The 258,463-nt window shown below is 42.1% G+C and overlaps 4 protein-coding genes across 11 annotated transcripts; 1 reads left to right on the top strand and 3 right to left on the bottom strand.

The window, feature by feature from the left end:
• Nucleotides 1-8,165: 8,165 nt before the first annotated feature.
• Nucleotides 8,166-20,545, bottom strand: tor3a (torsin family 3, member A). 2 transcript variants are annotated; one of them, XM_055642185.1, is made up of 6 exons: nt 20,004-20,543; nt 17,600-17,722; nt 15,674-15,939; nt 14,125-14,300; nt 10,965-11,089; nt 8,166-9,879 (listed from the first exon to the last, which is right to left on the bottom strand). In XM_055642185.1, exons 1-6 carry the CDS (start codon nt 20,167-20,169, stop codon nt 9,632-9,634), a joined length of 1,104 nt encoding a protein of 367 aa, XP_055498160.1. In that variant the 5' UTR covers nt 20,170-20,543; the 3' UTR covers nt 8,166-9,631. The 2 variants fall into 2 exon arrangements, with proteins under 2 accessions (XP_055498160.1, XP_055498161.1); XM_055642186.1 differs by lacking the exon at nt 17,600-17,722 and having other exon boundaries at nt 20,004-20,545.
• Nucleotides 20,546-29,338: 8,793 nt separating this feature from the next.
• On the bottom strand, nt 29,339-88,869 carry edem3 (ER degradation enhancer, mannosidase alpha-like 3). 2 transcript variants are annotated; one of them, XM_055642182.1, is made up of 20 exons: nt 88,570-88,869; nt 68,917-68,962; nt 59,549-59,649; nt 58,423-58,462; nt 58,218-58,330; nt 56,847-57,000; nt 55,353-55,487; nt 53,742-53,847; nt 50,576-50,673; nt 49,136-49,261; nt 45,754-45,837; nt 43,740-43,823; nt 43,453-43,577; nt 41,411-41,573; nt 40,490-40,644; nt 39,833-39,989; nt 38,974-39,165; nt 36,849-37,014; nt 35,631-35,816; nt 29,339-32,141 (listed from the first exon to the last, which is right to left on the bottom strand). In XM_055642182.1, exons 1-20 carry the CDS (start codon nt 88,716-88,718, stop codon nt 31,642-31,644), a joined length of 2,880 nt encoding a protein of 959 aa, XP_055498157.1. In that variant the 5' UTR covers nt 88,719-88,869; the 3' UTR covers nt 29,339-31,641. The 2 variants fall into 2 exon arrangements, with proteins under 2 accessions (XP_055498157.1, XP_055498159.1); XM_055642184.1 differs by having other exon boundaries at nt 31,914-32,141; nt 35,614-35,816.
• Nucleotides 88,870-101,369: 12,500 nt separating this feature from the next.
• Nucleotides 101,370-211,449, bottom strand: niban1a (niban apoptosis regulator 1a). The gene is made up of 15 exons (XM_055642181.1): nt 211,259-211,449; nt 210,089-210,130; nt 167,349-167,495; nt 158,733-158,863; nt 152,472-152,586; nt 150,648-150,815; nt 130,702-130,817; nt 126,156-126,260; nt 124,025-124,187; nt 120,730-120,917; nt 118,926-119,087; nt 116,944-117,054; nt 113,912-114,019; nt 110,922-111,033; nt 101,370-107,167 (listed from the first exon to the last, which is right to left on the bottom strand). The coding sequence occupies exons 1-15, from the start codon at nt 211,293-211,295 to the stop codon at nt 105,747-105,749; spliced, it is 3,126 nt and encodes a 1,041-aa protein (XP_055498156.1). The 5' UTR covers nt 211,296-211,449; the 3' UTR covers nt 101,370-105,746.
• Nucleotides 210,624-257,727, top strand: rnf2 (ring finger protein 2). Of its 6 annotated transcripts, none has more exons than XM_055642176.1 (9): nt 210,626-210,686; nt 225,590-225,675; nt 227,569-227,657; nt 234,195-234,355; nt 237,632-237,847; nt 245,801-246,079; nt 248,136-248,192; nt 250,778-250,949; nt 256,573-257,727. In XM_055642176.1, the coding sequence occupies exons 3-9, from the start codon at nt 227,571-227,573 to the stop codon at nt 256,672-256,674; spliced, it is 1,074 nt and encodes a 357-aa protein (XP_055498151.1). In that variant the 5' UTR covers nt 210,626-210,686; nt 225,590-225,675; nt 227,569-227,570; the 3' UTR covers nt 256,675-257,727. The 6 variants fall into 6 exon arrangements, with proteins under 6 accessions (XP_055498155.1, XP_055498151.1, XP_055498153.1 ...); XM_055642178.1 differs by having other exon boundaries at nt 210,652-210,686; nt 225,593-225,675; XM_055642179.1 differs by lacking the exon at nt 210,626-210,686 and adding an exon at nt 210,729-210,932 and having other exon boundaries at nt 225,593-225,675.
• The last annotated feature ends 736 nt before the right edge of the window (nt 257,728-258,463 follow it).

The following is a 258,463-nucleotide window of genomic DNA, read 5'->3' as shown; positions in this document are numbered from 1 at the left end:
GAGAGAGAGAGCTGGAGAGAGAAAAAATGAGAGGACCGAAGAAGAGGCTGGCGTACGGCGAGATTTTGCAGGGAGATAAGAACCGTGTTAGCCTTTCCATGGCAGGAAGTGACGAGGGAGGAACTGGTGAGGAATCTTGCAGGAGACGAGATGGACATCGAACGGCAACAGATCTGATGAGCCGGTTGATAAAATCTCAGAGCTGCTACCTGCTGTGACAATTCACCATGTGTTTGCTCCTGCAGGGGCTGGCACTTGGGAAATTTAAGGGGCGTCAGTGCTCAGGGAATTGGTGAGCGCTCCGACCGAACAGGGGCGGTGGTGGGAGTGGGGGTGAGGTGGCCGGTTGAGAGATGCCAAAGAGATTTCATATTTAAAACGTGGAAATTAAAAACACTCCCAGAGGCAAAGGACTGAGGAGGAGGGGGAGGGGGGTGGGGAAATAATCAGGAGAATGAAATCCCACAAGCGCCTGGCGGTTAAGTGTATTAAATGCATTTTCGACTTACGATATTTTCGATTTAAGATGGGTTTATCGGAACGTGACAATAGGTGCAGGAGTAGGCCATTCAGCCCTTGGAGCCAGCACCGCCATTCAATGTGATCATGGCTGATCATCCCCAATCAATACCCCGTTCCTGCCTTCTCCTCATATCCCCTGACTCCGCTATCTTTATACATAGAAAATAGGTGCAGGAGTAGGCCATTCGGCCCTTCGAGCCTGCACCGCCATTCAATACGATCATGGCTGATCATCCAACTCAGTTTCCCATCCCTGCCTTCTCTCCATACCCCCTGATCCCTTTAGTCACAAGGGCCACATCTAACTCCCTCTTAAATATAGCCAATGAACTGGCCTCAACTACCTTCTGTGGCAGAGAATTCCACAGATTCACCACTATCTGTGTAAAAAATGATTTTGTCAGCTCAGTCCTAAAAGACTTCCCTCTTATCTAAACTGTGACCCCTAGTTCTGGACTTCCCCAACATCGGGAATAATCTTCCTGCATCTAGCCTGTCCAACCCCTCAAGAATTTTGTAAGTTTCTATAAGATCAACCCTCAATCTTCTAAATTCTAGCGTGTACAAGCCGAGTCTATCCAGTCTTTCTTCATATGAAAGTCCTGCCATCCCAGGAATCAGTCTGGTGAACCTTCTCTGTACTCCCTCTATGGCAATAATGTCTTTCCTCAGATTAGGAGACCAAAATTGTATGCAATACTCCAGGTGTGGGCTCACCAAGACCCTGTACAACTGCAGTAGAACCTCCCTGCTCTTATACTCAAATCCTTTTGCTATGAATGCTAACATTCCATTTGCTTTCTTCACTGCCTGCTGCATCTGCATGTCTACTTCAATGACTGGTGTACCATGACACCCAGGTCTCGTTGCATCTCCCCTTTTCCTAATCGGCCACCATTCAGATAATAGTCTGCTTTCCTGTTTTTGCCACCAAAGTGGATAACCTCACATTTATCCACATTATACTGCATCTGCCATGCATTTGCCCACTCACCCAACCAATGCAAGTCACCTTGCAGCCTCCTAGCATCCTCCTCGCAGCTAACACTGCCCCCCAGCTTAGTGTCATCCGCAAGCTTGGAGATGTTGCATTCAATTCCCTCATCCAGATCATTAATATATATTGTAAATAACTGGGGTCCCAGCACTGAGCCTTGCAGTACCCCACTAGTCACTGCCTGCCATTGTGAAAAGGACCCGTTTATTCCTACCCTTTGCTTCCTGTTTGCCAGCCAGTTCTCTATCAACATCAATACTGAACCCCCAATGCCGTGTGCTTTAAGTTTGCATACTAATCTCTTATGTGGGACCTTGTCGAAAGCCTTCTGAAAGTCCAGATATAACACATCCACTGGATCTCCCCTATCCACTCTACTAGTTACGTCCTCGAAAAATTCTATAAGATTCGTCAGACATGATTTACCTTTCGTAAATCTATGCTGACTTTGTCCAATGAATTCACCACTTTCCAAATTTAAGTTAGAAGTCTACATTTTAATAACTGGACTTTAATCATACAAAATGGCACCAGCAACGTGGTGGCTGGTGTACTGTCTGGGTCTAATCTACTAATCTTACACTCTTCTACTCAAGTATGATTATGTCCATGCAGTAAGATTTTTACTGTACTGTAGGCAAAACGGAATTTCATTGTACCTCAGTAAAAGTGATCATAGAAACATAGAAATTAGGTGCAGGAGTAGGCCATTCGGCCCTTCGAGCCTGCACCGTCATTCAATATGATCATGGCTGATCATCCAACTCAGTATCCCGTACCTGCCTTCTCTCCATACCCCCTGATCCCCTTAGCCACAAGGGCCACATCTAACTCCCTCTTAAATATAGCCAATGAACTGGCCTCGACTACCCTCTGCGGCAGAGTTCCAGAGATTCACCACTCTCTGTGTGAAAAAGGTTCTTCTCATCTCGGTTTTAAAGGATTTCCCCCTTATCCTTAAGCTGTGACCCCTTGTCCTGGACTTCCCCAACATCGGGAGTAATCTTCCTGCATCTAGCCTGTCCAACCCCTTAAGAATTTTGTAAGTTTCTATAAGATCCCCTCTCAATCTCCCAAATTCTAGAGAGTATAAACCAAGTCTATCCAGTCTTTCTTCATAATGACAGTCCTGACATTCCAGGAATCAGTCTGGTGAACCTTCTCTGCACTCCTTCTATGGCAATAATGTCCTTCCTCAGATTTGGAGACCACAACTGTACGCAATACTCCAGGTGTGGTCTCACCAAGACCCTGTACAACTGCAGTAGAACCTCCCTGCTCCTATACTCAAATCCTTTTGCTATGAAAGCTAACATACCATTCGGTTTCTTCACTGCCTGCTGCACCTGCATGCCTACCTTCAATGACTGGTGTACCATGACCATAATAAAGTACCATTGAACCATTATCGGGTCACGCACGCTCTTGTGGGAAAAAAAGCTGATGCAACTTACATTTTTTTAACCAAATATTTTTTTGGATACACTGGGAGCTGGATAATGGAGAGCAGAACATCATAGAGAAATTAATACGTGTTATTTCACTTTTAACTTTAAATCAAAAGACTCTCTTTTCTTGTTCTTGGTTTCTTGGTCCTCCAAAATATTCCAAATGGAATTTAAACTGGAGGTGGTGAAGGGAGGGCTTAAACCAGAAAGGGTTATTGAGAAGAGAGTGCTACTTTAAATTGAGTTGCATCTGGTTGGGTAACTATAGTTGGGTGGAGATTATTCCATGCCTTAATTGTGCGGGGGAAGAACGAATTGCTGTATACGTCTGTCTTTGTAGCTGGGATCACAAATTGGATCGAATGCCCTCGTCTGCTCCTAATTGGTTTGGGTTTGGTGTAGGTCTTGTAGTCTATGTTGAGCTGACCATTTAACATTTTGTAAAAACAGGTCAAACGGTGAGCTTCACGTTTGTCTTGGAGAGGGTTCCACCCCAGAGAATTCAGAAGTTTGGTGGCACTCGCTTCTCTCTCATAGGTGTTAGTAACAAATCGAGCGGCCTGTCTTTGGACACGTTCGATGGAAGAAATGTTTTTATTTGTTAAAGGACCGTGAGCTCATCTCCTACATCTGTGGAAAATACTTTGCAGTTTTGTGATCAGTTTTGGAAGTGGGACATGTGAGTTAAGCACATGGAAGCGGAGGGGCGGCTGCGAGAGACAGTGTGATCGCAGTGGGTCCAGGTCACGGTGTTGATGGAAGGGCCCGCTGGAGGCACAACAACAGTGGGTGAACAAGGAGAGCGAGTGTAGCCTGCAGCGGCTGCTCAATATATTGTTGAAAGGAAGCAACAGCATAGTGACAGGTCAGGGCAACCCCTACTTCATCAATATCTTCACACTCACCCAGCATTGCCTGGACACTAGCCTTTAGCCTGTTCAGTGCCACCCCTGAGTATATACTCGGGTCATGGCCAATAGTAAACAAACTTGGCAGTGAACAGGTTAAAGTGAGAAAATTAGAAATTGCATCTCCCGAGGGCAACGATCCGACTTTTCAGAGACTTGAGACTTGAAAACTGCTAGATGGAGCCAGAACGTGGCAACTCTTTGCGTATGTCCCAGATGTAGATCTTCTTACATTCATTTCACTCGTACTTGTACATGATTAAATTCATGCATAGTATTATTTGACTGGACAGCACACTGAACAAGCTTTACACTTTATTTCAGTGCACACTACAATAATAATGCAAACTCAACATAGTTGATGTTTAGTACCTGTAGTAGGCGTGGAAGGGCAAGTAGTTTTAAATTTTATCAGAATGTCTATAGCATTCAATTGAGATCGGTATAAATCAGGAGCAATTTAGTTGGCCTGCTTTCTGAAAATGCCTAATAGCCTATTTCATTACAGTTAATCCCAAAGCAGGTATGCAGGAACTGGACTGTAATGATACTTCCTTGAAGGTACAGCTTCAACTACTTTTCTCCACTGATTACAGTTGTTTTCAATTAAGAGGTTTAATTAAGATCATTTTCTCCCGAGCGGATGGTAATCATCCAGGGTTTTCTCTCCTGATTGTTCTTATTGAGGAAAACACTACATTAGTTATGATTTATCTCCACTGTTGAACAGTTAATTGGCAGACCTGTTGTCGGTAATATCTCAGCTCTCTGCCTGAGTGGGGCTTGGGAGGCACACCCCAGTCCTGATCAATTGTGAGAAGGCACGTCAGCCAAACGACAAGCAGCAAAACATTGGCTAATTTACACAGCCTGCCAGCACAATGGTTACTTTTATTGATTAAATATTTCTTTTCATTATCTGATTTATTTATTTTTTCCCACTTTTTAAACTGATTTTGAGCTGCAATACTTAGACTGGAGAGTACGTGCTTTGAGTCTGGCATAACCACCAGCGTTCCATATCCAATCTATTGATCTTTGTGGTTCAAAAATGACCTTGCACCAGAATGACCGTGACCTTTGAGGTGAAGTGTTTAATTTCAATGGTGCTTGATAGACATATTGACAGTCATTTACAGAAGTAAATCATATGTCAATTATTGAAGACTATTCAAATACAAGCAAAGTTTTGAAACAGTTTATGCAAGGGTTAAGTAGGCAAATGTACTCTTCCTTTGCAGAACTTCTGTTTAAAACAAAACTGGACTTGTGCTTCCCTTAAGGAGTGTAGACATCAGGTAACCATCTTTTCTTAAATTATCTACAAGCATCCCTGCCTTTAGAAACATCGTGCCTTCCCCGTTTGTCATGCTTTGGCTAAAAACTGTGACAAACTGCTCTGCAGATTGTGGTAGGGTTGGGGAATATTGGAGTCTTTGTGGTTAGCCATTTTCCATATGAGATGGCAGTATTTCAGTTAAGCAACAGTGAACCGATTCTTAATTGAAAGTCATTAGCATGTAGTTTAGTTTAGAGATACAGCATGGAAACAGGCCCTTCGGCCCACCAGGTCCGTGCCGACCAACGATCCCCACACATTAATACCCTCTAGGGACAATTTTTACATTTACCAAACCAATTAACCTGTACGTCTTTCGAATGTGAGAGGAAACTGAAGATCTCGGAGAAAGCCCATGCAGAACACAGGGAGAACGTGCAAACTCCGTACAGATAGCATCCACAATCGGGATCGAACCTGGGTCTCTGGCACTGCATTCGCTGTAAGGCAGCAACTCTACTGCTGCTCCAGTTGTCTGTTGCCACAGTAGTCATGAGTAGATTCTATCAGAGAGTAATTTTCCAGTGATGTGTTTTAGTGACATCTAGCACCAGGGCCTGTTCGGTGATTTTTTTTTGTGCTGGGGCAAATGCAAGGCAGCCATGAAATATATTAATCTGACCTAAATAATTAATGCAGAGGCAAAGAATAGACGCTACTTCAAATGTCCCATCTTAAAAAAAAACATGATATCCCCATTCAAGTGCCTTTAATGCAATAAATCCTTACTGATGCTTTATCAAAAAAAAATTGACAGTCAGCTACTCAGGAAATTATGAGACCAGATAACCAAATGCTTGGTGAGAGGCTGAAGAGAGGGGACAAGGCATGGGAATTTAGGTGTGGAATGCCAGGGCTTGGTAGCTGAAGGCTAGGCTGGGAGATGGGGGAGGGTTGGGGTATGAGGAGGCCAGGAATGGAGCAGCACATATTTTGGGAGGATTGTTGGGTTGTAGGAGGGGACAAACATGGGGAGAGCAATGTATTTTTCTCGCTAGTCTTACCTGTGACATTCAAATACAAAGAATGATTTTCTTTTGGTTATATTTTAGATTGACGCTTGGAACACGCAGTTCTGTTTTTTGCCTTCAGGCTCAAAGCAACTTTAATAAAAGCTCCATAAATTGCAGAAGAATGCCGTGAATATTGGAAATGGCATGCAATCCAGCTGTAAGAGAACCAATGATCCATAAGCACCACATCATTGTTGGGAGCAAAGAAATATAGCCTGAACTTTTACTGAAATAATGAGATTTTCAGCTATTCTTCATTTCTTGATAAGAATCAAGTTAGTTTGGCAAACTTTTAACGACAGCGCATGAACACATCCAGCCTGCGGTCAGTCACCAGTGCCAGGGATCACTACAGAGGAAAAAAAATCCCATCCATTTTAAGAGATTTTCAATTTTTAATACCTCTTTAATGGATCCTGTACCTAAATTCTCTTTTTTCTTGAAGCCAATTGAGGCTTTTCTCTATCATTTCTCCTTAGTATTTGGGAACTGGCCAATTCAGACCTTGGGTTTCCTTCCACCATCATTTATTATTGTATTTTCACCTCTGTGTCCGCAACTATAGAGTTAATCCCCTCCCTAAACTGCTCTTCCTCCCTCTACTTTGAACACCTGACCCTACAGCTAATCTTCTGCCTCAACTCATGTGATGTGCCCTGGAATATTTTGCTGCACACTCCACAGTGCTGTGGTGAGGTATTCTTTCTTCTTGCAACCGAGAAAAATCACTTCTCAGTTGTAGATTCTCAGTCCATGGTGCTTTTGTTGACAGCTGATCAAAACAATCCATTGCTATTTACCTTATGATAGCCTTTAGTAGATTTTGAAAATACCCATTAAAATTCTCTCTTCTTTCACTGGCCTGGTGTATGTGAATATAACTCTGTGCATATCATTCACACATTAATATACTTTAAGATTGTCCATCTTTAATTTTTTTTAAAACAACTCCATTGCATTTTATTGCTGCAGATCATTGCATCGTTTGAATGAGGGGATATTGTTCATCAACTTGTAGTTCCTAGCCATGAAGGTAATGGTCACTATATATGATGCTCAGGACCAGGAGTGCTGTGATGTTTATATTCTTGGTTATAGATAAACCAGCTTTCACACATTCACATCCCAACACCAGGAACTATCAAAATAAAATTGATGGTAAACTCATAACAGAAACAAAAATGGCCATGAAAATTGCTTAAGCCAATATTTTGTTTGAACCAGTTAACTTATTTTCCTTCCTCGCTCTGCAACCATTTATGAATGAGCAAACCAAAGTCATGTTTGTTAATGCTCTGAAGTTATTTCAAATGCACTCCTATGAATGTCTTAATGTGAGGATGGTTATGAAGTTTGTTTTGATGCATATTCTTTGGGGGTGGGGGACACGGGAGATAAGTCTCAGAGCTTTTCCAGTTGCATGCAAGCCTAAAATCTAACATTAAACAAAATTGCATTTTCTTCTGAGGCTGTATTGGTTATCATTTTAATTATGGATAAAATTAGGGTTAGACTGGAAAACAGGATGAAAATGAACCAACTAGAACCAAAGGATGAGAGGGTGCATTGGTGATAATGGAGTGAGAGCTTTACATTTTACACTATTCCTTTCCAATCAAGAAAGCTGAGCTTCAGTCTCCTGCAGCACAAAGGTGCATCAACACAGACCTTCCTATTGTGGGACAACATCCAATTGCAGCTGGTTTGATACAAAGTTTAGAAACATGGAACACCAAGGCACAGGAAGAGGTAAACCAGCTTTACTCACTGAGTACCACAGTTTTATGGGATGAAATGGCTAGCATTTGTGGTTTTGCTTGTAATCCAGTTCAGCCAACTCAGCCACTTATACAGGAGAAATATTAGAAGATCTTAAGCACGTAGAAGAGTATTCTGTCTTCAAGCGAATAAAGGAAGCTAAGCAGAAAACAAACTAAATGTTGTTGCATCTTTTTATTTGTAAGCACTTTGTTTCGAAACATTTTGTATTGCAATTGAGCAGAAATTATGGCCATAAGCCTTCAACTTGTATCAGGTTAGTACTTTTTTTTCCCCAACAAATTATCACAATCGGCAGGTTTTACAAAATGACCTTGGATAAACGTTGCCTTTGTTCTCCAGCCAAAGTTGTCTTATTCTTTACTCTCTACGGCTGCTTCAGTTCTTCCTTCAATATGTCCCTTCCCCCATCTGCCATTGTATTCACTCACCTGTAATCTCTGACTGGACTGGTATACCATCAACAAATATGCCAGAAACAATATTCTGCATGAGTTATTACTTGCGCCAGTGGATCTATCATATTACAGGTTCAATTAATAAGTTTGTCAGCAAATAAATCTCAACCTTGTTATATAGTTGTGAAAGGAAAAAGATTTAATCTATTTTTATTGCTAGTTTCTTTTTACATTTTTACTTGTTGTGAATTTCATTTGAGCCATTCTTGAAATGAATGGATTTCAAAAAATTGAAACTATACTAACTATTCCTTTTCTCCAGAATTGCTGTCTGACATACTGAGTTTTTGTGTCTATCTATACTAACTATGCACTTGGCCTCCATTTTCTTATGGTACTTGCAAGTACCGGTGACTGGCTATGAAATGTTGTGTATTATTGAGCAATGCAGATACAGCTGTTTGAAAACGCCCAACCTGTTGCTACCATTTTGCTGAACTTATTGCAGTAGGGGGTTTGCCGGGCTGTATTGATGCCCATTGTGTGAAGTTCAAACATTGGGACAACTCTTCCTGCACCCGTTTTTAACAGCAGGATCATTTTGCACTTGCAGTTTCAGCCCACTGAGAAATAAACTAGAGAAGATGACATTAATGTAACACTGTGTTGCTGAACATGGTGATATGGGTTTTTGGTATCTTTGGTATTTTGTGATAACAAACGTGGCTGAACTTCACCCAATTTCAATAATATCCAATGATATTGCATTTATTACTTCTGACAAAACATTTTATATTTCAATCTCACTTTACGTAGCTTAAATTTGTGGTGTTTGAGGTGATGTATGGTTGCAAAGCAACTGGACTGGTGCATAGAAACGTATACAATGAGAAAGTTCCATAAATTATATAATCCTGCCTGATATTTTCATTCTCTACAGAATTCAATGAATGCATATCAATGGAATTGCAACATGCAATAACAGTGAAAAATGGAAAGTATGGACTGTACTGTTTACAATGGTGAGGGTGCAGACATGTTTCACCAGGAAGTCAGGAAAATGGAAGGCAGTTTTCTTCTTGAATTCTTAAAGGATATTTCTTCTGTTGCTCGAGTCAGATTTGTCTCTTTGAGCTAGAGGGCAGCAGCTACTGTTCAGTGAGGGATGGTTTGTTCTAGAGGGAGTGTCATGGTCTCTAGGAAAACATGTTCTTTAAATGTTATGCTTCAGGGTAGAAAGAAATTGACCCGCTGGGAGACAGATTTACAGCCTTGGGCTGAGAATAGGTATTCCTCCTTTGGAATGTACAGCATTCCCTTCGCCACTTCATCCAGGATGTCTATATTGTATTTGATTCCTCTGGAATGTAGAGCATCTCGCACACATAACTTCACATGCTTGTACTCCAGAGGCAGGAATGGGATGAAGAAGTCAATGAGGTTCTCAGCCACAAGTCCACTCTGTGCAAAGCCACCTAGAAACAGACAAGAGTTATGACTGCTTCAAATTTCATCATTAAGAAACTTTTAATATTTGAATGCTAGAGTTACTGAGCTTGGAGTAGTTTAAAAATATTGATCCTCATAGTAATGTTCCAACATATTGTAAATGATTGGCTCGAAGGGCCGAGTGGTCTACTCCTCCATCTATTGTCTATTGACCACACTTCTGACGGTGACTTCCCCTGATATTGAGAATATGCATAAAAGTCACCACATTATCTTTGTTCGTATGTTGCTTTGAACATAGTTAATTGATAGCCTTATTGTTGATGAGTATTCACAGTCTATATTTGTTTCTTCCATCAGGTTAATGTTAGAGGCCTTAAATAAACCATCTATTACAAGCCATTCTAACTCTCCTCCAGATTCCCTACTTTCTTGTTCTGTTGAAGGTTGTATCACATATACGATGCCTTTGAATGTTTCATTCCAATTCAGCGTGGTCTCTGCTGCCCATTCCACAGAGCTTCTTAACTACCCTAATTTTCTCTTTTTTATCCCACTCCTTCCTACATGGGTTATATTATATGCCTTCATTAGTAGGGCATGGAATATAAGAGCAAGGGCACTGATATACAACTTAAAAATGTTAAGGAAGGAACTGTAGGTGCTGGTTTACACTGGAGGTAGACACAAAATGCTGGAGTAACTCAGCAGGACAGGCAGCATCTGTGGGGAGAACGAATGGGTAATGTTTCAGGTCGAGGCCCTAAGAAATTATATGTGTACGTCTGGTCCACGGGAAGGGTGTGATTGCACTAGAGAGGAGGTTTACCAGGATGGTGCCTTGATGGAACCTCTCAGCTATGCGAAGAGATTGGATAGGTTTGGTTTGTTTTCCCTGGAGCTAGGAAGGGTTGGGGAAATCTGATCGAGGTGTACAATATTACAAGGACCATCGGATGGTGTAGGCAGATATTCTCGCAACATTTGTGATATTAGCCAGGTTTTTGAAACACCAAAGGTATAGATCACGTGCTAGAAAATTTGATTAATATAAACTGGTACTTGTTGGTCAGCATACCTTGGCCCACTGTGTAGCTCTAATTGAATTTACCTTTTGATGTGGTGACTTCTCTTCGGATCCGATGTTCCAAGTCTTCCATGGTGATCTCCTCGCGGTCTCGTCCTGCTTGCCAATTTTCAAGCACCACCCTGTTTATGGAACTTCCTCCAATATTACTAGAGAGTGCAGGAATGTTTGAAAGAAATTAGTATCTGATAATATTGAACAATTAGGATTACACCATGGTTGTACATTAATTCGGTAACAAGTTACTAAGCCCAATATGACTATGGCATTGAATCCATGAGTTTATAGTAGTTACTTAGTTTCTCATTTTAACATTCTATTACTGCTGGCTTTAAATTTTATAGTCGATAACTGGGAAAAAAGCAACATAACAAAGCACTTAAAAAGAGCAAGGTCAGCACTCTTCAAGTTCAGTTTTATAGCCGACATCCCTCTTATTGTTCGCAAATCCATTGATGCTGAAAATGTAATGTGTACCCACAGCTCTATGATTGAGGGAACGTAAAGATTCACAATCCTTTGAGGAAAGACATTTCTGCACCTCTGAGGCAACCATTTATGTCGAAACCTAGAACTCACTTTTACCATGACACTCGTCTTCAAAGACCCTGACACGGATTCATGGTAGTCATTTTTGCAGGAATTTTCAGATTAGCAAGAACGATGCATCACTTCACACTGCTCAGGGTCCAAAACGCATCAACAAGATGGAAACTGTGTGGTTAAACGGCCAAATGTTTTCACTTGTGTCTGACTACTATATTGATTTGAACTCTGCAGATTTACATCTAAAAGCCAATAACTCATCATGAATTGTAAAGATTACTGTAAATTGCAGTGCTGTACTTGTGCCCTCCTTGGATAGAAAATTAACTCGGACCTTGTGTTTCAAAATAAAACGTTTTCATCTGACGAGACAAAACTCAGTCACCTGACAATCTGCCCTTAGGACCCCCTGTATAGTTGCACAATACGATGTGTATATTTTCTTAACCTCCAAGGAATATTCGAGGAACAAGTATAAAATGCAACAGTAATTAAGAATCTAGATATTGATCAAACTTCCTTTAATAATTCTGAACCTTTTGAATTTTGTAGTCGGCAGGGCAGTAATCTGCATATCGCCAACTTGGACAATTTTACATTTTCATCAAGCCAATTAATCAAGCCAATGAACCTACAAACCTGTACGTCTTTGGAGTGTGGGAGGAAACCAAAGATCTCGGTGAAAACCCACGCAGATCACGGGGAGAACGTACAAACTCCATACAGACAGCACCCGTAGCCGGGATCGAACCCGAGCTGCATTTTGCTGTAAGGCAGCAACTCTATCGCTGCGCCACTGTGAATTGTTGGGAAATTCAAGCCTTACTTTTTGGCTTCTATCTGTAGCTTGTGGCTCAAGAGCCATTTGTTCTCCCATTGTGCCGAACCTCAATGCTTTAATAATCCCTAATCTTAGTTTTGCACCCCCAATCAGTTGATACACAATAATAATGTCTTCAGACCCTACCTTTGTTCACATTTCCTTGATTCGTTTTTCTAATTTTTCCCAACTCCACCATGTTACCTGCTTGTATCTCAATCCTTATCCTCATCTTTAGTGTGTTTATTTACCATTTCCACTATACTCCTGTTGTTTGAATTATTGGCTATCCCTACAATCTTCCTCAACATTGTTCAAGGACTGAAATGATCCAAGTCAACTGCAGTCTGCACATTCCTCCAAGGTTTTCTTTGGTTACAGCTGGTTATTCATCCCATTCCACTTGTCTACATTCCTAAATCTGCTTGTTATCAGGTTCTTGGAATTTGTTGCTTTGACTGCATTTTTAGACATAAACTCTTTATCTCTGTCCAATGCTTGTTCCCCTCCCTGGACCTTCTCTCCCATCACACACTGATATGAGTTAGCTAGGTGCATCAATGTTGTGCTTCATTCAAATACCTCACTCACTCACTCTCCCTATCAAGAGTCTTATGCCCCTGTCCCACTTAGGAAACCTGAACGGAAACCTCTGGAGACTTTGTGCCCCACCCAAGGTTTCCGTGCGGTTCCCGGAGGTTTTTGTCAGTCTCCCTACCTGCTTCTACTACCTGCAACCTCCAGGAACCGCACGGAAACCTTGGGTGGGGCGCAAAGTCTCCAGAGGTTTCCGTTCAGGTTTCCTAAGTTGGACAGGGGCATTTGGGTATGTTTTCCTGCACTTGATTATGGGAACTCCCTCAGCTACTGCTGCTGGAGCTTTCTTTAATTAATTGGAAGGAGTTCTAGTTGGCTGAGACCAAAAAAATAATTAAATGTGCACCCAGCTGAGTGCCTGCAAAGAGAATATGGTCTTAACCCAGGTTATCTAGGGAGCACGCAATCAGTTGCAATATTATTGATCGGAGTAGTTCCACATGTACAGTTTATTTAAAATAAGGTTGTGACATTGAAACTTCACTATTTGATCTTTGTGCAACATTTACCAATAGCGAGTTTGATTTGAGTTCGCAACTTCCCGTTATCAGGGTTGAGAGCTGTCCAGAAATATTGATTTTGTGCAATTCTGAGTTCATTCGGTTTGATTTTGTTTACTGTAAAAGTATAAAATGAAGATTTGGCTGGTTTCACGGCATAATATTGCAGACGGCCTTGTCATTCAGTTCTGGCACCCACCGATCCATGTTAAACATCTAAATCCCAGACCTACTTCTATGAGCTTAGGAGCTACCATGAGCTGGACCTAACTCAACTACACCCGAACATAGACTACATTAACCTTAACTGCAGTTCTGAAGTATCTGGGAAAAATATAATAAGCTCAAATATAATAAATAAAAATAATCTTTAGTAGAAGGAGGATTAATCTTGAAGCAGTACTTTGCTCACTTACTGCATATACAGATACACATACTTGGATACGCATGAGTAAGCAGATGCCTTATGCTTGCAAATACACAAGGAAAGCAGCTGAATATGCCACAGTTCGACCTAGAATCTAGGAACAATCTCTCTTGGACATTGTTATTACAGCAAGGAAGCATTGATTTTGACAGTCATACTGTTGCTGCCAATTAAACTTACTCTCATCTCAAGTTATTTTGCTAAACCTTTGCTCCAGTAGCTGGGACTAATAGTCCTGCCTATTTTGTTGTCTGCAGAATGAAACAGCTCCGTGACTATTTAAATTGAGATTACCTTAAGAAAATAAACATTGACTTTCTGAAGTCCACTCCATTCACATGATCATAGTGGTCAACGAAAGGCTTGATGGCATCAATAAGGCCGTCGTGCAGCTTCTCTGCCTCATCGAAAATAAACAAGGATTGTTGGCATTGTTGTACAGCTGACAGAATGAACTGCTGAAGCTGAGTCTGAAGAAATAAGAAAAATAACCGTGAGGATTCTGCCTTTATATCAATTTGAGATCAATTCTTCCTTTTTTGCAATGCTGTTTACTCTCTCCGCATGCACCCTGATGCGGGGAGGAATTCAGGTGATTCAGTTATAATGCAATAGTTGCATTGCTGAGAAACCACACGTTATAAAAAAATTATCGTGTCAACGGGGATAAAGAGGTTGGGACTCAGGGAGTTTGAGACTCACAATTAAAGTTATTTTTCCTGCAAGGTTTTCAAATACAAATGTCTTTTTAACGACTACAAACTCATTTTTATTACTGCCAATTACAAATACAAAAGGCAATGTTACATTGTATAACAGAGTGTCAGTGCACAAGTGTAAATAGATTAACCTAGTTCTCCCCTTCCCCATCACCTACATTCTTTCCTCCAGCTTCACAATTCGTATATCTTCAATCCTTTGACCACATATTTTCCGTGTTTTTATCTCTGGCCTGTCTACCACCTGCCTATCAAACAACCCTCTCCCCAATCATCTGCATCAGGCTATTACCTGCCAGGCTTGGACCTGCCCCTCGTCTCCCCTCCCTCCCCAAACCCCTCTCCTACGATTAGTCTGAAGATGGGTCCCGACCCGAAACACCGCTTATTGATGTTCTCCAGAGAGGCTGCCTGACCAGCTGATTACTTTGGCACTGTCTTTTTTCCAATAGATTGCTTGTCAGTTTCAATTGGCAGCTGCTGTGAAACTCCAAACCCGTGTTCGGGGACAAATGCATCAGATTATTGTGGGGAGGTGATTCATCAATTGCGTTACATCCAAGAAACACCTTGGGGAAACCTCATTATAATAGAATGACCCACTCAGCCTGCTGAAGGAGTAGCACAAAGAGTTCATATCTATATATAGGAAGGAACTGTGGATGCTGGCTCAAACTGAAAATACACACAAAATGCTGGAGTAACTCAGCAGGACAGGCAGCATCTCTGGAGAGAATGGGTGACATTTTGGGTCAAGACCCTTCTTCAGACTAGAGTCTGGGGAGAGGGAAATGAGATATATAGACATAGAGAGATATAGAACAAATGAATGAAAGATATTCAAAAAACTAACAATGATATAAGAAACAGGCCATTGTTAGCTGTTTGCTAGGTGAGAACGAGAAGCTGGTACAACTTGGGTGGGGGGGGGGGGGGGGGGGGGATGGGGAGAGAGAGAATGCAGGGGTTACTTGAAGTTAGAGAAATCAATATTCATACAACTGGATTGTAAGTTGCCCAAGCAAAATATCTATTCCATGCTGCGAGGGTGAGATTGAGCAGATAAAGCACAGAATATGTCCGAGTGGACTTGATATCTAGTCAATCCCCTCAGCGTGACTTACCTTGTAAACATCCACCAGGCTGGCGTGTGGAAAGTGGAAGGGAGCGATATAGAAATGCACACACTCGCTTCTTAGTCCATCTCGGTACAGGTTGTCTGCTATCATTTTTGCCACAAAATTCTTGCCTGTACCAGACCAGCCATGAAAGGAAAGTGCCAATGCTTTCTCCGGGTTTTTGTTTGCTACGAAACCTTTAACTGCTTTCACCACAACTGCCTTGGCCAAATGCTGTCCATGTAATTTTATCTGCAGGTCGTAGCTAAGACCTAATTAGAAAACACAAGACCAAATCTTAAAACCTTTCAATATTTACTCCAGAGTTGCACCATTGTTTAACTAAATATATTTTTCAAAGCAAGTGTGAGAGGACACAAAATAACCGTATCAAATCCCACCATTTGCACCTTTGTCTTCTCCACTTATCACCACCAGGCATGGTCATCGTCACCTTTATTTCCTCCTCTCTCTCTCTCACCCCACCACCCCCCCCCCCCCCCCACCCCCCCCCCCCCCCCCCCCCCCCCCCCCCCCCCCCCCCCCCCCCCCAGCCCCATTTGACTCATCTGCTGTTCAGCCCTACTCTACCTGGGTGCACCTACCACTTTCAAGCTCTTGCCCATTGTCACTGCTTACTCCCTCGTCTACACCTTTAGTCTGAAAAAGGGTCCCGACCCAAAACATTGTCTGTTATTTCCTTCCACAGATACTGTCAGACCTACTGAAGTTTTCCAGCATTTTGATTTTTGCTCTAGAAACAAGGAATGGTTTGTTAAGCCTCTTGTCTGCTAAAGTCCCTGAGTGGAATTTCAGTTATGTTTAACATAGTATAGATATACCATAAGACATATGGTTGGCATAACACGGGGGTGGCACAGTACCACAGCGGTAGTGTCAGAGACCTGGGTTTGATCCCGACTACAGGTGCTGTCTGTACGGAGTTTGTATGTTCCCCTTAAGACTGCGTGGGTTTTCTCCGGGTGCTCCCATTTCCTCCCACGCTCCCAATACGTAGAGGTTTGTAGGTTAATTTGGCTTCGGTAAAAGTTGTAAATTGTTCCCAGTGTGTAGGATAGTACGAGTATATGGGGATCGCTGGTCGTAGTGGACTCAGTGGGCTGAAAGGCCTGTTTCTCTGCTGTAACTCTAAAAAGGGGCAGAATTAGGCCATTCAGCCCATTGAACTTACTATGCCATTCAATCATGACTGATCTATTTTTCCCTCTCAACCCCATTTCTTACCTTCTGTAACCTTTGACACCCTTACTAATCAAGAACATATCAATCTCCGCTTTAAAAAAACTCTTTGCCTGCACAGCCATCTGTTTAAATGAATTCCACAGATTCACCACCCACTGACTAAAGAAATTCCTCCTCATCTCCATTCTAAAGATACGTCTTTTTATTCTGAGGCTGTGCCTCTGTTCCTAAACTCTGTCCACGCCCACTCTATCTAGGCCTTTTATTATTCAGAAGGTTTCAATGAGATCCCCCTCATCCTTCATCCTTCTAAATCCCCCTCATCCTTCTAATGGGCCAGAGAATAAAACCTTCACCAGTCAAACCCCATGATCAGACAGTTCAGACCAGTGGATCAGTAAGTGAGAGATGCACAGTTATGTCCTGGAGGTATTGGCAGCATCACAGCTGAGTATCAGCCATGTACATTCTCAGTTCCAGTCCAGCCCAGCTCACGGTGGCTGCATAACCGCTCGAGCTCTCAGTGCAGACTAACAGTGTGAAACCCTTCCCCAGCTTGATCCTATCCCTCACATGTTCTCAAAATAGGGGACTTGCATTCAATCTGATATTAACAGAACAGAATCAAAACACATACACTTTAAAGTTGTGAAGATTTTTACTGGTCAGGTTTATTGAATTATTTCCTCCTATCCTATAAAACTGTAAATTAATCCCCATTCAACAAACCTGTAATGTTGTTGATGAGCCGACAGTCTCCTGCCCCACAGCACTCGTGCACACTGCAGTACCAACTCATTATCTCCTTATAACTATCCTGGATCAAGAAGGACCAGGCCTCCAACGTGTTTGCTAAAATAAAGGGGAAAAGGTTTTATACCAGACCAATAATGAGGTTTTTTTAAATAAAATCTTTTAACATCTTTTAAACCTTTTGATGTAATAAAGCAGTTGCATATACTAAAATAACAGATTCTCTTGCATGAAGCAGCATTATCTGATGTTGCAGAGTGACAACTAGAACATATCCAGGTGCCGTGTCAACATTGTGTTACAGGAGGGCTTGTGGTCTGCTTGAACCATGCATTGTTGAGCAATGCTACAATGCATTCTGCCGCTCTGCTACATTCACACGCCTGAACTCTCCTTGTGTTTATGTATGATCGCTGAAACTTGCTAACTTCAAACTGCTATTAAAAAATAAAAAACTACAGATGCTGAAAAATCAGAGAGAAGGGTGGAGAGAATAACGGAAATGACAAGGTGGTGTGCAACAGAGCCCAGATAGTACAAATGTTGTTGGTGCCATCTCAGAGGGTGGTGAATACTTGTTAGATATGCATGATCAGTCTGATTGTGTCTGTGATGCATTAGATACGTAGGTGGACTCTACAAAGGAGAAATGAAATACATATTGGGTAACTGCTTTAGTCTAATCAGTCTGCTAAGTTATCACTTTCATTCTGCATCCAATTCCCACTCTGACCCTGTCTTTAGCCTCTTTCTATTTCAACGCAAGTTTAAAGAACAGCAGAAACAAGGAACTGCCGATGCTAGTTTATACAAAAGGACACAAAATGCTGGAGTACTTCAGCAGGTCGGGCAGCATCTCTGGAGAGCAAGAAGCATTGGATTGAGTGCAGATACCTGAAATCCAGGTTGGGGCAGTACTTGGAACCAGTGCTGGAAGTTACAAGGCACGCTAGTGTTGCAGGCATCACCGGTGGCTGTGGTAGCAAGTCCATGTCACAACATGGTCGGAGAGCACGAGAAATCAGTGGGGGAGCAGTGAGAGAGGGTCTCACGGAACTCCTGTCAGAGAGAGGTGGAGAACTTATTCAAAGTAAGCATACCTTGAGGAGATTTCACAGTGGAGCTGTCAAAATGTAGAAGAATCCCAACCCAAAACGTCACCTATCCCTGTTCTCCAGAGATTTGGGTGACACAATTGCACTGCGGTAGAGTTGCTGCCTTACAGCGCCAGAGACCCCAGTTCGATGCCGACTACAGGTGCTGTCTGTTAAGAGTTTCCTGTACAGAGTTCTCCCTGTGACCACATGGGTTTTCTCCGGATGCTCCGGTTTCCTCCCACATTCCAAAGACGTGTGGGTTTGAAGGTTAATTGGCTTCTGTAAAATTGTAAATTGTCCCTAGTATGTGTGTAGTTTGGTTTAGTTTAGTGTTAGTGTTTGGTTTGGCCGGTGCGGACTCGGTGGGCCAAAGGGCCTGTTTCCACGCTGTCCAAAGTAAAGATGCTGTCTGACCCATTGAGTTGCTCCAGCACTTTGTGTCAGTTTGAAAGACATCACCTCACCTTCCAAATCAGCATTTTGTAGCCCTCAGGACTCAATATTGAATTTGACTACTTCGGAGAACCAACCTTTCCCTTTGCTGTCAAGCTCTTGTAATTTTTTTTTCTTTCTCCACAAATTCAAATACCTGTTGAGTATTTCCAGTATTTACTGCATTTATCAAAGACAATTGTTGATGGTTAACTACGCTGGATGAGAAGAGCTGCAGTTCCGGTGCCACATTTACAAGTTGACGTGACGTGCAACAACAGAGGCTGGGTTTTCATATCTATCACTGGAAATGCACCAAAGCTCAGTGCCAGAGGATTAGTTTCATGGGCTTTAAATTGCAGCATGCCCCTACGTGGAATCTGTGCCGAGGAAAGTGACAGAGGAATTCAATGCAAGCTTTAGCACCTTAACAACTGGCACAACGAGCATATTATGCATTTTTAATTTACAACAAACAGGCCAAACATATTACAAGGTGTCAAATTGTTTGAATCTTGCATTTCCATGTAAAATATCAACTGACCGACTGACTTCACTACCTGGGAATCCTTTGATGTGACTTCCTTCAAGATGTGTGTTGTATTTTAACATTCTCAGCTGGATCTCGTCCGAAACGTCACCCACTTCTTCTCCATTTCATTTTGTGTCTATCTTCAGTGCATTACCAGCATCTGCAGTTCCTTCCTACCCACATTTGAATTACTCCATTGCCAGGAATTCTAACACATCTATGATTTGCTCCTAAATACACTCTTTCTCACATAAACTACTCCAATTAGTTTGTAACTGAATTCCGTTCTTTTCCATATCATCCTTTGTATTTTACTCACCATTCTTTGAGAAGTCTGTCAAATGTTCAGTCTTACAGCCAGAGTTCCAGATTTGTCCAGGGATAAAATGAAAAATCTCTGAAAATGTTCCCAGCTGCTGCTGGATCATGTTTCCCTTCACCCTTTGCAACCACCAGCAGAACAAGAGAAACCACTGGAGATTCATTGAGGACTCAGCAAGTACTGAACAGCAGAGGTTGGGGGTGGGATTAGGGACAGGAAAAGAGTTGCGGAAAGCTTTCACTGCCTAAGTATTTCACTCTTGGTTAATATTTAGCTTTACTCCACATTATTGTCTACGTGGACTATCACAATCAGGCTGGTGACCTTAACAAGCCAGGCAGTCTTCCAGCTTATTGAAACAATAAACTAGTGTTTGAGGGAAAAGAGACTTCAGTCTGGGGCAGAATACAAGTTTCTTGATGAACTCTGAATACAGCGGTGGGGAGGTATTATTGATTTTCAGGTTGAGACCCTGCATTAAGTCTGCGTGCGGACTTGGTAGATAGCCTGTATTATGAGGGGAAATGGCGATACAGGAGGGGAGGTGTGAAGGGGGTGAAGTACTCACTGCCTCGCCTTTTGAATTTTGGAGTCTGTTCAAGCATTAAAAAGAAATCTAAATTTCCATTATTCATAGAAACATAGAAACATAGAAATTAGGTGCAGGAGTAGGCCATTCGGCCCTTCGAGCCTGCACCGCCATTCAATATGATCATGGCTGATCATCCAACTCAGTATCCCGTACCTGTCTTCTCTCCATACCCCCTGATCCCCTTAGCCACAAGGGCCACATCTAACTCCCTCTTAAATATAGCCAATGAACTGGCCTCGACTACCCTCTGCGGCAGAGAGTTCCAGAGATTCACCACTCTCTGTGTGAAAAAAGTTCTTCTCATCTCGGTTTTAAAGGATTTCCCCCTTATCCTTAAGCTGTGACCCCTTGTCCTGGACTTCCCCAACATCGGGAGCAATCTTCCTGCATCTAGCCTGTCCAACCCCTTAAGATTTTTGTAAGTTTCGATAAGATCCCCTCTCAATCTCCTAAATTCTAGAGAGTAAAAACCAAGTCTATCCAGTCTTTCTTCATAAGACAGTCCTGACATCCCAGGAATCAGTCTGGTTCACTTACTCGTACAACTTACTAATGCAACTTTCACTTACTTTTCAGCAGGACCATTAAGCAGCTATCAGAAGTGGGCTTCCATCTATTTTTGCTCTCAGAATGTTTCCAGAATGCCACATTTACCGATGAAATTAGCAAGGAGCTGTTTACATGAAGTCAGGCAACTTTTTGTGTCAGTACACAGTGTCACAGGAGGATGTCAGTTAATTGTTCTAATTCATGAGCTGCACAAGACACCAAGTGTGACTAAGAATGTGGGTTGTGTTCTTTGTAACTGATGGCATGTGAGTGGAGAGCAGCAGAGAAGACAGCGAGTCTAACATCATGGAACAGATTATGTACACAGTGCAGCTGAAATGGAGAAATATTCCCATTGATGTGAATATTGCACAGAATGGGACACATCACACTGGATGGTACACATTTTGGACAGTAGCTAGGCCAGAGGAACACTTCAGATTCAGATTCAGATTCAATTTTAATTGTCATTGTCAGTGTACAGTACAGAGACAACGAAATGCATTTAGCATCTCCCTGGAAGAGCGACATAGTATATGATTTGAATAAATAGTAATAAGTGTCCGGGGGGGGGTGGTGGTGATTGGCAGTCACCGAGGTACGTTGTTGAGTAGAGTGACAGCCGCCGGGAAGAAGCTGTTCCTCGACCTGCTGGTTCGACAACGGAGAGACCTGTAGCGCCTCCCGGATGGTAGGAGGGTAAACAGTCCATGGTTGGGGTGAGAGCAGTCCTTGGCGATGCTGAGCGCCCTCCACAGACAACGCTTGCTTTGGACAGACTCAATGGAGGGGAGCGAGGAACCGGTGATGCGTTGGGCAATTTTCACCACCCTCTGCAATGCCTTCCGGTCGGAGACAGAGCAGTTGCCATACCATACTGTGATACAGTTGGTAAGGATGCTCTCGATGGTGCAGCGGTAGAAGTTCACCAGGATCTGAGGAGACAGATGGACCTTCTTCAGTCTCCTCAGGAAGAAGAGACGCTGGTGAGCCTTCTTGATCAGAGTTGAGGTATTGTGGGTCCAAGAGAGGTCATCGGAGATGTTGACTCCCAGGAACCTGAAGCTAGAAACACGTTCCACCTCCGTCCCGTTAATGTGGATGGGGGTGTGCGTGCCGCCTCTGGACTTCCTGAAGTCTACAATGAGCTCCTTGGTCTTCTTGGAGTTAAGGGCCAGGTTGTTGTCAGCGCACCATGCTGCTAAGTGCTGGACCTCCTCCCTGTAGGCCGACTCATCGTTGTTGCTGATGAGGCCAATCACCGTTGTATCATCTGCATACTTGATGATGGTGTTAGTACCATGTACAGGTGTGCAGTCATAGGTGAAGAGGGAGTAGAGGAGGGGGCTCAGCACACAGCCCTGTGGAACGCCGGTGTTCAGGGTGAGAGTTGAAGAGGTGTGCTTGTCTAACCTAACATACTGGGGTCTGTTGGTTAGAAAGTCCAGTATCCAGATGCAGAGGGAGGGGTCGATGCCCAGGTTACCGAGTTTGGTGATCAGTTTTGATGGTATAATGGTGTTGAATGCTGAGCTGTAATCGATGAACAGCATTCTTACGTAAGTGTCTCTGTTGTCGAGGTGGGAGAGGGCGGAGTGAAGTGCCGTTGAGATGGCATCCTCCGTACTCCTGTTCTTGCGGTAGGCAAACTGATAGGGATCCAGTGTGGGGGGTAGGCAGCTTTTGAGGTGTGCCAGGACCAGCCTCTCGAAGCACTTGCTGCTAAGTGGAGATAATTTACAATGGAGCAGAGCTTCAAGGAATACATATTACATCTGGGATTTTCCAGCTAAACATGTAGGGAGATGTTAGTGTCTGCTACAGCTAAATTCAAAAAACATGTTTGCCTTTGTTGCCGATAAGGCTCCATTCTGCAATTCAGACACAAAAAAGGCAGTTGGCCCATCCAAGCTCCAAATGATTCTAACAAACGAGATGCATTTTAACAGGAATTCAGTAAGTTCATGATCAGAAAAACTTCAAGATTCACCTCATCCTGGTAGCCTGCGGTCTATTCAGCAACTGTTACAGTTTTCATCTCCCTGCTCTATCCACAACTACAACTTGTGTTGCTCGCTTTTTGAATGCAAGAACTACTTCCTGTGACCCAACCATAATATTTGATTAATTTGGATTTCTACATTCTGTAGGACAAAAGATTTTAATTTCCCAGATGTGTAGGAAAGAACTGCAGATGCTGGTTTAAATCGAAGGGTCTCGACTCGAAACGTCACCCATTCATTCTCTCCAGAGATGCTGCCTGACACGCTGAGTTACTCCAGCATTTTGTGTCTACCTTTAATTTCCAAGATGTTCTCAATATTAGTGATTATCTCATATACCTCCAAGGCCATTTTTCAGACACTTTCCCCAAGGCTGAAGAGCCTGCCTCTGATTCCTTCCTACACAATCATGAATCTTATGCTTTGGTAAATTGACCTGGATGCCAAGTGTCAGTCAGCGCATGGACAATTTGAGCGTAACTTCTTCCGACCTGAATGTTGCTGCTTTGTTCAACATGGGTCAACCTTTTAACTTTAGTGTTGCTTATCAATTGGAAATTATGAGCATCATTCACCAAGGCTCCCATTTCCATCAACTTCATTCACAGCTTTTTATTTGTTCACTGAACATGAGCATTGTACGCAAGGCTTTAATGCTAAATAATTTGTGTATAAGGATCCTCCAAAATGGTACGTCACCAAGTTGGTGGGCCTAGAGTCACATATAGGGCAGACCAGCGAAGGACCGATTCTCCACATGGTCCTGGCTGATTCATATCCCTCAAGCATTATCACATTGGCCTATGTGGGATGTCCTTTCCTCAAGGATTCTAACAAATGAGATACATTTCAACAAGATTTCAGTAAGTTCGCAGTCTTTCCAGATTTACTTGAATTTAAATTCCCCAGCTGCCATGCCACATATGAATGGTCTAGATAATACAGTAACACCCACCATACTACTGCACTCCATTGATGAAGCATGCACACTAAACCTCTCCCATGGGCCACTTCGTGTTCCAATATAAACCACTTCACATTTGTCCTTAATGACTTTCACCCTTCATTGCCCTTCCCATTTGTAAATGTTGTTGAATGCATGGCAAAAATAATGAGCTTGCAACTTTAGTTTAGTTTAGAGATAGTGTGGAAACAGGCCCTTCGGCACACCATGTCTGTGCCAACCAGCAATCACCCTGTATACTAGTTCTATCCTACACACTAGGGGCAATTTGCAGAAGCCAATTAACTTAAAAACTTGCACATCTTTGGAGTTTGTGAGGAAACCGTATCACTGGGGGGAAAAACCACGCAGTCACTGGGAGAGCGTACAAACTCTGTACACACAGCATCTGTAGTCAGATGGATCTCTGGTGCTGTTAGGCAGCAACTCTGCGATTGCACTGCCCTTATGATTCTACTGCTTGGAGGCCGGCTACTCAATGGGACCCAACTACAGGCGGTGGGTTCAGGTCGGATCAGGCCATCTGTGTTTTGGTGGCAAAAACGGGAAAGCAGACTATTATCTAAATGGTGGCCGATTGGGAAAGGGGGAGATGCAGCGAGACCTGGGTGTCATGGTACACCTGTTATTGAAGGTAGGCATGCAGGTGCAGCAGGCAGTAAAGAAAGCAAATGGTATGTTGGCTTTCATAGCAAGAGGATTTGAGTATAGGAGCAGGGAGGTTCTACTGCAGTTGCACAGGGTCTTAGTGAGACCACACCTGGAGTATTGCGTACAGTTTTGGTCTCCAAATCTGAGGAAGGACATTATTGCCATAGAGGGAGTGCAGAGAAGGTACACCAGACTGATTCCTGGGATGTCAGGACTGTCTTATGAAGAAAGACTGGATAGACTTGGTTTATACTCTCTAGAATTTAGGAGATTGAGAGGGGATCTTATAGAAACTTACAAAATTCTTAAAGGGTTGGACAGGCTAGATGCAGGAAGATTGTTCCCGATGTTGGGGAAGTCCAGGACGAGGGGTCACAGCTTAAGGATAAGGGGGAAATCCTTTAAAACCGAGATGAGGAGAACTTTTTTCACACAGAGAGTGGTGAATCTCTGGAACTCTCTGCCACAGAGGGTAATTGAGGCCAGTTCATTGGCTATATTTAAGAGGGAGTTAGATGTGGCCCTTGTGGCCAAGGGGATCAGAGGGTATGGAGAGAAGGCAGGTACGGGATACTGAGTTGGATGATCAGCCATGATCATATTGAATGGCGGTGCAGGCTCGAAGGGCCGAATGGCCTACTCCTGCACCTAATTTCTATGTTTCTATGTAGTCTGATGAGTCATTCAGGTTTGGGACAGGTGGGGACATGATGTGCTGGTCCAGTTCTATCATATATGCAGGTCAGTGTGATTCGCTTTGTGTTATCGTAGGCACGCTGCTGTGAGATTATTATATTTGCAGCCATGGTGGGCTTGGATTGGGTATGGAAACAGTTACAAGTACTCCGGGTTGGATTAGTGAATTAGGACTAGGTTCCATTTGCATTTTAATTTTACATCAGAGCAGATCTCAACGACAGTCCCTCTTAGTCTGTATCAGATCCACATGCAACTGATTTGCACTCCGCTTCTGAAAAAGTGACAAATGCCAATTAGAAAGTGATGGCCTCAGTGAAAGTTCTCGGCCAACAAACTCCGTTAATTAATATTTGCTTTCTAAAGATCACATTTTTGTCATTCATTTGCACGGTTTACCATAAAACCCTCCCAGCTACACAATTAAGAAAGTCTTTCGATTGCAACTTTGTCAAAGGCCTTGGTAAATATGAGAAGATGGGCATGTCACATAATAACTCATGAAGGCATTTGTGAATTACTTGCTCAAAGTCAAGGTGGTGGCTTTGGCGAGGTTTTCTCTTCCCAGATCCACTTTAACTGCTGTTTGTGAACTATTGTGAAAATCTTCCATTCTATTCTTGCTATTTGACGTCATTATTTTTACACTGAGCTGAAGTATGGCTGAACGGCCTGCTTTTGCCATTGGACTTGGCAAAATACCTGATACTATTAGAGGAATCGACAATGGGCATGACTGCCAGGAAAACTTTCCTGCTCTTCTTTAAAGCAGTGCGATGGAGCCTTTTCGATCCATTTCAAAGAGCAAATTAGTTCACACTTCAGTTTAACGCCTCTTTCTCAGGAGGTTTGTACTATATGCGCAATACCAAGGACACGGTCTAAAGATGAAAGGCAAAACTTTCAGAAGGCCCACATCTGGTTAGCCATGATCTGTTAGCTATGATTGGTGAAACTTGGAACATTCTCAAACAATCATCTATAGATCTTGGGTAGACAAAAATGCTGGAGAAACTCAGCGGATGAGGCAGCATCTATGGAGTGAAGGAATAGGTGATGTTTCGGGTCAAGACCCTTCTTCAGACTAGTAGGGTGAAGAAGGGTCTGAAGAAGGGTCTCGACCCGAAACATCACCTATTCCTTCGCTCCATAGATGCTGCCTCACCCGCTGAGTTTCTCCAGCAATTTTGTCTACCATCGATTTTTCTAGCATCTGCAGTTCTTTCTTAAACATCTATAGATCCTAGGTCAATTATGAAGTAGTTGAGTATTGTCCATGTACCGAGGTACAGTGAAAACCTCTTTTATCGTAACAAGAGAAATCTCCTCAACGCATTCACCCCCCCCCCCCAACCCCATCCACAAACCTGGTTATCTCCTCCTAAACCCTCAGAGTAGCAAGCACATTTCCATACATACATTTCCTCTCCACATTGCCTCTAAGAATCCAATCTCAATTTCCCTATTTCTGGCCGATGTCTTTCACCAGCTTGGTATCTGAATGCATGCTGTTAACATCCAGGACACTGATGGAAAATGTTTTGAACACGTTAGTTCCCAGCATTTTAGAGGTTTTTGGTGATACCGGTTCATGCAACTGTGCGTGAGACATAAGAAAATACACTAAATGTACATGCTTTGTATCCAGAGATAGCGATTATGATTTTTTACGAGTTTTCAATGCCAAGTGAGTATTGGTCAAATTTCAAATAAAATTCTGAAATCTGTAAGTTTGACTTAGTTCAGATATTAGGGTATCCTTTCTATTGTGAATATTTAGATCAACATATCAGAGACTTTATTATATTTACATTGGTTTATTAAATCTTTACAATCAGAACTAATCACAGTAATCAAATGCAGAAATATGTACAATGATCATATCTACAAAATTAACCAGATCCTTTTACATCACAGTTTACATTTTACAGATGTCCATTTTATTTACAGGGTTTTCCTGTGGTGCATAACCAACTTATGTTATTGAAAGACATGGACTCAAGCATCCGCTGTGCAAATTCTACAGTCTGATTAACACAGAATGCCCCAACCATAATGAAGGAACAGGTCCCAAAGTTACATTTAATTTCAATTCAAATTAAAATCTCTCAGAAAAGAAAATACATATCTATTTTTTTTAGTACTGTACTAAATTCCCCTTTCTTAAAAAAATAAGTTTTACATTTTGAATGCCTTGTTTGCGTATTTTTAATGTTGACATGAAACTGACATCTCTCGTGTGATTTTAAACCACGGTGATGTGAAAAAAAATCTAACACCACCAAATGGACTTCAAAATCAATGAGCTCATGAATACATATTTTCAACAGCATCAGCCAATGAGTTGGAGGTGAATAGACCATATGACACAAAATAAGTCTATTGAACAGCAGGTTCTCACTAAACAGAGAATAAGGAACAAACTTAAGCAATGTCTCCCCGTAAAACCAAGATACTTTCTCCAGGAAACATGCTCCAAATGAATGATTGTTTGACATAGGTTATTTATTAAATCACTTGTTAAAATAGTGTGGTCGCAAAGCTTAAGTGAAAGTGGAGTTGTCGGTTAATCTTCACTTTGCCGAACTATAGTGTTATCATCAATTGCAGCATTAAATAACTAAAATACCTGCCACTGTAAATCCAAATACAAAATAAAAAATGGGAAACGCTCAGCAGCATTAGTTGAGACAGAAACAGTTGATATTACAAAAATCTCTGCTCGACTTGAAATATTAGTGGCTTTCTTTTCCCCTCTCTAAAGGTGTTGACTGACATGCCAAGGGGCTTTTGGCATTTTTCTGCTTTTTATAAAACCAGCATTTAGCTTTTAATTAATTAAGTTCTTTGGTTCAATAGAGCTCATATATGCCATGTAAAAGCCTGCAAAACAATCCTACACCCTTTGAAACTTTTGGTTGAGAATGGACATGTCAACATTGAACTGCTTTGTAAATGTTCAGTTAATATGGTAAATCATCTGAAATATTATCATAGCCGTTGCACGCTCCCCATGATGCACAAAACACAGGAACACATCGGCATATTGCTTCACCATAAAGTCAAAAAGTTGCAATGCAAAGGCAATAAAATTGCTTACTTATCTTCCCCTTCCAATTAAAACTAAATACATTTTAGTTCCTAATTTTTTCAGTTAATGATTCAGCAATTTAATTATTGCAATTGCGCTTGGAGTTATTCAATCTGGACCGTACAGAAATAGCTAACTTAAAAAAAAAAAATCACTTTCTAATAATCTTCTAATAATTGCAATATTTGGGTCAGCAAAGTAACAGCTAAGTGTACACCTCCACCATTCAACAGCATATACGCAAAAGCTCTCTATATCTGCAGGATACCTGCTCCAAATTATAGTGGAATTATGAAATTTAACAGGTTTCAAAATGTGTCAACATCAATCATAATGTTATATAATAATGAACAGTAATATACAGCATTCTTAGACACTGAAATTATACACAAATTGTGGTTTATGGACACCATCATCTGATACTGAAAAATAGTAACATAGAGATTTTCAACTGTGAAACAAGAACCCAGCTTTCAGAATGATCCTGTGCAGTCTTATCGTTTGAGAACTGCAGGAGCATTTCTTCACCCCAACAAAAGTACAAGTTTCTGAGTGATCAAGTATCTGAACAGTAACGAAAATGTCTCTGATAGTGTGTGAATTAGGCTTATTAATGATTCATAAAGATGTGCATATTTTGCCATGTGCTAAGATGACTCAGTTCATAAATGATGCACATTGCCTATCCCCAAAAAATCTTAATGTACTCTACATGACAAAGCAACAACATTAAACATCAGAAAACAATGTTTGCCATAGATTACATTCAATATTTTTGAACTAAACTCCAAATACTGCTAACTCTTAAAAATGTCAAACATTCTTTGAGTTTGGAAAAAATGAGTAGCAGTTCAAAAGTGAACTCTAACATTTCGGGATTTTCTACCAAATGTATTTGCTTTGGCCCAAAGTTTAACTGTTTGCAGAGGATTATAAAGGTTGTAGAGTACACTGAAGTACACGGATATACCAGTGTACTCTGTATCAGTAAAACTAATTTGTTAGAGAGGTGAAAATAGATCCATGAAACATCCGTGCACTTCTTTTAAAACAGTAAATCAATATTTTCTTTCCTCTCTTCACACCTTGGTGGGGATACACCCTGCAAGTGCTCTCCAGTTACTAACCCTTTATCAAATAACTATTTCCTACTGGCATCCAGTCAGCGCCAGGTAGTCAAATGACCATTCAACGTCTGCGTGCCTTTGGTCAAACGAAAAGTCAATCCAGGTACCTGATGGATCAAGGCAGACATTCTCCTCAAGTAATACTAACCTGATGGACTTCCACATGGAAGAAGCACCCTGGCTGATGCTTCTTCTCCCTGGACTAGCGACAATGAAATCAACTGGACTATTGCAACTGAACTCAACTGATTCGGCAACACAACTGGAATCTAGATTACACTACTCAGTAGCACACAAGACTGAACACTTATTAACCAAACTATGTTATCCAAAAACATAGTAAGAGAACAAGTAACAAGTAACTTCTATTTATATAGTCATTTTAACGCAAACCTATGTATAGCGACTTTAAGACAGTAAAACATCGCAAGGCACTTAATGGGAGCACAAATCGAACAATTACACATGTTCAGCAATTAATTGTTTCGAGATTTGGGATGGTGTTGCATCACTATGAAGGGCATTTAAAGTGGTGCAAATGAACTACCTAATCCACAGCACCGCATCCCACAGCTATTAGAATGGTAGGGCTATATGATAAATAATACTTAAGGAGTTCCATCAAATCAGATTGGAAAACAGATTAAAATTCTATGGATCTACAAAATAATGCTTAAAGGAGGAAACATTCAACAGGTAAAATTACAGAGGAAAGTCTCTGACAGATAAATATTCCTGCAGATTGCACACTAATCCATAATGTTGTGACCGTCTGAAATGGTTCACAAACATTATGCAATTTTTGTTATACACTAGTATTGGGCTTCCCCAAACTACTGGTCTAAAATTCCATTGCGTACTCCATGCCTTACACAATTCAATTCATTTTTTTATAAAACATAAAAATACTGCTGTTATAACTTTCATCCAAAATGATCTTAGAAATGATTCCTGTTTACAGTATTAACTAATGTAGAGCTGCTGCTAACCATAACCTTTTTACAAGATCAACCCTGTCATCTGGTCTCAACGCTGTAACTGAACTTGGATTCAGCAGCAGTTACTCAGTTAACAGCTATCGGGCAGAAATATCTAATAAATGGACCAGATTTGAGAGATCTGATATCCACAAATGGGTCAAAATCAGTGTCCCGGCGGTGGTCACTTGATTGAATGCTGCATATCATTTGCTTGAATGCTGTTATCCCTGCAACATATTTAATGGAAGATAGCAAACTTGTAAAGGTTTAGGAGTGGCATGGGGGAGGGGGGATATGGTCAGTCAGGACAGAACAAAATAAAAATGAGTATGTAGTTATTCAATTATTTAAACCACAAGTTCCAGTGTCTGACAACACTGGATCGCATTTGAGATAGTGCTGAAAACACTTCATAATAAATCTCATTGCTGCAAGCAGTTTTGTCAAAAATGATTTTGTCTGATGAAAAGCAAAAAAGAGCTAAAATCATATTTCAGTAATTATAGATATTTAAAAAATAAATTAAGCAGCTGTGTGTTTTAATCTGGCGATTGGCGGTCAGCTTGTAATCATACAGTGGATGAATGCTACAGAATGTTGTGGTTTTTAAAACCTGCAGTAATACAATAAGATTAGTTTGCAACAGTGAATGAAAGAGTGTGCGTGTGAATGGATGAGGGAGGGAAAGGTAGAAAATAATGCGATGCAAGTTCTCTCAACCCTGGCACATTTCTCTCAGCCTGAGGTTTGCCGTTTCAGGAAAACCATTTATCGGAGAGGCATCTTTAGATGAAACAGGTTGAAGAGATGGTCAGTAAATTGTAGGGCCCTTCTCCACATTTGAAGGTTGATACAAATCAAAGAGACAGATCGTCACATTCTTCCAGTTGTTCAGGGAATGTCTCTGGGCGCAATTACACCCGGTTCACCTGGGGGGGGGGGGGGAAGGAGAAAATCGCATCGTACAAATCTATGACCACGGTCATAGCTCATCCTTATCCATCATTTCAAAGGCGTCTATCTCTTCCTTCCAGTCTGATAATAAGGAATCTATTGTTCGAGCCTCTGTCTCTTGACTAATATTTGGACTGGACTCCTGCTCTACCTCATTATCAGTCTCTTCATTTTCCTGATCTGAAGACCGAGTACTAGATTCCTGGTCATCTTCAAAGGTTCCTTGACAACCTGTCCTTTGCATGTCCTTGTCTTTGCCATCAACAGTATCCGAGGATGTGTCAGTAGGAGTTTTCCTTGGGTTCTGATCAGAACCACTCAAAATATCCAAAATTTCGTTACGTAGTTGCATCTTTGCATCAGACACGATTGACTGACCACTGTTATCATTCACTGCTTCATCAGCTTTCCAACCGCTTGGGATTTTAATGTTCAGTGCTGCTTCTCTCTGACATTCATAAGTGGCCGAGCTTGGCTCCCTGGACTGCAAGACTTCGGAATTCCGCTCAGATTCTTCCATACCCGGATCTAAAAAACAAGTGTTAGAATATTTTTTAAAGATTACGCTGCATGGATAATTAGATTTGTTAACACAATTCCCTCTGATCATTTGCAATTATGTGTAAAATTGTATTTAATTGGTGTAAAGAGCTCTTCTTACATGACCAATCATTGCTATTCTAAACAACAGAGCAATGAATTTTCAAATGAATCAGCTACAGAATGATCATAACATAATTTCTATAAGATATTACAAATTACCAATGGATTGTTCATAAACTGTATTTCATCTCAAATCAACAGTTGACTTTTAACAACTTTACCTTTACTGTTTGGATGACAACTTGAAGTGATTTAGCAGGGCATGAAATGGATATGTCTTTCTCACGAGAATACACGTGAAAACATCCAACTTCTAAATAATAAACGTTATTATTCAGGTAGAGGCAGATGTAGTGACTACTTATGTAAATGAAGGAATAGCACAAAAAAAACAAAACAGGAAGGAAATATTATTTCCAGATATTCCTGTGGCTTCAGTTTGTAGTTAATCACAATTACAGTTCACACTTATTTCCTCCATAGTCATCATAGCCAAGCTACAACCACTTTGATGTCGTTACCTCAACAGTCAAATGGACAATAGGTACCTGACGCTAGGTCGTCTGCTAAGAGACTCCTGGGTCTTTGCACTGCCGAATTTCTTAACTCACCTACTTTAGCTCATCTTTCCTCAAAACTTCTCCTTCAACGTGTTTCCACGCAGACCTACAACACCATATTCATTGCCATTCCTTGATCAGAATATCTCCAGTTGTGGCACTTTCCCATATTATCAATCACATTTCAGGCCATCTCGTATTACCTCCTCAGAACTCCATTCATTTCAAACTATTTCCTTCCAACCGCTAACGCCCGACCAAAAACTGTCCCCAAACTACATACACACACCACACTATTTTGCCAAAAGTAATGCCAGCATCCACAACCCCAGCACATCCTTCACTCTGTCCTCCAAGTTTACATCAGAAGCCCACGGATTTCTTTTTCAACATGATCGATACCATCTGTCCCTGACACTCCCCTCCTTTCCCTTAGTTCCCCTCACACTACTGGCTTTTTCTTTTCTCCACAGATACTACCTGCTGAGTATTTCCAGCATTTGCAGTGCTTTTTCTAGATTTACAGCATTTGTAGTTTTTCTGCTCTTCAATCAATGTTAATGTCTCCCTACCAGAGCCCAAACCCACATATTTCTCTTGTATCCCTTCCCCTCAGCCAAACTATTTACCCCACTTCTGCTTTAACCAGACTGTGTTTGGTAAATTACCAAACCAAACCCCTGCAGCCTTGACCCTAGTCCCAAATTGTTCACCAGTTCTGGCTCCCAAATTTGCTGATTATTATTGATGGTTCTCCTAGGACACTGCCTGCCTACCCTTCAAACCAGCCTTCTTGTTAAAATCCTACCCTCAATTTGTCACTTGTTGAAAAATGCAGATCTGTAAACTTTTCCAATTAAAACTGCTTGAATTTGGCATCACTTTCCAAACCTCCATCGTCGTACTTTGAGATTTCTTCCTCTTGGTTTTTTTGTCTGATACTATACCCGTACATCTAGCTGCAGCCAGTGAATCTCTTCTCCTCCGCCTCCTAAACTGATATTGCTAGAATCATCAAAGGCCAAACCGTATCATTTTCATTTAAATCAACAGCATAAATTTGAATGCCGGAATTAATTATTCATGCTCCCGACCTCCTATTTACTACTGCTTTGGACAAAAAGGGAACAAAGGTTTAAATAATATGTCTTGCTTGAGATGAGGAAGGAAAGCTGAATGGATAGTGGCCCGATAGCTGTTATTACATACATTTGTGCATTTGCTTTCGAAATGATTTCTGTAGACATCCAAAGGCATTGTTTGGTGTGATGTTTAACAAGTAATGGTGAACTTGAAAATAAACTGCGTAATAATGTAATTCATAATTGTTTTACCTTTAATAATTGAGGCTGTTATTTTTGTCCATGTGCGGCAAAACCAAAATGCAACAGACTTGTTACAAAATGAATCATTCCATGCTTGATCTAATTATACATGTGTACGTCTAATCACAAACACACACACTATGAATAATAATTCAGGATGCCGAGTTACATCTGACCCATGAACATAAATGGCATTAGCTCACACTTTCCATCAGCAAAGTGGGGAAAGACATTACCAACAGTGCTGTCCGCACCACTTACTTGCCACTCAGTACCCCACTCAGTTTGGATTCTGCCAAAGCAATTGGCTGCAGATCTATTACAACCTTGATCCAAATATGGACAAAGGAACTGAGTCCAGAGACGAGTTAAGATTAACAGTCCATCATATCAAGGCAGTAATTGGCTGAATGAGCTATCAACGGCCCAGAGGAAAGCTGAAGTCAATGGTAACCAGGAGATAAACTTTCCTTTTTCTGCAGTTGAACCTAGCATAAATGAAGATAGCTGGGATAGTCAAAGGCCAACCATGACAGCTCCAGGACATCAATGTAGGATTTCCTTAGGACAATGTCTTAATGCCCAACCATCTTCAATTGCTTTATTCTCTCAGGTGCTCAGCTGATGACTGTATACTGTCCAGTTCAATTCCCAACTTTCAGACGATGAAGCAGTCTATGCCCTCAAGTGCCAGGGCAATATCAGGGCAATGCTAGGGCAATATCAAGCCTTCAGTTGTTCAGTATGAGTAACAATTAACTTACTGCATTCCCTTGAGATTCAGGCAATGGCCATCTCCAAAACAAAAGGTCTAACCACATATTCTTTACATTTCAGTTGGCCAAAGCCAACTTCCCACAATCAACAACTTTGAAATTTGTCAATCAGCAGTGGCTTAATTGTACTGACCACACCAATACTGTGAGTATAACGACAGATCAAAGGGTAGAACTTAATGACAAATGATTTATTTCTCAACTTCCCTAAGCCTTTCCACTATTTGCAAGTCAGCTGTGTGATGGAATATTCTCCTATTGGTTGCATGAGTGCAACTCCAACAAAACTTAAGATGCCTGATACTTACCAGAACGAACAGGATAAACCAGGCCACGACCAATTTTGAGCCATTTTGAGATGTGAGGGTGGCGGGAGGGGGGCGAAGAAGAAAACTACCCGCTCCCCCCACCCTCACATCAGTCTGAAGAAGGGTCTAGACCCGAAACGTTGCCTATTTTCTTCGCTCCATTGATGCTGCCTCACCCGCTGAGTTTCTCCAGCATTCCAGTCCTGACATTTGTTGTTTTACTACAGTAATATGGATGTTTAATTCAGTTCTAGTGTAACATGAATGAAAACACTGAAACCCTACCCAGGGGAATATATAAGACGCAACAGTGTTTTAGATTTCTATGCAGTGAGACAGGTTTATGATGTATGCAAGCTAGAAACTAAGTTGATATCCATATTTAAAAAAATAACATGACAAATTACTTTGGGTATAGAAAGACTTACTGTTGGTTTAAATTTACCTCTATCCTTCGCTTTATCAGAGAGCAGCACTTCCACTTCCTGGTATTCCTGCATAGCATCAAGAATGATATTTCCTTCCTTGTTGAAGAGGAAAAGCATTGAGATTGTAACATCATCAGTGTTCTTTCCATCACCAGCCATTTGGAAAAGCGGCGCTGTGTCACTGCTGCTTCCTTCATTGTCATCTGCCCAACAGTAAACTCAGTTAAAACAACAGGAACATGTATCCAATTAACCAGAATCTTCAGTGCCGACTAGATTGGATTATTCTGAGTAAAATAACTAACAGACAAAGCCAATAGGGTAGGTTAGTCCATCTCAAGTTGTGGTGATGACTGAACCCCACATACAACATTGTGATAGTGACCATGATGATATTATTTTCCATTTCAGGTACTTGTGATGAGCATTCAGCATATTCAGGTTATGGTCAAATTAATCTACTCTGTCCCAACATTGCCTCAAGTCCATGTTTCATGAAGAAACACATTCAGCTTTTCCATGTATTTTTCCCCCGCAAAATGAGATGGTTAAAATTTGCCAGGGACAGGAATTTTTGTGTTATGGGCTGACAAGAACCAGAATCCATGTGATTTCCACCCCCATTCAATTTGGTCCATCTTGCAGATAAGCTCCAGCAAGAAGCAGATACAAATATGATGGACACTTCATGCCGCGTACCTCAAACTAATCCATTTCAGTATTTTTGACAAGTGCAGAAAAAATCAATACTGATAAGACATCTGAAATCAGCTGTGTGTCCATGCCGTCATCAAAAGACAGCAAGTAACAAGGGAAAGAAGACAGCCCCAAGAAAGAATGTCGCAGGGCACAGACAGCAAACAAGCAACACAACTCCAACCAATTTAGACAACAGAGGAAACAGGATGATTTTGTTTAATGCTGTAATGGAGTCAAAATTCCATCCCTCTCATACTTACAAAATTTAACATGTGATGATCAGGGCATAGAGAGGAAAATAGGGCACTGTGTCTACATGTCATTAAAACCAGTATTAAAATATAATTTGTATACTAGATAACATTGTGCCACCTACACCGTAATAACATTTATGGAGTAACGTCAATCAGTAACGTCAAGCAAACCGGAAATAATTTCTATTTCTATTCTAAGTTAATGACTTAGTGGGATATTCATTATTTTTATATCAGGTATGTAAATTAATAAGTAAGTGAAAAGAAAACTGTACACCTTACCGATAACAATGCCTCCTATCGCCCCTGCCTTCTGCGCATTCCGTGCCTTCTCAGCAAACATACAATGACCTCGTTGCATCAGGGCAATTTTCCCCTTTATCGACTCATGATTTGTTACTTCCGAACAGCCATTGTAGGGCTCACATTTTGCAACAAAGCCTCGTACCTATAAAGGATTTTGAAATGCAAACAGGAGTGCAATTAATATATTTTTTACACAAACATCAGTCATGGCTGGTCGGCACCATCACTTTGAGGTACACATCAAGGAAGGACTGCAACCAGTTTGTTCTGCAATAATATGATCTCTCCTATTCAAGTATAATACTAATTTGATTTCTACACAATCCTTTGCAGAGATCTTCATTATTCTTAGCCTGTGAGCTATGTGCATGTCTTACAGCACCGCAGCAAGGTAAATAAACCTAGAGTCTTGTAATTAGTTCTGAGTAATCAGAGTTCCCATTCATTGAACAGCACATCTGTTAATTGAAAGAACCCCCCTCAAATTTGCAACCTTAACTTTTCTGTATATGCTTTAAAGGTTTCAAAACATCTAATCCTTTCCACAGTAAAAATCTATGCACCTGCCATCAAACAACATAGTAAGAGTGATTTAAAAAAATGTACAAATCCTACATACAACCTGGAACATCGTCATCATTATAACAGCATTTAGTTATGAGCATTAATGTTATTAATAGGAAATTTGAAGCTCTGCTCTCTGTTGGGTTGGTGCTTATGAGCACGTACGGATCCAGTGTTTGAAATCCACTATCCTTGGAACTGCGATTGTACCAGGTTCTGAATTTCCACAGATTTTGGTCTATTTCAAGATTAAAGTTCAACACAATTGTTCTCAGTACATACAAAATCTTCTTTCTGTTGTCTTACTCCAAAGACACTTTGCTCTGGGTCAAGTCAACCCAAAGCATTGGAGATGGACAAGTACTAATGAAGTGTCAAAAGCTAGACAACGTTGTGATGAGCCAGACTTCCAGGAATGCCTGATTTTAGGACAGATTCCATTTTTTCGACCAACAGCACCATTATGAATTTGTAAAGTTTTGTATTTGTCCATGCTTTAATTAATTACCAGTGCCGAACAGCAAGCCACAACATCCATTTGAATTTTATATAGCCTGGAGTTTTGTAAAAAGCCATATCTCTTGCAGAACAGAAGGAATAAACCTAATTTAGAATTCCTGACTTTGTTGATATCAGAAAATTAAGGTATAATCAATGCAATGAAACACGAGGCAGCTAAATTGGACAGATCATGAAATGGGTACTGCTCGTGTGATGAGAATTTAAAAGAATGCACTATAGTGCTAACCATGATGTTGCGTAGTTGCATGCATGTCTCAGTAGGGGGCAATATCATAAGATAGCACATCCCCAGCTTCCCACTCAATTCCCACATTATCTAAACGTGCAATTTCTTGCATACTATCATTAACTTAGCACCTCGAGGTCTCCGACATTTGGAGCTTCAGTGGATTAATTTATAGATGATAAGAAGGGGAGATTACATTTTCTGTGGTTTGGCTGATCTGTCAGAAAGCATGCATGCAAAAGGGAGTCCACATCAACTTTGTGTAAACCTCTTGGAATATGTTTGTGCTTGTATTGTGCCGCAGCTAGTAGTCATTCCCTCACAGAAACAATCCTGTCCTCCAGTACTATTTACCCATGAATGTGATGGGTTCTTCGAGCTGCAATGGCTTCCTCCCGTATCCCAATGACATGTGGGTTAATTGGCTACTGTAAATTGCTACAGTGGTAGAATCGGTGGGGGGAGTTCATGGGGTCACGGTGGGAATAAATTAGGATAAATATATCTAGGTACCTGATGGTCCGTACAGTCCAAATGACCCATTTCATTACTGCTCGACTATCACTCTTTATTACAACAACTTTATGTATGTAATTAGAGCAACGTTGTTAAGTATGTTTAGATCCAAACTATTAAATAATACTGAAGACTAAATATTTCTTGAATTTTTGAGTTTAGATAGTCAACCGATATTGTCATATACTATACCTATAACAGCAGGTCCATTTTCAAACAAAACCTGACAAAAGATCAGTATTCAAACACCAGTTAAATTCAGTAAAGCCATACCCCAGTGGTGATTTTGGAAAGTTCTGTTCCAAACTGTGCTGGTCCAGCTGTGAGTACCACTCGACCAAGGAATGGAGGGGAGGTGATTTGGACAGCTCGAGGTGGCAGCTGCTCCTTCTGCTGCTGACTCGACAATTCAATCATCTCCTGCATGAAACGCAGGCCGTCCTCTGCGTCGTGTGCACTTGCTGCCTGAGGGAGCGCAAAACATGTGATTTGTCCATTACTGGATTCTCTCTTCCCCCGACACAAAAGGCAATCAGTAGTCACATTTGTTTTCACTTCCATCTTTGGTAAATGCAGTGTTTCAGTATTAAATCAAAAACAAATGTTTCTCTAAGAATTCTGGAGGTCCCTGCAAACTTCTATTCAGTTTTTTGATACAGAGTAGAAGCATTGTTAGACTGTCGGTCACAAAATGAATGGTAACTACCACAGAAATCTCACAGAATCCCATTTACAACTCTTCGTCTATGTTTCAGCAAACATTTTGCTTTTAGTAATCCATTGAAAAAATCTACTGAGCTGTTTTTATTTCTGATTTATTCAGTCATTATATAAAAATAATATCTGCCTATATTTAATAGACATATTTACCATTATTTGCAATACCTCATCCAGAATCTCATTTGTACTTTTATGCTAACATTTCCATTTTATAAACAATGATTTTTCTTTAAATGTTTAATTTCAAATCATTCCCCATTGGGTTAGTACTTTTAATGTCATATATCCATCATGCACATTCTGGGCTAAAGAATCCTAAACTCAGGATGGCATCGTCAGACAGCATCTTGTGGAGACCACTTTGTCCAGCCAGGGGCAAGCGACCAGTAACAAAACATAGCAGCAGTTTCACCTGGTTTGCATGTTGAACCAGCTGGACTCTGCCATCCTTGAGATGAATTAGGCTGACTCCCATTTTCTTTAGCAAATCGAGGTGTTCAGCATTGTTGGCCATAAAGTCTCTGGCCCTCAGATGTGACCTGACCCCAGGACCATCACCACCTACGTCCCTGTAACAAAAAGATCACAAACTCATTTTGTGTGCACGTTGTTGAGATAAATTGACGAACTGCATCTTTTTTTAAACTGAGGAAAGTACTTTAGATATGTATTTTTAGAAACTTACCATCTTCAATTTCAATTAGATTTTAAACACCATTATTAACCCAGTTAAACCAAAACAAATCTCTGCAACCTAAAGATATTAAAACGTACTTGTTAAAGCTCCACACCGAAACACAGGTCCACAGAATAACACAATAAGTAAACCAAATTTTATCATATTAAAATATTTCTGGGGTTCGAAAAGCATATTTGCACAATCAAGAAATATTGCTCATTAAAAGATCACTCACAGATGTGCAAATATCTTTAGTGACATGCAAGCAATTTTTTTCAGTAAAATAGAATGACGTCTTAAATGTTAAAAATGAATTCAATGGAAAAGGCCAAACTTTGACCAAATCTCACATGCACAATATCCGACTTTGGGAATGGAAGTAGTTCTTACTGTCTCGTGTTGGCCTTTGGGCAAGTTTTATCCACGACATTTTTAAACGGTTCACGGATGCTGTTGGCATAAGAAGGATCATTTGGGAATAGAACTTGTGTATTAGGGCACGACCAATCAAAGTTGCTGTCATCCAAATCCGAGTAAGCTGTTGTCTAGAAGACAAAAAAAAGTCATGTTAGGCATTTGCTTACTTAGAAAATACTAGAAAACAAATCAGGCAGCATCTGCTGATAGGAAATGAATAACTTTCTCTTTTTATTTCAGATTTACAGCATCAACTGTTTCTCTTGGTTTGCATCTGCTTGTTTAGTACTATTTCTTGGACAAAGATCCTTTTCTACAAAAGTCTAGATGCAAGAGTAAACTAAATGCAACCAACCCATGCAATTATTTGGCTAGAATTATTAAATGTCTAAGCAATCAAGTCCATAAGTTACAGAATTTTCTTCTAAAAAAAACGCTCAGAAAATAATGAAAGTTCAGGCCAATCAGCATCTCGGGGGTCGTGGGGGGGGGGGGGGGGGGGGGGAAACGGGTGTAAAAATAAGCCTTTTGAGTTTTATTCTTCTCAAAAAGCATGGAACAAACTCAGCACAAAAAAATGTGTTTTCTTCTCATTTATAAAAATAGTTATAAAAATCAGTGGCAGTGGATTTCTTTATGTAATTTATTACATTAGTTTAGCTGCTCAAAAATCACATACATTTTAAGAGATAATAATATACATTGTTTGAGCGTAAAGGAGTTAAAATAGTGAATGTGTTAGCTCAACCTGCGTAAAGCTATCATTTGATTGAAAGTCAAAAGTTCAAATGAATTTATGCTGAAAGAAAATTCAAAATAGATATTTAATTGATTTGCTCACCTGCAACATATTCCAAACAGTTGCAAAAAAATCTAGCAAATATTTTCACCTACCTCATTTTTTTGTTTCTTGGTGAAATTCGTAGAGAGCCAAAGTGGTAACAAATGGGCCTCAGTTGTGAAGATATAATCCTCAATATCAAAGAGAACATCCTCTTTCTCCGCAAAGAGAAGGTACAGATATTTGAACATTTCAGCCAAGAAAAAGGAATCCATTCTGTAGATTAAAAATAGGAAGAAATATTAAAAATACACTTTGATCACAATTCAAGATTAATGAAAGTGATGCGTTTTTCTCCAGCTCTGTTTGGGGTGTTGTCACTTTAAAACTCAAATCAGCTCAGTCTTTTATAGTCATGGGATATCTTGGTCAAAGTCAGATGGATATCTGGGTCATTGACAATTCTGCGCTAACAAGTTCAAAACTACGGAGATATAATTTAGGAAATTCTTCAAAGGTATAGAGATACAATTTTGAAAATTCACAATCAAGCACATTCATAATTAATTTATGCCTCCCATTTATATTTAATGAGCTAGGTATTCAAAACCTAGAATACATTAAAATGTACATAGATACTAGTTGGAGAAACACAGATTATGAAGATTTAATTAAAGCAAACAGAAGGTTTGAAATAACTGATCTAATATTCCTACTTGAAAAGAGAAAAAAATATGTTTAGGGTTAAAATGATTTAATTAGTTCTCAAGCGTCACACTTATTAGTTTCCACCTGCATGAAGAAAATAAATTGGTATTGCTATATTTTTCTCACATGAACCGAGATACATAGGGAAAAAAAAAACTGTTTACGTGCTGTACTATACACGAGTACAATTAAGTCATACATTAGGTAATGCAAAGGATGCTAACTGCGTTTCGTTGTGTCTGTACTGTACACTGACAATGACAATTAAAGTTGAATCTGGGAAAACACAGTGAATAGTGCAGAATATAAGGCTTTAGCATCTTCTGCCCGACTGTCGGCAGAAGAGATGTACATAGATTGATAATTTACAGAATAGCATCAAGATCGATTACTTATTTAATAGATCATAAATGCACCTCATCACAACACTTCTACTCCAAGGTTCACACAAGATGTGAAGAAATTACTATAAAATGAAGAGATTGTTGCATTGTTTGTCTTTGACCTGTCCTCTTAAAGGGGCTGTCCCCCTTGGGCGACCTAATTGGCGAGTTTAGAAGAGTTTGAAAAAAAATGACACGTTGAAGACCTCCTTCGACTATGTTGAAGACCAGCTTTGACTAGCTACGACTAACTTCTGGAAAATTGGACACCGAATTGTCCTTACCCTCTATAGACCATGGTCATCAGTTAAAAGAGTAAACCAGAGAGACTGAGAAAATTAATAGGCAGTACTTTATCAAAAATAAAGGATATCCTCTACCCAACATGGAATATAACTTTATATATCACATTGGACCAAACTGTATAAGCACCAATTAAACCTGGATAGGTTAAATATGAAGGACTCAGTTCCCATAGTACTGGTTGCAAATATTTAAGAAAAAGATCGAAGGACATTGAATAAAATTGCTTTCTCTTAAAATGAATAAGTTTATTGGCCAAGTATTCACATACAAGGAATTTGCCTTGGTGCTCCGCCCGCAAGGGACTACATGACATACAGTGACAGTTAAGAAAGATACATAAAACAAAATGGTGGTGCTCTGGAAGCCACTGCCTCAAAGGGTGAAGATGAAAACTTGATATTTAAGGAGTATCTTTCTGAGCATCTAATATGACATAACCTACAAAGTTAAAAACAATAGCTGGGAATTAGGATTGGTCTGATATAAATGACATATTTCCAGTTGAAATTGGGGATGGGATGAACAACTGCTTTGGGTGCATTAAATGTCAATATTTATTCCCATAACAACACATAGGCTCGGAGATAACTTTATGATATGGTTTGGCATGTTTTGGTTATCGGTACCAAAATGATAATAAACTTAACACTGATTACCATGATGTCCCCGTGGATCCACATTGGGATTCAGGCATTATAAAGCACACATCGGTCTTTATGGAAGAACAGAAAACAAATAGGAGAAAGTTCGGGACTGACCTGTCTTCATGGCTTCCTGTACGAACATCTTTCATTGCTGCAAAGCCACATGGTACACGAGCATATTTATTCAGGTTCTCAATGATCGTCTTTCCCACCTCCAAGTAATATTTATCTCCTGTAGCCTATTTGTAGCAACAATTGTCATTAGCACTTAAACAACAATAGTGAAACGTTCACATCAGCTACAGGTTCAGAACTGTGCCAGAATTCTTGCATTTTACAGATAACTCTTTATTATTGTATATTATAAATTCTAAAAATTCCATTAAAAAGCAAGAATTTACCTTGTATAGGAAATAGGTACTTTCAGCAAATTCAGGTCGGAGAGGATGTTGAGCCCAGTGAACCCTAAAATCAGTGGTGAAAGCCTAGAAAATATGATCATAGATTGAAACTTGGAAAGTAAATACAGAACAATGTAAAGATTAATCAGTGGAAACAGTGATGGGATCTATTATAAAGGATTTCATAACAGGGTGCTTAGAAAAAAAGGGGATTGGGTTGTTTCAGCATGAGTTTAGAAAAGGGAGATCAGCATGTTTGACGGGTCTGATGTAAAGAGCAAACCAGTTGATGTTGCATATTTGCACTTTCAGAAGCCTTTCCATAGGGTTAAATGACATTGAACAAAATTTAAGATTATGGTAATGTGATATGGTAATGAGAACTCTGGAAAATAATGGGAATAGTTGCATTGTTTTGCATCGAGTTGAGAATCTGAGATTAGTGGAGTGCCACTAGGTTTGGTGCTGGCCCCTCAGCTGTTACCAATTTGTATCAAGAATCTGTATGCAGACCTAGTGTGCATTAAATGTTTACTGTTGATACAAAACTGGATGGTACCATGGTCTGTGATGAGCATGAATACATTCTTCAGGGAAGCTAATAGGCTAAGCGAATGGATACAAATTTGGCAGATGGAACATAATGTGGAAAATGCAAAATCATCCTTTTTGTTGGAAGAGAATAAAAACAGAATAGTTTTAAATAGTAAGAGATTGAAAGGTATTAGCATTCAGAGGGATGCAGGTGTTCTTGTACACCAGTCAAGGCCTTTAATGCAAGAGGATCCAAGTGCAAATGAACAAAATTATGGAGTGTTGAGTAAGCCAAAAGCTTATGGTATCAGACACTGACAATAATATAAAGAGCAAATGTCATGAAAAAAGCAAAACCAGGATGCCTTGATAATGTGGACTCTGATTTTAAAATTTAGAGACGGTAGGGGAATTGAAAATATTTGTCTCTGAAGAAGGTTGCAATGATAGGGGGTTCAAGGAGAAAAATATAAAGGGTATGCTCGTTCAGTGACCCACATGCTTGGGATTAATAATTCTAGTACAAATCTCACTACAGCAAATTGAGAGTTTATATTTAGAAAGCAACAAAAAAAGTGATTTATTCTTACAAAATAAATATTCTTTACAAAAGAAAGTCTACTATTCCACATTGAAACTGGAGTTATTTACAAAGTATGAGCGGAGTGGCAATTCTGCAGACAACCCACCACCAACACCAGAAATCAATGGATGAACAAGTACTGCTCTACTCAGCCATGCCCATTTCCCAAGAATGAATTTTGAATAATTGCAGATCAACCACATTGTTAATAAACTACAGAAAGCCAAAATACTTGGAGGTGATAGAAATTAGAGTGCAGAAATGAGAACAAACAACTGTTAAAATACATTTGCTTCTTGAGGGGAAAATGGCATTTTTCAGAATATCCCAAAGCACCTGATTCTGAATAAATTACTTTGAAGTGTACACGTTATGTGATGAGATGTGGCTGCAATCTTTCATGCTGCACAATCTAATATAATAATGAGACAGATGTCCAGTTTGCCTACTTTGGAAAATATCGGTTAAAGAAGAAATCTCAGTTAGGACGTAGTTTTTAAAAAAAAAGCATCATATGATTTATATTTAAATTATGTCATTTTTTAACAATTTATTTATAAAAATATAATGACCATTCAATCAGCCACATCTATCAAATCACTGCCACAACCCTTCAATCTATAATCTGCAAGATGCAGGAGACAGACCATGGAGTCCCAAGGCACAAATCTGGCAAAATTAACTTTTTGAAGGGGGAATGAAGCAAACAATGTAAAGACTCCTATCATCTGGCGGAAAGAATTTGCAAATCAAAAATGAAAAATAAGTCAAACGTCAAAAGTGAACCAGAGGAGCACTCGAGGCTTTATCTATTAATAAGCAACATAGATGTAATTTGTATCTTAATAATGACTAAAATTATGTCAAAGAAATGAAAGTGCTTGAAAATCCCACTACCTCTGGTAGAAAGTTATGCTTTTTTGTCACTTGATACAACATCTCATGAGTTTCTATAGCTGGTCGGATATCTCCTTTCAATACCTAAAAAAATAATCATATGGTACTTTATAAAAGCAGATTGTGTAGAACATATTTAAATATATCAAATAGAAACAAAATATACTACAGCCAATCCAAAAATATGAATAAATAGGAAATAATGCTTTGATTGTAAACCAAGATATTTGTTGCCTTCATCTGTGCCTATATAGGCCCTGAATATTCAGTTTGTTTCAAGTTTCTATGTTTTCTTTTTGTGCATTAAATAAAAATGAATTCATGATTAGATCATATTTAAATGTGCTAATGCACAACACAATATTTGACCACGTCTTCAAGAAACTGAGGTAATTATTATCAATTGTGAATATTTAATAACAGCTGGTCGACTAGCATGCAAGTTATGTTGCAGAAAATTAGATTTCACCTTCTTCACAAGTAACTGCCTGGTGAAGCAGGAATAACGAACACACATGTGCAAAGGCAGAATATATATATATAATTTCACTTTCATTATATCAATGTAATTCTGTTACTATGGCTTTCTGAGGAGACAGTATACACTGGATATAATTTTACTTGAGGAAAGTAATCACATATGAATATAAACACAAGCTAATTGCCACCAATTTAGGAATGCCAATATGTTCAACTTCAATATAAATTTTACCATTTTGTCTCAGAGGTAAAATGGTGGCACTAAAAAAGGTATAACGTGCTGATTATTAATGTCACTTTAATCAATGATTATAATGCATACTACAAATGCATGTCCAGCTTTGCATCACTTTTGCATTCGGTAATACCTTATACAAAGTGCAGCGTTTGGATTGGCTGAGCGTCACATTTAAATGTAACTGAAGATGCTTTCAGAACGCAAGCTTCAAAACAACATCAAGATACCTGCAAAGCTAACAAGAAACTAATGAAAATATGATGACTTTCTCAAAATTATGATTGATCAAATAAATCTTAGTTGACCACAGGATATAATGGCACCTTTCAATCTCTGCGCATATGACTATGGTGGCATTAACTTGCCTCACATCCTTAAAGGCAGCACATTACTTGACCAACAGCTCCAACTAAAATCAATTTGTTCTGAACAACAGTCCTTTTCTCAAATCCATATTTAATACCAGTAAACACTGAAGTCAGATTTCCCTCTTCTATTCACCCTTATATTCTTCTACTTGGTCTTTATTAGAAAATTCACCAGGTATGTATAATGAACAACTGACCTGCTTTCAGCTCTGCCCATGCTAACCTCACACCACTTTTAATGGTCTCCTCCCATGAAGAAAGCAGCTCAGGGCCTAGTGGCACAAAAGTAGAGTTGCAGCCTTACAGCGCCAGAGATCCAGGTTCGATCAGGACTACAGATGCTGTCTATATGGAGTTTGTACATCCTCCCTGTGACCGCGTGGGTTTTTCCCGTGTGCTCCGTTTTCCTCACACACTCGAAAGATGGACAATTTTGAGGAGTTGTAAAATTCTTTTGTGATTCTTTAGTTTTGGTAATTCTTTGGCTTTGGTAAGTTGCAAAATTATCCCTAGGTTAGTGTACAGGGTGATCGCTGGTCGGCGCGGACTCGGTGGGCCAAAGGGCCCGTTTCCGCACTATCTCTAAAGCCTAAAGCTGGTCATCACTCATCAATTCATAACATCCAAAAGACAGACCATTTGTACTGAACACTACACAGGATTGCACTAGTCAATCATCCCCACCAAGTGGTGGAAACACACACCAGTTGAGGTAGCATATTAGAAAGAGATAAAAAATCAACATGTCAGGTCTGACAACCCTGACACATTAACACTTTTCCTTTTCCATAGATGCTACTGGTCTCGCTGAGAGTTACCAGCATTATCAGATAAAAACATTCCATCACCTGCAGTTTATGTTGTGATTTTCGTTGCTACCAATTGGTCATGTAGCTGATTCTATTGAAGGCCACACTGCAAACTGATTTTACCTGAGGATTTACAGTGCCCTCCATAATGTTTGGGACAAAGGCCCATCATTTATTTATTTGCCTCTGTACTCCACAATTTGAAATTTGTAATAGAAAAAAAAAAATCACACGTGCACATTGTCAGATTTTAATCAAGGCCATTTTTATACATTTTGGTTTCACCATGTAAAAATTACAGCAGTGTTTATACGTAGTTCCATTTCAGGGCACCATAATGTTTGGGGCACAGCAATGTCATGTAAATGAAAGTATATAAGCATATAAAAGGCATGCCCACCACCGTGTTTCACAGATGAGGCGGTATGCTTTGGAACTTGTGCAGTTCCTTCTCCCCTCTATACTTTGCTCTTGCCATCACTCTGATATAAGTTAATCTTCGTCTCATCTGTCCACAAAACCTTTTTCCAGAACTGTGGTTGCTCTTTTAAGTACTTCTTGGCAAACTGTAACCTGGCCATCCTATTTTTGCGGCTAACCAGTGGTTTGCATCTTGCAGTGTAGCCTCTGTATTTCTGTTCATGAAGTCTTCTGCTGACAGTGGTCATTGATAAATCCACACCCGACTCCTGAAGAGTGTTTCTGTCAGACAAGTGTTTGGGAATTTTTCTTTATTATAGAAATAATTCTTCTGTCATCAGCTGCGGAGGTCTCCCTGGCCCGCCAGTCCCTTTGCGATTAGTAAGCTCACCAGTGCACACTTTCATCTTAATGATGTTCCAAACAGTTGATTTTGGTAAACCTAAGGTTTGGCTGATGTCTCGAACAGTTTTATTCTTGTTTCTCCGTCTCATAATGGCTTCTTTGACTTTCATTGGCACAACTTTGGTCCTCACGTTGATACAACAGCAATAAAAGTTTCCAAAGGTGATGAAAAGACTGGAGAAATGACTAGGTGCCGAGAGCTCTCTTATACCTGCATTAAGAAGGCAATTAAATACACCTGAGCAATCACAAATGCCTGTGAAGTCATATGTCCCAAACATTATGGTGCACTGAAATGGGGGGGACTATGTACAAACACAGCTGTAATTTTTACATGGTGAAACCAAAATGTATAAAATTGGCCTTAATTAATATTTGACAATGTGCACTTTAACCACATGTGATCTTTTCTATTACAAATCTCAAATTGTGGAGTACAGAGGCAAATAAATAAATGATGGGTCTTTGTTCCAAACATTATGGAGGACACTGTATATGTGATTATCTTCCTGAACGGAGAGGCCCAGGTGTTCAGCTAGTTTTCTCTCCTCAATATACAAGCATCGATCAATGTAACTATTGAGGATAATGCCACTTATTTAATTATGCAAGTTGGAAAATTCATGAGTCTCAATGTCACCACAAAAAGGAAAACAATTTACCTGGAGGCCTGGGAAGAAAGCCAACAAGGCATCCATCCACGTTCGTGCATTTAGCAGCGGCTTATGTATGTGGACATCCAGCAGGAGAGGGGGTTGGCTTATGTACTTCATGATGGCTGCATAATGCTGAAAGGTTAAAGAACAGATGGCAGCGTTGCCATTTACATTGAATATTTTAGTTGAATACGTTTATGTTAACCTAATTAATGTATTCAACTAAAATATTTTAGCTTTTCATTCCTTTCTAACGTAGCAAACTGAAACATTTAACTATGAAATAACCATAATGTGTACTTTTTTTTTACAGTTCTGCAGAACAAATGGCAGTTTGAATCAATGTTTATGCACATTAATTTTGTAATCATTCTTTTTATAATGTAATCATAATTTTTATCATTCAAATAATGTTTTCTAAAAATTTATTTTTATTGTACATTACTAAAAAAGCAACGTCAAAAGATTAGAGCTAGTAACATTCAAATGTATTCCAGATGGGAATTAAACGTGACAAACTCCCTGACATGCAATAGCGACTTGCGTAAACTTGCATTAATGCAAACAAGCTATTGTGAATTGTTTGCATTAATGCAAACAATTCACAATAGATGGTCTTGTTTCGTGAATGACCTGTGTTATTGCAAAGGATGAATGGCAAAGGCTTCCCATCTACTTCATAGAAATAAAAGCAACGCCTGGGCACGTTGTTCTTCCAGCGATGCTGGGAAGGCGAGCAAGAACAAGAGGCGGTGGGGAGCAACGCCCGGCTGAGTCGCCCACATCTTCCACAAGGTGCACCAGCGTGCCCTTCTTCACCAGCTGCCGCACCATCTGGTTGGCACGGCTATTGCTGCGGCACACGTTGTAGTCCCCGGCCAACAGCGCTTTCTTCAGGGGCCGCCACTGACAGGACGGTCTCGGTCACCACGGGGCTCCCTCCCCTCTCACCCGTTGCCACTGCTTAGTCCGCTCCCCACTCCACCACCGCCTACTGCTCTTCCCAGTGCTTGGAAGGTGTTTCACCTTGGAATATGTCAGCGACTCCAGCAGTGGCCTAAAGACAGCGCTGTCCGCAGGGGCTACAACATGATCCGCAACAGTCGTGTCAACCAGATGGTGCAGCAGTTGATGAAAAAGAGCTCACTGGTGTAGATCAGCGGCATCGGCGCTGGAGTAACTCAGTGGACTGAATCAGTCTGAGGAAAGGTCCCCACCCGAAACATTACGTATCCATGTTCTCCGGAGACGCTGACTGACCTGCTGAGTTACTCCAGCACTTTGTGTTGTTTTGTGTATTAATCAGCGTCTGCAGTTCTTTGTTGTTATCTAGTTTTAAGGTGATGCGGACTTGCGTAAAATCTGACTTGCATAAGGTTTTACAGAACGTAACCCTTACGCAAGTCGGGAAGTGTCTATACAAAAATAGAAAGAAACAAAGCTTACAGTGTTGAATCTCTGCAAATATCCATCATCACCAAGCAGAATGTACGCTTTGAAGAGGTACTCATAATAAGAATCAATCCCAGCTCCAACTCCACTGTCTGCATGAAAATAAATCAGCATATAAAAGAGAACATTGCCAAAACAAAATAAATGTTAACCTGAAAGGAGCAGGTCATTATTCCAGCAAAATATTGTAAGTTAGTATTGTCTTAACATTAAGGAGAATGGACAAAACTTTTCACAATAACTCAGATAATAATTTATTAGTTAAATTGATAATGAAATAAGAAGGTAGGAGTGTGAGATAAAAAGTGTGCAATAACAGCATTGGAATAGGGTCATAAAACTTCAATTGAAATCATCTCTAGTTGGTAAAATGACAACCTCTCTTTCAAAGGGAAAGATAGAATCGCCCGTCAGAAATTACTGGCTGCTGTGAAATTTCAGCAAACTCGAATGAATAGTATTTGTTATTGTTTAAGGTTGAATGAATTATTCATTAAATCATTCATTAGAATCCCATAAAAATCAGTATTACGCCACATCAATTTCACCAGAAGATTTTCGCTTAAAAACACATGAAGAATGACTTGAATAGTTTTCTCAGGTGCACAAACTGATGGGTGACCTGATAGATGCATATAAAATTAGGAGAGGCATACACAAGGTAGGTGGTCAGAGTTTCTCCCCCCCAGGGTGGAAATACCAAATATTAGAGAGCATGAGTTTAAGAGGAAAAGAGTATAGTTTAAAGGAGAAGTGGGATGCAAAGTTTGTTTTTACACAGTGATGGGTGCCTAGAACACACTGCCAGGGGAAGCAGTAAAGGCAAATACAATATCTACGTTTGGAAGACATTTAGACAGATACATGAGGGGTAGGGAATAGAGGGATAAGAACCATGTGTAGGCAGATAGGATTAGTTTAATTTGGCGTCATTGCTGGTGCACACCTGGTGGGCTAAAAGTGCTTGTTGCTGTGCTATACAGAGTGCCCTACTATGTTCCATTAATCAATGCTTTTTTCCCCCCTCCTTGCAAATAATTGAAAACTCGTAGAAATGCTCTTTTTAAAATACAAATACTAATCAGTCTTCAAAAAAAGCACAGTCTATTATGTCAACAGTCTGAAGAAGGGTTTCGGCCCGAAACGTGGCCTATTTCCTTCGCTCCATAGATGCTGCTGCACCCGCTGAGTTTCTCCAGCATTTTTGTGTACCCACAGTCTATTATGTTACTGCTTCTCAGTTTTGGTCAAGAAGATCGCAATTTGTAGGTGATAGGATAAAGCCGCAAGGAAGGCCGGTAGGCAGACTGCCTGTGGGAAGCTACGCAATGCCTCGACAGGGGAGTGGGCCGCTGGAGGCACCGCAACAGCCTGCACCTTGGCTGGACCGGGCGCCGAATCAAGAGGCCGAGCACGTGGACCAGGTGCGGCTTGACGTGGTGGACACCACAACTACGTTTGGCCTGGCTGGGACTTTGAACTTGAAATGGCGCCAAAGCTTGCGGTGCTGGCATATGAAACATGAATTTCATTATGTAATGTTTAATTTCATATGTGACATAAATAAATATTCATTGATGTGAGAGGAAACCAGAGCGCCCAGAGAAAACCCAAGGAAGGGAAAATGTATAAACTCCGTACAGCCAGCACCCATAGTCAGGATCTAACCCAGTTCGATGCTCACCTCTACTCTGTACCCCACCTGGATTTGCACCTATTTTCCCCTCCTCCGTTAAAACTTCCGCTAACTTTACAATTCACAACTCTTCAGTCATAGAGTGATACAGTGCGGAAACAGGCCCTTCGGCCCAACTCGCCCACACTGTTCCAGCTACACTAGTCCCACTTGCCTGCGCTTGCCTGCCATATCCCTCCAAACCAGTACTATCCATGTACCTGTCTGACTGTTTCTTAAACAATGGGATAGTCCCAGCCTCAACTACCTCCTCTGGCAGCTTGTTCCATACACCCACCACCCTTAATGTGAAAAAGTTACCCCTCGGATTCCTTTTAAATCTTTTCCCCTTCACCTTGAACATATGTCCTCTGGTCCTCGATTCCCCTACTCTGGGCAAAAGACTCTGTGCATCTACCTGGTCTTTTCCTCTCATGATTTTGTACATCTCAAAAAGATCTCCCCTCATCCTCCTACGCTCCATGGAATAGAGACCTAGCCTACTCAACCTTTCCCTATAGCTCACACCCTCTAGTCCTGGCAACATTCTCGTAAATCTTTTCTGAACCCTTTCAAGCTTTACAATATCTTTCCTATCACATGGTGCCCAGAACTGAACACAATATTCTAAATGCAGTCTCACCAACGTCTTATACAACTGCAACATGACCTCCCAACTTCTATGTTTAAGAAAGAACTGCAGGTGCTAGAAAAATCGAAGGTAGTCAAAAATGCTGGAGAAACTCAGCGGGTGAGGCAGCATCTATGGAGCAAAGGAACAGGTGACGTTTCGGGTCGAGACCCTTCTTCAGACTTCTGAAGAAGGATCTCGACCTGAAACGTCACCTATTCCTTCGCTCCATAGATGCTGCCTCACCTGCTGATTTTCTCCAGCATTTTTGTCTCCCAACTTCTATACTCACTACTCTGACTGATGGAGTCCAAAGTCCCGATATGGCGCGGGGCTCCAAAGATCTTGCACTGTCCAAGAATCCCACGCGACAACGGCCTGTCGGCCCGCAGCTGCATTGAGGCCGCACACAGCGCCTCGACGGGCGTACGCAATGTCTCGACGTTGTACACAGCGTCTTGACGGCGTATGCAGCGTCTTGACGGCGTACGCCTAGAGCGTGGTGTTGCGCGATGATGTCACCACCTGGCGTGCCATTGCGCAATGACGTCACCGCCCGACGCCCACATCCAGTCAGCCCGCCTCCTGCCCAGCTGATTGGTGAGTATGATGACAGGATCAGCCCCGCACAACTCCATACGCCCTCCGCGGTTGGAAGTGGGACCTACCCCGCGAGGCCGTACGCCTCAAGCCACCACGTTTGGTCGCACTAGACGCATGCAAACACATGCTGGTGGGACAGGCCCTTAACCTCTGCGGTGGTGGAGATATCAGGAGGAAATTGTAGAGCATTTGATTTGATCAGAGAGAAGTGGTGAAGGAAAGAGAGAGTAGTGGGAAGGAATTAATCTCACCTCTGCGGACCCAGTCCCCTGTATGGATGTTGATGGTTGTTCCCACCAGATTGCTGTTGCGCTGTCTTCTCTCCCACAAAAAGTCTAAGGCCTTGCGAGCATGATGCTGTACAAAAGAAAAACAATCCATTACATAAGCAGCCATAGTCTGTCACTAAATGTAAGATACAGTTGCTACGGGATTTCAAAGCTCAAGGTATGTACAGTAAAGGGTGTGTCCTACTTTCACAACTTAATTCACGACCTCTGCAGAGTTTGCTCTTGACTCATATTCGCAGCATGGTCGTCACGAGGTCGTAGGTAGGCCGTAGCAGGTCGTGATGCTAGTCGTAGGTACTCATGGCATCAAGTAGGTCGGGCGTGTTTTCAACGATGAAAAATGTCCACGAGCAAAAAAGGTCATGAATTAGGTCGTGAAAGTGGGACATGCACTTAACTCTTCAGAAAACACACATCTACAGACTACAGACAAATTACATAACATTTCTTGAATAAATGCAGAATCCTTAATTCAATTTGTTGAGACTGCCAGGAAACAGGCATGATATGCATAAATTATTGTCTTACATAAGAGCCATAATAAATATTTCTGTTTCATAGACTCATTACATAAAGCACTACTGTGAAATAGCTTTCAAAATATATTTATCTGCCTACCATTCTTTTTACATTTGATGTTTTTTTCCTACACAAAATTTATAGTCAATCATTGCCGAGGTAGTTGTGGTTCAAGAGCCTGATGGTTGATGGGGGGGAAAGCTGCTCTTGAAACCAGAGGTCAAAGTTCCCAGGCAACCGCAACCTCGTCCTGATGGTAGCAGCGAGATAAGAGTGTGACCAGTGCGGTGTGGATATTTGATGATATTAGCTGCCTTTATTTGAGGCAACACTTCCTGTCAATCTCTTCAATCTGTGGGGAAGGTCAATACCCTTAATGAACCACGGGACCCACTGCAATTTATCTACCGCCAAAAACAGACCATCCTGCTGGCTCTCCACTCTGCATTGGACTACTTGGACATTGAGAACACATTCGCAGGCTGTGTAGGAAAAAAATATCAAATGCTGGTTTTTTTTTATCCAAACACACAAAGTGCTAGAGTAACCTAGCGGGTCAAGCAACCCTCTCTGGAGAAAAAGGATGGGTGACGTTTCAGTCCGGAACCCTTCTTTAGACTTTTTCTCCAGAGGTGCAACCTGAACGGTTGATTTACTCCAACACATTGTGTCTATCTTTGGTATAAACAAGCATCTGTAGTTCCTTTCTACACACTCTTGAGTGTGTATAGATCATCCTGCCATAAACATTAGTGATAGCAGATTCAACTAAGAGTATAAAGGAAAAATAAATCAACATCCCTTCAATTTTCAAATAAAATAAATGACTTTTTGTTAAACGAACCGTTAATCTTTGATCCAATCATTTCTCTACCTTCAGGTTTGCTGAAACTGCTGATACATCTTTCAGAGCTGACAAGGGCCTCTGAATCTTACAGTTAGTTGGATAACAATAAAGTGGGACAGAGCACATTTGCACAATTTGCTGCTTCCAAATCTAAATGGTACATAGATTCTGACCCATTCTAATAGCTCTTTCCAACTATCACAAACCTCAAAAATAGGGTCTCCAGTAAGTCTGCTCAGAGCTGCGAACTCCAGGATGAGGGTCCCTGCACAGGCGGTACAGGTGTCCGTTTCCGTGCCTGTTCTGGCTTGCGGCCGTCTTAATCCATGTTTCAGATTTACCTTTAGTTTAAAAAAACATTTTATATTAATCATAATGAAGTCAAGAAAGTGGTACAAAGAATATTAAAACGCTTACATTGCTTGCACCCTTAATCTATCATTTGTTACGAACACATCAAAGGATCGATGTTTAAAATCAGTATTAACGAATTTGCTATTGGAGTGCATTGTAAAAAATGGTCCCTTCGGGTGTGGGGTGGGGGGGGGGGGGGGGGGGGGGGGGGGGGGGGGGGGGGGGGGGGGGGGGGGGGAGCAGGGTATCAAAGAAACCCACACAGTTGAAGGACAATATGCACACACCATGCAAGGTTGCACTGGAGATCAGGATTAAACCCAAGAGGTTGGGGCAGCAGCTCTACCAGCTGGGACATTGCACTGCCATTTTTGATATTGTACCGTATCCTTAATGCTCGTGATTTGCTCTCTAATAAATCTTTAGCCAAAAGAGAAACAATAATTTTATGTCCAGAGATGATGATTTATGCTTGATTTATTTCCGTACCTCCTGGATGGCTTTGCAACAGTGTAACTGTGATAATCAAGTACCACAATGACGCACAACAGTCGGACAACTTGGGGCATTGAGGTTTTACACAAAGTGGATATTTCCAATTGCACCCTGCATTTGCCAAATGTTAAATTCACCCGGTGCTGTGAAGTAGGATGCAGTATCTCACTTGACACTTACCTGAACAAAACCCCACTATTACACTGTGGTCAACTGCAATTTTATTTTCCTGACAGCTGCCAAATAGAAATTCATGTGGTATACCATCAAAAAATATAATTGTTAGTCCTGGATCATCATTCGCAGAAACTGCATGCAAACCCTCTGTACCTCCACCCACTAAAGAGACTTGACTAGGGTATATCACAGCCTTATCACTTCCTTTAACTGGATCCTTCAGTAGTGTGGTCACGTCTGTCATAATGATGCATTTCCACATTGTTCACAGCTGAAGGTTAGCAGTTCGTCATCTCAGTCAGTATCATGTAACACTTTGCAGTGGCAACTCCTGATATTATTTGGGATGGAGATACACAGACACCCAACCAATTCCAACTGCCTAATAATATAATGGCACTTCAAATTTAAAAAAACCTCCTTTCCCAGTTTCCCTTCTGCACCCTTGTCACCTGTCTCATCCATTCTTTGCTCCATCTGTGTTTTCATCTCACCTTTGTCCTTCTCACTCCATGATCCCACTGTCCAGATATGTACTTCTCTTTGTACTGTTATCACTCACCACTGATCCGATTATTCCTCATCCTCTTGTCCCACATAGTCTACAGAAATTCCTCAGCATTCTTTAACGTTGATAGCTAATTGAATTAAATCAAGTGAAGAGTTTTACTTACTCTGGGGTAAGGAAGCCCACTGGTAGTATTGAATGCTGGCAGCAACCTGTACCCAAGATCCTTTGCCATGAAGAGAAGGTCATCGTTGTACCACTGCATCTGCTCACTTTGTTCTTTCACTAAGGTGGCCATGGAATGGCCTCCAAGCAAACCTCTAAGAAATGAATAATTAATGGCATATCAGCGACATCACGCATACTTTTATATCATACTAGACCAAGAGCAGACCCGTTAGGTCTGTTCCCCCAACGCGCAGTTGAGGAGGGGGACATTGGGCATCACACACATTAAGCACCCTCACACACACTATTCCCCCCCCCCCCCCCCCCACACACGATAACTAGCCCCCTTGATAATATATTAATATTATTAATTTGCTCCTTTTACCCCATAATCGGGGGGGAACAGGGAGGGGGGGGAGAGGGAGAGATGGGGAGAGAGAGAGAGGTGGGGGAGAGAGAGGTAGAGGGCGGACCTGAACTCGGTGAGCAGGCGGGTCGGACGGGGTCTGCAATCAATGGAGGAATTTCAGGTTTCCCAGAGGGAGTAATGCTCCGCGCGACATTAACTGCTGCCGCCATGTTCAAGCCGGTGACCGGCTGTGACCTCCGGTGACCTCCCGATCTGCAGAGCATTTTGAGAATGGGGGGGGGGTTGGAGTGTACGGGCAGGCGGGCGGGCTGGAGTCCAGCAGTGCCTATTGTAGCGGTTCTGGCAACAGCCGGCGTTCTGCTCTGTCTGGGGGGGAGAGGGGAGAGAGGATGGGGGAGAGAGGTGAAGGGGGGGGGGGGAGAGAGAGGTGAAGGGGGAGGGAGAGAGGGAGGGAGAGGCAGAGAGGGCAGAGAGGGAGAGAGGGAGAGAGGGGAGAGGGAGAGAGGGCAGAGAGGGGCAGAGAGGGCAGAGGGGGCAGAGGGGGCAGAGGGGGCAGAGGGGGCAGAGGGGGGCAGAGGGGGAGAGGCAGAGAGGGCAGAGACAGAGAGACTGCTGGCGGGCGTTGGCAGCGACTGCGAGAAATGGCGGCGTCTGTGAGGCAGTGCGTGCGTCAGCAGCCATTATGGTCGCTGGCCAGCAGGAGGCGACAAAATGAGTGAGTGGGGGGGTGGGGGGTAGAATTTTATTAAAAAATGGGTACATAAAAAGAAAAATTGTTTAGAGTGCAAAATCAGATGTAAAAAATGAATGAGCTAGCGACATGGGAAAAATGGCGGCGTTTAATGAAGTGCTGGCGTAGCAGTGAATCAAAGGCCGAATCTGGCACCCACAAAGACAGCCAGTCAGAAACACACACACACAGTTTTAATATATTATAGATTTAAACATTTTTCAACTATAGCATATAGTTATATATATATATAACCTCATTTTACTTACCCTAGCACCCTAATATTAGTCTCAAAGACTGAGACAACAACATCATTATCGAAGTGAACATCATTTATAACCTTCTTCACGGCAATTTCAAATTCATCTAATTGATTCAGCAGCTGGGAACACAAAAGCATACGATTTAGTGACTCTTCCTGCTTCTTTGTTCTTCAATACATGTTGAACTAAAATCTAAGCAGCTTTCACTTACTGCAAGAGTATCCAGAGTGTCAACTAAGGTCAAAGAAAATCTGAAAGCAAATAATAAATAGTTAACGTGAGGGTGAAGCAAACAGTTTTAGATGCACGCCAGTGAAAGTTTATATGATGACTTAGTAAAGTTTTAGTCAATTTAGTTTATTAACAGATTCCTAAATATGGGGAAATCACCCATAGGAAAATGGCCAGTCAGTACACGAGGAAAACATTTTTCACACAGAGAGTGGTGAATCTCTGGAATTCTCTGCCACAGAAGGTAGTTGAGGCCAGTTCGTTGGCTATATTTAAGAGGGAGTTAGATGTGGCCCTTGTGGCTAAAGGGATCAGGGGGTATGGAGAGAAGGCAGGTACAGGATACTGAGTTGGATGATCAGCCATGATCATATTGAATGGCGGCGCAGGCTCGAAGGGCCGAATGGCCTACTCCTGCACCTATTTTCGATGTTTCTATGTTTCTATGTTACATCTGTTCATACAAGACTAACTGAAAACCTGGATATCATTTTGCATTTTCCACTAAAATGTAATTCTCAATTCTCCAGTGAATTGGATTTTATTTACCAGGGAACAACTCAATCCTTTCAAATCCCATAGGCATCTGATTAGTAAAGCTTGCAGCAATTAAATTATCCTTAAAAAAAGAGTTGGCACCTCATTCACCCCTTCAATGCCTCATGTCAGGCTTATTTCAAAGTTTATGCAGCCAGACGTGTATTTGTCTGAAACAGAGGCAAGGTTGTCGCTGTCTGTCTGAAACAGAGGCAAGGTTGTCGCTGTCTGTCTGAAACAGAGGCAAGGTTGGTGGTTACGTGGACTCAGTTGTAGCATTATCGCCTCAAAAGTTGCAAGATCATGGACACATTTACATTTTAGTGACCACCCTTTAAATGAATAGTTACTATCGGGCAAAGATTCAAAGTTTAACGCCTTCAAGTTGAATAGGAACTAAATCTACCAAATCTGGCCTTTCCCCAAATAATAAAAATTATAGCATCCAAACCTCTACTGTACTATTTTGTTTACCTAAATTGTATTATCACCTGCATTTCATACTTTCTTCAGCATGTCAAAGAACAAATACTGAGACTAACAGAGATTTAGTAAAAAGGGGCACTAACTTGCCAAGTGCATCATCCACGTCACCACGACTGGGTTCCAAGCCACGCACACGGCCACGACATGTCAGCGGCATTAGTTCATCAGCTGGGTAAGCGTGTTTCTGCACAAAGCCAAAACTTGTCAATTCTTCCCTATATATATATATGTATTTTATTTTTTTTTACACATTTTTTAAACCGCATATATTAGTTGGATAAATATACTGAAGAGAGCAATATTCTAAACATTGCAGAATAACACAATTAGAAAGCAGTTCAAAATACATAATAACAGTCATACTATTGTGGATTAAATTTCATAAAAAACAATTGTATAAATGAATCATAATTGGTGAGATCACACCAGGAATACTGTGTACCACATTGTTCTCTTTACTTTGGGAATATAGAACATCAAACAGTACAGAACAGGCCTTTTGGCTCACAATGTCCAAGCCAAACATGATGTGAAGACCAACTCTTTTCTGCCTGCACGCAATCCGTATCTCTCCATTCCCTCCATATCCATATGCTTATCTAAAAATCTCTTAAATGTCACCATCTGTGTCAACCATCGCCACTGGTAGCGCATTCTAGGCACTCTTCACCTTGTGTAAAAAAAGTTGCCCCGGCAAGTTTAATCTTTGCCCCTCTCACCTTACAGCTATGCCCTGTAGTATTTGATTTTTCCATCTTGAGAAAAAATGTTCTGACTGTCAACCCTAACTATGCCTCTCATAATTTTATATATTTCTATCAGGTCTACCTTGAACCTCTGGTGTCCCAGAGGAAACAATCAGAGTCTCTCCAACCTCCCCCTATAGCTAATACCCCCAAATACAGGCATCATTCTGGTAAACCTCCTTTGCACCATTTCCAAAGTGCCCACCAGAATGGCAGGAGAGATGAAGTCAAGAAAATATCTAAAAGAGACACTGAAGGTGAACAGAAAACCATACAAAACATTGCTACAGAAAAGCAAGAACAGAAAAGACAGTTGGAAACAAACTGTTGGGGGAACTCAGCAGGTCAGGCAGCATTCATGGATAGAATTGGAAAACAACATTTCGGATGATGTCTCAAAATTTTGTTTTTTTGTTCGAGTCCAAAATCTGCTGTCTCCTGTGTGTTGAAGATAGTCAGGTTGCAGGAGAAAGAGGTTGAGAGTTTGCATGTGATAACACATTGTTGAAAATGGATCTCAAGATGTAGCAAGAGCACTGGTTCAGAGAACAACAAATATTTCAGTGACGTAACGGCGGGTGGTCCCAATTCAGGAAGGGAGAGATTTTCATTTAGAATTTATGTGGAATAATGTGGAGCTGGAGACAACTGTTCTTGTAAAATATGCAGCAATAGAGACTACTTTTGCCAAATACCTGATACAAATTGAGAAGGAAAACTGAGTTAACCAATGGAAAATAGATGAACTGAAATCCTTCTCCCAGTCCTCCAACACAATGTTGAAACATTTGTCTCTTCCCCTCCCCTTGCACTCTGCCAAGGATTACTTTCTCCCAACACCCTGGTCCAGACACTTGTCTCTCCTTCACTTTCTAACTGTACCTTCCTGTTCAATCATAGGAGATGCAACACATAACCTTATACTTTCTCTTTATCACGTCATCTAAGGTTCCAAATGCTCTCCAGAGGTAATAGATTGACGTAATTCTTTAAATGCAGCGTACAGTATTCACGACAAAGGAAATCAAACATTTATTGGGTGGCCATTTTGAGAACACGTCCATTAATGTGATCCAGATGAGAAGACCCATCTGACTTTTATAAATTCTCAATTCTCCTCTCTCGTTCCTCTCCTAAACTGTTCCATGGAGCACAATGAAAGTGTGAAGAACAAGTCTAATTCTTGAATTGAGTCTTCAAGGCTGTGTTTAACAATTCAAAATTTCTCCTATTTGTTTTTACAAAATCTGTAGTTCCCTGAAGAGGTTTCTTCTTCCTTCTTAAACATAGGCATTATGTCCCTCCCTGACCTCTGGGGGTTATGCATTGGTGGATAGAGCAGGGATGGGGTAAAAGGAACAAATGAATATTAGTATAATATCAAGGTGGGGGGGGGGGGGGGGGAGGGGGGGTTGGTGTTTGTCGGGTTGGTGAGCATGTATGTGACGCCGAAGGCCGCCCCACCGCCCCTCGCAACCGCGTGTTGGGGGAACAGACCCAATGGGTCTGCACTTGGTCTAGTAACTATTAAAACTCTGATCTTGGATGTGGATGTATTTGTGTGTGTAGTTGCGTGTTTTTCTGTGATTCACATCTCCTCGAAAACACGACGCGCTAACGGTGAAATCTTTACATATTCCGGTAGAGATGTACCTCATGATCTCAAAAATCACCTCATCTGAAAATTTGATTCATTATTCCTTGAGTTTTTTTATTATAATTGTTCACAAATCTGAGATATTTTTGAAAGCTAACGGGCTGATGACGGCACAATGGCTCTGCTCCTCGCGGCCAGCTGCGCAGAGCTTTCAACGTGCAGCCTGCTGGCCACTGTTCTCCACGAGCTGCGAGTTACGTAACCCCCCCCCGTGTAACTCGCACTCGGCCAGACGTCTGCAGCGCCCCGCCAGCCGCCCCCCCCCCCCCAGGGCTCTGGATTGAACGCTGAACACACAGTAATTGGTTGGGTTTCCAGGAGCTTCAGTGGTCCTGAGGCCCGCCGTCTGCGCCCCCCACTCGCCGAGTTCAAGTTTGCCCTCTCCCCCCTTCTCCCCCCACTCTCTCCCCCCCCCCCTTCTCTCCCTCCCTCCCTCCAACCCCCTCTCCACCTCCCTCCCTACCCCCTCCCCCCTACCCCCCCCCACTCTCCCCTTCCCCTCTCTCCCCCCCCCCCCATACTCCCCATTCCCCCCCCCTCCTCTCTCCCTTCCTCCTCCTTTCCCCCCCTCTCCATCCCCCCCTTTCCCTCCCCCTCCTTCTCCCTCTTTCTCTGCCCCACTCTCTCTGGCCCTCGAGATAGGGCGGGGATGGGGTAATAGGAGCCAATGAATAAGATTAATATCAAAGGGGTGGTTAGTGTGTGTGTGTGTGTGGGGGGGTGGTTAGTGTGTGTGGGGGGGTGTTTTGTGTGTGTGTGATGCCGCAGGCCACCCCCCACCGCCAGACCGCGCATGGAGGGGACGGGACCCAACGGGTCCCCGTTGGTCTAGTACATACTTATAAAACTCTCATCTTGTCCTCGTCTGGTTTGCGTTGTTTTTAATTTTGCGCAGAAACAGTACCCGATAGCGCTATGATTTTTCGCCACCTTACTCGTCATTCTCCTTTGCTGCAAGTGTATCAAGTTTTGTTCCGATCGGTGAAATATTACAAAAATTATTGGTCTTCTCTCCTGTCATTCGCCCAGACGGCGACGCCCCTTCCGGCACTCGGTCAATCACCGGCGACGAGAATAAGCTGAAGGAGCGGAGTGAGTAGGGCGGGGGGGGGGGGGCGTGGGTGGGGCGCGAGTAGGGCCTGCGTTCGCGGGGGGGGTGGGAGGCAGGGCGGGGAGAGCTGTGTTTGCGGGCGGGCGGGGGGTGTGTTCACCAGCGGGCGGGGGCCATGTTCCGCGGTTGGGCGGGGAGCAGCGGCAGGGGTAGGCCATATTTTAAGACATTCACATTTTTAGCTTTAATAAATCCCTTTTCCACTTGTCATGCCCGTCTGCTGCGCCTGCGCAGTGATACCTGCGTGTTCTACGTCACAATGGGAGCCCAATGGGCAGGAATGGCTGCGCCACCGGAGAGCCACTAAGAGTGGATGGGTTGGGGGGGGGGGGGGGTGATAGAGTGAGTGCATGGGGGGGGGGTAGGGCAAGGGGCAGAGGGGGGGGGGGGGGGAGGGCTGAGGGGAGGAGGGGATCAGGGGCATCACAATGGGAACCCGTTAGCCGCGCCTGCATAGTTGGGGGCTATGCGTGAGTGGTGGAATATTGCATTGGGGAACCAGACCTCCCGTGTGAGAATGGGACCCAACGGGTCCCACTTAGTCTAGTATTTTAATAAAAACATTAAAATTATGCGTGATCTGTTCATCTTTTACCTTGCATGGATGTACTGTCACCACAGTATAGTTTACCTTTGCTTGATTTGATCATTTTAATGTTTTTTTTACAGGCAAATACATAATAAATTTTGTGTCAAATTTCTTTCCACCTCTGTAGGCATGTATGTCTATTTCAGTTCTCACTTTGGGAGACAACTTACTGGCATTTAAAAGTTATTGTTATGCTGTCTATTCACTCAAGTTATATCAAATTAGCACATATCCTTATTATTCTGACTAATTGCAATCTATATTTGCTTTTCTACCTCTTTTAATTACTTGTCTGCAAACAGATTAGCTTTTGTATTTACACTGTAGCCTTCTGAATCAGTAATATAGATGGGAACCAATGTAAGTACAAGTATTTGTTCTGGGTCAAGGTTTAAATCCTTTGGATTAGTGCAATATTTACCCATCCAGATGAAATAAAGCACGCATAAAATAAACATCAGTCTATCCCACCCTGCATCCACAGGAATTTTCAGCTGGCAGTACAGAACATATACGTGCTGGGTAACATACTTGCAACAAAGAGAGCTATTAGAAAGTAAACAGATTTAGTAACGATACCCATGCTGAATATCAAACATCAATCCATTACTTGTGTAGGAAGGAACTGCAGATGCTGGTTTAAACTGAAGACAGACACAAAAGCTGGAATAACTCAGCGGGACCTTTCTTCAAACCGAAGAGTCTCGACCTGAACCGTCACCCATTCCTTCTCTCCAGAGATGCTGCCTGTCCCGCTGAGTTACTCTAGCTTTTTGTGTCTCTCAATCCATTACTTATTCTACTTGACAATAAATTACGACAAATGTTCGGTTTGGCAGTTTATGAAGCTGCCAAGCCTGTGACACCAGTGTTTTGGTTTTATAGCGATTGCATTTTTAAAAAGGATTTAACTTAAAATAAAGTAAAAATCTTAAATATGATTGGTCAAGTTTTAAATTGGTGTTAAGTGAATAAATATTGTGTACAATAGCCAATCATTTAATTTGAAGGCTAGTGGAAACTCATGACTATTTGCTCATTAGAATAATAGATAATAATTACATAATAATTGCCCTTCATAAAGTTACAAGATATGCGTATAGCAATGAGGAATACCTAAAATTTATGATAAAATGTTAATGGTAAAATTGTACTATTTAGAAGACACTAAGGACAAAAAAATCTATTAAAGCTAATCAACTTTCGAAGAGAAATAATGATTTGGTCTAAATAATATCCTTCAATCCAGAACTATGATGCCTTTTAATAATAGTCTAACATTCTTAGTGCCGAACCATGACCTGTTCGTCCAGTTCTTCATATCCTGCTTCACCAGGAACAGGAAACTATTAATAGTAAAACGCAAAAACATGGATGTTAAAGATTGGATTAGATGATCCGGTATTTGTTCAGCAGAGCAGTAAAATTAATGAGTGTGGTTCCAATTTTGATTATCAAGGAGAGTAGACGATTCATGAAAATAATCATCGCTGAAACACATATAAATAAAGTGACTCATCTGAGAGCTGGAGAATAAAGTAGCATATGTTAGTCTGGGACAAATTGCTAACTAGAATACTCCTAACACCCTGGATGACTCGGTAAATCAACTCTATGATAGAACTGAAAGATTTACCAACACCCCACTGTGGGACCTTAGCTTTCTGCCCCTCATTTCCGTCCTTCACACCGATTGAAATATCCCCAGGAGGACATTCAACCCATTGTGCATGTGTTGTTGGCTCATGGAAAGATCTATCCAATTAGTATCAGTCCCTTGCATTTTCTCTGACAGGTTTTCAAATTTCCCCCCATCAATTATTTATCCAACACTTGTTTGAAGCCAGCTTCTGCAAGATTCCACCACTAGAAACATTTTCTCTTCCCCTCCTGAATTTCCACGGGACCTTTTTCTTTACAATTTCCTGATCCACTCTTCTATCCCCGCATGAACCACTCCATTCTCCCAGTATTCTCCCATCCAATCACAGGAAATGTAGCACGTGCCCTTTTACTGCTTCTTTCCCCACCATCCTGTCATCCAAAAATTCTTCCAAGTGAGGCAGTGATCAACTCATAATTTTTCCAAGCTAGCGTTCTGCCTTGGTGTACACAATGTGGTCTCTTCCACACTGGAGAAACCAGATGCAGATTGGAAGACTATTCTTCCAGAGGAGAATCTGAGCTCCCCATTACTTCTGGTCAGTCATACTGCATGGAAACAGGCCCTTTGGTCCAACTCACCCATGCTGATCTAATCACATTTACCTGTTGGATTGCAAGCTGCCCATGTGGAGTACGAGGTGCTATTCCTCATATTCTGAGAAGGGACAGCAGCTCATATTAGGTTTGGGTGGCTTACAACCCAACGACATAAACTTTGAATTCTTCAATTTAAGCTAACCCACGCCCTCTTATCCCTCACTACCTTTCTTCCCTATGCCCCCCTCCTGATGCCCACCAATTTCTTTCACTATGCCACCCATACGTTTCCCCCATCCCCTTCCACCTACATTCCTCCCTCTGGCTTCACATTTCACTCCTCTTGTCTCCTAATCTTACACCCCTTTGTATCCATTTTATCTCTAGCCTTGGATCTTCCCTCACCTGTATCCACCTATTATTTGCCAGGCTCTAACCCATCCCAACCTCTTTATCCAGCTTTCCCCCCCCCCACTACAATCAGTCTGAAGAAGGGTCTTGACCTGAAAGGACGCCTATCCAAGTACTTGAGATGCTGCCTGACCCACTTAGTTACCCCAATGCTTTTTGTTATGATGTGACAATTGTGTGAAAAACATAAAACCGTAAATAGCACATAGAAGAAACAAAGCTACGCGTAATTGCTTTAAGGGAATTAATGTGAAACCCTCGAATAACTAGGATCGGAAAGGAACAAGGGAATTAAGGCTGATTGGTCAAACAATCAAGTACAGAAAAATTTCCCTGTAAGTACAGAAAAAGCTCCACTGCAAGAGACAAATTAACTGCAATGCATTTCTGGCATACCCAAATAGAACTTGTTGCACCATCTACAAAAATAAAAGACAGTACACTTGGGGGTCCAGAGGTCTCAGTTTAAGAACTTGCTTTTGCTTTGTATTTATTTGTTTATAGTTATAATAACCAACTATCTATGAACAGACTGGAAACATTTCTTGAAGACTCCAGACTGGAGTCTTCAAGATAGGGGCAGACAGAAGAGAGGAACGGTACAGTGAGTGGGCTGAGGACAACTCTCATGCCGTCAGAGGTGCTGTGGGTGTCCAGAGGTCAGCTATGGGAGGTCCCCTGGGGCATAGTCAGAGCGGTGGCCGTGGGAGGCGAGGCACAGCACAGTCGCAGGTCAACATGTCTGGGTCAATGTGCTGCTGGTGTGAGGCCCTGGAGAACCTGCAGGAGATATGGGGATCGATTGCATTGGACGCCAATGGAGACCCCACTGAGGCCGAGCGCACAGATTGCACGTGGTCTGCAGTGGCACAGAGCAGTGGTGGAAGACACGTACAACATTAACCAGGCAGAACCCTGCAACTCCAATCTTGTGCCACCACCAGAACAGGCCTTTGTGGTCGAGTTAAGACTCTACATTTTTAAGAACTTTAAAACTTGAAGGATACAAGATGGTACCAGAAATGTGGCGACTCTTGTGAACTGCCACAGTGTAATCTATTGGGATAGTAAGATTTTAATGAATCGCATGCAAAAATAATTTTGCTGTACCTAGGTACGTGACAATAGAGACTATGGTACATGTGACAATAGAGTACTGTTAAACATCAAATTCCTAGAATCCAAAGAGGTTTGGACAAGGATCCCTATTAAAACAGTCATCTCTTCAGCTACTTATTTTAGCTCACCAGTCCAGTCATTAGACTATTTGTTGTGCTATATCTGCCATTATTGATGCCTGTCTGTCAGATCATAGCGCAATTATATTTGATGCATCTCTGCCTTTCTCTCCCTCAAAATCCCATTTCCCTGTTCGCTACTCCTGCTACATAAACAAGATGTTGCCATGGCATGCTGACCCTAAAGGTCCGATCCAGTGCACAATAGTTCCTACATCACAAAATAACTGCATCGTTACTGGAAGGCCCAACAAATTATCCATCTGTTTACAAATAAAAAAACGATTTCGACTCCAAATCACTTGCCACTGCAATAAGACTGCAAAGACCGGTAGGCGGCGCAACTCTCGTCAGCAGCAGCCTCTGCACCCCGTCCGCGTTTTTATTATTTTTTGTCTATGTTTTTATGTAGTTTTTGTTATTTTTTGTTGGGGGGTGTGTGTGGGGGGGTGGGGGTGGGGGGGGGGGGGGGGGGGGTAACCTTTAATCTCTCCCTGCACGGGAGACCCAACCTTTTCTTTGTCGGGTCTCCGTTGTCGTTGGGGCTGCAACGAGGAGCAGCCTTCAACAGGAGAAGACCGGGGGCTCTGGTGCCGACGACTCACCTCACCGTCGCGGAGCTGGCCGAGTCCAGAGCGGGTGGAGCGGTGTTGGAGCGCTGCTGCGGCCTGACCTCCGGAGATTCGGAGGCTGCAACTGCGGGTCTGGCGGACGGCGGCACCGGGAGCCCGCGGGTCCCTGGAGGGAAACCGCTTTTCAGGGCTCTCGCAACGGCGACTTCTCCCGCCCGAGTTGCGGGGTTGAAGAGCTCCTGGAGCGGGGCCTTACAGCACCGCCCCGCGCGGCTTGGAATGGCCGCGGGACTCTGCGAGCGCACGCCGGGGGCTCTAACACCACGAACCCGGTGTGCGACCTTACATCACCCGGCGTGGCTTTAATGGCCGCTGGACAATCGCCATCGCCAGCCGGGGGCTTTGACTTTGACTGACATGACAGGGGGGGGGGGGGGAGTGCAGTGGAGAGATAAGTTTTTTGGCCTTCCATCACAGCAATGTGATGGATGTTTATGTAAATTATGTTGTGTCTTGGGTCTATTTGTTTGTAATGTATGGCTGCAGAAACGTCATTTCGTTTGGACCTCAAGGGGTCCAAATGACAAATAAATTGAATCTTGAATCTTGAACAATGCTGTCCATGTACCTGCAGAATATGTGCATGTTCTTTGCTATCAATTTTAAAATTGTTATGAGTGAAGGTAAGGAGGACTTATGTTCTCAAAATGGCCAGAGCTGTTGAAGATTTTACGTATCTTAGAAATGCTCAGACTCTCCAACCCCAGTAGTCTGCAACCTTTGACTTGAAGTCATGCTTTGGATTGATGTCAATATTACAGTATAACGTCAACATTGAGTGCAACATGTTCATGTACCATATAAAATAACTTAAAATACAATCCCAACAAATGAATATCAATAAATAAGCATTGGTGTAGCTTACCATGTAATTTTGATATGCATGATCAAACATCTCCAATACTTGATCCCTGCAAGTGAAAGAAGAATGGATCAAACTTATGCATGTCTAGAAGAGCTACATTTATCTCCATGGGTCTACAACAACATCACATCATGTCATGCCAATTTTAATTATAAAAGTTCTTAAACCAATCCAATGAACAGCAATTATTTATTTCTACCAGACAATAGCGGTCTTGTGTCCCAGCACTAGTGGTGACATACTGGACGATCATGGAAATAAACTGCAAATGTTTCTGATGTCTCGATGGTGAAATATTACACATATCACAATCTGTAAAGAAACTATCGGTCATTTTGGAAAATTGATCAATTCAGCAACAGTCAAGATGCTATGAAGCATTTATTTTAAAAACAGTCTCGGACCATTCTTTAAAAAAAACAACAAAAAAAAACTTTCCTTTGCTTATCATTAATCTTGATACAAACAATCCAGACAACACCCTTGGGACAATTTGTCCACCACAACGTTAAAACAAATATTGCCTACATTAATTCTTAGGAGTTTCAATTACTTATCCCAATTTATATGCCATTTTAGCAGAGTTGAGACTGTGAGTTGATTTAACAAACTTTATGGTGAAGGTTAAACAAAAACAACAAGAGTCCAAAGACGGCTAAATAATGATGTCGCTACCACAAAAGTGGTGTTCTGAATGAATGGGCTCAACCAAATACGCTCGAAAATCCCTCCCCGCGCCCATGTGACTGGGGTAGCCGATCTGAGGGTTCGACTACCCCAAGGCACCAGCAGGTGCTGCGACAGGACCCCCCCCCCCCCCCGAACCCGAGGTACGGAACCGAGCAGGGACCCGGACGCAACGACCAGAATGCGTGGTCAGCGTAGGCAGGGCGGGCATAACACTGGAGGCCGGCGAAACAGGGGCATGAGACCGCAAAGGGGCGGGCGTGACAATGGGGACTGGCCGAACAGGACCAGGAACAGGTAACGGGGTGGAAAGAACAGGAACCACAGGGTCGGAGGGGAACAGGCACACTTGGAGCAGGCAGAACGGCCGGCGGATGACCTCTACGTCGGGGCAAAGCGACCACTACTGGGCTGTCCACGTCCACATGGGTGGGCTTGAGACGGCCGATGGAGACGAACTCCTCCCGGCCGCCCACGTCCACGGTGAATGTGGCGACACCGGATCACAACACCCGGAATGGCCCCTCGTAGACCCGCTGTAAGGGAGACCCGCAGGGTCAAGCCGTACACCATAAAAACATAGGCAATTTTTGCAAAACTCCCCCGGGATCCGCAGGGTAAGCCGAGGACACCAGCTCGGCAACTGGAAGCGGCCCAATCCTCTTTAGGGATTGTGAGATACCGCCTTCCGCAGTCCGACCCGTGAGCCCGAGCCGCCGCTGGAGGTGTCGTTGAAAACGTTCGATCAGCCCATTGGGTAGACGGTAGTATGGTGTAACCGTGTCCCGTAAAGCTGGGCCAGGGAAGACCACAAGGTAGAGGTGAACTGGGCCCCCCGGTCGGTGGAAATGTCGTACGGAACTCCGAACCGGGCAATCCAGTGGGCCGGGATCGCTTCCGGCCACCGCGGAAAACGGTGAGTAAATGCAGGACGTCAAATTCCTGCACTGGAAGATGCACGTGTCGCTGGACTTTGGAGGTCTGGCAAGGAATACAGGCACGAGACCAGGCTCCCACCTGTTTGCGGAGCCCACACCAAACGAACTTGGCTGCCACCAGTGGGGAGGTCGCCTGTATGGACCAGCCTGTGGATGGCATCGATAACTCGGCCCGCAACTAATAGGGATGTTTGGCTGAGGCCACCAGTGCCCGGGCCCCGCACGCACATCAGCCATGGAGGCCAGAAACCTGCGCGATCCTCCATCCTTTAACTCACGCTGCGTCGCAGTCGACATAGGGTCGATGGCCGAAATGGGGGCGGGGTGGTACAAGGCGTAGGCAACGGTGTTAAGTTTGCCTGCGATGTGCCGGACGTCTGTGGTAAATTCCGATATATAGTCGAGGTGCCGCTGCTGACGGGCAGACCACGGATCGGAGATCTTACCCAGGGCAGTGTGTGGTCCGTAATGGTGGTGAACGCCTGGACCTCGAGGAAATACCGAAAATGTCTGATGGCCAGGTATATTTCCAGAAGCTCACGGTCGAAGGCGCTGTAATTGCATTCAGGGGCGCGTAGCTGGCAGCTAAAAAAAGGCCAGCGGCCGTCCACGAGCTGCTCCAGAACGCCGCCCACTGCAGTGTCCGAGGCTGTGGGGGCAGAGGCGCACGGGTGGACCAAAATGGTAGCATTGGCCAGGGCTTCCTTGGCACCTTCGAACGCCGCGTCCGCCTTAGAGGACCACTCGTGCTCCCGCGGCTTGCCCACCAGGCACTTGAACAGGGGGGCGCATGATGTTGGCAGCTGCCGGCAGGAAACGGTGATAGAAATTCACCATCCCGACAAACCCTGCAACCCCTTCACTGTGCGCTGCCGGGGAAACTGCCGAATGGCCTCGACTTTTGTGGGTAGCACCCTGGGGAGTAACGCTGTGCCCCAGGAAGGAGATACAGAGGAGGACGAACTGACACTTCGCGGGGTTAATGACGAGGCCGTGCTCGAGGAGGTGCTGGAAAAATGTCCGAAGGTGGTCGATGTGCTGGTCCTGCGAGAGGCTGGCGACCAGGATATCATCCAGGTGAATAAACACAAACGGCAGACTCCGCCTGACCTGGCCCATAAGCTGCTGGAATGCCCGTGCAGCGTTTTTTAACCCTAAAGGCATACAGAGCCACTCAAACAGGCCGAACGGGGTGATTGTTGTGGTTTTCGGAACGTTGTATCCCCGGACGAGGTCGACCTTTGAAAAGAATGCGGCGCCCTCGAGGTTTGCAGAAAAGTCTTGAATGTGGAGCCGTCTGCCGTGGTCATTGCGTTCAGACGCCGATGGTCTCCACCTCCCAGATGCTTTAGGGACCATATGTAGCGGGGATGCCCATGGGCTGTCCGAGCACCGGACGATCCCCATATCCTCCATTTGTTGAAACTCGTCCCGGGCGATGCGCAGCTTGTCAGGCGGTAGGCGGCGTGCCCGGGCGTGTATCGGAGGGCCCATGGTGGGGATGTGGTACACAACCCCGTGGTTAGGGCTGCTCCGTTGAAACGGGGGGTGAGGAACACAGGAAAGTCAGTGAGCAAGGAGGCATGTAGACCATCGACCTCAGCGCTGACCTGTGCTGCGTGGGGGTGGGGGCCGCGGAATGGCAGGGTCGATGGGCGATCGCAGAGTCATGCTCCCACCCCGCACATCAACGAGGGAGAACGCACGCAGGAAATCAGCACCCAGGAGCGGCTAAGCGACGTCGGCCACAATGAACGTCCATTCGTACAAGCGGGAGTCGAAAGTGAGCGAGAGGGTCCGCGTACCGTAAGACCGGGCGGTGCTCCTATTGACGGCCGTGAGCTCAGGGCCCCGCTTCCCAGCACGGGTGTCGTGTCCGGTTGGCGGGAAGATGCCGACAATGGCTCCGGAGTCCACGAGGAAGCGTCTGCTGGAGCGGTGGTCGCGGACGTAAAGGCGGTTGTTTGGGCCGATCGTGATCACCTGTACAATCAGCCGAGGCATTTCCCTGAAACGAGCAGGGTTGACGGCAGCATCGAGCCTCAGCTCCCCAGCGGAGGTGATAAAAGCACCATTTGTGCTTACCCCGGGTCCCGGCTCGCGGGGCATCGTCGCGGTTACGCCGAGGCAAATGGCGTGCTGGCGTGGAAACTCGGTTAATGGCACCGCCATCTTGTTGCTTCGCCAGCCAAAGTTCGTTTGCCCGTTCAGCGAGCCTATATCGCCATCTTCCCTACTATCATGTGTGATCCGATGTCAAATGTTACTTACCAACATTGTCAAGGTGCATGGTAAAACCTTTTACTGCATTTACCGATAAGTGGCTCAGCAGACATGGGGAAAAAGCCTATATTTTCCAGGTGTTTATTATGGATCTTCATAACCAAAGGGGAAGCATAATATAGTCTTGGTGGTGGGTGTGTGGGACCAGGTGTCAAGAGGAGGAAACCTTTAACTTTATGATTGTTAAGTTTAAGACACATTCTGTAGTAGGCTTCAGTTTAAAATGGACCATGCATTTGTGTTCAGTCTGCAAACGTAGCACACAGAAGTTTCATCTGTGTACTGAGGCATAAAAAACAAATCTGGAGTGTCCATCGATCTGGTTCAATGGTAATATAGGTTGAACAACTTCTCAGTCACATTGTAAAACAGCTTTGAAAACTAGCTTTACTCCTGAGTTACACAGCGAGGCAGCGAGAACGATTGAGAAAACTATTGGGCAATGACACCAGCCACCTCTCACAAAGACAGACACCACAGAGGTCATTCACCAGCACCTTCAGTGCACCGCAATCTTTGGGGGTCCACGGAAAAAACATTCTGGTAGATCAAATCTCAAACTTGGTGTAAACTCATGAATTACCAGTTAACAGTAATCCCGGCTTTCCTGTATGCCTGAAACAAACTACAGCAGGCATCTCAAAGATAGACACAAATTGTCAGAGTAACTCCGGGCAGCATTTCTGGATAGAAGGAAAGGGTACTCAAAAGTACTGAACAGGTACTATCAGTACAGAATCTGTAAAATTTTATAATTCAACTGACAGGACAAATATGTCAATGTCTGTACCCTCCCCCGGGATGGGAGATTTCAACCTTCATGTGGTCCACCCTGTTTCAACATGCAATCTGACCTGATGCACAGATCAAATAGAACAAGATGACCTGCAACTTTAGGCTGTGCACGCCATACGCAAGAAGAAGTAAACTCCCCAAGCTGACACCTCCATCACATTCAGTCAACTGCAATGGACTGATCGCATTGTTCTCATGTCTGACACCAGATTCCGGAAAATATAAATTTTTAGAGAAGAGAAAAAATATTATCAAGGAAAGGAAATGGATTGACTGCAAGTTGGTGGTGCATTTGTGCTACCAGTATTTCACCTGGGTGCTTTGCAAGCCTCAAGAATGATCAAGAGAATAAATGCTTTGTGAAAAATAGCAAATCAGTGAATCAACTTTTATTTTTGCCTCATGTGACATTGTAATTATCAATAAGTCGCATTACAAATGATTCTCGAAATGTGCAATCACACCAGAAGCAGGGCACTAAATTAGCGGTTGCCCGGGTGCCATTGACCACTCAAAGTGCCGCTGGGCAACCTAAACACAGAGTCATTTTGCCCGGCGTGGCAACCAGATACTGGTTTGTACCGAAGACAGACACAAAAAACTGGAGTAACTCCGCGGGTCAGGCAGCATCTCTGGAGAAAAGGAACGCGACGTTGTGTGTCAGCGGTGACGGCTGTATTGCGTGGTAAAGATACTTGGTGCGGGGTGAGGAAGGGAATGACGGGCCCCGAACAGCGACTCCATCTCCACCTCCTCCTGCCCCCTGCCCGCCCTGATAGCGGCCACTGCTTGCAAACCCGCGCTTTCAATACAAACCCTCCCGCACGCCGAGGCAGGGAGGAGGGTTTGTATTGATTGTGCCATTAGCGGGTTTGCAAGCAGCAGTCCTTATCAGGGGGGGAGGGGTGCGGGAGGAGGAGGAGGAGATGGAGCCACTGCCGCGCGGGGCCCATCATTCGCTCCGATCCTTCTGAAGCAGCTGCACCATACTATAGCTATAGGATCTTTGAGCTGCACCGCTCGGCCCCGCACCTTGCTGTTGGCTGCCAGAGGAGGGAGGCGGTGGCGAGGAGTAGCCAACAGCCAAGGCAGCGGGGCGATGTTGTCCGAGGAGCGCTGACCTTTCTCTCTCTCTCTCTATCTCTCTCACGACTCATCCACCCCCCTCCCCCCCCTTATCCTGGGACCCCTCCTCTCCATCCCGCACAGATCCCCATTCCTGCCTCTATTCAGTCCTCGCTGGCATCCCCTGTGCTCCTCTCCCCCTCTCCCCCCCCCCAATCTATTCATCCTGCGCTGATCACCCTATCCACCTCGTATTGATTCTCCCCCCCCCCCCCCCCCCCCCCCCCATCCATCCTACACTGGGTCCCCCAATTCATCCTGTACTTGCCCCTTTCCCATCCATCCTGCACTTCTCCTCCATCCATCCTGTACTGACTCCTCCATCTATCCTGTACTAATCCACGCATTCATCCCGTACTGACCCACCCTCCATTTACCCTGCACCTTCCCCTCATTCATCCTGTAGTGATCACCCATTCACCCTGCACGGACCCTTCCATCCCCCCTGTACTGACCCTCCTCCCCATTCATCCTGCGCTGATCTCCCCCCCCCCCCCATCCTGTACTAATCCTCCCATTCAAGAGAATGGGGGGGAACAGTCTTAAGAAGGGGCTCGACCCGAAATTTTGCCTATTTCCCTCGCTCCTTGGATGCTGCCTCACCCGCTTAGTTTCTCCAGCACTTTTGTCTACCCTCATCCATCCCGTACTGAACCCCCCCCCCCCCATTCAACACCACTGACAGCCCCCGTGTTCTCCCCTCACAACCTACTCCAACCAACACGTACTAATTCACCTGCCTCAATCCATCCATTCTGCACCGACTGCCTTCTTCTAACCCCCCCCCCCCCCCCCGCCCGCCATCTATCCACCCTGCACTGATTTACACATCCCCCTCCCTGACCCTATTGTCCTGGAAATGTCTTCAGAGCGAACATTGACTATGTTTGATAACGGAATGCAATCAAATGTGTTTTAATTCCCACTATTTGTTGTAATCCATTAAGATGGATTAATTAAATTGTGAACACGTGAAACATTAAACCCGCAGTGTCACTGCTGCCGTTGGCACTTTATTACAGAATTCATTTTAACGGCAAATCAATGCTCTTAATATGGAGTTGTTTAATGAGCAACATTCACAACTATACGTACGCATAAATATTACCATGGTCCAGGATTTATTGACACAGGTTGATCATACGCTGAATAATCCTACCACATTTTTGTTTGGAAGTGGAAAGAACTAATAGAAATTGCATTAATTGCAATGTGTAAAAAGAGTTGAGATACCGTCTTATAATTTTGCTGCATGTCATTGTGGGATACATCACGTCTTGATTGGTGAATGCGTTTAGTTTGTGACTTTATTTCATGCAGAAATAATATGTGAATGCTTCTTGAGTATAATTCCAACTGGTAACTACGCACTTCGTCCGAGCACATTATCGCACGTGTCATGCAAGCCGTCTTAAATGACCACCTAAACTGTCATTTGGCAACCTAAAAAGCTGCCGAGGTTGCCCGGCTGGCAACAGGAAAAAAAAGTTAAGCGAGAGCCCTGCAGAAGTAAAAAAAGAATTAAAAATAGATATGATCTGAAACCTGGTAAGAACAAGCATCTCATTACTAATTTTATACAGCGAACGGGTCATTTATTTTTCAAAGATTTGTATTTTGCTGAAGAACTGAAACAAATAACAACTGTTTCTTAATCAAATCATGGATATATTTTGTTAAGTTGAATTTCAGTTCTGCATGCATGTTTAAATGTTAAGGAGTGATTTTGTTGAATCAATGACGACTCAATTATTCATGTACAAGTACTCATCAGTTTCATGCCTCTCTTAACTACACATCACCTGCACCCAGCCTCAAACTGGTCTCTGAAATTTAAAAGGAATTAAGATTTTGTCCATTTGAGGCAATGCAGTGACACTGCTAGCTGAGCTGTTGCTTCCGAGTTCCAGCAACCCAAATTTAATCCTGATCTCTTGACAACTTCCACATAGATTTTCCCCATGACTGCATGGATTACTCCAGGTATTCCTGTTTCCTTCCTTATCCAAAGAAGTAGTGGTTGGTAGTTTATTTGTTCATTGTACATTGCTCCTAGAGTTTAGATGAGTAATAGAATTTGGGGTGGAGTTGATAGGAATGTGGAAAGTATAAAATGGGATTCATGGAAATGGATGCTTGATTGTCAGCACAAACCTAGTGAGGTAAAAGACATGTTTCTATGCTTTATGAGTCTGGCATATGGATAGGATGGGTTTAGATGGCTATGGACCAAATGGAACTGGGCTAACATTCCTATTTGGTAAGCATAGACTATGGTAGTCTAAAAGGCCCTCTTTCTGTGCACCACAGTTCTATGACTATGACTCCCAAACCCTCTGAAATGAACATTTTGTAAATCACCAGACTGCCATTTAAAATTTCCTTAAGTTTACAATCAAACAAATTTTTGTGACCATTGCATGTGCAGATTGACAAATCATTCACTCCCTTCCTTCATACTCTGCAAGTAAAAACACAGATCAAAAATGTAAATTATGCAACTCCATAAGTCTTTCATTAGGTCACATTTGGAACATTACATGCAGTTCTGGTCACCCCATTACAGGAAGGATATAGAGGCTTTAGAGAGGGCAAATGCTGCCTGGAATAGAGGATTTCAGCTCCAATGTGAGGTTAGATAAACTTGAATTGTATTCTCTGAAACATAAGACGTAAGGGGAGATTTGATAGAGGTATATAAACTCATGAGAGGCATAGATAGGGGAATCATTCATAACCTTATTCCCAGGGTGAAATTTTCTAACACTAGAGATATAAGGTGAGAATGGGAAAGTTTAATGGAGATGCATGGGGCAAGTGTTGGCCTGGAAACACAGGGAGTGGTGTTGGCCTGGAAAACATGCCAGGGGTTGGCAGATATGATAGCGCCATTTAGAGGCTCTTAGGTAGGCACGTGGAATTGCAAGGAATAGGATCATGTACAGGCAGATGGGATCAGTTTAACTTGGCATCATCTTTGGTGCAAATAATGTGCCATGCTGTACTGTTCCATGCATAAGCAAATGTCAATCAGTCAGGATGAGAACAATATGTTCTTTGGCATTATTCAAATGATGAGTAGAAGTGTTCTTTGAATCCGGACAATCATCATTTTCCAAAAAAAGATCACTTCACAAAATGGCTTGAACTTGAGGAAAAGTAAAATAGGCAACAGAGGTGTCTCTGGCATGGGTTTCCCATTTTACGTTGGTTGTTGTTAAGTATCAGTTCCAGGAAAGGATGTCAATGGGATGACTGGTCAGCCGTGTATCTCAAAGGCACTAAGCTTAGGTTATTTAACACTTGGAAAAGGACAACCAAAAAAGTTAGATGGGGTGACAACAAAAGGAGACATAACACCAAAACTGATTAATGATTCTGCCTTGGAAAAGGTCACAAAATGATTTCGATGCAAGAGGCACCATGGGTCAAAAACAAAATTGGTGTGAGATTTTATAAGTTGTAAACATTTAGAAATCTTTATCTCAAAGAGTATTGAGTATTTTCAAGATAGATGGAAAGATCTTTTCAGTACTGGGCTGAATCAATTGCACTGATTTGTGATTTCAGCACAGAGTAGAAAAGAAAGAAAACGCTAATAGCAAAATCTGGATTCTGTGTTTAACTGCCATTACATACACCTGAAATTGTTGTCCAGTTTAGATTGTAATGGTGGTGAATGATGACCATCAGTGGAGAGACTGGTGATGGCGTACATTAAGCCAGCCTCCCAGTCCACTGTGGTTTGCTTACCATCACAACAGAATCACAGTAAATGCTGTCACTCTGGCCTTAAACACATCACTGGAGCACCTAGACAACAAGGACCCCTATGTCAGCTTCCTATTTATCGACTATATTTCCACCTTGAACACCATAATCCAATTCAAACTCATCTCCAGACTCCTGGACCTAGGAATCAGGATCCCTCTTTGCCACTGGATCCTCGACTTTCTGGCCCACAGACCAACATCGGTGAAGATGAGTAACAATACCTTCTCCACAATAATTCTCAACACCAATGCCCTGCAAAGGTGTATTCTCAGTCCCCTATTACACTGTACTCTCTGTGCCCCTACACTCCCACAACTGTGTGGTCAAATTCAGCTGTAACTCCATCTACAAGGTTGCAGTTGACAGTGTCGTTGTGGTGGATCTGATAACAAACAATGAAAAGACGGAATACAGGAAGGAGATATGAAACGTAGTACCAGGGTTTCAGGCCAACAACCTCATGCTCAACGTCAGCAAGACGAAGGAGTTAGTTATTGACTTCAGGAAGCGTGGTGAGGAACATGCTCCAATCAGCATCAATGGTGATGAAACAGTAGCGCAGCGGTAGAGCTGCTGCCTTACAGCGAATGCAGCACCGGAGACCCAGGTTCGATCCCGAGTACGGGGTTTGTACGTACTCCCCATGAACTGTGGTGGTTTTCTCCGAGATCTTCGGTTTCCTCCCACACTCCAAAGACGTACAGGTTTGTAGGTTAATTGGCATGATAAATGTAAAAATGGTCCCTAGTGAGTGGAGATAGTGTTAGTGTGTGGGAATCACTGGTCAGCGCAGATCTGGTGGGCCGAAGGACCTGTTTCCATGTTGTATTTCTACACTAAACTAAAGTAGAAATGGTTGAGAGCTGCAAGTTCCTGGGCATTATTGTTACCAACAATGATAACTATGGAATTGATGCGCTATAATGCTGAGCACTATATTCTGCACTCTATCATCCCCTTTGTTCTACCTATTATACTCGAGTTTGGCTTGATTGTATTCATGCATAGTGCTATCTGATCTAATTGGATAGTATGCAAAACAAAGCTTTTCACTGTACCTCAGTACACATGACAATAATAATGAACCTAAAAGCATACGGTAAACAAAAATGCTGGAGAAACTCAGCAGGTGAGGCAGCATCTATGGAGCGAAGGAATAGGTGACGTTTCTGGTTGAGACCCAGTTTTGTCTACCTTCGATGTTTCCAGCATCGCCAGTTCTTTCTTAAACCTAAAAATGTGAGCCAGTTTCACTATTGCACCTGTACAATTCAACACAATGCTGGGAGGGTTAATTTTGTTGTATCACAATTCAAAATGAATTAATTACATGTAAAGTGCTTTGGGGTACAATGAGGAAGTAAGAATCAGGATTGGTGAGGGCAGGGCAGTGAACTTTGGCTATATGGATTGATGAGGCAAGGCGGTGGATGTTGTCTATATGGACTTTGGCAATGCTAATGAAAAGGTAGGCGAGTGTAGAAGGTTAGATCCAGGGAGAGCTAGATAATTGGAAACATAACTGACCATAGTAGGAAGCAGAGGATGATGGTGGAAGGCTGTTTTTTGGATTGGAGATCTGTGACTAGCAGTGTGCCACAGGGATCAGTGCTGGGTTCTTTGTTGTTACCTCCTATATCAACAATTTGGATGACTAACCAAGGCATGGTTAGTATAGGATCCAAGGGGAAATCGCTTCACATGGAAGATGGTGCGCATGTCAAAAGTAGCTGGGGCAGGTAGATTAATAACATTTAAAAGTCATTTGAACAGGTACATGGATAGGAAAGGTTCAGAGGGACATGGGTAAAGTGCAGGCAAATTGAACTAGCTTAAATCGGGCATTTTGGTCAGCACGGACAAATGGGGCAGAAGGGCCTGTATCCACACTGTATTAAAAGGAGAATGAACACACCAATTATGAACAGAACCAGGCACCATGTCCCTTTCAGTTTGCTCTGTCTTTTAATAATATCATGGCTGATTAGACTGTATCCCACTACATTGCTTATCTGGTATTGGATGGAATCAATTTACAATTGGTACAAATAATTTGGTAGAAGGGTGTAAAAGACCCTTGTTTAATCAAAGATAAAGCTAGTGAGGTGGCTACGTGAGGTGGCTATGAAGAGACATAGAAGTAAACTAAGTGGGAGCATACAGGCAATACAAAGTAAGGGGATTACATTCCTAAAATATAGCCTCTGTTGCAATTTTCTGTAATGTGAAGCTGCACCAACTGTGCATGCATCAAGAAAGACGAGCTGAAAAAATGAATTGAAATGTTTGCCAATTTTATTCTGTATCTCACATTTCTGGGTAGCGATTTGTGCATTCTTCAAGGATGTTACCTGAATGGCCAATAACATGGGGATTGTCCTTAATGAGGGGGAAAAGCAATATTTTGGCAGGATAAGAAGAAAAAAAGCACCTTACTGAAATGATGAGAGATTGCAGATCTCCTACATGCAGATTAATTTTGGTATCCGACTGCATGATTCACCAACGGCTAGTATTTAGGCACAGACAGTAATTAGGAGAGCTATCAGAATGCTATTGTTTACTGCAAGGGGTACTGAATACAGAAGCATGCAAATTATGCTTCAGTTGTATGGGACTGCATCCTATTTAAGGAAGGATATTAATGCATTTATAGAAACTATTTGGAGATAATTAAGCAAATACGTAGATGTCTGGAATAAGCAGGTCATTTTATGAACAAAGGTTGGACAGAGTAGGAAATATAAATAATCCAAAATTGCCTTGACAGGATGGATATGATATTTTTATATAATACTAGACCAACTGGGTACCGTTGGGCGCAGTTGAGGGGTGCCCGTTGTGACGCGAGTCACGGCAACCCTCCCCCAACTGTGCCTCACCATCCCTCTTCCTACCCCTATCCTCCTCCATTCCCCCTCATCCCCCAGCACACCTTCCCCCTCCTCTTCACCCTCCCTCTTCTTTCCCCTGTCCTCCACCCCTCCCCCATTCCCTCCTCATCTCTCCCTACCCTCAGTCACTCCCTCCCTCCATATCCCCTCTCCCCACCCCCCTCCTCTCTCTGCATCCCCCCCTCTTCCCCCACTTCCTCCTCACCTCTCCCACTTTCCCCTCCCTCTCCCTCCCTCAATCTCCCTATTCACTTCCCCAGGATCTCGATGTAAACCACCGCCGGCCCAGTTTTCTCCAGCAGGGCGACGACGAAGTTGTACTTGAGGTGGGGGCTGTTGGGGGGAGCGTCCTGGAGCTGGGGGAAAGCTTGAGGCGGGGGCAGGTGAGTGTCCTGGAGCTGGGGGCTGTCGGGGCGCCTGTCAAATAAAGATTGCAAGTGGGGGCGGAGCAATTTTTTTTCAAGTTTTAAAGATCAATAACGTAAAATATACCATCAATCTGAATGAAACTTGTTTAATTTACATCACAGGACAATGGTGAATAAAGTGGGCCAAATATTATAGCACTATAGTGTACCGTCTTTGCGCAAATACAAACCCGGCAAACAAATGGCCAAACAAACAAGATGAGAGTTTTAGTAATACAGAGATAGAGATATATAGAAAATATATAAAAAGAGAATCTACAACTTACTGTTTGTTTGAAACCCAGGGGGTCACCCCACCACCCCCCCCCCCCCCCCCACCAAAGTGTCTATGCAATTTGCTTCCTTGAAGGGTGGAGCAAGCAAAATCTTTGAATATTTTTGCAATAGACATTAGGTGCAGGAGTATTTGTATAGGCAATAGAAAACATTAGGTGCAGCAGATGTTTTAATAGGTTCCTTATCCATTGTTCAGTCGGATTCAAGCCTTGGCTTGCTCTTGTTCTTCATTTAATGCTCCGCCATTCTCAGGGCAGAGCAATTAGATTTTTTAATAAGCGGAGGGGTGAAAAGAACTGGAGTAGAATAATAGAATATTATTGCGCACAAGACTCCAATCTGTTTTCTGTTAATAGAATATTATTGCGCACAAACTGACTGCTGCATTTCACCACAAATTCACAAGCCATGAAGTGCTCTGAAGCAAAGAATAAACGAGAGATGAACATTCATACTCTGCTTCCTGTATAATTGTCTTCTGATTGTCCACAGGCTTCGATGAGGACTCCTTTACATATCTGGTAAACAGCCGTGTATTTTTTAAAAAATGATTGGATTTGCATATGATTTGTAGAAAGCATCTCTAGGGACCATTCACAGCAAGAGAAATCAGGTTTCTAGATTCCCAACATTCATTTCTTTAATACAATCATGCTGTTTTCAGGGGTTGTTTTGCCACTCTTGATACAATTTCATGCACCATTTCTAAACTTAGCTATAATTAAGTGTAAAAGGCTAAAAAAAACAAAATCACATCTGTTGCATCAAGACTAAACATTTATGGCGACTGCCATTTATTCATGGTTGACAATTCCTTTCCACTTTGTGGTTCAACTCTCTTAGTCTGATTTGCCATAATAACTCCAATGTTGAGGTAAGAAAATCTAGACAAAAATTGTAGTCTCCCAATTGACTATTTCATGTCTAAAATATATGTCATCAGTTAAGCTTCTGCACCATTTGCACAATTAAGTACACAATAAAACATTATGACCATAAAAGTATTTTCAGAAAATGCTGATTTGTCCACGAACAGGAGCACATTAGAAAGGCATTGTCTGGAAAATTAGATTGCTCAAGATGGGGTACAGGCTCTTCCAATGGGATGGAAAACTATAACTCATACGCTTGTGCTGTAAACTAAATAACTCAAATCAAATGGTAGGGACTAATTTCATGTAAAAATGAATGTGCTTCACATTAAAAGAAACCAAAACAGGTTAGTACAGAAGTGCATGGTACTTTTTATTGATTGCAGATGGACTTGTTTGGGACACGCACTTTGCGTCTGATGCGACAATCCAAACTGTCAAAAAGCATTTCTGTATTACACAAAGTTAAGCAGGTTCTGGATCACAAATCACTCCGCATTCTCTACTGTTCACTAATCTTACCCTATTTAAATTACTGTGCAGAAGTCTGGGGCAATAACTATAAAAGTTCGCTACATTCATTAACTATTCTGCAAAAAAGAGCAATACGTATTATTCACAATGTCAGGTATCTGGGTCACACTAATCCATTATTCTTACAGTCAAAATTATTAAAATTAGAAGATTTGGTTGCATTTAAAACAGCACAGATAATGTTTAGGGCCAAAAATAAAAACTTACCTGGAAATATACAAAAATTATTCAATGAGCGAGTGGGGGGTTATAATTTAAGAAGAATATTTAATTTTAAGGTACAAAGAGTCCGCACGACCAGAAAAACTTTTTGTATTTCGGTCTGTGGAGTAGGATTGTGGAACAGTTTGAATGTGGAGTTAAAGCAATGTCCAAATATGAACCAGTTCAAAATGACATACAAAAAACTTTTTTTTCACAAGGTACAGGGATGAAGGGGATGGTTGACAAACAGGGGTTGATGTTTATTTATTATTTAATTTATTATTAGGGGATGGTTGACAAACAGGGGTTAATATTTATTTATTATTTTATTTATTATTTATTTATGTTTTTTGGTTACTTCATACATATTACTTGTATGTGTATATCAGTTGTATGTATATATATGTCTGTATGCATCTCTAAAAATTGTCTAGGGTATTATTATTATTTATTAATTAATTATTAAATATGGAAGAAGGGTTTAGGGAGAAGGGGTGAGATTAAATAAGTTATTCTTCTTCTCACTCCTTTTCGAGCTTGTAAAGAAAAAGTGTTGGACATTTAAATTTTGCTTTATGCTTTTCATTGCTTTGCAAATATTGCCTGGAATGTCCAATTGTTTGACTACTTCGATTTTGTTGTTGTTATTTATTCCTATTTATGTCTTTACTTGTTCGGAATAAATAAATAAACAAAATGTCTGTGAGGGTGAACATTTGTTACAGAGAATAGGATGAATGTGCTTTTTTGCACCACACATCACCTTCCACTGACCCCTAATGCAACAAATTGCTTGCAAACATCTGCATCAACATCTAAATCAAATAGTGTTGTAGGCAAAATGCTTACTATAAAATGCCCATTATAACTTTTAAAGTGGAAAATTTTCAAGACTGTATTAATTCCCCCAATATAAATAGAATGTGTTACGAAATTGAGATATTTTACGAGGACTAGAGGGTCTGAGCTATAGGGAGAGGTTGAGTAGGCTGGGACTCTATTCCTTGGAGTGCAGGAGGACGAGGAGTGATCTTATAGAGGTGTATAAAATCATGAGAGGAACAAATCAGGTAGTTGCACAGAGCCTCTTACTGAGAGTTGGCGAATCGAGGACCAGAGGACATGGGTTTAAGGTGCAGGGTAAAAGATTTAATAGGAATCTGAGGGGTACCATTTTCACACAAAGGAGGGTGGGTGCATGGAACAAGCTGCCAGAGGAGGAAGTTGAGGCAGGGATTATCCCAACATTTAAGAAAAAGTTAGACAGGTACATGGATAGGACAGGTTTGGAGGGTTATGGATCAGGTGGGACTATTGTAGCTGGTCCATTTCCACACTGTATCACCCTATGACTCTCTATAACTCATTTTCATGTTTGAATTAATGAATTAGCTTATTGGCCAAGTATTCACATACAAGGAATTTGCAAGTGACAACGACATATAGTGACTGTTAGGAATAACACATAAACATTAATAATAAAACATTATTGATTAAACATGTGAAATAAATAAAATACCAGAGCAAAAGGAGGCTACAGAATTTTGGTTATCGAGTAGAGCTACTACTCGTGGTAAAAAGCTGTTTTTATGTCTGGCTGTGGCAGCTTTGACACTTCGGAGTCGCCTTCCAGAGGGAAGTGATTCAAAGAGTTTGTGGCCAGGGTGAGAGGGGTCAGAATTGATCTTACCCACTCGCTTCCTGACCCTTGCAGTGTACAATTCATCAATGGAGGGAAGGTTGCAGCCAATAACCTTCTCAGCTGATCGGACGATTCGCTGCAGCCTCCGGATGTCGTGCTTGGTGGATGAGCCAAGCCATACCATTATGGAGAAGGTGAGGACAGACACTACGATGGCTGTATAGAACTGGGCCATCATTGCCTGTGGCAGATTGTGCTTCTTCAGGAAGTGCATCCTCTGTTGTGCCTTTTTGACTGTAGAGTCGATAGTAGCCCCCCACTTAAGGTTCTTGGAGATGATGGTTCCCAGGAACATAAAAGACTCCACAGATGTGACTGTGGTATTGTTGATGATGAGTGGGAGGGGGAGTAATCCTAAAGTCTACAATCAATACCAGTGTCTTAAGAGCGTTGAGCTCCAGGTTGTTGCGATAGCACCAGACCGCCAACTGTGTCACTTCCCATCTGTAGGCAGATTCTTCCCCATCCTGGATCAGTCCAATCAGGGTTGTGTCATCCTCAAACTTGGGAAGCTTGACAGAGTAGTCAGTGGAGGTGCAGGCATTGGTGTAGAGAGAGTAGAGGAGAGGGGAGAGTACACAACCTTGCGGTGCTCCTATGCTGAGCGTTTGCAGCTTCACTTTAATCATTTAATGTTTTCAGTATTGCTGTTTGGTAAATCACTGTCAATTACTGATTCAAAAGCAAACCGAAAGGAACAAAAACTTAGACATTTATGTACACATCCTTTAACAATAATACCATACAGTATTTAAAATAGTTCATGACTTTTTTTGCAAGTAACTTTGTTTCGCTGAGGAACATTAAACAACAAAATGAAATTAAATGATCAAATCTTGTATTCACAAGAATGTGCAACTGGCAGTTCACTGGTAATTAAGCTATTTCAAAATTAATTACATAGTCAATTTAAATGAGTGTGCATATGGTAACTGATTAAACTAGCAAATTTGACATCATATCAAAAACAAAATTGCGCAGCAATCTATTAAAGTTTTGATCGAATTCGAACTATAATTCAAAACTTGCCAATTGAGGGGCAGACACAAAATACTAAACTTCCTAGGAATTTCCAGATGATTGGATATGACATTTTGGGTCAGGGGAGTTATCGGAGCATCTCACAGTACATAATAAAATGTAAGCAAAATTAGGAAAAACAAACTAGTTACTGTTGATGCTTCACAAAAATTATGACTGTTACTCTTTACTGTTTTCATTAATGACATTTATATGCATTTGTTGGAATGATATGCATGCTTGCAGATGAAAAGCTGCAAAGAATTATCAGCTGTTGTAAGCACGTCTCAATTTCTTCAGGAGTCGAGCCAGTGTTTGATGATTTATTTTTAAACTTGAAAAATTCAACTAGAGTACAAATATGCTGGACAACACCAAAGATAAGTGAATATTACATAAAATAAATTTAAGCCATTGGAGAGTGAAAAAGATCCGGATATTGGCATATTAACATGAATCACTCAAATGGCTGGTGACTACTGCCACATTGCCATAGTTAAAATTAGCAGTTTCATTGTTCAATTGAAAGGGCAATTCCTTCAGGGCAAAGTGCATTTTGCTGTTCCTGTTTATTATCTTAGTTAGGTCTCAGTTAGGATACTATGTCTAGCTTTCATCTTCCACAATGTGGAATTATGCATCTTTCAAGTTTGTGGAGTGGAAGACCTTTTTAAAGAAAATAACTTTACTGATAGGCTGAAGGTACTGGTTCCTTAGAAAAAGAAAATTGAGACCAATGTGATTGAATGCCATAAAATAATGAAATATTTGGATTCATGTTAAGGGAGACCGAGTATCCATGTGTGCAACATATGCTACATTGTTTTGTTGTCTCTTTCATGAGATTACAAGCACGAATCATCAGAGCTATTTGAATGATGTTCAATATTTGATCCTCAGTCTGTGGACAGTTTCCCTTCAACAATACTGATTTTACTAGAAAATATCAATTATCTGAAATATTGCAAGATAATGTTATTCTATAGTGATTAATTTTAAAACGAGACATTCATTTTTCAAAGATTTTGGAATCTGCTATTACATTAAAATTGTTACAAATGATAAAACATAAATTCTGAAGGGAGCCTTTTCACTTTAACAATTGAGTCTTTAAGCAGTATTTCTTGTCGAATAAAACAAAACAATCTAATTATGAAATCTAAAGAAATGCAATATTTCCATTTGTATGTAACATCAATTATTTTATTTTTAGATCTACCCAACATGCTAGTTTGCCCAAAGTTATAAACATCAAGGTATTATGGAATTTAGAGAATCTCTTAAAATGCAAACCTAGGTGATGCCAATGTCACTGAGGTGCAATCCGAATGGATTTCAGATCTAATAATAAATGAAGATTGAATGTGCGGCAGAGTACTTCAGCTGATTCCTTAGTAAGCTTACCTTGCAGTATGTTTACTAACATTATATGTTTTAAGTTTATCAAAAGGAAAACATTCAATTCGTTTTTAAAACTTTGGACAGATCATATCTTTCATCTTTGCAGATTTGGAACTAAATAATCAATTACTTGGTCTATCTAATTGCAGTATGTGCTTTAAAAACAGAACATGTTGGGAAAATACAACAGATCAGACAACATCTGTAGTAACAGTCAAAGTTGCAGACCCTCATAAGAATTAAAATTGATTATGTCCTGTGCAGTTTGCTGAGATTTGACATACATTTCCTTTCTTACTACTTAATCCAGTCACCTGTTGCAATGACTCTGTTTCCAAATGCATGAGATCCATTACAGTTCAATATTTTACTTACTGTCTTACAGCTGTTATTGAAAAGCAATGTCATCATCAAGGAATGAGAAAACTATATAAAGTTCTATAGCTGTACACATTAATTTGCCAGCTGCCAACAGATTTTATAAAGGACAGATTTATTATTACACAGTTATGAACCATGATATAATCTATTCTGACATATGCACGTCAATGCACACACTTTAAAAGTCGATCAGGCAGCAGACTTCACCATAATCAAAATATCCCCCCTCCCCCCCCCGCACTTAAACCCCCAGAGATATAAATTAACCCTTTCCTGGAAGCATATTTTTCTGTATGTAGCATGGGATAGGGGGGGCGAGAAATGAGCATTGCCACTCACCTGAGTTGGCGTTTCTCTTCCTTCCCCATCGCTGCCACCATCCGCAACCCCAGGCAGGACACAGCGAACAGCAGCAGCCACCTGGGCAGAGCAGAGGATGAGAACCTCTCTCTGCCACTTTCGACACCACTCATCGGGCAGACACTCATCCGCTCGCACGCTGAGACACAGCAGAGACACGGCACAAGTGTCCCATTCACCGCCTCCCACACCGGCCACTACTGTAATGTCACCAACGCCCAATCCCCCACCCGCTTCCTGGTGGCCGCCATCTTCTGGTGACGCTGGAAAACTGACGTTGACAACTTCGCTGGTCCCGCCCACACATTCACAGGTGCCGCCGTCCATTGGCTGTAACCGTGGCTCCTACGTCACGTCCGCGACCACTGATTGGCTGACCCGCCCGTCAGTCACATGGTGGTCCCGCCCCTGCGACGGTGCCGGTGCGCTGACGTCATTTCCGGGCCGGTGGCTGCCTCTTTGGTGGCTGATTGTGTCCATTGGCAGCGAGACCACTTCTCCACACAAGCTGCCTGACCCGCTGGGCATTACTACTCCAGCATTCATTTTGTAACTATCTTCCGTATCAACCGGTGTCTGTAGTTCCTTCCTACACATCCTCCTGGGTCTTTACTCTAGGTTTGCCAACTGTCCTGTATTAGACAATAGGTGCAGGAGTCGCCCTTCAAGCCAGCACCGCCATTCACTGTGATCATGGCTGATCATCCCCAATCAGTACCCCGTTCCTGCCTTCTCCCCATATCCCCTAACTCCGCTCTCTTAAAGAGCCCTATCTAGCTCTCTCTTGCAGGTATGAGATTTCTCCGTGATATCTGTGGATTTTGAAATTTGGTAAGGCATTGCCGACACTGCGAGGCTTCACCGCCGCCGTGGCCCCATCGTCCCGAGGCTTCGCTGACCCAGGCCCCAGCCGTGGGCGCCGTCGGCCGCTTCATCCAACCCGGGCTTCTACCCGCAAGACCACAGCCGCGGCGCGTCGGGATGCCTTCTGGCTGTGCAATACAATGTATTGTTGCATTTCCAACTTGAACTCGCCATTGAGTCAGCAATTAGCATTCCTTAATAGTCACTGACTTTGCAAATTCTGGCAATCAGAAAATGTCCAGCATGAATATTAAGGCTGACACAGAAATTAATATCATATCTATATGGTAGTATTTTAAATATAGGGTGATTTCACCAAAGGTCAAATGTGCGTAGATCCCCCCTCATGTGACCGAAAAATTTAACTGGAGGACATATGTCACTTTGGTACATGTTAGTGAATGGGGAAACACGCACTTTCACACCCGTTAAAAACATGGAAAACGGACGATATTTGAGCTGAAATTTTCTGTGCTAGTCGGGGTGACCGTGAAGCACAGCGACCTAAATTTTCAGGCAAAGAAAAAGATAGAAAGTAAGGTAATTACAAGAGTGAACTGAAGGTGGAAAAACAGCGGAAGTGCTTAGCAGATATTTGCCGTGGAGATTTAAAGGTCCAAAATATCGGGAATTATCGCGTTTGCTCGCTGAATTTCATCAACAGTAAGTCAATAATGCCTTACTTTTGATGAAATTCAGCGAGCAAACGCGATAATTCCCGATATTTTGGACCTTTAAATCTCCACGGCAAATGTCTGCTAAGCACTTCCGCTGTTTTTCCACCTTCAGTTCCCTCTTGTAATTACCTTACTTTCTATCTTTTTTTTTTGCCTGAAAATTTAGGTCACTGTTCTTCACGGTCACCCCGACTAGCACAGAAAATTTCAGCTCAGAAATCGGCCGTTTTCCATGTTTTTAACGGGTGTGAAAGTGCGTGTTTCCCCATTCACTAACATGTACCGAAGTGACATATGTCCTCAAGTTAAATTTTTCGGTCACGTGAGGGGGGATCTACGCTCATTTGACCTTTGGTGAAATCACCCTATAGAACTTCCATCGACAGAGGCACTTAGAGAAGATTGGGAACGAGAACTAATGATAAAAATTACGAAAGAAACATAGGAAAAGTATTTGATATATATACATAAATGTTCGATTAATGTAAGACATAACTTAATTCAATTTAAAATTTTACATAGATTATATTATTCAAAAACTAGATTGAATACATTTTATCCAAATACGTCTCCCATTTGTGACAAATGTTTATCTCAGAATGCCACTATATCACATTCTTTTGTTTCCTGCATAAATCTTCATAAATTCTGGTGCGATATATTTGATATATTTACAAAATTATTCAAGATAAAAATGGAGCCTAACACTGAAATGATTATACTTGGAGTAATGGTAGACGGGAATAAACTGAACACATTTCAAAATTTATCTTTTAATTATGGGTTAATAATAGCAAAAAAACGAATGCTTAAATTTTGGAAAAATACACCCATACCAATGCTGAAAATGTGGATTATAAATATGTTGGACACAGCACAGCACAAAAAAAAAAAAAATGTCCAGCAATCAAAAAAAGATTATTCGCTTATTTAAAAAAAATAATAATTTGACCATAGATTTAAAGAAATGAAATCTTTAATTTTAAATTTTGTGAAGTGTTATTTTCAAATAATGTCTTAAATTCCAGGTTGAGATGTTAATATTTTGTCCACTGTACTTCATTTGACTGAGTAGCTATGTAGCACAATATGATCATCTTTGAAGTAGATGGATCATAATTTTTATCCTAACTGTTAAGAGTGAAATTCATTTGGCGTTTAAATACAGTGATAAAGGGTACTTCTCTCTAATTAGAGTAAACAAGCAAGGAACAGGTATCGTGTTACAAGTAGGTGTAGGTGTAATATAAAATATGACAAGTGTAAACAAGCAAGGAGTTGGTATCACAAATTTTCTGTAATTTAAGGTGACAAACAAGTAAAATGTGTCATTTTAAGGTACAATAAAAAAATATAGTATAAATTAAGGGTAAACAGGCAAGAAAACGGTGTAATTTCAAAGTACAGTTATCAAAAAATTCCTGCCTATAGGGGGGGGGGGGGGGGCACTGCCCCCTTTATCCCCCGCCTGGGGCGTTGCCCCTTAGAACCACCATCTCTCTTCCTCTTTTTTCAGATTGTCCCTGTCTCACGCCTGCTCTTGAAAGTATCCAGAGAACCAGCCTCCACCACCCTCTGAGGCAGAGAATACCACATTCACAACTCTCTGTGAGAAAGTGTTTCCTCATCTCCATTCTAAATGACTTACCCCTTAATCTTAAAGCCAGGACATCCCGTATATTGGGCTAAATTGATTTGTGCTATCCAGAACCGCCCTTGTCCCGTATTTGACTGCTACTTCTTGGGTTGAGAGGACGGCCGGAGCGCCGCGTCCGGCCCCGCCTCACGCGTCCCAACGTAGTGCAGCCCATTGAGTGCAGCAGCAGCGCCTCGTCCATGGCCCCGTCGGTAGGAAGCCTGGTCAGCTGTCCGACCTTTGGACCTTCGCTTGCCGCCAACACCACCACCCCTCCTTCTCATGGCTGATCATCGGTTCATGAGTTGGACGGGGTGCCGGAACTCCTCAGCTGGCCCGCCGGCTGGGCTTTCTGTGCAGTCCAGCACCCGGGCCAACTTATCATTCACCCAGCAATGGCCGAGTTGGTCAATGAATTGCCGTTGGGAATTTGTCCCTTATTTTGACCTGGGAGTGAGAAAGTTGGCAACTCTACACTACTCTACTCCTTGGAGCACCAGAGGATGAGGGATGATCTTTTAGAGGTGTATAAAATCATGAGAAGAATAGATTGGGTAGAATAAAAAGGCTTTTGGCACATTAACCTTCATCAGCCAGAGTATTAAGTACAAAAGTTGTGAGGTCATGTTGCAGTTGTATAAGATGTTGGTTGGTGAGGCCACATTTAGGGTAATAGAAATCTGAAGGGTAACTTGTTCACACAAAGGATGGTAGGTGTATGGTTGTTGAGGCTGAGACTATTCCAACGTTCAAGAAACAGTCAGACAGGTACATGGATAGGTACACAAAAATGCTGGAGAAACTCAGCGGGTGCAGCAGAATCTATGGAGCGAAGGAGATAGTTAACGTTTTGAGCCAAAACCCTTCTTCAGTGTACCTTCGATTTTCCAGCATCTGCAGTTCCTTCTTGAACAGGTACATGGATAGGACAAGTTTGGAGGGATATGGACCAAATGCAGGCTGCTGGGACTGGTGTAGCTGGGATATGTTGGCCGGTGTGGGCAAGTTGGACCGAAGGGCCTGATTCCATACTGTATCACTCTATGACTATACCCGACATCTTCATTGACAGGAGAGCTGGCAATCATGGTATTAGCAGCTGTCAGGCAAACGAATGAGTGCTGTCCGCAGTGAGAAGTCCCCACCTGGCCCAGGTTTCACATGTGTTCCGAGAATGCTAAATTTGTACTAAAAGGGAGCTATATTAAACAAATAATGTAATATATGAAAATCATGTTAGTAACTGCTGCCCTGCAACCCCGTGCAAATTCAACAGTGAATCTACCCAGGCTTGGGTGTGGAGAGCAAAACACAAAGTGCTGGAGGAGCTCTGGGCGAGGCAGCATCATGCTTTCAAATTTTTATATCCTCTGTTTGATGGGAAAGGGAAGAAGGAATGAAGAAAAGTGTAAATGGTCTTGGATTATGTTGGCTGCTTTCTGAAGGCAGCATGAAGTATAAACGGAGGTGATGGTAGGGGGAGAATGGTTTGTGTGGTGGACTGGGCTATATACACAATTCTCTGCAGTTTCTTGCGGTCTTGAGCAGGGCTGTTGCCAAAATGAGCCATGAGGCATCCTGATATAATTCTTTCTATGGTGCAAGTTGGTAAGATTTGTTAGAGATTTGCCGAACTTCCACAGACGACAAAGGAAGTAGAGGAAGTAGAGTGCTTTCATGGCCGTAGTTTCAAAGTAGTTGATTCAAGACAGATTGGTGGTGAGATGTACCACAAGGAACCTGTTCTCGACCATCTCCACTTCGGCACCATTGATGCTGACTGGGGCGTGTACAGCACCTCCTTTCTGGAAGTCATTAGCTACCTTTATCTTGTTGGCATTTAGGGAGCGGTTGTTGGCTTGACTCCATGTTGTTAAACTCTCAATCTCCTTCCTGTACTCCATCTCATCATTGTTTGAGATCCCACCCACCATGGTGATATCATCTGCAAACTTGTAAATAGAGTTGGAGTAATATTTGGCTGTAGGGTCACGAGTGTATAGGGAGTATAGTAAAGGGCTGAGACACAACCTTACAAGGCACCAGTCTTGAGAATTATCATGGAGGATGTTTTGCTGCCTATCCTCATTGATTGTGGTCTATGGGTCAGGATGTCGAGGATCCAGTTACAGATGGTTTGCTGATCCCCTCAGTCCAACAGTTTGGCTGGGATAATGGTGTTGATGACAGAGCTTTGATCAATAAATAGAAGTTTGACGTGGATGTGCTTGTTATCCAGATGTTCCAGAGATGAATGTAGGGCCAGGGAGATGGCGGCTACCGTGTACCTGTTGCGATGTTAGGGGAACTGCAGTGAATGAAGACTGTCTGGGAAGCTGGAATTAATATGCTCTATGACCAGCCTCACGAAGCACTTTGCGATGGCGGAAGGCAGTCACTGCTCCAGTAAGGCATGCTACCTTGCTCTTCTTTGGCTGATATGGTCTTGTTAAAGCAGATGGAAACTTCATAACGGAGTAAGATGAGGTTAAAGATGTCCACAAATACTCCAAAAGAGCCAATCGCTTTCAGCAGGTTCACTCTCAGGAAGGCCAATCTGACATTTATTACAGTGACCGTGGATACAAATGCACCCGAGACTGTCATTCCACTGACCTGCTGTTCAAAGTGAGCATATAATCCATTGAGCTAACTAGGGAAGGATGCATTGTTACCAGCGATATCTCCAGACTTCACTTGGTAGCCCGTTATAGAATGCAAACCTTGCCACAATCGACTAGTGTTTGTGTGGTTAACCCGGCATGCTAATTCCTTATACGCATCCTTGATAGCTTTGTGAAGGTTGCAAAGAGATTTCTTGAATGCTGCAGACTTGGACTTCACTTGGCAATGGATCTTCCATTGTTTCTGTTGGAGAACATATCTATATCAATGTGCACTTTTGGCGTGGACAAATTGGGCAGAAGGGCCTGGTTTTACACTCCATGATTCTTAGGCACACATTCCTCTACACACTTACTGTTGAAGTCTGCAGTGCCAGTGGCACACTCATTTTGGTTGGCCTTGAATATAGACCAGTGCACCAACTCAAAGCATTCACACAGGATCTCATCTCTTTCCTCAGACCAGCACTGCACCACTTTCTGTATCAGATCCTCCCACTTCAGTTACTGCTTGTAAGCTGGACGTAGAAGCACAGCCAGTTGATCAGATTTTCCAAAATGCAGGGGAATAAATCAGGTAGATGCACGGAGCCTCTTGTCCAGAGTAGGGGAATCGAGAACCAGAGGACATTGGATTAAGGTGAGAGGGGAAAGATTTAATAGGAACTTGAGGGGTAACTTTTTCACACAAAGGGTGGTGGGTGTATGGAACTTGCTTGCCGGAGAAGGTAGTTGAGGCACGTGCTATCGCAACATTTAAGAAACATTTAGACAGGTATATGGGTAGAATAGGTTTAGAGTGATATGGGCCAAACACAGCCAGATGGGATTGGTGTAGATTGGACATGTTGGTCGGCGTGGGCAAATTGGGCAGAAGGGCCTGGTTTTACACTCCATGATTCTAAAGCGCTATCTCATCAAAACGTACAAAATTCTTTAAAGGCCTTGGCACACTAGAAGCAAGGTGAATACTTCCCCTGACTGATGACGTAGACCAGTTTGAGACTAGGGTAGGCTGTTGAGGATGAGGAGATTTTTCACTCACTTAGCGCCTGGTGCACTTTTGGATTTTTATAACTCATGGTTGTGGAGACTCGGTCCTAATGCTCTTTTAAAACATATCTCTGGATATAAAGTGAATCAAGGAAAATGGACATAGGGCTGGGAAATGGAGCTGACGTTGGCTGTAATTTTGACAAAAAGGTAGATCAAGTTCAAAGGGCACAATGGCGTACTCCTGTTCCTATTTCTAATGGTCTTGGGTTTTCATCTTTTCTAAATCACAGATACAGTGTCAAAACAAGTTGCTGGAGATAGTATGAGAAAGAGAACAAAAGCAAACAATCATTTAAAAACAAGGTTAAGAATGTAGGTTAGAAAAGACCTGCAGATTTGTGTGAACAGGATTGGGTGCAACTAAGGATATGGAGAGTGGTGTTGATTAACTTCAGTGGATGCAATAAGAAAAGTCAGCTGGGAGTATTTTGGAATAGTCAAGCCTCAAATTAATAAAGTTGGCATATTATTAAGTCTAAGTACAGCAAAGTAGCAAAGACAGCAATATTCTATGAGAGGAAATATTGAAATGTTGCAAATGCTTAGGATTTATCAAATACTTTTAGCAATTACTTAATGTACTTGATTCATCAAAAAAAGAAAAAGGAAGCATATGCAAGATTTAAGAAGATAAAATCAGACAGTGCCTTTGAGGAATATAAAACAAGGAGGAAAGAACTCAAGCATGCAATTAGAAGGGCCAAAGAGGACCACAAAATGTCTTTGGTGAGTTGATTTAAAGAAAATCCCAAGGCTTTTTATGTGTGTTAAAAACAAGAGGGTAATCAGGGAGACACCTGCAGCGTCACACACACACTAACCACCCCCCACACACACACTAACCACCCCTTGATATTATTCATTCGCTCCTTTTACCCCATCCACGCCCTATCCACTCATGCATAGCCCCCAACTCACAGGCGTGTCTAGAGAGGGGGAGGAGCGGGGAGAGAGGGGGTCTGAGTCTTATCTGAGTCTTTCCAAATCAACAGCAAATTCTTTTGAAAGCAGTCAAAAATTTGTCTAAATTTGCAGAGTAAATAACCGTGAACTTTTAAAATTCTAAAGAGATTAGTACCGTAAAACCGGGAAGTAACAAATGGGAAAAAGCAACGTTAGAAATCTATTATATATTAAAACTGTGTGTGTGTGTGGGTGTTTGTGGGTGCCAGATTCGGCCTTTGATTCCTTGGTCCGCCAGCACTCCGTCATGAAACTCCGTCATTTTTTCCATGTCGCTAGCTCATTCACTTTTACATTCAATTATGCACTCCTCAAGACATTTTTTTTTTTAATGTACCCATTTTAAAATAAAATCCACCACCCCCCGCCACTCACTCATTTTGTCGCCTCCTGCTGGCCAGCGACCATAATGGCTGCTGACGCCCGCCTGTGCTCCAGAAACGCCGACATTTTCCCCTGCCGCTGACACCGCGAGGCAACAGCTCCACCAGCAACTCACAGAACGCACACACGCCAACCAAACCACAAACCTGCACGTCTCCGCAAAGTGGGAGGAAACCTGAGCACCCGGAGGTAACCCACCCTGCCACAGGGAGCACCCAAGGTCAGGATCAAACCCGGGTCTCTGGAGCTGTAAGGCAGCAACTCAACCATGGTGGTTCTATCTTTCCCGTCCCAAGGTGTGTATTTTGTGTCCTTTGCTGTTTATTGTGTGTATGTTTACTGGCAATTGTGCTGATCATACTGTACATATTAACCCCTTTATTCAGCTATAGTGTACAATCGGTAATAACGGACACCATTCCTCCCCGCCGTTATATCGATGATTGATTGCATATTAATGACTTTGATGTAAATGTAAGTGGGTTGGATAGTAAGTTTGCACGTGATACCAAGATTGCTGATGTCATGGACTATGAGGAAGAATCAATGTATACAGCGCATTATATATCAGCTGCAGAAATGGGTGGGGAAATGACAGATGGTGTTTAATCTGAACAAGTGCGAGGTGTTGCACAAGTGTTGCACTTTGGGAGATCGAATGCAATGCAAATAGATAAAATTAATGGTAAGACTCTTGATCCATCAGTCTGAAGAATCCAGGACAAACAGACTCAGGAATAGTTGCTTTCCGAGAATTATATCTACTATAAATTCAAATTCACACATGCACTGACTCCACCGCCCAACACGGACTTCAATCTGTATATATGTATATATGTATGTAGCGCCGCAGAATTTGTGCACCTCTCCCCCCCCCCCCCCCCCCCCCATCTCCCCTGTTTTTTTTTTTTTTTTCTGTTTCTTGTTTTTTGTGCTAAATTGTATGTATGCACTGAGTACGAGCAGCTTTCAGTTTCACTGTACATGTATAGTGACAATAAATGGCATATCTCATCTCAGAAGGGTTTTGGCCCTAAACGTTGCCTATTTCCTTCGCTCCATAGATGCTGCTGCACCCGCTGAGTTTCTCCAGCATTTTTGTCTACCTAAGACTCTTGATAGTATTGATGTGCAGACGTACCCTGCTGTCCAAGTCTATAACTCCCTGAAAGTGGCATTACAAGCGATCTAGGAAGGCAAGCATGCCCTATGCCTACTTTATCACTCTGATAAAGAAGGCATAGGGCATGCTTGCCTTCCTAGATCGCGGCACTGAGTATAAGTGTTAGGAAGTCATGATGCAACTCTATAGGACTTTAATAAACTGCATTTGGAGCGCTGTGTGCAGTTCTGGTTGCCTCATTACAGGAATGGTGTGGTGGCTGCGGAAAGGTGCAGAAGAGGTTTACCAGAATGATGTCTGGATTAGAGGGTATTAGCTGTGAGGAGAGGTTGGACAGACTTGGAATGTTTAGAAAATAGACAATAGGTGCAGGAGTAGGCCATTCAGCCCTTCGAGCCAGCACCGTTATTCAGTTTCCTCCCACACTCCAAATACGTACAGGTTTGTAGGATAATTTGCTTGGTGTATGTGTAAATTGTCCGTATTGTGTGCAGGATAATGTTAACATGCAGGGATAGGGATCGCTGGTTGGAGCAGATTCGGGGGGCCGAAGGGCCTGTTTCCGTGCTGTATCTCTAAAACTAAAAACATGCTGCCATGGGTGTTGGTGGAGGGAGTTGCGAAAGTGAAATTTAAGAGGCATTTGGATAGCCTCCTGGATATGCTGGAAATGGAGAATATGGATCATATGGTGGCAGATGAGATGAGTTTAATTTGGCATCATGTTTGACACGAACATTGTGGGTGGAGGACCAGTTCCTGTATTGTATGTTCCATTTACTTTTGTGAGCCAACAATTATATTATGTCCTTCACTTGTTCTAGTAAGAACAACAAAAACACAATCTGTGGCTACGTGAGAAATAATGCTTTCATTAGAACAGTTAGCAAGTCTATTTCTTAGAAAATGGGGATGATTGTGTTCCAACTCTGTCCACAATAAAAAAAATTATTGATATATTCAGAAAACCTGGATGCAATAATACAGCGTTTTGTGCTCAGTTGACATTTGTGAAATCAATGTGAAACATCTGGAGCTAGAATTTGTAAATGGAGACCATTGGCCTTGTGACAATACTGCTGGCCAATGCCACAATATCCTGAATAAATCTAGCATATATGTCCCATAAAGCTCTGTATTTCCTCAAATAAATATCTTTAGAGTTGCACAAGGGAATAGCAAATAAGTTGCAAAGGCATCTCAAAGCAGCTGCATGGGTTTGCAACAGGTAATAAAATGATCTACAACCATCTGTTACAACGGGCACTACCTCAGTGAGCATATGATAAAGGAAAGGCAACATATGTATCTGTCCTCACTAGAGGACAGCAGGTGGCACGGTTGCTCAGGGGTAGAGCTGCTGCCTTACAGCGCCAGAGACCCAGGTTTGAGCATGACTATGGGTGATTGTGTGTATGGAGTTTGTACATTATCCCCGTGACCCACCTGTGTTTTTTCCCGGATCTCTGGTTTTCTCCCACACTCCAAAGATGTGCAGGTTTGTAGGTTATTTGGCTTAGTATAATTGTAAATTGTCCCCGGTGTGTGTATGACAGTGTTATTGTGCAGGGATCGCTGGTGGGCACGGACTCGGTGGGCCGAAAGGACCTGTGACACATAGATACATAGACCATTGGTGCAGGAGTAGGCCATTCGGCCTTTCGAGCCAGCACCGCTATTCAATGTGATCATGGCTGATTACTTACAATCAGTACTGTGTTCCTGCTTTCTCCCCATATCCCTTGATTCCGCCAGCCCTAAGAGCTCTACCTAATTATCTTTTGAATGCATCCAGTGAATCGGCCTCCACTGCCTTCCGAAGCAGGGAATTCCACAAATTCACAACTCTCTGGGTGAAAATGGTTTTCCTCATCTCAGTTCTAAATAGCCTACCCCTTATTTTTTAAACTGTGACCCCTGGTTCTGGACTTCCCCCAACATCAGGACCATGTTTCCTGCATCTAGCGTGTGCCATCCCTTAATAATTTTATATGTTTCTATAAAACATCATGGAGTGTCTTAAAGACATATAACTTGCAAATATTCATTTTGGCCAACTGGGTCCATGTTAACTGTCAACGACTCTATTACACTAATTAGATCATCAGTCATAAGGTCATAAGTGATAGGAATAGAATTAGGCCATGCGGCCCATCAAGTCTACTCCGCCATTCAATCATAACTATCTCTCACTCCTAACCCCATTCTCCTCCCCTCCCCGTAACCTCTGACACCTGTATTTCTACAATAATCCCTTTTCTTTACACTCCCTGATTCTCATCGACTCTCCCCAGATATTATTTCTCTGCTACCTGCCGAGGACAATTTTCAGTGATCAATTAATCTACCAATCAACATGTCTTTGTGATGTTAGAGGAACCTAGAGCTCCCAAAGGAAACCCATAGAGACACAGGGAGAACTCACACAGACCGTATCCAAGGTCAGGATGGAATTCGAGTCTCTGGTGCTGAGGCAGCAGCACACCTACTGTGCTGTGCAGATTTAAAAGAACCTTTTCTAATTGTTGGATTTTTTTTCTATTCTTGAGTCAAAGTGGAAGTTCCAACATGTCAACTTCAAGAGTATCAATTTGCAACTGAGAAGATAGACTCTTATTCGAAGAGTTGAAGACAGGAGCATTGAAACAGCTCAGCTTTAAGGGAACTAAATCATAACTTTTTCTGAAGAAAGATCTGAAGAAGGGTCTCGATCCGAAACGTCACCTATTCCTTTACTCCAGAGATGCTGCCTGACCAGCTTTTTGTGTCTATCTTCATAATTTTTTAACGTGAGGTTGATAATAAATGTCATAATATGCTGCAATTATGATTATTTCGGTCGTAGACTGAGACTGCAAGCAACCCTCATGCAACATTAACCAGAGTTCCAATTATATTACTTTATATATATTCTGTGTTACTTTCAGGCCCACATGTAATTTGTATGTTGTGATACATTTATAGCATGACATATTACACGCTACATCAGTATAAATATGAAATAATGAATTAAACCTAGCCATTTCAGAATTGATCATCTGGTTATCAGTAATAGTGAACACAAGTACCTCTAGTGGCATCATAGTGATTTGGTAGATGTGGGATCGCCTACTAAAAGACAGGAGTAATGTATTCTGATTCATGTACCTACCAAATATATTTGGTTTGTTAATTAAGCAGGCAAATATTTTTTTGGTAAAAGGTATAATATTAATGCAAGTTGTTATATGCAACATGAGACATGACAATTGTTGCTGCGTTCTAATAGATCAATTGCTCACAGTGTTGCCTAATGTCTATGCTAATTCTGCAGGGGACAATTTCCAACCTTCCAATGCTTCATCCTACTCTATTGAACTGAAAATAGGCGACTCCTGCAAATGCGCTGTAGGATTTCTTCTGGAATTACACAGCAACATATGAAATGTTCAATAATTCTAGAATAATACACCTTGTGGACCCTTCATGATGAAGCTTTTATTTATTAGGCAATTTTCCCGCAGCAGATGGATGAAGCTTTATTTCTTAATAACCACAGAGTTTGAAAGTGGATTTTGAATGATCACTTATTTATTTAGAAAGATTATCTCCAGTAATGAAAAAATGGGTTCTTAACAGAGTCTTGAAAGAGCTTATCTATTCCAAACAAAGCATTGTGTTAAAATATTCAGTTTTGTAACTTTCTTCAGTGTCAACATATATATTCAAATTAAATCAGAAATACATAATTACAGAAGACATTTAAAGACAGATAAATTGTTTCCAGAGCCTCCTTGCTTTTGCCGTGCAATAGCAACAAGGCTGTACATTTAAAGTTCATGCACAGTCAAATTATTGAGAATTTAATTTCTTCAAAAGGTAACTACTTCCATTTCCAATCTCAAGTGTTGAAGTGTCAATTACAGCAGAAATCTTAAACAAATTTCAGAACGTGGAAAACTGATTAAAATATTATATGTGATTCCATCAATTTTATCCTTCGATCGCAGGAGAGGCTTGGGATCAGTGTTTTAAATTAAGAACATAAAATGACAGTAAACAAAATAGAAAAATACTACATTTGAAAAAGGATAAGAGATTGAAAGATGTCAGCATCCAGAAAGACCAGCTTATCGTGTATATAAATCATTGAAAGTTAAATGCAGGTACATCAAACAAATAGAAAGGCAAAGGATACATAGACCTTTATCGTCAGAGATTTTATGTGCAAGAATAAAGATGGCTTATTAAATTTATACAGAACCGTGGGTGAGACCTCACCTGGACTATTGTATACGGGCTCTGATCTCACGTCCTAAGGAAGCATATTAGAGGGAAAGTCACAAAGGTTCATTAGATTGATTTCTGGAATGCAGGGATTAAATTAAATAAACTAGATCTATACTCTGGATATTCGAAGAATGAGAGGAATTCTCATTGAAACATACAAAATATTTCTGGAGCTTGACACATGAACGATGTTTTTCCTGGCTGTGGTGTCTCGAACCCAGCGTTCAACCATTCAGGACTGAAATGCGGAGAATTTTTTTCACACAGATGAAAGCGAGTCTTTGAAATTCTCTATCTAGTAGGGCTGCGGAAGCTCAGACACTGACCAATTCAGGGTATTAAACACCTACGAGGTTTCTCATGGATAGTAGCTCTGAGGTTAAAACTCAGCCATGATCCTCATTGAATGGCAGAGAAGGTGCAAATAACTCGATGCCCAATTCCTGCTTTTGCTTTTTATGTCCTTGCAAATGCTAGAATCACCAAGGTGAGGATCTGATTTGACAATATATGGCACAATACTAACAGCAAGTGCTTGTAGCTCTTGTGTGAAAACACAGTAGATGAAAATGTGAGAAGAATCCATTCTTACATAGTGCAATTTGTACCCATTCATTTTGCCAGGGTTGTAACTATATCTCAACTAAACTTCAGAAGGTAAGGGTAACTAAAAGCTAGTAGAATAGATAATGTCAAGTTGTTGTCATGGAGATTTCATTCCCCCAGTATAACTTTTAAATCAATACTAAGATTTTTCTTGTGGCACAACTCAATTTTTATGTGGTGAAAATTCACAGGAAACACACTTCTGACGTGTTATTTACTTGTTTTCAAGGTGATAGCCCCCCAGTAAAGGGGTATAAGTGAAATATGGAAGACACCAACACCATACAGTTGTGTCTTTGTCAACAATCTATAAGAGAAGTGTAGACAAAAGTGAAATTGTTTTTTTACATCATTAAATTTAGCAACAATTTTTAAATTGTTTTAATGTGAGATGGATTTAACAATTAATTGAACCTTACACAAGTGTCCATTTTGCACTGAGATCCATTTATTATTGAAATGCCACTTTAACTCTGTGGAAACTACCAGGCCCCCTTAATCAAATTAGACTTAACTCGCATTTCTCTTTTTGTAGCTGAAAGTAGCAAAATTTGAAAGAGGAGAAGAGACGAGCACATTTTTTTTACTTCATAATGGTTTACTGTATAATTGACCACTGGTGTAATTTCAATGATTGTACTGCCTCTATCTGAAGAGTTCTTTTGTTTCCCAGTGAATGACCTTACGTTGTTCTAATGAAGGATACAGGAACAGGTGTTCTTTTCTTGTTATTAACTAAAGATAGCATTTCATTTCAGCTTTTCTCACATGAATCAGATCGGTGCAATTAAGTATTTCATATGTCATTTTTAAATGGAGTGAGCTGATCTAAGAGGCAATATATCAATGGATGAAGTGATAGTCTTGTTTTAGATTTTTCTCCTTATCATTTAGTGCTCTATATAGTTTTATATTGAACCTGGGCCGCCGGCTATTTTGTTTATTTTTTTCCATTTAAAATGTGCTCCCCACTTTTTTAGATGCCACGAAGCACATACTTTCACTCATCTCTAGTTTTAGGAAGTGGTAGGGACTCACATGCAACAGCTTGGAGTGAGCCCTCACTTCAAAGAAGCCCTTCTTTCATTCCTTTCCTACGCCAAAATTGAAAGCTGTAATCATTAAATCTTCTTAGCCAAAAAAGTTTGAATGTGGTATGGGACATGCATGCACTCATTTTATTGGCCTATTTCTCCTATTGTAAGGTAAATGGAAATGTTTCATTTGTTCCCTTTTGTGAAATGAAGTGAATGGTCAGCTTTAGTTTTCTTTTAGGTAGCTGATAAGTTTTCATTTGATGATTTATAACTATAAGCTGCAAATTTCACTGTGTAAAAGGTGAAACAAAGGTGCAGCAAAAACATTCCACTTGATGTAGTCAGTCCTGCTTTAGTTTGTACCAAAGTGACAACAGTAGCTTGCCTTACAGCACATTCCACACCAGGACTGTTGTAAGATTGCCAAACTTCCATAAACTAGTCACAGCAGTATTATGAGTGGTAAGTTGTGTAAAGATAGGAATTAATACATAGAGAGAAAACAAAGTGCTGGAGTAACACAGCATCTCTAGAGAACATTGACATGTGATGTTTTGGGTCCAGACTCTCCTGACAGGATAGACACAAAATGCTGGAGTAAATCAGGAGGACAGGCAGCATCTCTGGAAAGATGTAATGGGTGACGTTTCGGATCAAGACCCTTCTTCAGACCCCGAAACGTCCCCCATTCCTGCTCTCCAGAGATATTGCCTGTCCCGCTAGGTTACTCCAGCATTTTGTGTCTATCTCCGATTTAAACCAACATCTGCAGTTCTTTCCTCTACTCCTTCTGACAGGGTTCTCCTGACTCTGAACGTCGCCTGTCCATGTCCTCCAGGGATTCTGCCTGACCCACTGAGTTACTCCAGCACTTTGCGTTCTATGTAATATTTCAGTATCTGCAGTTAAATATGCGTCATTATTTATACAGAGCTCTGAATTCCAAATTATTTTTGGTACTAGTGTAACTGCGCACTCTATTAAACAGTTACAGTTTTATACATGGCTAAAACCATAATGAATTCAGGCACTTACTGTAACTAAGTACATCGAGCAGGCACTTAAATAGCCATGGTAGTAAAGGAGGCAGGCAAATAGGATTTATGTAGATGGACAAAAAGTTCAGCAGGGGCATGGTGGATCCAAGGGCCTGCTTCTATGTTGTATAATTCTATGCTCTCTGAATCTGTGCATTCTGTACCATGAACAGAGTGATACAAATCATTGCATGGCATTCCACATAGACAGCGTGTATACAGCAGAACATTTCAGGAACTGTTTCAGTGTATATTACATGGAAGCAGCCACCCTGTTGATCCTTCATGAAGATAGCCCATTATTTGAACACTTAAAAAGAATATATTCTGTAGATATTCTCGTTATCATCACATAACATGATTACCAAAGAAGTTAATCATTAAATGTTCCAAGTTTCTTGAATTTGCACAATAGCTATCTCTTCCAGAAAACCTGTTTCATTCAACTCAACTCTTTCTACTTTCTTCATATTCATGTACTCGTGGTTGAGTCACTTTGATAAGAGAATTTACTTCTTCTGTCAAAGTAGTTCAATCTGCACAGCCAGGTGAAGCACGCATATAGAAATGGGCAATGAACAATAATGTTCGGTATAATCTGGAATGCCTGGTGCAATCAGGAAAGCACTGAGTCTAGGTAAATAATCCAAATCAAATGGAAGATGGGATTTTGGCATCTTGGACATCTCACATTACAATTGATTTTATGGAGATTGGGCTTAAAGTTCCATTATTTCAGTTTCTGGTGATTCGATGGATTGGTTTTATGCAGCGATACGACAGTCACAATCATGTTACATTGTTAATGTCTTTGCCTCTGCATCCACATCAATTATGATCTACATTTGAGAATTCTTGTCATCTCTTTAGTTTCTTTAGTTCATCCCGATTCAGACTTTTCTACTTCCTCCTTCTCAGAAGCATCATGTAGCACTTCGATATCTTCTGTGTGTACAGAACCAATTTCTTGAGCTTCTTCCTTGCTCAATATTGGGGCACTCCCAGAAACTGCTTTAGACTCAACACCATCAGTGGAAGGCTCATTTTCCAAACAGACATTGATTTTTTGTGGCATGTCTTCTTTTTCGGGTTCTGCAATCATCTCACCTTGTCCTTGTGATCCTTCATTAAGTGTGGTTGATAAGTCTTCATGCGAGTCCTTGTCCTCCTTGCCTTGACCTTCTACAAGATCATTAACCATGGTCGAGGTCTTGCATTCAAGATCATTAACCATTGGCATGGTCTTGCATTCATTATCTTCCTTATCTTGACTTTCCTGAAGTTGATCAACTGTTGATGGTAGACCTTTGCATTCATTATCTTCTTTATGCTGAACATCCACAACTTCTTCAACTGCTGATGGTAAGCTTTCATTCTCATTCTCTGTCTTGCACTGATCTTCTACAAGATCATCGACTGTTGATGATAAGCCCTTCCATTCCTTATCATCTTTATTCTGACCTTCCACCAATTCATCAGTTGTTGGAGTCAAGCTCTTCAGTTCATTTTCCTCCTCATTCTGGCCTTCCACAAGATCCTCAGCTGGCACCAGCACGTTTTGTTCTTCGTGTTTCCCAATTATCTCCTGTTGACCTTCCATGGATTCAACTATTGATGTGTTGTCTTCTCCATTTGTTTCACTTATATCCTTCAAAAGTTCATCCATTTTTGGACTGGATTCATTGTGTACATCAACATGGTTTGCATCATTGGCTTTGCATGGCAAAGCTTCCCGATTTTCAGGATTCTTCTCAGTTGGCACTATTTCTACGGTTAGCAAGTCATGTATTTCTTTTAAACTATCGGGAGCTGAGGAACATACATTTTCATTCTCCTTTTCACCTTCTTGCCTGTTCTGAGGTTCATTTCCAGCTACATTCTCATTACTGTTTGCATTATTTAATCCAATTGGATTTTCAGCTTCCTGATAAATCCCTGTGGCTGTACTGTTTTCCTGTACTGCATTTATATCAAGTTGGGCCATCACCTCTCCATTATGCTTGGCGTGAAGTATCTCATTACCAGAATTCTCATGAGAAGCTGATGACTGTTCACTTTCCTGTTTCTCATTCAACAGAATATCCGACGTTGGAGCAGAATTTTGTGAAATCACTTTTTTACTGACTTCCAGTTCCTCAGCACATGAGCCTGCTGGTGATGTTTTGGCTGGGCTCCTGGGTTGAGAACCTGGTGGTGTCTTTCCTTCATTTTTATCCGTGAGATTACCATCGCTATCACTGGTATAGGGCAAGTTGTCTTCAAACAGATTATGTTTTTTCAACATGGCAGCTTCTTGCACCACTAACAGGAGAAAAATAAGTTGTTTTACAAATGGGAATTAAAATAACACAGATAACCTTCCAAAGCAACCGGATTTCTGCAAAAGAAATTTAGAGGCGCAATCAACTACAAACAAACGTCAAGCCATTAACAGTAATGTTAGCAATTTTAACGACAAGCTAGTCAAAGAGTTAAAAAAAAATCTTAATGCAGGAGGGGGTGATGCAACGTAAGAGGTGTGCAGCGAGGGAATTTGCAAACGTTTGGCCAAACAGGTGAAATGCAGAGCAGCGAATGCACAGGAGACCTGAATCAGAGGAACACAGACGTGATTACAGGAAAAGGCGAGGCCAGGTTAGGAAACTGATGGGAAATTTAAATTGGAGGCTTGGCGACTGGAGGCTGCAGGGATCACGGGTGGATAGTTTTCAGGCACCAATGTTGAAGGTTAACCCGGAGGCTTGGGAGCCCACAAGAGCCACCAGCACCTTCATCTCAGCAGCCAATGCCAACGTGTTCCAATTTACCATGCCTACTGTGGGAACAGCAGAATCTCCTGGTTTTCAACTCCCAGCTCCAGTCACCTCCATTACTAGTGGCTTCTTTCTCAGCATGAGCAAGGAATTCTAGGGGTGATACTGAACAAGACGGTGTACCAAAGGATAGAAACAGGAGAGTTTTGGACAAGCTGACGTTTACAGACTGTGGAGGCTGGAATTCCAGTCAGACAAACATATAGCATCGTCAACGACATAAATTTCACACAGGTAGCCTAATGTAAGCTGGGAGGCAGGTGATGTTTCAGAGATAGAGATTGGTGGTCACTTTAATGGTATGGGGGTTCAGAAGCTGTGGCGAAGAATGCCAAAGTTGTGTTCTGTCTGCTATGGTCTTAAGACAAAGTTCAAGCGGAGGCAAATTTATTGAGTGCACGGTTAGAGCCAAAACAACAATAGTGTTTAACTGGAACACACTGGACACAGCCAATAAGCAGAATCGGAATACTGATCAGGAGAGTTGCTAGAGAGGTTGGGCTATTTGTCACCACCATGCATGTGGAAGCTGACCTCATGGCTTCAGATGGCATCACCAAGGTACCAAGGTGCAACAAAGGATGGAAAAACCTAAAGGTAGTTCCTCGTGGGTCTCCAAAACCAATGATATGGAGATGGGTGCAAGTGACATTGTTACAATCAGGTCAGGCTGGGATCAAGGGAAGGGGCTTTCACTAAGCTGTCTACATCAGTGGTTGAGAGAGGTGGAAATGGAGTTGGTCAATGGTCAATGGACAAACACTGTTAAATGTGCAAAAAGCTTCATAAAATTGCAGTGTGGAGATGGGACAATCGGTCACAGAGTATGTTATTCGTGACTTCATTTCTGCCTATTTCAGTGCTGCAGGCAGAGGGAAACCTTCAGGAGAGAGATTAAAATGCAGTGCTGTAATAAAGATGGGCAGGTCTGGAAGGCAACAACACAGATTTGAGGAAGAGAGTGAGTGATATTGTATCTTCAGCCAGGATCTTTACTTCCAATGTGGCGCAAAAAATAATAATACCTTTAGTACAGGAAAGCATTCCGAGGTGTTTCACAAAAGCATCATCGATCAAAATTTGACACTGAACTTCTCTGTAAGAGATACCAGGTCAGCTGAAGAAGAGCTTGATCAAAGAAACAGATTATTTCTCAAGGAGAGACGAGAGATACAGAGGCAAAGAAGACATTCAGAATGAAAGATGCAGAGATCCCAAAGTCTTGAAGAGCCAGAGGCTACAGAAATAATGAGGATCAAAGCCATGGGAGGATTTAAAACAAACAAAATATATAACCATTAGCCTATAGATTGTGCTGGAATACAGCAGCATTGTTGACAGCCCATGGTGCCTCATAGATGTCCACATTTGAGATGCTGAGTCTGTCATGTATCTAAAATACTCTCAGATAACATGCCATGGAGAATGTCCACATAATGAAGAGGGGACCAGCTACACAAGGCCAGTTCAGTGATTATTAATGGACATTGAATTCCTCATCCTGTGAACAATTTCTGTCCTTGCTTCTCACTCGAAGATTAAGATCCAGGGTTTGCTGGGAAAGTCCCTGTTCATTGCTCTTTTCTAATTATTCTTGATAGATGGAGATGAGCTGCCTTCCTGAACTGCTGCAGTTCGTCAATGAGGACACTCTCACAGTGCTGTTGGCTCAGGAATATCGGCAACGATGAAGGACTGGCAACATAGTTCCAGGTTAGTGTCATGTGAGGTGATAGGAAATTATGTTAATACCTCTTCCATATGATGTCCAACATGGAGGAGATCTGACTCATTCACTGAGGGAGGCGAGTGACTGGTAATCAGCGTGGCGTTGCCCACCCACCTTCCCAGGACCCATCCTCCGAGCTGGATACCACTGTGTTGCCATCTCCAGTCAGTCCAGGCACCACTGGTGGGACAAAATCCACTCAGGAATCATGATAGAGAAATCTGAGACCCACTGAGCCACATTGTAAGGCTCTGTGTATCTGAATATATTGCTTAATTAACCTTTAGGGCAGTTTTCAAAATGTTGGCACATCCACAAATGTGGAGGGCTCTGCAGAGTTGACCTTTATTTTGACTGTATCTGGTGCTTGTGTCGATGATGCCAGTTTGATAGTTTAATTATTATTCTTAAATACTTCCCGAGACTATATGAGAGATGGATTACTAGTCAACCACATTGGTGTTGGTCTTTGGTCTTTGGTCTCTGATCTCATGGGGGAAGGCTTCAGATTTCATTCACTAAAAGCCAAAAGTGAAATAAACAAGTGCTGATAGTTTCATGATTTACGATTGCCAATATGTCCTTTCAGTCTAAATTTACCGAATTTGTAACCCTTCACTGATATGGTGGTTCATTAGTCCATATTCCAAGATTGCTTGTATAGTAACAGAACCATCCCTCCCCCCCACTGCGGCAATTGATGGTTAAGCTAGTGGTTCATCACTGGTCTTGAAGGACATGTTCCTTGCACCTAACAGTGCAAAGGTGAAGGCTATATCAGGACAAGGGACCATAGTGAGATTGGGTAATAGTTTCAATGGAATCATGGTTAAAGAACTATATTTGAGGCGGCAACATCACAGTGGTGGAGCACCATAGGCTACAATAGGAATTTGAAAGTGTTTCAGAAGTTGTTGATTTCAGGGAAAGGTTTTCCTGGGCCAAGCATCGAAGAAAATGGAGTTGACATGGGGAAATGGTGGCATTATCTATGCTAAAACAAAAGTGAATTCTGAGGCACTGTGCAATGGTGAAGTCAAGAGATGACTGAGTGAACCTCTCCAATCGTTGGAGAAGTTTTACGGTGCAAGTGATTCAAGAGAGGAAAGAAATCCATTTCATCCATTAAACAAGAGACAGCAAGCAGAATTGAGATAGACATGAAAATCAGTTTATGATGTAAAGAAGAAATTGGTAAGAAACTTCAGTGAGAAATTTGTCATGATGCTTTAGCTATCTTCCAGCTAGCTTGCAGCCAATTTGTAGCATCAAACCATCGCCTACCTACCTACCTTAACCTGTTTTCAGCAGGTGAGCAGAACACTTGCCACAATGTTTTTTCTCTCTTTAATGAAAGTGAAAAAATGTTGAGTATATCTACAGATTAAATCACAAAAGGGCAGGGGGTTTTATTGCCATTGTTTTCAAGATTGATTATAGCTATTAACTGTTTTCATCTTTATCACCTATTCTGAAGCTTGGGCTCATTTTCTAGGGTCAACACATTCTTTACCTTTGACCACTTCCCTGATAATGGTGTGAAGTAAAATTTCTTCGTAGATGTTCTCCACTTGAACGAGTTTTGTGTAGTCTGCGAAGATGTATTGCTCAAATTTCTGAAGTTCCTGTTCAAGGAGAAAAAGTTTATGCTCAGTTCCTTGCTAAAAAGATAACTTTAATCCCTTTGCATCTTCCATTCATCACATTAGCACAATATTGACCACTAGTCATCAAGATTCTTGTATGTGATGTTTGAATGGAGGAACCCTGAAAACATAATTACATTACCTTTGTAGATACATAATCTGATTATTGTATCCTTCCAATTTCCTTCCCTCTTGTTATTGCAATATTTTTGGATAAAATACCTAATGACAGTCATTTCTCAACTTCTGAAATTCAAACACATTTTTAAATGAAACTAGACCAAGTGGGACCCGGGGGGGGGTCCCGTCCCCTCAACGCAGGGGGGGGGGGGGGGGGGGGGGGCTGCGACATCGACATCACACACATACACTGACCACCACCACACACACAACTAGCCCCAGCACACTCACACACACTAACCACCCCCCTCTATATTATATTAATATTATTAATTCGCTCATTTTATCCCATAACCACCCTATCCACTGAGGCATAGCCCCCAACTCACAGGCGTGTCTAGAGAGGGAGGGGTGTAGAGAGTGAGGGCAGAGAGAGAGGGGGCAGACAGAATGAGAGGGGCAGAGACAGATAGAGGGGGGCAGAGACAGAGACAGGGGGAGGGGGGGGGGGGGAGGGAGAGGGGGAGAGATGGGGGGAGAGATGGGGGGAAGGGAGGGGGAGGAGGGGAGGTGGGATGTTTTACTTTGGGGGGGATTGGAGGGGGGGGGGGGAGGGGGGGGGAGAGAGGGGAGAGGGGATGGAGGGTGGAGGATGGGGGGTGATCAGGAATATTACAGCTTTAAACTTATATTGTGTGATAATAGATATCACTACATGAAATATGTCCCTCTACTATTTAAACTAAAGAGGTAATCCAAAATGTTAGGGATGTTTTACTTTCCACAAATGCTGTCTGCAACACTGAACCGTACTAGCATTTTGTGTTTTCATTTCACGGTTTGAAATTGGTGAATTTATTTCTGAGCGTCAAACCCTGTGCTATGGCTGAGCGAAAGATGAGGGGATGTTTGGCAAGCTTAAAATGAGCACGAGGGAACCTATATGAGGGCATGGCAGCAGCTTATGTATGCAACCTTAGCTCTGTTCTACTACCCTAAACAGCAAGGCTTTCCCCTCCTCCAAGTTATGGCAAACACTTCCTCTCTACATGGAAACAAACAAGTAAATTCTGATTTTATTCACGTTGATGTACAGCAATGTCTGTGTCGAATCGATATCCTGCCCTGAAATATAAAATGAACAGGTTCCACAGCACACTGAACTCGGTGCATTGGAGCTGTTTTTACTTGAAGCATAAATGTGACTGTGGTAAACATGTACAAAAATCAGATCATGTAGAAAACATTTTCTTGAGTCACCCTTCTATTTACTATTTACTATTTACTTCTATTCACTTACTATCTCAACTCTAAGCATTCAGCAGGAGGAACACAGCAGGCCAGCAAATATATGTGGAGGAAAATAAAAGATGGTGTTTCAGGTTCTTCTGAAGGGTCCCAACCTGAAATATTGTTTGTTCTTTTTCCCTCCACAGATGCTGCCTGACACTTTGAGTTAGTCCAGCATATTGTATTTGTGTTCATGATTCCAGCATCTGCAGTCGCTTGAGTCTCTAAACTCTCTGTCCAGATGCAGTCACAATCTGAAACGTCATTCAACCCCTTCCCTCCACAGTGGCTGCTTGACCCGCTGAGTTCCTCTAGCAGTTTATCTTTACTCCAGATTCCGGCAACTGAAGTCTCCAAATGCTAGTGCTGGACTCCTGCATTTCCTCATGGAGTCCATAGGGGCAGCAGAGTGAAGTTACATTTCCCTGTACATTTACATGAGGAAATCTCTCTGTAGAGCCTGCTCTGTTTTTAATGTGCTAAATTTTTTATGTTTTAATTTTAAAAACTTTTTTGATTTTTCAATAATTTTTTTTTTGTAATCGTATCTGTGATTTAAAATATTGGTCAATGCCAAAGACCTTTACTCTCAGTGGCAGCGAATGGGCCTGTGATTGAAACCTCACAGGCTATCAATGCAGAGCTGGCTAGCCAGCTTAAAGCTCCAGCACTCCTCTGTGCTTCTTTAATGAGTGGACCATTCAGTGAAAATGGAACCCAGGGGCAAACTGAGACGGTATGGTCCTAATCTAGGAACCACCAATTTAGGGTAGTTCCCAATCAGCATAAAATCCATCTTAATATGCTTGGCTAAAATGGCACCAGCTGATTGAATCCAGGAGTTACCTCATGAGGTAATGGCCCTACAGCATAAATGCTCTAAATGTTTCCATCTCAGGAGGCCTAGTGGTTGAAGATTTTACAAGTAACACTTCATGACTAAAATCTTTTTTTTTTTTTTGGCAGACTCCAACTAACACTATGTTGTTCTAATATCGGTATTGAAGCTTGCTTGATAGGATTTTAGAAACATAGAAATTAGGTGCAGGAGTAGGCCATTCGGCCCTTCGAGCCTGCACCGCCATTCAATATGATCATGGCTGATCATCCAACTCAGTATCCCGTACCTGCCTTCTCTCCATACCCTCTGATCCCCTTAGCCACACAAGGGCCACATCTAACTCCCTCTTAAATATAGCCAATGAACTGGCCTCGACTACCCTCTGCGGCAGAGAGTTCCAGAGATTCACCACTCTCTGTGTGAAAATTCCAAGAATTTGTTACGGATGCAATGTGGGTGTGTCAAACTCCATATCAAATTTCCTTATCAAGTGAAACAATGCAAAGAGAATAGAGTCTGGAAAATGATCCCCTTCATATCATGATACCTGATTGTTGTATTTATTATACAACTGTGTCGCCCCAATTTCAATCACTTGTCACTTACACGCTTATAACTTGGTGCCAATGTTTTCTGCAGTGTCGGCAATGTAATCTGCACCAGAGCTTCCTGGAATAGCCTCTTCCTTAGTGTGCTGCTGTCATGGTCGTATTGCTGAGAAAGAAAATGTTTGAAATCCTTATAGAACCGCAAAACATGTCGTGCATAAACAGATTTTTTTTTAATTATTCATATTCATTAGAATATTAAATCCTAAACTTTCATTCTGTGTTAAAGGTAACCCCATTCCATTTATAATGATAAACATCAAGATTCTTATCACATATTACAGATCTGGGTAAGGAGCTACAGATGAGGAGATACAGATGAGAAGACACATACTGTACATCGTGTGCCATGTGAAGTACTTTCATACTATAGGTTCTCCTTGGTAGATATGCCAGCTATTAGAATTCCCATCCGAAGTTCATTGGGATATTACAATGGTGTGGGGAACAAGAAGATCACCAATTTATAAAGGAGTGTCTGAGTACCATTAGTTGTAACAAAAAACAAAAAAAAAGTCCAAGAAATTCCTTAAAAGCCCTGAGTTCCGTAAATTAACCTCTATATAACTCACTCCAACCTTGGATGCCCGAGTTGCAAATTATGTTTTGCACATCGTCCCACAAGCTTGCATATCGGAAGGTTTCGTGCAACAAGTCCCTGTGCCCATTTACATTCTCGAAAGCCACCAGAGATTACAATGCAAATGATTAATGTAGGTACACTTGAACAGAGGTAGACAACTCAGTTCCTTAAGCCTGTTCCATTTTATATACATTTCCATGTTTCCACTGTTTTGTGCATTGAAATAGTCCTTCCTAATTTTAACCTGGCCTTAATTTTATGATAATTAATTAGTCCTTTTGTTATGGGTTCACTCACTGACTCAAGAAGTTTTTCCATTTTTAAACACTTCAATGTGATCATCTCCTATCTTTCAAAACCAAAAGAAACACAATATAGTTCACGTTTATGCAACCTGTCCTGAAATGTTGAATCCTTTCACAATTCTAGTGATGTGTCACATTATTTCTTCCAAGGACATTTTTACTTTCCAGAGTATTTAAAAAGCAAAATAAAAATATTGATTTTCAGCAACAGCTGCTTTTGGCATCTGACGTTCAAAGTGCAGGCATTTTGTTTTCTCTTTCTATCTCCACCATGCTCACTCCATTTATTCTTCCTCTGGATGTATGAGCCAACATATGCATGCTTTCCCTACCCTATTTCATTCAACACTGATCTTCATGCTCTCCATCCCTCCCTTTTCTCTGCAACTTAAAATATGCCTGTTGTCTGAATTGTTCCTGTTCTAAAGAAAGGTCATCCACATAACACATTACCTCTGATGCTTACCCGCAGATGCTATCTAACCAAATGAGACAGCAGACTTAAACTGAAATACCCTCCCGCATTTTCTGGTTGTTTTGTTGCCGAAGCATGGTGACACAAATCTGGACAAGTCTGAAAACTTATTTTGGTAATCTATCCTTGAACTCATAGTCTCACCCATAAACAAACTATTAGCTTTCCCCTTCAACCGCAGGACATGCTACACTTGTCACTTTACCTTCCCCCTCAACTCCATCCAAGGACCCAATCAGTTTTTCCAGGTGAGGCAGAGGTTCACCAGCGTCTCCTCCAACCTCATCTACTGCACCTGCTGTTCCAGGTGCCAACTTCTCTACATCGGCGAGACCAAGCACAGGCTTGGCGATGGCTTCGCCCAACACCTCCGCTCAGTTCGTATTAACCAACATGATCTCCCTTCAGCACTTCAACACCCCTTCCCATTCCCAATCTGACCTTTCTGTCCTGGGCCTCCTCCATTGTCAGAGTGAGGCCCAGCGCAAATTGGAGGAAAAGCACCACATATTCCGCTTGGGTAGTTTACACCCCAGCGGTATGAACATTGACTTCTAATTTTATATACCCCTTGCTTTCTCCCTCCTTCCCCTCCCCCTTCCCAGCTCTCCCACAAAGCCCACTGTCGCCACCTCTTCCTTTCTTTTTCCTGCCCCCCCCCATCCAACATCAGTCTGAAGAAGGTTGTCGACCCGAAACGTCGCCTATTCCTTCTCTCCATAGATGCTGCCTCACCCGCTGAGTTTCTCCAGCATTTTTTGACAACCTTCGATTTTTCCAGCATTTGAAGTTCTTTCTTAAACAAAATATACCAGGGACTGAGATTGGTAGCAATCCTTAATCTATGAACTTCACAAAATTACCTCTTTTGTTTAAATAATAGAGGGACATATTTCATGTAGTGATATTTATTATCACACAATATAACTAAAGCTATAATATTCCTGATTAATTGGGTAAATTCTTTCTAAAATTGGCATATTTTAGTCATTGGTGATAACATAGTTTTCTTGACTGATAAGAAATTATATAGAACTGACTTAAATTTGTAGACTGAGGTGTAAAGTTACTTGAAGTAGCAAATCTATCCTTGAACTCATAGTCTCACCCATAAACAAACTATTAGCTCTGTCCTTCTTGGATTCAAAATTCAACCTTCCCACATTGAACTCCAGGTGCCACTATTTTCCTTGACTCTCTACAGTTCCACATAATTTCTTGTTTCCCTCGGGGCAAGTTACTGCTGTTCCTCCTAGTTGGTGCCATCTGCAGGTTGGAGGTACAACTCTCTATTCAACCAGCACTTTGAAAATCCGTGCCGAGAAAACACCATTTGTATCATCTCACCGATCACAGGCACATTTTGGTGCAAAATACTTGACTTAATGAACTGATCGTTTATTATAATTACACGCAATGACACTCATGAGGCCGTTCCTCCTTTCAAAGTCCAACACAGCAGCTAAATTTAAAAACATCTCCAATATTACTATGTTTAAGAAAGAACTGCAGATGCTGGAAAAATCGATGGTGGCCAAAAATGCTAGAGAAACTCAGCGGGTGAGGCAGCATTTATGGAGAGAAGGAATAGGCGACGTTTCGGGTCGAGACCCTTCTTCAGAATATTACCATACTTACAGTTCATATAAAAAACAAAACTTTGTTACCTTTAAAACTCGTTGCTTAACCTTTTCAATGGGGGTTATGGTTTTTGATGTCTTGGTCGTTAATGAGTCAGACAACAGTTTTTCAAATGTGTAGACTGCATTGTCCATCAGCTGAGGAAAGTATACAAGTAAGAATAAAGTGGGAAGCAAAGTTAAATAACTCAAGATTATATAACCACCACACATATTTGAAACATGTAATACAGTAATAAATAATTTGTATTAAATATTTAAGATCAGGCAGGACACATGCAATTGTAGAATGAGGAAATTGATACAATTTTTTGTCTCCTCTCAACACTTATGTACCCCAATGGCAGCTCACACTGGCTGAACAGGGGTAACCAGTTGCCACATCTGGTTCCAAAGCTAGGCTTTCTGTTTTACATTAGCAAAGCCACATTCAAATACCTGCTTATGGGCCCGCTGCAGACTGCAGGAGTATGTGCTGAGAGACACACTGAAGCTTGTGCAGCCAGCGTCAAGACTCTGTGGGAGGGCAACTGTCTAGGGTCCTTCCTCTGCTGGACATGGGGGGCAGGGTGTGGTGGAGATGCCCCTCAAAATAAGGGAAGGGATTTCATACCAGTGGGCCACATGAGCGGCAAGGGTGTGGGGTAAAATTGTGATTTGGGTAAACAGTATTGAATGTTTGTATCGCCCCCGAGAATATCGGATGAATTTTTTGCACGTTTCCTGCATTGTACAGTATATATTTATTATAAAATCTATTTTGAAATAAATGTTTAAAAATCTGCTTCTGGTCTTCTTTCCCTCCATTACTGAAACCCACATCAGTTTCTCCTATCCCTTTCAAGTTGAACAAGAGTTCAGAAACTCAAGCTGATCCAAAGATCTGCAAACTAAATGCTCTTCTTCAGGAACACTCATTGGTTCCATTCTTTCCTCAGTTCACCCCCCCCACCCCACTCCAATGCAAATGGAAGATTCACAACATTATTTAAAAATCCTTGTAGATTCTGCTCCTTTCATCTGTTCTATTCATTCTGTAGGTTCTTTTTTCAAATCAAATCAAATTTACTTTGTCTTGCTATCCCACTCACTTTGAATACAAAAATCTCTAAAATTTATTTTCATCGATTCATAATAGGGATGCCACAACTGCCTTCATTACCTTTTGGTTATAAAGAAAAGATTCCCCACAGATATCATGGTTCTGTTGATGTATGATCAATCTTATGATTCTTAATTAGTAAAGGGCCTGTCCCACGAGCATGTGACTGCATGCGGCAAGCGTGACCAAACCGGAAGCGGGGGCCGCGCGGAGGTCGAGTGATCCCGTACAAGTTGACGTGAAGTTCGAGCGAAGTCCGCGTGAAGTTTGCGCTAGGTGTACGGCGTCAAGACGCTGCATACGGTGTCAAGTCGGTGCGTACGCCCATTGAGGTGGTGCCTATGGCCACAATGTGGCTGCGGGCCGGCAGGCGGAAATTTTGAACATTGTCGGTTTTTCGGAGCCCCGCGCGATGTCGGGACCAGCTCCGCACAACTCCTTATGGCTCCGGCGATCGAAGTGTGACCGCCCCCCTCCCCCGAGGCCGTACAGGTTCAAGCGACCACGTTAAGCTGCGCTTGCCGCATGCAGTCGCATGCTCGTGGGACAGGCCCTTAAGGGTGTCAGGGGAGGAGGTAGGAGAATGGGGTGAGGAGGGAGAGATAGATCAGCCATGATTGGTGGTGTAAACTTGATGGGGCCGAATGGCCTAATTCTATTCCTATCACTTATGGCCTTACGGTGATATTATTGTCAGATGCGTCCCATTCCATGCATGTGGACTCCATTACAGTCTGCATTACTAGACCTAACATGTCAGACCAGGATCAATTTTAAGCTCCTCTTGTTTCCCGTGGGTTTGGCTTATTCCTTTCAGTACATATTGAGCCATCAGAAGAATTATTGGGAACATTTTTCACACTGAAGTAGGCCACGTCAGAACCCCTGAACCTCCTGTATTACAAACCTCTTGCATGAAGTTTTGAGTTGTTTGAACAAGCCACGGGGTATTGGTGAACTTGAAGCGGCTCTTCAAATCTTGCAGCTGGTCTTGAAGAGGGCTGACTTTATTGTAACATGATTGCATCTTCACAGCATCAAAAGGAAGGTTCATTAGCTGGGCTAGGTACTGAGGGGGAAAAGATAGAAACAATGTGAAAGACTAATAACTGATCAGAAAGCACCTTAATGTGGCTTTTGATGCTAAACAGAACACATGACAGAGAAGCTGGAGGAGGCCATTCAACCCTTCATACATGCTCTATGTCAGTAAGCTAATGGATGGTCATTTACCAATATATTATACAAACTCCATGTTCTTTGATTGTTTGATATGTAAAATCTATTTATCTCTTGCATATACTCCATAATGAAGCCTGCAAGTGTATCCACATTGGATAGAGGATTCCAGGGACTAATTTCTGATGAAGAAATGTCCTTTTACCTTTGTCCTAAATTATCAGATTGATGCAGAATAACTATTAAGTTCAAAAAAGAGTTTCATATTTGCTTACGACCATTGCCCATTGTAAAATATTTCCAAAGATTTGAAAATCTCTAATATCGGATAGAAAATGGAGGGTTAAAGGTAGGAGCAGGAGAAGCAAAGGGCATCTGGCCCTTGACTAAAACACCACTATTAATCATGATCATGTAAGATGTTCTATCTCAGTGGCTTCTACAACGATCCCTAATCTTTAATATTCAAAGATCTATCCATTTTGGCCATGAAAATGTTTTGTGATTGAACTGCCAAAACCCCCTTGGGTAAAGAATTCCAAAAAAAGTGTTTCATCTTTCAGTCTGAAAAGGCTGACCTGCCATTTTCAGACTGTGGCTCTCCCTGGTCCTGGAAACACCATCCCTACAATTACTTTGTCAAGTCCTGTAAGAATTTTGCTTGCTCTCCTTCTGAACTCTGAAAAGGACAGGGCCAGTAGAAAATCTTGTAGTGCCTCATTAGTCAGAATCCCCACACAAAGGTCACCTGTTTATTCCTGCTTTCTATTTATATTCATTCACCAATCCACACTCCAAGCCAGCATGTGGAGGAAGGAACTACAGATACTGGTTTACACTGAAGATAGCCACAAAATGCTGGAGTAACTCAGTGGTGCAGGCAACATCTCTGGATAGAAGGAATGGGTAACGTTTCGGGTCGCGACCCTGAATCTGAGGAAGGGTCTCAACCCAAAACGTCATCCATTCCTTCTATCCAGAGATGCTGCCTGTCCAGCTGAGTTACTCCAGCATTTTGTGTTTATCTCCAAGCCAGTATAGTTTCTCCAAAGCCATTTATAGGCCCTTTATAGGCCACCTTCAAATCCAATTATATTGCATAAACTTATCTATTCTGCTTGTTACAACTCCAACATATTTGTTAAAACAGGTTTCCCTTTCATGAAATAAAGTCGGCTGTTCCCAATCCCCATTATTTACTAAATGATTTGATTAATAATTCTCCTGCTGCTGAGGGCAGGGTAATTGGTCTATTGTTTCCAGCTTTCTCTCTTTTCCCTTTCTCAAATGCTTGGGTTGTGGGTATTGAGTCTTTCTGTGACAAGCGGCTGAGTTGCCAGGTAGTGAGATCAGTAACAATGAGAACAAATTCAAATGGGGTCTGATAAGGAAGGAGGGTGTGGGGAAGGGGCCAGTGGTGCACCGAGAGTGTGGAATAGTGGTAATACAGCCGGCACCGCAGACTAGCAAGTCACCATGTATGGAAACCTAAACATGAAGGAATTGGGTCAAATTCATGTAAAACCACTTACCTCTTTCAGTTTCTCAGCGTTGCCAGCATCCTGATATTTTGTGCTCAATTCATCGACCTCATTTTCAAAGAGGGTGCGGACTTCGCTGAATCCTGAACTGATCAGTCCCATCAGCTCCTCCAGTATAGAAGCCAGGTAGGGTTGAATGTTCTCAAGGCAGCACTGCTCAGCCGTCTCAATCACCGTTGCTGGAACAAAGATTCCCTCAAATTCAATAACTCTGCACCTTATTACTTTGTCTATTGTAATTTTCTTCTCTCTCTTCGATTCTAGATCCTTTCCCTGAACACACATTGATAATTGTGTAGGAAGGAACTGCAGATGCTGGCTTAAACCGAAGATAGACACAAAAAGCTGGGTCAGACCGCATCTCTGGAGGAGGTGGTGTTTCGGGTCGAGAGCCTTCATCAGACCCGTCACATTGTTACGATTGATAATGCAAGGAGTTTTCTAATTGCCATTTGCCTATACAGAGTTTTGTTTCTCCAAGAAATTACAGGAAGGATGCACAGCTATTATATAATTTTATTTCTTATAAATATTCCCTGCAGATCCATGTTAATATAACAATATATTTGCTATTTTATTTTTCCCGAGAGCTGTATCAGTCCCCAACTCACCTCATTGGAGGAACAGCATCTCATATTTTGCTAGGGTGATTTCTCTAACTTCAAGTAACTCCTGCATTCCCTCTCTCTCTGTCCCTCCCACACCCAAGTCACACCAGCTTATTGAGTCTAATTGTCTGTACTAGTTCTCACCGAGCAAACAGCTAACAATGGCTTGTTTCCTTTATCATCGTTATTTTTTTGCATATCTTTCATTCATTCGTTCTATATCTCTATACATCAGCATCTATATCTCTCGTTTCCCTTTCCCCCAACTCTCAGCCTGAAGAAGGATCGTGACTCGAAGCGTCACCTATTCATTTCCTCCAGAGATGCTGTCGGACCCGCTGAGCAACTCCAGCTTTTTGTGTCTAATTTTGGTTTAAACCAGCATCTGCAGTTCCTTCCTACTCATTTACCTGATCTGTATCCATAGCTCTGATTTGTAGACCGGGAAATAAAAAGGAGTTCCACATTCTCTGATCATCTCCGTGGATTGTCACCTTGTCGTGGTGGAGAAGCTTGTGTGGTCCTTAGATCCTGAGAGCGATGCCGTCTGGAGCTGTGCTCCTGGTAGGGCCACCCATGGCGGTAAGGTCGAGGGGGAGGACTGACAAAGAGCAATCCAACTAAGACCACAACGGTGGAACAGGCAGGAAGGATGATAGCTGATCCTAGTGGAGTGTCACAACGGCTGGGAAGGCGGATGAAGGTTGCAACAGAAAAGGGCCTCCGGTCGTCTTGACTCCACGCCACTGGATCCTGACCCAGATCTGTCAAGGACCGTGGGGTGGCTGTCTGTGCACCAGTCTCCCCACGTTAAACAAAGTCACGCACTGGCGTCCTCCAACCCTGGAGACACCCATGGCCAGCCATGACATGAAGGGGGCTGAAGAAGGAGATCATCTATGTCTTTACAAAACATCTTGTCTTTGCTCTACACTTCCTCCAAGCCTGACAACTGTAACTGCAGGCTTGTGGTTGGCCAAGCAAAGGAGCAACGGGCTGGAACATCATTTTCTGTGGCAATAAATACATGGAAACCGCTATTTAAAAAAAAATAAGAATTACAACTATTCACTACTTTTGAATTGGCTTAGTAGGCAAGTGAATACTGAAATATCCCTCTACTGTTATGGTTCAGAAACAGTAGATTTGGTTAATTTTTCCCAGAGTACAATAATGAAATGGTTTACCTGAGATAGTCACAAACACAATTTAGAAGTAACACTTAATTCTAAGAAGCCCTTTTAAATTGAATGAATATTCTGTAGCATTCTGATATGTACCTGGGGATCAATCCTAGAATGAGGATAAGTGCAAAGACTTGCCAATGGAACCAGGTCAGAAGGTGAGCAGAGGCAATGAATACTTAAGTTGTCAAAAGCAATGGACAACATTAAGCAGTGTTTACATAAGGCCGACTAAGGGAAGATATGAAAATAATAGTTGTGGATTGGACAGTATTTTCAATAGTGTACCTGTAAGGAGGGAAATGAAATGCTCTCCACTAGCCTAGATGGGTGCAGCTACAATAACACATGCAACTCATTGCCATCCAGGACAAAGTCATTTAGTTTGGCACAGCACCCAATCTGCCACCACAAGCATCCACTCCTTTCATCACAGACAAAACCATGGCTCTGGGAGTGACTTCTGCCAGAAGCTATGCCTCAACTCACCAAGAGTTTTTCAACTTCATCCCTCAATGCTTAGACCACTGCCACCTGGGAACCAGGACAATTGGCCCTTGGGAAGAGTGGCAGATGCACACTCCTCTCCCAATGCCGCTCTGACTTGGCCACTTATTGCTGTTCCTGCAGCATCACTGAGTGAAAATCCTGGAACTCCAGCATGATGGTAGTACTCTCGCCAAACTGCCGTGTTTGCAATCTTCTTGGGCAAGGGAACGTGATCAATTCTCAGCCCTGCATTCCTTAGTTTACTAAAGATGTTCAGCAGAGACAGGTGAACTAGAGACCCACAAGCTGCACCTCTTCACAACAGTCAGCTCAAAACAGAAACTGATCCGACCTTTATCTAACAACTTTCATTTTGAGTCTTCAGAAAAGTATTATGCAAAGCCTGAGTTTGCTGAGATAAATTCGGCCATCTCTGGGGTAAGGTGGACAAAACTATCCAGCAAAGTGATACCACCATCTGTTAATCAAATAGAGAATAATAATAACAAAGGCCATGGAAAGACAATTGTTGTCCTGGATTGAACGTTAGAATGATCACCATCAAATAGGCTCAAGGGCCACATGATTTATTGCTGTTCCCATATTTCCAAATTATTCCTGCTTTCTTACTGAGACAGTTAAACTAATTGAGATAGGAAGGAAACCATCCAGAAAGGATGTAAAGAGTCTTCTGTGCTTAGCGTTAATAAGCAAAGTACATTAAAGTGAATAAAGAACAGGTGTTCAGCAGGCTCAGATTTATCGAAGGTTCTGGTTAAAAGTTGTTCCATGCTCAATCAGCTCTGGAATTAATCAACCATGGGTCCACATACAAGACAATGACTTTCAAGGATTGATTAATGTTCACTGAGTTTCCAACATTTGGTCGTCACCTTCCATCATCAGATATGGTGTGCAGGGGAGACTGTATCATGTACAAAGATAATAAAGTTGATGGGCTGAATGGTGTGCACACATTATGTATTCTCATATCTCTGCAATCACCTTTAAGTTTTCCAGCTGTGAATTCCTTTGAAGAAATGATCTGATCCATGTCTGAACGAATTATCCCTTCCATTTCCTTGCTGGATTTTTTGCACTCATCATGTAAGGACTGCAAACCTGCGGCAAGTTGGGTTTGTACTAAATTGTAAGCCTCTTCCACAATCTGTAAAAAAAAAAATCGCCAAAGCTTATTCACCATAATATTAAATATTTTAGGGATATGATGCGGAAATGTGCAAAGTCTATATGTGGATTCAAAATGTGCACTTTTGAATGTGATCTTTGAATGAAATGTTTTCCAAGCTTACATTGAAACATGCAGGTGGCTCATACATTGGTCTGCCAAGGATCGCACATGTAAACCTGAATGCTGGCAGTTTGCACATAACTACAACTCAAGCTCCATTACTATTCATCCAAAACATTTAAATTACTTAGATATCTTAGTTGAAATTAAAGGAAAAACTGGGAAAGCCAAAAATCTGAAATAAGAACTGGAAATGTGGGAAATATTCAGTAAGTCAGAGACAGAGTCAGAGTTAACATTTCAGTCCAAGACCCTCCATCAGATCCACCTTGGATCAAAAACGTTAACAGCTTTTCCTTTTCCACTGAAGATGCCTGACTTGCTGAGAGTTTCCAACATTTGTCGTTATCACTTCAGATACTTTCATAATATTTCACTGTCCACTATTCTAAAACACTTCTCCACGGATGTTGTTGTTTAAATGGACTTCCAAAGAGATTTGAGAATATTCCACAGAGGGAGTATTAGCTCAGATTTTTAACTGAATGCAAGAGCAGAACTTCCTCCCTTTTAGTTTCCGACAATCTGATTGTAAAGCTTAACATTGTCAATCTGAACATTTTTCGACCTGCCTACAGTCCCACAACAAATGCTTTTCAGCACAGGCAAGCATCCAGTTTGGACCAGGAACATCCTTTAAATGTTTATTTTAAATAGAGGAGACAGTTAACATGGTAATAACACATTCATTCATACCAGTACAGCACAAGAATGAATGCATCAGTAAAAACAGTAAAATAATAAATCATATTAAATATCTCCACTCTCCATAACAAGCTTAATCTTATTGAAAATACAGCCTTGTGTTTCATCATACATGGAATTCCACTTGCCCATCTCCTCGACCTTCCTGATTTACACTGGCTTTTATTCCCTCAACAAACTGAATTTTTTTTTTTTGTAGGAATGAAGCCAATTTAAAGCACACCCTTGTCTCCATAGCCTTGCTACTCCCTTGCTCTCCTAACCGTCTTAGTACTGAGGGTTTGTGGTTCTGGCTATTTATTCAAGAGGGATGACTGTTAGCCATGTTATGATGTCTCAACCTTTCATGGAGCGATGAGCAAAACTTGCCCACAATTGGAGAAGCCCAGCACATGCACCACTACTGAAATGGTCAGCAATGCATGCATGGTTGCAAGGGTACAGTAAGTCTGTGCACGGTTTTTAAATTGGCAGTCATTTAATTTGGATTTCCTTCCAGCTTTTGTACGCCTGCTCCCAATCTCTATCTTGAAGTGTCTGCATTGCTCAATTAGCATTTATATCATAAGGCAATGAATTAAAGTTCCAGTCAGAATTCTCAGCAGATTAATCACAGCTGATATTCCAGTTAGGACTTAGTGAATTCAAGACTGCTAGGAATATGGTACAATACGCCAAGTCCTATCTACCCAAGTGAACTTATTCCTTTGAATAAACGCAGAAGGGTTATCCCCAATGTCCTAGCCAATATATATTTATTCTGGATTAACACCACAAACACAGGCTTGTCCTGCAGAAGCTGGTTGCTCATTTTGTACACGAGAATCATGATTACCCCTCATCGGCATCAGTAAGGTGCTTTGGGGTGACCTGAAACCTTAAGCACCAATTAAATGCAAATGCAGTTCACTAACACAGCTGAAGTCTTGGACCTTTTGCAGCAGTTTCTGCTGCCAGATTAATAATAACTCTCCCCTTCTGCAGACATGTCAGCTGTGACAGCAAGAGTGTGGTTAAAGGTTTGCTATTTTAGTTGGTGATAATGTGTTCACATTGTCCATTTACGGCGGTGTGCATTTCAGCCGATCCCAGTATTGCGGTCTTTAGTCAGATACATACACCGAACCAAACTTTTTTCTTTTCGTTCTTTTTCCCCTTCAGTTTTGGCAAAAGATCACTCTGCAGGGAAGGCAGCAATTCTTCCATCACCTGGTTGCTCAGGATCTATAAGAGGAAGTTACAAGTTTATTACGTTGACAATGTTGTTCATTCCACATCAAGAATGACCAGCATAGCTGGGGGAACCACATGACGAAAAGGTGAAACATCACATAGATATTTTAAAATGAGGAGTGGCCTCACGTCCCATAATCGCGAACCTCCAGGTGGTGTGAGGTCATGTTACATTAATTGCTCAGTAAACAGCATCTATTGTTACCTGATGAGTGTTAATTCAACATCACCATCACTATTATTTCACTAAACAATCATCTGTATTATATTTCACATTGTGGTTGATTTTTATTGTTCCCATCTTTGTCCCAGTTGACACAAGGCAATGCACTCAAGAAAAATGGAGCAGCATGTTAGTGCAGGTGCATGTTAGTCTATGTACATGAAGTACCATTCATGCATGGTCTAACTCAGTGAACCCTCCTGCTATGGCCTCCTCTCCATAACAGCCACTGAAGAGGATGTTCTTACATTTAGCTCTGGGGTCAAAACTCGATTCCCCTCACACTGTATCTAATTCAATTCATTGAATAACCATCATCAACTAACATTACCTGAGTGCATCAATGATTATTAGAAACATGTAACATTCTTAAAGGATTGGACAAGCTAGATGTGGGGAAAATGTTCCCGATGTTGGGGCAGTCTCAAACCAGCGGTCACAGTTTAAGAATAAGGGGTAGGCCATTTAGGACTGAGTTGAGGAAAAACTTCTTCACCCAGAGAGTTGTGAATCTGTGGAATTCTCTGCCACAGAAGGCAGTGGAGGCCAATTCACTGGATGTTTCAGCTCTTAAGGTTAAAGGAATCAAGGAATATGGGGAAAAAGCAGGAACGGAGTACTGATTTTAGATGATCATCCATGATCATATTGAATGGCAGTGCTGGCTCGAAGGGCCAAATGGCCTACTCCTGCACCAATTTTTCTATGTTTTCTATGTTTCTCTTCCTTTACTCGCCAACAATAATGAAATATATCTGTTGCAATTGAATGTATATTAGACATTTTAAACTTACATTACTCACCAAGCTCACCTCATCCCTCCTCCCCACCGCACCATGTTAACATTGCTGACATACACTTACCAGATCAATCCTCTTTTGAATCCAGGCTAGGCATTCCGGTGCTGATGAAAAAATGTTACCCAAAATCCTGAGAGCTCCCCTGGGCCCCCAACTTCACATTCACCCCTGCTGTGAGTGAAACTCAGCCCTGACCAGCCAGAAGCCCACCATTACCAAGACTGATATCAGTCTACTTACATTCATCAATGCCAGGCTAGGGAGGGAATAAAGACCCACCAGTTCACTTTCTTGACCATGACCCAAATTGGAACATGAACATTTAAAAACTGAGATGGGTTTGAAAACTTGGAGTGTTGCTCGATTCATGGCTGAATATCCTGCTGTCCTTCATCACCTGGGATTTTTGGATGAGGTGATGGAGAATGTCTTTAGTTTAGTTTAGTTTAGAGATACAGCATGGGAAAAAAGCCCTCTTGCCCACCAAGTCCACGCTGATTATCGATCACCCATTCACACTGGTTCTATGTTATCCCACTATCACATTCACCCCCTACACACTTGGTGCAGTTTACAGATGCTAATTAACCTACAAGTCCACACGTCTTTGTGATGTGGGAGGAAACTGGAGCACCCGGAGGAAACCCACATTGTCACAGGGCAAACTTGCAAATTCCACACAGACAGCACCCTTAGGTCAGGTTGGAACCCACGCCCCTGATGCTGTGAGGTCCATAAGGTGTTGACTGTTTCTGGAGTGTATCCCTGAAAGAACCAATGTCTTTTGAAAAGAGGGAAGAAAAGGGGAATGGATGTGTACAGTGGAATTAACTTTGATAATCAATGATGCTTTATCCTCAGGATCGAGTTCTAAATTGCACAACAGGGTTTTAAGTCTAAGATGAACTCAATAGACACTGTTGATTTTTTTTTAAATCCAGATGCTGTAAGATAGTTTGCAACCAAAAAATACTGGAGACTCTGAGCAGGTTGAGAAGCTTCTGTGTAAAGAGAAACAGTTGATGCTTCAGATGTGAGAAAGAGCAAAGTTAGTTTTCAGTAGCACGGAAGATGATGGAGTGATGGGTAGAACAAAAAATACATCTGCGATAGGGTGACATCAAATGGGTTCATGTAGCAGTGATCGGAGTAGTTGTAGTAGTATCGATCAGAGTATGCTTATTTGTCTGTGTTATGTGATGAGGTTGTGGGACATGCCCAGCAGGCCAGCCTATACCAACAGAAAAAGAGTACTGAGCTCAGATGATGACAGATACTCTTTAATTTGTAACAGGGTGCAGTTTCACTCTCAGATATTACTGTCCCTGTAAGGACTAATCTTACATGAGTGTAGCCAATGTATGCCCAATTGTTTGCTCCTGTAGGCTGACATGGTGGCACAGCAGTAGAGTTGCTGCCTTACAGAGCTTACAGCGCCAGAGACTATGGGTGTTGCCTGTATGGAGTTTAATGGTTCACTGAGGTACAGTGAAATTTGATTTGCCGTACAGTCATACCAAAAAAGCAACAAGAACACAAAACAACATAAATATTAAACATAAACAGCCACCACAGCGGCGGGTGAGAATCCCCAGGGCACACAGTATAAGCTGAGACCCACAGCCATTAGTTCAATGTCCAGGCCACACACACGCTCCTTCACCTTGATGTGACCAGAGTTGTACCGACCGCTGTCACTCTCTCTGCAGTCCCTGTCTGCCCGAACAGTCAGAAAGCCGTCCACACTCACACCAGATGATACAGAAAAGTCGCATCTCCGTCGAGGGAAGATATAAAACATTTTCCCCCAACCCCACACCCCCACATAAAACAAAAACTAAAGGTACACTAAAACAGCCATTCTCAACCATTTTTTGGCCAGAGCCCCCTTAGGAGCTCTTCTCAGTTTCAGGGCCCCTGTCAAACAGGGATACAACACAAACAGATAGACAGAAAATCATTTATTATTCAGTCTGTGGCCCCCTTCAAATGTACCATATGGCCTCCGTTGAGAATGGCTGCATTAAAACATACAAGTAAAAACAGACTAAAAACAACAAAAGGACAAGATAGGCTGTCGGCAAGGCTGCCATGAACGACAACACCCTGTACATTCTCCCCGTGACTGCGTGGGTTTCCCCCGAGAACTTTGGTTTCCTCCCGCACTCCAAAGACGTACATGTTTGCAGGTTACTTGGCTTGGTATAAATGTACAAATTGTCTCTAGTGTGTGTAAGATAGTGTTAATGTGCAGGGATCGTGGGTCGGTGTGGATTTGGTGGGCCAAAGGGCCTGTTTACACGCTGTATCTTTAAACTAAAAAGTAACTAGACTAAGCTGAATGGGAAAAAAAGCCTGAATCGCCTACCCTTATGGGATTGGGGTGATCTTCCCAATGCAACAGTGTGCAGCAAACTGTGAGATGTGGCAGAGATCAGCAGCAGCGCCTGGAACGATCTGGAGACCGAGAACCTGCCACGAAGCTTGTGCATATAATATATACTTTTATAAAGGTAGGTCTGGTATCACATGATAGCTCTGTTCCCAAGAAATCTCTTGATAGAGAAAGTTGCATTACAAAAGCAATTGTGTCCAAGGGGGTTAGGGACTAGAGAGTTTCAGGCGTGCAATAACAAAATTAATTTTCTGACAGGTTTGTCAAAAATAGAGGCCTTTTCAGTAGCAATATGTTTATTTTTGTCGCTGTATGTTACATTGTTCAAGAGTAACATTTCCCAAATATCATTGGATGCTCAATTTCAATGGCCACCCTTGGTTATAATGGTTGCTGTGTTCTTAAGAGGCAATGGTGTCTAATTACTGCAGGGAGCTTTCATGGAAGTAGGTTTTATTTCCCCATATACTGTTTAAATCCAAGGCAGATTTTTTTTTCTGTTTTTCAATTTATTAAAGTTATTTTTAAGTGGTTCTCTAGTTTCCCAACGAAATTGTGTTATGACCAATTCAGCCCCATAATGCAAATAGTGTTCCCTAATTTATCACTCGTGTTATATCCAATTTGTGTTATGGAAACATACATTATAGTAGAACTGAAGATAGTCACAAAAAGCTAGAGTAACTCAGCAGGTCAAACAGCATCTCTGGAGAAAAGGAGAAGATTACTTTTTGAGTCAAGACCCTCCTTTCCTTTTTGAAGAAAGAGATGTTGTCTGACCCATTGTGTTATTCCAGCTTTTAGTGTCTATTTTTGGTTTAAACCCACATCTACAGTTCCTTCCTACACATTATAGCAGAACTATCTGTAGTTTGGATCTCTGCAATATCTTTGCAAATTTGCTGGCCATTTCATTGTTTCAACAGGCTGAAGATTATCTGAGACCATGGCTGAAGTTGTAAGGAATATTGTTAATGAGATGTGACCAACCTTTAACGTCCAATATTGACTTACCAGCACTTCATTGCCCTGATTCATTTCCCAGGACCCATAGTGGCCTTTTTCCTGTCTGAAGAATTGAATGGCTTCTGAAAAAACTTGGGCTTCAAGCGTATTTTGCTTTGCAAATTCTGGATAAAAAATAAAAAAGTCATGCAAATAAAAGTTGTGAAATTTGGGGAAAGATATGATTAATAGCATTTGATATATAATTCTCTATTTAGACAGCATGAGTTGGCAAGGGGTGATGTACTGGACAGGTGGGCAATTCTCCATTGGAAAGTGATAGAGGAGGGTGGCACAGCTGGTAGAGCTGCTGACTCATATCCCCAGTGACCCAGGTTCAATCCTGACTGTAGCTATTTGTGTGAGGTTTGCACAATTGCCCAGTGTCCTCCCTGCATCCTTCCAAGTGCTCCAGTTTCCTCCCCAATCCCTGTTAGGCAGCTGGTTAACTGGCAAGTGTAAATTGCTCCTGGTTTAGGTGGGAGGCAGGAGAAATGGGGGGGAATTGATGGGTGTTTGAGACAGGCTCATATACAGCAAAGAAGTGATGGAAATGCTCTGAATGCTGGCATAGACTCAGTGGGCCAAATGGCCTCCTACTGTACTATGTGATGAGTCTATTTTGAGAGAAATTACAGCCTTTCAGGACAGAAGGCAGTTTCAGACTAAGTGCTCCTCTAGAGTTTGAAGATTGGGTGTTGGGTTGCCAGGCACCTGACCCCTGTGCCTTGACTATAGTTTTTGATCCCAATTTAGACTAGGCATAAAATGCACATTTCATTTTAAATTGATTGCCAATGAGGTTAAAAGGCTCTGGGTGTACAATACATTTATCATGATCAGCGTCACTCTATAAATATACGATCCATCTGCTATAACATATCTTACAATGGTAGATAAGATTGCAAAAGCACATTTATCTCGTTTCAGTTTGCCATTAGTCATCCTCTAAAAATGGTAGAAGATTAAATGCATTTTGAAAATGGTTATAGCAATTAAATAGGAAGCTTGACTGAAAGATAAATAGAGCCAGTCATACAGCATAGAAACAGGCCCTTGGTATTTGTTTATCATTGTCATACGTTCTGAGATACAGTGACGCTCTTCATTTGAATGCTATCCACTCACATCATACTATACATGAATACAATCAAGTTACACAAGTAAAAATAAAATAAAAAGAAATATACCAGAGTATAGAATATAGTGTTAGAGCTGCAGAGAAAATGTAGATTAAAAAAAAGTGATCAGGTCACAACAACATAGTTTGGGAGCTCAGGAATAAAATCTTAGTTTATGAAAAGTCTCTTTAGTAGTCTGATAACATCTTCAAGCTGTTTCTGAATCCGGTGGTCTCTGCTTACAAATGTTTTTATCTTCAGTAGGGAGAAGAGAGAGAGAGACCAGGGTGTAAATGGTCGTACTTTATCTTGGCCGGCTTTCCTACGGCAACGTGAAGAGCAGACAGTCAACGGGGAAGAGACTGATTTGTGTGCTGGACTGGACTGCATCCACAATCCTCTGTCATTTCTTGTGGCCTTGGACTGAGCAGTTGCCAAACCAAGTTGTGATGCATCCCGATATGTTGCATTCTGTGGTGCATCTGTCAAACCTGGTGAAAGTAATTGGAGACATACCAAATTTCCTTAGGCTTCTGAGGAAGTAGAGGTGTCGGTGAGCTTTCTTGGTTGTATCTTCAATGTGATTGGCCCTGAACAAATTGTTTGTGATGTTTATTCCTAGGAACTTGTAGCTCTCCACCATCTCCACTTTGGTACCATTGCTGCTGACTGGGGCATGTACATTTCCTAAAGTCAATAACTAACTCCTTCATCTTGCCGATATTGTGGGAGAGGTTGTAATCCGGACACCATGTTACTGAGGTCTTCTTGTTCTCTGTTTCATCTTTGTTTAACATATGGCTCACTGTGGTGGCTTCATCTGTAAATTTGTACGTGGAGTTGCACAGAATTTGACCAGACACTCGTGACTGTACAGGGAGTATAGAAAGGGGCTAAGAACACATATTTACGGGGCACCAGAATTGCGCCCAAGACCTGGGACAAAAACTGTAACAGTGGTCCCAGATCGATTCCAGGCACCTGTATTCCACTCTGGCAAACCCAGATGCACAATAATTTCTAGCAGAAGTGTATTTGTGGAGACCATCGATCCCCGACATGAATGATCCACCTATCCACGGATGCTGCCTGACCTGCTGAGTTAAAAACATAGAAACATAGAAAATAGGTGCAGGAGTAGGCCATTCGGCCCTTCGAGCCTGCACCGCCATTCAATATGATCATGGCTGATCATCCAATCAGTATCCTGTTCCTGCCTTCTCTCCATACCCCCTGATCCATTTAGCCACGAGGGCCACATCTAACTCCCTCTTAAATATAGCCAATGAACTGGCCTCAACTACCTTCTGCGGCAGAGAATTCCAGAGATTCACCACTCTCTGTGTGAAAAAGGTTTTCCTCATCTCGGTCCTAAAAGATTTCCCCCTTATCCTTAAACTATGACCCCTTGTTCTGGACTTCCCCAACATCGGGAAGAATCTTCCTGCATCTAGCCTGTCCAGCCCCTTAAGAATTTTGTAAGTTTCTATAAGATCCCCCCTCAATCTTCTAAATTCTAGCGAGTACAAACCGAGTCTATCCAGTCTTTCTTCATATGCAAGTCCTGACATCCCAGGAATCAGTCTGGTGAACCTTCTCTGTACTCCCTCTATGGCAAGAATGTCTTTCCTCAGATTAGGAGACCAAAACTGTACGCAATACTCCAGGTGTGGTCTCACCAAGACCCTGTACAACTGCAGTAGAACCTCCCTGCTCCTATACTCAAATCCTTTTGCTATGAAAGTTACATCAGTACTACCCAAGATTCCAGCATCTTTAGTTCCTTGTGCCTGCAACCCACAACAGGTTCTTCATTACCCTACCAAAATGTCAGCTCCATTAGTATAGAAGACAAAACATCAAAGATTCAATGACACTGTGCCCATTTGCATTGCGGTGGAATACTAATGGCTGTTATAGGCCTGGGCACACTCTACACGTTTTCAAATGTTTCCAAGCACCCAAACATCCAATGTGGCATGTGTGGTTTGTACTCTTTACAAGAATAGCCTTTCATGTTGCAGGCTTGCAAAACAAAAAGCTGCTGCGTGCTTGCATCTGAAGCAGGCACCAGCTCCTTCACATGTACATTGGTCAGTGCTTGCTTAAGCCCCACTCACCCCCAATTCTCCCCTCCTCACTCACCATCCTCTCTCTCTCTCTCTATTTACTCTCTCTCCCACTCATTTTTCTGTCTCTCCCATTCTCTCTGGGATTTTGATGTGCTGTGCAGGCCCTAAGGAAATGCTCCTATTTTCACACAGGAGCATGCTCACAGTGATCTCTTGAGTTCGACCAAATTTATGACTTGCAATTTAGATATTGAAAGGAGACTCATACAGAAGAAAATACTTGCACCTCACTTTCTCTTACTCAAAACTTTATACATGGGTTCAATAAATCACAGATTGTGACACATTGCCCTCACTGTGGCTATGGGTTCTTGCTGGGTACTGAACATCAGAGGGCAATAGAGTATTGGAAGCCAACAAGTCACTTTCCCTGTCAGGGTCAACTTCAGACGACTCTCTCCAGCAGGGGGATATCCTCTATTATATACATACAAAGGCAAGCAAGTGAGATTACAGCCAAGAGAAGTGCCAACATCATGAAGGGAAGGTAGTCTGATTCTGTTGCCTACTTAACTGAGACAGCTGGGGACTGCTGTTAAAGCCTCCGCACCATGCCAGCATTAATGGGGTACTGATTTTGGATGATCAGCCATGATCATATTGAATGGCGGTGCTGGCTTGAAGGGCCGAATGGCCTACTCCAGCAGCTATTTTCTATGTTTCTATGTTTTTATGTACACATGTAATTTTAAGATGCTGGCAACTGAACAACACAATGAAAGAAGCACCTTCATACTTGATGGACATTAAACACACTGCAACATTTCAACAATACATTTTGGTTCTGTCTGCTATTTAGGGTAAACAATCTGAATACTGCCTTTTTTTCAGTGAATGCAATGATCCTTTAACTGTCCCTTAGTGGAAACAGTCAGGCTGAGAAACGGAGTGATTTTTGTGGTGATTTTAAGATACTCTTGCAGGATGAAAGTAAAGTATTGTGCTTCACCCCAGAATACGTACATTGATAGAAAGGCGGCAGGTTTTCAGAACTTGCCTGTACAGCTAATCCAGCTAACCTGGATTTTATAGACAAATGCCAATTCCTGACGTTGGACAATATGGCTTTGAAAGCAATTATTTTTCTTAGATTTAGGTTTCCGTATTTTAGTTTTATAGATGCAGCGTGGAAACTGGCCCTTCGACCCACTCAGCCCGTGCATTAATACTATCCTACACACACCAGGGACAATTTACACATACAGCCAGCCAATTAACCTACATACCTCATTGTCTTTGGACTGTGCGAGAAAACCGAAGATCTCGGAGAAAACCCATGTGGTCACGGGGAGAACGTACAAACTCCGTGCAGACAGCACCCATGGTCAGGATTGAATCCAAGCAAGTGCTGTAAGGCAGCAACTCTACTACCACTGTGGTCGCCCTGGATTCTGGATTCTACCTTTCCCACTGCTGCTTTCTGGTACAATGTTGTGCTGAGAGTCAGTGACTTGGGTCAGATGTTGCTAAAAGGTTTGCTGAGGAGGACTCAGCCAATGTTCCAATTGTGATGGCAGTGTCCAAACACATTGGATTTCTAAACAAAACGGGCCTCTTTGCTTGCAGTGGACGGAAAGTTTTTGCACATGCCTAACGGAACTGGAGAATTCCCCAGTGATTCTATTTCAGGTTAAATGAAGGCAATGAGACAAAAAATTAAATCAGAAAGAAACTAAGCGAGGGAAACAAAAAAGGAATTAAGCCCTGGTTCACCACAGGACTGTGTAGAACCCATCATAGACAACTAGATTTCAATAATTTGCAAGACTCACAGTCATCTAATTATACATGAATAAATTCAAGTTAGATTTGAAATTACTTCAGATTTCACTCTCCATATTTTTCCTGGTTGCCACAAAATGTTCAGTCACAGGAACGGCACAATTTGTGCCAACATGTGAATATAAAGGCGGCATTTAGGATTTTATATCAAACAAGGGGAGAATAGAGAAAACTTTCTCCTGTCTGCCCTAACTAGTCCCTGACAGCCTGTGTAAAAATGCGGGCAGTATTGCCGTGACTAATGGCGGGACATCAACCAATAATGGAGAAGTGAAAGTAAGTCTTTGTAAAAGAGAGGATATGGGGTCAGAAACTTAGCTGAGGGTCAAATGGAACATTAAGGTTGCAAATGGTTCAATTCAGTCTGAGACAAGCTCTTAGAGAGGGTGAGATTGTCAATCTGGGCTGAAAGGCTTGGTTTATATAGTCCCAGTATTTAACTAAATGAAACTGCAGCTCATCCAGCATGGAACATCAGACCGCCAGAAACAAAGGATGTTATAGAGAATGATAATGGGAACAGAAAGCTACCAAACAGCACTACATCAGAAGTAGTTTGTGCCATGTAATTCAGATGATTACGCTACGCATCTTTCAGCATATATTTAATTTGCAAATAACATTGTTAATTTTAGCTTCAGGCATTAATGAAAACGGCCACATTTCTAAACAGATAGATGGCAGTGGCAGATCAACAGTTAATGACATTATCTTTTAATGAAGAAACTGAGAACTGCAGATGCCAGTCAATACACAAAAGGACCCAAAGTGCTGGAGTAACCCAGCAGGTCATGCAGTATATGGAGAAAGTGGCGAGGGGACATTTAGGGTAGAGACCCTTCTTCAGATTGATTGTGGTGAGGGGGGGGGGGGGGGGAGAGAAGGAAGCTAGACAAGGGGTCAGGAAAGTCAAAGCGTGGAAGGTCATAGGTCAACACAGGCGAGGGGGAGGGAGCTTTAATCCAACAGATGGTTGGAACAATGGCCAGAGATAAGATCAGTAGGTGTAAACAAAATGTGTAGAAGATGGTGGCGCAGGCAAGCATAGAGGAAACGCACGTGGCTGTGGTAGCGAGTACTGTCTTTGATCTGTTGTTTTCAGACCTTGCCCTTCCATACCTCTGGACTTCCTCTTCCCTGATACTCAGCCTGAAGAAGGGTCTGGACCCGACAAACATCACCCATCCCTTCTCTCCAGAAATGCTGCCTGTCTCGCTGAGCTACTCCAGCATTTTGTGTCCGTCTTCAGTAGATGTAAACAGGTTTGAAGAGTTGAGGATTGTGAAGACGTGGGGAGAAAAGTAGCAGGAGAACGGGGTGAGGAGGGGAGAAATATACGTGGGCGTGGGGGAGTGAAAGGGAGAGGAGAAGAGGGGTGCGGGGAGCTGAACAGTTGCACGAGGCCTCACTCTGGCGATGGAGGAGGCCCAGGACAGAAAGGTCAGCGTGGGAATGGGAAAGGGAGTTAAAATAGTTTGCCACTGGGAGATGCAGTATGGCTTGGAGGATTGTAAAACAGTCGATGAATCAATATTACTGGAACTCCCATTGCTTGAAAATACAATTGCAAGCACTGTACTTTGAGGTCGGAGGTCAGAGAAAAGTGCCATGACCACAAGTGTGTGAGTAAAGGTCAAAGACTTCGCATTACATAATTCACCAAGACCTCATATAGTATGAAAGGGATACTTTACTGAAAGGAAGAGTAGGCCTAGTTCTGGGGCCACAGCATAACAGAACATGTTGTGAGAAAGTGCTTTCAGCACATTGATTTTTGAGCGCATTGGAGCATTAATTTTAAATCTGGTTTTGCTTGTAGTCATGATGTGTTTTTGTAAACTGGTACATGATCTGCCGTAGCAGAAAGTAGGTGCATGGGGAACCCTGAAAGCATTCTGGATTAAGTGAGGCACAAGGAACTGCAAATGCAGGAATCTGGTGGGAAACAGAAAGTGCTGGGGTAACTCTGCGGGTCAGGCAGCATCTGCGGAGAGAATGGAGAGGTGGCATTTCAGGTCGGGACCCTTCTTCAGACTGACTGTGGTAGGAGGACGAAAGATGTAAAAAAGATGGTGTGGGGCAAAGTCTGGCAAGTGATGGTTGGATACAGGTGAGGGGGGGTTGATTGAAAGGTGAGCGGACAGAGGCTAGAGATATACAAGGAGACAAAAGGATGTCAGACAGGAAGGGAAGAGGAATTAAATGTAATGCCAGAGGGAGGTATATAGGTGGCAGGGGTTGGGAGAGTGGGGTGGAGGGGGAGAGGGAGAGGGAGGAAAGAAGGCAGGATAGTGGGGGGAAATGGGTGTGCAATTGGGGTAAGGGGGGCAGAGAAGAGAGGGGGGAAGGGGATGTTACTTGAGATCGGAGAATGCAATGATCACACCGCTGAGGTGTAAACTACCCCAGTGGAAAATGAGGTGCTGTTCCTTCAGTTTATGGGTGGCCTCATTGGCAATGGAGGAGGCCCAGGTCTGAATAATCGGTATGGTAATGGGATGGGAAGTTAAAATGGTCAACTGGGGAATGCAGTGTGACTTGGCGGACCGGGCACAAGGGTTGCCTGGTCCACACTTGCACTCGCTGATGTAAAGGAGGCCACATCAGGAGAAATGAATGCAGTAGAAGAGGTTAGAAGATGTGAATGTGAACTTGTCTCACCTGGAAGGGTTGCTGGGATCCTTGGATGGATGCGAGGGACACAAGTGTAGAGTCAGGTGTTACATCAATTGCTGGGGAAAGCACCTGTGAGGTGGTGGTTGGGATGGGAAGGAATGAATGAGCGAACCAAGGAGTTACATAGCGAGCGGCCTTTGCAGAAACCAGAGAATGGTGGGAATGGGAAGTGTGACTGGTGGTGGGATCACACTTTTGATTCATATGCTGGATCAAAAGTCCTTGCAAACAGATGCTAGATAGCAGGAACCCCTAAAGGGATAGATGTGAAACCAGGGACCAGAATCATGGGTTTGTTTTTTCCATTGGCTAGCACACCATTGACCTGCATGTCGGAGGTTGCAGAAGGTAAAGCCAATTCAGCAGATGGACTTTGAGGAAGCGATTTAGGGATGAATTGAGTAATGGAAGAAATAATTTTCCTTTTCTATCAAATTCGCAATGGTTGATAAAATGGAGAGAAGAGAAATTAAAGTACTATAGTATGTTAACTTCAGATAGCCCTTGCTTTCTCTCTCCATCCCCTTCCCAGTTCTTCCACTAGTCTTATAACTGTCTCCGACTACATTCTATCTTTGTCCCGCCCCCTCCCCTGACATCAGTCTGAAGATGGGTCTCAACCCGAAACGTCGCCCATTCCTTCTCTCCAGAAATGCTGCCTCATCTGTTGAGTTACTCCAGCATTTTGTGTCTACCTTCGATTTAAACCAGCATCTGCAGTTCTTTCTTACACGTACTATAGTATGTGTTTGGTCACTGAGGCAGAAATACCTGTTGAATAATCAGACCCATCTATTATCACAACACTTCTTGCAGTAAGATGCTGGGTGGATTCAAGATTTTCAGGACCTGTATGGTAAATGAGGAGATTTTCAATACATTCTTGAGTAAGTTGAAGTTGCTAGTTTCAAATGGCTACTTCAGGGATCAGAGACTCTTATTGATCCACAACAGGATTCTTCGTGGAAGTAATGTTTCAGGGAAGGTTTGCTGTGAGAAACTTGGCAAACAGGGGTCAAATTACTTAAAGGCTCAGAGTCATCCAAAGTCAAAGTTAATGGAACCGACTTACAGAAAGCACAATTCCGCCCGCGCAGTCAAACAGAAGCGCCCGAGGGCAAGAGCAGCAGCCATGTAATGTATGCAAATACTGTGGCAATTAGTGGGAGAAATGTGCAGCTTAGTGGGAGGAAAGCCAAAAATTCAATAAGGATCACTTTTCATCCCATCGCAGAGAATAGAAAAATAACGTCCGTTGCAAAAACGATGATTTTCTCTCTCCAGGGAGTGTGTCTGGCCTGCAGAGTTGTACGAGTGTTCTTCTATACTTTTATATTGACAGCAATTTCTGTGTTCTCTATCTCACGGTTCCAGCATTGTTTTCATTTCGCTTTTCCTACGTCATTCACTTTTGTCAACTTACACCTTTACCATGCACACCTTTACACAGTTGTTCCCTTTCTTCTCTTTCCCCCCCTATACCTCTCTAATCTGCAATTTAACACAGAAAAGTTATCCATCTGAAAAGTGAACTCTGCTTTTCTCTCCACTGGTGCAGCCTGGTTTCATCCCATCGAGTGTGTATCTTGTGCCACGTGAATAGACCAGGATGTTCTCAGTGTCATGGATCACTGGAGGTGCAGGAAGTGACATCACTGAGAGGGATGCTCCATAGATGCTGCCTGACCCGCTGAGTTTCTCCAGCATTTGTGTCTACCTTCACTGAGAGGGATGTGAGCTGTGGGGTTTGGAGCCCGAGCAACAGTGGATAGACACAACATGCTGGAGTAAACTCAGCGGGACAGGAAGCATCTCTGGAGGGAAGGAATAGCCGACGTTCCGGGTCGAGACCTTTCTACGGTGAACGTTACTGACATTTCAGGACAAGCTTACCCCACAGCTCAATGTAGGTACCTAGGCAGACCGTCTAGAGTAGCCACTTATTTCAGGACCCTGAGGGTGTTGTGCTCACCAACCAGTGTTCATCTTTGTAGTGATAGGGGAGAGACTTTTGCTGTGGGGACTTAAGCCACGGTAGCACAGGTGGTTCAAGTGTACATGGAGGGAAAGGGAGTTTGTGAAAACAGTTAAGAGGGGGAAATAGAGCTTGAAAGCTTGCGGGGAAAAAAAACTGTCTGTAAAAGCTTATTTAGATATGTGAAGAGGTAAAGATTAGTGAAGACAAATGTACGTCCTTTACAGTCATAGACAGGTGAATCTATAATGGGAAACAAGGAAATGGCAGACCAGTTAAACAAGTACTTTGGTTCTGTCTTCACTAAGGAAGACACAAACAATCTCCCAGATATACTAGGGGACCGAGGATCTAGTGTGATGGAGGATCTGAAGGAAATTCACATTAGTCAGGAAATGGTGTTAGGTAAACTGTTGGGACTGAAGGCAGATAAATCCCCAGGGCCTGATGGTCTGCATCCCAAAGTACTCAAGGAGGTGGCCCTAGAAATCGTGGAGGCATTGGTGATCATTTTCCAATGTTCTCTCGACTCTGGATCAGTTCCTGTGGACTGGAGGGTAGGTAATGTAACCCCACTTTTTAAGAAAGGAGGGAAAGAGAAAACCAGGAACTATAGACTAGTTAGCTATACATCAGTAGTGGGGAAGATGCCTGAGTTGATTATTAAAGATGTAATAGCAGCACATTTGGAAAGCAGTGACAGTCAGCATGTATTTATGAAGGGGAAATCATGCTTGACTAATCATCTGGAATTTTTGAGGATGTAACAAATAGAATGGATAAGGGAGAGCCAGTGGATGCGGTGTATCTGGATTTTCAAAATGTCTTTGACAAGGTCCCACACAAGCAATTAATGTGCAAAATTAGAGCACATGGTATTGGGGGTAGGGTATTGACATGGATAGAGAACTGGTTGGCAGACAGGAAGCAAAGAGTAGGAATTAATGAGTCCTTTTCAGAATGGTAGGCAATGACTAGTGGGGTGCCGCAAGGCTCGGTGCTGGGACCCCAGTTACTTACAATATATACTAATGATTTAGATGAGGGAATTGAATGTACTGTAACATCTCCAAGTTTGCGAATGACATAAAGCTGGGTGGCAGAGTGACACAGTTGAGAGAAGGGTGCGATGAGGCTGCAAGGTGACTTGGATAGGTTGGGTGAGTGGGGAGATGTATGGCAGATGCAGCATAATGTGGGATAAATGTAAGGTTATCAACTTTGGTGGCAGATTATTATTTGAATGGTGTCAGATTAGGAAAAGGGGAGGTTCAACGAGACCTGGGTGTCCTTGTTCATCAGTCACTGAAAGTAAGCATGCAGGTACAGCAGGCAGTGAAGAAAGTTAATGGCATGTTGGTCTTCATTGCAAGAGGATTTGAGTTTAGGAGCAATGAGGTCCTACTGCAGTTGTTCAGGGCCCTGGTGAGATCACACCTGGAGTAGTGTGTGCAGCTTTGGTCTCCTAATTTGAGGAAGGACATTCTTGCTATTGAGGGAGTGCAGCGTAGGTTCACCACGTTAATTCCCGGAATGGCGGGACTGACATATGAGGAAAGAATGGGTCGACTGGGCTTATATTCGCTGGAATTCAGAAGGATGAGATGGGCTTATAGAAACACATAAAATTCTTAAAGGATTGGACATGCTATATGCAGGAAAAATGGTCTCTATGTTGGGGGAGTCCAGAACCAGGGATCACAGTTTAAGAATAAGGGGTAGGCCATTTAGGATTGAGATGAGGAAAAAAAATTTCACCCAGAGAATTGTGAATCTGTGGAATTTTCTGCCACAGAAGGTAGTGGAGGCCAATTCACTGGAGGTTTTCTAGTTAGATTTAGCTCTTAGGGCTAACGGAATCAATGGATATGGGGGAAAAAGCAGGAACGGGGTACTGATTTTGGATGATCAGCCATGATCATATTGAATGGCAGTGCTGGCTCAAAGGGCCGAATGGCCTACTCCTGCACCTATTTTCTATTTTTCTATGTCTATGAAATAGCTACAGGGGATTCTATAGTTAGGGGAGAAGCTGGAGGATTCCAAGGTGACAATTACCATTAAACAGGGAGTGTTGTCTGGGTCTAATGCCAGGGTCGAGGATGGTCAATCAGCAGCTGCAGAAAACTTTAGAGGGAGCAGGGACCATGCCAACAGTTGTGCCCATATGCTGAACACACGTGAACAGAGACCTTGTAAGAATTCTACTCATGAAAACTGCAGACATGTGGTGCAGACTGTTACTTCCATCTTCACTGAGGAAGAGGATGCTGTTTGAAACTCAGCAAAGGAAGATCTATGTGTATGAGATTGTGGATGGATTAAAAATTCATAAACAGGAGCTACTAGGAAAGCTGAACCCATAAAACAAGAGGATCAGGAGTAAATAGTTCCTTGATCCCACCCCATCATTCGCTAAGATCGTAACTGATCCAATCTTTACATGCCCATTTTTGTCACTTTAACTCTTGATTCCCTTACTGATTAAAGATCAGCTTTGAATACACTAACATATTCCACAAGTTTTAGGTCTGGGAATTCCTAAGACTTACAACCATAAATTCTTCCAAGCTGTTATCTGGCAACTGACAACCATCCTATCACCAACTAGGGAGCAGTCCTGATCTACCATCTACTTCATTGGAGACCATCAGACTATCTTTAATTTAATTGAAGAAGGGTTTCGGCCCGAAACATTGCCAATTTCCTTCGCTCCATAGATGCTGCCGCACCCGCTGAGTTTCTCCAGCAATTTTGTCTACCCTTATCTTTAATTGGACTTTACTGGACTTTATCTTGCACTAAACGTTATTCCCTTTATCCTGTATCTGTACACTGTGGATGGCTTAATTATAATCCTGTAATTATGTACTGTATAGTCTTTCCGCTGACAATATCACTGCACATTAATACACATGACAATAAACTAAACTAAACTAAACTAAACTACCTTTGAGAGAAGGGATCCTTCCTCACTTCACTGCCATATAGATCTTTCAATTCACTGCCATATGGATCTTTTTCTCAGACTACACCCTGCCTCAGGATCTCCAAAAAGGAGAGACATCTCCCAGATTTTACTCTCTCAACACATATTAATCTTCCAACACATATTAATAAGATGACTCTCCATTCTTCTAAACTCCAATATTTAGAGACCCACTTCGTTCAACCTTTCCCCTTAAGGCAAAGGACTGCATGCCCAGTATCATCCAGGTGAACTTTCACCAAACCACCTGAAATGATAATATATATTTCCTTAATTAAAGGAATCAGGGCTGCAACAGTACTCTACATGTAGTGTTCAAGTGCATTGCGCATTCATAGTGAACTCAAAGTGGATAAATCACCTGAATGGCTGAAACAATGTAACTGGGCAAGTGCAAAATGAAAATTGAAAAATGGAAAGAATTCAATGAGAATAATTTGTCGTCCTGGAACATTGCATGTCAATCCCTGGTAAATGAAAGTTAAAAACTGCAGATGATGTAAACCTTAAATTAAAATGGAAAATACTGGAAGAACTCAGCAGATCAGTCCGCATCTGTGGAAAGAAAACAATCCATGATTCAGGTCTGCGACCTTTCACTCGTTTCTCTAATGAATCCTTGACTGTTTCGCTCTCTGCAGATGCAGCCTGACCAGTTGAGTCAATCTTTGGTTTGTTCGATTCAGGTCTGCAACTCGTCAGCTAGAACTGGTAACAGTTGAGAAAACTGGAGGCGAGTACAAGCTACTGCAGATGCATGTTCTACACTCAACACATGGAAGCTGCTGGATAGATTTGCAGATGTGCTTGAAGGAACTGAAATGCTTGAGTTAAAATTACATCTTGAGTTTCTTGCGGTTTAGCAGCTGGTGGTGGTATTTCCTCCAAAACTTGTTCCAGTTTCTGTCAGGGGGAAACTGAATGTTGAGCTTAAAGGATTAATGGAAACTGTGATTCATCGCACTACTAACCACCCCTGCCCCTTAGTGTCAGGCTGGGTATGTATGGATAACCAAACAAGATATCAATCTGTAGGAACGAACTGCAGATGCTGGTTTAAACCAAAGATAGGCACAAAAAGCTGGAGTAACTCAGCGGGTCAGACAACATCTCTGGAGAAAAGGAATAGGTGACGTTTTGGGTCGAGACCCTTCTGGAGAAAGGGTGCCCCCTTCTGGTCTCAACCCAAAACATCACCTATTCCCTTTCTCCAGAGACGCTGTCTGACCTGCCAAGATATGAATCTGGTTGCATTCTCATAGTGTGACTATGGCATTGAACAACATTCTGGCAAAGAAAACTCAGATATCCTACCAGATCTGGTAGGGCAAAACTCCTCAGTGCGGGAGGTTGCCCGGATTTGATGTATAAAGACTACAATTTATGCTGGTAAGGATAGAAATGTGTCTTGCATAACCTGCAGCCTCTGATTTCTGCCATATCTCACAGCTCGCTGTTCACTCCCGACTCAAGGAGAGAAGACCATGTATTATTTTCCTGGAGCCACAGGAGTTTACAATGCAGCTAAGGAGATTTGCAGTCTTCCCCAAGTGGTATTACTCTCCACAGAGACCTTCATGGCAACCTCCTGTCAGGAGCAACCAGTTATAGGCTGGGAAGTCTCTGTGACTCCCTTGCTCCAAGAGTCATCCTTCTTCAGCCTCGCTGCAAACACTTTCCCATATGCGTTCCATCATCGCAGCACCCATTCAATAAGTAACATTAGCCTAATGAGTGCTGTTTGTTTGCAATAACTTCACGAGATGCATGCGACACTGGAACATCAGACGCGCTAAGATGAATAGTGCAAGGAAGTACATTTCAGCTAATTTACCAAGAGCCTGATTTCAAAGGCAATGGCAGATTCCACCTGTCTTGGGTTAAATTGCTTTTCTGTGCAACTTGTGAAAAATGGTTGATCCATTTCCTGATTCACATTTTTCAAATTCAAGGGTTAAAGAACACCATTGCCAGATTTCCCTCTCTTTTAGCTCACTGTGCTAATTTCAATGCACACGACACTTGATCCATTACTGGTCCTTGTAGCTGTCAGCAGCTAATCTCCCAGCTGTGATCTCAGCCACAAGCTCTTGAAGTTATACGTGGTCTCCACCCCGTGGTGTGGAGGTTGGGTGACCTTCCTAATACAGCAGTAAGCAGCAACTTGTGTGAAACAGCAGATAGCAGAAGCTCCTGGCTGGAATGGTCAGAGGCTAGGAAGCCAAAAGTGATCACGACCTTCCGGGACAAAACAATTCACACACAAGCGAGGTGAGGTCAGAAGAAATCACAAATCTAATTAAAGACAAAGAGACAAAGACCAAAAAAGTTTGATTGTTGGCTCTTTGAATTTAAGCATTGCTTTAAGGAAACTTGGTTGTGAAAAGCTGTTTATTCTATGGGTGAGGAACAATCCTGTGAATTTTCAGACCAGGGAGGTTGAAATTCATCTTGACTATTAATTTTAAACTTGATTATTAATATGGTTTATAAGTTTTTTAATGCCAGATGAAAGGTGTTGGACAAAGGAAAATTCCAAAAAGTGAAGTCAAAGTATTCTCCCCTAGTCATCACAACATTACTCCAGGTGAAGCTGATTTTTAACATTATCACAACAATATATTGTTTCGAACCAGAGAAAAAAATTTGAGGGGAACACCTCTTTGCAGTGGTGCTAAAGTGGTGCTGCTGCTGGGTGGAAACTTGAACACTTCATTTCTCAATTAATTCAGCACTCACCTCATCTTTGGGTGGGCAGTACTACAGGTTATGGCAGGAGGACTCATGAGACTCCTTTCAAGAATCACAACAGTTAATTTGCTGCGTAGGGAGGAACTGCAGATGTTGGTTTAAATCGAAGATTGACAGAAAATGCTGGAATAGCTCAGCAGGACAGGCAGCATCTCTGGAGAGAAGGAATGGGTGACGTTTTGGGTCAAGAGCCTTCTTCAGACTAGACAAGGGAAAGGAAAACGAGAGATATATATTGCTGTGATTCCTATATTACAACAGTGACTAGACTTCAAAAGTACTTGTTTTAAGGTCAGATTATCGAAGGGTGACTGGCGTTGTTATAATAAGCGCTTAAATGAGGAGATCAGAAATTGTCGGGAAATTAATATTTTAGCTGCATTTCTTCTCAAATACATTCCTTTCACCAGCAAATAGAGGAAGTATTTTTGAATAAAAAGTTGTATTTCCCCAAAGTTCCCCCTCCACCCCCCACCCAGCTGCCTACACGGATGAGCTTTGCCTGCTACCCATACCAAGACTAGTAGCAGATGTGATATTGTGTTCTGTTCAGCCAGTGAGTGGGTATTCATCGGAGCAGGGTGTCAAAAAAATTAAACAATGTTTCAGGATTAGATTAGCAGAGGGGAAAATTTACTCTTGTACATCCTTCTTTGGTTCTTTGTTAGGCTGTTTACCACAAACTGACTTTATGTGAGGAAATGATGTCACACAGGATACATGCTTGGTCTAACACCCTGGTATATTTTGCATTAACTGTGCAATGGATTATAAATAGTGGCTTGGCTCAGTGTTACTTTGCTCAACAATGGGTGACTTATTAATTATCACACAAAAGCCATTTTTGCCTCTCACTATTCTCGTGATTGTCGTTTCCACACTGAAATTCCCCAGCAACATAATCATTTTTTTTTTTCATTTTCCTCCACCAGATTTGTTCCCAGTTTCCCCACATTACAGGTCATGTCTTGGCCATGAGAGGACCATTTCATCTTGAACCAACACCTAGGGACAGATGGACAACTTGATATGACCCCCTCTTGAGAATTTCCTTTTCCTCTTGATGGTTAAATGCTTATTCATTTATTACCATGAAGCCACATCCTAGCGCATTATCTTTTTAACAAATTAATCTTCTGGGTTCTCTTGTAACATATGTGCCCAGAGGATTCTACATTTCTACAAAGCTATCCTATTTTTGTTCATCAATGAGATGATCCTTGAGTTTCTTGATTTATTACCATGTTAATTTAATATACGTACAAATAATCTAAACTATGGCAATACCATTATTCTTTGTGAAGTTGTTGTCATAGAGTCGCAGAGTCAAAGAGTGATACAGTGTGGCAACAGGCCCTGCAGCCAAACCTGCCCACACTGGCCAACATGTCCCAGCTACAACAGTCCCACCTGCCAGCATTTTGTCCATATCCCTCCAAACCTGTCTTATCCATGTACCTGTCTAATTGCTTCTTAAATGTTGGGTGGTCCCTGCCTCAACTACCTCCTCTGGTAGCTTGTTCCATACATCCACCACTCTTTGTGTCCTATTAAATCTTTTCCCCTTCACCTTAAACCTATGTTCTCTGGTCCTCAATTCACCTACTCTGGGCAAAAGACTCTGTGCATCTACCTGATCTATTCCTCTCATGATCTTATACACCTCTAAAAGATCACGCCTCATCCTCCTGCGCTCCAAGGAATAGAGTCCCAGTCTACTCAACTTCTGCCTATAGCTCAGACCCTCTAGTCCCAGCAACATCCTCGTAAATCTTCTCTGTACCCTTTCCAGCTGAACAACATATTTCCTATAACACAGTGCCCAGAACTGCACACAATACTCTAAATGTGTCCTCACCAACGTATCATACAACGGCAACAAAACCTCCCATCTTCTATACTCTATACTGACAGCCAGAATGGGTGACCCCCAGGAAGTGGGAATTTCCAGAAGAACATTACATTTTGCACAAAATCCTTGTGTTTGAGTGCGGCCCAACTTCTATTTCAGTAATATGGATTATATCCAATGAATGTTATGGAAACACACATTGTAGCAGAACTACCTGTAAATCCCTTCACCCCAGGAACCATTTTTGTAAATTCTATCTGAATGTTCTCTAATGTTTTCACGTCATAGAATCAGATTCAGATTCAGATTCAACTTTAATTGTCATTGTCAGTGTACAGTACAGAGACAACGAAATGCATTAAACAACGAAATGCATCATAGAATTATGGTGACATACAGCACAGTACCAGGTGCTTTTGACTCACCTCGTTTATGCTGTCTGCGATGCCTATCTGTGCTAATCCCATTTACTTTCATTCAGCCCTTATCCTTCTATGCTTTTCCTATCTAAGCGCCTGCCCACATGCCTATTAAACAATGCATTGTGTCTGTCTCTACCACTTCCTCTGCCAACTTGTTCCAGTTATTCACCACCCTCTGTATGGAAAAACCCACTTCTCGGAGTTCCTTTAAATTTCTTCCCTCTCACCTTAAACCTGTGCCCTCTAGTTTATGAGATCATAAGTGATCGGAGCAGAATTAGCCCATTCGGCCCATCAAGTTTACTCCGCCATTCAATCATGGCTGATCTATCTCTCCCTCTTAACCCCAATCTCCTGCCCTCTCCCCATAACCTCTGACACCCATTCTAAAGTCCTATGCCCTTGGAAAAGTACTCTGACAATATACTCTGACACCTCATAATTTTATAAACCTAGATCAATGTTTCTAAAAGCTTTCCCATCACTGAGTAATGTTTAGGGCATTTTGATGGGAGTAACATTTACCACTCTTGTAAAAAAATCAGCCTCCCAAAATCTTAGAGTTTCAAGAGAAGTTATCTGTGATGATCTTATTTTTGTTTTGTCTGAGAAACCCTTATTACTAAGTCTCCTGACTATAGGAAGTGGTTAATAAAATGTGAGAAGCAGTGTACAATTTGAGGGTTGTTGTAAAGTCTCTCGTAAATCGTTGCTTGTTTTCCAAGGTGTGCGCCCATTTCTACATGTCTGGTGCATTCAGGATAAGTCTAGGCGGGTGTGAATTCAACCAGTTCAACCACACAAGGTTGGGATTCAATGACGTCTCTCTCTCTTTCTCTCTCTCTCACTGCCATTTGTGTTCAACGAACACCAGAGACTAAGCTTGCTGTGTGGATCATGTTCTTGCTGTACTCAGCAGTTAATAAAGGCTGCAGCTCGTTACCTAATAACAAACTCATGCATTTGACAATGTTTCCTTTTCTGACAAAAACACATTTGAAATCAGTTTGGGGTTGGTGAACGTAAAGAGAAACAAAGCTATTTTAGTGTCTAAACAGCACTTTACATTGTAACTTGGTCAAGGTTAATTTCACAGTGAAGCTGAAATAACATTTTTAACAAGGAGTTTCCAGCTTCAGCAGCAAGCAATAAGATTCCACACAGTGGATATTGGCTTACACTCCATTACTGGCACTCTGACTACTTAGGCAAGTATTCCTCTCCTCTGCTCTGTGAGCACACAACATAATGACACAAATCTGTCGAAAATAGAAACATAGATACATAGAAAATACGTGCAGGAGTAGGCCATTTGGCCCTTCGAGTCTGCACCGCCATTCAATATGATCATGGCTGATCATCCAACTCAGTATCCTGTACCTGCCCTCTCTCCATACCCCCTGATCCCTTTAGCCCGCATCTAACTCCCTCTTAAATATAGCCAATGAACTGGCCTCAACTACCTTCTGTGGCAGAGAATTCCACAGATTCACCACTCTCTGTGTGAAAAAAGTTTTTCTCATCTCAGTCCTAAAAGATTTCCCCCTTATCCTTAAACTGTGACCCCTTGCTGTTGTTGCAAACAATTTTGTCACGGACATTTCTACTGGGAGAGAAGAAGGACTTGGGGGGAAGCTGGTAACGCATCTTCCCTGCAAAAGATTGACAAAGGCTGAATTGGTGTTACTCTCATCATCAGGGTTTCCTCATCCACTTTAAAGTGATTTACATTGCCTCCCATCATTAGATATGTTGTTGCGTAAATATTGTATCCTCCTTGAAGGTTTTTACTTCCTTGGCACCATCGGCATTCAGAGTGCAGTCATTAGCAGTTATTAGTGTTTTGATTTATTTTCCAACATTCCTCACAAGCTGCAATTATCAATGATTATCCATAATTGCCCCCATATCTTACATGTCCCGGTCTTTACTGTCTCTGCTGGTTGAGCTGTAAGATCATTAAGTTAACTTACTTAGACATAATGTAGTGATACTGCTGCAGATTCAATTATAAACTGTTGTAGAATGCAGACCCTCAATAAAAGGCAGCCAGATACGTTTAGTACAACAGAAACTGGTCAATATGTCACGTCGCTGTATTTTCAGTGTTTTTAAATCTGCAAGAACCTGTTAAAATACCTATTTTTAGAGTGCACTAAGACCATTTACTTTCTGTAGCAGTGGAATCTAGGTGGGTGGAAGGGGGGAAGGAACACATTATTTACGTGTAATTGTTGTTTCGTTCATCGTCCTACCGTAGTTAAGGTGACGAATACACGCATGAAGGGCAGCACCAAACCCCTGCTGTTTCTCCTCATTCTCACAGCAGAAGTAGCTGTGCTTTCGAAACGGGTGCCACAGATACACTGGATACTGGGTGTGGTTAACAAGAAGGCTCTGATTACCATCTTTCCCATTGGGCCCTGAAATATATAAACACTGCGTTAGGAAAAAGTGAATAGATTGTAATCTATTCATGTATTAAACGCCTCCACCCACGGTTCATATCTCCATGCATATAATTGAGGTCCACCTTAGAAGATCCATGGCCTAAAGAAATTTAAATGCTTATCACTTTTTCCATCATAGTTTAGTTTAGATTAGTTTAGCTTAGAGGAATCAGGCCCTTCGGCCCACCGTGTCCGCGCCAACCAGCGATCCCCATACACTAACACTATCATACACACACTAGGGACAATTTACAATTATACCAAGTCAATTAGCCTGCAAACCTGGACGTCTTTGGAGTGTGGGAGGAAACCTGAGCTCCCAGAGAAAACCGACGTGGTCACGGGGAGGACGTACAAACTCCATTCAGAAAGCACCCATAGTCAGGATCGAACCTCTCTAGAACTGTAAGGTCAACAATTCTACCGCTGCACCACTGTGCCGTGGTAGTGCTTTTCAAAATGCATTAAGGGCCTGTCCCACTTTCACAAGTTATTCATGAATTCTCCCAAGTTTTCCCCTTGATTCAAACTCGCAGAACGTTCGTAACGAATCCGTAGGAGGTCATAGGAGTTCGTAGATATAGCGTAGTGGCTCGTTATGCCAGCCGTAGGTACTCAGGTAAGTCGGGACTTTTTATCCAGCCCGATAAAAAATGTCCACAAGTAAAAAAATGGTCGGGATGAAAGAAATTGCAACTTTTTACTCGTAAGGAGAGCATCGAAATAGTCGTGGGAATTCGCAGACATACTCGTAGGAGTTCGTAGGAGTCCGTGAAAATAGTTATGGAAGGTCGTAGGAGTTCGTAGATTTCCACGATCTTGATTTTTTTTTTTTTAGGTCCTTTAAACTCGGCAGAGGTTTTGAATTAAGTCGTGAAAGTGATACAGGCCCTTTACTCAGTGCAGCATCACGCTGCTTCAGAAAATCAGCCAGCCTTTTCCCATCACAGTTGACACTTCAACATCTTGTGCAGTATCTGTGTCGGTTGTATATGTGATAGTATCACTCTCCATACTAAATTATGAGGAACATTGGATCAGGTTGTTCTGGGAGTGATCACCATTGGGCATTTCTGGCCAATTTTGTCTTCACTACGCTTCATTGAACATCTGGCATTGTCCATACACAATATTTAATTACATCAAAGTGCCAACCAGGAGATGAAATTAGGATCCCTTTGTGAACTCAGTTGGAAATTTCCAACATCATTGGTGTACAAGGCGATTCCTTCAATCATTTAATGAGTAGACTGATAAGACTTTAGCAGAAGAGGGGTAGATTTTTGTCTTGCCATCTGTGTAAAACTGGCAAAGTTGTGCTATGAAAAACGGTATGGTTCTCCCTAATGTTTAAAGCCCAGCCCTCCACATGGATAAGAACAATAATATGCCTTGTCCATTTATTCTGAGTTGTAGGTTGATTAATATTCATTCCAATCTGTCACACCGTGATAGGCTTCTGGAGGTTTAGTCAGCATTAGGCTTTCAATAGACTGCCTAGGCCTCTCAGGCCTTGCACTGAGCAGACTGTGACAGGAGATCATATTTCTGGAATGACATGAAGGAAGAATACACATGTGCTACGGGAGCCTTGGAAATTAAAATGTCATCAAAATGTCAACAACTCACCACTGAGGTCAGGGAAATATTTATCCACCAGCAGCGTGTAGTCAGTCATAGATGTCAACACCCTGCAGCCAGTCGGAAACACTTTACATTTTGGGCCGCCTCCTTTCTGATAGACCTGACATAGACAAGCAACATGCAAGGGACAATCAGTGACCACAGCAAACTTACTACAAATCCAACATTATTACTTTTGCGACTGGATCTTTGAATTATATTCCCCGTTACAGAGTAGTCCCAATTGAATACCAACCAGGCAGTGGCCTAACGGTGAGCCACCTTGCAAAGGGTTGTTGAACTCAGGCTATTGTTGAGCTTGCAGTGAGCTGCTTGTGTTTAATGAGCATTCTGCTGGAACTTTCTGCCCTTCTGGAGTGACTGTTCTTGAGGGTGATCGGTTGGACATCATGGGAAGCTGCGAATGGCCTGGCAGTGGGTTGTAATATTTTTGTGTTCAGGAACTAACCAATGTATTCTCCTGCTCACCTCATTCCTGATCCTCGGGTTCTATATAACCTTCCAAAAAATATTTCGCTTTTCAGTCTGAAGCAAGGTCTCGACCCGAAATGCCACCTATTCCTTTTCTCCACAGATGCTGCCTGACCCACAGTTACTCCAGCTTTTTGTGTCTATCTTCTAGCTTTTCTAAAGGACAGTTCACATAGATTCTGATGGTCCTTTATGAGATATTAACTCAGCCTGTTAATTCCCAGAGAAAGTAGGTATAATACAGGATGTAATAGTCAATACCATGGATGCATTTCCTTAAGACTTACCTTGAATTTCTGGTCAAGTTTTACATTATTTAAATGGGCTGATATGAAATTATAAAACGATTGCCAATATTATTTTAAAAACAAAATGGCATGGGTGTATTAAAAACTATCAATCAGGTGAAATGAAATTCATCACATGTCAAAGGTGTGGTGCTTAATTTGATCACTTAATTTAATTAAATGTAGAAAGAAGGATCCTTGAATAGTATGTGTAGGAAGGAATTGCAGATACTGGATTACACTGAAGATAGACACAAAATGCTGGAGTAACTCTGGAGGACAGGCAGCATTTCTGGGTAGAAGGAATGGGTGACATTTCGGGTCGAGACCATACTTCGGACTTCAGACTTCAGTCTGAAGGAGGGTCTTGACCCAAAACGTCAGCCATTCCTATCCAGAGATGCTGCCTGTCCCGCTGAGTTACTCCAGCATTTTGTGTCGATCTTCCCCCTTAAACTGTAGGCAGCTGTGTAGCCAAAACCATCTCTCCTGTTGCTGTTCCATGGTAAAACACTGACAAAAATGGCACAACAAGGATCAATACATATAACGTACAATCAGTGTAATTTATCTGATGACCTCATCCATTTTAGGGAGGACACATGAGTAGAGCAGATGGACAGCAAGAAAGTGTATGCTATAAGGAATATAGAGAAAGATGAGCACTGCTAACATTTATTGTGGAGAAAGTATATTTATCGTGGATAAAGTATATTTAAAAATATATAAAGCCCAATGTCATCATCATGCTAGGTAGCTAGGTACCACAAACTATCAGATATTTTCACACATTCCAAAGATATAGTTTTACTTATCATGGTGACAATCTCGCTGTGGAGATCAAACGGAGCGCATAGGTTATGCCAAACTGTTGTTAAGTATCTGCACTCAGGTTTACTACCTACTAAGACGGCTTGCAGCCCTGCATTTTCTAATTATGATATTTCCATTCAAGGACAGCATAAATGGCCTGTTTTAATTGCCGTAGCAATCTATCAAACCAGCAGAGGAATTAATAAAGTGTGCAGGTGGTGGGAGATTCGGAACACATTAGGAACCTACACCAATATTGTCTACGTTGTGAGGTAGTTACGGGAAGGGTTAAGGTTGGTCCTCATGTTAAGGTCTTGAATTGGGGAAAGATCTCTTACAATCACAAAGTGAGAAAGTAGATTGGGAGCAGAAGCTTGCAGGGAAAACTATAACTGTCAAGTGGACAAGAAGGAACTGCAGATGCTGGAAGATCGAAGGTACACAAAATTGCTGGAGAAACTCAGCGGGTGCAGCAGCATCTATGGAGCGAAGGAAATAGAAAACGTTTTCGGGCCGAAACCCTTCTTCAAGTGGAGGTCTTTTAAAAGAGTCTGTGAGAGTTCAGGACCAGTATGTCTTGGTTAGACTGAAAGGCAAAGATGGCAAGATTAAGGAACCTTGGATGGCAATGGATATTGGATGTTCAACCCAGAAAAAAGAAGAATCATGCAGCAGGTAGAAGCAACTGGAATCAATGGAGTCTCTTGAGGAATATAGAATGTGTGAGAGAGAACTTAGGAAGGAAATTAGAGGGACAAAAGGAAAAATCCTTGACAAGTAAGATTAAGAAGAATCCCAAGATATATGACAAGCATTACTGTAGCAAGATAGTATTTAGCGAAAGAACCCAAAGGGAATATCAATGGAACCAGGTGATGTAGGTGAGGTCATAAATGAACACTTTTTAGCTGTATTTACCAACAAAAAAGGACAGAGATGCACGGAGAAATCTTGGGGTTCAAGTTCATAACTCCCTGAAAGTGGCAACACGAGTAGATAGTGATAAAGAAGGCATGTGGTATGCTTGCCTTTATTTGGTGAGGGCACTGAGTATAAGAGACAGGAAGACATGATGCAGTTCTATAGGACGTTGATTAGGCTGCAGTTTGGAGTATTGTGTGCAGTTCTGGTCACCCCATTACAAGAGGGATGGGGATGCATTGCAAAGGGTGCAGAGGAGGTTTACCAGAATGATGCCTGGATTAACGGGTATTAGCTACAGCCAGAGATTGGACAGACTTGAATGGTTTTCTCTGAAAGACCAGAGGTTGAGGGTAGACCAGATGGAAGTGTATAAGATTCTGGGAGGCATGGTTAGGATAGACAGTCAGAACTTTTCCTCCAGGATGTAAATATCAATTACTAGAGGACAAGGTTTCAGGCGAGAGTCAAAATTTAAAGATGATGTGCCGGGTAATTTTTTGTACACAGAGGGTGTAATATGCTGGAATATGCTGTCGGGGGGTGGGGATGGAGGCAGATACAATAGTGGTGTTTTAGAGACTTCTGGACGGGCACATGGATATGCAGGAAATGGAAGAATATGGATTATGTTCAGACAGAGAAGAGGGGTCTTGGCATCCTGTTCGGCATAGACATTGTTGGGCCGAAGGGCCTGTTGCTGTGCTGTACTGTTCTATATTCAATGGGACATGGAAGTTTGTTTGTTTAGGGAGAGATACATGGATAATCTGGAGGAGGTGTATATAAACAAGTCATAGAATGCAATAGGGTTGTTGAGATCTATCCAAGGTTGCAAGGAAGGAGATAGCTGGGGCTCAGCTGAGGTTTTTTTGCATCTTCTTTAGCCACAGTTGATGTGCCAGAAAACTGGAGGATAGCTAATATTGTTTTGATATTTAAGACCTTACAGCCTGGTGAGCCTTGGCTCAGAAGGAGAGAAATGAATGGAGATAATCTTCAGTGATAGGAATTATGTACATATGGTAAGTCTGGGGTGATCGGGGATGGTCAGCATTGCTTTCTGCAGAGGTAATTAGTCACAATCACTTGATTGAGTTGTTTTACTTGTATGGACTTTATGAGAACTTCAACTAGGCAGTTGACAAGGACCTCCATGGGAGGCTTGACCAGGAGGTTAACACAAATGGGATCAAAGGCAAGCTGGCTAATTGGATCCAAATTTAGCTTGGTCAATGGAGTAATGCTGGAAGATTGCATTCATGATCGGAGGTCTGTGACCAGCAGTGTGCCCGGACCCTTGTTGTTAGTGATCAACAATAATGTCTTGGATATCAATGTAGGGGTTATGATTAGTAAGTTTACAGATGATATGTAAGTTTACAGTGAGGAAGGTTGTCAAAGGCTACAGCAATATATAGTTAATTTCAGAGAATGCATCACACACTTGTTGGAATTAAATGCTACACATTAATGGTTCACCAAACTTGCTTTCATAAATCAGGGCAAAGAACAGAAATAGTTAGATTTTGCTCTTCGGGCTAAAGGAATCAAGGGATATGGGGAAAAAGCAGGAACGGGATACTGATTTTAGATGATCAGCCATGATCATATTGAATGGCAGTGCTTGCTCGAAGTGCCGAATGGCCTACTCCCGCACCTATTTATCCAAGTTTCTATAGACTGGATGGAAAGTTGGGTGGAGCGTTAATGTAGCATTTAATCCCAACATGTGAGTGATGGATTCTGTGAAATTAAATAGGGATGGGATATATGCTGTAAGCAGTACGGCAGCAAGGAATAGTGGTGAACAGAGGGAGCTGGGGGTTCAAAGTCCATGGTCCCCTGAAAGTAGCAACTCATATAGATAGTGAAGGTAGCATGTGGCAACTTGCTTTTGTAAATCAGGGCAAAGAATATAAAAGTTGTGACGTTATATTATAATGTTAGATCATATGTGGAGCATTGTGTGACGTTCCAATCCCCGGATTATGCGAAAAAATGTGGTTGCACTTGACAGAGTAGATCTCTGATGAGTAGATCTCTGAGGAGATTCATCAGGATATTGTGTGTAGGAAGGAACTGCAGATGCTGGTTTATACCAAAGATAGACACTAAATGCTGCAGTAACTCAGCGGAACTCTGGAGAGAAGGAATGGGTGACGTTTCAGGTCGAGACCCTTCTTCAGATTGATCCAGTCTGATTTGGTCTGAAGAAGGGACTCGACCCAAATCGTCACCCATTGCTTCTCTCCAGAGATGCTGCCTGTCACACTGAGTTACTCCAGCATTCTGTGTCTATCTTCATCACGATATTGCCTGGACTGGAGGATCTTAAGTTGTGAGGCGAGATTTAAGAGATTGTTTTTCCCTAGAGTGAAGGAGGCTAAAGGGCCTGTCCCACTTAGGCATTGTTTCTACAGGCGACTAGGTTGTTGCCACATGGTGCGGGATGATGCCTGTATGGTCGTGAGTAGTCTCCTGAAGTCGCCTAAAGAGTCGTACCGTTTTTCTGGTCGCAGCCGGATTTTGGATTGTTCGAAATGTTTCGGCGACTGTGGCTTGACATAGCTTGCCTAGGTGTTGTAGGTGCTGTCACCAGGATGAAGTAGGTTGTTGCCAGGTGATGTAGGTTGTCACCAGGTGATGACTTTGGTGAGTTCCATTGGCGACTACCTAAGTCAACCAGCGACAGGTACCGGCGACTGAATTGTCTTCAGTTGTCTTCAGTTGTCGCTGACAGGGTGACAGCTTATTGTAGCTTGTCACGGGTGGACATAGGTTGACTTTGGTTGTCGTAGGTTGTCACCTGTGTAGTCGTAGGTGTGGTCGTAGGTGAACGTCCTAATGGGTCACCGGTTGTCGGTAGCTTGCCGTAGGTTGATGTCAACAAGGTGGTAGGTTGCCGCGTAGACATTGTCTTGGGGGGCGTCCAGTTTCAGCGACCTGCTACGACTGTGACTGTCACCGCCAGTCGTCGAAAAAAATCGCCTAAGTCGGACAGGCCCTTAAGGGGTGATCTGATAGATGTATGTAAAATAATATAACGCATTAATAAGGTTAGAGTGATTTTTTTTTGCCCATGATAAGGGTATCAAAAACGGAGGACTATTAAAGTGAGAGGATAGAGTTTTAAAGGGAAGTTGAGGGGAGTTTTTTGCAGACACAAAAAGCGGTCAGAGGAGTTGGTGGAGTTGTTGCAGTCACTATGCTCAAGACATATTTAGACAGGAACTTGAACAGGCAAAGTATAGGAGGATGCAGAGCTAATATGTATCATGTTTGGTCGGTGGTAGCCAGTGCCATCTTCCTCGCTGCCGTGCGCTGGGGCAGCAGGGCGAAGGCCATGGACGCCAGTAGAATTAACAAACTCATCAGGAAGGCTGGCTCCGTCCTGGGGGCAGAGTTGGATTTATGGGAGGTGGTCTTGGAGGGGAGGATGCTCCTCAAACTGCGGAGCATCCTGGACAATACAGCTCACCCCCTTCATGACACACTGGTCAACCTGAGCAGTACCTTCAACAACAGACTGCTTCCATGAAGATGCAGCACAGAACGCCACAGGAGATCCTTCTCCCGTGTGGCTGTCAAACTGTACAACTCCTTCCCCTTCTGTCATGGGGTAGACTGAGACTGAGACTCCCTCCACCCCCCCCCCCCTCCCCCCCTGTCGTATAGTATCGTATCATGGGAAACATGTCAGCATTAATACCCATTTTATGCTGTTCAACTGCATTACATAAAACACACTTACGTCCTTGTTTTCATAGCATTCAATGCTGTTGTCATTTCTTATGACAATGTATCGGTCTTTCCATTTCTTGAACTCTTCCACGTATTGGATCACTTCTTGTTCATAAACCACTTTCCCAGTTTCTGCTGGGGCTCCTGCAAGAGAGGATGTCAATTCTAAAGTACAGTACGGATCACTAAAAATTCATCACCTCAATTCAACTTATTTGAGTAAATGGTTTGGTATCGTACCATAAACTGTAATGAGAGAAGTCTGGCAACACAACAGTGTTAAACACCGGTTAGTTCACAAATGTTTGTACCAAGGATTTGGGATGCGGGCTTGCTCAAATGTCAGTTTGTGCTTCCCCAGAACGAGACAGGCCAAGAGGGAGATACCCTGGAATTGGAATACTTCAATGGAGATTAATGGAGGAGGGGGGAGGAAGCAGCCTTCATTCAGAGCAATTTCAAATCTTGTAAGTATTGTTTGTCAAAAAAAGAGAGCTGAATGAAAATATCCTTAAGAAAAAAGTTGCAAAAACAAAAATAAAGTCAAAACAAAATTAACACATCCATGACACAAAACTTTTCTTCTAATATAAGTTGGCTTTTTATCTCTGGCCTTTGTCCAATAATCTTCCAATCAAAACAAAACCCTTGCCCGTGTTCAGCTATTACGGGCTCTGTCCTGCCCTGCAGCTTTCTTTCCTGCCTCTCCTCCCCCCTGCAATTAGCCTGAAGAATGGTCTCAACCCAAAACATCACCTATCCACGTTCTCCAGTGTTGCTGCCTGAACAGCTAATTTACCCAGCTTTTTGTGTCTAACTTTGGTTTAAACCAGCATCTGCAGTTCCTTGTTATTATATTCTTTTAGTATCAGTTGGCTTTTTATCTCTGAAGGCAAGCTCACTAACCCTGTAGGAATAAAAAAAAAACCCTTGCCCTCAATAAGTTAATCTGTCATACCCCTTTTCCAGACTTCTTTGAAAGCCCAAAATCTGCTAAATTAGCCTGCATCAAGGGACAGCAACAAAACATTATTTATCACGTTCTCCAGTGTTGCGTGTTCAGCTAATTAAGCTTTGTGTGTCTTGAAGATTTGCAGTTTTGTTATTATATTCTTTTAGTATCAGTTAACCACAAATACATCCCAACTATTTCATTAGAAGTAGCAGATAGAGGAAGCTTTCAGCAAAACACTCACAATGCTGCTGGTATAGCACACAAGCAGAAGCATTCCTTCAACACCTAATGAAATCTCTGTCAAGCACAAAATATGAAATTGGATGAATTTCCACTCATCTACATTGACCAGTCTACATTTATTAGGACAAAAGCAAAATTTGTCTTTTCTCAGATAAGCAACTTTACTAAAAAATCAAGCTGATGACTAATCTGCCTTTAGATCTATCAGACGGTAAGAATAATAAATGTGTACGAAGAAACTGCAGATGCTAGTTTAAACCGAGGGGTGAGAATCCAAAAATTGGAGGAGTTAAGGGACTTGGTAGTGCTGGTGAAGGGCGTTTCGGTTATTTGGCTTTTCAGCTTTGTTCCCGTTCGGTTATTTGGCTTTCACTTCAGCGCTTCGGCTTCTCGTCCTTCTACGCCACGTCCGCACACGCAGCGGGACAGGCAGCATCTCAGGAGAGAAGAAATGGGTGATGTTTTGGGTCGAGACCCTTCTTCAGACTAAAGAAGGGTCTCGACTTGAAATGTCGCCTATTTCTTCTCCCCAAAGATGCTGCCTCACAGGCTGAGTTCTTCGTTGAAGAAGGGTTTCGGCCCTAAACGTTGCCTATTTCCTTCGCTCCATAGATGCTGCTGCACCCGCTGAGTTTCTCCAGCTTTTTTGTGTACCTTCGATTTTCCAGCATCTGCAGTTCCTTCTTGAACATCTAAAATTAGTACCCCTTTCCTGCTTTTTCCCCATATCCAATGAATAAGTGAGTTCGGTATTACAACTGCGCATGTGTGAGTTTGTCCAGGTCATGGGTCATTCGGGATAAACATTCTCACCAGCTGAGCTACTGTGTGTATACATTACGATCGATAATTGTTTTAAAATGTGTTTCATACGTATTTTCCAGTTTTGCTTCTTCGAGGAAAGAAAATACTGCTTTCAAAACTATTAACTAGATGTATTTATGGTTCATTTGAACAATTATTGAAAATTATTTTAGGGGTTTTCAACTCTTACTATACTAGTCCATGGCCAAAGGCTGTATGCACGTGTGTTGACTTCTGAGTGAGTTCTGCATGTCCATGTCTAAGTAAAATTGTGTAGTACACAACGTAGTCACGAGTCTCCTGACTAATCAGTTATTTGCTACAATTAGCTTAGGGCTAGTCAAGTTGTGGAAGAATATTAGTTGGTCTAATCACACAGGACTTCTGATTAATAGCTACTGGCTGGTGGCTGCTGCAGCAGAGTAAATATTTAACCATGAAGGCAAGCAATCAGTAGGAGCTCACAGAGGTAGAGAAATGAGCTCAGCTCCCAGAGACTGAACCGCTACATAAACTTACTATTTTCTTCCCCTTTTCCACTCTCATGGGAGCCACAAACTAAACGTACTAGTTATCCCAACATAAAGAGTATTTTTCAGCATCGGCATGTTGGCACAGGCAAGATTTGCGTTGTGGGGAACCCACCTCAGTAGGCGCATCAAAATGTCCAAGTCACGGGTCTCCCCGCTTTGCCTCGTTGACTTTGGACCTAGTGACCTGCGTGCGGAGATAGGGAGGGTCTGCATCCCTCCCTCGCCCCACATAGAGCTGTTGATGTTTACACATGCTTACAGGGGGTGGTGTTCGCAGCCTCTCCTGCGGGGATAGTTGTTGCCTGACTTTGGCCGCTATGGGGATAGTTGCTGCTGGAGCCAGGCAGCCAGGTGGATACTCAGTGATGACCTGCAGTGATTTGGCAGGTGGCGCTGGACTCAATCCGATTCCCTTCACCTTCAGAATAACTTTAGTGTAAATTAACCTAATTTCCTCCCATTGATCGAGAACACTATGCCTTGCAATATCTCCAACTCATTGGGTAACTGTGTTGTCAATAAATCTCCTTTATTTAGTGAACCGCAGTATCTGAAGAGGACAGACATGCATTGTGGATATTAAAATATAACATGAGAAAGTATCCGACCCCTCTGAAATTTGTGAAATACATTCTTGTTCTTCACCTTGCGTTGATGTCAAAGAAAATGTTTCAATAGTTTGAAGATGGGGAAAAATCTCAAACAGATTCTTAGTTTATCCCGAATGACCTTTGACAAATCCCATGATTCATTGCGTGCGCGGGATACCAAACTCGCTTATGGGGCGCACGAGGCCACCACCCTTGAGAGCATCCAGAGAATTGGCCTCCACTGCCTTCTGTGGCAGAGAATTCCACAGATTCACAACTCTCTGGGTGAAAACGTCCTCATCTCAGTCCTAAATGGCCTGCCCCTTATTCTTACACTGTGACCCCTGGTTCTGGACTTCCCCCAACAACAGGAACATCTAGCCTGTCCAATCCTTTAAGAATGTTGTATGCTTCTATAAGTTCCTCTCTCATCCTTCTAAATTCCAGTGAATATAAGCCCAGTCGGCCCATTCTTTCATCGTACGTCAGTCCCATTTTAGACTCAAAACATTTAGACCAACTGCTCTGTGAGTGTTCTGGTCAAGGGGCAAAATTGTTAGCAGGACGTTGGACAAACCTCCCAGCTATTCTTCCAGTGGTGATGTGTGATTATTGATTTTGCATTCAATTGGATGGGTAAAGCTGGGCCTCAAGGATGACACCATCAATGTGACACTGTTCTGGCAGTGACCACACTGAAGTGTCAGCCTGAACAGGGATTATGTGCTCATACCTCCAGAATAGTGCTTACTGGAAATGACACGGGTGGAAATGTGTACATTGTAATAAAAATGACTTCAATGTCTTCTCTCTTGTTACCTTTGGACGGATATGCTGAGGAGGAAAGGAAATAAAAGTATCCAAATATTATCTATTGTACAAATTTAAAGTGCCCAAATGAACATTATAGCAAAAATATTCTGAATCAGAAGTTACAATGCTACTTCTCGGCACTCCATCACATCATGAACAGGAATGCTTTGTGCAAAAATGCAACAATTATATGTCTTCAAATTTCTCTTCCTGGAAAATAATGGCCAGTTACATTTTATATAAGTTACATTATAGATCTAATCTTTTCTATGCTACTGAGTTGGAGATTGCATCACTGATTGCATCGAGATTCTTCAGGGCATCCCAAGCAAAGGAGCTGGGCTTCTCTCTCGCATATGGCAAGGGCCATTACTGAGATATAAATGGGGGGTTGGGGTGGCTGACGTTCCCAGTTCTCAGCTTCCTATTTCAACTTCCTGCATGTTGCCTTTTAGACTCAGTCGTAAAAGGAATTTTGAATAAACCAGGTATTGGGGTTTGTTATTGGTATTGTTTTGTTGTTGTCCATGTGCACCAATATACATTGAAAAGCTTTGTTTCCAAGATATCCAGTCAAATTACACTACACACAAGTGCAATCATGTCATAAACAAAGTGCAACAGGCAACACAAAAATAGATATACTAGTGTGCAGAATATAATGTTAAGGGGCTGTCCCACTTGGGCGACATAATTGGCGAGTTTAGAAGAGTTTGAAAAAATTACATGTTGAAGACCTCCTTCCACCTCCTTCGACCTTGTTGAAGACCAGCGTCGACTAGCTACGACTAACTTTGGGAAAATTGGACACCGAATAGTGGAGAGTGAAGACGACCTCCTTCGATCTCCTTCGACCTCCCTTCGACTATGATGAAGTCTATCTACGACTACCTTCGACTACCCTCGATTACCTACGACTAACATGCCGACCTACTACGACCTACTATGACTAAGCCTACGAGTAAAAAAAGTATCGATTTTTTCCATGGCGACCTTTTTTTACTCGCGGGCATTTTTTAACATATTGACAAAAACGCCGTGACCTAGCTGAGGCCTCGAGTATGTGGAGACCACTCTCGAGCACGAAGGAGAGTTACGAAGACCTCCTACAACCTCGTGTCGACCAAGCTGCGAATATGAGCCGAGGGCAAACTCGCCAGAACTCGCGGATTAGGTCGCCCGTGGGACAGGCCCTTTACGGCATAATGGCATTATATTTACAGAGTTAAAGTCCAAGGTCCACATTGAGGTAGGTTGGAAAAATTGGAACTACACCCTAGCTATGGGAGGACTATTCAGTCGTCTGATACCAACAGGTAAGGAGCTGTTCCTGAAACTGCAGGTGCGTGCTTTCTGCCCGACAGGAGAGGGGAAAAGAGAAAATGACCTGAATAAAAAATATCCTTGACTATGTTGGCTGCTTTCCTGAAGCAGCATGAAGTGTAGATGGAGTCGATGGTGGGGAGGCTGGTGCGTGTGATGGACTGGGCCACATTTATACCACTCTGCAATTTCTTGCAGTCTTGTTGCGAAACCTAACTGTGACACATTCTGAGAGGATGCTTTCTATGGTGTATCTTTAAAATTTGTTAGGAGTCGTGGAGACATTGCAAACATCCGTACACTTCGGAGGAAGCAGAGGCTTCGGTGTGCTTTCTTGATCATAACATGATTGGTCCAGGACAAATTGTTGCTGATATTGTTCACAGAGTCCACAACCAGAAAACTGTCAATGTCAGATCACAAACACAAAAAAAAACTCCAGAGCACAATTGAAGGAGTATTACAGTGTCAGTGTCAGGTTTGTATGGATCAGCAGCCCCATTTTTACCCTTGGGTGGACACCAAATTTTCTGGCAATTAAGGGTAGCAATTATTCTCTGTCTTCTTCAATCTGCATAATTAAAACTGGTTTTCTGCCATTATCACATTACAGTTTGTAGGCGTTGCTGTGCACAAACTGGTTGCAACATTTACTGCAACACAGCAAAATTACTTTGTACTTTGCGATGGTCTGAAGTTGTGGAACTTGTTCAAAATGTGCTTCATCCTTTTATCTTTCTCACGGCAATAGTAGCAGTAGAATTCCCCTCCACCCCCCCTCCCCTATCATGTGTGGAATAAGGTAATCCAACACAACCAAGAACACCATCCATTGCCATCATCTCAATGCAAGGGGTGGGTATGGATAGTAAACGTAGCCAAGCCAGGCTTGGTGCAAAACAAGAACAATCTCCCGAAAGGAGTAAGTGATTTAAGAATATCATGCAGCCAACCACAACACATTAACTACTGGAGCAATCTTCAGCTGTGAGACAGAATGCGACAAATGGGTAAAATTGCAAATTTGAGAAACAGGAATGTTCAGATGAGAACATCAGCCATCCCACAGAGGGTTTGCAAAAGGATTTAATAATGCAGACCAGGAGCCTGATGTTGATTAGTTGCCAGAACCATCTGATGATGGTTGTGGTCACAATGGGTGTGTGGAGGTTTGTGCAGAGGTTTTGGGTTGGCTGGTCTTTATAGACTACTGGGCAATGAGGAAAGCATAAGGTAAAACTATTTGGAAGGTGCGGAACTCACCCATAAAAAAAAAACTTCAGCAAGAGGATTGTTAGGTAGAGTTTGGACAAGGTGGTTATGGGGTAACTGGAAGTAGAATCAGAGCTCAGATCAAAGCCAGGAGAGCAGGAACAGCTGATGTTATTAAAATGAGCCACATGGAAGGCAATTGAAAGCACTGTCAGCGAGATGGAGATGCACGAGGCAGCAGATCATGGAACATTGAGTAAAATCAGTGATGGAGGAACAATGGGTCAGGAAACACCTGCGGAGAAAAATGGACAGACGTTTTGGGTTCCAGATGTTCATCGGACTACCTTCGCTCGCTGCCATCATTGAGGTGAGAGAGAGGAATTTAAAGGGGATCTGAGGAGTAAATCCTTGACGCATAGCAGTCGATTTACTGGAATGAGCTGCCAGAGGAGGGGGTGGAGGGAGGAACAGTAACAATGTTTAAGAGGCATCTGGACAGGTATTTCAATGAGCAGGGCATAGAGGGATATGGAATTAATGCAGACAAGTAGGGTTAGTGTGGATAGGCATTGACGTTCTGGTCTGTTTCTCTGCTGTACAACTCTATGACTCTATAACGGCACAGCACCGTCAGTCACTGCTGACCTTCCTGGCCCTCATGTATCTTCAGTTTGAAGAAAGGTCCCGACCCCAAACGTCACCCATTCCACCTCTCCAGAGAAGCTACCTGTCCCGCTGAGTTACTTCAGCTTTTTGTGCCTATCCTCATGTATCTATCATTGGATTAGCATTAGGAAAAAATTAAAAACAGGACCACAAGGCAGGAATGTAAGCCCTCCTTGATGGAATGGTGATTAAAACTGATATTCTTGCCAAAGACTGCAGAAAATCAGCCTCTATTCTCGACTCTGTTGATCACTTGCCTGAGCTGATGCGTGATAAATTGTGGGGATTTACAAAGAATTTGAACTCAACCACTTCCTGACGTGACAAGTCATTAAAATAAGTTGCCACTGCCCAGGTTGCAGCAGTCGTCTAGTTGGATTCAAGTGGAAATGGAAGAATTGCTGGGATAATTACTGGCTTTGGTGTCACAGTTGTTTGACATTCAGAACTAGGTTGCCTCCTATTTGAATGGCTGTACGTTCTTTAGAAGAAAGGTCTCGACCCGAAACGTCACCCATTCCTTCCCTGGCCGTCCCGCTGAGTTACTCCAGCATTTTGTGTCTCTCTGCAGCATTTTCTCTTTGGATTTTTAACCTTCAGCACAGACTGTAGGATGTCTATGGCGGGTTCTGCTGCTGCCAGGGTGGACTGTGCCCACAAGTTCAGTTCAGTTTATCATCATGTGTACCGAGGTACAGTGAAAAGCTGTTGTTGCATGCTATCCAGTCAGCAGAAAGACAACACAAGCCATTTACAGTGCATAGATACATGATAAGGGAATAATGCTTAGTGCAAGGTAAAGCCAGGATAGTCCGAGGGTCACTAAAGAGGTGGTAGTTCAGCACTGCTCTCTGGTTGTGGTAGGATTGCCTGAAGTGGGAAGATGTAACACAGATAATCTGTCAACAAAATAGAGAGAGTACAGAGGAGATTTACTAGAATGTTGCCTGGGTTTCAGCAACTAAGTTACAGAGAAAGGTTGAACAAGTTAGGGCTTTATTCTTTGGAGCACAGAAGGTTAAGGGGGGACTTGATAGAGGTCTTTAAAATGATGAGAGGGATAGACAGAGTTGACATGGATAAGCTTTTCCCACTGAGAGGAGGGAAGATGCAAACAAGGGGACATGACTTGAGAATTAAGGGACAGAAGTTTAGGGGTAACATGAGGGGGAACTTCTTTACTCAGAGAGTGGTGGCTGTGTGGAATGAGCTTCCAGTGAAGGTGGTGGAGGCAGGTTCGTTTTTATCATTTAAAAATAAATTGGATAGTTATATGGACGAGAAAGGAATGGAGGGTTATGGTCTGAGCGCAGGTATATGGGACTAGGGGAGAATACATGTTCGGCACGGACTAGAAGGGTTGAGATGGCCTGTTTCCGTGCTGTAATTGTTATATGGTTTATATGGTTATATGGTTTATAATACAGCTCAGAATTACAGCAGCCAGTTGGGATGGTGGGCTAACTCTACCAAAGCCAAAAGACAAATCAGATACAGTACCTTACGGTTTAGCAGTTGGGGCTGAGTCTCCCTGTCTTGTTCTATCTCACGTCGAATGTGATTGAAGAAGGTCACAGGATATTGCCGCCGATAATGAGGGCTGAAATTTTTAAGCTCTGCTTCAGCCTTGCCTGAAAATAGAACAGGAAAATCATAGCACGGTGCAGCGTGGATGCAAGGCCAGAATCATGCATGAATCACTGATTACAGCATGGTAGGTAAAACAAAAACTTTTTCATTCTTACTCATTAATCTGCAGAAGAAAACCCCAAAGCTATTTTGGATCCCACAAGCCTCACGCAATGCTGAAAAAAGCCACATACAGACGGAGTGTGATTGGTATTCAATACCGACAATAAAACAGACTACCTTAGTCAGAATCACCACCATTAAGATTGTACACCATAAGTAAGAATAGGAAGCATTGCACTTACAGCGAGGCAATATACAAAATACATGCATTTCTGCTATAACTTAATACTTGCATTCCCATGAAAACTCATATTATAGAAAATTGCATTATAAAGACAATAATGAATTGGGGAAAAGAGTATTAGGGGTAGAATTTCAGACTCACAATAACAAAGTTATTTTTCCCACAAGATTTTCCAAAGTAAATATCTTTTCAAGAGCTATCAGTTTATTTTAATTATTGTACTGTTTAATAGGGTGACACGACGACACGTTTCAATTGAAGTGATTGCTTCTCAACTTCAATGGTCATCTATAGTTAAAGTAGCAGCTGCATTCTTAAGCGATGTTACCTGGAAACATATTTATTCTCTCTATCTCGTGCGAAAATTACAATGGAAACAGTTTTTTTTGCCCTTTATACTGTTTAAATCCAAGACAGCTTTTTTCTTTGATTGTCAATTTACGAAATAGCTTTTCAGTGCAACTGAATTCATGTTATAACCAATTTGGTCCTTGTAAAGCAAGTGGTAATGAACATACATTATAGCAGAACTACCTGTTCCTTCACTGTGCTCATTGTTACCTCTTCAAAATAATCTCTCATTAGCCAGACATGACAAATTGACAGTGTCTATAATTAATATGCAGCTCTCTAAATATTCACTCAGAATTGTTCCAATAATTTGGCCATAACCAGTGTCTAATTTTTGCTTCTTTCCCAAAGCCCATCAGTTCCTCTAAGTATAATGCATCAATCCTAACATTTTTTTTATGATGCAGAAAATATAAAGTGCTGAAGTACCTCAATGGGTCAGGCAGCATCTCATGGATGAACATGGCTAGGCAATGTTTTAGGTTGGGATTCCTCATTCAAACTGATATTGTTTACCATCTTTTTATGATGTTAATACAATATTGTGGATCACCCTAATGCTATTTAGTCAACCCACATTAAATGAAGGCACTCCTTAGAACTAGTGCAAGCAAGTCATCCTCAACCCCAAAGGATGGTCTAAGAATAATAATGATGTATTACTAGTAGTAGTAATAATATTAAGATTTATTAAAGTAACTAAATTCAAGATCTTCAATTTTGAGCTTCATATGTCTGAAGAAGGGTCTCGACCCAAAACATCACCCATTCCTTCTATCCAGAGATGCTGCCTGTCTCGCTGAGTTACTCCAGCATTTTGTGTCTGTCTTCAGCATTGTTGGGTTCCCCGCCTCCTGCAATACTCATTCACTTTCAGTACGGTACATTCTGTTGCAATTCCCTGCGTTTGCTTGTATTTGCTTTGAAGATGGGATCCCTGCATCCGGTTCCCCCAGCAGCAGGAAAGTGTCGCTGCAATGATGGGAAGAATGAGGAAGAAAACTCCCGGCAGGTTTGGGATGGAGATGTTGAAGAGGCTGCAAGAGGCACGTTCTTTGTGCATGGCCCCACAGAGTCCCACCAGAGCTACAGCCAGGGAGGTCTCTGCATGGACGCGAGAGCAGTCTCCGAATGCCCGCACTTTGCGGAAGTCTGAAACACAGGCAGAAGTGCACGGTCATTTGTCTGCTCCTGCAGCTGAAACCGTCCCTCTTCGAGTGAAGAGTTGGGTGATCTCCTTGATCCAGCAAGCGGTGAGACGTGGCAGAGATCAGCACCAGCCTGGAATGATCCTGAACGATTCCAGGATTTTCTCCATTTACTTCAGATTCCCAGCATCTGCACTTGTTAGGCTCCTATGAGGTTATGTCCAATGGGTCGCTGAACGGGGTAGATTTCATTGATGGACCAAGAAAGCAGACTGGCTACGAGCCCTTTAACCTGCATGGATAATCTCAGCAAGTAAATAAAAAACGTTTTTTTCAGGCCATTGAGATGGAAAATTCCTCTGGATGTGAACTTTGCGCGTGTAATGCTGTTACTGACCTCATTCAAATAAATTTAAGTCTGGAGTGAAGAGGGTGAGGCAATTAAAAATCATGCCAAAATGTCAGGAGATGTCCAGAAATAAGCGTAGAATTACACTGCCTTAAGCCCACAGTCCGCCACATTCCAAATGCTTCTATGGAGCTGCGCAAAGGCATTTCCAGGCAATTTAATTTAAGAGTTACTTTATTCAAGCTGTTAGCTTTTCCAACTCAAAGTCTGCTTTTCAAGCAAATTAATAATCAAGGCCTCGAGAGAGATGGTTTTGTAACTGGGGCCCATATTAGGAAAAAATATTACTGTGTGTTGGCGATGCAGGATTAATTTAGACTGTCTTCATGTTGTTCCCCAAAGACCATGGCTCCACAGCAACTAAGCGTTCCTTAGTTCAGCGTTTTGTGTTTGGAGCCCTGCAGGCAGATGGTATGGGCTGTGAATTTTCCGTACATCTGCAGAAATAAGTCTGGCAAATCCATTTTCAATCACACATCACTTCAACTCCTCATCCATTCTCATGTGTAATGCTTTTTTTTTAAAATGTTATGGCAATGCGAAGGGGTTTAGGTAATGCTAAATAAAACACACAGCAGTACAGTGAGCTGAGGTTTTGTGATCATTTCGCTTAATACTACCTATGCACAACAAGCCCAGGAAATCCCTGCTTCTGCTAAACTCATTGCTGAGAAACTTTGTCTGTCTGCCTTCCCTTCACTCTTTCATCGCGCTAACCTGAGTTCCAGAGTTCATTCAGTCGTTCTATTGGAGTCAAGGGATATGGGGAGAAGGCAGGCACGGGTTATTGATAGGGGACAAATAGCCATGATCACAATGAATGGCGGTGCTGGCTCGAAGGGCCATATGGCCTCCTCCTGCATCTATTTTCTATGTTTCTATGTTACTATTAATTCAAGTGAGGGAGGTGGTTGGAGTGTAGTGTTAGAGAAGGGACTAGTGATTGACTCCATTTTCAATTCAATTGCTTGCCAAGGGTGGACCTGGCACTGCATACTTTGTAACTTTGTCCGTGCCCATTATGTGGTGACAATTGCATACCTTGGGAATGCAAGCAAAGAATTTCACTGTGACTTGTCACATGTGACAATATAGGATTCAATTCAATTACATTCAACATAAACTGATAGCCTATCTGACTCTCTATTGTTCATACCTTTCCTGTGCTCACCGTGCCAATTCAACCTTTTATCCGCTCTGTTATATGTTCCTCTTACTCACTGTTCCACAACAACTTGCAATCATTTATTTTCAAATGTCTAAGAATGAAAATTACACATATACACCCAAACAATCCCATGTCTGCACCTCGACACAGACAAATATTTGGATTCATTTTTCTTACATAAAAAGTTAGCGATGAACAAGATAATGATTGCAGGGCAGGGAGCCGATGTGTAAATCACACCAGGAGGATGAAAACAGCACTTCCCCTGAAGCTCGTGGCCACATATGTGAATGTTGAGTCCAGGGCAAGTTGCTGATGTTTCTTTTGGTGCTGGGGAAGATGTGCGGTCAAAAGGAGGCCAATGATTTTTGTACATTTATGCCTGACGTTGTTCCTGATTTCAAATGGGAGCAGATGTGAACACGAAAGTCCTAGGGCAACCACTAAGCTTGCATTTATATAGCACAATTAGTGTGGAATACCACTTTCAAAAATTGATCTTTCAAAAATGTTTTTGCTCCTGAGCCATCTTGCAGGCGACACCACTCTAGTGGGCTGGATATCAAATAATGATGAGACAGAGTGCAGAAAGGAGATTGAGAAGCTCGTAAACTGGTGCCAAAGCAATAACCCCATCCACAATGTCTGCAAGACAAAGGAGAGTGTGATTGACTTCATAAAATGGCACCAAAGTAGAGATATGGTCGAAAGCTTTAGGTCCCTAGGAGTAAATATCTCCAACAACATGTCCTGGTCCAGCCACATCAAAGGTATGACCTAGAAACCACACCAACACCTCTTCCTTAGAAGGCTTAGCAGGTTTGGCATGACCCCAATAACCCTCACCATCTTCTACAGATGCGCCGTAGAAACTATTTTATCGGGATGCATCACAACCTGATTTGGGAACAGCTCCATTCAAGACCACCAAACATTGCAGCATTGTGGATGTTGCCCAGACTATCATGCAAACCAACCTTCCTTCCATTGACTCCATCTACACTTTGCGCTGCCCCGGCAAGGCCCCCAGCAGAATCAAGGACCAGTTTCACCTCCTCTCCCATCAGGCAAGAGGTACAGAAGTTTGAAAACGCACCCCTCCAGATTCAGGGAGAGTTTCTTCCCAGCTAATATCAGGCAGCTGAACAGTCCACTCATCAGCTAGACTCGAGTGCAGTCCTGACTTCCTATCTACCTGCTTTGAGTTCCTTTTAACTATCTTTTATCGGACTGTATCTTGCACTAAATGTTGTACCCTTTATCTAGGTATGTTACAAAACCTACCTGAATCGTGGCTGAGCATCTGCCCTACCCCGTGTGCGCGATTTTGGTGCTGTTTAGAGGGGGCGGGTTTAAAATGCGATTTTTACTAGGCTGTTCCAATCGAAAATGTTCAGCCTAGTAAATCATTAACGGAAAATCGCTGAAAGACCCCGTCGCAAAAGGTATTATTAGTTTTTATGGCCTTGTATAATATTTATAGTAGTTTAAAAATCACTCTCTCAACTCGCAACCTCTCGCAACCCCAGGGTTTTATAAAGCAAACAATTAAAGGTATGTACGTTATTTTTACATTAAATGGGGCTTGTATATAACCCTGTTATTAAAGTTTTCTATAGCGAGTAGTTCATTTTGGGCTTTTTATATCCCGCAGTATTTTTCTGGGCATCTGAGGGCACAAATCCAGCGCAATGTGAACGTTCTAAACCAGCGCGTTCACAGGAACCCGAACAAGAAAGCCGATTTAAATTGACTTTAATTTACAGCAATTGAACACTAAATTCCTTCCATTTGGCCTATAAATTGATTTAAATGAGATTTTAAAATCATGTTTTATTGTGAATTATTTGTGAATATTATTTGGACACTTGGGCTATTTAAAAATGTTAATCATTTATTAAGAAATGGATAGATGTTTAGATCTAGTAATTGAAGTTTGAAATTAGCTACAATTGGGTAACTAACTAATTATATGCTTTAATTTCAGGTCATCCAAGTAAGATTATTTTATATTTGTTTCAGAATGCTTCAATCTATGATAACTGAAAATTTCATTCAGTTCTCTTAATTTTTAAGAAGGTTATGGGCTTTTGACTGTCCACGATCACAGCTTTTTTGTTATGTCCATAGAAAATCAATAGGGAACAAGATGCTAATTTCCGAGTATGAAAATGGCCATAACTTTTTTATTACTTGAGATATGAAAGTGAATTAGGTGTCAAATTAAACTTATTGTTATGCTTTATCTGATGGGATAAATTGCAGACTTGATTTTTTAAATCCCAAAATTTTGTAACATTGCTACTTTATCCTTTCTCTGTGCTCCATGGACGGTTTGATTGTAATCATGTCTAGTGTTTTCTTTGACTGGATAGCAGGCAAAAAAAAAAGCTTTTCACTGTACCTTGGTGCACGTGACAATAATACATTATTAAAACTAAAACTACATTTGTAAAGGGGGTAATGGAATGTTTGATTAACAAGTTGGAAAGAGGAAATAGAAGTATGTAATGTGTAGATAAGTTTATGCAGACAATTCCAGAGCAGACGGCTTTGACAGAAGAAGGTTTGTCTGTCTTTGGTGGAGTGGAAAAAAGTGGAGGATGTTGCTATTTTGGTCAAGAATCATCACCTATCTGAAGAAGGGTCCCAACCCAAAATTATACCCAACCGTGTTTGCCAGAGATGCTGCCTGATCTGCTGAGTTACTCCAGCACTTTGTGCCTTTATGTGTAAACCAGCATCTGCAGTTCCTTATTTCTACTCGTTGTCAATATTCACATGTTGTGACAAACATATTCTCAGTTTTATATGGTTGAGATAGTTTTGAGATCTTTTTCATCATTACCAAGCTGATTGTTTGTGACATTCTGGAGCGTTTGTGCACTTACACAACTAGATCTTCTCTCTTGACAACTTCACAGTGAATTTTTAATAGGAGAGTAGAGAGAGGTGGAAGCACTCACATTTTCTAAACTGTTTACGTTTATGTTTACAGACATCAGTCTGAAGAAGGATCTCGACCCGAAACGTCACCCATTCTTCTCTCTATAGATGCTGCCTGTCCCGCTGAGCTACTCCAGCATTTTGTGTCTATCTTCGGTTTAATTTACTATTGATTATTCCTCTGGGTGATTTGTGTTCTGGGCGACAAACACAGAATGTATCCTTGGACATAGAGGCATTTTAGGGTCTCGATAAAGCAATTTCCATCAAGATCAGCGTATCTTTACAGAATATGGAAATGCAATTTCTCCTCCTTAACAAGGTCAAGTCTGAGAACCACAAATGTCCACGAGAATTGATGAAGTTTAAACTAATACAAAATAAAGCATAATAATAAAGCAGACAAATATCAGTGCATGAACAAACGCTGTTTCTTGTAAGACAATTAACTTAATCACTTTCCCTGAGGTCTTCATTACAGTAAAAGATAAAACAATCTCAATGAAAACATAAGGTAGACAAAATGCTGGAGAAACTCAGCGGGTGAGGCAGCATCTATGGCACGAAGGAAATAGGCAATGTTTCGGGCTGAGAAGGGGAGGAGAAAGTAAGACTACCTGAAATTAGAGAAGTCAATGTTCATACCGCTGGGGTGCAAACTGCCCAAGTGAAATATGAGGTGCTGCTCCTCCAATTTACAGTGGGCCTCACTCTGGCCATGGAGGAGACCCAGGACAGAAAGGTCGGATTCGGAATGGGAGGGGGAGTTGAAGTGCTGAGCCACCGGGAGATCAGGTTGGTTATTGCGAACCGAGCGGAGGTGTTGGGCGAAGCGATCGCCAAGCCTACGCCTGGTCTCATGTCAGATGTAGAGCAGCTGACACCTAGAGCAGCTGACGCAATAGATGAGGTTGGAGGAGGTGCAGGTGAATCCCTGCCGCACCTGGAAAAGTTGCTTGGGTCCTTGAATGGAGTCAAGGGGGGGTAAAACGACAAATGTAGCATTTCCTGCGATTGCAAGGGAAAGTGCCCGGAGAGAGGGTGGTTCAGATGGGAAGGGACAAATTGACCAGGGAAACATATCATTTTAATCATTTAGCATCAATGGGATCCTACCATCAGTTACATCTTCTTCTCTCCCCCACTACCTTTCTGCTTTCTGCAAGGTCCACTCTCTCCACAACTTAATGGATCATTCATTCCTTCCTACCCAACCTTTACCCGATCCCTGGCACTGGATCCCTGGATCCCTGATCCCTGCAATTGTTGGAGCAAGGACCCGTGTCCCTTCACCTCATCCCTCACCTCCATCTAAGGACTAAACAGCCCTTCTGGATGTAGCGGAGATTCACGTTGGTTTCCTCCAACCTGGTCTATTGCATTTAGTGCTCATGACATGGTCTCCCTTACATGGACAAAACCAAGCATAGACTAGGTAACTGCTTTGCCGAGCATCTGCACTCTGTCTGCAACACCATTCTGAGCTTCCAGTTGCATGCATTTTCAGCTCCCATTCCCACACCTTCTCTTGTGCCACAGTGAGGCCAAATGCAAACAACATAAACAACACCTCATATTTGGCTTAGGCAGCCTACAGCCAATTGGTACGATCATTGAATTTTCCAATTTCACAATATTCTCAGTATGGTTGAGATAGTTTTGAGATATTTTTCATCATTACCAAGCTGATTGTTTGTGACATTTTGGATGCCAGGTGTCTTGTTCTCAGTACTTTCCTTGCTATCCACTTAAACAGCATTTATCTATATTTGCAGTTGAAATATAGTGGTCGCTATATAGTAAGTTGCTGATAAGGTTTTTTTCTGGTGCTGGTGAGAATACATGGTCAAAAAGAGGCACTATATGCCTTTTCCTTGCAAACCCTGGAGCTTATGGTGACTGCCCTGTGGCAATGAGTGAAATGAAGTATTTTCTTTTTTTGGTTCAAGATTAACAAAGGCCTGCAAACTACAAGATGTTGCTCTTATCTCTAGCAACAACCTAGAACAAACAATGTGTGTAGATGTTCACACTTATGCTCACCTTTGCATCTTCAGTCAATGCAGCCCTAGCCCTTGCCCAGGCTGTGGTTGCTAACTGTGATAACTGATAAATTTGGAGTGTAAGTTATCATAAACAATATTCAATCCAAACTTTATATTTAGAGTCATATAGCATTGAAACAGGCCCTTCGACCCAACTCGATCATGCCAACCAAGATGCCCCATCTAAGCTGGTCTCATTTGCGCGCATTTGCCACATGTCCCTCTAATCTTTTCCTATCCATGTACTGTATCTGTGCAAGTATCTTTTAAATGCTCTGACAGTACCAAAACATTTGAGGAAGAGCCATCTTGGGGAATGGCTGCTAACCAGCAGCCGTCCATTTAATTCATTTTTTTTCCAGTTTTTAGTTAGTTTTGTTTGTCGTTTTTTCGGAGAAATGGACTTCTTATTGTGGGGGGAAGGAGGTAACCTTACTTCTAGGTCCCTACCTGGTCGGTGAGGCAGCTTTTTCTCTGGGCTGCCCGTCGACCCGTCCTCGTGGCCTACCAGCGGGCGTGGAGCGCCGTTTCCTGGTGGGGACCGCCCAGCACCTCGGCTTCGGTGGCAGGCACAGCGCTGGAGCGGAGCGGGCGATGCCTTGCCTGGGTCGACGCGCTGGAGCTCCGGTGAGCTGGACCGCCGAGAGCAACACCTGGGCTGCGGGTCTGCGGAGCGGAGCGGGCGGCGCCGACATTAACATCGGGAGCCTGGGAGCTCCAACTCGGTGCGTCCTTGTCGGCTTCGGAAGCCGACAATCCCCTGCTAGGAAACGGCCGTTCCAGGTGGCCCAGCCGCTGTGAGGACTCTCCCGACGCCGGGGCAAGACCACCCGGCTAGAACGGCCAGGAACATCGGGCCTCCGTTGAGGCAACAGCGGTGGCCTTAATAGGCCTGACTTTTGGGAGAACTGGGGTTGGGGACTGTACTTTCGTGCCTTCCCCCACAGTGGTAACCATTGTGGGGGGATGATTTTTCTGTGTGTAAGGTACTTTGTTAGTCTGTGTCCAAGATGGCTGTCGGAAGCGAGAGTGGACGCTGGCGCGCTTTAGCTGCCGCTGCTCTCTCTTCACATTGTGTGTTTTATTTATTTTTTATTTTGTGTCTTTGGAGCGATTTTTATCTTTAATTTGTGTATTGATGATATCCTTATTATTTATTTTTCTCCGACTATATGTTTTTTTTCTCTTCTGTTTAATCTTTGTAAGGTGACCTTGAGATTTGAAAGGCGCCCGCAAATAAAATTCATTATTATTATTATTACCTGCCTCAACTCCGTCCTCTGGACTTGACTCAGACATCCTTTTACTTTCTGTTTTATCAATCATCTCGGCATGGTTCTACAGCAGACCGTTGGTAAATACTTCCATGCATGGTCCATTTTACATGACAAGATGCATTACGTGCACAACAGGCTCTACAGGTCAGCGCCCATGCTTTGTCAGCATTGCTGTATGAGTTTATGAGTCAACAGATTGCAGATTCACGCCTCTCTTGGGTATATAATCTGGTAAAACATTTCAGCAATGAGGGAAAGCTGATCTGTAAGAAGTACCGTCCTCAGTTCAGATGTTCGACCATGTTCTCTCCCAGACACAGTATATGTAAATCATCCTGTGGCAGTATACTTCCCTGTTTCCTGGACTAAAACATAAAGAACTTAGTCATTGATCTCTTGCTGTTTGTAGGCCCACACTTTTTCAAAGTCAAAAGAGCACTTCACTAATAGAATGTGTCAGTCTGTGAAATATTTGGCATTGGCCTGAAGACATAAACAACAAATCAAAAGAACTCTAGATGCCGCAAATCTGAAACACGAAGAGAAAATGCTGAAAACATGCAACAGGTGAGTCAGGCAGCATCCGTGTCAAGAGAAGCAGAGTTCATCTTTCAGGTTGAAGATACTTTGTTCATCTGTTTTCTGTTTTTACTTCATAATTGCAAGTTATTCCTGTTTTTAACCATGTATAAAACATTGTGTAACATTGATGCATCAGCCTCAAGATCAAGATCAAGATTCAATTTATTTGTCATTTGGACCCCTTGAGGTCCAAACGAAATGACGTTTCTGCAGCCATACATTACAAACAAATAGACCCAAGACACAACATAATTTACATAAACATCCATCACATCGCTGAGATGGAAGGCCAAATAAACTTAACTCTCCACTGCACCCCCCCCCCACCCCCCCACCGATGTCAGAGTCAGAGTCAAAGTCAAAGCCCCCGGCTGGCGATGGCGATGGCGATTGTCCCGCGGCCATTAAAGCCACGCCAGGTGGTGCAAGGTCGCACACCACACAGCATAGATAATATGTTGCTGGCTTTGCATTTCATATTTGACTTTGCCTCAGGGACGTTGACTGAGGGACGGGATACCGAATGAATGAATGAATGATATTTTATTATCAAATGTGACATGTGACAGTGAGATTCTTTGTTTTGCATACACAAGTATGCAAAGAGTTGTCACGTATAGGGCACCGACCAAGTTAGAAAGTATTCCATTTAGTCCCCAATGGTCCCCCTTTGTTCTCTCTGTGGTCCCCCAACGCCGGGTCCCCCTTTGTTCTCAGCGGCCCCCCACCCCTGGTGCCCCATATCTTGTCTTGGTGCCACTAGTAATGGAAGGGAGCTGATGGAATTAGAGCTATTCCCAATGTAAATATCTCATGATTCCTAGCCTTGGCAGGAGGGCACACAGGATTCTTTGCCCGGCCCATTTATCAATCACCCCTCTGTCTATTTCACTGTTGCATGCTGACAATAGCTCTAATTGCTAGTTTTGTACTTGAGTGAACATATCCATTTCCTGGGCATTATTTTGCAAAACACATGCCTTGTTAGCTATCATTTATGCAAATTCCCTCGCTACAGATCCATAGCAATAAATAGAGTGAACAACAGAGAAACAAACTGCCTCTGTAACCCTGAACATTATTATGTTCATTCAAGTGTTAAGTGCTATGATTTACATTTCACGTACACTAGAGCCTGGAGTCTGTGAGTGGCATGTTGAAAAGTCAATAAACAAGTACATAATCAAACACGACATATCTATTTTAACTCTGTCTTTGTCAGAGACCTAAAGAGCACACTTGAAAAAAAACATCTATATTTCACTTCTCATTACAACCCACACTCAAGAAGTTTGGTTGATTCCAGGAAACCCTGGCAAGACTGTAACATGGATTGTTCTAAATGTTTAGTTATAATTGGCTACATTATTGCAAAATAAAACCAGTTGATGTTCGCACCCTCTCCTTATCACAAATCTAATCTGTATAATATCTACAACTAGTGGTATTTACACTGAACACATTCAGAAAACAACATTGTCTGAAGGAATCTGATGACCATTTTTTTCCGGTAAGATAACAACTGCAGTGGAGCTCCGAGTGTGAGGATGTTTAATGATAAAGCTGGTGTATCCTTCTTAAGGCCCCTGATTTCCTCCGTCTATGAACATGAAGGCTGCTGCATCACCTCCAGTTGCAAACCTAAGTGTCATTTTTCAGTTGCATTGCATTTCATCACATGACACTCGTTTGTTTCACTGTGAGTTGTGGTAAGACAGCCAAACTTGCGGTATGAACTATGGACTGGCCCATTTCAACGAATGTCACTCCTCACCAGGAACATCTTTTATTTCAGGGGCAGTTTTGAGAGAATTCCATGAAGGCAATTAAAACAACCACATCCTTCTGTTTGCGGAATTGGTGAAAATAAAAGCACAGAGATAAAATGGAAGCAGTTTAGGATGCCTTGTGGAAGAAACACTGAAGGCTGCAAGGTTGCCATGCTCAGAGGGATGCAAAGCTGTGAAGTGTTGCACTGTAATCAATGGTTGAAACAAGCATGGATATATCGGAAACAGACCTAAGGTGCTGGAGTAACTCAACAGAATTTAGTGTGCCAACCAGCCATCGGCCAATGTCTCAATGTCCACTGCACTACAATCAGCAGCTGCCCTGTGAGGATCACTGTGCATACAGTAGCTTGCAGGCAAGCACAGCACCATCGCAGTCCAGCAGCCTGCCTGCCGACAGGGAGAGGGCGGTGGTGGAGAAGGGGTTTCAAGGAGCAGGAGTCCGCTGCCATCTGCCAGGAAGCCAGCATTCATGATCCCACTGCAGCCACTTCGCCGGTGCCTTTGATGATGCCAGTCAACCCACCAGCCTCTTCTAAAGTTGGTGCAATCTGTAGCCGGCCGGCCTACCAAACCCAGAGTCCCATGATCACCCTCCAAGGCAGCTGCAGTCCCAGCTACGGAAGCCCAACAGGCTTTCACCAGCCCTGGTGCAACCACTGGGTCGGAGCTCCAGAGCGCTCCACACACTCCGCTCTTCCTGGATTTCACTGATAATTTACCAGTTTTTGTTATTCATAAGATCATGTGATAGGAGCAGAATGAGGCCATTCAGCCCATCATCTACTCCACCATTCAATCATGGCTGATCTATCGCTCCCTCTGAACCCCATTCTCCAGCCTTCTCCCCATAACCTCTGACACCCGCACTAATCAATAATCTATCTATCCCTGCCTTAAAAATATCCACTGACTTGGCCTCCACAGCCTTCTGTGGCAAAGAATTCCACAGATTCACCACCCTCTGACTAAAGAAGGGTGGCATTTGGTTTTTGAAGTTCTCTTGCTTGTGAGTGCGTGCAACAAATTTTGAGACCACATTGTCAGCACTGACTGCAATAGAATGGATTGGAAGAAGAGCTAGTGAAACACCAGTTTAATTTGGAAATACGCATTGGGTCACCAGGTGGTGGGAAGGGACAAAGCCAAAGAGAGGGTGTTAGACCTCCCTCTCTCTAATGGGAAATGGTTGGTGAAGATGGAAAAGTGGACCAGGAAAAATAAAAACAGAAAATGCTGGAAACAAACAGCAGCTTCTATGGAAAGATATTTCTCTTAAATGTCATCCAGTGTTTGCTATCTAGCACATCGTCAATTGTTATACTAAGTAAAGAAACGCCTTTTGAGACAATTGGAAATTTATTTTGCTCCATTCATGGGAATTGGAGATGATGCAAGTCTCCAATTCCCAAATGAACCCTTGTTGTGGTTTTGTTGACTGAAGCATGAATTAGCTCCAGTATTTGAGCAGTAGTGCACTTAATTATTGTTTTCTGGGACAAAAGCCTTGGCCAATTTTACCATTAAACTCAGCAATCATGAAGAACAACACGAATGTTGTCCTGATTTGAACTGCTCGAATGTAGAGCTGCCAATGTTGCTCGGATCCAAATTTATGGTCAAAAAGGCTTCAGATGATAAGTTGGAAAGAGGCCTACAAATAATGAGCGGGAGCCCACATGGGCAGTGAGTGCTCATGGGACAAGGCTTCAGGTTTAGGCTTACACCATGGGACTTACAAGGTGGGTTATCTTTGATGAGAATAACTGCACAAAAGCAGGAGCTTTGACCCAACTGATTGTTTGGTGTTTATGCTCGGCACAACCTCCCACTTTATCTTCTCTATCAGGAAAGCACATTATTCCCTCTCACTTATCCAACTACTCATTCAGTGCTTCGATTCCCTTCAATGACACAGGTGAAAATATTTTAACCAGTCTTTGCTCTCTTCTGAAACTTGAGTTGTTTTCATTATGATCAATAGTTAAGAGATGGAATACGTAAAAATAAAGTTGTATTGGTTTCACAAAATGGACAACTTTTGGAGTGCATAACTTAATTTGAAAATTGTGCAGAATATCAAAATTCTAATGAAAGTTCTATGGAACACACACCCCACCACCAACAGGGTCGACATGATATTAGCTGCCTCAAGAAAGCAGATAATATCATCAAAGACTCACGCCACCCTGACCATGCTCTCTTCTCACTGTTACCATCAGGAAGAAGGTACAGAAGCCTGAGAACCGTTACTTCCAGGTTCAACAAGTTCCTTCTTATCAGCCATCAATACAATACAATACAATACAATTTATTTGTCACTTGAACATAGAGGCTCATAGAGGCTCAAGTGAAATGTTGTTTCTGCAGTCATACATACAAGAAAAAAAAGACCCAAGACACAACACAATTTACACAGACATCCATCACAGCGCATCTCCACCTCGCTGTGATGGAAGGCAAAAAAACGTATCTCTCCCCTGCACTTCCCTCTCCCCCCGATGTCAGAGTCAAAGTCAGCTTCCCAAACCACCCTGAACAACTCTAACAACCCTCCTCAGCACTGAACCACCAAGTTGCTCTACGTAATTTCATCTTTGCACAAACAGTTTTTAGAATCCTCTTTCCCAGATAGTTGTGAAATCGATAGAAATTAAGATTGATCGGGAAAGTGGATCAGATATGGGGTCATCCACTATCCCCAAATTCTACCACTCACGTGTGCATTGGGGACAATTTCAAGGGCCAACTAACCTAAAAAACCAGCACATCTTTAGACTGTGGAATGAAGCAGGAGCACCTGGAGGAAATCCACAAGTCACAGGGAGAACCTGCAAACTCCACACAGACAGAAGCTGAACTCAGGATTGAACCTGGGTCTCTGGCATTGTGAGGCAGTAGCTTTACTAGCTGCACTACTGCCATGCCCCAGTTTGTATCTCAACACAACCTATAGGCTAATTTGTTTAAATGCCAGCCCAATAATGTCAGTCTGAAGAAGGCTCCTGATATGAACAAAACACTAACTTTCCATGTCCTCCAGAGATGCTGCCTAATTTGCTGAGTTCCTCCGGCACTTTGTGTTTCTGCTTAAAACGGGCATTTTTGATTTAGAGGCAAATTGGCCCAGGTTTGTTTCCCAGCTGAGATTTCAATTGAGGAGTCTTACTCTCTCTTTTCACATTTAAACCCGAGTAGCCTCAATGCAGTGGCCATAACTGAGGAAGGGTCTGAAAAACAAACACTAAAGCGCTTTATGACAATACTCTTGGGTTTGTACATTACCAGTTTGGTTTTATTATATTCCAAGTGATTGGGTAATATGATTTGTGATTACTAAGCACACTTTGAGATTGCTTGAATAGTTATTAAGAGAGATACATAAGCTAGGATGGAAATATGCAGCAGAGCAGAGAAGTTTCCTGCTCTGCTGCATACATTCAAATAATCATTGGAGGCCTCATTCAATTATATATTCTGGTAATGACTGAATACATTTGAGAAATACAGAGAAAGATGCAAAGAAATGCAAAGAATTCCTTTCCAAAATAGACAGTAGACAATAGACAATAGGTGCAGGAGTAGGCCATTCAGCCCTTCGAGCCAGCACCGCCATTCAATGTGATCATGGCTGATCATTCCCAATCAGTACCCCATTCCTGCCTTCTCCCCATATCCCCTGACTCTGCTATCTTTAAGAGCCCTATCTAGCTCTCTCATGAAAGTACCCAGAGAACTAGCCTCCACCGCCCTCTGAGGCAGAGAATTCCACAGACTCACAACTCTCTGTGAGAAAAAGTGTTTCCTCGTCTCCGTTCTAAATGGCTTACCCCTTATTCATAAACTGTGGTCCCTGGTTCTAGACTCCCCCAACATCGAGAACATGTTTCCTGCCTCTAGCGTGTCCAAACCCTTACAATCTTATATATTTCAATAAGATTCCCTCTCATCCTTCTAAACTCCTACCCAAATTCCTGTATCTTTTCCAGCATGTTCCTATATTTATCACTAAATCTTTTTTTGATAAATTAGAAAGGAGAATATCTAAATATTTATGGGGTAGCAAACCGGCCAGAATTCGAAAGACGGTACTACAATCTCCTAAGAGTGACAGCGGTTTGGCACTTCCTGACTTTAGGCGATACTACTGGGCTGCTAACTTGCAAAAAAATCCTGTACTGGATGAATGATGATTGCGACCACCTACCGATCTGGGTACACATGGAAAAGGCGAGTTCACATCTCCCGTTGCGGTCTGTCCTATGCTCCCAACTCCCCCTTTCTATAACATCTGCGGGTGCAGGCCCAATTGCGTCCCTCTCGCTCAAGATATGGAGTCAACTTAGGAAAAACTTCAGTTTACAAGGCCCTTCCATCTTGACCCCACTGCTTAAAAATCACATCTTTAAACCTTCAAATACAGACTCCGCATTCAAAACCTGGCATAGTAATGGCATCAGTAGTATCAAAAACCTATACAAGGATGGCATTTTTTCGTCTTTTGCGGAGCTTTCGTCCAACTATAGCCTCCCAAACTCCCACCTTTTTCGTTTTTTTTTTTTCCAGATTAGGGATTTTGTGAAGAAGACATTCCCCCATTTCCCAAATCGCCCCCCTGAAACCCTGACCGATTCCATCCTAGCTCTAGATCCCAACCGGAAGAAATGCATCTCTTTTTTGTACAACTTGTTAGGGTCGGTTATATTGAAACCTCATACCTCATTAAAAGCTGCATGGGAGGGCGAGCTGAATACGAAACTAACAGACCAGCAATGGGACTCTGCCTTGGATTTGATCCATTCTTCCTCCATATGTGCCCGTCATGGCCTAATCCAATGCAAAGTCCTTCACAAAGTCCACTACACAAACGCAAGATTATCTAGAATATACCCCGCTGTTAAAGACACCTGCAACAGATGCAATCAATCCCCTGCCAACTATAGTCATATGTTTTGGTCTTGCCCTATGCTAGCAACCTTTTGGAGGAGTGCTTTCGACGTGCTAAGCAGAGCCTATGGCCAGACTATTCCTCCAAACCCACTGTCAGCTATTTTCGGTATTCCTCCCAACACCAACCTCTCTGTTGCGTTGAAGCGGGTCCTGGCTTTTACAACCTTGTTAGCCCGGAGACTGATCTTGCTTAACTGGAGGCTTACCTGTCCCCCGACACATGCCCGCTGCATCAAGGAGGTGCTCTACAATTTAAAGCTTGAAAAACTTAGGTTCTCTCTCAAAGGCTCTACCAAGACATTCCTAGATACATGGAACCCTTTCTTGGAACTTGTTAACTCTCTTAACTTGTTTCCGGACTCGGAAGAGGACCGAGTGCCCTCTATCACTGCTCTGTCTTATTGCAGCTGCTATCCCCTCAACCCCCCCCCCCCCCCCCCCCCCCCCCCCCCCCCCCCCCCCTCCCCACACTTTTTTTTTTTTTTTTCATTTTCATTTTGTTTATCTTATCGTATTTGTGTGGTTGTGTACGTATGTGAGTGTTGTTTGTCCCCGGGTGGCGAGGGTGGGTAAGGGTAAGGGTAAGGGTTTTGAAGGTCGTTTACATACTGTTGTACAATTATGTCCTGACTATCACTGTCTGTTATCATTGTAGGTATGCAAATTGCTGTCAAATTCAAAATTCAAATAAAAAGATTTAAATTGTAAACTCCAGAGTATACAAGCCCAGCCGCTCCAATCTCTCATCAAAACTTGCAAATGTGGATCTGCATCAGTGATCTTTCACTATAAATGTAAATAGTTCATAGAAGTATACAGCACTGAAACAGGCCCTTTGGCCCACATTATCCATGCTGACCATGTTCAGTTTAACTTAGACAGAGCGCCGAAACAGGACCTCGGCCCACAGAGTCCGCACTGACCAGCGATCCCCGCACTTTAAAGGGCCTGTCCCACTTAGCGATTTTTTCGGCAACTGCCGGCGTAATTGACTGACGAATCAGGGTCACCGAAAGATTTTGAACATTTCAAAATCCAGAGGCGGCAAAACAAATGTTGTGACACTTGAGGAAATACGTCATCACGTCGCTTCACGCCGCAACTCGATACGTCAGTCAATGATGCCGGCAGTCGCCAAGTGGGACATGCCCAACACTATCCCTACACTAGGGACAATTTACGATTATACCAAGCCAATTCACCTACAAACCTGTACGTCTTTGGAGTGTGGGAGGAAACCGAAGATCTCAGAGAAAACCTACGCAGGCCACGGGGAGAACGTACAAACTCCGTACAGACAGCACCCGTGGTCGGTGGATCGAACCCGGGTCTCTGGCGCTGCAAGTGCTGTAAGGCAGCAACTCTACCCCTGCACCGCCATGCTGCCCAAAAGTTGAAATGTCAAGACTTTTTAAAATAGTAAGAAAGAACTATGTTTCCTCGGGCTCAGAGAAAGTGGCAGCTGAAGAGCAAAGGCTCCACCTGACGAATAACTCTCCAGCCATTTGTCTCCATACTAACCATACAGACAGCACCTGTGGTCAGGATCGAACCCGGGTCTCTGGCGCTGTAAAACCCCTGTCCCACTTAGGTGATTTTTTGGCGACTACAGGCGATTACCTGTCGCCACATGGCCGTGGGGTGATACCTGTATTGTCGTGAGTTGTCTCCTCAAGTCACCTAAAGAGTCGTAAAGTTTTCTGGTCGCCGCTGGATTTTGAAATGTTCAAAACTTTCCGTTGACTGTGGGCTTGACGTAGCTTGTCTTCACCTGTCGTAGGTGCTGTGGTAGGTTGTCGCCAGGTGACGTTGGTTGTCGCCAGGTGACGTTGGTTGTCGCCAGGTGCTGACTTTGGTGAATTCCATTGGCAACTACCTACTTTACCCTACATCAACCTGTGACAGGTACCATCGACTGAATTATCTTCAGTTGTCATCAGTGGTCGCCAACAGGGTCGTTGATTGTCGCAGGTGGACGTAGGTTGACTTTGGTTGTTGTAGGTTGTCGTCTGTGTGGTTGTAGGTTGCCGGAGGTGTGGTCGTAGGTGGACGTCCTAATGGGTCGCCGGTTGTCGGTAGCTTGCCGTTGCTTGACGTCGACTAAGCGGGAGGCAGTCGTAGCTTGTTGTAGACATTGTCGGAGGGAGCGGTCCAGTCACCGCTTTTTTGGCGACCTGCTACGACTGTGACAGTCGCCGCCAGTCGCCAAGAAAATCGCCTAAGTGGGACAGGCAACTCTACCACTGTGCCACCAAGCCGTGTTGGCGTTCACAGTTAGTTCCAATTCCCTTCCTATCCACATATCTGTCGAAATGTGGCATGATATGTTTTTGGTGGCTGCTAAGAATATGAACACATGAATGTACCAATGGAAGTATCCAACAGGCATGAAGTTTGCAATGTATTACAGATATTTTCAAGAAGCAGATTCTCTCCTTTTCCCAGCTGTCGATTTAGCCCAAGGTAGATATTCCATGGAGTTTATACAGATGGCTGAAAATCATGGAGAACAATAACAGTTCACTCTATTTAGAAAAAAAATGAGATTGTATATAATTTTAACCATTTCCAATGCCAACTGTGTGGGATGATAGTGTGTAATTAACTAATGGAGTCATCACTCGCTAATTTTACTGGGGAAACTCATTTCCCTTATGGTAAGCAAGCTATTAGTTCTTTCCTATGCCATATGGTATACAACTAAAGTAAAGGAAGATGGATTAAATCAAATAGGTTCTGAATAATGCAACTTTTACTCCACAAGCTTTCATAGATAGTAACAATATTTCAGAATGGTTGCAATCCCATTTAAGCACAGAACATGATTCTGTTCACAAAATAGAATACTAACCGCAGACTGTGTTCACAGGATTATTTTGTTAACCTGGCAGAAACAAGTTTCAGCTTTCCAGCACAACAGTGGTGCTGTTATTTGCAAGGGTTGTGATATGCTGACAGATATTCTGATAGACAAGTGACTTTTTCAGATGGAAACACAAGAGACTTCTGCAGATGCAGAAATCTTGTGCAAAAAAAAAAGTGCTGGAAGAACTCAGCAGGACAGGCAGCATCTGTGGAGGGAAAGGGACAGAAACATTTTCTTTCTATTTCCCTCCGCAGATGCTGCTTGGCCTGCTGAGTTCTTCCAGCACTTTGTTTTTGCACTTTTAAGATGTTGCAGATATATTACTTAGCAATTAACGTGTAAACAGAAATACCAGTTTACATAAGACGATAGAAAGCTGTCGGTCCAGAGCCATCAATTCAGCTGCAATTTAGTGATTTACACTGGATACTTGGGATAAAAGATCACTTCCATGATGGTTTGGGACCACATCCAAATTGGGAAAAATAAATTTCTGATCAGAAGCCAGCAATGCTCTCCAAATGAAAACCAAATTTCAAAACCGCATTTATAAATAATACAATAGTCTAATTCATATGGCTTTGGCAAAACATTACATTATTTATTTAGATGTTGCACAACTAAGGGGCATATGGTCCACTGGGTGAAATATCAATAACTATATTAAACATATAAACCTGGACAACTGAACACTTGCAATACCATGACTTTTTTTCCTAATTATGTTTTGTATTAACGTCTTGTTTTTTCCACACAATCTTTTTTTCTTTTTACTGTCTTGCAGAATTTATGCAGAATTTAGGTCTAAATTGGTTTTGTATATTGTTGAAGTCTATGTGCCTGTGATACTGCTGCTAGCATGATTTACATTGCACTCCACCATGCATAGGGCAGTGAACTTGACCTAACTTGACCTCCCCATGGGACATTGATCAATACTATTAAAGATAACCATCTGGCTGATGATATTCTCAGTCATCAATGAGTGGCCAAATTAGGAGTGGCACAGAGGTACAGCGGTAGAGTCACTTCCTTACAGCGTCAGAGACCTGGGTTCAATCTAGGTGCTGTCTGTACGGAGTTTGTATGTTTTCCCTGATACCGTGTGTTTTTTTTCCAGGTGCTCAGTTTTCCTCCCACATTCCAAAGACATACAGGTTTATAGGCTAGTGGAAGGGACAGACTTCTGACCGACATACACTACAAACCAACTGACTCACATGGCTATCTGGACTACATGTCTTCCCACCCTGCTCCCTGTAAAGACTCCTTCCCCTACTCCCAATTCCTCCGCCTACGCCGCATCTGTTCCCAGGATGAGACATTCCATACCAGGGCATCGGAAATGTCCTTGTTCTTCAGGGAACGGGGATTCCCCTCTGCCACCATAGATGAGGCTCACACCAGGGTCTCATCCATACCCCGCAACACTGCTCTCTCTCCCCATCCCCGCACTCGCAACAAGGGCAGAGTCCCCCTGGTCCTCACCTTTCACCCCACCAGCCGGCAAATACAACACATAATCCTCCGCCATTTCCGCCACCTCCAACGTGACCCCACCACTCGCCACATCTTCCCATCTCCCCCTATGTCTGCCTTCCGCAAAGACCGCTCCCTCCGCAACTCCCTTGTCAATTCTTCCCTTCCCTCCCGTACCATCCTCTCCCCGGGCACTTTCCGTTGCAACCGCAAGAAATGCAACACCTGTCCCTTCACCTGTCCCTTCCCCCCTCGACTCCATTCAAGGACCCAAGCAGTCGTTCCAGGTGCGACAAAGGTTCACCTGTATCTCCTCCAACCTCATCTATTGCATCCGCTGCTCTAGATGTCAGCTGATTTACATCGGTGAGACTAAGCGGAGGTTGGGCGATCGTTTCGCCGAACACCTCCGCTCAGTCCGCAATAACCAACCTGAACTCCCGGTAGCTCAGCACTTCAACTCCCCCTCCCATTCCCAATCCGACCTTTCTGTCCTGGGTCTCCTCCATTGCCAGAGTGAGCAACACCGGAAATTGGAGGAACAGCACCTCATATTCCGCCTAGGTTGATTGCGTCTGGAGGCATGAACGTTGAATTCTCCCAATTTTGCTAGCCCTTGCTGTCTCGTTCCCTTCCTTAACCCTCGAGCTTTCTCCTCCCATCCCCCCGCCCTCGGGCTCCTCCTCCTCCCTTTTTCCTTCCTTCTCCCCCCCACCCCCCATCAGTCTAAAGAAGGGATTCGGCCCGAAACGTTGCCTATTTTATTCGCTCCATAGATGCTGCTGCACCCGCTGAGTTTCTCCAGCATTTTTGTGTACCCAGGTTTGTAGGCTAAATTGGCTTCGGTAAGCTGTGGAATTGTCCCTGGTGTGTGTAGGTTAATCAGACACGGTGGGCTGAAGGGGCTATTCCCTTGCTGTATCTCTCAAGTATAAAGTCTAACAGTAAAGTCTAAATGGGCTGTGTCCAAAAGTGAAGGTAAAGTGGGGGGGGGGATTGTGAATAAAACAGTGGTGGGAGAGTCAAACACAGGCATAATGCTGCATGGGCCAGATGGCCCTGAGTATCTGTGATCATGGCAGTATCAGGATCACAGATCATGGTATTTGCGACCTATTGGCTCACAGAAGTTCTGGTTGTTAGCAACAAGAAATAAAAATTACAAAATTACAAAGGATGATGTTTAAGAAGGAACTGTTGATGCTGGAAAGTCGAAGATAGACAAAAATGCTGGAGAAACTCAAAAACTGCCTCACCTGCTGAGTTTCTCCAGCATTTTTGTCTACTTAGAAAGGATGATGATTTTCAATGTAGAAATGTTTCCCAAGTGGGACATTTAAAATCATGCAGGTTTTACTATTTTCAACGTGCCATACTCTTTGTTTCACAGTGTGTAAAAAATACATTTGTTTTCTTGGGTGGATAATGACGAAGATGCCATCGCTGTGCAAAATAAAACGGGAAATTGACATCAGTGCTGGGATGAATGGCAGCAGGAATTCCTTGGATCGATTATCTAATGGACAGGACAACATCACCAGCTGTATACAAACACGAGAAAACCTGTTCAAAGATTGCACGAAGCTTTCACACACAAAACTTGGAAACACGGATTTTCTTTGATCCAATCTCTGTGCTTCTTTTCTAGTTTTAGTTTAGCAGTTGGATGCAAATGAACCCACTGTGCAGTGAGAAGAGCACTATTCCTCTTGCCTTAACCATTTTCTCTGCCTGATGGCTGTGGTGAATCTGTTTAGGCTTCATAGAAAAACAGCCCCTGGAACATTTTTAAAAATGTAATGAAATCTGGAAGCTATTCAGAGACCCTTTAGTTTCCTTCTTCATTAGTGCTATCAGAATACAACATATTAGAGACTAGACGTAAAAGTTATTTAGCGAACAAAGTCTACAACAGGATGTTTATTACTTTGCAATTGTTTAGAATTGTTTAGATCTTGCGTCTGCAGTTCCTTGTTTCTTCAGATATTCTATTGCTTTTATGTATTTACATTATTTATGTTTACTTTTTTAGTGTAACTGAAATGCTATAATTTGATGTGGGGCCGAATCCTGCTTTTGTGAGATGAGGGAGTGACAGGGGTGACCTGGTGACCAAGCCAAGGCAACGTAAAGTGTAGAAGGAGTCAATGGAAAGGACGTTGGTTTGCATGATGGTCTGGGCTACATCCAGAACTTCTTGCTGTCTTGGATGGAGTTATTCCCAAACCCCAAGCTGTGATGCATTCCAATAAAATACTTTCTGCAGCGCAACTGTAGAAGTCAGTGATGGTTGTTGGAGACATGCCGAATGTCCTAAGCACTCTAAGGAGTAGAGGCATTGTAGTGCTTTCTCGCCCATAATTTTGATGTGGCGGGTCCAGGACAAATTGCTGGTGATATTTACTCCTAGGAACCTGAAGCTTTCGACCAGCTCTCCATCAGGGCCACCAATGTATGTGTGCTGCTTTGCTTCATTAAGTCAATCCCAATCTCCTGTGTCTTGCGGACATTGAGGGACATTGTTGTCATGGCACCAGGAACCAAGGTTTTCAAGCTCCATCCTGTACTGCGTCTCACCATTATTTGATATCCAGCTCACTGCTGTAGTGTCGTCTGCAATCATTGTAAATTGAGTTGGATTGATATTTGGCTGCAGTGTCATGGGTGTATAAAGAGTATAATGGGCGGTCGAGCATGTATCCTTGTGGGGTGCCATTGTTCAGAATTATCATAGAGGATGATTTGTGGCCTATTATCACCGCTGATTGTGGTCTGTTGGTTAAGAAGTCGAGGAAACAGTTGCAAAGGGGAGTTGTAGGAAGGAACTGCAGATGTTGGTTTAAATCGAAGATAGACACAAAATACTGGAGTAACTCAGCGGGACAGGCAGCGTCACAGATAGAGACGTTTCAGGTCAAGACCCTTCTTCGGACTCCTCTGGACAGAAGGAATGGGGAATGCAGACCAAGTTCCATGACATGGCGGAATTAATAGCCCTGATGAAGGCTCTCAAGTTAGGAATCAGAGAGACGGTAAATATTTATAACGACAGCAGATACATCTCTGGGGTCATACATGATTATGATGGCCAAGCATGTACGAGGTATGCCACCTTCTCTGAGGCCACAATCAACCCAACAAATAGGTTCAAAACCTGTTGGTCTCCTCCAGGAGGCATTTGTGATAAAGGTGTGCCCACAAAATGAATCAGACCACAGAACAGGAAAGAGACAGGAATTGCTGGGGTAACTTGACGGATCAGGCAGCATCTCAGGATAGAAGGTATCGGGTCGAGATACTTCTTCAGACTGAGAGCCAGAGGAGAGGGAGACATAGAGTTATAGAAGGGTGAGGTGTGGAAACAGGACATCAATGGAGACGAAGAGAATTGGTCATACAGATAAAGCAGCTGGCAATTTTACAGAGAGAGAATGGGAATTTACGATGGATACAAGCTGTGCCCACATAGGGAGAGTGACCAATATGTCAGAGAATACAAAGAACATCCAGGAGTCCATCTCAGAAGCGAGAAACAGATGAGAGAACAACGAGGGGGTAGCTCGGGACCGAACAGAGAATGGCAAAAGATCCAAGATCAGGTAATGGATAAACTCGTCCGGAGAGGGATACACCAAATACGGTCTAGCCAAAGTCCTATAAAGCTGTGTCATGACTTCCCGACTCTTATAAGATACGTTGTCAAATTGGGGAAAAACAAATAATTGCAAAAGTGTTTAAAGTTGATCTAAAGGGATTTTAAAAAATTGGCCCAGAAATTGCTTTTATTGTTCAGTGCACTTATATTGTTATGGGAGTGTGACATAGATGTTAAAGGCACAGAAGGCTGACTATGAAACTGTGGATCTTTTTGGTTAGTGTATAGTGTTTCTGGCTATGTTGCACCTCCCAACAAAGGCCTTTTCAGCCGTTTTAAAATGTTTGAAGCAGAATTAAATAGTTATTTAAATAATAAAGTACAATTTATTTAGTTTTAAAAAGTAATAATTATATTTCAAAAAATGTTTATATTTTAAAATGACGAAATCACTTATATTTAGATATTTTAGTTTTGAGATGCAGCGTGGAAACAGGCCTTTCAGCCCACCAAGTCCAAACCTGGCAGTGATTTATCAACTAAAAAATTATATATGTGCACTCACTAAAATTCAATTCAAATATTTCTCTATTTATGCTATTACATCTACAAAATATTAGGAACAAAATTGTGCAATGCATTATTGATTAATGGTTTCAAAAATACATGTTTTATATTCCATCACAATGACATAGCATCAAAGAAATAATATGATACAACCATTGTAACCATCGATCACCCTCACACTAGTTCTATGCTATCCCACTTTCACATCCTACACACTAGGGGCAATTTACCAAAGTCAATTAACCTATAACTTGCACATCTTTGGAATGTGGGATGAAACCTGAGCACCCAGAGAAAACCCACACGGTCACAGGGAGAAAGTACAAACTCTATACAGACAGCACCCTAGTCAGGATCAAACTCGGGTCTCTGGTGCTGTGAGGCAGCAGCTCTACCCTTGCGCCACAGTGAAGCCCAAACCACGCTGATCTGTTGTGCAACTAACTTGAATGAATGGGGTCACATTAGAAATTATAATCAATCCTAACATACAGCTCAGGAACCAGATACAAAGTAGATCCGCACGCATTCACTCAGCTCAGCATGGCAGAACTCCGGCCCTGGATTCAGTGCTAACCAGCAGTGAGGAGGAGGTCAGGTCACCAATAGTTGACCTCCAGCACTGTGCTTCCAGGCTGACCGACACAGTATTGTTAGCTGACACTTATCTCAAGAACTGGTGGCTGAAGTGCAGTGAGATGTGAGGCATTAATATACGGGTGGATGGTGAGTTGTTTAATATCTGATAGTTTCACAGCAAAGTTCATGTTGCACAACCCACTGTTGGAGATCAGCCACTTACAGATGACACCGTGTTCCCCTCCAATGTCCCTGATGAACTCTGCCTATGACCAGCAAAATCCTCTGATGCAGGCAGCAAATTTGCTAGCATCAGCATAAAGCAGTCGTTGGGACAGGAATTTCTCCAGAAATCTACATGAGTAAGGAAGTACTTGACAATGTGATGCACTTCTGCTAACTTGGCTCAAAGTTTACCAGCTTAATAAACCTTTACAGTGAAGTGGATTGTTCATTGGCAAAGCCTCAGTCACGGTCCTCAAAGCTTTTGACTGTACCTCAGTACACGTGACAATAAACTAAACTTTGGAAACCAGAGTAAGCTGCCATGGTGTCAGGATCAAACTTATCTAAAAGTTGGGCTACATATTGAACTCAATGTTATTGAAATTATTTTTAACTCTGCGCGTATTACTAAGAACCTTGGTGCAACAATTTACTCCCTATCATCAGATAAGATGTTGGATTTGCTTTTAGGAAAGCCATTCATCTCAACGGAGTTCATATAACCAGTACACCAGCATGAGCTATTTGAAAATCATTGCCAGAAAGCTGTGCCTCTTATCTTTGGTTACAAATTTCTTTTCTCCATGTGGTGCAAATGACAATGTAACAGAAGAGAACACACTGACACGCACTGAAAGGAACAGCTCTGTTGATCTTCCCTCACAACCATATCTGTTTTGGAGATTAGTACGTTTCACTCTAATTAATGCTATTCTTACAATTTTTGGCTGTATTTTTTGAGGAATGGAAACTACTTATTTTGCAACTAATCACTTCTGCTACAATGGTTGTGTCATATTATATTTTTAACTCAAATGCTTATGTCATTGTAATGGGTTATGAAATGTATTTTTGAAACCATTAAAGCACAGTGCATTACATAATTTTGTTTCCTAATATTTTGTCTGTGTAAATAGCACAAAAAAGTTGAATTGAGTTTTAGTGAGTATATCATTTTATATTTTTTAATCTAATTTTTCAGTTGCTAAATCACTGTCTGATGCGAAACAATACCAGACAGATGAGAAGAGCCCAAATTCTGTCCTGTTGACCATTGACAGTCTATTAAGAAGATGATATGGTGTCTCCTCAACATGTCACTATTTATAATTCTTGATCATTCTGCAGTGTTTCAGCATAGAAGTTTAGAGTAGAGAAGCAAAATTAATCGTTCCTTCTTCAGCTCTTTCTAATGGCGGGAAAGAAGCACACAAGTTAATGCTGCTGAGCTACAGCTCCAGAGTTCTGGGTTTAATCTTGACCATGTTGTGGCGTTTGTTCGATCTCGCCACAACCATGTGGATTTCCTCCAGGTGTTCCAATTTCCTCCCACATCCTAAATATGTGCTGGGCAGTCTAATTGGTTATGGTAAATTACCTATTAGTGACACTAAGTGGCAAAAGAACCAAGGGCCACATGAAATGCCGGGAAATGGAGGAAATAAGAAAGGCAAAGGAATTTGCGGGATTGTAGAGAGCAGATGGGCCAAATGTCCTTTCCCGTGTTGTAATGTAAGTAAACTCCTTTGGCTGATTTTTGTATTCACTGTGAGGTCACATATCCTACCCATTTCCAGGCTACAGGAGAAAAGTTCCACTAACGGTTCTGTATTAGGAGAATGACATTGAAGACAAAGGAGAGGGGTGGAAAAATGGAACAGCTAATAGAGCCGCTGTCTCACAGCTCCAGTGACCTTGGGTCCTGTCTGTGTGGAGTTTACACGATATTCCTGTGACTGCATATGTTTCCCTCCAGATACTCCTGTTTCCTCCACGATCCAAAGATGTGGTGAGAATAAATGGGATTAGTGTAAATGGGTGCTTAGTGGTTAGACTTGGTAGGCCAAATGGCCTGTATTTCACTTTGAATAAGAATGCTGCAATCTCCAATGTTTGCGCTGAAACTAACATACGTTTCTTATAAGGAAGATAGACACAAAAAGCTTGAGTAACTCAGTGGGTCAGACAGCATCGCTGGAGAAAAGGAATAGGTGACATTTCGGATCAAGACCCTTAAAGTTGGCAGCAATGTCATTAGCAGTCTTTAGCTCGGGTGGATGGCTCCTGATTTATTTATTTACTTATTTATCCATTTATCTTATTATTTATTTATTTATTTATTTATGCCTACTATATTCTGTTGTGCTGAAGCAAAGCAAGAATGTCATTGTCCTATCTGGGACACATGACAATAAACTTTCTTGAATCTCTTGAATCTTGAAAATGTTCCCAGCGCCACTGGTGCTGCCTGAACCACATTGCAGATGGGTCATCACCTGGTAGGCTGCGCTCCTTGGATAAGAGTCCCAACTTGACTGGACTCTACCTACCCCGCCATAACATTACACGCTGCGCCCATTGGGAACTCCATTCGAATGGGTCTAAATATTGCATGGGTCAGGGTGTGAAATGACGAACTTCGTAAGATTAGTTTCTTGGAAGAGAGAAAACGTCTCAGAAATGGAGATGGAATTTGAGTGTTATTATAAAGCTTTGAAAGTTATATTTTCCAGAGATCGAAGATATACAAATGTTGGAGTGACACAGTGGGAAAGGCACGGAGAAGCCCAAGTTTATAGCTGACTACGGTTGCAATGGAAAAATATACATAGATTTTACGAAGATCTGTGCATGTAGAATTTGTGACCATCAGTTATAGAATGCAGCACTGAAACAGACCCTTCATGTCAGCGCCGACAACCAACCTCCCATTTATACTGAGCAGAAAGGAACTGCAGATGCTGGTTTACACCGAAGACAGACACAAAATGCTGGAGTAACTCAGGCGACATCTCTGGAGAGAAGGAATGGGTGAAGTTTCGGGTCGAGACCCTTCTTTATATCTGACCCGAAACGTCTGCCATTCCTTCTCTCCAGAGATGCTGCCTGTCCCGCTGAGTTACTCCAGCATTGTGTGTCTGTCATATTGATACTGATCCGACTTTATTATGTATTCCTTTAGTTGGGTTTGGTTTACTGCGGTGCGGTTTTTCTGTTTAGTTCACGTGTCAGAGGTTAACAGCAATATTAAATTGGCAACCAGCAAGCGCTACCCCAGAGGCGAGCCCAGGGGAAGACTAGCACTAGCAGCCTGCAGCTGCTGCCGGGGACTAGTGTGGGACTGACTGTGGGACGCAGTGGCCAGGGGGAAGATTAGATTTTTTTTTTAATTTTTAATTGAATTACAACCGCTACTTCGCTTTCGTCGCCGAGCGCGACGATTACGACGCCTTTGCAATGAAGGTGACTGCAATTTAATGGGAATTCCCCAGATTTCACGGTGTTAAAGGCAGTGCTGCACGCTCGCCCATGTGTGGGCTCAACGCACTGTCTATGCCGTAACCCGACAGGCATTTTCCACAAATGTTCTGAATGCACCCAGCAATGTTTGTTTCTTCCTTTTGCTTGGCATATGTTTGTGAAGTGCGTCTTACTCTTGAGTGCAGTGGATTTAGTGCGGGGAGGTCAGGGTGAAGGCGTTGGCTGAGCCACCGCCACGTCTCCTTCCTTCGCCTGAGCCGCCACTCTTGCCAAGACCAGACCACAGACTACGGACATCCCGCTGGATTAAGACGCGCGTTGCCCATTTCAGTAAGCACTCTTACTAGAGTGTGTAAGAGGGAACTGCAGATGCTGGTTTAAACCGAAGATAGACACAGGATGCTGGAGTAACTCAGCGGGACAGGCAGCATCTCTGGGAAGAAGGAACGGGTGACGTTTCGGGTCGCGACCCTTCTTCAGACAAACTTGGTGCAATCGCTAGAAATTGGTGTAATGACAATCTCATTTGGACCGAGATTTAGGACTAGGCATTTAACATCTGAAGAAGGGTCTCGACCCAATTTAGAAGGATCTCGGCCAGAAACGACTCCCAATCCATCTCTAGATAGAAGGATTGGGTGAAGTTTCGGGTCGAGACCCTTCTAAATTGCTAGCAATTGCAATTTTTGCAATTTAGAAGGGTCTCGACCCGAAACTTCACCCGCCTTCTATCTAGAGATGCTGCCTGTCCCGCTGTAAACCAGCATCTGCAGTTCCTTCCTACACATGTTGTCACGCACCATAACTGACGCAAACTGTGAGTCAATAAGGCCATTGACTAATTCAGCTCAGCGGTTAGAGTTGTACCTCGAGGGACAGCAGCAAACCAGACAGCCCCGTGTTTGCTCTTTTATCCTAACACAGGCCGTGCAGCCGAGAGAGCTCAGCTTCCCATTAGTCCACAGAGCTAAAACACTGCTGTTCCTTTCTATTCCCCACGTGTCCTGAGCAACACACGCCAGCGCAAACTTGGCAAAACAACCCGTCTGCTCTCCGCACGGCAGAAGTTGGAGCCGATATCTGGCAGCAAAGCATTCGAAAACTGAACATTCAGGACGTTAATAATTATAAAAACGCCGGGACACGTTAATAAATAACCCTTTTGTATACATGAATAAAGCAAAGCCCCCCCTTTCATATGCGAAAGGACTAGTCCTTGAATTGGGGAAAAAAAATTTGGGTTTTAAAGTTTCTCTCGAGTTTTAAAGTGTCTCTAAAGTTTCGCAGACATCAGCAGTGAATCAAGTTTTCCGCTGGAGTTTGGAGTCCCATCTCCCTCCCCACACGCAATCACTACATTCTCCTTTCAATCTTTCACAGTTCTAGAGAAAAATTGTTGATATCTACTTCTTGGGTCTCAAAAATAAAGTGATCAACAATGAATTGGGGTACACGCAGACTATACAAAGCATTTAAGAAGGAACTGCAGATGCTGGAAAATCGAAGGTAGACAAAAGTGCTGGAGAAACTCAGCGGGTGCAAGCAGCACACAAAGCATCTCGACCCGAAACGTCACCCATTCCTTCTAAACAGAGGACCGGCTGGGTTACTCCAGCATTTTGTGTCTGTTCTCCAAGCACCAGGCAGGCAAACACGCCAGCATTGCTACAACGGTCGCTTAATTCGTTGCTGCCTCTTTCACGTATACACAACAATACATCGCTCACTCGCATAAAACAGTTTATCGGGTTTGAATTATTTGCTAGTTTATTCCCCGCTGCACTTCAGCAAGAAAGCGTCGCCTCTGTAATTACACGCTCCTCACCTCTGATATAATTGCATTTGTTCTCATCCAAGCTGGAAACAGATCCGCCCATTCTGCCAGGAGTAGAATACCGGCCGGAGCGCTAATCATAAGCGGGGTGTGAATGTGAACCTTCGGCGGAGCCACGCCAGCCCTGGACTGTCAACGAGTGAACATGCAACAGAATTCTGTATTATAATTAACTTCCTGAAAGAAGTCACCGCCTTCACCCCGCCCCGTTCCTCAACTAGATCGAGTAGGCTGGCTCTTACACAAGAACGACCGTCCATCCATCGGCGAATAACTAACGACAGCTCAGCAGTATTATGTGTAAGATTGCACAATGTAGTTAAAGGATAATAGTGTGTTGAACTCAGAATTTCTGCGGTAGATTAATTTCCACCCTGGGCAGCACGTGCAAGAGGCCGAGTTCCGTGTGCTCTTATAATGGACAACATGAATTCCTGGGATGGACTCAAATTGCTGGAGTAACTCAGCGAGATGGGCAGCTTCTCTGGAGAGAAGGAATTGTTGACGTTTCAGCCCCAAACTGGTTTGTTCCTCCAAGGACAAAGCTACAAATATACAACACTTATGCCAGATAAGATTATTTATAATTATTTTTTTTGGCAGGAATCAATCCATTGCAACAAAATGTGTGTTTTCTCGTTTGAAACACGAAACTGGCAAATGCCATGTGACAACTTTACCTACGGAAAAGGGCACAGCCCCAAATCAGTGGTGACATTATTCAGTGGTGAAAAATTCACTGAACGGTCTCGTTGGTTACTCCAGTATTTTGTGTCTACCTTTGGTGTAAACCAGCAACTGCGGTTCCTTCCTCTGCATGAATTCCTGGGATTTGCATCACTACATAATTTCACCACTGATTTGGGGTTGTGCCCTTTTCCGCAGGTAACCAAGTTGGCATACAGCATTTGCCAGTTTCGTGTTTCAAACGAGAAAACAAACCTTTTGTTGCAATGGATTGAATCTTGCCAAAAAACTTTAATTATACATAAACTTACCTGGTATAAGACTGTTGTATATTTACTATCAAGCATAGCTTTGTCCTTGGAGTATCAACTGTTATTGGGTATCAACTGTTATTTTGTAACCTTCTCTTCGTCACCATCTGCCATCTTCCCTCAGCTGGTGAATTAATTGGAGCCCTGCAGGCTGATCAAGACATAGCCATGCACTGTGACACAGGTAGGAGTGACCATCACATTGGCCTTGTGGGGATAAAATCTCACCTTCATGCTGAGGGCACCTTCTGTTCCAATCGGTACAGCAATATATTCAGAAGAGATCTAGTAGCTCAACAATTGGGAATCTATGAGATCCCATGGGTGATCAGCAGTAATACAATTGTACCCTGTCACCTCAGAGCCCACCATATTCTGCTGGTTCCAGGAGGAATATAGAAGGGCACATTTGGAGCAGCACCAGGCACATATAACAATGAAGGCCAACCTGTGAACCTGCAAGACACAAACACATATGTGGTAAACAGCAACCACGACAGCAATGATAATTCATTGCCACGGGCAGCTTTGGAGATCAAGTCAATGGATATTTTAAGGCGGAGATTGACAGATCCTTGAGTTATTAGTAAGGGTGTCAGGGGTTATGTGGCCAAGGCAGGAGAATGGGGTTGAGAGAAAAGGATAGATCAGCCATGATTGAATGGCAGAGTAGACTTAATGGGCCCGAATGGCCTTATTCTGCTCCTAGAACCTATGAACTAATGAAAATGATCTATCTTGACTTTCTCACCAAGTCCCCAACATTACTGAAGACAGTCTTCAGCCAGGTAATATCAAGAAACGGCTGAGAACAATTGATGCAGTGAAGAGTAGGGAATCAGGCAACATCCCAGCTGTAGTAACATAGACCTGCATTCCAGGACCTGTAGCCAAGCTGTTCCAGTGCAGTTACAACACTGGCATCAACGTAACAATGTAGAACATTGCTCAGGTATGTCCTATTCATAAAAAGCAGGACAATCCAATCCAGCTCACTGGTTGCCCAGATTAGTCCAGATCATCACAGGCACAACTCTGTCCTTCATCAAAATATCTACATAAAGCATGGTCTCAAGAAGGCAGCATCCATCATTAGGGATCACCACCATCTAGGCCATGCCTCGTTCTCACTGCTATTGTCAGACAGGAGGTACAGAAACCTGAAAGATTCAGGAACAGCTACTTTCCTACAATGCCAGTTTCTTGAACCCACCCGCACAACCCTAATCCCACCTTGGCAATGGAACAGCACCAACCACATCTTGCACTTCCACGCTGTCAAGGGTGCTGGTGGAGGCAGATATGATAGTAGCATTTATGAGGTTTTTAGATAGACACATGGATCTGCAATAAATGGAGAAGTGTGGATCATGTGCAGGCAAACGAGATAAGTTTATCTTGGCATCATGTTTGGCACAGACTTTGTGGGCCAAAGGATTGTACTTTTCTATGTTAATAGAATTAAATATTATCCAAAGATCAGCAAACACAACCTCAGACTTATCATTCTTCTTCTTATCGAGTCCACACACAAGATTAGAAGTGGTTCAGCCAGAGCTGAACACACCTCTCGGCATCTGCATACAACGGTGTCTGTCTTGTTGCTTCTTATGCGTGGTGGTGGAAACAGGGCCGCAACGTGAACGCTCTTTCCAAGACCCCAGACTTATCATTGATGAAACAGCTAAAATTGGCATGTCGTGTGTCGTGAGGAGCTCCTTCAGTGATGGCCTGGTTAATCAATGCTTTAGAAACTGAAACAACATGTCAAACATGGAAAAGTTCATTTCTACTCCCAGCTTCTTCCTATTTTAGAAACAATAAACACCTCCAGAACATTACCTGTGTTTATGCTTTTTACGCCCATTTTGAACACCAGATTCAGGGACAGTTTCTTCCCAGCTGTTATAGGGCAATGGATTCATCCTACCAACACCTAGCGAGCTGTACTGAGCTAGTATATACCTCATTGGAGACCCTTGGAGTATCTTTGATCGGACTTTGCTGGACTTTATCTTGCACTAAACTTTATTCATGTTATTCCCTTTATCATGTATCTAGACACTGTAAATGGCTCTATTGTAACCATGTATTGTCTTTCCGCTACTGGTTAGCACACAACAAAAGCTTTTCACTGTACCTCGGTACACATGACAATAAACTAAATTCAACTGAAACTAAATGGGCAAACAAGGCTCTAGCTAGGCACGTCCTCCCATCCATTCATCCATTGGCTCCGTCCCATATACATTGATGGCAGGTCAAATCTATTTTCATGAGGACAAACTCTCAGAAAGCTGCCAGCCTGGATGGAGATCGTGTATGGGTTCTGAAATTGTGCACTAATCAATTGGCCACAGTCCTTGCTGACATCTTTAATCTTGCACCTCAACAGCCTTCTGTCCCCATCTGCATCAGGAAATCGCCATCATTCCAGTCACCAAGATCTGCCTCAATGACTACCACCCAGCAACTCTTAACATTGATCATTATGAAGTGCTTTGAGATATTGGTAATAAACAGCTTTCCAGACAATCTACACCCCCTGCAATTTGTGTGCAATAAAAATAAGTCTACAGAGGACACCATCTCTCTTGCACTATATTCACCTCTGGATTACCTTGACAAGAAGAACATCTATGTCAGGATGCTATTCTTTGACTACAGTGCTGCCTTCAACACCATAATACCGAATAAGCTCATCCCAAAAATAGTCTGGACCTGATCCTGGGGCCTCCATCTGCAACTGGCTTGTGGACTTCAGAACAGATCCAAGTTGCTAGAATTGGTCATAATATTTTCTCCCCTGACTCGCAACACTTATGGTATGTGCTCAGTCCCTTCCTCTATTCTTTTTACACACATGAGAGTGTAGCCGAATGCAACACCAACAATCTTTAATTTCACCGATGATACCACTGGTGTCGACCACATCTTCAACAACAGTCAGACAAATGGAAGGAGGTTGACAATCTTGTGTCATGGTGTTAGGTCAATAACCTACCCCCTCAACGGCTATCGACCAGTGGCTCTAACGTCTGTGGGTGATGAAGTGCTTTGAAAGGTTGGTTATGGTGGATATCAACTCCTACCACAATAAGAACCTTGACCCCATGTAGATCAGAGCATGTTCCTTTAACCATATTGACCTCCCCACCACTAACCACTCCCCATTGTCTCCAGTATAAATGTAGTGTCCCCACCTCTAGCTCGCTCTCTAGCTCCAGTGATGACCACGGACAGCTATTGCATAGTGTATAACAGTGAACGTAATAAACAGTTATAGTAAAAGACTGTGTGGAATAAAGTCATTTTACACCCCAGTGATGGAAATGGGCTTTAGGAACTAGGGGTGCGCTAAGGTCCGCGAGGCTGAGGTTTGGAAGGAAGGGGGGGTGGGGGGGGGGGGGTAGACGCTATAAGCCCCCCGTGAGAAATATTTTGTAATATGGTAAATTTCAGGGCCATTTCGAGCCTATATGCACTCGGTATGATGATTACATACACATTGTATCAGTAACTCAGTCAAATAAAGATAGGTATAACAGATATATATTTTGGTAAAATATATATTTTTTCAGATTATTCATAGATTTATTGAGAATAATAAGTACAGTTTAGACATTTGCATATCTTGTTATATGTAGTATATACATACAATGATCAGCCAACAATAAGTGTAGTTTACACCTTTACAAATCTAGCTATATGTAGTATATACGTACGATGATCAGCCAATATATAAATGCAAGTACAATCTACATTTCTGACATTTTTGGACCACGTGGACAATAAAAACACTTATGTCAGGCTGTTGTTTATAGACTGCAGCTCAGCATTTGATACCATCATCCCCTCAAAGCTGGTTAGGAGCCCCCTGCTCCTGTTCCATTATCTAAAGGGGCTGCTCCTTGTCTTCTAGCTGCATTTCTCACCCACCATTCTCATCTTCGGACACCCTGTGCGTAGGGGAGAGGGTAGGGCCGAGGATGCCCTGGTTGGGTTGCTCCTGGGTCTGGGCAAGCTTGCCCGAGCCAGCTACCTGCCCATTTTCCAGGATTACGTCCATGCCCGGGTGGTGTTAGAGAGGGACTATGTGCTGTCCACGGGTGTCGTGGGGGATTTCTGGGACCGCTGGGCACCACGGAGGTTTGTATGCATCCTTGATAAGGAATGTAAGATAGTTATATAATAGTTTATTGTTTGTCGTGTATTACGGTGGTGGGTGTTTTTTACTGTACTGTATATATTATTTTAATATTTGAATAAATATTTTTGATTAAAAAAAAAAAAGCTGGTGAAGAGGATGATGTGATGTGTTGTGAGGAAACCCCTAACCAAGGAAGGTAAAAAGCCCAGAACCAAAGCTCCCAAGATTCAGCACTTGGTAACTCCCTGGGTTCTGCAGCACAAACGTAGACGCATTACCCTGAAGAAACATTGTACCCATAAAAACAAGGAGGCTACAGCAGAATATGCCAGACTTCTGGCCAAGAGGATGAAGGAAGCTAAAGAGAAACGCCAGGATCAAATTACAAAGAGGCGACGTCTTTCTTCACTGAGGGTCCCAACATCTAAATCTGAATCTAGTCAAAGGTAACATTTATTTGTTTGCTTAAACAAATTAAAGTTTTTGTTAGAAAAAAAGCTGGTTACCAAGCTCACGGAACTGGGTCTCTGCGCACCCCTCTGCATTTGGATCATCGACTTCCTCATCCACAGACCACAGTCGGTTTGAATTGGCAGAAATACTTCTTCCTCATTAACAATCAGTACAGGAGCACCTCAAGGCTGCGTGCTCAGTCCCCTGCTTTACTCACTCTATACTCATGACTGTGTAGCCGGACATAGTGCGAACTCCATCTTCCGCCGACTACGCCGCCGTTGTTGGACTAATTACAGGTGATGTTGAGTCGGAGTATAGAAGTGCGATCGACCGATTGACCAAATGGTGCCAACACACAACCTGGCCCCCAATATCAGTAAAAACCAATGAACTGATTGTGGACTTTGGAATAGGATATACAATCCTGTTTATATCAAAGGGACGATGGAGGAGAGAGTCAAAACCTTCAAATTCCTGGCTGTGCATATTTCCGAATATCTTTCCTGGTGCAATTGTAAATAAATCACACTGATGCAATTATAAATAAAGCACATCAACGCCTCTACTTCCTGAGAAGATTAAGGAGATTCGGTATGTCAAAGCGTTACTGCAGAACATAACATTGTCCGTGTTTATCTTGGGCCTGGGTCTATTGAACTTCTACAGGTGTAGAGTAGTGAGCATGTTGACTGGTTGCATCATGGCTTGGTTCGGCAACTTGAATGTCCAGGAGTGGAAAAGAATGGGAAAAGTTGTGACCACTGTCCTGTCCGTCACCAGCTCTGTCCTCCCCACCAACGAAGGGATTTATTGGAGTCGCTGCCTCAAAAAGGCCGCCAGCATCATCAGAGACCCACACCATTCTGGCCTCACACTCATTTCACCACTGCCATCAGGAAGAAGGTACAGGAGCCTGAAAACTGTAATGTCCAGGTTCAGGCTCAGCTTCTTCCCTTCAGCCATCAGGCTATTAAACACTGCAGCCTCAAATAAGCTCTGAACTAGAATAGACTATTATTATTATTGCACTACCATTGTTTGTTTTTTGAGTATGTGTGTACTGTGAATATATATATATATATGTGTGTGTGTGTGTATATATATATATATATATATATATATGTGTGTGTGTGTGTGTGTGTGTGTGTGTATGTGTGTGTGTGTGTGTGTGTGTATATATATATATATATGTATGTATATATATATATGTATATGTGTATATATATATATATATATATGTATATCTCAAGAGATTTGGTTGTTGACTGAAGGAAGTCAAGAGGATGAACATAATCCTGTATTCAGCAATGCAGCTGTTGTATAGGTGGGTGCCAACTTCTAGTTTCTAGGCATCCATATCATGCAACCTAACGGTGCCTTCACACTGATGCAGTGATCAAAAAGGGCATGATTGTATTTACTTTCTTCATGATCCGAGAAGATTTGGTATGTCCATGAAGCTTCTCTGGAACTCCTACAGATGCACTATATAAAGTATCCTGATGATGCATCTCAGCCTGATATGGAACTGCTCACGGTCTTGACCACCTGAACATGCAGATAGTGGTAAACAGAGATGAGTCCATCACAGGGTTGTCACTGCCTTCCATCTGGTCCATCTTCATGGTGTGTTGCATTCGGAAGGCTGGAGGTATCTTTGAGGATGCCTATCACCTCATTCCATTTTCTCTTTTCTACATTCTGGAAGAACACGTATAGGGCTTGAAAGCCTGGATATCCAGACTAAGAACATATCTTTCCTCTGTTATTTGACTTCTGAATCAATCACCCCTTTTACATCCCAACCCAGCAGCGTTGGCATGTACTCTCCCTCTTAACTTTACCTCATTCACTTATTCTTTCATTGTACTTTATTATATTGCACGACTCTGATGATGCACAAAATCTTCAACAGTCCCGCTATCTTACCCTCAGATTTAATGTTGTATTTATCATTACTGAATGTACATGATTTGCTCTGTGAGCTTCATGTGAACAATGAATTTCACTGCATACTGTGTACACAACAATAAACTCATCTACATTTGAAATTAAATGATGGGTAGAAATCTCACTTAAAATGGTTTATTTAAATGCCATCTGAGTCAATGCACCTCTTCACAATATTTATACAAAAGAAAAAGCTGCACCTGCAGTTTTTCCATTGTGGAAACAAAAGACATCTCGGCCAGCAGTGTAAATGGATCACAACAGTGAACTTGCACTCGACAGATTTTATAAAGATTTTGCACAAACCCAAACTCATTTTCAACAGAACATTTTACTCCGTAAAATCCACAGATGGCTCAGATTTGTAGAATGAATCACAGAATGGTTAGTGTACAGAATGAGCCCACTCAGCCTCTATCCATACTAGCTCCCTTTTGAATGGTACAATTGAGCCTCTGGCAGTAGATTCTAGATCTTAATCTTATGTGCAAATAAAATTATTGGCTCATTTTTCGTAATTACTTTTATTATGTATCCCCCGTTTCCACCAATCCAAAGCTGCCAACATCTGTCACTTTGTATCCAGTCTGACAGCTCAGAGGGAACAATCTGATAGCAATTAATTCAGAGTGTACATCAAAAATGTTCCAAATGATGAAGAAAATCATGACTATTAAAACCAGAATGGCACTGAAATCTGGTAGCATTTTATTGCTACTGTAGCATTTTAGTCACACAAATCAGAGCCAGTCATAAGAGATGAAGAAACAAAGAACTGCTGAAGCTGGTTAATAAACAAGAGGACATAAAGTGCTGGAGTAACTCAGCAGGTCAGACAGCACCTCTGGAAAACATGGATAGGTGATGTTTTGAGTCAAGATCCTACTTCAGAGAGCCTTCTTCGGAGAACCACATAAAAGATGATTCTATTCACATTGCGTCAAATCAGAATGTCACCACCATTGAAAGCTACTATGTACTTACAGTACTATAATATTGTATGACTTGATTGTACACAGATATGATATGATTTGACTGGATAACACACAAAACAAGATTTTTCAATGTATCTCACACGTGACAATAATAATAATAAACAAACTATAAATTCATAAAAACTGCCCTTTAATTATAACACACCAGAGCTTACTGTCATTGCAAACATTAATCGTATTTTGTGGCTTCTAAGGAGGAAACAGATGGAAGACAGATCATCAGCTCTCAAGTTACTGAAGCATTGAGAATTTTTTCTTAAAGCCAGTTAATCTGAAATCCAGTTGCAGTCTCAGTTCACTCCAATTCTACATGCTTCATGAAGTGTGCTTCCCACAGTTAAACCATATAGCATGCAACAGTATATTCAAATTATGCTGACAACACATTACAATCTTTATTTTAAAATGCATTTAACATGCTTTATTGATTTCTTTGTGCCCAAAAATGTTCAGATATTAAGCACTGATGATGGTTAATTTCATTATTCTTAATCAAGCATTGTATCCTTAAACCGCAGTTTATTGCAAACTATTCCTCTGAACTGTGTCTTAGGTTATAATTTTTGATTATATTGTTGTTTTGTTTATATTGATTAGTAATGTCCACAGTAAACTATAGACCCCCCCCCCAACATTGGCAGTCCTTACAGAAGGGAAAACTCTTGTTTTTAACTCCACATCCTTACCTTAAACGGACCACCATTGTATAACAGCATTGTGACATTTTAATTATTTATACTGGCCCTTTTTATTAAATCAGATTAAGACTACCTACCACTGTAATGCCAATCAATGGTGAGTTTTGGGCAGTATTATCTGTTAATTTGAGCAAAATAGAATTGGATTAGTGTTACGCAATCTCATTTTATTTAGGGGTCAAAGGGTCAACTGGTACTTCATCAATAAAGTGCAATTTGAAATTAAAGGTTCAGAGAGGAAATAAATTACATAAGAACAATTATTATATTGTGTGAGGGCAACTTTGCTTCAAGTGATTTACCTTTTAATTTTCTTTAGGATTGATATCAAACCAAGGGCACTGGTGAATGAATATTGTCATAGAAACAGAATACAGTGTGTTGGAGTGCAAATGTTTTGGTCTTATCTTTGCTCATTGACGGCATCTCCTGCCTTTGAAAAGTGGCATTCAAAATTGGTTGGGAGATGTGGTAATTTAGAAACTGCTATACAGACTTCAGTAATTTAATTGTTGATTCAAGAGTGGAAACATTATTGGAACCTTTGCCAATGTGGTAATTTACTGAGTTAAGAGCTTAACAAGGTTAGGAAAATCTTTGATGTAATTGCGGATATGTTGCTAGTGAAGTACATAAATTCAGACAATAAACGATACTGTCCATTTCTGTCAATGTGGTTAAAATGCAGTGGCTGTGATATATCCCATGTCAGCATTGAGTCCATCAATGAACTCACCTAAACACCCATGTCATTTGTTACGTGCAAATCTTGAAATATTATTCTCAGAAAGACCAAATCCCCAACTTTCATTATATAATTTTACAAACCAAAATACTGTGAACTTCTTCATTTTCTAATTCAGTTATTTCACATGCCGTTGCTCCAATACCTGTCATGGTTCTAACACAATGTATCAGTATCTATTTGGTTGGGTCACCCAGCCATGATTAAAGTCCATTGTTAACGTTTAATTTTTCACCCATTCACAGCAATAATGTTCTCTCGAAGAAAATAACTAAACGAACATTATTCCATGTCAATTCAATCGCTGTCCAGGACTGTGGGATGATTATCGAATTGCAGCTATATGTATATACATATGGAAGGGAGGCTGGGATATTATTTCTGTTTCATAGATAGTTCCAACAAAACAATGTGGGGAAGGTGGGTACATATAGAAATATCTGTTGAAGGTTGGAAATTTAAAAAATGTATGAATGTCTCCCTTATGTCGAGACCCACGTGGTAATATTTTCATATTGGATATAGCTTTTGGGCAAAATCTCTCTACACAGACCGACTCAAACACCGAGGCCGACATCCAATGCAGGCAGAATTGCTTTATTGTTGAAGGTACCATCTTTTGCAATTTACTATATCGATGAGACACCAGGCCCAAGATAAACACGGACAATGTTAGGTTCTGCAGTAACGCGAAAACCTAGACGAATAATCCAAAACCCCGAGTTCAAATTCCAACATAGTTAGCTTTACAAGCCAAACATATTTCATGGTCGGGAATAAAAAGTTTTCGTAACAGTCCAGACCATCAATAAAAAGAACAAAAAAACGAATTTAATCATTTTGGCATTATAGTTTGCAGGAGTTTGCAAAATTGGAGATCGGGTTTTCTTGGAACGTAGACGCAAAATACTGGAGTAACTCAGCCGGACAGGCAGCATCTCTGGAGAGAAGGAATGGGTGACGCTTCGGGTCGAGACCCTTCTTCAGACTTGGACCGAAGTGAGTGGGACGCAACCCTTTTCCAGAGGACAACAGGATGGTGAATGTTCCTGATATATATCCAGCCACGCCAAGATTAACGTGTGTGGACTTCATTCTAATGTGTCAATGGTCCTGATTCTTCACCAACATCAGCACCAAGTTGACTCTGTGCAAAGTTTTACGTAAAGTGATGGGAACATATTTAACGCGCCATCCTACAGATGGAAGTAACGCTTTCCTTACCTCCAACACTAACATGGAAACAAATCGATCGCCTGTCATCAACTGTAATAAAGATACAACATTTCAATTGTTGCAGTTTGGTAGTAATATTTAATTAGAACCAAGATACCTGCAAAAAACAAAACCGCTTTCTCTTATCTTCTAGTTAAATTCGAAACGAGATTCTATATGCAAGCCCATATAAATTGAATCTACAGAGAATATTATAATTCCTGCAAATTTTCCAGTGTATTTCCCCTCCCCTCCCCCCCATAAAAGCAAGAAAGTATGACAACAAACTCTCTTGAATCTGGAAGTAACGCATAAAGGTATTGTAGATCACAAAATTCAAAGCCGGGAATAACAATGATGATGATGCAGCCCATCGTTATAAGCACTGCGTTGCTTTTTTTGTTGTAATGCATAAGTTATAACCGTGGATGCAGAAAGAGAGAGGAGTTATATTCCAAATACTGATTGCTTTCCCAATGTCCATTGCGGAGACTCGCCATATTGCAAGTGGCTTGGTGCTTCGGGGCTGTTTACATCGCGGGAGGGAGGGAGGGAGGGGGAAAGTGCGGGCAGATCGAGCAGTGCCGGTCCCCTGTGTCCAAGGACGGTGAGTGTGTGGTGAGCGGCGGGTGGGCCGGTGTGGCTGGCGGGCTCGGCCCGGCCCCGTGCTGTGCTGTGCTGGCGCGGCGAGTGTGGGAGAAAGCGGCGGGCTGTGATTGTCGGTGCCCCGGGTGCGCGGTACTGCGGCCGGCCGCCGCGCAGCCGCTGATCCGGCTCGACATGGCTCTCGTATTCCTTCAACAATGTCTAGATTTCAGAAAAAGCCACGCATCTATTCCTGTGACCAGTTCGGGTTTGTATCCAGTAAATAGGACGTTGGGGCGCGGGGGTCGGTGTTAGATTCACTTTTCTTTTCTCCCCGCTTTGTGTGTGTGTGTGTGTGTGTGGGTCCCTGTCGCTGTGGTTTAATTGCTCGGTGTGTGAGTGAGTGTGAGGTGTTCGCATCCCAGTCGGTGATTTTCTTTCTGAGCTGTATTTGAGCCGGGGCGTTTATACTGCTGGTTGTAGGGTTAACTGACTGACCGCCACAATCCTCTCGCCAATGCCATTACGCTGAGTTGCTGCAGCTTGAACTTATAATTATTATGTGTGTGTGTGTGTGTAAAACACATTACTCACAAGTAAGTCCTGGCTCCCTCCTCCCGCCAGTACACATTGGCTGCTTGTTTCTGTGTGGGCGAACCCTGATTTGTCAAGGACGCTGTCAGTCTTGCAGAAGCTGCCGTATTGTTGTTTTATGAAGGGCAAATCTCTACATTGTCACTGCTCCTGTCCAAATATTTTGTCCCCTCGTCCTTATCGCGTTACAGTTTTTTTCTGTCCATATTATATTTGCTTATTACACCAAAAATCTGAGGACTCGCCGATATTACTTATTGGCACTCTTTACCGCTTAAATGCAATATGTACATTACGTGCTTTCTTCAAAACAGTATGTGTTCCATCTAATGCCTGGTCTAGTGTTCCAGCCAGCGGCATTTCTGAGCCACTGGCAGGCTACACTGAGCCTTTATGTACTGGGTCTGATGGAGTGCCCAGTGAACTGCCCCGAGTGGAGTGCACACTTCTCACAGTTCAGCTTTCAGCTTTCACAAATTCATATTGACCCGTGTAGGACCATCCTGACAAGGCACAGAAGAACACACTGGTCTAGTTGGCGTGATAATTCAGAATATAATTCTTATATATAGTCTGAAGAAGGGTCACCCATCCCTTCTCTCCAGAGATGCTGTCTTTTTGCGTTATAAACATTTTGATTTAAAATAGTGATGGAAGATGAGTGTACAGGATTCGGACAGAAGTAAACAAATGGTGGCAAGGATAGTAAAGCATCTTGGTATCATTCAACAAGCAGTTTATTAGAGGGTAGATACAAAATGCTGGAGTAACTCAGCGGGACAGGCAGCATCTCTGGAGAGAAGGAATGGGTGACCAGCATCTGCAGTTCTTTCTTACACAAACAGATTATTAGATTTGTGAATTAGTCATGCTAGTTCTTAGTAGTTAATTCAAGCTTTTGAATGGGGCAATTTGATGACAGTGAACTTTTTTCTTATTAATGGGAGGAGAATTGAAGTAAAGCTCCATTTCAAAAATACACCAATTAAAATGGAATTTCAATATTTATTAATTGGGACACCCAACATTAATCCACTCTCTAGGGTGGCATTGGAACTGTATGAGATATGGCATTCGTGGATTGGCTAGTCTTAGTCAAAACAGCACTGACAATTTGACATCTGTAGAATTACTAAAGTAGGGAAAGGAGAGAAATAAAATTAGCTATCATTCTTGTTGCTCGTCTGTGCTGTGAGGGTGAATGTTCCTGGATGCTGATTGGGGTCATAAATAGATGTTACCTGTTAATCCCATTAACAATTGATTAGGGCTACCACCTGAACTCTTTTAAATTGTAAATTTATCAATCGCGGTGCAATTGTTGTTGCCAACTTAACCATTAGATTTAGCTAACCACAAAATTAAACAACTCCATTTATTTTGATAGCTATTTGTTCATGTATTGATGAACATTTCCTATCACATACCAACATGCAATAGGAACAGCAAAGAGCCTGTGTTCAATTCTGAACAGTGCAGTATGTATAGAATTTGGAACTATTAACTGGAATGGTGAAAAAGCATTGGCAACTCGAACAGCAGAAACATTTTTAAACATTCACCTTGTTCATGAAGATCAATTGCTTTATGAGATGCCGGATTGTTTGTTTGTTTGTTTGTGCCCATTGGATTATTTTCTGTCATTGGTTTTAGAAAGCCGAGAGAAAATGGGAAAACTAGATCAGATTAACGCTTTTTAACTTTTATAATGCTGTAAAAATGTGTTATTCGCTAAACGTTAATAAGAATCAAGCTTGCTGAAATCCTGCCTAATAAATTTAACCTGGCAGTGATTTCTTGCACATAATTGGAAAGAACCAGGCAGCATTCAGGTATTTCAGTCAGGAGCTTTCCACAAATATAAAGCTGTTATAATTTTTATCATAAGTTTCAACATAGAAAACAGTCTTTTCAGCTGTAACCATTTATTGTGCTTTAATAGCAATTGCTTCAAATTCATTTGGGGATAAAACTGAGTTCAAACTAATAAATAAACTTAGGGTTTGTGCAGAGAAAGGAATTATCTTTCAAGAGTGATCATGGCATGGAATTCATTTCAGGGTAGTGTAGTGTGGGTGAAATACCATTAAACTTTATATTATGTTTCAGTAAGAAGCAATTGATCGTTTTGTTCTTTTGTAATTCTAATTTTTTCCTCCACTTCAAATACTATCTCTGTTTTGATATGAGAGATTAAGTCTTGACATCACCAACTTTCTTCATTCATTCTTCTACTTCCATTCACTACTACCCCAATTGGAGATCTTTAAAATATTTAGAAGCAGTGTTTTGGTGAGGTGGTGGGAGAAATATTGTGGATACATGGGCCAATTGGCCTTCCCCTCTATAATTATCTTATGATCTTGTAATCGTAGCACAACAATATGCAGGCTTGTTTTCTTTCCGAGCAACTTATTTAATTACAATGCCTGTCTGGGGACTGGGTGGCACAATTGCTTTGAAGATTTAACTCTGCCCTATTTCTGTCTTGACCAATTGATAGGAAGCCCATACTTCCTGTTGGTTGCAGAGTCCTCTTTATGAAATGAACCCGTGCGTCCTCAACCTAAACTACCAGGTAGCACCATAACACGTCCATGGCATCAGTCAACTGAAATTAGATGCACAGAGTCTCTTGCCCAGAATAGGGTGAATCGAGAACCAGAGGACAAAGGTTTAAGGTGAAGGGGAAAAGATTTAATAGGAAGCTGAGGGGTAACTTTTTCACACAAAGGGTGGTAGATGTATGGAATAAACTGCCAGAGGAGATAGTTGAGGTAGAGACTATCCCAATATTTAAGAAACAGTTAGACAGGTACATGAATAGGACAGGATTATAGGGGTATGGACCAAATGCGGGCAGGTGGGATTATTGTAGCTGGGACATGTTGGCCAGTGTGGGCAAGTTGAACCGAAGGGCCTGTTTCCACGCTGTATCACTCTATCACTAATGCTACACTGACAATTCATCTCAGTGGCTGGCATGGTTGGTGACAATGACAGAGGAAGCTATTTTCTGTAGATTGGGGTAAAGATGGATTGATGAGCAAATCTGAGGTCTTTGTCCTATATTTGATAATTCAAGGAACAAAAGTTGAAGATATTCCTTTGAACTCTGCCACATACAGCAGCTGTACCATTCATTGTATTTAAATAGTACGTACATATATGAAACTGGAAACCCTTTGTACAAATAATTACAGTGATGCTGATCCCTGTTTATAATCCTATTGCACCTTTGGGGATGAATTTATTCTTTACTATTACTGGGAGGGTAACTGTTTGACTGATTGGGTCTGTAAGAAATTTGTTTAGATGATGAAGAATGTAAAATAAAACGTAACAAAATTCTCTGAAACTTTATCTCTTTAAAAATGTAACAAAATTCTCTGAAACTTTATCTCTTTAAAAATGTTTTTAAAAATATACATTTCTGTCCAAACTTTTAGTTATTTGTCATCATACCCCCTGGAATGCCCTAGTGTGAAATTTTGCTATATAACTCTCCTGCGAAGAAGTGGTCTGATCAGATATAAAATATAAAACCTGAACTGATCACAGCAAGTCCAAGTCCAAGTCTAACTGTCACCATGAATACAGTAATCCCAAGCTTTCTGCAGCATGGAACCTGCCTTGTCAGAGTGGCTGGCACATTGCATTTCTGATGCATGGTGTCAAGTACTGTAATAAAATTCACTGTGCATTCAAAACATAATTCAGTCCTGTCAAAGTTCAGGGTGTGCTTTGAAGTCGCTGAAATATTTTAATTTGGTAAAGGTATTATGCAAATGCAGTTATTATTGTTTGCTTATTATTCAGCACAAATGTCAACGATTTGGTTTGTTGTATTGTGAACTATCCACTCAGATGTAAGTAGGTAGAATGGTCATAGTCTGGTGCCTAATCTGGTGCCTAATCTCCTGGCTGTGAAAAGTGTTAATATAATACACAAAGAAGAGAATTGAACAAAGTTAGAAATACTGGCACAAAAGCAGTGCTGGTATGTTCCTTATTATGTTTACATTGCAAAGCTAGAGCAATTTTTTAACAATCTCTTAATGTCTTCAAATGCTGCCTCCTTTACACCCCAGGTCTGAATTTGCTGTGTGGCAAACATTGCCCTTCTTTGCAAATAGTAATTGCTGATGTCTAATTTGGAGCCCATCTCTGTGATGGTTGAGAGAGGCCTTGCCTAGACAGGTCAGTGATTGGTGGAACAGTATATCTGTCTTGTAAAAACTATATCTATATTTCAAAGATAAATTTATTCAGAATAAAAAATACATACAAAACAAAAACTGTGCAAAAACTCTTCATACATTCTCACTGTCTACATTCAGTAATGTCATGCTTAGTAGAGTTCACACCTATCTTTTAAAAAAACACCCATGCCACTCATGAGGCCTAATGCGATGATATCTCTTCCCTTGTTTTTGACGGGTTTCCTCATCAATCTCTGCCCCTCAATGTCACGGGCTTGCGATAACCACTTGGTATGTAGGATACCCTTGCATCTGGTGCCACTTTAGCTACCATCTCTGCACTCACTAGAGGTGGTTCACAGCACTTTAGAAAGAGCAAGAGAGCATTGATTACTGGAGAGCTAGTGCAATGCACTAAGTAACATGTTTATTCCCTGGCTGAGTGAAGGAAACATTTTGAATATGATTATGGTTGTTGATCTGATTAGAGTTGTGGAGGGAATCAAGAACCAGAGGACACAGGTTTAAGGTGAGAGGGAAAAGATTTAATAGGAACCTGTGAGGCATCTTTTTCACACACATGGTCGTGTGTACATGGAACGAGTTGCCAGAAGAGGTTGTTAAGCCAGGTACCATATTAAAGATATTTGGACAGGTACAAGGACTGGAGCAGTTAGAATTTAGTTTAGGGTTTAGAGATACTGTGCGGAAAAAGCCCCTTCGGTTCATTGAGTCAGCAGTGACCAGCAAACCCAATACCATCCTACTGGGAACACACTAGGGACAATTTACAATTATACCAAGCCAATCAACCTGTCACTAATGCTCTTGCAATACACAAACCTCTATGTCTTTGGAGCGTGGGTGGAAAAACAGGAGATCATGGAGAATACCTACGCAGGTCACGGGGAGAACGTAAAAGTTCTGAACAGACAAGAACTGTAGTCACGATTGAACCCGGGTAAGGCTGTAAGGCAGCAACTCTACCGCTGCACCAGAGGGATGTAGCACATGGGACTAGTGTGGATGGGGGATGTCGGTCACCATGGGCAAGTTGGGCCAAAGGTCCCGCTTCCGTGCTGTATGCCTCAATGACTGTGGGCTGGTGAGAGATTTATTGAGTGGATGGCTGGGCTATATCATTACTTTCACAATTGTGTATTCGCCGGATTTCATTTTATTTTTAACACCGAACCACAGTTTACAGTTGTTCCTTTTGGGAAAATACTGAATGTCACTTGGGATAATGGTGATAAAATTAATGCTCTTGCAATACTTGCAAAGACTTCAGCTTACTCCAATAATATTGTGCTTATAAAATAGCTTTCGTTGTTATTAAAAAAAGAATGTTCAGTTGGATAAAGGGAACCAGTAGGTTCTGTGTGGAGTCAAATTCTAGTTCCTCTAGTTCGATATTCTGGTATGGTCAGGGCAAATTTTCTGGAATATTCAGTGTTGTGTAGGAAGGAACTGCAAATGCTGATTTAAACCAAAGATAGACACTAAAAGCTGGAGCAAATCAGCAGGTCAGACAGCGTCATTGGAGAAAAGGAATAGGTGATGTTTTGGATCGAGTCTAAAGGAAGGTCTCGACCCGAAACGTCACCTATTCCTTCTCTCCAGAGATGCTATCTGACTTGCTGATTGACTCTAACTTTTTGTGTCTATCAGTGTTATTCCTGTTAGAATTTTAACTCACTTATTCACTTACAAATTGAAAGAGCACACATCAACTTTTTCCTGAGGAGCTGGATGCCAAAATATCAATTGTCCAAAGTTGAATACTGGATAAAGGGAACCAGTAGGATTATCAATTTTAACAGAATTTGGATTTCCAGAAGGCTTTTGGTGAAGTATCTCAAAAGGTTACCGTGCAAGATGAGAGTACAAAGGTAGACAAAAATGCTGCAGAAACTCAGCGGATGAGGCAGCATCTATGGAGCGAAGGAAATAGAGTGAAGAAGGGTTTTGGGTCGACACCCTTCTTCAGACTGAAGAAGGGTTTCGACCTGAAATGTTGCCTATTTCCTTTGCTCCATAGATGCTGCCTCACCCGCTGAGTTTCTCCAGCTTTTTTGTCTACCTTTGATTTTCCAGCATCTGCAGTTCCTTCTTAAACATGAGAGTACAAAGGTTGGGGCAATAGATGTGGGAGTGGCTTATTAACAGATATGTGACTTTTTTGTTTGGATCGATGATATATCATTGGTCATTGCTGGGGTCTCCATTGTTTATTATTTTTATTGACGAATTGGATGAAGGGACTTGGTATGCTGTCATCAAAGCTATTGATTATGCAAAGATAGAACGGATAGCAAATTATGAGGAGTACACAAAGAGTCTTCAAAGGGGTATTGATAGATTATGTGAGTGGGTAAAAAAACTGGCTGGTTGGTGTATAATGTGGGATAAGTGAGAAGTGGGATATATTTTGCACTGTAACCCTTTGGGATACTTCACCAAAAACTTTCTGGAAATCCAAATTGTGTTAAAACAGAAGGTCCTACTGGTTCCCTTTATCCAGCATTCAACTTTGGACAATTGATATTTTGGCATCCAGCTCCCCAGGAAAAGATTGATGTGCGCTCTTTAAAATTGTACGTGAATTTTGAAGGAACAATGTAAAAGCAAATTTATTATTTAAGTAAACTGTAGTCACAAATCTCAGTCCCTGACCATCCCCAAATTCTGCGACTCTTAGACTCATACCAAGGCACAGTGGCACAACGGTAGAGTTGCTGCCTTACATTGCCAGAGACCCAGGTTCGATTCTCACTACAGGTGCTGTCTGTCTGTATGGAGTTTGCTCATTCTCCCTGTGAACACGTGGGTTTTCTTTGGATGCTTGGTTTCCTCCCATGCTTCAAAGACATGCAGGGTTGTAGGTTAATTGGCTTCTGTAAAATGTCCCTCGTGTATAGGATAGAACTAGTGATCGCTGGTTGGCGCGGACTCAGTGGGCTGAAGGGCCTGTTTCCACGCTGTAACACTAAACTAAGCTAAACTAGACATCCTCCTCTATCTTTCCTCTTATTACCAACGTGTATCATCAGCTAGTCCTATCGGTTCCAGTTTAACAATCTGGGATGAAGTTCGTTACTGATGGGTGATTTAGATAATAGACTGTTTCTAAGAGGATATCGAGGAAGCCTTATTCTGCATTTCTGTAGTTTTTAGATGAAAATACTGATACATGTAAAACAAGGCATTATGCCAATCTTTGTTTTGTTGCAGTTAATTTATTTTTTACTCCAGTGCAACAGTTTTTGTTCAAATACAAACAGAATCAGTAGGAATGCTAGATCAGAGCAAAGGTGTTAGAAAATCCTTGCAGAACGATGTCTTATTCCATTTTATTATGGGATCGGGTGAGCCTTCACAGCTATGTTATCCGTCAAGTTCAGAGTTGGTTGATTTCATGTGCCAGTATAGATGCATCTCATAAAGCAAAGAAAACAAGCTTTATGGGATTCTATTCTTGCATCTCGTTGGCTATCTCATCTGTGCGCTAATCGTGATGTTTCTAAGATATAAACTAATTAGGAAAATCTTTTGGTAGGAGCAGTATGATCTCGGTGTTTTTGTGGGAGTTTTGTTGCCAATATGGAAAGAGTAATTTTTAAACCGTCATATTTGATTATATGTTGCATGGCTGAATTCCAGCAAGCCCAATGTGCCCGATAGGAGTTCACTGGGGAGGCAATGGGAAAGATTTCATGTGTTCATTATTCATTGTAAGATTGTGAAATGCCAGAATAAAGGTCACCGATGCTGAATTTCACCCCAGCCACCAAGCAGGTTTACATAGCAACCCCTCGCTCCTGCTACCTCCACTCGTTAATTTCTGGTTTGAAGAGAGATCTAGGAATGTAAAGTTGCATATTTGGACAATTTTAGATGTTTTAACTGTATTATCTTTGAAGGTACTTTTTGACCTTGTATTTGTTGACATGCCATTTTTAAGTCGGATCATTTTTTGGATTTGAGGCAGGCTGCGGACTTTAGTGCGGAGTGTAGGCTGACTTCACAGACCCACTGAGACAATGCTGTATTGTTGGACATGCAATCCTTTGCTTGGGTTGTTGTGGAAAAGTCCTGTGTGCTAGTTTGGAAGGAAATCCGATTTTCCAAGGGGAGCAGGTTTTGATACATTCATAATCAGTCATACAGCATAGAAATGGGCCCATTGGCCCACCACGTCCATTCTGACCAGCATGTGTCTGTCAGTCTGAAGGGTCCCGACCTCCAATGTTTTCTGCTAGGTTCCCTTCATAGATGCTGCCTGGCCTGCCGAATTCCACAGGCAGTTTTTTTTTTTTTTTGCTCAATATTTCAGCATCTGCAGTCTCTACTCTCCAAAAATCTACCTGTCCCGTTTATCAGCGCCTGTGTCTGCAGCCTGCTATGCTTGGTGATTCATTGCTTGTCCAAATGTTTCTTAAATATTGTGGGAGTATCTGCCTCCACCACTGTCTCAGACAGCGCATTCCAGTTCGTATCCTGCTTAGCGAACCTTCTTTGGGAACCTAATTAACTGTTGGGAGTATTTAGAATATTCAACGGATGTAATTTACAGTTTTGTTTATGTTATGCATTTTGTTCGTAATTGGTCCATGGACATCTAAAAAGGCATCCTGCTCTTCCTGGTGCAGAGACATATGCTGTTAAAAGATGTGCTTTTAGCTGCTATGTCTCCTGACAATACATACGAAAGGAGGTGTTGGTAGTTTGACTTTTTTTTAATTAACCTCAATTGACATACTTGTAGCAGCTTGTGCAGATGGCTCCTGTAACGTCCTTTGTCAACCAACAGATACATTTAAAAATGTGCACATCTTGCACATGCATAGTTGTTAAAAAATGAAAGATAGACACAAAATGCTGGAGTAACTCAGCGGAACAGGCAGTAATGGAACTCAATATTACTTTTGTGTCTATCTTCGGTTTAAACCAGCATCTACAGTTGCTTCCAACACAATGTTATTTAAGATGGCAGGGCAAGCAAGGTAGCTTCTAAAACGGGGATTGGGAGATGTAGAACTCATTCTTCAGGAGCTTGCAGACAGCACAAATAGCAATGTAATACAGCAGCGCCACTTGTATCTATGTTTCCAGCTAATCAAGAATAAGAGTCTGCTGTTCGGGCAATATCTACCACATTCTGCTTGCTGCATACCATGTAAGACCAGTGACACATTGGACAGAAAGAAAATGTTCTGGAGACTACACTTTAATGCAACGTAAATAAGGTCAGCTGGTAGTGATGAATAATATGTGGTAAATGACGAGGAAGGTCATGGCTGAAAAGTATTGTTACACAAGGGGGAGAGGCAGTAAAGACGGTTTGCCAAATAAATGTCTATTTCTTTGTCATTTTGCTCATTCAATTGTATATTTTTAAATTGTGTTGCAATATGTTTCTCCTACTTGCTGTCTGTCCCTTGCCTTCATGCATTCTGATTTGGGCTGCTGCCGAGTCACCAGCAATGCTTTCAGCTTCATGGATTTCCTATTCGATCTCTCTCTTGGTTATTTATCTTAATGCGTGCCCCTTCTCCTCTGTATCGTCCACCCAAGGCTTTGCTGACCTTGTTAGCAACCGCTGCTCTTCACAGCTAACATTGTGTCAGACCGAGAACTTTTTCTGTGTTTAATGGTGCCACATGTTGTGGAGCACGTGTCAAAAATAGTGGTAGATTCCTGTGTTTTAGTCATGGTCAAATGACAAACGCACAACCGACAACAACCACTATATTAAACCACATCTGGATGCTCAATGGATTCATTCTTTGTCTGAAAGTGAATAATAAGAATTCACCCCCAGAGGAAACTAAAACGAGTGAAATTGGGAAAAGGAGCAGAAAGAATGAGCCAATTAATGTAAAATTATAGAAATGCCAGAGAATAACGTACAGGGGAAATCAAATTAAATGAGAGAATCTCAGTAGATGTAGCTGATGGGGCAGCAAGATACAAAGCAAATGACTGAAAATCAAGATTAAAAGTAGGAAGCTACTGAAAATAAACAAGGTGCAGGTAATTCATAGTTAATATTTTTCTTCTTGAGCAATTCACTAGTGTAATTACTAGTGTAATTACTTTAAAGACTCTTGAAGGCAGACAAGTTAAGTAATTCAAATGAAACATCATTTGATTCTGATAGATTGATGCAAAGTCCTTACTGGATACTGAATATGAGCTCATCATGGTGGTGACACAGGAGGTTTAATACACTGTTTTGTATTGTCTCACCAACAATGTCAATGCATTATCCTGGGTACAAGATGATATGCTCTTGGCTTCAAATAGTGAATGAATGAATGAATGAATAAGTTTATTGGCCAAGTATTCACATACAAGGAATTTGCCTTGGTGCTCCGCCCACATGACAACATGCCATACTGTGACAGTTACGAATGACACACAAAACACTAAACATTAATAATAAAACACCATTGATCAAACATGTGAACCAAATAAAATATCAGAGCAAAAGGAGGCTACAGATTTTTGGCTATTGAGTAGAGCTACTACTCGTGGGGAAAAAAGCTGTTTTTATGTCTGGCTGTGGCAGCTTTGACAGTCCGGAGTTGCCTTCCAGAGGGAAGTGATTCAAAGAGTGCGCTTTCGTGAGTGAGGGTTTTGCCTCAGTATTGGAGTTTGGTCGCTAGCCGTAATCCTACTGATGATATTCATTGTGAATTTTCAGCTTTGATCTGTATAAGCCTCCAATTACATTATAAGAGTTCTTCTGTTGGTGGCTCAATATTGTGGGTGTATAACACTAACCAGTTTGAGATCGGGATAACCATAAGCAATAAATAGTTAACAACTGAATTACACCATATAAATTAGGGTAAATTGGAGCTTAGACCTTACAAATTAAGGTAAAATGCAAGCCGCCTGTCATAGTATTGGTACATTTAGTCTCCCTCAGTATAATATTGAAGACTCTGTTCAACAGCTGAAAACATTTTTCATTTTAGAAATGAATTGACTTTGACTTTCCTTTGATTTCTGCCCCCCCCCTCCCTAATTTTAGAAAATGGTCTCTTTCTAAACTTTGATTTTAAACTGGCTATTTACAGTCATCGCTGAAGCCAAAATCCAGACTTTTCTTTGGCCTAACATTGGTGGACACGTTGATTTTATTGAATAGGGACAAATTTACTTATTTAAACAGGCAAGTCTTGGTCTAATTTGGTATTTGCTGTGAGAGAGTGCAAAGTGGAGCCCTATCTTGCTTTGGAACTCACTCTTGGAGCCCACGCATAGATAGAAATGGAGGCAGCAGTAAGCCATTCATCCTTCAAGCTGACTCTTTACCCCAGTGCCACTTTCCTGTACAAACCCCATTGAGCCTTGATTCATTAAATAACTAAAAATATATTCTTCTCTGTTTTGAATATTCAATGCAGTCAATGTGTCCACCAAAGTTAGGATGTTTTGAATATACTTGGTGAGTGAGCTCCACAGTCCATATGAATTCCAAAGTTACTCCACCGTCTGGATGAATACCTTTCTTCTCAACACAGTCCTCAGTTGGTAGCATCTTACTTGGAGCCTTGGGGACCGTCCAACTCCAATGAAAAGGACAGTGATAAAATAAAAAGGGCTAGCAATGCTGCCTCCTACATTTCAGAACATACTGTGGATTGTTGACTTTGGAACTGGAGCCACCCTTACAGTTTGTTTTAGACTACATAGCTAATGTGGTTCTAGGTATAAATGGAATAATTTTGTTTATCGTTGACCTCCAAACCAGCTAAATTGCGGTATAAATACATCTTGAACACATTTAACTCTTGGTTCCACTTGCACTGTGCATGTTTTATGTACAGTGTTACACCCCTGCTCAGAAAAGGGTGGAGGCACAAACTCTAATTACAAACAAGTCATTTTATCCTCCATGGTGGGGAATGTTTATAAAAAATAACCAGGGACGGAATTAACAGTTTCTTGGATGAGTGTAGATGGATTAGTGAATGCTTGACAGATTTTTCTTTGAAGTAACAGGGAGAGGCTAAGAGGGAAGTCTATGTTGTATATATGAATGTTTGACAGACTTTTGCTTGGGTGTCTCGGAATAGTTTTGTCATCAAAACTGAAAACCATGGAATAAAAGGTGTCCTTGCAGCAGTGGTTAAGTAACAGAGGAGGAGGGGAAGGATTTTTACTGACATTAGGGGAGTGTATTTTTCCAGGGAGAGGTTCTGGGCTCATTTCTTTTTTTAAAGCATAGGACACAGTTTCCAAATTTGTTGGTGACTCAAAGCTTGGAAACACACTGAACTGTTTGTATTGGATTGCCAGGAGATGTAGACAGGCTGGTGGAATGGTCCTACAAGTGGTAGATGAAAATTAATGTTGAAAAATATGACATTTTGGTGGGAATAATGAGAAGAGGCAATATACTCTTTGAACACATTTATGGAGAGGTACCAGAACGATCTTATCTGGGATTATATGTGCACATTTAAAATGAATGACTGATTGTGCAAGTGATCAAAAAGCATACGGGACCATGGGCTTTCTAAATGGAGGTTCAGAATACAAGAGTAAGGACGACAGTGAACTTTATAAAACTATAAGTGGAATATTTTATCCAATTCTGGACAGCCCACGTTCAGGGGATGCCAAATACTGGGGCTCACAGGACATTAGTTAAAACGATTCCAGTTTTGAGTGACTTCAGTTGTGTGAAGTGACTGGTGAAGCTGAGACAGTTCTCCTTGGAGCAGGGAGATAAGACAAGACCCGACTGAGGTAGGTATTGAAAATCATTACGTTTTTAGACTGTGGATAAAAAGAAACTCATCCCAGTGGCAGAAGAGTTAAGGGCCAGTCCCACTTTCACGACCTAATTCACGACCTTTTTTACTCGTGGACATTTTTCATCAGGCTAGAAAAACGCCCCGGCTTACTTGATGCCATGAGTACCTACGACTAGCAACACGGCCTGCTACGACCTACCTACAACCTCGTAAAGACCATGCTGCGAGTATGGGTCAAGGGCAAACTCGGCAGAGGTCGTGAAAGTGGGACAGGCCCTTTAAGAGTTAGTGGATCCAGGATGAAAGTGATATGCAAAAGAGTTAAAAGTGATGTGAGGAAATGATTATTTATTCAGTAAGTATTTGGTGTCTGCAATGCACTGCCTGTGATAGTGGTGGTCAGAGTTAATTGTTGTGTTCAGCTGGATGAAAGTAAAGAATTGCAAGCTATAGGGAGAGGGCTGAAGGGAAATGGCAGTGGAGTGTAACAATCTGGACTGTTCTTGTGTAGACTGATATGGACTTATTGAGCTGTGTATCCCTCTCCTGTCCTGTAATTCTCTGAAGTTGTGGCCTACAAATCCATCATATTTTAATGTTTATGTTTGTCATTGCAAAAAAATAATACTGATATTAATTTATGTTCTAGTTGATTTTTGAAAAGAGCAAAAATATAATCTATGCAGAATTTGGGGGGGGGGGGGCTGTGGGCAAAGGTTTTTGTACTTGGTTATTGTGTTTGGTATGGTAGAACAGATGTGTTTAATTTTATGGTAACATTTTACAATTAATGGTAATGCTTTTAAGAAATTACAAAATACTAAGCTTTTTCTGGAATACCTTGAGGAGATTAGTGAGTCCGCGATTTATCCTATTAAGGGGAATGTGTAGCCAGAGAAAGTGCAGGGAGTGCCAGTGAATCGTGGGAAGACGGCCAATTTAATAAATGTAATGAGAAATGGCAATGAGACTTTTTCCTAAGGTCAGCAGAGCTCATCATTAATAAATATGGTTGCAGTTGAACAAGAAGTACGTTGGATTCAATTGGCAATTTTATTAAATTGCTGAGATTGATGTTATAAATACAATTGGTGGAAATTTACACTTTTTGTTGCATAAACATACTATTAGCTGGCATTGCAAACTCAATTTCTAATATTTCATATGTCGATGCCTCTTGACAAAATATATCATGTCTAAAACTCTTTCTTGAGTTTATTATTTTTTTCAATCAAATAGTTCTATTTCTAAACCGTGTTTCAACTTCATCCTTCACTGGGCTAATTCAATGTAATTTTGTTCCATGACTTTATTGTACTTGAAGTAATATTTATATCTATTTGCATGGTTAACAGCAGACTGCATCAATGTAATCAGTAATGGACAGAAGAATAAAACAACTTTCCTGAAGGAACGTGATGACTGCAAATAAATAAAACAAGTAGGTTAACATATGATGAGCGTTCGACGGCACAGGGCCTGTACTCGCTGGAGTTTAGAATGAGGGGGGACCTCATTGAAACATACAGAATAGTAAAAGGCTTGGATAGAGTGGATGTGGGAGGGATGTTTCCATTAGTGGGAGAGTCTAGGACTAGAGGTTATAGCCGCAGAATTAAAGGAGGTTCTTTTAGGAAGGAGATGAGGTGGAGTTTTTTTAGTCAGAGGGTGGTGAATCTGGAATTCTTTGCCACAGAAGGCTGTGGAGTCCAAGTCAGTGGGTATATTTAAGGCAGAGATAGATAGATTCTTGATTCATACAGGTGTCAGAGGTTATGGGGAGAAGGCGGGAGAATGGGATTGGGAGGGAGAGATAGATAAGCCATGATTGAATGGCAGAGTAGACATGATAGACCGAATGGCCTAATTCTGCTCCTCTCACCTATGATCTTATGAAGCTATCTGGAAATCTATTCTTATTGTTTTATCAAGTCTTTATGCCTCCTCAACACCTACTGGTAAATGCAACATATCAATCAAATGTTAATCATAGCTGAAGGCTGTTTTAGGAACAGCAGCACCACACTTGTCAAGTAACGTTGGTGCAGCTGCTATACTGCCAAAGTAGCCCATATATCGGAGTGAAAATTTCTAATCCACTATGTCCGGCCATGAAGTGGTGGACTGCCAGAAAAAAAACCGAATACAATCTCAGTCCTGGAAGCAGTCCCAGAAACAATTATAGGAAAGTAGAAATGATCACAAGTATCTTCAAACGGAAGTGCTGAGTGGCTGATTCAGGTTGGCCCTTTCCCAAGGATTCCATTCTCCTGAATATCATTGAATAGCCCATCAATTTTCTAGAGCAAAAATGCAAATGCATTAGATACTACAAAGTCAATGGGCCCTGACCACATTTCGGCTGAAGACTTGAACATTAAAGGTTGTTGTATTTCTGAACCAGTATTTAGCTGATGTAAAATTCTAGTATAAATCTAACAATTACAACTGTGTCTCGGTAAAATAACAGCATGTGTCATCATGAAACGGTAGCTACTTGCCAACTAAAGAGCTCTTAGAAAATGAATGGAGTTAGCGTTTGGGTAGCAGGTTGTAATCAAGGATTTGGATCAATGAATAGAGAACAAACACCTCAAGGTTATAAACAATTATGTACGTTATGGTAAAATGCAGGGAAAATAATTAATGATGCAGCTAATACATTGTGCAGAAAAAAGGATTAAAGCAACAAATCTGGTGTCCTTTTGCAAATTCTGAATCCCACTGATTCAAGCAGTGGCTATGACAATGAGCTTCACAACCGATGTCCATCGGTGTTGTGTGGATGTCTGAAAATATGATGCTGCATGGACAAATATTCACAATAGTTCACTTGTTGGATACTCTTGATGACAACACGAGAGTTAATTGCACAATGGGTTGCAGAAGCTTCACTTCTGCCAACTACCACTTGGTTTTACCATTGGTGTTAGTTCATATTCTGCTTTTCATTTCTCACCCCTGAAAGTGATTGCTGAAATTAGAGGTTTTATTCATATCCAAATAAAAACAGAAAATTCTGAGGAGGAAAAAAAAACTCAGCAGATCAGATAGTGTCCGTGGGAAGGGAAACTGTCAATATTTCAGGGTCAAGTTCCTTCATCAGGCTGTTTAGCAGTTCTGGTTCAGAAATGTTAACTTGTTTCTCTGTCCATAAATGCTGCCTGGCCTGCTGTGTTTCCAACATTTTCAGTTTTTTTTTTTACTATCAGACTTCCAGCGCCTGCAAACTACTAATATTCATTTATATTGAAATGTGCTGTTTGGTGGAGGGATTTTAGTAGCTGAGATAATGAAGTTGTCCATTTTCATGCCGTTTGAATATTTCTTGCAGCAATGGCACAAATCGTGCAGACCAATGGCACCCAGCCACTCAGCAAAACGTGGGAGCTCAGCTTGTATGAATTGCAGAGAACACCACAGGTAAATATATTATATTAAGTACATTTATATGGGATGATTTATATTGGCATAGTTAAAGCACACTGGGCAATTCTGTAATGAGTCACGGTGGCACAGCGGTAGAGTTGCTGCCTTGCAGCGCCGGAGACCCGGGTTTGATCCCGACTACAGGTGCTGTCTGTACGGAGTTTGTGCGTTCTCCCAGTCACCATGTGGGTTTTCTCCGAGATCTTCGGTTTCTTCCCACACTCCAAAGACATACAGGTTTGTAGGTAAATTGGCTTGGTGTATGTGTAAATTGTCCTTAGTGTGTGTGGGATAGCGTTAATAGGTGGGGCGGGGGAGGGGGGGGGGTCGCTGGTTGGCGCAGACCCAGTGGCCCGAAGGGCCTGTTTCCGCGTTGTATCTCTAATCTAAACTAAAAAAAAAACACAGACATTTTCCCTTCTACCTATTCAAAATGATAACTCTGAATTAATATAAAGTGTTGTTTTATATCAAGTCTATGGCATCTTTGGGAAACGAACAAATTAAGAGCCTTGTTTAAATAATTGTCGCCTGCAATGTCAGAATTTAGTTTTTTGCACCACACCGGATATTCTTCAGGAGGTATGTATAAAAGAGCACCAGTGTTGGTGGCTGAGCTTATGGAAATTTATGACCCAATGCCCTTGACAACCATTCACTTAAACCTAACCTGACCTGTGTGCCATGCAGAAGAACTAATTTATTGACATAAAGGTTTAGTACTTCAAATGTAAAGCAGAGTAGTGCCAATATCTCAATTCAGGAATGCTTTCAATTTAAAGGTGAAATAATTAAATATAACTTTTTTTTAACAACTTCAAGTTGTGGAATATATATTGTTTGATGCATTTTAGAAGTTACATGCTTGTGCTTCAATTACATAGCATCAAAATATATGTCAAGTAATATTTTAAATTCAAATACATCAGTTTCTAAAACATTTCACTATATTTAAAAATAATTGGTGACTACCACCCCCTCCTTTCAGAAATGACAGCCTCTGATAGCGATTCAGGTAAGGGTGAGAGAAATGTCTGGTCTAAACATTGATCACATTATTTCCACTTCATTCTAATTTTACTTATTCCTTTCCTCATTTCTGACTAACCATTAATGTCTTTCTACTCTTTATTCCTCCATCCCTTTTGAATATTTTAGTATTTCTTTTCTTCTTTCCCTTAGACCTTTGTCATTTTTCCTTGATTTTTTTCCCATCTCTTTCCCTACTGCCCTACTGGTGCTGGCTGAATCGATTTATCTTTTGTCTGTCTGTAACCTAATTATTTTAGGTTTTTCTTTTCTCTGCCTCTCCCTTTTTCTGTTTTACTGTTTTCTCATTTCTTTATCTGTCACTTTTGCTTTCCTCTTCCTTTCTCTCCTGTCTCTCTGATTGGGCCCTGGACGTAGAAAAAGAAGCCACAACGTGACAGAAAAAAGGTAAGGAATTAATGTTCCAAGGGAGCCAGAATCTCACGCAGAGCGAACAAATGGGTCAAAAGCCAGCAACTGTGAACTTAACTGTGGTGAAGAATGCTCTTATCACAAGAGGCCTGGCAAAAATCTGAAGTTAGAAAATGAATATTCCTGAAATCCCCAGTGGGTTAATCAGCATCTGCAAGGAGAGAAACAGAATTAATATTTCAGGTTGATGACCTGACAAAATCTAACTCGATGAAGGCACAGAATGAGCTCACCTGGTTCAGAAATCCAGCTTGCAGTGTGGTCTTCCCTCACTTCCCTCTCTGATGGTTGAAAACTGCAAATTACTTAATGTTTCGTGACTTCAGCGGTTGGGTTTCAATGTCATATTCACGTTTATATTTTGCAAAACAATACTTGATTGTAGAATCCTTCATCATAGGAAGGCAAGCGGAAGAACTAGCAGATCTGTGAAGAGTTAAAGCTATTGCGAACAATTGGCTCACATCTATTGTATTGAATAGATTCTCATCAAATATTTTTGCAATTAAATTGTGAATAAAACTGTAGCCATTATGCACAGAGCTATGCTCAAGGTGTAATAAAATGGAAACTAAACTAACATTGAGAAACTGGGCAGATTAAATACCCACAAAGTTCCTGGATTAGGATTGTTGGAATGTACTCTAGTGAATTAAATGAATATATTTGATATATTTCTAAGTTCCACAATTGCTGGAATAGAACTCTAGTAGTGGTGGAAGATTAAGTACACTTCTAATGTTCTGCAATGCTTAAGGTGTATCAGAGCAATTATATGCTAATTAGCTAATGCACTGTAAAAAGTAATGTCACAGCTTTCTAAGAGTTATGTAAATTATAGCTATAGATATAGATATAGAAAACTTATAGATATAGTTAATGTGACTTTAGAACTAGTCGACTGCAGTACCTACAGAAACTCATTGAAGGGATGACTTGGATGGTGGCTGGGTAATTTAGGCTCTGTAATTTATTTTATTATCAAGGACTTGAAGCTCATGAATCATTAAATATGTAATTTGAAATCTGGCCTGCAAGAGATAGTGGTTGTCACTAATGAATGAGTCTGTCGGAGATATTCCTGCAGGTGGTGCATGTAACAATGTTATTTCTTCCATTAACTATAATATGTAATTTATGCACTCCTACTGTGCCTTCGATTTCCAAAAGGCAGTAAAACAAGCAACTCTGTTATTATCTGTAAAGTATAAAGTCATGGAACGTGATGAGCCCAATGAGCAGATCCAATTCATAAATAATGCACAAAAGAACTGATTTGTATATCAATATATGCCCATATATAATACATTCTAACCTATTTCATAATGTATTCCACAATGTAGAAGGCAGCACAACTTGTTATATTGTCCATTTCATTGGCAAATGCACTTTTTAGAGAGTAATTTCTCAGAACTTTGTCAGATCTAAACCCGTGGAGAGCTTCCCCACTCTGTCCAATTTATGAGATAATTTGTGTGTACTTGCAGATTATGTTTTTCTTGGCTAATCAGGAATTTAAACATGTCCTTTGTTACTTTTTAAAACTGTTGGCTGGAATGTTCAGAATGATTAATTAACTATATTGAATCTTATTGCAGTTATCAGTTGGGTAACTTGGGGTCTGAAGTTGTTCGCATCAGAGGGTGGTAGATTGTTATTGCATCTGTGAAGGCCAGTATTGGTTGCTGGCATACTGTGCTGGTCATTCAAAATACAGAGGAATTGGGAAAAGTTGACAAGATCCATAGAGTCACTGATTTAATTTGCACAGGGGAAGTGTTACATGGAGGCCCATTTTAATTCCTGGGGTTCATCTTCTTGTATCTTGTTTTGTTCCTGGAAGTTGGTCACCAACACAGAATCTCAGACATTCGCTGGAGAAAATTTGCAGCAAATAAATCTTAAAAAGAAAGGGAGTGAAATGTAATGAACATTTCTGGAGAAAGAAATGTAGTTTGCAATCCAGTTTTGTGTTCTTTCATCAGAAGTGAATGTTCAGGTGTTCTTTATAAAATTAGCCAACAGCTAACCCATGATTCAAATGAAGACTCCTTGATCCATAACGTTAACTCTCTCTTTCAGTAAGTGCAAGTTGGCCTTTTGAGTATTTCCAAAAATTGTTGTTTCGATTTCAGATTTCCAATATTTTGTCTTTAGTTTATTAAGAATGGAATACTTCCGAGCTGGGAGCAGGAGTGGGTGAACTGGCCTTTAAAGATGACTCCATCATTCATCAAGATCAGGGTTGATATTCTAACTTTGCACATTTTCTCACACTATCAGCATATACTATGATTTCCATAACTTCCCGAAAACTATTGGATTTATATTTTGAAGGAGACACAAGAGATTGTCCACGCTGTAAATTATAGTGGGGGGGGAAACTACTGGAAGAGGTGGGTGGGTCAGGCAGCATCTGCGGCAGCAGAGAGTGGACCATGGTCTACATCAGGACCTGATTTACTGAGCTTCCACAGCCTAGAGGTTCTGAGTAAAGAAACTTTTGAGTACAGAACATTTTCATCTCCTTACTAAAATGTCTCCTCATCCTAGACTGCTTGGTCAAGGGAAACTCCTTCTTGAATTGGGCCTATCAAGCCCTTTAGGTATTTTGTAAGCTTCATTGCTATTCTCTCCCATTCTTCTAGGCTTTAGACCCAATCTAGTCAATTCACTTCATACAGCAAGCCTGCGTTCACCTATTACCTGCCACGCTTTGTCCTGCCCTCCTCCCTTTCGTACTTCCCCCACACCCCCCCCCCCACTCCCCCCCACCTACCACTACCACCACAACCAGTCTGAAAACGGGTCCCGACCTGAAACGTCACTGATCGATGTTCTCCATGGATGCTGCCTGACCTGCTGAGTTGCTCCAGCACTTTGCGAAATCAATCTAGTAAACTTTGCTGCATTCCCTAAGGCATGTATCCTTTCTTGGGAAACTTTCAAAACATCACCCATTCCGTCTCTCCAGAGATGCTGCCTGTCTCCATGAATTACTCCAGCATTTTGTGTTTATCTTTGATTTAAACCAGCATCTGCAGTTCCTTCCTATACATGATTTAATCAGATCCTATACAATTGCAACACAATTTCCTTATCCTATAATCAATCCATCTCGCTACAGAGGTTAATAAACTATGTGTCCTCCTCATTGCCTTCTGCACCTGCAGATTGGCCTTCAGTAACTTTTGAACAAACTCCCTCCTCTGGTCCCTTTGACTCCATTTTTTCCTAACCTAGAAAAAAAATCCATTAATGGTTGGTGACCATTTCCACCTTACCATGTACTTGGCTGTTCATTCAGCTTGTCCAAAGCCTCATGCAACATTTGTATATCCTTCTCCACATTTGCAGTTACACCCAACTTAATGTTGTCATGGAAAATGGCAATATGAAATTTGACCCCTCCCCTCAGTCATTCATCTACATAATGAATAGTTGGGCCCAAGCACTGTCCACAAATCAGAGTTTGCCAACCTGGAAAAGAGAATTTATTCTTACTTCTTCTGCCTTCGTTGATAAACAGTTCTGCATCCAACTCAGCACATTGCCCCCAATGCTATATACACAAAATATTTAGTGGGAATTCATCTCAAAAATTCCAACAAGAATGCCAGTAGATTAGGCAAATATAATTTACTTTTCAGGAATCCTTGTTGACTCTGCTCAGTTCCTTTATTCTTTCCAATTATGTTCTATTATAACATCTTTCATTATAGTGTCTATATTTCCACCCCTGAAAACTGTTGTTAGGCCAACAGATTGGTACGTCCCTATTTTCTTTATCTTTCTTCTTTCTTAAATAGATGGGCTTGCATTTGTTACCTTCAAATCCAGAGGAACAAAACTGATTCTCTCAAACTCTGGAAGCTACAGTCAGGGGCATTTGCTGTACCCGACACTGCCTTCTTCAAAATTCTGAATATAGAATCATCAGATCCTTGGGATTTATCAACTTTCAAGCTCACCAACTTCTCCAGTTTCTTGTTTTTTTTTTTTCCTAATAGTTAATTCCTCATTCTTCTTACATCCGTCATTCTCTAATACATTCTGCAGAATGTACTTGTCCTTGAGTGTTTCAGCACACATTTGTTTCAATTGCTTTAAAATGATTAGATTATCCTTAGATTATCAACTGTTCCATTCATTGAATCGTTAGGGGGAAATTATCCAGATTATCAGGAGAAGAAAATATAGACTGCAATGATAGAATCATCATGTGTTGATAAAAGAAAACCCCCCCGACAAAACCTGCTCTGTGGAGCCTGCTGTGGTCACATCCACATGCTGCAATGGGAAGTTACCTTATGGTCAGCAAGGTGCTATTTATGAGCAGATTCAGATCTTGTTTTGTCAGGAACAAACTGCGGGTGAAAACTACTCAAATGCAAAGATGTTACTTTTGAAGTGAAGGTATTATGTTTTTGTATTCTACCAAACTTGGATTTATACCTTAAAGATAATTTACACGGTAGGCATTTTTTTTTTACAAAAATCATGTTTTAATAATCTTTCATAATGTGGCCATTTAGGAGTGAACTTAAGCATTATGTACTGCTTTCAATTTAAAGTGCATCTATCATGGATGTGTTTGTAAAATCTTTTACTTATACATGCAGAGTCCAATTTCAATTGGTTTATAAATAAATCATTATGCAACAAATGTCCTTCCTTAAATTTAAAGAAAAAATGTTTGTCCCAGTTTTGGGCTCTTTTGACAATCAGCCATGGAGCCATGGAACTACTCAATGGATGATAAAACAGTTGTCTTCAGGTCGGCACTGGTAGCTTTGTCTTGCTACTAGACCTGCCCACTTGTTTTTCATTCTCGCCCTGATGTACTGCTATTGTACTTCTGTAGATTTCTACCATCTAAGTGTGTTATATTCTCCCTCATTGACTATGACATTAGTGATGGTAGTTGAGGCTAGGTTCAAAATGCAAACATACTAGGGCACGAGAGAATATTGATCTGTCCAGTATCCAGATGGATGTGGCCTAGATACGATTGTAAAAACTTAAGCCCATGATGTTGTTACTTGATGAACTTTGAACTTTGACCTACAGGAGGCAATCACAGATGGCATGGAGATTGCCGTGTCACCCAGAAGTCTCCACAGTGAGCTGATGTGTCCTATCTGCCTGGACATGCTGAAGAACACCATGACAACCAAAGAATGCCTTCATCGTTTCTGTGCTGATTGCATAGTTACTGCCCTCAGGAGTGGGTAGGTAATAGCACTGTGGCTGTGGGATTTGCCAATACAGCAGGTTTCTCCCTCTGAATCTGCCTTGTGGTTTGCAATTATTATTTTTTTTCTAAATGGGCCGTGTATATGCTAAACATGAAAACCTAAAGAGTTTGGTCACATGTCATTTGTTTGTTAAAACTTTCATTCAAAGAAGCCAGCTTTAAATTCGGCTGTGGGGAACTGCAGAATGTGCATTTCCTCAGCAAAGTTGGCTTGTTGCCAGAGTGTCAGAACGGGGACAGGAAAACAACAGGTGGCTGGTCTTTTGTTTTGTAAGAAATGTGGAAGGAGACCCAGACTCCATTTTCTACGAACAAAAAAACAAGCAACAATATTTTACCGGTCGAATGCTTTACCACTAAATATATGCAGCAAGCATGCACATTTAGTCATTGCCTTTCACAACGTTTAATTTCAAAAAGGGAAGTTGTATCTTTTTTTCTTTCCCTCAATGACATTTGGTTTCAGTGCACTTTGATCACTTAATTTCATAATTCTCCACTTCCCCTTTTTGGCTCGAGTGATACGAAGCATGCTGCCAGCTCTTGATAGTCACTGGAGGTTGGGTGAGGGCTCGCTTTCTTTGGGGAACAAACTGGCTTTTGGCTCTCTGTAGCAGCACAGCTGCAGGAATTAAGTCACAGCTTCTGGGCCCCAGCTTGCATCACCATCCTGCTGACCACAACAACTTTTGGATTTCTTTCTAATTTTCTCTATAATCTGAATTTGGATGAGTGCTCATTGGTGCTTCCTGCTCACTCCAATCTTTCCATCTACATTATTCCACGGTAGGGTCACTGACAGGCAATGCTTGGAATTTGACAAAATGAGGGAAAAGGTGAAGTGTTTACTTTTAAAAATAAACGGGGTTGAATCAATGAGAAGCACCAGTGGCACCAATCCACATCAACAGTATGGAGACAATGGTGGGGCTGGGGTGGGTGGGAGCACGCAAATTGAACCATCATTGAAAGTGGAAGATAATTAGTTGGTGAATGTATATTTTTCTTTCTCAACCTTCGAGGTATACTCTAAATTGCAATCATGATCATAATGTGCAATTAAAATTGGTCCCTTTAGATCAGATTACAAATTAAATTTATGATTTTTAAATTACAACTAGACAGTTTCAACAGAAAACAAATTTAGTTCAGTTCCTAAGTGTTGTAGCTAGAGTGTTGAGGCAGTAGTATGTGTGAGCTGGTGGAGACTAGTGTTTTTTTTTAATATTTGCATTTTCTGGCAATACCCAAGTCCAAGCAGCCACACCTATAAAAGTGAGTCAGACTAGAGCAAGTGGTGAAAAGGAAAAATAAAGGGTTCTTATCCAAATGAATGCAGGCTTCATAGCAAGTTAGATGAATTGATGGCACAAGTAGAAATGATCTGTTTGCCATTTCAGAGATGTGCTTACAAATTGCCGAAAATGGAAACCAAACATTCTGGAGTCTTTGATATTTTGGAAGTGTCGACATAACAAAAAAGAAATCTTAACATAACAGGGGCGAAATCTTCAATAAGAAATGATGAGACCAATACTGCAGTGGAAAATGATTTTGGCTGAGAAGTACAAGATGTTGAATCAGTTTGGGCGGAACACAGAAATAGCAAGGAAATCATGTAATTAGTTGAAGTGTGTAAGAAAGAACTGTAGACGCTGGTTTAAATCTGAGGTGGACACAAAATGCTGGAGTAACTCAACGGGTGAGGCAGCATCTCTGGAGAAAAGGAATGGCCGACATTTCAGGTCGAGACCCTTCTTCAGACTTTTCTCCAGAGTCATTAATTGGTGCTCTACAGATCTCTAATGCAGCTGTATTATAGGATAGACTATAAATCTGATAATAATGTTACTCCAGTAATTATGTTTGAAGCCAAATTGGCAAATCAAAACTAAGAGCCTTGAGGAAGAATTCATAGTATATTCAAGGCAGTTTTTTGGAGTAAAATATTTTGGGGAAAAATGTGAGCACAGATTATCTTCGACCTGGTCATGTGTAATTAACATTTGTTTAGTAATTTTAACATATAAGCGGTCTCTCTAAGAGTGTGATGAGCAGGAATTTCTGTTGGAAGATCTGGATCCCGTGAATCTTCCATCCCAGAGAGTTGTAAAGGCTGAATCATTTTATATATAGATTGAGATAAATAATTGGTCTGTAGGCGCCTTGAACATAATGGGGAATAGGCCTGGTTTTCGAATGTAATGGAAAGGCAGCCCACTGCTGATTCTATTTCTTATGACTAGAAAATATAAATTATTGGAAATAGAAAATAGAAATTAATTTCTTATGGGATCTTTCAAGAACATTAGAAATAGGAGATGGGATATGTCCCATGGCCCCTTGGACCTGCTTCATCATTGATTAAGATCAAGGGAGACCCAAACCTAGTCTTGGCACCACTTTCCTCTGTTCCCTAAAACCCGCAATGTCCCCATGGGACTAAAATCAGTCTACCTTGCTTCTGTATTTATTCCGTGAGATTCAGATTCACATTCACATTTATTGTCACATGCACCAATTAAGGTACAGTGATTTTTGAGTTACCATGCAGCCATACAATTAAAAGAACACAACACAATTAAAAGGAACGATAGTGATCACTGTGATGGAAGGCAATAAAGTTCAGTCAATCCTCCTTTTGTTCACCCGTGTTTGGGGCCTTGACCCTCCGCGGTCGCCGCTACGGACAGCCCGATGTACAAGCCCTCACGTCGGGATGATCGAAGCTCCGATGTCGGGATGGATGGAACTCACTCATTTCATGCCTGAATCGGCCTCTTCCTTACCGGAGACCACAGCTTCTCGATGTTATAGGCTGCAGGCAAGTCAGCGGTCGGAGCTCTTCTCCAGCGATCCCCGGCAAGGGATCCCTGGCTCCCGGATGGTAAAGCCCAACAGCTCTCTTGTGTAGAGAGAGGAAAGATTGGTTACTCTTAAATTCCAAAAAATATTTTGCATCTTTATTCATGATGGAAGAGAATGAAACGTCTCTGCAATAGTAGTGGGAAAGGGACGGAGAACGTTAAAGCCACCAACATTTAATAGGTTAGCTTCAAAATGTAAACAATTGTTTTAGGGATTTAAAAGAAATAATGTATTTCAGTGGAAAGTTAACTTTTGTCCTCCATGAACTTGTTATGCCAAGTGTTTATTAAGCCAATTCTAAAATTTGGATATGCATATACTTGAACTGCAATGTTTATTTGCATCTCCTGATACAGAAATACTCAACCTTTTTTTCCATTAGAAACAAAGAGTGTCCCACCTGCAGGAAAAAGCTGGTCTCAAAGCGGTCACTACGACCAGATCCAAACTTTGACGCGCTAATCAGCAAAATATATCCCAGTCGAGACGAGTATGAGGCCCATCAGGAGCGGGTGCTGGCCCGGATCAGTAAACACCATAACCAACAGGCCCTGAGCCACAGCATTGAAGAAGGGCTCAAAATGCAGGCACTTAATAGGTAAGGAACATGCAACATCCCGTACTCTGTAAATCACATTGAATTGTCTGGTGGAGGCTCATATAACCATAGCGATGCTAATGAACAGTTTGGAGAAATGCCACGCAGCAACGTGGCAGCCGGTTTAATGAATTTTAATAGTTGGAAGAAGGTGCAATATCGCCAGAAATGCTGGCTAGCAGGCGTGTTTGTGTTGTGTATTGACAATATCTCTGACATCCGTCTACCAAACAAATGAAGAGTTAATTTGCAACTTCAGACCTGAATGGTAAGGACTTGGATTTTACTTGCTATTCTTAGTCACATTGTGGCTTTCATAATGAGTTGGAGATTTGCACAAAGAACAAATGACATTTTTATTTCTTGGATTAATTTTCCAGGTGGCATGCCGTACAGTGCAGTGTATAACACGAGTCAGAACATAGAGAACAGTACAGAGGAATAGATGCAGGAAAAGAGAAATGCTGCAGAGTAACAGAGCTTATGGAGTGAAATAGCAAAGAAATAATGAGGTAGGGAGTGGAGTGAAAAGGCATTGTTTTGAGTCATGGAGAAACCAGGGCAGGCATGAAAAAAATGTATTGTTGGATAAATCAGAATAAAAAGTAGGTGTATTTAAAAATTGCTGGTTTGTGGAAGAAATGTTTAAATATGTTTTGCTGTTATAACCCAGAAGAAAGGCAATAAAGATGTTAAGAATGCAAAACAATTGACTAATTGAAAATTGTTCTTATGGATTTGTCACAGATCAGCTATGATCATTTCGAATCGCAAAACACTCAAAGGTTAAACAGCCTACATTTCTTCTCTTCCTGAAATGATCTTTCACTTAAAACAGACACAAAAAGCTGGAGTAACTCCGCGGGATAGGCAGCATCTCTGGAGAGAAGGAACGGGTGACGTTTCGGGTCGAGACCCATCTTCAGACTTTCACTTGTTTTGCTGTCATGCAAAATTAAACCCTTTAGTTTGAGTTCCAAATTAAATCCCTCATAAAACAGCGGAGTTCCTAATTATTTAACAATTAGAATGAAATGCTAATGTGCACTGCAGCATCTTTCTTTGCCCCCTTTAGGGCCTGCTAAACTTACATGCTTAAAGCTTTGTTTATTTAGCTTTGGTGTTCAGTTACTTATTACTGCAAAATCTTAATTGATGTGAATGGCCTGGTTAATTTCTATACAGCTTTAATAGTATTCATTGTTCCTCCACACAATGCCAGGCGTACTTAAGTCAATATTGAGCAGCATTACTTAAACACGGGCATACTTTAGAGTGATTTAATAGCATCAGCAAGTTTCTGTTAATAAAATTCAATGCTGGCTACAGAAGGCAGTGCATCTGATTATCAAAGATAAATGAACTCACAGTTATAACAGGGGGTAAGTCCACAAAAAACATTGTTCAGAGAAATTGTTTTTTTTCCTTTGCACCATTCATTAAATATGACCTTGGGCTGCACTTTTTTATATTGCTAATAATGGAGATGGTGTTCTAGAAATGAGAAACTGGGACAAATGTTAATATGGAAGATTCCCAGTGACAAACTCGCGTCCTGGCCACATCTTTTGCGAGCTGGGCCACTTTTTGCAGAACCTGAGGGACAATTGTATTGTGTGGGAAGGAACAGCAGATGCGGTTTTACACTGAAGATAGACACAAGGTGCTGGAGTAAATCAGCGGGACAGGCAGCATCTTCTGGAGGGAAGGAACGGGTGACGTTTTGGGACGAGACATTTCTTTCTTCATTTTTGGGAAAGGGAGAAGCAACTGAGATCCGCTCCTACCTTTCACACTTGTATTGGCTTACTAGACTAAGTGGGACCCGTTGGGTCCCATGTTCACTTGGGAGGGCTGGTCCCCCGACGCAATATTCCACCTCTCCACCAATTCCAATATTGGTGGCCAGTGGGGGGGCTTTCTGGAGTGCTGGTATGGGTTCTTGGGGTGGCAGCTCAGTCCCTCAAGCCTGATCTGCTGGCAGCTCACTCACGGCTGGTGGGCTGGCAGTTGACTCATGACTATTCCTTGAAATTCCATTTCAAGCAGGGTGCAAGTCCACCAAATTCAAATTCATGTTCCTACCATTTCAAGCAGGGTTCAAGGCCACCAAATTCAAATGCAGTTTCATACCACTATGAGCAGGGTGCAAGGCCACTGAATTCAAGTGCAGTTTCCAACCACTTCAAGCAGGGTGCAAGGCCACCGAATTCAAGTGCAGTTTCATACCACTTCAAGCTGGATCCAAGGCCACCAAATACAAGTGCAGTTTCATACCACTTTCAGCAGGGTGAAACCACCATAAAACCACACAAAACACCAAACTCACAGTTCAGTAGACATTCAGTGTTCAGTTGATTCACAGCTCAGACAGAGCCATGACCTCTCCCTCCCCCATCATGCAGAGACTGAGCCACACCCACACTTCCGGGTTTTATAACCCCCTCCCCCTCCCACCGGAAAAGGTGTGGCTTTCAGGGCGTGATGGACAGGAGAGAGATTCTCAACATTTTTTAAACACTAATAACACTTTTATTTTTCATTGATGAGAAGAATTCTCTGCACCTGCTCAACGGAGGGGGGACTGAGTAAGATGGCCAAAATCACAGCCGTAAGTGTAGTGTTTTATCTAAAATCAATATACAGTGCAAACAGGAAGTAAGTGCATTTGCAGTAGTGCCTTTTAACTTCAAGCCAAAGCACCCAAGCCGCCATTTGCAGTAAGTAATGCCTTTCAACTTCAAGCCAAAGCACCTAAACAACCATTTGCAGGCAGTGCCTTTTTACTTCAAACAAACCATATTTTCATTTTCAAACCACATTAAGGGTACTCAGTTGTGTAGACATTTGTTCAGTGTTATTCAGAGCTCAGAGAGACGTGACCCTTGGCTTCATCCACCTTGCAGAGAGTGAGTGAGGCACACCACTTCCTGGTTTTATAGTCCCTCTCCCTCCCTCCAGCAGGGGCAGCAGAGAGAATGGTGATTTTTTTTAAACTTCAAGCCAAAGCTCCCAAGCCACCATTTGCAGTAAGTAGTGCCTTTCAACTTCATGCCACCATTTGCAGTAAGTAGTTCCTTTCAACTTCAAGCCAAAGCATCCAAACAACCATTTGCAGGCAGTGCCTTTTTGCTTCAAACAAACCATATTTTCATTTTCAAACCACATTAAGGGTACTCACAGTTGTGTAGACATTTGTTCGGTGTCATTCAGAGCTCAGAGACGTGACCCTTGGCTTCATCCATCTTGATGAGAGTGAGTGAGGCACACCACTTCCTGGTTTTATAGTCCCTCCCCCTCCCTCCAGCAGGTGCAGCAGAGAGAATGGTGATTTTTTTAAACTTCAAGCCAAAGCTCCCAAGCCACCATTTGCTGTAAATAGTGTATTTCAACTTCAAGCCAAAGCACCCAAGCCACCATTTGCAGTAAGTAGTGCCTTTCAACTTCATGCCGCCATTTGCAGTAAGTAGTGCCTTTCAACTTCAAGCAAAGCACCCAAGCCACCATTTGCAGTAAGTAGTGCTTCAACTTCAAGCAAAGCACCCAAGCCACCATTTGCAGTAAGTAGTGCCTTTCAACCTCAAGCCAAAGCACTCAAGCCACCATTTGCATTTAGTGCCTTTCAACTTCAAGCAAAGCACCCAAGCCACCATTTGCAGTAAAAGTAGTGCCTTTTAACTTCAAGCCAAAGCACCCAAGCCGCCATTTGCAGTAAGTAATGCCTTTCAACTTCAAGCCAAAGCACCTAAACAACCATTTGCAGGCAGTGCCTTTTTACTTCAAACAAACCATATTTTCATTTTCAAACCACATTAAGGGTACTCAGTTGTGTAGACATTTGTTCAGTGTTATTCAGAGCTCAGAGAGACGTGACCCTTGGCTTCATCCACCTTGCAGAGAGTGAGTGAGGCACACCACTTCCTGGTTTTATAGTCCCTCTCCCTCCCTCCAGCAGGGGCAACAGAGAGAATGGTGATTTTTTTTAAACTTCAAGCCAAAGCTCCCAAGCCACCATTTGCAGTAAGTAGTGCCTTTCAACTTCATGCCACCATTTGCAGTAAGTAGTTCCTTTCAACTTCAAGCCAAAGCATCCAAACAACCATTTGCAGGCAGTGCCTTTTTGCTTCAAACAAACCATATTTTCATTTTCAAACCACATTAAGGGTACTCACAGTTGTGTAGACATTTGTTCGGTGTCATTCAGAGCTCAGAGACGTGACCCTTGGCTTCATCCATCTTGATGAGAGTGAGTGAGGCACACCACTTCCTGGTTTTATAGTCCCTCCCCCTCCCTCCAGCAGGTGCAGCGAGAGAATGGTGATTTTTTTTAAACTTCAAGCCAAAGCTCCCAAGCCACCATTTGCTGTAAATAGTGTATTTCAACTTCAAGCCAAAGCACCCAAGCCACCATTTGCAGTAAGTAGTGCCTTTCAACTTCATGCCGCCATTTGCAAGTGCCTTTCAACTTCAAGCCAAAGCACCCAAGCCACCATTTGCAGTAAGTAGTGCTTCAACTTCAAGCAAAGCACCCAAGCCACCATTTGCAGTAAGTAGTGCCTTTCAACCTCAAGCCAAAGCACTCAAGCCACCATTTGCATTTAGTGCCTTTCAACTTCAAGCAAAGCACCCAAGCCACCATTTGCAGTAAAAGTAGTGACTTTCAACGTCAAGCCAAAGCACCCAAGCCACCATTTGCAGTAAGTAGTGCCTTTCAATTTCAAGCCAAAGCACCCAAGCCACCATTTGCAGTAAGTAGTGCCTTTCAACCTCAAGCCAAAGCTCCCAAGCCACCATTTGCAGTAAGTAGTGCATTTCAACCAAGCCAAAGCATCCAAACAACCATTTGCAGGCAGTGCCTTTTTACTTCAAACAAACCATATTTTCATTTTCAAACCACATTAAGGGTACTCACAGTTGTGTAGACATTTGTTCAGTGTTATTCAGAGCTCAGAGAGACGTGACCTTTGGCTTCATCCATCTTGATGAGAGTGAGTGAGGCACACCACTTCCTGGTTTTGTAGTCCCTCCCCCTCCCTCCAGCAGGGGCAGCAGAGAGAATGGTGAATTATTAAAAAACAATAAAATCTCTCTGATTTGTCATCGATGGGAAAAATCCTCCGTACCCGTAAGGCGGAGGGGGGCTCTGGGCGAGGTGGCCAAAAATGACGGCCGTAGGTGGCGGCGTTCTGTCGGAAATCGCAGCACAGTAGGTGGCCAAGATCAGAGATTTAGTAATATAGATATTGTTGGTAGTGAAATGTCATAAAGTTGCTTTTTGAGCAATTGCCACTTCGGTAAATTGCCAATCCTGTGGGGGGAAAAAATCCGGAATTGCAAGTGTCAGCAGCCTGTGCGCGGATTCTAATGTGCACCTAATTAGGTTGTTTCAAAAACAGGATTGACTGACATGGATTAGATGAGGTGAAATGGCATGTCGATGCCATTTAGATAACAATGTATGATGCAGTAGTACAAAGTGCATGTATCGGGGCAATCAATTAGTTTTATAGTTAAGATTGTCCTCAGCCTCTCATTTGGAATACCAACTTGTCAGTGATATTAGGTCATTAACAAATCATTTTGTTCATCAATAAGACCAAGCATAGACCCGGCGACTCTTTTGCTGTGTCCACCAAGGCCCGGTTGCTAACCATTTTAACTCCCCTTCCCATTCCAACACTAACCTTTCTATCCTGGGCCTCCTCCATGACCAGAGTGAGGCCACACACAAACTGAAGGAGCAGCACCTCATATTCCGCTTGGGGAACCTCTCACCAAACCTTTCCCTCCCCTCTCCTAGGCCCCATCTGGACTCCCACCTATTTCTCCCTCCCCCCCTCACCCTCGACTACATTCTGCCCTCTGACCACAATCCACAAATCTTCGAATCTGGCTCACACCTTCCTTTCTTACCTCTGCCCTTTGGTCCAACTATCTACCTATCAAAAACCCCACTCGCCTGGATGGACCTATTCCCTGTAATGCTTTGTCCTGCCTCTCTCCTTTTCCAGCTTTCTTCTGTCCTCCTCCCCACCCCCCCCACCCCCCAACTTGCAATCAGTCTCAAGAAGGGTCTCAACCCGAAAGGTAACCTATCTATGTTCTCCTGAGATGCTGTCTGACCTGCTGAGTTACTCTAGCACTTTGTGACCTTTCGTGTATTAACCAGCATCTACAGTTCTTCATCACTACATCTTAAGTTTCTATGATATGTTTCTCAAAGCTGCAACAATATTATATTTCTAAATAGGCAAACAATGTATTTGATGCGTGCCATACTATATTTGTATGTCATGGAGTCGTATGGAAGCAGGCCCTTTGGCCCAGCTTGTCCCTGCCAACCAAGATGCCCCACCTAAATAGATCTATTTGCATACATTTAGCCCATGTCCCTCCAATCCTTGCTGCAGTCACCATAGACTATGATCCTGTCTTCATCAACCTTCAGGGAACCATATAATTACACTCCTAAATCCTTATCCTCCACAACATTCCGGGGAACCTCTCACCAAACCTTTTGTCCCAAAAGGTAACACCTTGCGCATATCTGAAATAAATTCCATTTGTCAATCCTCGGTCCACTTGCCCAGCTGATCAAGTTCCTGCTGTAATTCTTGATAACCATCTTCACTGTCTCCAATACCATCTATTTTAGTGTCGCCTGCAAACTTACTAATCATGCCTTGTATATTCTCATCTAAATTGTTGAGACAGACAACGAGACCTAACATAAAGCCAATTATGAACCCAGTTAACTAACTCACCCTGGACCCCGTGCAATCTAACTTTCCCGAGCAGCCTACCATAAAAGAATCAAGTAAAATATTGTTGTGGATTACTTTCGGGTAATTGTCTGCTCAAATGAAGATGAAAAGTTTTCTTTTTTTGTAAACACATTCTATTTTTACCATCTCTGAGCCGTGAGCAATGAGTCATGTTTGATAATATCCTGTGTTTGCTGCTGCCAAATCAAATTTCACTGTACCTTAATTGGTACACGTGACCATAAAATACATTTTTGAACCAAGCTATATGGAAATTAGTCAGCATTATCTCTCAAACAATCTGGGCAAAGAAGTTTTGCTGGGGGACCTTCATGGGTTCGGGTGCATCCGTGGAGTGAAAGGGATAGATGATTTTACAGATTGGGACATTAGCAGAATCTGATGTAAAGAAAAACTTTGCACCAGTATCGTACTCACAGGAGACCTTGGACTACTGTCGTTGGGCTTCTGTATGTAATTTAAATACTGGTGATTAAAGAGAACTTGAAATGATGGCGGTTAAATAAAGCAGTAAACTACAGTCTCATACATGTTGAAGTGTGTGTATCAGGGCAGGAAGCACCATCTTTTGGTTTAGCAGTACGAATGCTGCCATTAAGCCCAAGCTAAGCCATGTGATTAGCATTAGTAATTTCTCATCCTAAATCTTTTAGGATTCTCTTTTGTCATTTAACATGATTTATTTTCCAGATGTGTTGTGAAGTCTGACAATTTGAATTGCTGAAGTGGAAAGTTGATTCCAATTTTGTTATTTTCATATTTTACTCCCATAAGAGTTTGAAGGCAGTCTCTCCCTCACATTTCCTCGCTTTTAAAAAAAAAAGTTATGAATCTCATTAAATTCTTATTGCATTGCATAGGATTACCGTTGAAGTCCACAGATCTGGGTGAATAAGCTTCAATGTATTAAAAACACATCAACATTTTGCAAATAACCATGTGCGTCTTGGAATCCCTCTAGCTTTGTCTTATCGACACTTGGAGTGTTTAATAACTCAATTTTCTCTTTTGAAAAGAATTATTGATTATTTGAAGCATTGAACTGTTGCGAGAAGAACTTAACTAGTTGAGCTATTTTGTCCTCTGTAATTGTAATCTTGGTGAATCATTTGTTCTTGGTAAGCTCCTCTTCACACCAGCGTGCTGGATTTTTGTCTCTCTGGTACAGAGCACAGAGGGTAAGAAAGCACCAGGCTGAGAATGGCAGTGGGGCAGAAGATAATGGTGACAGCTCACACTGCAGCAATGCCTCCACCCACAGTAACCAGGAGGCTGGACCCAGTCAGAAACGCGCAAAAACTTCCGATGATTCGGGTCCTGATCTTGACACTACAAATGAGAATGGAACAGGAGACCCTGATCCAGTGACTGATGGAACCAATGAAATTGAGCTGGTTTTCAGACCGCATCCTACGCTTATGGAGAAGGATGAAGCGGCACAGACCAGGTATGCAAATGCGAGGGATTATTGTTATCCAGCAAATTGGATTGATTCTGAATGTTAAAACAAAATGACAATGGAATGCTGACAGTCAAAGCAATTTTCTAAAACTATACATCAAGTTGGTTACTAGTGGAAAAAGAAAGATCTGAAATATTATAAATTGAAGGTTCCTGCTCCACTGCAAAGAGTGCTTGCAGTTCTGATGATTAAACCTGCAAACAATTAAAATATGAAACTACAGTTTGTAAAGTAACCAAGGCAGACTGATGAAGAGAGGCAGAACTATACAAGACGAGGTTAGGAAATGAAGTGAATTTTGAGAGGACTAATGGAAAAATACTTTAGTAATTAACGCTGGTTTGAGAAGTGTGGATGTGGCGAGATGCTTTTGTTGAAGTAGACAAACATTTAAGTGCTATAGGAATTTGATAAAGTGTTTAAAATGCAAATTGATTGCACTGTAAAATGAAATGAATTGTAAAAGGAAACGGGTCATGTTGAAATTCTGGAAACACTAGTTTGACCATCTGCACCAGTCTAATCAGCATGGGAAGGATGTGTAGAGCATGGGAGTTAGCCATGAATCATTGCTTTGGATTATGTGAAGGGATTTACTTTTTCTTTATTTGTTTACGGAACATTACTGGTATTGTTTATGGACGTTACTGGTATTTATTGTGTATCCTAATTTTCCATTGATATTAGAAGACAGCGTTTATCATGTTGGTGGATTTGGAGTCACATTTAAAGCTAAATCGGTAAAGATGGCAGATATCCTTTCTAAAAGAATGTTAACAAGCTACATGAGTATCGGAGCAAAGAGGCCCTCCTGCAGTTGTACACGGCCCTAGTGAAATCACACCTGGAGTATTGTGTGCAGTTTTGGTCTCCAAATTTGAGGAATGACATCCTTGCTATTGAGGGAGTGCAGTGTAGGTTTACAAGGTTAATTCCCGGGATGGCGGGACTGTCATATGTTGAGATAATAATAATAATACATGTTATTTAATGGCGCCTTTCAAGACACTCAAGGTCACCTTACATCACATAATATAATGTAATAAACATATGACACATTAGAAGCAGGAAAACTGTTCCTGATGTTGGGGGAGCCCAGAACCAGGGGCCACAGTTTAAGAATAAGGGGTAAGCCATTTAGAACAGAAATGAGGAACCACTTTTTCACACGGAAAGTTGTGAGTGTGGAATTCTCTGCCTCAGGGGGCGGTGGAGGCCGGTTCCCTGGATACTTTCAAGAGAGAGCTAGATAGGGCTCTTAAAGATAGCGGAGTCAGGGGATATGGGGAGATGGCAGGTACTGATTGTGGATGATCAGCCATGATCACATTGAATGGCGGTGCTGGCTCAAAGGGCTGAATGGCCTCTACTCCTGCACCTATTGTCTATTGTTTTTTTGCGGCTAATACTAGCTTTTAAATAATAGTTTTATTTAATTCATTCATCTTCTCTGCCATGGTAGAATTTGAACTTGTCTCTCTGAATGGATGGTCCACAACCCTCATGGTCTCCTTGTAAACAGAGAGATCGTATCCACTTTGTTATATGGACATCTGCTCCATTTATTTATTTATTTCAGCCAGAGCAAAGGAAGAGCCATGAAGGTTGGTCTTCCTGGGGCAAGGAATTGTGCACAATTAGTTTCTCATTTAAACTAATATTGGAAATTACATCAGTGGAAACGTTTTTAGGTTTGTGTTTGGTGGTATGAGTGATCACTTATTCTACCAATCCTTGCTATCTAAGGCATTCTAAGCCTGGGGCTAGGTACCGAGTGGTATCTTCTCCCAGCTGTGTGGGTGATCTCAGGAAAGAGATATTGGTAGAAAACTTGAATTAATAGTGAAAGGGAAAATGCAATGTTTAGAAAAGTGTACTAAACTTTTAAAAGAGTGGAAAATTTGTGCCTGGAAATTCCGATACTGCATTCTGAGTGTTTAACTGTGCTTATATTTTTGATTTGGTAGAAGAAATCGTGAACGTAAATAGTATGCAAACAATCATGAGTTACTTTTTCCTTTGACTTTTTCTTTTAACCAAGGCAGGTCACGGTTGGTGTTCAGAGGATTGTGGGCCGCACACCGGTGTCAAGAAAGCGGTAAGCGGTTTCACTGCAACCAATTTCTCCATAACCTAGAACACATTGCCAACAACTGACATCTGAACCAAGTTCAAGTTTATTTGGATTCCCGGTCTTTGCTGTCTACTGCAAATAAATTATTCAATTCAATTCAATTCAACTTTAATGTCATCGCACAAATACAAGTATCAGTGTAACGAAATGCAGTTTTGCGTCAGTCCGTAGTAGTTGTACATAAAGAAAACAAAAAAAATAGAAAGAGGGAAGATACAGAATAATCAGGAAATACAGAATAATTGAACAAAGGGGACGGAGGGACCAGAGAAATCTATCGTCGGGACTCCGAGTTCAGCAGTGTGATTGTGTTGTTGTAGAAGCTGTTCCTCATCCTACTAGTACGTGACCTGAGGCTCCTGTACCGCCTCCCTGATGGGAGGAGGGCAAACAGTCCATGGTTGGGGTGTGAGGGGTCTTTGATGATCTTCCCAGCCCGTCTCGGACACCGTTTTCGGTGGAGGGCATCCATGGCAGGGAGCGGGGCACCGATGATGTGCAAATTATGTCTGAAATATCAAAGTGCTATGTTGCTGGTTTACAAGCAGTAGTCAACATCGTACAGACTTGCATGTTTATTGGTTGACTGAGAATGTAATAGAGACAGAAGGAACTGCAGATGCTGGTTTACAAAAAAGTGCAGATCAGCCAGCATCTCTGGACAATGAACAATAGGTGTAGGAGTAGGCCATTCGGCCCTTTGAGCCAGCACCACCATTCACTGTGATCATGGCTGATCATCCTCAATCAGTAACCCGTTCCTGCCTTCTCCCCATATCCCCTGCCTCCGCTATCTTTGAGAGCTCTATCGAACTTTCTCTTGAGAGCATCCAGAGAATTGGCCTCCACTGCCTTCTGAAGCAGAGAATTCAACAGATTCACAACTCTCTGGGTGAAAAAGTTATTCCTCATCTCCGTTCTAAATGGCCTACCCCTTATTTTTAAACTGTGGCCCCTGGTTCTGGACTCCCCCAACATCAGGAACATGTTTCCTGCCGCTAGCGTGTTCAATCCCTTAATAATCTCATATGTTTCAATAAGATACCCTCTCATCCTTCTCTCCCGTGATGCTGCCTGTCCCACTGAGTTACTATTTCTGACCTATTTGTGGCTATCTTCGGTTTAAACCAACATCTGCAGTTCCTTCCTCCAACTCCCCTTTGCAACGGTTTCCTCGACTTCTTAACCAACAGACCACAATCAGCAGTGATAATAGGTGACAAATCATCCTCTATGATAATTCTGAACAATGGTGCCCCAAAAGGATGCATGCTCAACCCCCTACTATATTCTTCATACACTCATGACTGTGCAACATCAGGAACATTTTTCCTGCATCCCAATCCCTTAAGAATTTTACATGTTTCAATAAGATCCCCTCTCATCCCTTCTAAATTCCAGTGTATACAAGCCCAGTCGCCCCATTCTTTCAACATATGACAGCCCAGCTATCCTGGGAGTTAACCTCCCTCAATAGCAAGAATGTCCTTCCTTAAATTTGAGACCAAAACTGCACACAATACTCCAGGTGTGGTCTCACCAGGGCCCTGTACAACTGCAGAATGACCTCTTTGCTCCTATACTCAACTCCTCTTGTTATGAAGGCCAACATGCCATTAGCTTTTTTCACTGCCTGCTCTATCTGCATGCTTACTTTCAGATAAAATGGATTGGCTAACTTTTGAATTGGGACCCTTCTTCAGCCTTACTGCATCCACTCCTACACTTCCTCTGACAGCTCATTCCAGATATGGACTATCTTCGGAGTGTAAAAAAGTTGCTGCTGATGTCCATTTTAAACCTTTCCACTCTTGACTTAAGCCTGTGCCTTATGGTTTTAGAATGCTCTATACTGAGAAAAAGGAAAGCGCATGTTCCCTGACCAGTTAATATCTGTTCGTACAATGGATGATTTTATTTGGGAAAATTTTTATATACTATGTATATTATTTTTATAGGTAGATACACAAACATGAATATATGCCAATATGACCCAATTTGCATGTCTTGGAGCAAATGGGTGGGAAAGAAAAGCTATGATTACTACCAAGACATCAGTATTTATTAGTTAGGAACATGTAAAAACTTAATCACATTTGAATTCCTCTAAGATTCCGAAATAAGGAATGTTTATAAACGAGGAGTGCTTAAGGAATGAGTCTGCAGAAGGTTCCGGACCGGAAACATTCATGGTCCCTAGGGGTGCTACCTGAACTGTTGATTTACACCAGCACTGTGTCTTTTTTTCTTCTAAGATGTCAACATTTTAAGCACATCATTTTTTCTTCGAACTATTTCTGTCCATTGCAAATAACCCAGTCTCAATAAAGTGAGCGTTGGAGTCATTTTTACGGAGTGTTGTTTCTGTTGTCGTTATCTGTGTAGCTTGAAGTAGATTAAGTGATTTCAAACCAAGTCCATCAGAAGTTCCATCCAGTTTTCCAAATATAAGCTCCATGCCGACTCCAGCTGTTTACCACATTAGGAATTAGTGTTTGTGTGTGTGCCGACTGCATGGCTTCATGTCTTGTATTTGTTTGGTTTAAAAGGTATATTAAAACAACAGGAAATGCCACTGTTGACCACTTGTCCAAGTATCTGGCGATGAGACTAGCCTTGGAAGAGCTCAGGAAAAATGAAGAAGCAAATCCAATGAATGTGGAGACGGTCAGTGAGAAGCAATACACCATTTACATTGCAACGGTGAATGGCCAGTTCACTGTAAGTATCTGTCCTGCTTTGCAGGGGAAAGTCAATTGTAGTTTATTTAAGACCAATGGGAAAACCTCACATTCAGTATAAATATGGGGGAGAGTTGATATGGGGAGAACTGGTAGATAAAGGATTAATATTAAACAGAAAAGTTTGGAAATACTGAGCAGGTCAGGCCTCACCTGTGAGAAAAGAAAAGAGTTAACTTTGCAGGTCGGAGATTGAATTGAATACATTTTATTAGCCAAGTATGTACACATACAAGGAATTTGTCTTGGTGCTTTGCTCACAAGTAACATCACGATATACAGTAAACAATGAAGAATAAAACATTATAATTTAAACGTGAAGAATGAAATAAAATACCAGAGCAAAAGGAGGCTACAGACTTCTGCTCGTGGAAAATATTTGTTTTTATGTCTGGCTGTGGGTCCATTGTTGTTACTAGGAAGGAGAGAAAAGAAAAGATGCAGTGAGGGTGGGGTTGTGGGTTTATCTATGATGAGTAAAACTAGGCTGATGTACGCTGTAAATTAGGTTATCTAGTCAAAAAATGAATGGGAGCAGTCAGGGCATGACAACATAGAACAGCACAGCACAAGAACAGTCCCTTTGGCCCACAGTGTCCCTGCTGAACAGAATGCCAAGACAGACTTGTACCTGCCTGCACATCATCCCTCCATTCCCTGCATATCCTTGTGCCTATCTAAAAGCCTCTTAAACACCACTATCATATCTGCTTCCATCATTACCCCTGGCAGTGTGTTCCAGGCACTCATCACCCTCTGTGTTTATATATTAAAAAAGAACTTTGCTACACACACGTGCTTTAAACTTTGTTCCTCTCACCTTAAAGCTACGCTTTCTAGTCTTTGATATCTTCATCCTGGGGGAAAAGGTTCTGAGTGTCTACTCTTCATTTTATAGACTTCCATCAATGTAGACCTAACAAGTCCTAGACAAGTTAGACAAACGAACATAAACGGTAAAAATAAGTAAGACATGCCCTGTAACTCCAGCTAGGCTTGTCCTCCACTTCCAGGGGGGAGAAAGAAGAAAAATAGACAAGCTGAGCCAATGTCACAGATGGATGGCTAAAATTTCATGTACATGATTTTCATTGTCAAAGAAAGGATTAGTGTTTCATTTGTGATTCTGTATGAAGGTTAAAGTTGCAATTCCAATAAATAATGTCACAATAACAGTAATTGCTGATGCTTTCCTGGACTTGAGAATAAATTCTATTCAAATGTATTATATTCAGCTCTAATTTCCTTTAGTTTAAAATGTACCTTTGTGACACCTTAATGTGTAGGGAGGGGTGGGGGTCGAAGAGGAGATCCTTGCTCAATCCTGTAACTGGGTTGACGTGAGCCTTTCTTTCTTTGACGTTACCGCTGTTATAGCATATTGGAGAAAACATGCATGTGCTGCTAGTTATGTATTTCCTGTTGTCTGTGAAAAACTGCATTGTTGGGCTACTCCCTCAAAAATGGTCAACCTCAACTTTATTCCACCTGATTTCTAAAACACTTTGCACATCGTGGAGAAGAACAAGTGAAAACCTGGCTGAAGACTGAGTATTTTGTTAGCAGGGAAAGGAATAAAAGATAAATCACTCGAGGGAGTTCTATTGATGTAGAGACTGCAGATACTGAAGCAGATAGAGTGGAGAATAAGATAAAGGTGAGTATTCAAGTAGCAATGGCCAGGATAGACACCATGGGCTGAAGGTCCTATTTCTGTGTTGTATGACGCTGAATCTACAAGCCAGAAGGATGCAGGAGATGGTTGTTGAAAGTTGCTGACGCTGGAGTCCTCAACATGTTAAAATGGTTTGGATAGGAGAAAATAGTGGAACTGCGTTGAAGGTTGTCGGCTTAATGCAAGATAGAATGAGGTTAAATACACCTCGATTGGAGGGTGAGACCAAGGAGGCAAGAACACAGGAGAATCCTCTCCATTGCTAATGGGGTATTTATGGTTTCATGGATAAAGAGGGAAAGGAATTGTTGACTGATAATTCAAGTGAAAGAAAGCATCTTGTGAACATGTTGGATACAAGAAACAGTTGTAAATCAAGCCACGAATGCCCACTGAAAGTGTAAAGAACAACTTCACCACTAGCACCTCTCCGATCCACCAGGACTGCACTGGGAAAAGGAATCAGGGCAGCGAAACGTGCCTTCGCAGGGAAAATCCAGGGACACCTCTGCGACACAGGAGACACCAGGAGGATGTGGAAGGGAATCGAAACATTGACGGGGTACAAGGCAAGGCAGCAGGTAACCGACACGGACACTTCTCTCCCAGATAAATTAAACAACTTCTTTGCTCGTTTTGATGCAGCAAACACCACACCCAAGAGGAGAGCCAGCCCCTGCCTACAAACCGACCAGCCAGTCCTGACCATAGACACAATGGACACACGGAGAATCCTGTCTAAGGTCAACCCGTGGAAAGCAGTCGGACCCGACAACATCCCAGGACGTGTGCTAAAGGAATGTGCTGAGGAGTTAGCAGATGTGCTAACAGACATCTTCAACATCTCCCTTAGTCAGGCCATTGTCCCCACATGCCTCAAAACTTCCACGATAATCCCCATAGCGAAGAAACCAGTGGTTGCCTGCCTAAATGACTACCGCCCTGTCGCCTTGACCCCAATAATAATGAAGTGTTTTGAACGCCTGGTGAAACCCCACATTACTGCCAGCCTCCCCTCATCGTTAGATCCCCTACAGTTTGCCTATCGCCCCAACCGCTCTACAGAGGATGCCATCTCCACCACGCTGCACACAGTAATCGCGCATCTGGAACACAAGAACACATACGCCAGAATCCTGTACATTGACTTTAGCTCAGCGTTTAATACCATCATCCCACAGAGACTTGTGGAGAAACTAACCCTGCTGGGCCTCAACACCACCCTGTGTCACTGGATCTTGGACTTTCTCACAGAGAGACCGCAGTCAGTCCGTGTTGGCAAGAACACTTCAGGCTCGATCACGCTGAGCACCGGCTCCCCTCAAGGCTGTGTGCTCAGCCCGCTGTTGTTCACACTGCTCACACATGACTGTGCTGCCAGATTCAGGGACAATAAAATCATAAAGTTCGCGGACGACACTACAGTGGTGGGACTCATCAGTGGAGATGACGAAACAAGGTACAGGGAGGAAGTAGAACAACTGGTGGACTGGTGCGGCAAAAATAACCTGGAATTGAATGTCGAAAAAACTAAGGAGATGGTTGTCGACTTCAGGAGGGTGCAGCCAGAGCATACACCGCTCAACATTCAGTGGCACTGCAGTGGAGAGAGTGGAGAGCATAAAGTTCCTCGGTGTGCAGATAACGGACAACCTCACCTGGTCCAGGAACACCACTGGGACCGTCAAACGGGCCCATCAGCGACTGCACTTCCTGAGGAAACTAAAACAGGCCTCACTCCCCACCAACATCCTCAGGACTTTCTACAGGGGCACGGTGGAGTCTGTACTCACGTACTGCATCAATACGTGGTACTGCACCTGCAACTGCTCGGACAGGAAGGCTCTGCAGAGGGTAGTGAGGGGAGCAGAGAGGATTATTGGCGTCTCCCTACCCTCGGTACAAGAACTGTTCCAGAGCCGCTGTCTGAAGAAAGCACAGAGAATTGCCAAGGACAAACTGCACCCCCTCCACACACACCTGGATCTCTTGCCATCAGGCAAGAGATATCGAAGCATCAAAGCCCGGACTACGAGGCTGCTAAACAGCTTCCTACCACAGGCTGTGAGGCTGCTAAACAGTCACTCTGCACTCACAGTCACTTGACTTGACTCTGCGGCTGGCACGGACACTTTAATAACTGGCACTGGCCACTCAAATCAGCGGCCCCGGACATTTTTTTATGATTGGTTTACTGTTTTTAACATTGTGTTTTTTTACCTGATTTTAACTATTTATTCTGTTCCATCAGGGACTGGATTGTTTTTTTTAGTGTTATTATGTGAGAAGTGTTTTAAATTTCATGTGCGAGGCTCCGCTATTCACTGGGAAACGTCTTTTCATTTTGCACTGTACTTGTTGCTTGCAAGATGACAATAAAGGTTGATTGATTGATTGATTGATTGATTGATTGATTGATATTTGGCCATTCATCAATATGGTGGGTCTCATAGGTTTGTCTGAGTGTAAACCTAGACATGCCAGAGAAAGCACAGAAACTGTATGAGAATGCGATGGGAATAGGGAACTGCTAATTTCAGTAGTGGTAAAATCAGTAGTAGTCATGGCAAAGCATTATTCTTATGAAAACGTGTCATTGTAGATTCTTTGGCCAGTGATGTGTCCACTGCAATCCTCTTATAGAATATTGCATTTGGGGCCGTTTTAAAAACGAACTAATGTGTCATGGCTCAACAGTTATGCGGCTTTGATTTTACTTTGTATCTGAGACTTTTTTGTGTCTTTAGCTGCAGATACATTATTTTTATAGGTAGTTGAGCCATGTTGTAGCAATAAGCCAATCAGTCATGGATTTTTAACATTATAAAGTCAGCCACAATCCTTGCCTGTTTTGCTTTGGCTTTTATCACAAAAGCTGAAAGTGAGAATGCGTGACAATTACGGGAGGACAAGGAAAGCATTACAATTGGAGACAGTTATTCAAAACGTGCATCAAAATGAAACCTTGTCTTGAATGCAGAGGAGGAGGTAGCAAAGTCACCAACTATAATGGTGAATAAGGTTCAGAAGTGGGAATCTGGGCCAAAGACATGGAGGATGGCAATTTTTATGCTATTCACTTCAAGAAAGGAAAGAAAATATATTCAAGAAATGTAATTTGAGGTTAATTTTTCCAAGATCTTGACAATGAGATGGAAATGGTGACCATATCTACAACAAGGCATGAGGTTGAATGGGGCACAAAAGCATTTGTAAGGCCATATAGCTTGAGTAAAGTAACAATACAGATTTCTTTCTGAGGTAATTTAGCATGTTGCAAACCAAGAATCTGAAGATTTTGATTCACTGTCATCAATCAGGCTTCTTTAGTTTAGTTTAGAGATACAACGTGGAAACAGACTCTTCGGCCAACCCAGTCCGCGCCGACCAGCGATCCCTGCACATTAACACCGTCCTACACACACTAGGGACAGTTTACACTTATACCAAGCCAATTAACCTACAAGCCTGTACTTCTTTGGAGTGTGGGAGGAAACCGAAGATCTTGGAGAAAACCCACACGGTCACGGGGAGAACGTACAAACTCCGTGGGTACAGCACCCGTAGTCAGGATTGAACCGTGCCACCATTCTTGGTGTGTTAATTCAGTGATGGGTTCTTGCGGGACGCATGATGCTGATCTCTGGTTTATGTTGCAGTATTGACTTTTGTTACCCAAAGGGGTCTGGTGATGATGTTGATCTCAGTGCATGCCTAAGTTCATCATTCCGGAGTTGGATCTTGCTGAACTCAGCAATGGGATGAGAAGAAACCTGTTATTTTTAAACATTTTAAAAAATATCAAAATGTATATGTTATCAACCGCAGTTGCTTTATGAAGGATCTATAATATTTACTGTAAAGATGGTTCACGATTGTGGCCTTCTGAGAGTTTTGTGAAAATTATTATTGTCCTGTTCCCTTTCAGCTCCTGAATGGATCTTTCTCACTCGAACTTGTTAGTGAGAAGTACTGGAAGGTCAACAAGCCAATGGAACTGTATTATGCACCAACCAAGGAACACAAGTAGACAATGGCATGAGATCCGTATCAAATAAATGGAGATGGTGCTTTTGATGGTAGTGATGTGTTTGTCTTCCATGCAACAGCAACCACTATCAAGAGATGTTCTGTTGAATAAAAACTTGCCACATGTTCAGATTTACAGATCTGTGACATGCAAATTCACAACTGAAACATCGCAGGCAAAAGGACAGTGTCCCAAAGGGTTCCTTTATCCTGTCATAATACTGTGGACAGCAACTCAAATCCAGGAAGTAGAAGTTTGTAGCGTGCTGCGTCTCAGTTTCTTGGTTTATGGAATACATAATAGGGCAATAGATCAATTTTCTTTTGTCGCTATCAAATTTGCAAATTTATTGTGAAATTCTCAATTTTGCAATATGGTTTTGTTCTTAAATTATTTTCTTCTGGTCATGCACCTCCCAGTTGTCACTGCATGCTGAGGTATGATACCACAGCACCATTGTATTCCTTCAATGAAGTGACCATTTTTCACATACAAATTGAGTCACTTTTGACGATGGAGGTTGGAGAGACTATATCACAGCCACGTCAAGTCCTTTTGCTTCGACCACTTCCAGTAGAAGCCCCTGCAGAGCATTGAAAGGTGTCGACCCCTGTTATTTCCTCTCTAACTGAAGGGTGCAGAGGCTAATTGTTGTGGCTCAAGCTGTGTCCTGGCTGGATGCAGGGCATGGCTGGGCATTGAATCCGGGCCGCTCTATGCAGTGTAATTACCTACGAAGTTAGTGGGAGGAAAACTAAATTATTTACTTTGAAGGCAAGTGTCCTTTTAATATTGGAAAGCTATGTTTTCAAACAAACTTCTACTATTCCAAAATGGAGTACTACAGGACACCAATGCATTGCAAACACAGATAAATATATTTTCAGTGTCTTTCTGATTTAAAAAAAAGTCATTTTTTCATGTGAAATGTAAAATGAGTATTTATGTTGTCAATCAAGTACTGGTAGTTATACCGTGAAATTATGCTGTATCTGGGCATCTACTACTTATTTGTACACTTATCAAATTGAAATTAAATAATTGTTTCTTTACTTGAATAATTGTCTTGCCATTTATTAGACAATGCAAGCACTTGTTTGCGACCTTATTGATACATTTCCAGTGTGATCTTTAATTAACCCAGAAGAGGATCTTCTGATAACCCTCATATAGCCACAGTAAACTCTTGTTTAAATGGAATTCTTTACAACATATTTCAGATATAGCAGACAGACCTGCCATTGCTACCCCAGCTTGATCCCTCTCTCCGGCTGCTTACAGTTCCGGCTTCTGACGCCAACCTGACTCACAAGGTGCACCAGCGAGCCGTTCCTCACTCACCACACGATCTGGTTGAAGGGGATGTTGTAACGGCTTGCGTTGTAACCACTGGGGTCAGCGCTTGCCTCGGGCCGCCGCAACGTGCTTGGTCACCATGGGGCTCCCTCCCTTCTCATCAGCTGCCGCTTCCTCCTGTCAGCCACTTCTCACTCCACCACCACTGCCTCCTCGTCCTTCTCCCATTGCTGTGTCCACTCAGCCTTATCCCATCCCTCCACCGCCACTTTCTCCCCTGGAGACGCCGACATTCTCCACAATGGAAGCAGCAGCAAGTGAGAGGACAGGGAGCCCCCTGCTGACTGAGAGCATCCCATCATAGGCCTGCAGAAAGTGCTGGCTCCAGGGGCTACAATGTGAAGCTGCAAGAACAGGCCTTTTACCCGACTGCTGTAGCTCATCAAGAAGGGCTCACTAGTGCAGACCAACGCCATCGGTGCCTGGGTTTAGG

This window comes from Leucoraja erinacea, chromosome 10 (assembly GCF_028641065.1).
Source record: "Leucoraja erinacea ecotype New England chromosome 10, Leri_hhj_1, whole genome shotgun sequence".
In the NCBI taxonomy this organism is placed as follows: Eukaryota; Metazoa; Chordata; class Chondrichthyes; order Rajiformes; family Rajidae; genus Leucoraja; species Leucoraja erinaceus.
Note: the sequence above shows the minus strand (reverse complement) of the source record. Positions and strands in the feature narration are given on the sequence as shown.

Bases quoted from the DNA above. Each gene is read 5' to 3' on its own strand.
- niban1a (XM_055642181.1), bottom strand. From the start codon at position 211,295: ATGTGTACTGGCGGGAGGAGGGAGCCAGGACTTACTT. The intron at 210,131-211,258 runs GTGAGTAATGTG...TCTTTATTACAG, and splicing joins GAGGGAGCCAGGACTTACTT to TTGATGACAGGCGATCGATT. The intron at 107,168-110,921 runs GTAAAGAATGTG...TTCTCCTGTTAG, and splicing joins TATCAGGGAAGTGGTCAAAG to TGGTGCAAGAAGCTGCCATG.
- edem3 (XM_055642182.1), bottom strand. From the start codon at position 88,718: ATGAGTGTCTGCCCGATGAGTGGTGTCGAAAGTGGCAGAGAGAGGTTC. The intron at 57,001-58,217 runs GTAAGTAAAATG...TTCATTTCTTAG, and splicing joins ACTAATATTAGGGTGCTAGG to AGGTTTGCTTGGAGGCCATT. The intron at 32,142-35,630 runs GTAAATTTAAAC...CTTGTTTTTTAG, and splicing joins TGATAAAGCGAAGGATAGAG to ATCCGGGTATGGAAGAATCT.
- rnf2 (XM_055642175.1), top strand. From the start codon at position 210,860: ATGGCTCTCGTATTCCTTCAACAATGTCTAGATTTCAGAAAAAGCCAC. The intron at 246,080-248,135 runs GTATGCAAATGC...CTTTTAACCAAG, and splicing joins GATGAAGCGGCACAGACCAG to GCAGGTCACGGTTGGTGTTC. The intron at 250,950-256,572 runs GTAAGTATCTGT...GTTCCCTTTCAG, and splicing joins CGGTGAATGGCCAGTTCACT to CTCCTGAATGGATCTTTCTC.
- tor3a (XM_055642185.1), bottom strand. From the start codon at position 20,169: ATGAATCTCCAGTGGTTTCTCTTGTTCTGCTGGTGGTTGCAAAGGGTG. The intron at 15,940-17,599 runs GTTTGTTGAATG...TTTTCTAATTAG, and splicing joins GCTCATCAACAACATTACAG to GTCTTAGCTACGACCTGCAG. The intron at 9,880-10,964 runs GTAAATTCAATT...GTCTGTTTCTAG, and splicing joins AGAAGTCACCACATCAAAAG to GTGGCTTTGCACAGAGTGGA.